General features: G+C 46.5%; 72 protein-coding genes and 2 non-coding genes across 74 annotated transcripts; 38 read left to right on the forward strand and 36 right to left on the reverse strand.

Annotated features, from left to right (window-relative positions):
- Nucleotides 1-52,649: 52,649 nt before the first annotated feature.
- On the forward strand, nt 52,650-53,773 carry BT62DRAFT_1001706 (S-adenosyl-L-methionine-dependent methyltransferase; the record flags this gene model as incomplete). Its single annotated transcript, XM_043176767.1, has 6 exons — nt 52,650-52,855; nt 52,911-53,093; nt 53,246-53,350; nt 53,399-53,415; nt 53,490-53,521; nt 53,570-53,773. The coding sequence occupies 6 exons, from the start codon at nt 52,650-52,652 to the stop codon at nt 53,771-53,773; spliced, it is 747 nt and encodes a 248-aa protein (XP_043044358.1).
- BT62DRAFT_928143 (uncharacterized protein) lies at nt 53,667-55,813 on the reverse strand. The gene is made up of 2 exons (XM_043185447.1): nt 55,606-55,813; nt 53,667-55,556 (listed from the first exon to the last, which is right to left on the reverse strand). The coding sequence occupies exon 2, from the start codon at nt 55,543-55,545 to the stop codon at nt 53,860-53,862; it is 1,686 nt and encodes a 561-aa protein (XP_043044359.1). The 5' UTR covers nt 55,546-55,556; nt 55,606-55,813; the 3' UTR covers nt 53,667-53,859.
- A 737-nt stretch (nt 55,814-56,550) lies between these two features.
- BT62DRAFT_943776 (alpha/beta-hydrolase) lies at nt 56,551-58,352 on the forward strand. Its single transcript, XM_043187897.1, has 3 exons — nt 56,551-56,903; nt 56,954-57,325; nt 57,380-58,352. Exons 1-3 carry the CDS (start codon nt 56,694-56,696, stop codon nt 58,211-58,213), a joined length of 1,416 nt encoding a protein of 471 aa, XP_043044360.1. The 5' UTR covers nt 56,551-56,693; the 3' UTR covers nt 58,214-58,352.
- A 1,773-nt stretch (nt 58,353-60,125) lies between these two features.
- Nucleotides 60,126-62,318, forward strand: BT62DRAFT_978749 (MFS general substrate transporter; the record flags this gene model as incomplete). Its single annotated transcript, XM_043189372.1, has 11 exons — nt 60,126-60,421; nt 60,482-60,599; nt 60,650-60,827; nt 60,889-60,994; nt 61,045-61,153; nt 61,219-61,408; nt 61,467-61,801; nt 61,861-61,883; nt 61,939-62,032; nt 62,084-62,206; nt 62,259-62,318. 11 exons carry the CDS (start codon nt 60,126-60,128, stop codon nt 62,316-62,318), a joined length of 1,632 nt encoding a protein of 543 aa, XP_043044361.1.
- Nucleotides 62,319-62,488: 170 nt separating this feature from the next.
- On the forward strand, nt 62,489-64,970 carry BT62DRAFT_540897 (uncharacterized protein). Its single transcript, XM_043181311.1, has 5 exons — nt 62,489-62,720; nt 62,770-63,148; nt 63,198-64,022; nt 64,072-64,561; nt 64,615-64,970. The coding sequence occupies exons 1-5, from the start codon at nt 62,555-62,557 to the stop codon at nt 64,792-64,794; spliced, it is 2,040 nt and encodes a 679-aa protein (XP_043044362.1). The 5' UTR covers nt 62,489-62,554; the 3' UTR covers nt 64,795-64,970.
- Nucleotides 64,971-65,666: 696 nt separating this feature from the next.
- On the reverse strand, nt 65,667-66,767 carry BT62DRAFT_962721 (uncharacterized protein). The gene is made up of 2 exons (XM_043188653.1): nt 66,506-66,767; nt 65,667-66,446 (listed from the first exon to the last, which is right to left on the reverse strand). The coding sequence occupies exons 1-2, from the start codon at nt 66,719-66,721 to the stop codon at nt 65,811-65,813; spliced, it is 852 nt and encodes a 283-aa protein (XP_043044363.1). The 5' UTR covers nt 66,722-66,767; the 3' UTR covers nt 65,667-65,810.
- A 60-nt stretch (nt 66,768-66,827) lies between these two features.
- Nucleotides 66,828-69,699, reverse strand: BT62DRAFT_985079 (amino acid permease). Its single transcript, XM_043189908.1, has 19 exons — nt 69,399-69,699; nt 69,339-69,346; nt 69,217-69,279; nt 69,110-69,159; nt 68,810-69,059; nt 68,657-68,749; nt 68,452-68,609; nt 68,330-68,397; nt 68,177-68,282; nt 68,096-68,126; nt 68,033-68,043; nt 67,905-67,980; nt 67,676-67,849; nt 67,499-67,619; nt 67,416-67,449; nt 67,314-67,356; nt 67,122-67,260; nt 67,030-67,068; nt 66,828-66,967 (listed from the first exon to the last, which is right to left on the reverse strand). Coding segments are annotated over exons 1-19 (1,614 nt in total). The 5' UTR covers nt 69,548-69,699; the 3' UTR covers nt 66,828-66,966.
- A 1,081-nt stretch (nt 69,700-70,780) lies between these two features.
- On the reverse strand, nt 70,781-71,803 carry BT62DRAFT_541122 (uncharacterized protein). The gene has a single exon (XM_043181313.1). The coding sequence runs from the start codon at nt 71,520-71,522 to the stop codon at nt 70,989-70,991; it is 534 nt and encodes a 177-aa protein (XP_043044365.1). The 5' UTR covers nt 71,523-71,803; the 3' UTR covers nt 70,781-70,988.
- On the reverse strand, nt 71,181-72,553 carry BT62DRAFT_541203 (uncharacterized protein). The gene is made up of 4 exons (XM_043181315.1): nt 72,350-72,553; nt 72,157-72,298; nt 72,017-72,111; nt 71,181-71,970 (listed from the first exon to the last, which is right to left on the reverse strand). Exons 1-4 carry the CDS (start codon nt 72,396-72,398, stop codon nt 71,630-71,632), a joined length of 627 nt encoding a protein of 208 aa, XP_043044366.1. The 5' UTR covers nt 72,399-72,553; the 3' UTR covers nt 71,181-71,629.
- BT62DRAFT_541202 (uncharacterized protein) lies at nt 72,554-73,182 on the reverse strand. The gene is made up of 3 exons (XM_043181314.1): nt 72,951-73,182; nt 72,773-72,885; nt 72,554-72,724 (listed from the first exon to the last, which is right to left on the reverse strand). The coding sequence occupies exons 1-3, from the start codon at nt 73,080-73,082 to the stop codon at nt 72,709-72,711; spliced, it is 261 nt and encodes an 86-aa protein (XP_043044367.1). The 5' UTR covers nt 73,083-73,182; the 3' UTR covers nt 72,554-72,708.
- A 1,893-nt stretch (nt 73,183-75,075) lies between these two features.
- Nucleotides 75,076-77,701, forward strand: BT62DRAFT_1001714 (uncharacterized protein; the record flags this gene model as incomplete). The annotated part of the gene is made up of 5 exons (XM_043176768.1): nt 75,076-75,776; nt 75,826-76,475; nt 76,533-77,081; nt 77,139-77,432; nt 77,493-77,701. 5 exons carry the CDS (start codon nt 75,076-75,078, stop codon nt 77,699-77,701), a joined length of 2,403 nt encoding a protein of 800 aa, XP_043044368.1.
- A 29-nt stretch (nt 77,702-77,730) lies between these two features.
- On the reverse strand, nt 77,731-79,345 carry BT62DRAFT_928150 (uncharacterized protein). Its single transcript, XM_043185448.1, has 7 exons — nt 79,275-79,345; nt 78,923-79,215; nt 78,721-78,867; nt 78,550-78,669; nt 78,396-78,496; nt 78,087-78,341; nt 77,731-78,028 (listed from the first exon to the last, which is right to left on the reverse strand). Exons 1-7 carry the CDS (start codon nt 79,312-79,314, stop codon nt 77,932-77,934), a joined length of 1,053 nt encoding a protein of 350 aa, XP_043044369.1. The 5' UTR covers nt 79,315-79,345; the 3' UTR covers nt 77,731-77,931.
- Nucleotides 79,346-79,780: 435 nt separating this feature from the next.
- BT62DRAFT_541367 (uncharacterized protein) lies at nt 79,781-80,546 on the forward strand. Its single transcript, XM_043181316.1, has 6 exons — nt 79,781-79,888; nt 79,938-79,960; nt 80,015-80,064; nt 80,118-80,124; nt 80,176-80,274; nt 80,343-80,546. The coding sequence occupies exons 1-6, from the start codon at nt 79,845-79,847 to the stop codon at nt 80,498-80,500; spliced, it is 381 nt and encodes a 126-aa protein (XP_043044370.1). The 5' UTR covers nt 79,781-79,844; the 3' UTR covers nt 80,501-80,546.
- A 1,196-nt stretch (nt 80,547-81,742) lies between these two features.
- On the reverse strand, nt 81,743-83,712 carry BT62DRAFT_1001716 (uncharacterized protein; the record flags this gene model as incomplete). Its single annotated transcript, XM_043176769.1, has 7 exons — nt 81,743-82,347; nt 82,519-82,711; nt 82,752-82,976; nt 83,028-83,162; nt 83,210-83,330; nt 83,403-83,444; nt 83,501-83,712. 7 exons carry the CDS (start codon nt 83,710-83,712, stop codon nt 81,743-81,745), a joined length of 1,533 nt encoding a protein of 510 aa, XP_043044371.1.
- Nucleotides 83,713-83,854: 142 nt separating this feature from the next.
- Nucleotides 83,855-88,397, forward strand: BT62DRAFT_885319 (uncharacterized protein; the record flags this gene model as incomplete). Its single annotated transcript, XM_043182825.1, is given in 12 exon segments — nt 83,855-83,973; nt 84,023-84,080; nt 84,134-84,184; nt 84,237-84,322; nt 84,370-84,730; nt 84,780-85,023; nt 85,074-85,243; nt 85,288-85,445; nt 85,496-86,267; nt 86,322-87,233; nt 87,280-87,490; nt 87,505-88,397. 12 exon segments carry the CDS (start codon nt 83,855-83,857, stop codon nt 88,395-88,397), a joined length of 4,035 nt encoding a protein of 1,344 aa, XP_043044372.1.
- Nucleotides 88,398-90,462: 2,065 nt separating this feature from the next.
- Nucleotides 90,463-92,220, reverse strand: BT62DRAFT_885302 (WD-repeat protein; the record flags this gene model as incomplete). The annotated part of the gene is made up of 5 exons (XM_043182822.1): nt 90,463-90,588; nt 90,640-91,016; nt 91,066-91,192; nt 91,241-91,963; nt 92,014-92,220. 5 exons carry the CDS (start codon nt 92,218-92,220, stop codon nt 90,463-90,465), a joined length of 1,560 nt encoding a protein of 519 aa, XP_043044373.1.
- Nucleotides 92,221-92,893: 673 nt separating this feature from the next.
- On the reverse strand, nt 92,894-95,262 carry BT62DRAFT_928154 (laccase). The gene is made up of 13 exons (XM_043185449.1): nt 95,127-95,262; nt 95,027-95,078; nt 94,903-94,971; nt 94,609-94,855; nt 94,531-94,558; nt 94,389-94,476; nt 93,689-94,333; nt 93,612-93,632; nt 93,498-93,554; nt 93,354-93,442; nt 93,278-93,301; nt 93,160-93,224; nt 92,894-93,103 (listed from the first exon to the last, which is right to left on the reverse strand). Exons 1-13 carry the CDS (start codon nt 95,249-95,251, stop codon nt 93,015-93,017), a joined length of 1,599 nt encoding a protein of 532 aa, XP_043044374.1. The 5' UTR covers nt 95,252-95,262; the 3' UTR covers nt 92,894-93,014.
- A 1,754-nt stretch (nt 95,263-97,016) lies between these two features.
- BT62DRAFT_1001721 (uncharacterized protein) lies at nt 97,017-98,419 on the forward strand (the record flags this gene model as incomplete). Its single annotated transcript, XM_043176770.1, has 3 exons — nt 97,017-97,094; nt 97,159-97,227; nt 97,271-98,419. 3 exons carry the CDS (start codon nt 97,017-97,019, stop codon nt 98,417-98,419), a joined length of 1,296 nt encoding a protein of 431 aa, XP_043044375.1.
- Nucleotides 98,420-99,110: 691 nt separating this feature from the next.
- BT62DRAFT_1001722 (uncharacterized protein) lies at nt 99,111-99,863 on the forward strand (the record flags this gene model as incomplete). The annotated part of the gene is made up of 1 exon (XM_043176771.1): nt 99,111-99,863. The coding sequence occupies one exon, from the start codon at nt 99,111-99,113 to the stop codon at nt 99,861-99,863; it is 753 nt and encodes a 250-aa protein (XP_043044376.1).
- Nucleotides 99,864-101,283: 1,420 nt separating this feature from the next.
- On the reverse strand, nt 101,284-103,702 carry BT62DRAFT_541956 (laccase). Its single transcript, XM_043181317.1, has 13 exons — nt 103,507-103,702; nt 103,407-103,458; nt 103,288-103,356; nt 102,994-103,240; nt 102,916-102,943; nt 102,768-102,861; nt 102,061-102,705; nt 101,993-102,013; nt 101,885-101,941; nt 101,739-101,827; nt 101,657-101,680; nt 101,540-101,604; nt 101,284-101,483 (listed from the first exon to the last, which is right to left on the reverse strand). The coding sequence occupies exons 1-13, from the start codon at nt 103,632-103,634 to the stop codon at nt 101,395-101,397; spliced, it is 1,608 nt and encodes a 535-aa protein (XP_043044377.1). The 5' UTR covers nt 103,635-103,702; the 3' UTR covers nt 101,284-101,394.
- A 1,686-nt stretch (nt 103,703-105,388) lies between these two features.
- On the forward strand, nt 105,389-107,315 carry BT62DRAFT_928159 (tryptophanyl-tRNA synthetase). The gene is made up of 6 exons (XM_043185450.1): nt 105,389-105,562; nt 105,594-105,856; nt 105,911-106,030; nt 106,081-106,127; nt 106,184-106,845; nt 106,905-107,315. Exons 1-6 carry the CDS (start codon nt 105,479-105,481, stop codon nt 107,085-107,087), a joined length of 1,359 nt encoding a protein of 452 aa, XP_043044378.1. The 5' UTR covers nt 105,389-105,478; the 3' UTR covers nt 107,088-107,315.
- Nucleotides 107,316-108,235: 920 nt separating this feature from the next.
- BT62DRAFT_1001726 (uncharacterized protein) lies at nt 108,236-109,683 on the forward strand (the record flags this gene model as incomplete). The annotated part of the gene is made up of 9 exons (XM_043176772.1): nt 108,236-108,266; nt 108,327-108,394; nt 108,442-108,522; nt 108,637-108,830; nt 108,978-109,140; nt 109,196-109,299; nt 109,331-109,393; nt 109,449-109,542; nt 109,618-109,683. 9 exons carry the CDS (start codon nt 108,236-108,238, stop codon nt 109,681-109,683), a joined length of 864 nt encoding a protein of 287 aa, XP_043044379.1.
- Nucleotides 109,684-110,775: 1,092 nt separating this feature from the next.
- BT62DRAFT_928161 (uncharacterized protein) lies at nt 110,776-111,770 on the reverse strand. Its single transcript, XM_043185451.1, has 5 exons — nt 111,590-111,770; nt 111,485-111,540; nt 111,110-111,428; nt 110,951-111,055; nt 110,776-110,889 (listed from the first exon to the last, which is right to left on the reverse strand). Exons 1-4 carry the CDS (start codon nt 111,740-111,742, stop codon nt 110,987-110,989), a joined length of 597 nt encoding a protein of 198 aa, XP_043044380.1. The 5' UTR covers nt 111,743-111,770; the 3' UTR covers nt 110,776-110,889; nt 110,951-110,986.
- Nucleotides 111,771-112,154: 384 nt separating this feature from the next.
- BT62DRAFT_542108 (1,4-benzoquinone reductase) lies at nt 112,155-113,400 on the forward strand. Its single transcript, XM_043181318.1, has 4 exons — nt 112,155-112,551; nt 112,613-112,766; nt 112,822-113,035; nt 113,088-113,400. Exons 1-4 carry the CDS (start codon nt 112,385-112,387, stop codon nt 113,210-113,212), a joined length of 660 nt encoding a protein of 219 aa, XP_043044381.1. The 5' UTR covers nt 112,155-112,384; the 3' UTR covers nt 113,213-113,400.
- A 770-nt stretch (nt 113,401-114,170) lies between these two features.
- Nucleotides 114,171-115,926, forward strand: BT62DRAFT_1046042 (uncharacterized protein; the record flags this gene model as incomplete). The annotated part of the gene is made up of 5 exons (XM_043178474.1): nt 114,171-114,407; nt 114,472-114,957; nt 115,040-115,185; nt 115,360-115,476; nt 115,549-115,926. Exons 1-5 carry the CDS (start codon nt 114,314-114,316, stop codon nt 115,924-115,926), a joined length of 1,221 nt encoding a protein of 406 aa, XP_043044382.1. The 5' UTR covers nt 114,171-114,313.
- A 3,741-nt stretch (nt 115,927-119,667) lies between these two features.
- BT62DRAFT_1072894 (DNA-directed RNA polymerase II subunit RPB1) lies at nt 119,668-126,697 on the reverse strand. Its single transcript, XM_043178902.1, has 19 exons — nt 126,293-126,697; nt 126,039-126,237; nt 125,720-125,913; nt 125,652-125,675; nt 125,530-125,595; nt 125,204-125,449; nt 124,830-125,153; nt 124,533-124,779; nt 124,304-124,481; nt 124,172-124,251; nt 124,099-124,120; nt 123,999-124,046; nt 123,885-123,945; nt 120,410-123,830; nt 120,276-120,355; nt 120,148-120,225; nt 120,066-120,095; nt 119,984-119,995; nt 119,668-119,929 (listed from the first exon to the last, which is right to left on the reverse strand). The coding sequence occupies exons 1-19, from the start codon at nt 126,377-126,379 to the stop codon at nt 119,708-119,710; spliced, it is 5,619 nt and encodes a 1,872-aa protein (XP_043044383.1). The 5' UTR covers nt 126,380-126,697; the 3' UTR covers nt 119,668-119,707.
- Nucleotides 126,698-126,774: 77 nt separating this feature from the next.
- Nucleotides 126,775-129,401, forward strand: BT62DRAFT_928171 (ubiquitin binding protein). The gene is made up of 6 exons (XM_043185452.1): nt 126,775-126,886; nt 126,936-127,102; nt 127,150-127,369; nt 127,422-127,692; nt 127,743-128,344; nt 128,394-129,401. Exons 1-6 carry the CDS (start codon nt 126,832-126,834, stop codon nt 129,203-129,205), a joined length of 2,127 nt encoding a protein of 708 aa, XP_043044384.1. The 5' UTR covers nt 126,775-126,831; the 3' UTR covers nt 129,206-129,401.
- Nucleotides 129,402-130,019: 618 nt separating this feature from the next.
- Nucleotides 130,020-130,897, forward strand: BT62DRAFT_542497 (cytochrome c). The gene is made up of 4 exons (XM_043181319.1): nt 130,020-130,149; nt 130,207-130,306; nt 130,365-130,482; nt 130,534-130,897. Exons 1-4 carry the CDS (start codon nt 130,134-130,136, stop codon nt 130,789-130,791), a joined length of 492 nt encoding a protein of 163 aa, XP_043044385.1. The 5' UTR covers nt 130,020-130,133; the 3' UTR covers nt 130,792-130,897.
- A 106-nt stretch (nt 130,898-131,003) lies between these two features.
- BT62DRAFT_1046066 (uncharacterized protein) lies at nt 131,004-134,901 on the forward strand (the record flags this gene model as incomplete). Its single annotated transcript, XM_043178475.1, has 25 exons — nt 131,004-131,252; nt 131,307-131,529; nt 131,581-131,653; nt 131,703-131,897; nt 131,946-132,002; nt 132,106-132,244; nt 132,297-132,452; nt 132,515-132,592; nt 132,647-132,688; nt 132,741-132,977; nt 133,027-133,085; nt 133,138-133,204; nt 133,255-133,300; nt 133,416-133,557; nt 133,608-133,615; nt 133,666-133,753; nt 133,812-133,912; nt 133,963-134,075; nt 134,128-134,147; nt 134,206-134,256; nt 134,306-134,324; nt 134,376-134,422; nt 134,476-134,528; nt 134,570-134,718; nt 134,785-134,901. The coding sequence occupies 25 exons, from the start codon at nt 131,004-131,006 to the stop codon at nt 134,899-134,901; spliced, it is 2,529 nt and encodes an 842-aa protein (XP_043044386.1).
- A 651-nt stretch (nt 134,902-135,552) lies between these two features.
- On the forward strand, nt 135,553-136,309 carry BT62DRAFT_917156 (uncharacterized protein; the record flags this gene model as incomplete). Its single annotated transcript, XM_043184028.1, has 2 exons — nt 135,553-135,834; nt 135,887-136,309. 2 exons carry the CDS (start codon nt 135,553-135,555, stop codon nt 136,307-136,309), a joined length of 705 nt encoding a protein of 234 aa, XP_043044387.1.
- Nucleotides 136,310-139,163: 2,854 nt separating this feature from the next.
- On the forward strand, nt 139,164-140,310 carry BT62DRAFT_542723 (uncharacterized protein). The gene is made up of 3 exons (XM_043181320.1): nt 139,164-139,703; nt 139,753-139,886; nt 139,996-140,310. Exons 1-3 carry the CDS (start codon nt 139,390-139,392, stop codon nt 140,217-140,219), a joined length of 672 nt encoding a protein of 223 aa, XP_043044388.1. The 5' UTR covers nt 139,164-139,389; the 3' UTR covers nt 140,220-140,310.
- Nucleotides 140,311-141,192: 882 nt separating this feature from the next.
- Nucleotides 141,193-141,940, reverse strand: BT62DRAFT_928177 (uncharacterized protein). Its single transcript, XM_043185453.1, has 4 exons — nt 141,769-141,940; nt 141,631-141,710; nt 141,485-141,577; nt 141,193-141,427 (listed from the first exon to the last, which is right to left on the reverse strand). The coding sequence occupies exons 1-4, from the start codon at nt 141,915-141,917 to the stop codon at nt 141,378-141,380; spliced, it is 372 nt and encodes a 123-aa protein (XP_043044389.1). The 5' UTR covers nt 141,918-141,940; the 3' UTR covers nt 141,193-141,377.
- A 1,387-nt stretch (nt 141,941-143,327) lies between these two features.
- On the reverse strand, nt 143,328-144,866 carry BT62DRAFT_542790 (uncharacterized protein). The gene is made up of 4 exons (XM_043181321.1): nt 144,706-144,866; nt 144,418-144,658; nt 143,494-144,360; nt 143,328-143,439 (listed from the first exon to the last, which is right to left on the reverse strand). Coding segments are annotated over exons 1-4 (1,191 nt in total). The 5' UTR covers nt 144,708-144,866; the 3' UTR covers nt 143,328-143,358.
- A 930-nt stretch (nt 144,867-145,796) lies between these two features.
- On the forward strand, nt 145,797-146,307 carry BT62DRAFT_928180 (uncharacterized protein). Its single transcript, XM_043185454.1, has 3 exons — nt 145,797-145,983; nt 146,035-146,121; nt 146,195-146,307. Exons 1-2 carry the CDS (start codon nt 145,809-145,811, stop codon nt 146,073-146,075), a joined length of 216 nt encoding a protein of 71 aa, XP_043044391.1. The 5' UTR covers nt 145,797-145,808; the 3' UTR covers nt 146,076-146,121; nt 146,195-146,307.
- A 154-nt stretch (nt 146,308-146,461) lies between these two features.
- On the reverse strand, nt 146,462-147,067 carry BT62DRAFT_928181 (uncharacterized protein; the record flags this gene model as incomplete). The annotated part of the gene is made up of 5 exons (XM_043185455.1): nt 146,997-147,067; nt 146,791-146,943; nt 146,665-146,730; nt 146,566-146,610; nt 146,462-146,512 (listed from the first exon to the last, which is right to left on the reverse strand). Coding segments are annotated over exons 2-3 (185 nt in total), but the record flags the coding sequence as incomplete, so codon positions are not given.
- A 618-nt stretch (nt 147,068-147,685) lies between these two features.
- BT62DRAFT_542831 (uncharacterized protein) lies at nt 147,686-149,095 on the reverse strand. The gene is made up of 3 exons (XM_043181322.1): nt 148,811-149,095; nt 148,717-148,751; nt 147,686-148,671 (listed from the first exon to the last, which is right to left on the reverse strand). Exons 1-3 carry the CDS (start codon nt 148,831-148,833, stop codon nt 147,770-147,772), a joined length of 960 nt encoding a protein of 319 aa, XP_043044393.1. The 5' UTR covers nt 148,834-149,095; the 3' UTR covers nt 147,686-147,769.
- On the reverse strand, nt 148,898-149,816 carry BT62DRAFT_884973 (kinase-like protein; the record flags this gene model as incomplete). Its single annotated transcript, XM_043182811.1, has 3 exons — nt 148,898-149,335; nt 149,391-149,480; nt 149,529-149,816. 3 exons carry the CDS (start codon nt 149,814-149,816, stop codon nt 148,898-148,900), a joined length of 816 nt encoding a protein of 271 aa, XP_043044394.1.
- Nucleotides 149,817-150,536: 720 nt separating this feature from the next.
- BT62DRAFT_943827 (phosphoribosylglycinamide formyltransferase) lies at nt 150,537-151,521 on the reverse strand. The gene is made up of 3 exons (XM_043187898.1): nt 151,438-151,521; nt 150,772-151,389; nt 150,537-150,719 (listed from the first exon to the last, which is right to left on the reverse strand). Exons 1-3 carry the CDS (start codon nt 151,490-151,492, stop codon nt 150,700-150,702), a joined length of 693 nt encoding a protein of 230 aa, XP_043044395.1. The 5' UTR covers nt 151,493-151,521; the 3' UTR covers nt 150,537-150,699.
- Nucleotides 151,522-152,059: 538 nt separating this feature from the next.
- BT62DRAFT_542876 (uncharacterized protein) lies at nt 152,060-153,169 on the forward strand. The gene is made up of 2 exons (XM_043181323.1): nt 152,060-152,127; nt 152,182-153,169. Exon 2 carries the CDS (start codon nt 152,371-152,373, stop codon nt 152,932-152,934), a length of 564 nt encoding a protein of 187 aa, XP_043044396.1. The 5' UTR covers nt 152,060-152,127; nt 152,182-152,370; the 3' UTR covers nt 152,935-153,169.
- Nucleotides 153,170-153,593: 424 nt separating this feature from the next.
- Nucleotides 153,594-154,495, reverse strand: BT62DRAFT_542895 (uncharacterized protein). The gene is made up of 4 exons (XM_043181324.1): nt 154,253-154,495; nt 154,143-154,204; nt 153,784-154,088; nt 153,594-153,728 (listed from the first exon to the last, which is right to left on the reverse strand). The coding sequence occupies exons 1-3, from the start codon at nt 154,357-154,359 to the stop codon at nt 153,883-153,885; spliced, it is 375 nt and encodes a 124-aa protein (XP_043044397.1). The 5' UTR covers nt 154,360-154,495; the 3' UTR covers nt 153,594-153,728; nt 153,784-153,882.
- Nucleotides 154,496-154,541: 46 nt separating this feature from the next.
- On the forward strand, nt 154,542-156,900 carry BT62DRAFT_928186 (acyl-CoA N-acyltransferase). Its single transcript, XM_043185456.1, has 10 exons — nt 154,542-154,782; nt 154,831-155,146; nt 155,195-155,441; nt 155,491-155,580; nt 155,630-155,705; nt 155,757-155,821; nt 155,869-155,962; nt 156,010-156,124; nt 156,173-156,351; nt 156,399-156,900. The coding sequence occupies exons 1-10, from the start codon at nt 154,716-154,718 to the stop codon at nt 156,689-156,691; spliced, it is 1,542 nt and encodes a 513-aa protein (XP_043044398.1). The 5' UTR covers nt 154,542-154,715; the 3' UTR covers nt 156,692-156,900.
- A 761-nt stretch (nt 156,901-157,661) lies between these two features.
- Nucleotides 157,662-158,236, forward strand: BT62DRAFT_1001745 (uncharacterized protein; the record flags this gene model as incomplete). Its single annotated transcript, XM_043176773.1, has 3 exons — nt 157,662-157,756; nt 157,807-157,886; nt 157,941-158,236. The coding sequence occupies 3 exons, from the start codon at nt 157,662-157,664 to the stop codon at nt 158,234-158,236; spliced, it is 471 nt and encodes a 156-aa protein (XP_043044399.1).
- A 1,018-nt stretch (nt 158,237-159,254) lies between these two features.
- On the reverse strand, nt 159,255-160,324 carry BT62DRAFT_917164 (uncharacterized protein; the record flags this gene model as incomplete). The annotated part of the gene is made up of 4 exons (XM_043184029.1): nt 159,255-159,414; nt 159,448-159,925; nt 160,041-160,082; nt 160,297-160,324. 4 exons carry the CDS (start codon nt 160,322-160,324, stop codon nt 159,255-159,257), a joined length of 708 nt encoding a protein of 235 aa, XP_043044400.1.
- Nucleotides 160,325-161,669: 1,345 nt separating this feature from the next.
- Nucleotides 161,670-164,894, reverse strand: BT62DRAFT_543091 (uncharacterized protein). The gene is made up of 15 exons (XM_043181326.1): nt 164,574-164,894; nt 164,288-164,518; nt 164,013-164,225; nt 163,924-163,962; nt 163,773-163,865; nt 163,612-163,719; nt 163,455-163,556; nt 163,370-163,402; nt 163,274-163,312; nt 163,198-163,224; nt 163,062-163,136; nt 162,947-163,006; nt 162,858-162,899; nt 162,765-162,809; nt 161,670-162,710 (listed from the first exon to the last, which is right to left on the reverse strand). The coding sequence occupies exons 1-15, from the start codon at nt 164,615-164,617 to the stop codon at nt 161,711-161,713; spliced, it is 2,151 nt and encodes a 716-aa protein (XP_043044401.1). The 5' UTR covers nt 164,618-164,894; the 3' UTR covers nt 161,670-161,710.
- A 658-nt stretch (nt 164,895-165,552) lies between these two features.
- On the forward strand, nt 165,553-166,644 carry BT62DRAFT_943834 (uncharacterized protein). The gene is made up of 6 exons (XM_043187899.1): nt 165,553-165,759; nt 165,815-165,852; nt 165,904-166,152; nt 166,208-166,382; nt 166,440-166,520; nt 166,570-166,644. Exons 1-6 carry the CDS (start codon nt 165,698-165,700, stop codon nt 166,580-166,582), a joined length of 618 nt encoding a protein of 205 aa, XP_043044402.1. The 5' UTR covers nt 165,553-165,697; the 3' UTR covers nt 166,583-166,644.
- An 886-nt stretch (nt 166,645-167,530) lies between these two features.
- Nucleotides 167,531-168,932, reverse strand: BT62DRAFT_543086 (uncharacterized protein). Its single transcript, XM_043181325.1, has 6 exons — nt 168,870-168,932; nt 168,790-168,810; nt 168,385-168,736; nt 168,175-168,319; nt 168,009-168,113; nt 167,531-167,955 (listed from the first exon to the last, which is right to left on the reverse strand). The coding sequence occupies exons 2-5, from the start codon at nt 168,791-168,793 to the stop codon at nt 168,027-168,029; spliced, it is 588 nt and encodes a 195-aa protein (XP_043044403.1). The 5' UTR covers nt 168,794-168,810; nt 168,870-168,932; the 3' UTR covers nt 167,531-167,955; nt 168,009-168,026.
- Nucleotides 168,933-169,239: 307 nt separating this feature from the next.
- On the reverse strand, nt 169,240-170,872 carry BT62DRAFT_978765 (mannose-1-phosphate guanylyltransferase; the record flags this gene model as incomplete). The annotated part of the gene is made up of 4 exons (XM_043189373.1): nt 169,240-169,430; nt 169,486-170,596; nt 170,649-170,738; nt 170,804-170,872. The coding sequence occupies 4 exons, from the start codon at nt 170,870-170,872 to the stop codon at nt 169,240-169,242; spliced, it is 1,461 nt and encodes a 486-aa protein (XP_043044404.1).
- A 1,978-nt stretch (nt 170,873-172,850) lies between these two features.
- Nucleotides 172,851-174,255, reverse strand: BT62DRAFT_885286 (Pkinase-domain-containing protein; the record flags this gene model as incomplete). The annotated part of the gene is made up of 4 exons (XM_043182819.1): nt 172,851-173,209; nt 173,296-173,413; nt 173,475-173,807; nt 173,860-174,255. The coding sequence occupies 4 exons, from the start codon at nt 174,253-174,255 to the stop codon at nt 172,851-172,853; spliced, it is 1,206 nt and encodes a 401-aa protein (XP_043044405.1).
- Nucleotides 174,256-177,734: 3,479 nt separating this feature from the next.
- BT62DRAFT_t33 lies at nt 177,735-177,813 on the forward strand. The gene has a single exon. It is a non-coding gene; the product is annotated as a tRNA-Gly (tRNA).
- A 1,634-nt stretch (nt 177,814-179,447) lies between these two features.
- On the forward strand, nt 179,448-183,314 carry BT62DRAFT_962784 (HECT-domain-containing protein). The gene is made up of 14 exons (XM_043188654.1): nt 179,448-179,516; nt 179,567-179,893; nt 179,947-180,040; nt 180,152-181,321; nt 181,375-181,455; nt 181,506-181,817; nt 181,874-182,013; nt 182,070-182,173; nt 182,224-182,356; nt 182,406-182,586; nt 182,638-182,773; nt 182,831-182,907; nt 182,965-183,061; nt 183,114-183,314. The coding sequence occupies exons 2-14, from the start codon at nt 179,572-179,574 to the stop codon at nt 183,195-183,197; spliced, it is 2,931 nt and encodes a 976-aa protein (XP_043044406.1). The 5' UTR covers nt 179,448-179,516; nt 179,567-179,571; the 3' UTR covers nt 183,198-183,314.
- A 778-nt stretch (nt 183,315-184,092) lies between these two features.
- BT62DRAFT_543733 (uncharacterized protein) lies at nt 184,093-184,766 on the reverse strand. Its single transcript, XM_043181327.1, has 2 exons — nt 184,493-184,766; nt 184,093-184,439 (listed from the first exon to the last, which is right to left on the reverse strand). The coding sequence occupies exons 1-2, from the start codon at nt 184,733-184,735 to the stop codon at nt 184,194-184,196; spliced, it is 489 nt and encodes a 162-aa protein (XP_043044407.1). The 5' UTR covers nt 184,736-184,766; the 3' UTR covers nt 184,093-184,193.
- A 137-nt stretch (nt 184,767-184,903) lies between these two features.
- On the forward strand, nt 184,904-185,431 carry BT62DRAFT_1001755 (uncharacterized protein; the record flags this gene model as incomplete). The annotated part of the gene is made up of 2 exons (XM_043176774.1): nt 184,904-185,184; nt 185,245-185,431. 2 exons carry the CDS (start codon nt 184,904-184,906, stop codon nt 185,429-185,431), a joined length of 468 nt encoding a protein of 155 aa, XP_043044408.1.
- Nucleotides 185,432-186,529: 1,098 nt separating this feature from the next.
- BT62DRAFT_928197 (ARM repeat-containing protein) lies at nt 186,530-191,149 on the reverse strand. Its single transcript, XM_043185457.1, has 14 exons — nt 191,094-191,149; nt 191,019-191,044; nt 190,814-190,963; nt 190,558-190,768; nt 190,101-190,511; nt 189,876-190,048; nt 188,792-189,829; nt 188,313-188,739; nt 188,189-188,259; nt 188,043-188,137; nt 187,720-187,991; nt 187,516-187,662; nt 187,251-187,466; nt 186,530-187,196 (listed from the first exon to the last, which is right to left on the reverse strand). Exons 1-14 carry the CDS (start codon nt 191,130-191,132, stop codon nt 186,813-186,815), a joined length of 3,660 nt encoding a protein of 1,219 aa, XP_043044409.1. The 5' UTR covers nt 191,133-191,149; the 3' UTR covers nt 186,530-186,812.
- Nucleotides 191,150-191,271: 122 nt separating this feature from the next.
- BT62DRAFT_543796 (uncharacterized protein) lies at nt 191,272-192,310 on the reverse strand. Its single transcript, XM_043181328.1, has 3 exons — nt 192,222-192,310; nt 192,078-192,171; nt 191,272-192,024 (listed from the first exon to the last, which is right to left on the reverse strand). Exons 2-3 carry the CDS (start codon nt 192,141-192,143, stop codon nt 191,344-191,346), a joined length of 747 nt encoding a protein of 248 aa, XP_043044410.1. The 5' UTR covers nt 192,144-192,171; nt 192,222-192,310; the 3' UTR covers nt 191,272-191,343.
- A 2,916-nt stretch (nt 192,311-195,226) lies between these two features.
- On the forward strand, nt 195,227-196,850 carry BT62DRAFT_991684 (thioredoxin-like protein). The gene is made up of 7 exons (XM_043190294.1): nt 195,227-195,255; nt 195,309-195,481; nt 195,532-195,678; nt 195,727-195,756; nt 195,806-195,880; nt 195,930-195,982; nt 196,033-196,850. The coding sequence occupies exons 2-7, from the start codon at nt 195,434-195,436 to the stop codon at nt 196,760-196,762; spliced, it is 1,083 nt and encodes a 360-aa protein (XP_043044411.1). The 5' UTR covers nt 195,227-195,255; nt 195,309-195,433; the 3' UTR covers nt 196,763-196,850.
- A 477-nt stretch (nt 196,851-197,327) lies between these two features.
- On the reverse strand, nt 197,328-198,318 carry BT62DRAFT_544193 (uncharacterized protein). Its single transcript, XM_043181331.1, has 4 exons — nt 198,146-198,318; nt 197,994-198,083; nt 197,545-197,940; nt 197,328-197,488 (listed from the first exon to the last, which is right to left on the reverse strand). Exons 2-3 carry the CDS (start codon nt 198,080-198,082, stop codon nt 197,607-197,609), a joined length of 423 nt encoding a protein of 140 aa, XP_043044412.1. The 5' UTR covers nt 198,083; nt 198,146-198,318; the 3' UTR covers nt 197,328-197,488; nt 197,545-197,606.
- A 174-nt stretch (nt 198,319-198,492) lies between these two features.
- Nucleotides 198,493-200,077, reverse strand: BT62DRAFT_1001760 (AAA-domain-containing protein; the record flags this gene model as incomplete). The annotated part of the gene is made up of 6 exons (XM_043176775.1): nt 198,493-198,509; nt 198,563-199,233; nt 199,285-199,620; nt 199,676-199,841; nt 199,895-200,006; nt 200,054-200,077. The coding sequence occupies 6 exons, from the start codon at nt 200,075-200,077 to the stop codon at nt 198,493-198,495; spliced, it is 1,326 nt and encodes a 441-aa protein (XP_043044413.1).
- Nucleotides 200,078-200,604: 527 nt separating this feature from the next.
- On the forward strand, nt 200,605-201,335 carry BT62DRAFT_544174 (uncharacterized protein). The gene is made up of 3 exons (XM_043181330.1): nt 200,605-200,925; nt 200,982-201,074; nt 201,133-201,335. Exons 1-3 carry the CDS (start codon nt 200,737-200,739, stop codon nt 201,259-201,261), a joined length of 411 nt encoding a protein of 136 aa, XP_043044414.1. The 5' UTR covers nt 200,605-200,736; the 3' UTR covers nt 201,262-201,335.
- Nucleotides 201,336-201,408: 73 nt separating this feature from the next.
- Nucleotides 201,409-202,567, reverse strand: BT62DRAFT_1072920 (uncharacterized protein; the record flags this gene model as incomplete). Its single annotated transcript, XM_043178903.1, has 2 exons — nt 202,155-202,567; nt 201,409-202,096 (listed from the first exon to the last, which is right to left on the reverse strand). Exons 1-2 carry the CDS (start codon nt 202,406-202,408, stop codon nt 201,409-201,411), a joined length of 942 nt encoding a protein of 313 aa, XP_043044415.1. The 5' UTR covers nt 202,409-202,567.
- A 363-nt stretch (nt 202,568-202,930) lies between these two features.
- BT62DRAFT_543820 (uncharacterized protein) lies at nt 202,931-208,874 on the forward strand. Its single transcript, XM_043181329.1, has 6 exons — nt 202,931-203,330; nt 203,381-203,470; nt 203,523-203,552; nt 203,600-203,722; nt 203,779-203,800; nt 208,798-208,874. Exons 1-6 carry the CDS (start codon nt 203,076-203,078, stop codon nt 208,827-208,829), a joined length of 552 nt encoding a protein of 183 aa, XP_043044416.1. The 5' UTR covers nt 202,931-203,075; the 3' UTR covers nt 208,830-208,874.
- Nucleotides 208,875-210,500: 1,626 nt separating this feature from the next.
- Nucleotides 210,501-211,040, forward strand: BT62DRAFT_928203 (uncharacterized protein). Its single transcript, XM_043185458.1, has 2 exons — nt 210,501-210,920; nt 210,971-211,040. The coding sequence occupies exon 1, from the start codon at nt 210,562-210,564 to the stop codon at nt 210,727-210,729; it is 168 nt and encodes a 55-aa protein (XP_043044417.1). The 5' UTR covers nt 210,501-210,561; the 3' UTR covers nt 210,730-210,920; nt 210,971-211,040.
- Nucleotides 211,041-211,806: 766 nt separating this feature from the next.
- BT62DRAFT_885121 (cytochrome P450) lies at nt 211,807-214,064 on the forward strand (the record flags this gene model as incomplete). Its single annotated transcript, XM_043182813.1, has 15 exons — nt 211,807-211,924; nt 211,975-212,075; nt 212,130-212,262; nt 212,317-212,414; nt 212,472-212,568; nt 212,619-212,691; nt 212,739-212,974; nt 213,018-213,072; nt 213,127-213,283; nt 213,336-213,475; nt 213,526-213,621; nt 213,684-213,694; nt 213,744-213,768; nt 213,823-213,834; nt 213,890-214,064. The coding sequence occupies 15 exons, from the start codon at nt 211,807-211,809 to the stop codon at nt 214,062-214,064; spliced, it is 1,527 nt and encodes a 508-aa protein (XP_043044418.1).
- Nucleotides 214,065-214,227: 163 nt separating this feature from the next.
- On the reverse strand, nt 214,228-215,869 carry BT62DRAFT_1072925 (uncharacterized protein; the record flags this gene model as incomplete). Its single annotated transcript, XM_043178904.1, has 7 exons — nt 214,228-214,604; nt 214,658-214,718; nt 214,772-214,984; nt 215,041-215,204; nt 215,269-215,395; nt 215,453-215,631; nt 215,698-215,869. The coding sequence occupies 7 exons, from the start codon at nt 215,864-215,866 to the stop codon at nt 214,228-214,230; spliced, it is 1,290 nt and encodes a 429-aa protein (XP_043044419.1).
- Nucleotides 215,870-217,141: 1,272 nt separating this feature from the next.
- BT62DRAFT_884143 (CoA-dependent acyltransferase) lies at nt 217,142-218,721 on the forward strand (the record flags this gene model as incomplete). The annotated part of the gene is made up of 3 exons (XM_043182788.1): nt 217,142-217,269; nt 217,336-217,888; nt 217,942-218,721. 3 exons carry the CDS (start codon nt 217,142-217,144, stop codon nt 218,719-218,721), a joined length of 1,461 nt encoding a protein of 486 aa, XP_043044420.1.
- Nucleotides 218,722-219,259: 538 nt separating this feature from the next.
- Nucleotides 219,260-220,637, forward strand: BT62DRAFT_1001770 (uncharacterized protein; the record flags this gene model as incomplete). Its single annotated transcript, XM_043176776.1, has 5 exons — nt 219,260-219,321; nt 219,385-219,693; nt 219,939-219,979; nt 220,095-220,278; nt 220,346-220,637. 5 exons carry the CDS (start codon nt 219,260-219,262, stop codon nt 220,635-220,637), a joined length of 888 nt encoding a protein of 295 aa, XP_043044421.1.
- A 767-nt stretch (nt 220,638-221,404) lies between these two features.
- On the reverse strand, nt 221,405-223,527 carry BT62DRAFT_991693 (uncharacterized protein). The gene is made up of 4 exons (XM_043190295.1): nt 223,437-223,527; nt 222,175-223,386; nt 221,966-222,122; nt 221,405-221,908 (listed from the first exon to the last, which is right to left on the reverse strand). The coding sequence occupies exons 1-4, from the start codon at nt 223,461-223,463 to the stop codon at nt 221,544-221,546; spliced, it is 1,761 nt and encodes a 586-aa protein (XP_043044422.1). The 5' UTR covers nt 223,464-223,527; the 3' UTR covers nt 221,405-221,543.
- Nucleotides 223,528-223,814: 287 nt separating this feature from the next.
- On the forward strand, nt 223,815-226,424 carry BT62DRAFT_978771 (uncharacterized protein; the record flags this gene model as incomplete). The annotated part of the gene is made up of 12 exons (XM_043189374.1): nt 223,815-223,958; nt 224,003-224,167; nt 224,221-224,646; nt 224,701-224,750; nt 224,796-224,865; nt 224,917-224,943; nt 224,991-225,119; nt 225,168-225,451; nt 225,507-225,561; nt 225,612-225,663; nt 225,715-226,182; nt 226,243-226,424. 12 exons carry the CDS (start codon nt 223,815-223,817, stop codon nt 226,422-226,424), a joined length of 2,052 nt encoding a protein of 683 aa, XP_043044423.1.
- An 807-nt stretch (nt 226,425-227,231) lies between these two features.
- BT62DRAFT_1001773 (uncharacterized protein) lies at nt 227,232-228,912 on the forward strand (the record flags this gene model as incomplete). Its single annotated transcript, XM_043176777.1, has 7 exons — nt 227,232-227,352; nt 227,409-227,490; nt 227,546-227,614; nt 227,665-227,712; nt 227,763-227,833; nt 227,887-227,946; nt 227,996-228,912. 7 exons carry the CDS (start codon nt 227,232-227,234, stop codon nt 228,910-228,912), a joined length of 1,368 nt encoding a protein of 455 aa, XP_043044424.1.
- Nucleotides 228,913-229,230: 318 nt separating this feature from the next.
- Nucleotides 229,231-230,230, forward strand: BT62DRAFT_1001774 (uncharacterized protein; the record flags this gene model as incomplete). Its single annotated transcript, XM_043176778.1, has 4 exons — nt 229,231-229,294; nt 229,344-229,724; nt 229,787-229,892; nt 229,969-230,230. 4 exons carry the CDS (start codon nt 229,231-229,233, stop codon nt 230,228-230,230), a joined length of 813 nt encoding a protein of 270 aa, XP_043044425.1.
- Nucleotides 230,151-230,706, forward strand: BT62DRAFT_545032 (uncharacterized protein). Its single transcript, XM_043181332.1, has 2 exons — nt 230,151-230,233; nt 230,283-230,706. The coding sequence occupies exon 2, from the start codon at nt 230,310-230,312 to the stop codon at nt 230,586-230,588; it is 279 nt and encodes a 92-aa protein (XP_043044426.1). The 5' UTR covers nt 230,151-230,233; nt 230,283-230,309; the 3' UTR covers nt 230,589-230,706.
- A 1,293-nt stretch (nt 230,707-231,999) lies between these two features.
- BT62DRAFT_t34 lies at nt 232,000-232,073 on the reverse strand. The gene has a single exon. It is a non-coding gene; the product is annotated as a tRNA-Val (tRNA).
- Nucleotides 232,074-232,160: 87 nt separating this feature from the next.
- Nucleotides 232,161-234,942, reverse strand: BT62DRAFT_1001776 (uncharacterized protein; the record flags this gene model as incomplete). Its single annotated transcript, XM_043176779.1, has 12 exons — nt 232,161-232,516; nt 232,573-232,861; nt 232,914-233,351; nt 233,397-233,513; nt 233,561-233,594; nt 233,650-233,688; nt 233,744-233,991; nt 234,040-234,096; nt 234,146-234,554; nt 234,606-234,687; nt 234,741-234,761; nt 234,810-234,942. 12 exons carry the CDS (start codon nt 234,940-234,942, stop codon nt 232,161-232,163), a joined length of 2,223 nt encoding a protein of 740 aa, XP_043044427.1.
- Nucleotides 234,943-235,759: 817 nt separating this feature from the next.
- BT62DRAFT_928211 (uncharacterized protein) lies at nt 235,760-236,959 on the reverse strand. Its single transcript, XM_043185459.1, has one exon. The coding sequence runs from the start codon at nt 236,816-236,818 to the stop codon at nt 235,934-235,936; it is 885 nt and encodes a 294-aa protein (XP_043044428.1). The 5' UTR covers nt 236,819-236,959; the 3' UTR covers nt 235,760-235,933.
- A 1,074-nt stretch (nt 236,960-238,033) lies between these two features.
- Nucleotides 238,034-239,722, forward strand: BT62DRAFT_928212 (uncharacterized protein). Its single transcript, XM_043185460.1, has 7 exons — nt 238,034-238,508; nt 238,568-238,947; nt 239,003-239,032; nt 239,086-239,147; nt 239,199-239,260; nt 239,316-239,447; nt 239,499-239,722. The coding sequence occupies exons 1-7, from the start codon at nt 238,151-238,153 to the stop codon at nt 239,687-239,689; spliced, it is 1,215 nt and encodes a 404-aa protein (XP_043044429.1). The 5' UTR covers nt 238,034-238,150; the 3' UTR covers nt 239,690-239,722.
- Nucleotides 239,723-245,118: the final 5,396 nt, after the last annotated feature.

Consider the following 245,118-nt stretch of genomic DNA (forward strand, 5'->3'; position numbering starts at 1 on the left):
GTTTCAGCATCAGAATACAAGTTCTTCAGTTTTGAGGACTGCTAGCCAGCCAAGAGTGCAGCTAGTCAAGCCTAAGTGCTTGATAGACTTAGTATTTGGGTTTTGGAGTTCATTGGGTTTTAGAATATTCTAAGTTGGTTTGGAGTGCAATTTGGTGTTGATTCTAAGTCCTAATTATACTTAAACATTGCTATAAACTACTCTCATGAGTATTGCATCTTTGAAAGCAAGATAGAGTTGAATAACTGTCTTTATTGACTGTTTCTTTGATTTTACTTAAGATTGCAAGAGTGCTTTTATTGTACTCAAAACAACCGACCTCAACTGTATTTGGTGATTGTGTATTGAATGGTTAGGTGTTGGTGTTTGAGAGTTCATTCCTCATTCACTTCTCTTAGTCACTTAGAAGTTATCAAGCACATCAACAGCAGTGTGATAGAACAATGACTGACTGGATTGCTGAGCTAAGCTTTCTCATGGTCCTAAGTGCTGGTCTAAGTGTCTTGACTAAGCAAAGATAGGGGTTATTTCTGAGAAAAAGAAAAAGGAAATAGGAAAAATTGTAACAGTCAGAGAATATATCATTCACAAATCATTGAAATGCTGCTGGAGCATTTGTGAGGCCAAAAAGCATGATGTGCCATTCAAAGGAACTGTAATGGGTCTGAAAGGCTATTTTCTATTTGTCTCCTTTAGCTATACAAATGAGATGGTAGGCATGTTGAAGATCAAGCTTAGTGTAGATGCACATGGAGTGAGCAGAGTCAAAGAGATCAGAAATAAGAGGAAGAGGATAATGATCCTTCTTGGAGATTTTGTTTAGGCTGTGATAGTCAACACAAAGTTGGAGTTCACCAGTCTTCTTCTTGACAAATAAGACTGGAGCCCCATGCAGAGAGCAGAATGGAGTAATGAACCCATTATGCAGATTATCATCAATAAACTCTCATAGAGTCTTGAGTTTGGATTCTAAGAGAGAATAAATAGATCTAAGCAGTGGAGATGTTTCTTCATCAAAGCTGATTTTGAGGTTGTACAGCCTGTGTTTGAGTAACTTTTTAGAGAGAGTATCACTAAAGACATCTGCAAAATCATAATACTCTACTGGCACTGATAAAAGATATGCTGGTTCTGTGGATGCAGCTTTGGCTCCAATATTAGACAAGAAAGGCTGTAGTGTGAACTGCTGAATGCTTTCTTCTGCATTGGCTCAGACAAATGCAGCAGCAGATATGATGGAGATCTTTCAGTGTGCTTTCATAGTAAAAGATTCTGAGAGAGGATAGAAATAAATAGATTCATATAGGAATTGTTATGAATGTGACTATTTCACACCTTCACATTCTTCACCCACGTCATTCTCTACATCATCTACATGCCACTCCCATACCTTTGTTATGCTGCAACCTCATTCTGCAGCATAATATGCCAACATACTCACATATTTATGTCATTACAGAACTATTACTGCATGGCTACAAGCCACTATACATATTCTTTACTGTGACACTTGTATACCAGATGCCTCTGGTATGACTACTGGCCTTATGCCACACCATCTTTACTTATTATTAGCATACACTCTTTTGTATATAAAGTAGCTCAGCTGTGGCCTTAAGCCCCAGCTTTGGACTAAAGTTTATTCTCCCAATACTCTTCTGACTGAACTCCAAGCATCGCCCGACTTGATTGAGATGCTTCCCACTCTCTTCAGACCCACTCTTGTGCTGATTGCTTGAATGTGAAGCACAGCCTTGAGTTTTAGTTTGTTTATAGTAGTTGGTTGCTAACAGGAATAGAGTCTGCCAGCTATCTGGAGCAGATTTGGAATGGAGTGAAGTCCCAGAGGTTAGATAGATAGAGTCTGATAGGCATAGAAGTTCTAGAATTGAGCTGGAAGGCTCAGAGAGAGGTAGACTGTTATCTTATGGATATAGAAGTCCTGAAGATGTGGTGGAGGCTGTGAAATTAGTTGGAGTGAGATTCTGATTGCTTGAGTAGAAAGTGATACTGTTGTCAGTCTAGTCAATTAGTGGATTATAGCAAGAGAGCCAGTTGTATCCTAGAATAAGATTGCAAGATGAATCCAGATGAGTGATATAGAAGTTGATAGGAAAGGTGTCTTCAGAAGAGAAACAGATAGAAATGGTTACAGTTTGAAATATGTGGCTTCTAATAGAGCCATCAAATAGTTAGAGTTGCACACTAGAGATAGTTTTAATAGAAATATCATTGGCAGCTGCATACTTAGTGTCAACAAAGCAGTGGCTAGAATCAGAATTGATAAAAGCAAGAAAATGCAGAATGGTAGAAGCTGAAGGCCTATCAGGCTCCATACTAGTCAGTAATTCTGCTAAAAGTGGAAGATGAAAGGATTGGTTAGAAACAGATGTTGCATTGAGGGTGATAATCTCCAGTGTGTGAATAGAGTCAACACAACTCTGAACTCACATAAAGAAAACAGAGTTGCTTTCTAGTTTTCTAACTTAGTTGGAGCCAGTTTCTTAGGAGCAGTGTCTACTTCAGCTGCATGACTCTTGGTGGAGGCTGCTGCCTTTTGCTTATTGCAATCTTTGGTCTTGTATTTGGCTCCACAGAATATATAAAGGTTGTTCTAGTGTCAGCAGTCTTTTTCTTTCTAAGTAAGATGGTCATCTTTGCTTAGTTTATTGGCATAAGGCTTAGAGGTGGTAGATTTTGGTGTGGAGCTGGAGTCTGAGAAAGAAGAGTTGTATCCCTTGAATTTGGAGTTGGAGAATTGGTTGAAGGCCTTATTGTCTCAGTTTTCACAGGCAATTTCAGTTTTTTGGGTCCAGTAGTGAGCATCGAGTTCTTGAGCAAGAAAGCATATATCATGAAGATTGTTTGGCTTCCCATAGTGAGCTATATTATTCTTAATGCAAGTGAAGAGGCCATGGTAAAAGGTGTGGTAGAGAGAGTTATCTCTATACTCAATTTGTGAGATGTACTGATTAAATTGGACTATATACTTCATGATCCAGTCTCTATTATGCATCCAAAGATGTTCTAATGCATCTTCAGCATCTCCAATAGCATCAAAAAGGCCAAAATTGCTATGAAGCTCATTCAAGAAAGCCACATAGGAGAATTGCCAGGCTGGTGGATCCTGTGGATTGGAGTTAAGAATGTCTGATTCAAACCAGTTAAACATGATGCTGATCAGAAAGGAAATAGCATAGTTGATCTTGCTAGCATCTATTATAAATGCAGTAGGTCTGTCATTGAAGTTTAACTGAAGGGAAACAATGAAGGCCTTCAGTTTGTGAGAGTTAGAGCTATCAAAGGGTTCTGGTTTCTTAACTTATTCAAGTTGATATTCAAACTGAGTATTTACAATACTCATATATAGTTTATATATTATTGGTAGCTAATTCTGAGTCAGAGTCCATTAGAATCTAGTGTCAAATATTCACTACTGTATTTGAGGTCTAGATACTAGAGTGTGAAATACACATGTGAAATAGTAATAGTAAAATGAAATTGGTGGGTAATGAGAAATGGACAGAGTCTAATGAGACTTGTGTTTGAAATTGTGGTTGGTTGAAATGAAGTGGAGGCTGACAGCATATGCATAACACAAACCCAGAATGTTATATCCATACTCTCTCTCTATGATCTCTCTCCTGAGGCCATCCAAATCACCAATGAGTCTATACATAGAATTATACCAGAAACCACCTCTGAGAACTCAGATCTGGAGGTTCTTCTAACAGAACAAGAAGACTCTGAGTACCAAAGAAGATACTACTGACACATCATCTGTCACAACCTGCCAAACCTCCCTCTGGTCCTAGACCATGAGGACAAGGATATCTCTGATAACTTTTTTAATGCAGAACCATCTCCTGCCTCTATCACTGCTCTCTTAGAGCACAGAATTGAAAATCATACTCAAGATTTCCTTGATGCTACTAGGGTGGCTACAGACTCTGGCCATGACTCCCTCTATGCAACTTCTGATACACTCTTATCTGGCTGCAGGAACACTACAAGTTCTGGTTGAGGGAACACTGTAAGTTCTCACTACACCAACCAGAGCAATGGGCATAGTAGCTGCAATCTCTATCAGCAGAACTGATATCTTGCACAAGTCTGTAAAGTGTTATGATTTTCTACTCTTTTTCTTTCTTTAACCCCTATTTATGCTTAGTCAGAGTGCCAGAACAAGCATTTAGAACCATGAGACCAGGCTTAGTCATCACAACCAGCCAAGTCTATCATTGTCTTTCACCATAACAGCATTGCTTGATGATACACAATCAGCCTTTTATATATGGTAACAATGCTCCAGAATAATGAGCACAAGGACAGAGCGATATACAATAAGTAGGTAGTATTATTAGCAAACTCTGTTTAGTATTTAAGGAGCTCACTCTTGCTGGTAAACCCCAGCTTCAAGCTAAAGTTTATTCCATCTCATTCTACTCTTGAGCTAGTCACACAAAGTCTTGAAGCACAGAGAGTCAACATCAGTACATAAAGTAAACTCTAACAGAAGGCTCAAACACAAAGCCACATTAGTTTATCATATGCTAGTTGATCACATGTGGCTTGAGCCTAACAATTAGCTTGAAGCTTTCATCTTCCCTTTCTCAAGCCCAATTGTGCTGAGAAACTGAATGCCCTCTATCAACCCATCAGACCCAAACTTTGATCAAGAGTTCCTGAAACTCCTTTCTTCCATCATCAGAACATTGTTAGGATTATTGGTGATCATTCAGCTGTGCTGAGGATGCCATTCAATCACTGTCTGGGCAATCAGGCACTATAATGAGTTCCATCATATTCAACATATCCTATGAAACATAACTCCAGACCTTTTGCTCTATGACATCTCTGACTCCTGATGAATGTTCCACCAGTTCCCAAACCCTTCACCAGAAGCAGGGCCTAGCTGCCTGACTCAAGGAGACATTCAAAAAGAGGAAAGATACAGATACCCCCTCTGACTCACAGAATTTCGAAATCTCTAGCAACTAGTCTCTGACCATGAGGATGAGGACCTTCTGAGCAACTTCTTTCAGCAGTCGCCATCCTCCAACCCTCTCCAAATTCCCTGAACCTCTGGGATTGGTAACTATGCTAGAGACTCTCTCAGTCCCACTCAGATAGCTGCAAGACCCCAACAAACAACACCTTGAAGCCAGCCTGCTAGCTCCACCCCTTCAGACTACCACTCAGTCGGAACAAGTGGTGGGTTGGGGAGGTCACCCTCAGACAGGCTCAATGATGAGTGACAAGCCTGAGAAAGAAGGGATGAAACCATACATTGGTACTTCTCCATCTGAGACACCAATATCTCCTTCAACTATGATGAGGCCCTCTGATAGGAGGAGCAGAGACAATGAACCACACCATGACCAGTTCTCAGCAAGCTTGAGGAGCACATCCTTGAAAGTGAAAGACAGTGAAGAAAGGCTGCCAAGTATGACAGGGAGCATAGAGAAGAGCAAAGAGCCATCAAAAGGGCTTGACTGGAGAGGGCTAACATCTCCAACTGGTATAGAATCTGGCCTGAGGTCACATCCATACTTGCACTAGTACAGGCCAACCCATCCCTCTCAACCCCTATCTTCCAAAAGCCTAGCACTGACTCTGACCTCTGGAGCAAGAACCACTGGCAAGCAGAGACTCTCACAGCTGGCAGCCAGATTCCCGAAAATCCCCTATGCCCCTCAACCTCCCAATATCCCTCTGCCTAATGATCTTCCAGTATTAATACTATATTCTGGAATGATGAGTCTGTTCTCAAGCACTATGGATTATGAGTCTCTGGAAATGCCTACATCCCTGCTCATGCCCTCCAAGGCTTTCTCAGAAGTAGAGTTGTCAGACAGCTTCTCGACAACAACTACAGAAGAAATATTCAGCTCTATCATGAGTGAGTGGAGGCAGTGAGAGCAACTGGAGAAAACTGGTATAACTCCAATATTAGAAGTCAGCCCATTATCTTCTACTTTCATGGCTCAGACCATTTGAGTCCTGCCACTGGTCTCAGCACTCAGCCAGGGCAGCAGGATGACAATACAACTGCAAGGGGACAAAAGAAGTTCCTATGACCTGTCCAGCACCTTTCCTTCTGAAGAGATAGATGACAAGAATGAGGGCAAGAAAGAAACTGAAAGCAGTGACTCACTATGGGGACCACCATATGACTTGCAGGAGGAAACAGATGATGAAGAACTGGAAAGATTGATTCAGGAAGCCAGAACCCAGGAGTACCAGGAGTACTACCTATGAGGGGTAAACTTTTTATAGCACAATGCCACTTGGGTGGCATTGCAAATAGGACAATTATATTTATGCTCTGAAACTGATAAACAAATAGAAATCTTGAAGTGGGCAGCAACAGATTATGCCATCCAACAATATAATCAGAAGCATCTAGAAGACCCAGTCAGCTGATCACTGGCATACCAACCAATGCCTTCTATATGACCAATGCCACAGTCACCCCCTATAGTGCCAAAACAAGCTGAGTACTAGGCTCTATTGGTCTGCAGCACTTTTTCATACTCCAATCTTTTGTTTCAATCAATAGCAACTCAGCTGATACAGACATGACCTCAGCCAAAAGAAGTGCCAAACAGATTCTGAAATTCCTGGACCAGCAAGGGAAGCAGACTGTTAAGGGGTCAGCCACTCTTGGATCAAGCCAGTGAAAGCAGAGCAGGAAAGGAGCCTATTTGAGATGATCCCAAAGCAGTACAACTAGGATTTACAATTCAGGATGGGGTTATCATCCGAAGGGAAGAACTACCACAGAGAAGTCCTGTCGCTGATGACAACTTGCTCCATTCCTTCCCTAGACCACCACAAGAATGGCAATGACCCCCATTCTCTGATTGGCCCAATCTGATAAGAGCATTACTCTAGGACACTGCTATCCTTCAATGCCGCTCTGATCTTTTATGAAAGCCTCACCTCTTTAAAGAGGCATCTGACCATATTGATCAGTTTCTTGTAGACTGCGAGCAATACTTTGAGGTCTATGTTGGATATCTAGGGACTGATATGAACAAAGTCATATTTACCACCTCTTACCTTGAAGAGAAGGTGAAAACATGATGAATCCTTATTTCTCTGAATTTCCAATTGTCAACTTGAGAACACTACTAATACCTCTTATGGTCTGTGTTCAAACAGATGCTCTATAACAAATTTATTGACCCTGCCATACAAAAAGTGCATAAACAAAAGATCAAGGAGTACAAGATGACTGACAAGATGGCCATAGACTATTTTGACAAGTTAGAATGCTTGGCTAAACTTGCCAGAATCCAGAATGACATGACCAATGACAGCCAAATGGTCGAGGCCCTCAAATGAGAAGTTCCCTCTTCATACATCATAATGATTTTGGCAATTGGCATCAAATCATTAATGCCAGTTGGATACAATGAATGGAAAGAATGAATCATCAAGATGTACAGAGAGCAATAAAGACAGAAAGCAGAATCGTCGACACTATAAGACTATACTAAGAAGTTGGCTCTGCCAATCCCAAACAAGTTAGGGCAAACTGCTGAGAAATCATCAGGATCCCCAATAGCCTCTGCCTATAGAAGCCAGAAGACCAGAACTGGAACTATATACACAGGAGCAGAAAAGCTGATAGACATCGATCAGATAAAGAAGGAGAGCAAGTGCTTCAACTGTGGACAAAAGAGCCACATGATGAAGGATTGCCTAAAGAAAAAATGAACATGCAAAGATATCTGAGTGCAGATTGCTGAGTTACAGAAAGAAGATGAAGAACTTGACAAGGAGACTAAAGTAGAGGAGGTAAAAGAGGGGGCCGACCAGTGAATGATTCCACTGTGCTGGCCAAGAACTTTTACAGTGTGCAAACCCTAGCTGCTAGTCAGACTAAAAGTACTTCTGTAGTTATCCCTATGCCTATTTATACCATGCATTCGAATATACCACCAACTTACATCCTGCACACTGAAGAATCACAAAAAGAAACTCAAATGCCTCTGGGCCAAATAGAGACAGAGAGCCCCAACACTTAGCTCAAACCATTCAACACTGAATGAACTTGGAGGGCCATCAAAGATGCCAAGGATGAAGCTACAGCTAAAGCCATGCTCAAGAATTGAGTCCATCAAATCTGAGCCAAAGAAATAATTGATGAAATGGTAGAAGGAATAAAGAAAGCCAAGCAGTGCCAAGCCTTGGAATGGCTTGATGAACTTTGAGGACCACAAAAGTTCATCTGACAATCAAAAACAACAGAGCAGGACTTACTTGCTAAAGCCTAAATTGAGACTCTCACCTCCTGCTCTGCTTATGCAGTAACCATGCTAATCAACAGTAGATGCACAGGAAGTTCTATCAACCATGTCTTCATCAACAGGCACAAACTCCCAACCCAAGCCATGGCAGCCTCCATTCTGGTCTATAATGCTGACAGAACAAAAAATCAGGCCAGTTCGATTACTGAGTTCATAGAACTTAGGCTCACAATCAGAGATCACTCTGAATGAATTGATCTGGCAGTCATAGATCTTGAGACTAAAGAGGTTTTCCTTGGTCATGACTGGCTTATGTCACAATCTGCTGATCAATTGAAAAACTGGGCAGATCACATTCGCAAGGTGCCAATGCTGGAAGATCTCATTCAAACTCCCTGATGAGGATCCAGAGGATCAATGGAATGAGAAAATGGAAGATGGAGAAACAATCCTCACTGTAGACATCCAGCAAGAAATACACATTCATGCCATATATCATGCTAACAATCTGACAGCCAAAGCCAATGAGCAAAGGGCAGAGAAGGCCTTTGAAGAAATGGTGCCTGAATGGGCACATGACTTCAGAGACCTTTTCAAGAAAGAAAGCTTTGACAAGTTACTAAAGCCAAAACTATAGGACCATGTGATCAAACTAATCCTGAATGCAAGCACTAATCTAGATTGCAAGACATATCCACTTGATAATAATGAGCAACAGGAGCTCGACAAGTTTCTAGATGAGAACTTGTCCAGTGGATGTATCAGACTCTCAAAGTCCCCTATGGCATCACCATTCTTCTTTGTTAAGAAGAAGGATGGCAAGCTCTGACCAGTCCAAAACTACTAGAAGCTTAATGAAATGACAATCAAGAACTAATACCCTCTTCTGTTGATCTCAGAGTTGATGGACAAACTCTGAGATGCCAAATATTACACCAAGCTCGATGTCCAGTGGAGATACAATAATGTCTGTATTAAAGAGGGGGATGAATGGAAAGTGGCATTCAGAATGAACTGAGGACTATTCAAGCTGATGGTCATGTTCTTCAGGCTCACTAATTCCCCAGCAACATTCCAGTGGATGATGAATGACATATTCAAAGACCTCATTGCCACTGGAAAGATCACCATCTACCTTGATAATATTTTAATCATGTCAAGGACCAAGGAGGAGCATAGAAAGCTGGTACAACAGGTACTAGCTCTCATGAGAAAGCATAAATTGTTTCTCAAAGCTGAGAAATGTGAATTCAAGATACTTGAAACCAAGTACCTTGGGATCATCATTAGCAAAGGGAGTATTCAGATGGATCCCATCAAGATAGCAGAGATAACCAAATGACCAGAGCCAGTCAAGAAGAAGGAATTACAATCCTTTCTTGGGTTCACCAACTTCTACCAATGGTTTATCTGAGACTACAGCAAGATTGTCCAACCCATGACACAACTAACTGGCAATGCCCCCTGGACATGGGGCCTCTCTCAGCAAGCCACCTTTGACAACCTGAAAAGATGGTTAGCCAAAAATGTTATACTTGCTATCCCCACACAGGAAGGAAAATTCTGAGCTGAGGCTGACTCAAGCAAGGGAGCAATCAGGGCTGTCCTATCTCAGAAACAAGACAAAAGATGGCACCCTGTTGCATTTCTATCTAAGACACTCACTGTCACTGAGTGAAACTATGAAATCTATGACAAAGAACTCCTTGCCATTATGCTCGCCTTAGAGGAGTGGTGACATTATCTCATTGGGGCCACAGAGGTTTTTGAGATCTGGACTGATCACCAAAACCTCTGATACTTCCAACAACCCCAAAAGCTCAATCATCAACAAGCCAGATGGGTCATGGAACTCAGTCAATACTAATACACCCTCTATCACAAAGCTGGCATAGCAAACAAAAAAGCCAACCTCTTAAGCCAACATGTCAATCATGATCAGGGGAGTACCGACAATGAAGGAGTAATGTTACTATGACCTGAATATTTCAGAGCTATGATAATACCCATGAAGAAGGAGATCTACAAGTGCATTAAGAGTGCAACTCAGGACAACCACAAGTGAGACCAATGAGTGGCCCCATCCCTCAATCATGAACGAGGAATGGTGAAGGAAGGAGGGTTAATCTATTACAATAGGTAGATCTATATCCTATGAGATCAGGAATTATGTGGTGAGATCATCGCTATCTGCTATGATCATGCTACAGCTGGTCATCCTGGTATAGCCAAAACTAAGGAACTAGTATTGCAAGAATACTAGTGGCCCAAGATGGGAAATAATATTACCATATACATCAAAGCATGCAAAGTCTGCTAATGTGGCAAATCATCAACTCAGGCTCAAGCCACTCTGCTTCACTCAAATGAAATCCTGTCATCACTCTGGACCTATATCTTAGTTGACATGATTACTGGCCTCTCTGACTGCAATAGCTATGATGCAATCCTCATCATAGTCAACTACTTCTCAAAGTCCATTATTTCCATTGCCTGTTCCACTGAATTAATCTCTAAAAGATGGGCAAAGATCTTGTGAGACAAAGTTTATGCTAAATATAGCATGCCACAAGTGGTCATCTCTGATCGAAGACCTCAATTCATCTCAAAGTTCCTTGATGATCTCTATCACTTTCTTTCTATCAAATGCAATGCATCTACTGCCTATCACCTCTAAACTAATGAACAGATGGAGCACATGAACTAAGAGATAGAGAAGTATCTTCACCTCTTCATAAACTATCAGCAAGATGACTGGGTGGAATAGCTCGCTCTCACTGCCTTCCAGCATAATAACCAGATACATTTAGCAATAGAAAAAATTCTGTTTTTTGTTAATTATAGTCAACACCTCAACATTACACAAACCAAATAATATCAAATGACTACTCTCATATCTGGTGACTTTGCAGCTACTATGACAAAAATCCACAAAGAAATAAAGGCCACTCTCAAAAAGGCAGCCAAGACCATGAAAACCTAGTATGACAAATATCATCAAATGGCCCATAATTATGCCATCAATGACAAGGTCTGGTTGGACACTACCAACCTCCACCTGTCACAACCCAAGTGCAAGCTGGCAAATAAGCACACTGAACCCTTCTCTATAACCTCAAAAGTAGGAGCTAGTGCCTACAAACTCTGACTGCCCAAAACATGAAAGATTCATGATATCTTCAATAAGACATTATTGACACCCTACATCGCACCTGCATTCCCTAATCAGGAATGACTGCCACCACCACCTCTGGACCTCATCGATAATGAAGAACATTACAAAGTTGACTAAGTTTTAAACCATAAACTATGAAAAATCAAGGCGAAAGAGAGAGAGATGGCAACTACCATCAATTATCTGATCAGTTGGAAGGGTTACAGGCCAGAATCCAACCAGTGGGTAAACAAGAAGCTAATAAATGCTGACAAAGCTATACATGACTATGAATTATCTCTAAATTAAGCCATCGGAATGATGATCTTAAGGAGAGGGTAATGTTATGATTTTCTACTCTTTTTCTTTCTTTAACTCCTATTTATACTTAGTCAGAGTGCTAAAACAAGTGCTTAGGACTATGGGATCAGGCTTAGTCATCACAACCAGCCAAGTCCATCATTGTCTTTCACTGTAATAGTGTTGCTCAACAATGCACAACCAGCCTTTTATGTATGGTAATGATGCTCCAGGACAATAAGCACAAGGACAGAGTGATATACAATAAGTAGATAGTATTATTAGCAAACCCTGTTTAGTATTTAAGGAGCCCACTCTTGCTGGTAAACCTCAGCTTCAAGCTAAAGTTTATTCCATCTCATTCTACTCTTGAGCTAGTCACACAAAGTCTTGAAGCACAGGGAGTCAACATCAGTACATAAAGTGAACTCTAACAGAAGGCTCAAACATGAAGCCATGTTAGTTTATCATGTGCTAGTTGATCATGTGTGGCTTGAGCCTAACATAAAGTATGACCAGCCAGAACTTGATCTGAGTCCAAGACCTGACATAGTGCTAAAGAAGCATATAAAAGAGAAAGATATAAAGGAGAATACAGACAAAGACAAGAATGAGACCATTATGAGTGAGACAGATATTATAGCTATTCTCTGAGCCTCTTTCAGAAACTGAGCTGATATGAATCAATTGCCAGCTGGCTCAGATCTGTCACTCCTGATCCTCTCATAGAAGTTTTCCTTCTCTAAACTCCTGGCACTCTCTTATCCATCTACAGGATCTATCCTCTATCTTGGGCCCACATATCTGACTCAACCATCTGATGACTTATCTGAGGCTGAATTGCTGGAGCACTCCTCAATGAGCAGAATACTGACTGATTCTGAGAGTATTATGCAGTAGTGGAGGCAACAGACAGAAGAACCAAATCCAGTGAGAGACTCTTTCTCTGATATACTCCTTCTGTTGACTCTGAACTCAGTGCCTTAAGACAACTCACCCATGATAGTGAAACTCTAGGTGCCATCTATCTTTGATCAGCCTAATGACTCCTCCAGAGAGGACAGTGAGAACAGTGAGGAGTATGACAATTCAGCTGCAGCACCTCTTGAAATACTCAAGGAGTATTATAAGGTCAAAGATGAAGAACTATTAGAAGCAGAAATACAACATGAGAAAGAGTGAGAGTTTATAAGATTGTATTAAGAAAGAGTTGTGGAATCTTCTCAGAATATAGAATGGAGAATAACACCATTGGGAGAGGAATATTTAACAGCAGATGATACTGAACAAATAAACATTTTATAGTATGCTGCAACTGAGCAAGCTATTTTTCTGTACAATAAAGTCCACTCTGAAGACCTCCTGGCCAAACTCCTGGAATACCAATCTCAGTTCAAAATCTGACCAATGCTGAATACACTGCCTACTCTCCTAAAATGAGCCATCTACTCAGCACCAACTATTTGAACTGCCACTATGGTCTCTATCTACTATTAGTGATCTCAAACCCTACAAGCTAAGAATCTGACCAAATATCTCTCTGAAAGCTGAAGAGAAGCTGATTGATAGAAGGATAGCTGCCTGCCAATAAAGCCAGAACCAGTGGTCAGACTGAGAGAGATGACTCTGAGACCACAAAAAAGAGGTTCACAGTTGAGAATGAGAGGATCATCAGAAAACTAGAAGGACAAGTCTCTAGAAGTCCAGTCACTTATGATGACTTCCTTCATTCCTTTTCCATGTCACATCAAAAAGCACCACTCTTTGGTGATTACCCAAATCTAATGGGGCTGCTTGCCTCTGACTCAGTCCTGATACAATGCAAACCAGACCTCATACAGAAGTTTCATCTCTTTAAAGGGCAATCTGATGATATTGATTGCTTCTTGATTGATTGTAAACAATACTTCAAAGTATACTCCACCTACCTGTCTACCAACATTTATCAGGTCACCTTTACTGCATCCTACTTCAAAAACAAAGCCAAAATCTGATGGACCTTAAAGAGTTGAGACCTTTATTTCACAATCAGGAGGCACCACTGTCTGCCATCCTAGCCAGTCTTCAAACAGATAGTACATGACAAATTCATTGATCTGGCTGTCCAGGAAGTCCATAAGCAGAAAATGAAGGATCTTTGAATGGGGAACAAGATGGCCACCAAATACTTTGATGAGTTCAAATGACTTGCCAAACTAGTCAGACTCATTGACCACATTGAAGACAACAGATGCTTAATAGAATATCTGAAGAATAGAATGCCCTGCTCCTATATTACAATGATCACTGACATTGGCTTCAATATCCTGAAGGGATATGAGGAATGGAAGGCATGAATCATTACAATGAACAAGGAGCAGCACTGACAGAAGGCAGAAAATGCCTACCAGCAGGATGATCAAAGATCTGGCAATCAAGGAAAGGTTAACATGCTGACCTCTGCTAAGTCCAACATGATCCCTTCAACTTCTACATCCTTCTATTCCACCCAGAAAACTGGTACCAGGACAACCTATACCAGAACTGAGAAACCAATAGATATAGATTAGATAAAGAAAGAAGGAAAATGCTTTAATTGTGAGAGGAAAGATCATCTGTTGTGGAACTGCCTGAAGAAGAAGTGCATCTGAGAAAACATATGGGCTCAGATTGCCAAGCTACAGAAGGAAGCTGACAGGCTTGAGGAATTTGAAAAGGACACAAAGATTAAGGAGGTAAAAGACAGAGCCAACAAGTGAGCAATTCCACTTGGTCAGCCAAAGAACTTAATGGTGTGTCTCAGAATACTACTGGTCAGACTTATGCTAGCTCTGTAGATACTTATTTACATGCAACTTCAAATATACCTGACTCTGCTTTCTCAAACACACCAAGGAAATCACAAACACCCAAAACTCAACTGTCCATAGGTCAAACAGAGAGAGAGACTTCCAATGACTGACTAAAACTATTTAAGACTAAATAAACTTAGCAAGCCATTCAAAATGCCAAGGATGAGGCTGAAGTAAAAGCTGTACTCAAGAACTGGATATATAAGACTTAGACTAAGAAAATCATTGATAAAATAATTAAAGAAATTGTTAAGCCCAAATGACATATAACCTAAACACATGATAAACTGACACTGCCTCACACTTTGGGCAATGATGTCAGAGTTCACTTGATGTGTTATGTGGCTCTGTATTGCAAGGCCTTTAGATTGGCTCAAGATAAGATGGTAAAGAATGAAACTTTAGCTTGAAGCTGGAGATACTACAGTAAGAGCTATGCTACTTATATACTAGTTGTTATCCATTCTATAGATATAACTATCTAATTGTGCATTCTGGCATTATAGAGTATTTTGTCCAGTATTGTTAAGCTACCTACAAAAGAGTATTGTCTGTTGTCAAGTGGTTACCATCACATCAAAGGACAATGACCAACTGGGTGTTGTTGTGATGACTAAGCTCTGGTCCCACAGTCCTAAGTGCTGGTTAGATGCTCTGACTAAGCAAAGATAGAGGTTAATCCCTTGAATAAAAGATAAAAATGAGGAAAATCATAATATTACCTTCTCCTTAAGATCATCATTCTGATGGCTAAATTTAGGGATAAGTTCTAGCATTGTGAGAGCAGATAATCTGTCCTTCTTCTTGTAAGATTCATGAAGACATTGACTATTAAATTGGTCAATTCCTCTGATTGTATTTATGTATTGCATCCTCTGCATCTATGTGTCATTCATTAACCCATTGATTTGACTCTAGTCTATAGCCTTTTCAGCTGACCACATAGTCAACTGTTGTCATCATACCACCATCTTTGGCCTTGATTTTTTATAATTTATAGTCTAATATCTGATTGATTTTATAATGTTCTTTATTATTGATGAGATCAGATGGAGGCAGTGGTGGTTGTTTTTGGTTGGAGAATGCTAGTGTGATATAAGGTGTTAATAATGTCTTGTTGGAGTTAATGAGATAAGAGCATGGACCTGGTGAACAAGGAAAAAGTTTTCAGAAGAGAATGGATGCTAAAATAAAATATCATAACATTAATCTTAGCATTATGGTTGAAAGCTTTGTTATTTACCTAGAATAAAATATCATAATGTTACTACATAGGTAATAAGTAAATATGGTCAAGGATAGATATGTATAGGAGGTACTCATATCTCAGCATTATGGTTGAAAGCTGAGATGTGTAGAATAGTGTGACATGCTGAAAAAGAAAGGAATATCAAATAGATAAGCAAATATGTGCATATCATACTATTTCTATGTCTAACACTTCCCCTTGAAATGTAAATAGTTTGCTTACATGACTCTCAGTGTCTCCATAAACTTCTTGAATTTTGGACAGGCTAACAGTTTTGTGAGGATGTTGGTAACCATATTATCAGTTGGGTAGTACATCAGTTTGATATGGCCTTGGTCGATGGTTTGGCAAATGAAATAGTACTGAACTCCAATATGCTTTGTTTGTTTATGGAATACTGAATCCTTGGCAATAAAAAGTGCATTTTGACTATCAGAGAAGAGGATAGTAGGGTTTGTTGAGTAAATGGAAGAGTTTGTAATGAATATGGAGAGCTCTGAGAGTAGTTTATGAAGCCATATCATGTTCTTTGATGCTGGTGTGAGTCCAACATATTCTGATTTACTGGTGGAGACAGTAACAATTGGTTGCTTTCTTAATGTCCACATAACAGTGTCTTGACTCATGAATAGGATAAATCTAGACATAGACTTTCATCCAGGCTGGTTGGCATATGCTGCATCATGATAGCCCTTAGGACTGATGCCAGGACCACTGATTACAAGCTGTTGCTTACATGTACCCTTGAGATAATGGAGGACTTGGAATCCTGCTTTTAGGTGAGTTAAACATGGGTCTTCCATGAATTGTGATAATGCTGATACTGAATAGCTGATTTCAGGGTGGAATCTAACTGTGACATATATGAGGAACCCTAGCAGCTCACAATAAAGTGCTTTTTCATATGGCATAACAGATTCTGTGGATATGGAGGGTGAATCTGGATTTAGATCAAGATTTGCTTCTATTAGCATTGCAAATAGTGCCATGTCTTGAACTCTGAATTGTTTTGCAATCTGATCAATGTAGGCTGGCTGTCCAATGCTGATGGTGTGCCTTTTCCAGTTCTGAGTGATATGTATCTCCAAGAGCCAATGTATGGGTCTGAGATCAACTAGCTCAAAATGTGAGCCTATTTCTTGTTTGAATTGATCTGATTCATTTTGGGAGTCTGTGATGATGGTGAAATCATCTGTGGCAACTGTGACAATAGTATATTTGGTCTCTGATTTGATCTGATAGAAAACAGCCTCATCTGCATTGCTGATGGTGAATTCTAGAGAGATTATTGTTGCCTTCAGAGTCTGATACCAGCTGCATCCTGCTTGTTTTGTGCCATACAGACATTTGTGCAGCTTGGCATAAATGTTTTGACCTTTGAGGTGTTCCAGAATTATGAAGAATTCTTCATATCTGTTTGGGAACTTGATATAGATTTTCTCAGTGATGTCAGCATGCAGGTATGCATTTTTGATATCAGCTTGGTCTATAATTGCATTTCAAGAGGTGGCCATGGAGAGTAGGATGCAGAGAGTAGGAAGATGGACAACTGGAGCATAGGTGTTGAAGTAGTCAACACTTTGGATCTGAGAGAATCCTTGGGCTATAAAATAGGACTTAGCCTTTTCAGGCTCACCAGTTTCATTTTGTTTGATCTGGTAGACAAACCTTGTACCCATGATATTTGCATCTGTGGAAACATCTTCTCTTTTCATCATCTCCCATACTTTTTTCTTCTCACACTGTCTTATCTCTGCAAGCATTGATTTGTGCCATTCCCCTTTATCAGGACCACTCAGTGCCTCCTTCATAGTTACTGGTTCAACATCCACCATTATGATGTAGTTGACTAGTGAATAGTTGACTGGTTTATCATCATCATCTGATTCTGACTCATCTTCAAGTGCTGTTGCTGCAATTCTAGCTGTAGTGGGATGTTTGTGCAAGTCTGAGGATGCAAGTTGACTAGGTTTTGGGGCTGCAGATTACTTAGAATGGCTGAGTTGAGAGATAGGATCAGATTCTATATCTGTGAGTGGAGATTTGGGATGCTCTGAATGAGTTTCTGTGAGTGGTTCATCTGACAGGTTTTTGAAGAGTTTAGAAGCAGTTGATGACTTTGAAACAGTAGAGTCAGTATCTTCATCCTCCCCCTTGACTATGAATGGTTCTGGAGTCAGGTCATTCTTATTGAAGTATACATCATGTTCAATGCTGACTTTTTGCTTTTTAGACCAGTAAACTTTTCAGCCTTTGGCTTCAGTATCAATACCTATAAAGCAAGTTTCAATAGCATGCTCTCCAAGCTTTTCTGGTGCCATTACTTGGATCCAGCATTGGCATCTCCATGGGTGAAGATCTGAGATATTAGGCTTCCTGCTGATTGCTATCTCGAATGGGGTTTTCCCTGATGGTATCACTTTTGTTGAGGTGCAGTTGTAAATCTATTTGGCATGCCAGTGAGCTTCAGCCCAGAGGTATTTTGATAACTCTGAACTGATTAAGAAGGCTCTAGTTATGTCCATCAGATAGCTATTTGAATGTTCAGCAATCCCATTCAACTGTGGGGAATCATGTACATTAAGGTGTCGAACAGTTTTCTTCAATTTGAGATGCTGACCAAACTCTTCACTAGTGAATTCTCCCCCTCAATCTGTACTAAGGATCTTGATGACCTCTATGCCTCACTGAACCTTGATCCATATCTCATAACATTTATATGACTCAAATGTATCTAATTTCTTTGATAAGTATTTGGATTTTGATTTATAGGTGTGTAGATCACAGAATGTGCAGGTATAGTGGGCTCCCCCTAGTGATGCTACAGACATCAGGCCCATCAGGTCTTCAACAACCTTGTCACTGCTATTGTCAACATATTTATATTAGCCTTGTTTTGGAAATAGCTTGTGCTTTGCTTTGGCCTTTACACAGATCTCACAAAATTCCAGTTTGGAGTTGAGATCAAGCTCGATTCCTTTGATATGGCCATTGACATACATGCAGCAAAGAGCAATGTGACTTCAGTGAGCACAAATATTATGTAGCTCAGTGATATTCACTTTGAGCTTACCTGCTGCTATAGTGACATCTGATTTGGCTGCTGTAGTTTGCTGTGCATTTGGGGTTGAGATTATGTATAAGCCACCAGCTTCAGAGATTTTTGCAATAATCTTAGTATCTGGCTATAGTGTGCAGATGTATATAGTGTGGTTGGAGGGTTCAATATAGATGGAAAATCCAGTGCAACTGACTTGTGAGAGTGATATAAGGGTGTAGGCTATTTTTGATGCATGATATGCATTTTGAAAACTTGTGATAGTGGGTTTCTATTTCTTTCCTATGGAAAGTGGTAGTCAAAGATCCTCTTTTCCTATCACATAGAAAACTTGGCCATTTGCAGCTTTGATAGGCTTTAGTTCAATTTTGGAATAATTTTTGAACTTCTGACATTCAGATGAGTATGTTTTTGATGCTCCACAATCTGCTAATACCATAACATTCTCCTCTTTTGCCATATAGGCATCACCTTCAGCTCTATAATCAGATATGCATATTAATATCATATTCTTGTGATCATTGTTATCAGCTATGATGGTGATAACATGTTTATCATCACTTTCATTAATAGCTGCAGATGCTAACTCTTTTGCCTTTTTCTTCTCCTTAGCCTTATTCTTTTTCAAAGCTGAGCCTTGTTCTGCTTTTCCACCACCTTCGCATCAACAATCTGTAATGAAGTGGCCAGTTTTACCATATGCTAAATTTGTGCATTTGAGATGAGATTGATCAGATCTTTTCTTCAACTTCTCTCTAGAGTTCTGGCCCTTCTCTTTGCTCTGTCATTGAGCAGACATTGCTACATTTTCAGCAGTGGCCTTTGATGCAATCTTCTCATTCTATTCTTCATGCAGGGCTGCAACTAAGATGTCTGATGTCAGAGTCTTTTCAGTAAACTTGCTGGCAGCAGAGAGGGTGCAACAGATATGATCATAAGAAGGTGAAAGTGATTTTTGGATCATCAAAATGTACTGATTATCTTCAATTTTTAGACCCATTCCTTCAATTCATTCATAGAGGATTTTCATTTTGGCAAGATGTTCATGTATATTGCCTTCATCAGAGCATGCCATGTTTTCAAGCCAAGTAAGGAGGTACTCTCACATGAGATCACTCTTGCCAGTCATAATAGCAATAAGCTTTCTCCAGATGAGGGCAGCTGTTGCCTTGTCTTTGATCTCATTGAAGGTAGAGTCAGAAATGGCTTTGTAAATGATATTACACATCTTTGCCTCTTTCTGCTCATATTCCTCCAGCTTATTCTCTAGCTTATTCAGGTCATCATCTGAGAGTGGATGTGAAAATGTAGTATCAGAGAACTGATAGAAGTTTTCCTTATGCTTGACAGGATGCAGCAGTATATAAGCTGTTCCTCAGAGGTGCTGGCCAAGGCCCTTGTCCAGGAACTTGATAGTGAGCTTCTCTGAAAACACTACTCAGTTTGATCTATCATTCACAAGCTTTGTTGTGCTAACTAGCTTTATTTCAGTTGTTGTGGACATACTGATAGTGGGGCCCATAACCTGTTAGAGTTAATGAGGTAGGAGCATAGACATGGTGAACAAGGAAAAAGTTTTCAGAAGAGGACAGATGCTAGGATAAAATGTCATAATATTAATCTCAGCATGATGATTGAAAGCTTTGTTATTTACTTAGGATAAAATATTGTAATGTTACTACATAGGTAATAAGTAAATATGGTCAAGGATAGATATGTATAGAAGGTACTCACATCTCAGCATTATGGTTGAAAGCTGAGATGTGCCGAATGGTATGACATACTGAAAAAGGAAGGAATATCAAATAGGTAAGCAAACATATGTATATCATACTATTTCTACATCTAACATGCCTTATTGAAGCTATTATGAATTTTTCATGTGTTTGAGAGATGCAATCTGTAAGCAGAGTTGCCAACTTTTGCAACAACCAGGAATGGTCCAGTATATTTGTCAGTGAGTTTTCATTTCAGATGAGAGAGGTGTAGGTTTGTGGTATCCAGCCAAACTTTATCATTGACTGAATATTCATAGAAAGCACAGTGGTGTTTGTCATATTGCTTCTTTATTGCTGTTGCAGCCTTTTGAAGAGCTGCTTTAGTCTTGATATGGATTTTTGCCATAGTTGTGGCAAAATCAATGGAGGCAGGCATGAAGGTGCAGGTGCATTCAGTTTGGACAATGTGTGAGTGTCATCTATAGTTCACGAAGAACAGGGTTTTGCCCATAGCTGAGTGAATGTGGTTGTTGTGTTGGAAGGCTGCAAGTGCCAGCCATTCTATCCAGTTATCTTGTTGATAGTTGATGAAGAGGTGGAGATATTTCTCTACCTCTTGATTTGCCCATTCTGTTTGTCTATCTGTTTGCAGGTGATAGGTGGTTGCTGCATTTTGCTTAATGTTGAGGAGTCAATAAAGATCATTCAAGAACTTAGAGATGAATTATAGTCCTTAGTCCAAGATAACTGCTTGCAGCATTCCATATTTAGTGTAAACCTCATCTCTTAGGATTTTTGCCCATTCTTCTGATGTTAACTTGATAGAGCATATGACTGAAATGATCACTTTAGAAAAGCAATCAACTATGACAAGAATTGCATTATAGCTATTATAGTCCAGCAATCTGGTGATCATATCCACTGAAATGTGGATCCATAGTAATGATGGAATCTCATTCAGATGGAGCAGTATGGCCTGTAGTTGTATCAAAGACTTGCCCTATTAGCAAGTCTCACATACCTTGATGTATTGTTCTATATCTTGGCCCATCTTGGATCATCAGTATTCCTATAGGACTAGTTCCTTCATTTTGATGATCTCTGGATGCTCAGTGGTTGCATAGTTATGGCAGATAGTGATGATCTCACTACAAAGTGTCTGATCTCTTGAAATATAGATCTGTCTATTATAATAGATCATCTTTTTTTCCTTCTTTATGCCCTGCTCATAGTTGAGTGATAGGGCCACTCATTGGTCTCACTTATGAGTGTCTCTTATGGTGCTCTTGATGTGCTCATGAATTTCTTCCTCCATCAGCATAATCATTGCATAGAAATGTTCCAGCTTCAGGATCATAACTCCTTTGTTATTGTCTTCTCCTTAGTCATGATCTGCCCTCCTACTTAGCAGATCTGCCTTCTTGTTAGCAGCACCAGCTTTGTGGTGCAGTGTGTAGTCATACTCTGATAATTCCATGACCCACCAAGCTTGTTGGCAATTTAGCTTCTGTGGTACTCAGAAATAATGAAGGTTTTAGTGATCAGTCCAGATTTTGAAGATCTAGACTGATCCAATAAGATAATACCACTATTCAGCCAGAGCAAGCATTATGGCAAGTAGTTCTTTATCATAGATGTCATAATTGCATTCTGTAATAGTAAGTGCCTTGGATAGGAACATGACAGGACACTATTTGCTCTCTTGCTCCTGAGAAAGCACAGCCCTGATGGCATCTTTGCTAGAATCAGCTTCCATGCAGAATTTTCCATCCTGTGTCAGGATGGCAAGAATGACATCTTCTGCCAGTCAGCATTTAAGATTGTTAAAGGCCAATTGTTGGGTCAGACCCCAGATCTATAGTGTGTTGCTAGTTAAATGCATCATTGGACAGACTATCTTGCTGTAGTCACAGATAAAGCATTGGTAGAAATTCATGAAGCCAAGGAATGATTGAAGTTCCTTCTGCTTTATCAGTTTTGGCCACTCTGTGACTCCTGCTACTTTGATGGGATCCATCTTGATGCTTCCTTCACTGATTATTATTTTAAGATACTTGGTTTTAAGTATCTCAAATTTGTATTTCTCAGCTTTGAAAAATAATCAATGTTTTCTCATGAGGGCTAATACTTGTTGTACTAGCTGTTAGTTGTTACGATTTTTCCATCTCTTCTTTACTCAACCCCTCTTTATGCTTAGAGTGCTAAGATGAGTGCTTAAAGCCATGGGACAAAGCTTGGTTATCACAACTAGGCCAAGTTTGCTATTATCTTTCAATGCAACAGCATTGTCTGATAATGCACAATCATTCTTTTATATATAATAGTGATGCCCTAGGACAATAGAGATAAAGGACTCAGAAATGCATAATAAGTAGTTGTATTATTAGCTGACCATGTACAGTATTTAAGACTGCTCACTCTTGCTGGGAAACTCCAGCTTCAAGCTAAAGTTTATTCATCTCATTCTACTCTTGAGCCAACCCCTCTAGGCCTTGTGACACACTGAACAGAATATGCCTCAGTGAATTCAGTCAATTACCTGAAATGTGAGATGACATCTGTCTATCACATGTATCTGTTCACATGATGCTTAAGTCTAACAATTAGCTTAAAGCTTTCTTCTCCTTTTTCTCATGCACTAAAAGTATAGAGTAAACTGAATGCCTGCCATCAATCCATCAGACCCAAACTTTGATCGAGAGCTCTTTGAACTCCTATCTTCTATCATTAGAACCCTCTTAGGCTTACTTGTGATTATTCAGCTGTGTTGGGGATGTCACTTGATTACTACCTGAGTCATTTGATATTACAATGAGTTTCAACACATTCAACACATACTTCATAATATAACCCCTGACCTCTCTCTATATGACATCCTCAAATTCTGATGAATGTCTCACCAGCTTCAGATCAGCCCCTTACCCAAAGTCAGGTCTAGCAGTGTGAATCAGGGGGACGTTCAAGAAGAAGAGAGATATTGATACTCTCTCTGACTAATTAGCAGAAACAGCAACTATCACCTCATAGGATTCAGAAATCCTTGACAATGAACTCTTATCTCTGACCACAAGGATGAAGACCTCCCAGAGAACTTTTTTCAGCAGTCTCCCTCCTCTGACCCTTCCAGAGCCTCTTGAATCTCTGGGATTGGTAACTGTGCCAGAGATTCCCTTAGTCCCACTCAGATGGCTGCAGGACTCTGCCACATGATATCTCAAAACCAGCCTGACAGCTTTGCCTCCTCAGTCCACCACTCAGTCAAGACCAGCAGTGGGCTGGAGCAGTCTCCCTTGGACTGGCTCAATAATGAGCATCAAATCTGAGAAAATAGAAACAAAATCATCTACTAGCTTTTCTCCATATGGGACCTCAACATCTCTTTCAACTACAACAAAGCTCTCCAGCAAGAAGAGCAAAGACAGTGAAGCCTCTCCCAGCTGTTCTGCAGCGAGCTTGAAAAGCATCTCATCCTCTAAGGCCAGACCAGAAGGGCCACTGAGCATGATTATCAGCATAAGGAGCAGCAGCAAAACATTGAAAGAGAAAGACTAATGAGAGCTGATATATCCAATTAGTATGGGCTCCAACCAGAGGTCACATTAGTACTTGTATCTATTCATGCCAACTGCTCCCTCTCAACCCTGGTCTTCAGGGAGTCAAGCACAACTAATTCCAACCTCTGGATTCCTGAGCAGTGGGCAAATACAGAAGTCCTCACTGCCAATGAAGCCAAAACCAGAAACAGCAAAGCCCTCCCTCCTGATCGAGACTATGCCCTATGCCCTCCAACCTCATAATATCTCTCTTTCTAAAGAACCCCCAGCACAGATACCACATTCAGAGATGATGAGTCCATTCTCAAACACTACAGGTTATGAGTCCCTGGCACTGCCCACATCCCTGCTCATGCTCTCTGAGGGTTCCTCAGGAGTCAGGTGGTCAGGCAGCTCCTCAATGACAGGTACAGAAGAAACATCCAGCTCTATCATGAACAAGTGGCAGTGATATGAGCAACAGAGAGAAACTGATATGACTCCAATATCAGAAGTCAGCCAGCCACCACCTACCTCAACACCTCAGACTTTTCAGGCCCCATGGCTGGACCTAGTATCCAGCCAAAACAGTGGATCAACAGCATGACTGCAAGAGGATGCAGAGAGTTTCTACAACCTGCCTGCTGTTTCTCTCCTTGAGGAAGAGGAGGACAATGAGAACAGAGAAGATGAAAAAACTGAGAGTAGTGATCCCTCTTGAGCTGGTGGGAAACTCACTTATAGACTACAGGAGGATACCAATGAAAAAGAACTGGAAAGGATGATATAGGAGGCAAGGATGTGGAGGTATCAGGAATTTTACCTGCAGGGGGTAAACTTTTTATGGTATGATGCTATCTGAGTAGCATTGCAGATTGGGCAATTATACCTTTACTCTACACCTAACAAAAGAACAGAAATACTGAGGCATACAGCAACTGACTATACTGTGATATAATACAATAAGAAACACTCTGAAGATCCAATTCAAAGACCACTGATCTATCCAATGCTGGAAACTATATGACCCCTGCTGTGGTTACCCTCTGTCACCCCAAAGTGAGCCACATACATGGCCTCTTCCATCCAAAGTACCTTTTTATACTCCACCTTCTTATCCTGAACAATGGCAACTCACTTGACAAGATCCTGGCCTCAGCTGAGTCAACCGCTGACTTTGTACTGAAACTCTTGGACTGGCAAAGGGAGCTGAATTCTAGGAGGACAACTCCTGCCTGATAAAGCCAGTGATAGTGACACTGGAAAAGAACCTCTCAAGGATGATTCTGAGGCCATATGGTTGGGATTCACTGTTTGAGACAGAATCATAGTCTGAAAGGAGAAGCTTCCACAAAAGAGTCCAGTTGTGGACAATAATTCATTTCACTCATTCTCAGAGCCACCAGCTGAATGGCAATGACCTCCCTTCTCTGACTGGCTCAATCCAATGGGCACACTACCAAATAACACTGCAGTACTGCAATGCAGACCTGATCTACTCTGGAAGCCCTGCCTCTTCAAGGGGGTGTCTGATAACATCAATCAATTTCTGGTGGATTGTGAACAGTACTTCAAAGTCTACATTGGATACCTCAGAACCAATATGAACAAGGTCATTTTTGCTGCCTCCTATCTTGAGGAAAAAGCAAAAACATGGTGGATCTTAATCTCACCTAATTTTTGATCAACCATATGAGGACACTACTGATACCTCTTATGGCCAGTCTTCAAGCAAATACTTCATGACAAATTCATTGACTCAGCAGTTCAGAAAGTCCATAAACAGAAGATCAAGGACTATAAGATGGGAGATAAGGCAGCTATGGATTACTTCAATGAGCTGGAATGGCTCATAAAGCTTGCCAGCATCAGAGACAACATAGGAAATAAAGAAAGGACAGTTGAGGCCCTCAAAAGAGGAATCCCCTCTTTGTATGTCATGATGATCTCTGCTATCAGCATCAAAGTCTTGATGCTGGTTGGCTATGATGAGTGGAAGGAGTGAATCATCAAGATGTACAAGAAGCAACAAAGGCAGAAAGTGGAATCATCAATGCTGCAAGACTATTTGAAGAAGTTGACCTCACCAACCCTGAACAAATTGATGGGGACAACTGCTGGAAAATCATCAGAATCCTCAATGGCCCCTGTTTATGGCATGCAGAAGACTGGAACTAGAGCTACCTATATGAGACAAGAGAAGCTGATGGACATTGACTGCATGAAGAAGGAAGAGAAGTGTTTCAACTATGGGCAGAAGAGGCATATGGCCAAAGACTGCCCAAGGAAGAAATAAACCAGAAAAGACATTCATGTCCAGATCACTGAGCTACAAAAGGAAGAAGAGGACCTTAGAATGGAATTCAAGGTTGAGAAGGTAAAAGATGAGGTTGGACAGTGAGCAATTCCACTGAGCTGGCCAAAAGACTTTATAGTATGCAACCCATAGTCACTAGTCAGACTAACAGTATCTCTGTAGTTACTCTTATATCACCTACACATTTGAATATACTCCAAATTACTATCTCATACACTAAGAAATTACATAAAATAAAAACTCAAGTGCCTAAGAGCCAAACAGAAGCAGCAGACCTCACCACATGGCTCAAACCATTCAACACCAAATGGATATAGAGGGCCATTAAAGATGTCAAAAATGAAGCTGCAGCAAAAGCTGTACTCTGAAATTGAATTCACAAAACCAGGGTAGAAGAAGTAGTTGATAAAACAATCAAAGGACTAAAGGATGCAGAGAGATGCTAAGCCTTAGAATGGCTTGATGAACTATGAGGACTATGAAAGTTCATTCATCAGTCCAAAACACCCAGATGAGACCTCCTTGTGAACATCCGAGTTGAGACTCTAACAAACTGTCAGACCATGCAGTAATCACCCTGATTGACAGCAGTTGCACAGAGAGTTCAATCAATCGAACATTCATAGAAAGAAATCAACTCTCTACAAGGATTACAGCAGCCTCAATCTCTGTCTACAATGCCAATGGGACCAAAAATCAGGCTGGTTTGATTACTGAATTCATCAAACTCAGACTTACCATCAGCAATCACTCTAAAAGGATCGACCTTGTGATAACTGACTTAGAGGCCAAGGAAGTCTTCCTGAGATATGACTGGCTGATCAGACACAACCCACTGATCAACTGAAAGACCAGGAAAATAACCTTTGCCCACTGCAAATACTAAAAACTCCTGTTTGAGCTATCAGATAAAAACTCAGAAGACTGATAGGATGAGAAAATGGAGGATGGAGAGACCATCCTCACTATTGATCTCTAGTGTGAGATCCACATTCACACTATCCACCATACCAATAATTTGGTGGCTAAGATCAATGAACAAAAGGAGGAGAGGACATTTGAGGAGATGGTCTCAGAGTGGGCTCAGGACTTTAAAGACTTATTCAAGAAGGAAAGCTTTGATGAACTTCTGGCACCCAAACCCTGGAATCACATGATTGAACTAATTCCAAATGCTAATGCCAATCTCAACTGCAAAACCTACTCACTCAGCAATAACAAACAGCAAGAGCTCAACAAATTTCTTGATAAGAATTTGTCCAGTGGATGGATTTGACCATCAAAGTCCCTCATAGCCTCACCATTCTTTTTCATTAAAAAGAAGAATGGGAAGCTTTGCCCCATACAGAACTATCACAAGCTGAACAAGATGATAATTAAAAATCATTACTCACTACTGCTAATCTCTGAACTAATAGACAAGCTATGAGATGCATGATACTACATGAAGCTCAATGTATGATGGGGATATAACAATGTGCAAATCAAAGAAGGAGATGAATGAAAGACAGTCTTCTAAATCAACCAGGGGCTTTTCAAACCAATGGTGATGTTCTTTGGACTCACCAACTCTCTGGCAATGTTCCAGTGGATGATGAACAACATTTTCAAGGATCTCATCACCACTGGAAAGGTCACTATATATCTCAACAACATTCTAATCATGTCAAAAACAAAGGAGGAGCATAGGAGGTTGGTATAACAAGTACTAACCTTGATGAGGAAATACAAGCTTTTTCTCAAAGTGGAGAAATGCGAGTTTGAGGTACCAGAAACTGAGTACCTTAGAGTCATCATTAGTGAGGGGAGCATATGCATGAATCCCATTGAAGTCACAGATGTCACCAAGTGGCCCATCCTCACTAAGAAGAAGGAGCTTCAATCCTTCTTAGAGTTCATCAATTTCTACTGATGATTTATCCAGAACTACAGCAAGATGGTCCATTCAATGATGCAGCTTACTGAAAACACTCCATAGATCTGGAGACTCTCCCAGGAAACTGCTTTCAATGACTTCAAAAGGCAGTTGGCTAAAGATATTGTCCTCACCATTCCAACTCAAGAAGGAAAGTTCTGGATGAAGGTGGACTCCAGTGAGAGAGCAATTGGAGCAGTTCTGTCTCAGAAACAGAATAGCAAATGGTGACTGATGGCCTTTCTCTCAAAGACACTCTCCATCACAGAATGAAATTATAAAATATATGATAAGAAGCTACTTGCAATCATGCTTGCTCTGGAAAAATAGTGACACTATCTAATTGGCACTATCAAAGTGTTTGAAATCTAGACAGACCATCAAAATCTCTAATATTTCCAGCAACCACAAAAGCTAAATTGATGACAAGCCCAGTGGGTAACTAAACTCAGTCAATATCAATATACTCTCCACTATAAAGCCAGAACAGCAAACAAGAAGGCTGACCTTCTTAGTCAGCAAGCAGATCATAACCAGAGTGAGCAGAACAATAAAGGAGTGACACTCCTTCAACCTCACCACTTTCAGGCCATGATCATGCCTATAGAGGAAGAGATTCATGAATGCATCAAAAGTGCCATCTGAGACAGTCACAAGTGAGATCAACAAGTGGCACCATCACTAAATCATGAACAAGAGATGATGAAGGAAGAAGGAATGATCTGGTATGACAGATAGATCTATATTTCCCAGGATTGTGCCCTGCAAGGAGAGATCATTGTGACTTATCATGATCATGCAACCACTGGCCATCTGGGAATTGCAAAAACTAAGGAACTCATTCTATGGAAATACTGGTGGCCAAAGATGGGGTATGATATCATGCAGTATATCAAAGCCTGCAAAGTCTGTTAAAGAGGAAAATCATCAACACAACCCCATCCTGCACCTCTACACCTGAATGAGGTGCCATTGACCCCATGAATGCATATCTCAGTGGATATGATCATCAGGCTCTCAGACTGCAATAGTTATAATGCTATTCTCATCATTGTTGATCAATTCTCAAAAGCAATCATTCTGATCACCTGTTCTATGGAACTGACTTTAGAGAGCTGAGCCAAAATCCTATATAATGAAGTCTATGCCAAGTACAGAATGCCCCAAGTGGTGATCTCAGATTATAGACTGCAATTTATTTCAAAGTTCCTCAATGACTTATACCACTTTCTGAATATTAAATGAAATGCTTCAACAGCATATCACCCCCAGATGGATGGACAGACTGAACATGCCAATCAAGAGATCAAGAAATACCTCCATCTGTTCATCAACTACTGACAAGATGATTGGGTGGAATGGCTAGCTCTTGCTGCATTCCAACATAACAACCGAGTTCACTCAGCAACAGGCAAAACTCCATTTTTCATCAATCACAGATGACACTTCAACATCAGCCACACAGAAAGACACCATACCTTGACCCTCACATCCTTGGATTTCACTGCTGAAATGTCTAAAATCCACACCGAAACTCAACTGACCTTAGAAAAAACTATAAAATTAATGAAAATGCAATATAACAAACACCATTAATCCACACAAACATATACAGCTAATGACAAAGTCTGGCTGGATATGATACATCTCCACCTTCCACATCCCAAAAAGAAACTCAGTGACAAGTGCACTGGGCCCTTCACAATCCTTAAAAAGATCAGAGAATCTACATACAAGCTGAAATTGCCCACAATCTGGAAAATACATGATGTATTTAATGAAATGCTCCTGACATCATACATCACACCTGCATTTCCCAACCAAGAATGACCACCACCTCCACCACCAGACCTCATTGATGATGAGGAACACTATGAAGTTGACCAAATCCTGAACTATTGACTATGCAAAATCTGGGCAAAAGGAGGCAGCACAACAACAACAGTTGACTATCTCATCAGCTGGAAGGGATACAGATCAGAATCCAGCCAGTGGGTAAATGAAAAGCTAATGAATGTAGAAGAGGCCATACACAATTATGCACTATTCCTAAATTAAGCCATCAGGATGATGGTCTTAAGAAGAGGGTAATGTTATGATTTTTCCATCTCTTCTTTGCTCAACCCCTATTTATGCTTAGTCAGGGTGCTAAGACGAGCACTTAAGGCCATGAGACAAAGCTTGGTCATTACAACTAGGCCAAGTTTGCTATTATCTTTTGATGCAACAGCATTGCTTAATGACACACAATCATTCTTTTATGTATAATAGCAACACTCTAGAACAATGGGGATGAAGGACTCAGAAATGCACAATAAGTAGTCATATTATTAGCTGACTATGTACAGTATTTAAGACTGCTTGCTCTTGCTGAGAAACCCCAGCTTCAAGCTAAAGTTTATTCATCTCATTCTACTCTTGAGCCAACTCCTCTAGGCCTTGTGACACACTGAATAGAATATGCCTCAGTGAATTCAGTCGATCACCTGAAGTGTGAGGTGACATCTGTCTATCATGTGTATCTGTTCATATAATGCTTGAGTCTAACATTGGTGTTCCTCTTTAGTTTTAGACATGATGAGAATATCATCTAAATAGATGGTTATCTTTTCAGTGGTGATGAGATCCTTGAATATATTGTTTATCATCCATTAGAAGGTCATGAGCAAATTAGTGAGACCAAAGAACATAACTGTAGACTCAAACAGCCCTCAATTAGTGTGGAAGACAGCCTTGAGATTGTCATCTTCTTTGATGTGCACATTGTTATAGCCTCAGTGAACATTCAATTTGGTGTAGTATTGGGTGCCATAGAGCTTGTCCATTAGTTCAAAGATCAGTGAAAGTGGATAATGATTTTTGATCATCATCTTATTAAGCTTCTGATAATCTTAGACTGGTTGGAGTTTGCTGTCCTTCTTCTTGATGAAAAAGAAGAGTGAGGCCATCAGAGACTTTGATGGCTGAATTCATCCACTGGAGAGGTTTTCCTCCAGGAACTGATCAAGCTCTTGCTGTTTGTTGTTGCTAAGTGAATATATCTTGCAATCCAGATTAGCATTGGCATTTGGGATCAGCTTGATCCTATGATCTCAAGGCTTTAGGTCTGGTAGTTTATCAAAACTTTCCTTATTGAACAGATCCTGATAGTTCTGTGCCCACTCAGACATCATTTCCTCAAATGTCTTGCTTTCTTTTTTCACATTAGCCTTCACTGCTAGATCATTGGCATAATGTATAGCACAAATATAGATGGCTTTCTGCAAGTCAATGGTGAGGATTGTTTCACTGTCCTCTATTTTCTCATTCTATTAATCCTCCAAATCCTTGTTGGAGAGTTTGAATGGGATTTTTTGGCATCAGTATCTTGCAAATATGATCCAACTGGTTTTCCAGTTGATGAGCAGATTATAATGAATCAACCAGTCATGGCCAAGAAAAATTTCCTTGATCCTTAGATTAGTCACTACCAAGTCAATTCTCTTGAAATGATCATCAATCATGAGCCTAAGCTTGACAAATTTAGTAATTGAACCAGCTTGATTCTTAGTTCTATTCACATTGTAGACCAGAATTGAAGCTATGGTGGCTCAGATAGGGAGGTTGTGCTTGATGATGAAAGCACAATTAATTGAACTGTCTGTGCACCCACTGTCAATCAGTGTGGTGACCACATAGGTGCTTCAAGATGTGAGTGTCTCGATTTGGGCTTTAGCCAAGAGATCTCAGCCTGGGGTTTTGAATCATCAGATAAACTTTCACAGTCCTCAAAGTTCATTGAGCCATTCCAGAGCTCAACATTGTTCAGCTTTCTTCATCCCTTCTATCATCTTATTGATCACTTCTTCAGCTCATGTCTTATGGACTCAGTTCTTAAATATGGCCTTTGCCATGGCTTCATCCTTCATGTCCCTGATAGCTCACTAAGTCTATTCAGTATTGAATGGCTTTAACCAGCCAGTGGGGCTTGCTGCCTCTGTTCAGCCTGTAGGTGGTTGAGTCTGTTCCTTAGGTGATTCTTATGTTGGAGTGATAATATTGGATATATTTGAATCCATGCATAATTTAGACATAAGTGGTACTACAGAGATAGAATCAGTCCATCCAGCATCTGTTTGTGACACACCACTCTTTGTTCTGGCTGAGTCAGTGGAATTGCTCACTGCTTGGCCTGGCTTTTTACCTCCTCAATCTTTGTCTCTGGTTTAAGGTCTTCTTCTTCTTTCTGCAACTTGGCAATCAGTGCCCATAAGTCTTTTCAGATGCACTTGTTCTTCTTCTGCAGGCAGTCCCATGCCATGTGGCCCTTTTGGCTATAGTTGAAGCATTTACCCTCTTTTTTGAGCTGATTCACATCTATTAGCTTATCCATTCTGATAAATGTCATGCTCATACTAGTTTTCTTCTTGCTGTAGGAGGAAGTTGAGATTAAGCCATCAGGCTTGGCAGACATGGTCATGCTGGAGGTGGACTTCATGCCCTGTCCTTATTGCTTCTGTCCTGAGGAGGACAGAGTTGTCGATTCTGCCTTCTGCTGCTGCCTCTCTCTGTATATAGTGATGATGCAGGTCTTCCACTCATTGTATTCCTTTGGGATACTATGCCTGATGTCTGAGATTATCTTCAGATAAGAGAGTGGCACTCTCATCTTCATCTACTCAACTATGCATCTCATATCAGTGATGTTGTCTTGGACTCCAGCAAGCTTGCTGAGCCATTCTAACTCATTAAAATACTTGGTAGCTAGCTTGTTGGCCATCTTATACTCTTTCATCTTCTGTTTGTGGACTTCTTGGACTATGAGATCAGTGAATTTGTCAATCACTATCTGTTTGAATACTAGTCATGAGGAGTACTGATGGTGTTGCCTTGTGGTTGACCAGAATGTGAGGGTGAGAAGCACCTATCATGTCTTCACCTTGTCTTCAAGGTAGATGGTGGCAAACCCAATCTTGTATATGTCAAGCATGAAGAAAGGTGCATATACTTGGAAGTACTGATTGCAGTCAATGAGAAAGCAATCAATGTCATCAAAGGCCTTCTTGAATGGGTGAGGCTTCTATAGGAGATCCAGTTAGCAGTTAATAACTGCTGCATTGGCCACCAAGGCAGTCATTGGGTTCAGGATCCTGCTGAAGGGCAGAATGTTTCAGATTGTCAGAGATCCTGAGAATGAATAGAGAGAGCTGTCATCAGCAATAAGACTCCTCAGTGGCTGTGTCTTCTTGCATATGATATGCCCATTCTCAATAATGAATCTGAGTTCTACTGCCTCAGAGTCATCTTCTTCCACTCCTTCAGAAGCCTTTTCACTTCCTTCAGCTTCATCAGATAGAGGTTGTCTGGCAAAGGGTCAGTGTTGTAGCTGAGCCCAGAGGTTCTGGTATAGATTCTTCAGCCTAGGTCAGCTTTGGATGAACCAAGATGCCATGCTGCAGACAGCTAAGGTGGCAAACACATATCACAATGAGATGCTTCAGATTGAAGGTGCTGTATAAATAGCATGACTAGATGTGACACTTAGCATCCATGGCATTGATCCAACATCATAGCTGGACTTGTATGCCAGTAGCAGCACTAGTTGGTGTTCTAAATATTTTTTATTATAAATAAAAATAGCTTATTCAGTGGCCATATATTAAAGAATTTCTGCATGCTTGACTCTGTCAGTGGTGGAGTATCTTTATCTCATGGGTGACACCAACCAGATGTTATCCATTCATAATGTGGCTGTTACATCCTGATACAGCTGTAAAAAGTCCTCCTGGCACTCCTCCTGTGTCCTCCTTGCTAGTTTTTCCTCCATTGAATGCTGTAAAAACATACTTTTCTACTCAGTGAAGGGATCCTCTTCCCTCAGCTTGCTGTTCTCTCCCTCATCATCTGTCTTGCTCTCATTCTCCTTAAAGAGAGAACTGTTGCACAGACTATAGATGTCTGGATTGGCTTGACTGCTGCTGCTGCTGCTGAGTACTGGATCCAGCATTATTAGATCTGGGATGAGGAGGAGACTGCCTTCCTTGCTGCTACTCCTTGGCATCATTTCTCATTGCTTCTGCTACCACTGCTCTGCAATATCAGCAAAAGTTTCAGTAGAAGCAGAATCAGAGGAAGAGAGATATGATACATCCATCCAGGACTCACTTGAGATCTTCAGTAGGGTCAATATGCTCAGTATCACCCCTGAGATCTCCTCCCTGATTTTATAGGTCTCCATCTCAACTCAGAATATCATCAGTGTCAGCAATTGAGTTAGTCCTATAAGATAATAGGTGGTTGTCATCAAGATTGAGCAATGCTCATTGGTGGATGTCATCTGCATGGATGATGCCCTCAGAGGTTTCTGCCCATGGATCATACTTAGAATCAGTAGGAGTGCTAGGTTTCTGGAACAGAGTGTCAGGAATGCTGTTTGTGGTAGTAGTGACAAGAGTGTCAGTTTCAGGGCTCCTAGAGCCCCTTCTCCAATCTGTTCTATCTCATGCTCAGAGGTAGCATCTGAAGAGGGCATCCTCCTGAGCAGCCTTATACTTGATATGTGCCTGCTCCTGAAGGTACTCAGTGAGAGAATCAGTATATTAAACTTCATCCTCTGGAGAGAGGACTAGGTCAACTGGATCAGTTGGTTATGATATGTCTGGTGGTGTTCATATGCAGCCAGCTCTGTGAGCTGTATAGTGCTCCATCCAGTCTGCCTCTCTGGCAGCCTCTTTCCAGTATCTTTCTTCTGCTTCATTGTCATAAGCAAAGTATAGGTTATCAGTTCTGATGACCTCTGTTTTTTCTTTCTCACTGTCAGTACTCTGGTTTCTGACATATAACTCTACAGAAAAGCTTTCTCCACTTCCTGTTGGAGTGGCATATAAGGACTCATGTCCATTGTCAGAGAAGGTGCTTCTGTCCCTTGGAGCCACCCAAATGGCATCAAGAGAGTCTCTAGTATGGCATCTAATGCCAGGCTCAAAGATGGTGGTCAGAGTTGTCCTTATCATAGAGATGTGGCTGGGGACAGTTGTATGCTTAACATATGGGATTAGCATGTTGGGTCTTAGTCTTCAAAACCTTGTAGCCTATGGGTTGCTATCATCTTGGACAATTGCCATCAGAGATTAGAGCAAGTATTAGTGCTGCTCTTCTTCTTTTCCAGAATGCTGCAAAGGTATGTCTCCAGGGTTGGTTTCAGATACAGTTCCTTCTGTAGACTAAAAGGACTGTCAGGCAGAAGAAGAGATGTTGTGGAGGGGGAAGTTGAAGGTGACATTGCATAAGATTTGGCAGATGTGTTGGAATTCTTGATAATGATGGATTGCCTAGGCTGTTATTGATTAGTGTCCATGGCACAGCTGTATGATCACCAATAAGCCTAATAATATTCTGATGATAGAAGCAAGGAGTTCAAAAAACTCATGGGTAAAGTTCAGATCTGATGGGTTGAGTGCAAGGGGCATTTGGTTTCTCAGTATAATTAGGCTTGAGAAAGGGAAGCTAGAAGCTTCAAGCTAATTGTTAAGCCCAAATGACACATGACCTAAACACATGATAAACTGACACTGCCTCACACTTTGGGCAATGATGTCAGAGTTCACTTGATGTGTTATATGGCTCTGTATTGCAAGGCCTTTAAATTGGCTTGAGATAAGATAATGAAGAATAAAACTTTAGCTTGAAGCTGGAGATACTACAGTAAGAGCTATGCTGCTTATATACTGGTTGTCATCCATTCTATAGATATAACTACCTAATTGTGTGTCCTGACATTATAGAGCATTTTGTCTAGTATTGTTAAGCTACCTACAAAAGGGTATTGTCTGTTTCAAGCAGTTACTATCATGTTGAAGGACAATGACCAACTGGGCATTGTTGTGATGACTAAGCTCTGATCTCATGGTCCTAAGCACTGGTTAGACACTCTGACTAAGCAAAGATAGAAGTTAATCTCTTGAATAAAAGATGAAAATGAGGAAAAATCATAATAGAAATGAGAAGAGTGAAAAAGAATCAAGTCTTAGAATGGCTAGACAAACTAAAGAGATCTAAAAAATATATTTAGTGACAAAAGGCCATGGAGAGGGATCTAACCACCAAGATACAGATCAAGACCCTTACTAACCAATCTATATATGTGGTCACTGCTTTGATTAACAGTGGCTGCACTGGAAGTTTCATCAATCATGCTTTCATCACCAAGCACAATCTTTCAACCCAAGCCACTGCTGATCCAATTCTAGTCTACAATGCTGATGAAACCAAGAACCAAGCTGATTTGATCATAGAGTTTGTTGAACTCCAATTAATGATAAGAAATCACTCAGAATAGATTGACTTAGCTGTGATCAAGTTGGAATCCAAAGAGATCTTCCTCAGTCACAACTGGCTCACACAGCATAACCTATTAATCAATTGAAAGACAGAGAGGATCACTTTTGCATGATGTCATTGCTAAAAAATCTCCTTTGAACTACCTGACAAAGACCCAGAGGATCAATAGAATGAGGAGATAGAGGAAGAAGAAACAATATTGGCTATAGACATGGACTGTGTGATCTATATCTGAGCAGTGCATCATGCCAATGACCTGGCAGTGAGAGCCAATAAAAGGAAGGAGGCTAAGACATTTGAAAAACTGATACCTGAATAGATATATGATTTTCATAATCTGTTCACCAAAGAGAGCTTTGATAAACTACTGGAGCTGAAGCCTTGGAATCATGTGATTGAACTCATTTCTAATATCAGCACCAATCTTAATTGCAAGGTATACAATCTCAACACATTAGAACAGATCAAGTTAGACAAGTTTTTAAAGGAGAATTTGTCTGGTGGGCAAATAAAGCCATCAAAGTTCTCTATGGTATCACCCTTCTTTTTTGTTAAAAAGAAGGATGGCAAACTCTGACTGATCCAGGATTACCAGAAACTCAATGAGATAATGATCAAGAATTATTATCCTCTCCTATTGATAAACAAATTGATGAACAAATTGCATGGTGCCTGATACTACATCAAACTTGATGTTCAGTGAGGATACAACAATATGCAGATTAAAAAGAGAGATAAATGGAAGGCAGCCTTCTGAACCAATTGCAGACTCTTTGAGCCAACAGTCATATTCTTTGGACTGACAAATTCCTCTGCAACATTCCAATGGATGATAAATGATATTTTCAAAGATCTCATCATCATGGGAAAGGTCACAATCTATCTGGATGACATCCTAATCATATTGAAAGATCAAGAGAAACACTGATGCCTAGTTCACCAGATACTGGAACTAATGAGAAAACACAAACTATTCCTCAAAGCTGAGAAGTGTGAATTTGAGATTCTTGAAACTGAGTATCTCAGAGTAATTACCAGCAAAGAAAGTATTTGAATGGACTCCATCAAGGTGGCAGGAGTAACAGAATGGCCAAAGCCAATCAGAAAGAAGAAACTACAATCCTTCCTCAGATTTACAAACTTTTACCACTAATTTATCTAAGATTACAGCAAGATTGTCTGCTCCACAACCTAGCTCACATGGAATACCCTCTGAACCTGGAGAATAGGCCAGCAATCCATATTTGATGATTTAAAAAGGTAATTAGCCAAAGATGTGGTACTTGCAGTACCAATAAAAAAAGGAAAATTCCAGATAAAAGCTGACTTGAGTGAGAGAGTGATAGGTGCAGTCCTCTCACAGGAGCAGAATGAAAAATGGCAGCCCATTGTGTTTCTCTCAAAGACATTGACCACTACTGAATGCAACTATGAAATCTATGACAAGAAACTCTTGGCTTCATGCTAGCACTTGCCAAATAGAGGCATTATCTGATTAGTGCTATTCACATCTTTGAAGTCCAGACTGATCATCAAAACCTACACTACTTCCAATTGCTGCAGAAACTCAACCAATGACAAGCCCACTGGATCATTAAGCTTGTGCAATATCAATATATCTTACATCATAAGATGGGAACAGTGAACAAGAAAGCAGATCTGTTGAGTTATAGGCCTGATCACAATCAGGGAGAGGAGGACAATAAAGGAGTAACACTTCTGAAACCAGAGCACTTCTGCACCATGATCATTCCAATAGAAGAGAAAGTCTATGAGCAAATCAAGAGTGCAATGCAATAGATAGAATTATGAAACTAATGAATTGCCTCTTTAATCAATTACAAGTGGAATATGACTAAATCAGAGGATTTGATATACAGTTGACTATCTCACAATGCATATGGTCGGGAGACACCAAAACTGTATGCATTTATAGATTTATGCAGAACCAAAATAGCACGTGATGTGACATGTGACTTTATGTGACAATGTCGTCATTTCCCCAAAATGCTGTCAGTGGCTTTTGGGTCAGCTTTCCATGCATCTCCTTAAATAATGCCCCTCTCAACTTCCTCAGCTGTGGTACTAATCCACCCTGGTCACCTTGTGAAACACAAAATGCCTCCAGCTTTTGAATAAGCTCAAATCCTTCCCTTGTAGTTATCAAGGTCTGTTCTTCCTCACCCTCCTCTTCCTCTTCTTCCTCCTCCTCATCGTCAATGACAGTTATTTCCCCATTTTCTACTGCAATATCATGCTTGACAGCAGCAACAATCTCCTCACCTGTTGGCATCACCTCAAGATCTTCAGTATACTCTTCTGCAATAGAGTTAACCATCTCTTCAATAGTTGGAATGGGACCAAACATGCGATTTCATTGTTTCAATTCGACAAGATGGTCCTTCAACATTATCTCTGCTGTCTGGAGCTGTTGAATGGGGGCAATTTGAGTGGGAGGTGTGTTCATTTTTGACTGTGATGAAGAAGCCAACTGATTGACTGCCTCCAGTGCTTTACCAATGTCATTCTCTGCATTCATAATGGCTATAAGAGCAGGACGCCAGTCAGCATCAGCATATTGGTTTCCAAGCAGATTCTACAATGCCTGTTCGATCCCTGGAAGCGTGTATTTGTCTGTTGAGGCAAAGTCACAAACAAGGTTTCATGCAGACTTGAGGAGTGAGGCATCTTGGAAATCATTGGATGGTGTGGTAGACTGTGACTCGGATGCATTGTCAGGCATTATACCAGTGTGTTTCCAGCAGTTTGCTATCGTTTCACTGCTGACATTTGCCCAAGCATCACGAGCGATAGTCATAGCTTCAAGGAGATCAAGCTTGAAGATCTCAGACTCTCCAAGATCATCGAGATCAAGTGCACAGATACACATGGCATTCCGATAATGTGCCTTGAAGCAGCGGATAATACCAGCATCTAGCAGCTGAACATATAGAGTCATATTGGGCTCAAAGAACTCCAGCTTTGTGTTATGAGGTGTATAAGCGATGAAATGCCCTCGAAAGTTGTCCAAGGTCAGCAGAACCTGCCACATCTCCCTCTTCATCTTTAAATCAAACATCTTCACCCACTCCATAAATATTTTGCTCATTATCCAGGCCTTCTTGTTATTCCGATAATAGAATCCCATTGCCATTGGACTCTTTTTCTTAAAACACCGTAGTTGCTTTGACTTGCCAATGAAAACAACTGGCATTCACTCACTCCTATCTGCATTCACAGCAAAACACATGGTGATGCGGAACTTGTCCTGTTTTCATCCACTCATAGGACCAGATGCCAAGGTACGATCTGGGATGGCAAAGATGACAAGACCGGATTCATCAATATTCCATCTGTCCCACATCGCATATTTCACCATAATGCTGTGAAGATGCACACATTCTTTTTCCACTGCCATCATATCCACTGAGCCTGCTTCTCCATGCCACCGAACCTCCTGAATCTTCCATGCCTTATAGAATGACCTCAACCATCCCTCTCCTTTCAAACACTGATCCTCTGGAATATTCATCAGATTTTCAATCCGATTTCACTTCTCTATCAGCATTGCACCAGTTACAGTCTCATCTCAGAGCTGCTGTTACACGCATGCCGCTGGCCTCCGTGTCACCTCAACCAACCATGAATCCAATCACTACCCACTGGACTCCGACCGCTTCCCATTACCTACTAATTTCATTTCACCAGTATCATTTCACATCCATATTTCACATTGTAATGTCTAGACCCTGAACTCAGTAACGAATACCGACACCAGAACCCAATGGAACCCGACTCGGAATTAGCTACCATTAGTATATAAAGCCATGTACATCATCATAGCTACTCAGTTCGAATATCAACTTGGATAAGCCATCTACACTTTATACTCACCCCTCCCTATCTCATCCGTCGGATTCCGCTCCGAAGGATACTCCTATTCACTTCTCTGACAGAACTCCATTCTGTCCATCCAGATCCTTGGGCTCCGACTCAAGGGTGATGTTGCCAATAGCTTCGTCAATGCCCATGCACTCTGCTGGACTCCACGTATGCACTCAAGCCCACTCAATTGGCACGTTCCTAACAGTATATTCGAACTCAAACCCTTGAGTCGAAAATTTTATCATGTCCACCACATTTACCGAACCCACAGAGACCGATCCCGAACAAAGGCAGCCCACCCATCCAAACATGTTTTTCATGGAAGACATTCCGGCCTCTGCCTCAAAGGAACAACCAGGTCTGTTCGGATCAGCCTCCAGTGGGGGACAACCCTCCCGTAGGGAAACCTACAATCACTCTAGCTTCACTGCCCACCAACCTAATTATGACAATTCCTCTAATCCCTTCGATGCCACCAGCATCCCAACCAACAGAGCCCAATGGGCCAGCCTGATGTATGGCGCCCGAACCGACCCCCCAATAGACCCCTTATCCCTGGGCAACAACTATGGGAATCCAGACAGCCCAGACTCAGAGGGCAGAGATGAAGACACCCCTACTCATACTCCCATCTGACGGGAACCAGCTGGCAATCCACCAAACCCTTTTCCAGGTGGACCAGGAGGTCCAGGAGATCCAGGTGGTCCTAATGGCTCAGGCAGCACCAACGGCCCCACAGGAAGTAACAATCCAAACCAGCAGGACATGTTCTTAGAATTCATGAACCTGTTACAAGGAGTCTCCACCTCCCTCAACAACCCTAAACCAGCCACTGTCCATACCAAGGTCAAGGAACCAGAACCATTTGATGGCTCTGACCCTCGCAAACTGAAGGCTTTCATTGTCTCCCTTCAGTTGAACTTCAACGACAGACCTACCACATTTGCAATGGACACTAACAAAGTTAACTACGCCATTTCATTCCTGGCCGGCACCACGCTCAACTGGTTCGAACCAGACATTCTTAACCCCAATCCGTGGAATCCACCAGCCTGGCAATTCTCCTATGCAGCCTTCTTAGATGAGCTTCGTAGCAACTTCGGCCCCTTTGATGCTATCGGAGATGCTGAAGATGCATTAGAACACCTTTGGATGTGTGATGGTGATCGGATCATGAAGTATATGGTCCAATTCAACCAGTATGCTTCATAAATTGGGTACGGAGATAACTCCCTCTGCCATGCCTTTTACCGTGGCCTCTGCACCCATATCAAGGATGACATGGCACACCATGGGAAGCCAAACAACCTTCGTGATATGGGCTTCCTTGCCCAAGAACTTGATGCTTGCTACTGGACCTGGAAGACCAAAATTGCCTGTGAAAACCGGGACAATAAATTCCCCAACCCCAAATCCAAGGGATCTAACACTTCTTTCTCGGACTCTAGCTCCACACCGAAATCTACTGCCCCTAAGCCCTATGCCGACAAGCTAGGCAAAGATGGCTGTCTCACCCAGGAAGAAAAAGACCGCTGGCACCAGAACAACCTTTGCATGTTCTGTGGAGCCAAACACAAGACCGAGGACTGCAACAAGTGGAAGGCAGCAGCCTCCGCCAAGAGGCATGCGGCAGAGGTTGACACCGCTCCTGTGAAACTGGCCCCGATGGAGTCGGAAAACTAGGAAGCAACCCTGTTCTCTCCATGCAAGTTCAGGGTTGTGTCGACTGTATTCGCACACCGGAGGTCATCACTCTCAATGCAACATCTCTTTCCAATCACTCCTTCCACATTCCCCTCTCAGCAGAATTACCGACTGCTATGGAACCCGATGGCTCCCCAACCTGTATCATTCTGCGTTTTCTTGCCCTTATTGATTCTGGCTCTAGCCACTGCTTTGTTGACACTAAGTATGTAGCTGCCAATGAAATTCCCATTAAAACCATTCCTAGTGTGCAACTTCGATTATTTGATGGCTCCATCGGAAGCCGTATATCTCAAATCGCAACCATCCCCATTTGTTTCCCATCTGGAGACACCTTCCCCATCGACTTTTATGTCACTCCTCTGGATTCGTCTTGCAATCTTGTCCTAGGATACAACTGGCTCTCCCGCTACAATCCACTGATTGACTGGGCTGAGAACAGTATCATTTTCCATTCAAGCTACCAGGACCCCACTCCAACCAATTCCGCGGCCTCCACCGCATCCCAGGGACTTCCATGCCCACAGGACAACAGTCCACCCCTTTCTGAGCCTTCCAGCTCAATTTCAGGACTTCCGTGCCCATCGGACTCTATCAGTCCAACTTCTGGGGCTTCACCCCATTCCAAGTCCACATCGAGTAGCCGGCGGACTTCATTCCCATATGAACCCATCTATTTCTATCCTCCCTCAGAATCTTTTACTACGAAAGCACACCCAAAGATCTCCATCATATCCGCTGCCACATTCATCCGAGCCAGTGCAGAAGAAGGCACCCAGCAGTTCACACTGCAGCCTTCTTTGCCTAATATTGGAGCCAAAGCCACATCCATGGAACTGGCAGATCTTTCATCAGTGCCAGTAGAGTACCACGATTTTGCAGATGTCTTCAGCGATACCCTCTCCAAAAAACTACCTGAACACAGACCGTATGACCTCAAAATCAATCTTGAGGAAGAGACATCTCCACCCCTTAGACCCATTTATTCTCTCTCAGAATCTGAACTCAAAGCCCTACGAGAGTTTATTGATAATAATCTGCACAATGGGTTCATTATTCCGTCTCACTCTCCACACGGGGCTCCAGTTCTATTCATCAAGAAAAAGACTGGTGAACTCCGACTTTGTGTCGACTACCATGGCCTAAACAAAATCTCCAAGAAAGATCGCTACCCTCTTCCCCTCATTTCTGACCTCCTCGACTCTGCCCGCTCCGTGCGCATCTACACCAAGCTCGACCTTCGGCATGCCTACCATCTCATTCGCATAGCTAAGGGGGATGAATGGAAAACAGCCTTCCGGACCCGTTATAGTTCCTTCGAATGGCACGTCATGCCCTTTGGCCTCACAAATGCTCCAGTGGCATTCCAACGATTTGTGAACAATATATTCTCAGACATGCTCGACATATCAGTAGTAGTCTACCTCGACGACATCCTCATATATTCCGACAACCCGGAAGATCACCAAAAACATGTTCATGAGGTCCTATGCAGGCTTAGAGCTAATGGACTCTACTGCAAAGGTTCCAAATGCAAATTCAACTGGAACTCTGTGGAGTACCTAGGCTACATCCTATCACCTGAAGGACTTCGCATGTCTGAAGAAAAGGTCAAGGCGATTGTTGACTGGCTGGTGCCGTGAAAAGTCAAGGACATCCAATCCTTCCTCGGCTTTGCCAACTTCTACCATCGCTTCATACATAGATATAGCGACATCATCATCCCCCTTACATGACTCACCCGCAAGGGAACTCCATGAAAATTTGATGACAAATGCTTGGCTGCCTTCAATGAATTGAAACAAGCCTTTACACATGCTCCCATCCTTATCCACTGGGTCCCCGATCGAAAGATAGTGGTGGAAACTGACGCCTCTGACTATGCAATTGCAGCTATCCTCTCCATCTATCTTGAAGATGGTGAAATTCACCCCATCGCTTTCCGCTCCTGGAGCCTCCACAATGCTGAACTCAACTATGACACCCATGACAAAGAGCTTCTAGCTATTTTTGAAGCTTTTAAACATTGGCGGCACTACCTTGAAGGCTCCACAGACTCCATCGATGTCGTAACAGACCACAAGAACCTTGAATACTTTGCCACCACTAAGATTCTAACCCGCCGACAGGTCCGCTAGTCCGAATACCTATCCCAGTTCAACCTAGTAATCCGGTTCCGCCCTGGAAAACTTGGTGGGAAACTGGATGCGCTCACTAGACGATGGGACGTCTACCCTAAAGAGGGGGATAGCCAATATGCCCAAATCAACCCCCACAATTTCCGACCCGTGTTCACCCAAGAACAACTCTCCGCATCACTCTGAGCAACCTATCTCGAAGGCCCCACCCTACAGGCTAGTGCCATCATGGATATCGACAAACTCCACACTGATATCAGACAAGCACAATCCTCTGATGCTATGTCCTCCGACGGCCTCTGCCAGGCCAAGGCCACTTCTGAATCCTCTCCCTCTCAATGGTCCGTTGACGAATCCAACATCCTTCACTTTGAAGGCCACATCTACGTCCCGGACTCTGACGATCTCCATCTCTGTATACTACAGAACAATCATGACCACATCCTGGCAGGTCACTTTGGTCAAAACCGGACATTAGAACTAGTCCAGCGGAACTACACCTGGCCAAAGATGTGTGAATATGTCCGACACTATGTTAAGTCCTGCACAGTTTGTGGACACAACAAGGCACCCAGACACCGCCCCTATGGGTTACTAAAACCTCTGCCAGTTCCTGAATGGCCATGGGATTCCATTTCCATGGACTTCATTGAACAACTACTGGACTCCAACGGATTCACCGCCATCTTAGTAGTCATAGACCGAGCTAGCAAGCAAGCCATTTTCATTCCCACTCATGACACTATCAACTCCGTGGAGCTTGCCCAACTTTTCCTTATCCATGTATTCTCCAAACATGGGGTACCCAGTCACATCACATCCGACTGCAGCTCCGAATTCATCTCCCAATTTACTCATGCCTTAGCCATGGCCCTTGACATAGAACTCCACCTTACCTCTGGTTATCATCCAGAGGCCGACGGCCAAACTGAACGAGCAAACCAAACTCTGGAACAATACATCCGCATCTACTGCTCCTACCAGCAGGACAACTGGGACACCCTCTTACCCATTGCTGAATTTGCCTACAATAATGCCTCTAATGCGTCCACTGGAATTTCCCCATTCTTCGCTAACAAGGGTTATCACTCCAACATCACCATTCACCCTGAAAGGGACATCGCCTCCGCCTGGGCCCGAGATTTCACAGTCAACCTTGACGAACTCCATCAATTACTGAAGGATGAAATTTCTGAAGCCCAGTCTCGCTACAAAACCCAAGCAGACAAGCACCAGATTCCGGCACCTCTGTTCACAGTGGGGGACAAGGTCTACCTCAGCTCCAAACATATCAAAACCACCCACCCGACCAGAAAATTCTCAGAGAAATACCTTGGTCTTTTCGAAATCATAGCCCAACCTGGTACCCACTCCTTTACCCTGAGGCTTCCACCGGACCTCCGGTCCATTCACCCTGTCTTCCATGTGTCACAATTGGAACCCATAGAAGAAAACACCATTCCTAACCGAATTCAACCACCACCACCTCCAGTCAAAGTTGATGGAGAAGAACATTTTGAAATAGCCCAAATCCTTGACTCTAAACTGGACTGCCGGTTCCGCTGCCCACTGCTGTACAAAATCCAGTGGCTAGGATACGAAGGTACCAACAAAGAATTTGCTTGGTTACCGGCCTCCGAGTTCTCCACCGATGAATTTATTGAAGAATTCCACCACTGATATCCAGATAAACCAGGACCCTTGTCCAAAGTCATTCAAATATCCTATTCCTAATACAGTGCTACTCTGGACACCACCAATGCCCCACCTTACCATTTCAATTCTAACCACTAATTACCACTGTTCAATCACCCTTCTTACACTTTCAAAGTCAAAAAAAAAAAAAAAAAAAATTTTTTGCATTTACATTTTTGTCCACCACCAACATCCGATGCCCTTTTCTATATACATTTTGTACAAAATATTTTACAAAGAAGCAGAACCCGACGGGCCCGCACCGGAACCTGAACTCTCCCCCTGCTCCTTCAACTCCTCTATATCCTCGTCCAGCCCCTTCAACATTGCCTCCCGAAGATCCTCCACCTCCTGATCCCTCTCATCCTTGAAAATCAGTCAGGCCTTCTTCCAGGCCTCCACCTCAGACTCTGAAAACAGCTCTGAAGGAGACGACATATCATCAGAACTGTAGTCATCTTAAAGATCTGCCACAGTATCATGAACATCCGCCACCTCATCCACCAACTCATTCACACGACGCATCAACTTGCATATCAATTGTGAAAGTTGGTGGAGACCGGTGGAGACCTCCACACTACTGATCATCTCACTCATGGTAACGCCCTTGTTGAACGAACAGGCGGTTTTCTTGACCTTGCAGCGAGAACAAGTCTGCCCTCGACCGGCACCTTCGGTTATCAGGCATGCATAACACCAGGCACCATCTTGACGACAGCGCACACAACTCCCTAAAAACAAAAAAAAAAAGCTAAGTTGAGCCATGAAAGAAAACCAAGACACTTACTTTCACCATCCAACAATTTCTCACCCCCCGCCAGTCCTGCCACTTCCAACTTTGCCCGCTTTTTAGGGCTAACAACCACCTCTGTCCCACTGCCATCCACTATGCTCCTCGACCTGAACTTGCGTTTACGGCCTTTCTCTGCTGGACCCGCTGCCTTTCTCTTCCCCTCCTGCACCCTCTCCCTCCTCTCCAGAGTCCCATCGGATTCCTCGGACTCATCATCCCCCTCAGTCCCCTTGTCCTGTTCATCATCGGATTCCGGAGGCATAGGGCAAGTCACCTTCTTGAAGCGAAGACCAAGGCCAGGGCCAAACTGTTCCGCCAACACTCGATGCAGCCGAAAATCAACGGCCTCCGTGGGGGTTATTTGCAACCCATCCTCTGTAACCGTCCTCTCTGGCTCTACCTCCTCAGCCTCAGCCCTTGCCGCTGCCTCCACAGCCTCCCTCTCCTCAGCTTCCCTCTGAGCTGTCTCTTTCAACACCTCCTCTGCCTCCTTAGCCCGCCTCTCCATGGCCTGCTGAACCTTCTCCCTCTTCCTCTTCAACTCCTCCCTCTGCTTCTTTTTCCATGCCTCCCAGGCCACACGGTCCACCTAGACTCTTTCCTCCCACTCCCGCTCCCCTTGCCATTCCAAATGGCTCTCCATGGCCTCCACATATTCTTCCTCTGCGGTTCGCCATTCCAGACGAAACAATTCCTTGGTCTCTTCAGGGCCATCAGGGGTGGATCCCCTCATCAAAGGCTCGGGAGTGCATGAGCGATGACATAGGCAAAGATGGTGGTTTCAGATCAAGCTGAAAAAACTCCTACAGCCACCAACAATCTTCCATGTGGTCTCACTGGCCATCGGGATCTGCACTCTTGAGGGCAAGAACGCTAAGAGGGGGATACTGTTACACGCATGCCACTGGCCTCTGTGTCACCTCAACCAACCGTGAATCCAATCACTACCCACCAGACTCCGACCACTTCCCATTACCTACTCATTTCATTTCACCAGTATCATTTCACATCCGTATTTCACATTGTAATATCTAGACCCCGAACTCAGTAACAAATACCAACACCGGAACCCAATGGAACCTGACTTGGAATTAGCTACCATTAGTATATAAAGCCATGTACATCATCGTAGCTACTCAGTTCGAATATCAACTTGGATAAGCCATCTACACTTCGTACTCACCCCTCCCTATCTCATCTGTCGGATTCTGCTCCGAAGGATACTCCTGTTCACTTCTCTGACAGAACTCCGTTCTGTCCATCCAGATCCTTGGGCTCCGACTCAAGAGTGATGTTGCCAATAGCTTTGTCAATGCCCACGCACTCCGCCGGACTCCACGTGTGCACTCAAGCCCACTCGATTGGCACGTTCCTAACAGCTGCATGTTCTGATACCAGGATGCAACAGCATGCTCCACATCAGGTCGGGTGACAATACAAGACTTTTTGGATGATAGTGCATTAGGGTTCTCATTTGCATGCTGTTCGATTTTTGTACGAGATGCCAGTTTCCATGAAAGAGTTGATTGGGTAAAGAGCAGTGCACCTTCCTTTCAGTTTGCGAAATGTGCCACAATGTCAGCATGTCGATGGGAAGAATGGTTATCAACATGTTTGAATACTACGAGCCAGTCTCCTGTTGTGAGGTGTGGGCGGGAGATCTGCTTTGGAGGCTGAGCTGATGATGTGTACATTGGGACTTTCTCCTTCTGTTTTGTATGCTCATATGGATTTCCAGGTTTAGCACGTGGTTTTCATGTTGGTTCAGGAGGCATGTTTATAGAGATATAGGCTGTGTCGCTTTACAATAATTTTTTTTGTGTTTGTTATAGTCCATACAAACAAATTATGTTCTTTATTGTTCTAATATATGCATAATGTCATATCAGCTTACTATAATTTTCAATCTGACAATGCATATTCCTAACTAGAACCATATACATTATGCGATATGTATTTCTAGCCCATTTCTCTGCTCCCCAACTGTGTTCCAGCCCAATCCATATGCATTGTCAGAATTATGCATTTTGACATCATGCATTGTGAGATAGTCAACTGTACTACAACAATCGAATCTATATTTTCCAAGACCATTCACTCTGAGAGGAGATCATTGCCATGTCTCATGATCATGCCACTGCAGGACATCTAGGAATTGCAAAGACAAAGGAGTTGGTATTAAGAGAATACATGGTCAAAGATAGGACAGGACATCAGGAAGTATGTTAAAGGGTGTGAGACTTATTAGTGGACCAAGTCAAGCACATAGGCATAAGCTGTCCTGCTTCATCCAAATGAGATCCTTATTGAACTGTGGATCTATATCTCAGTCAATATGATTATCAGACTCTCAGACTGCAATGGCTATGATACCATTATCATTGTCAACCAGTTTTTAAAGGCAATTATTCTGGTCATATGCTCAATAGAACTATCTTCCAAAGAATGGGCAAAGGTTTTACATGATAAAGTCTATGTGAAGCATGGAATGCCTCAGGTCATTATTTTAGACTATAATTTGCAATTTATCTCCAAATTCCTTGACAACCTCTATTGCCTTCTTAACATCTGAAGCAATGCCTCAACCACCTATCATCTTTAGACTGATGGGCAAACCAAGCACATCAATCAGAAAATCAAAAAGTACCTTCAGATATCTATTAATCACTGACAGGATGATTAGACTAAATGGCTTGCCCTCACAGCATTCTAACACAATAACCATATTCACTCTGCAACCAACAAAACTCCCTTCTTCATAAACCATAAATATCACTTCTACATCATGATCATGAACAGATACAACATCACATCCTCTACATCCTCCAATTTTGCTCAACTCATGTTCACCATTCACACTGAAACCCATACTGTCTTCAAAAAGGCCACCACCACTATGAAGATGCAATATGACAAACATCAATGCCTCACTCACAAATACACTATTAATGACAAGGTCTGACTCAATATAAGCCACTTTCACCTCCCTTGACCTAAACATAAACTCACTGACAAATATACTGGTTTCTTTCTCATGCTTGCAAAGATTGACACTTCTGTATACTATCTGAAATTATCTGACACCTGGCACATACACTCTGTTTTTAATGAAACACTCCTCATACTATATATTGTGCCTGTCTTTCCCAACCAAGAAGTCCTGCCTCCTTCTGAGCCAATCTTGATCAATGATAAGAAACACTATAAAGTCAAACAAATTCTGGATCATAAACTCTAAAAAGTTTGCAGTTATAGAGGTGGCAGTCATACTGTTGTTTATTACCTTGTTAAATAAAAAGGTTATAGACTAGAATCCAACCAGTGAGTTTATAAACTGAATCTCAATGCCAATGACACAATATACAACTATGAAATTTTCCTCAATTGATTCATTGGAATGATGGTCTTAAAAGAGAGTGATGTTATGATTTCTCTATATTTTTTCTTTTTCTTATCTTATCTTGAATGCTTTCTCATAGGGCATGGGAACTTTAAGTAATCATAACAGATGAGATGTTATTGTCTTCCATCACCTCATCCACAAATAATTTCTCATTGTCATATCTTTAATGATCAGATAGGATCAGCATCATAGCCTAGGACAGTACAATAGGCAGTAGTTATATTTACTATAAGCAGAATAGTATATAAGTAGGATAGCTCTTACTGTAATAGTCCAGCTTCAAGCTATAAGTTTAACTTCACACTATCTTCTCTTGAGCTCAGCTTGTCTTTGGCCTTAAAGCATTTGCCTGGAATAACATATTAGATGAACTCTAGCATGACTGTACAAACACAATACAGCACTAGTTTATCATGTGTCCAGATCATGTGCAAGCTAGATCTAACATATTTTTAGAACTAGGATACACCAGATTGATCAGTGATCAATGTGTATACATCAGACAAATGAGTTCTGGTCCCATAATCATAGCTGTACATGTCAATGATATGACACTGCTTGCTCCAGATGATAAAATCATGCCTAAAATGAAAGAAGAGCTTAAGAAGAAGCTAAATGTCACAGACACAAGAGAGATTCAATATATATTAGGCACAAAGATAGACAGGAATTAGGATAAGAGCACTATCACTCTATCCCAGAGGACATATATTCTCAAAGTACTTGAGCAAATGAGCATGAATGACTGCAAACCAGTCAAAATGCCTATGGACCTGAATGTATGGCTAGAGAAAATTCTGACAGAAGACCCACAAAGCATTGACACAGCCACCAGGCAATATTACCATACCAGTATCAGATCTCTGATGTATGTGGCCAATGGATCCTGGCCTGATATTGCACATGCCATCACCAAATTGAGCAGGTACATGCAGAATCCAGCTGCTGAGCATGTCACAGCCTTGAAGCAAGTTTTCTGCTATCTGAAGGAGACTCTAGACTTTGGAATCACATATGGAGGGAGGGACTATGGATGAGCTGATACCTTATTCAGACTCAGACTGGGAAGAAGACAGAACAGATAGAAGATCAACATCTTGTTATGTCTGTATCTATGCAGGGGGAGCTGTTACTTGGAGCTCAAAGAAACAGCCCACTGTAGCCTTATCCACTATGAAAGCAGAATATATGGCCCTTGCATGTACAACCCAGGAAGTAATTTGGCTGTGAGCACTCTTAACTGAATTAGGATTGCCATATTATGAAGCAACTATTATTTTCATCAACAATCAATCAGCAATCAAATTCACTGAGAACCCTACATTCCATGCATGATCAAAACATATAGACATATGGCACCACTTTGTTCATGAGCACATGACTTCAAATAAAGTCAAAGTTCAGCACTGTGCATCAGAGGAGAACTTAGCAGATATATTCACTAAAGGCCTACCAAGACCATTACATGAGTATCTATCTGCAGGTATTCTAAGAACTCAGAATTGAGGGAGAGTGTTGGGTTAGCAATCCTGAGCAAGTACAAGAACATACTCAAAGATGCTATATCAATCAGCAGCAGCTGACTTGGACCATGATCTGGATTTATATAGTATTTCATAGAAAGATCTCAAAGTAGTACAAAATGTATTTAAGCAGGACATCTCTCTCTCAAGAGGCTAATCTAATCCTCTGTACTCTACTCTATACTTACAACAGTTGGGAATAAGGCTGGTCCTGGTACAGTTACATGGTTTTCCCAGTAGTTGATTAGTCCTTGTGGTCCTCCTTTGGCCATCGTAATCATTTCAAATGCAGTCCAATTTTCTCCATTAAATTTTTTGCTCTTGTCAAGCTTGAATGGTAAGACTTGGGTTGAAGATGCATTCCTCAATGACATGTCAGAAAATTTTATAGGGGTATGTCAAAAGATTATGCGAATTGGTATGAGGGCCGAGTTTAGGTCCAAGAGGTTGCCATTTGGGAATTTTGAGTCTTGGGTAAGATACAAGTGCTTGTTGTTTAGATCTGGATCTACATAGTAAGGCAATGGGGCTGCATAACCTGTTAGAATACAACAAATCTAACAGTAAGGTAAGTAATCAATATGTAGCAATGTAAGTAAGATACACACCACAGTCTTCACTCATTGTAGTGGTAAAAGACTGAGGTGTGAATGAAAAGAAACTGGGCAGGAGTATGAAATGATCGCGCAATTGTTGCGCAACTGAAATTAGAGGGAATGGACCGATATCCTGACGAAAGGGCATAGGACTGAATCCTCGACAGGAAGGTATAGTTTCTCCATGGTAAATGTTGTTACACATTATGCAACTATGGTACCAGATCAATCACCCACAAGCCAAAGCACACTTTGCCACCATGGACACGTTTCTCTCCAAGCTAGGAGAGGCTAATATAACCTGTCCAAATCTTATAGTGGCCTTGATTTCACCCCCTTGCCAGGGCTTTTCTGCCGCCAATCCCGATGGCAAAGATGGCAATATCAATCGTAAAGCGTTATCCATTTCAACACGCATCCTGACGGCCACCAATGCATACTACGGATTAATTGAGAATGTTACTGGGTACGTCTGATGCTCTACCCAATGATACATCAGCTACTGACAGGGCCTGCATCAGGCTAACTTCTCCGCCACATTTGCACCATCTGCATGAAGTCATGATCAATTGCATGAAAGCAGGATATCAAAGTCGTTGGGCCATCCTTAACGCAAAAGAATATGGTGTTCCCACCATTCGCAGATGGCTATTTCTGATTGTTGCCAAACTAGGACTGACCATGCCTGATTTCCCTAAACCTACGTTCTCTAAAATGGAGGTAGTAACTCTATATGATGCGATAGAGGACCTCGACATTTCTGACCCTCGAGAAGACGCCGATTCGGGAAACCCCTTTTTTTTCTGACTCGAGAGATGCTCATACCTTATGCATTATCGATAAACGCCTCCGACAGTGTAGAACATCATGCCATTTCCACTACGTCTATAGACAGTTGGCTTGTGGCCAAGTGGGATGAGCCAGCATGTACAATTCGCACCTCGTGTAGCAATCGTTGGGCGTGCGTGCACCCAAGTAAGTGAATAACCGTTCTGCGGGAATGTGCAAGGATAAAGTCCTTCCCTGGTACGTCTTTCGATATTCTCATTGATACAGTAAACTGAATGCAGCTCGAGACACATACTTTATATCTGGCTCAGTGACGGATCAATACAGACAGATTGGTAACGTTGTATGTGCTCGTCGTCATAATAATTTATTATTCTCACCGATCTCGCAGGTTGCACCCAAAATGGCGCAAGCTCTTGGCGAGACTTTCATGAAGGCCATTCTGGCGGATTTTCCTTCACTTCGTGCTGAAGGGTCTGGAGACGCTAGAGGGATCAGCAAAGGTTCCTCGTCAACTCTCGGCAAACACGTTCGTGAAAACGAGGACCTTGATAAGGATATGAGCAATAAAAGATGCCGTAAGGGATATCTGTGATGCTATATGATTGTTTGACAACTATCAACAGTACGAACGAGTAAAGTTCATGACCCTGACCAGTAATGAGAGTCATGAAGACATATTTAGCGTTCTTCTCTTTCTTCTGGAGTACCTTTAAGATAAAACAAATATAGTCCTTGACCTTCCAACGCATTACATCGTTCCTCCGTACCTGGTTCGTCAAATTCGAAGTCTTCCGGCATGGTGACATGCATCAAGGACGCATACGACTCGTCATCTGCATGCGCACTTTCCAACCGTGACTCAAGCATATCAAGAATGGCTATCTGAGACGCCGTAAAGGTGGAATCGTTAAAGTCGAGCGTTCGAAGTCTGGGGAAGAAGTTATGACTGTTGACATCATTGTCGGGCCCGTGACTGAGCTTCTTTATTACATCCGACCCAATGTTTTGCAGCGCCATAAAGATACCAACGACATCGGAGGCCTGGGACAAGAAATTGAGGAAACGGGTATTATTTTCTGGGATTCCGATATCATAATCTGGGTAGTCCACGTCGACCGAGAGGAGTCGGCGGTCCGGGTAGGACAGTGATGCCGGCAAGTCGAGAATCATGCCTTTCAATCCTGGCTCGATACCTGTAGACGCGAATGTGACCGACAGCAGGGAGGGAAGCTCAAACATGTCAAATAGCCCCGCCACTGTGTTCACCCGGTGCATTGCCCCGAATCTCGTCAAAGACAGGTACGCGACTTTGGGTAGAGTGATGCGCTGGGACACGTTCAACTTCTGCGGGCCTGAGGGAAAAACGAGTCGGAGCTCTTCGACTCGTTTAAATTCCTTGAAATGATGGAAAGTCGCATCAGAGTCGATTTTGATAGAGAGGTGCGTGAGTTGCGACCAGGCAACACGAATGTGATGGCTATGGAAAACCGCTTTTTCAAAAACATTCAGCCGGCGAAGGTTGGCGGCCATCTGGAACGTTTCGATGTTGTGTGCTATTGTAGCAACAGGAAATAGGCTCCCAATAATGTACACCTCTTCGAGAGATTCTAGAAACGCCTTGCATTGGGTGAGGTAGTGGAGAGTTGCGATTGGGGTGCGTATGTGTAAGCGTCTCCATTGCGACATGCTTGTGAGGATGATGGGAAAGGCATTATGCGTGTGTATGTCAACCATGCTCTCGATTCTGATTGAGAGAAGAGACCTGCGAGCCCGCTGGATATGCAATCCAAGTTTCAGGGCCACAGACGCAGGGCGATCCCTCTTCCTGTGATATACATTGAAATCGAGGGATATACAGTTCCACAGCGACGGCATGGACAAGGCTACACTTCTCCAGTTCCGGCAAACCTGCGTTAGCGACCATGGCGCATTCCTTGGGTCGAGAGAATCGTAGAAATCAATCCGTCTCGGGTCACCTAACCTGACGAAATCATCCCAAGTCACCTTGTTGAAGAGAAAGATCTCGCGAAGAACGTCGTCGGGTATGGTTCGCAGGGGGTGAAGCACGACTTTGGCATGTCGAAGCTCTTCCGCAGCCTGGGCCCGTTCTTCCATGAGAGTATGAAGCAACTCCTGAGTTTGCGTGATTTGTTCGTCCAAGTCCGATACAACGACGGGGAGATCTTTCTTCGCCTTACGGAAGAAGGCCTTCTCTGCTTCAAGTGGGGGGACGTTGGTTTTAAGAAGTTCTTTGAGACGCAGATGTGGCGGTTCACGTTTACTCTGAGGGTGAGATAATATGAAGCCGCATTTGAGGCACGATGGTTTCGGTGGTGCAGAAGGTGAACTGGATTTTTTCGGCATCGTATAACAAACTAATAAGTCTCGTCAGATATGTTGAAACCATTATGGTGAAGACCCAACCTAAAAATTCTTCTGCGCTTCAGTGGATGCAGATATGAGAACAGCAGTAGGGACAAAGCGACAATGGTCTACGAGTGGAAATGAGTGGCCCGGCCATTATTAACGCAGACCAATTTCGAACTCGTACCAAAGTGTAGAGAAGTAGCTGTAGAACGTGAAGCTTGAGCTGAGAGTTTCGAAAGTGGCGGGCGGAGGAAGGGGGAAGAACAAGAGTCCTCTTGATATACGATAGTCAAAATGGTGTTTCAGAAATAAGGAGCCAGAAGAGGCACTGTCGACCGAAGTTGAACTTGACAAAAGAGTAGAACAATAGCCATTTGACTGATCCGCGATCTCGTGGTCGATTTTCCTGCCAGCCGAGATCTGACTCAGCGCAGACAATAATCTCAACACATGGCTGTCGCTATTATTCTCAAAGCTAAATTTGAGTCCTGTGTCTAGCCAAGAACCTGCACATCGTATCAAGAATGAAGCGCTGAGACCTTGATCATCAACTACAGGTCCTACCTGGAACTCGGGTACAAATGGCCGGATTGTGATGCCTAAACGATTCCCGCGTGCGCGCGCGACTGAGTCGTAGCCATAGATGTACTCTAAACAGCTCTCACTCGATTAGGCATCTAGTGCATGAACATTAAGGCTTCTAACATTCTTTGCTTGCCCTGATACATCTTCACCTGTTTACTGGGGTGACCGCAAGTTGATGTTGCAAAAAGAGTATGTAGGACCGTTCTGCACCAGTCCGGGTCAAACAGAGGGCCGTCGATCTGAGCTAAAGTCAGGGTCAGATCGTATCGATATAAGGAGTCGGGTATCTGGAAAATTCATCACCGTGAAAAACTCAAGAGTAAACTGACGCTCACTGCTCAAGCGGCCCAAGTCCAAGAAAAGGGTCCGCCGAGTCTGTCCGAACTAATGAGAGAGGTTTATACAATTTGCACTCTCACCTTTGTCCTTCAACGCACAAATGCAGCCATTTGCTTCTTTGGGTCCTCGAAAGTCAACCCGATTATCAACGAGGCGGAATAACATTATTCCGTCCCGGGTAATAAAGGGCATCTTATGGTACTTCCCCACACTTATCTGCCATGCCCAGCTCTCGACTCGTCCCAGGTCGTTATCCTCCAGTGGGTACCTCTCCTATTGCCGATGCAATCCGCGAAAGACGGGGCTCAAGAGGACTGACCGCCCTCGACGGTACCCTTCTCCATGTACCGCCAGTAGCTCAGGGTTGGAATTCACTCCTTGGGGCCATACGAACCAAAGGAAAGCTCTCTGACGATGTCAGAGAACTCATGGCATGTTTCTCCCATACTAGTATGGGCTTAGTACTGAAGAAAATAATTAGATTCTCCGTGTTGCGGCACACAACCATGCGGCTTATGAATGGATTCACCATGAGCATGTAGGAAGATCTGCCGGACTGACAACAGATCAACTGCTAGTAATCCGCGACACGTCCCGATTACCGACAGATGGGGGAGTCTTGAGCGCTTTGCAGAAAAGCGCTCTGGCTTTCGCTCAAGAGAGCACCACCAAGGTCAAGGTGTCGCCTGAGGTGACCGATGCGCTCAAGAAGAACCTTCAAAATGACGATGATCTCTTCGTTGAGGCAGCCGCAGTAGTTGCTACGTACAACATGGTCTCCCGATTTCTCGTTTCACTTGATGTTGGTGGAGGTAGCGATGATCTCGTTCCTTGGCCTGTGGATGAACAAGAGGTACTACCCAGCTTCACCCCTTCACTTTCTATGCTTACACTTCTTGAACTGTAGCATAAGATACCCTTACCTTCGTCTCCTTCATATTATATCTATGCCAAAACCTATATTGTCTCCCCGTCTGCGCCTTGGCTCGTGTTTTGCAACTCTTTATTGACCAATACCACCCTCTGGAACCCCCTTCTCACGTACCTCCTTACGCCTCCGCGTGAGTTCAATATCCTCCTGCACGATCAGCGCGGACACGGTGCCTCCGTCTCTCCATTATCTGATCCTTGCACCATGCCGATCCTCGCGCAGGATGTTGCCCACATCCTTGCGTCTCTCGGAATCAAGCAAGTGCACAGCGTTGTTGGAGTATCCCAAGGTGGAGCCGTCGCGCTCAGTTTTGGCATCCAATTTCCACATCTCACGAAGAGTGTCGTCGCATGCGATACATCTCCGAAAACGCCTGCTGGAAACAAAGAGGCGTGGGAGGGACGGATTGCAACAGCGAAGGAGAAAGGCATGAAGGAGCTCGCGTATATCACCGTCCCGCGATGGTTCCCAACAGGATCGTCAATAACAGACCCCAGGCGACAAGCGATAGAGGAGATGATAGAGGCCACGGATTTGGATGGTTTCGCGTTGGGTGCGAGTGCTTTGATGGAGTACGATCTCTATGTGGATAGGCTAGATGACTGCAAGATCAAGACGTTGCTTGTTGCGGGAGATCTGGATGGCGGCGGAAATGTCGGCAAGGGTTTGAAAGCACTCAGGGAGCGCTGGGCAGGGAAAGGCGGCGACATTGCCTACCAAGAAATACCACAGGGAGGACATCTGCCTATGATCGATAATACGGAAAGGTATTGGGAAGTACTGAGCATTTTTTTGGGGAACATCGCGTAAAATTGTAGTTAAACCTTGATGTCGAAGATTGCACAGTACGGTAAATGAACCGCAGCCCCAGGCTTTAGCCAACCGCAGAATCAAATGAACTAATTAGCCCACTACGAGGGCGCAAAATACCATACATGTCCGTTGCTCTACTCCACATTACACGCCAAAACACCCGGGGAACTCAGAAGGAAGAGCAGAGGGACTGGAACAAGAGGGAAAGAGGATCCTGAGGCCCCATACCTCCACCGCGTCTTAGTAGTTAGCTTACTTGTTGCAGTTAATCAAATGCTGAGAAAAAAAAAATGAACCTCAGCTGATGGCTGTGTTCCACGGGCCGGTAATGCCCGCCCGTTCCACGTGTCAGGCTGTTGTACTTTTTCCTTTTCTACTACTAACATCTGGATTTACTATCACAGGAGTTTTATCCTCTGCTACATCTCTTGTGCTCTTGGAAGACAGGCTGCCATAGAAATCACTGTCCGAGAGCTTCAGACTGTCAATGGCCCCACCGAGCTCTTTGCTGCTAGCAATACTGTTTCTGTGCTTATGACTAATTCTCCCTCTGTACCATTTATTTCGCACTCACAGGTACTTAATATTGCTTGAATATCGGAAGATTCTATTGGAAACCAGGGGAATTGGATCCTTAAAGATCGAAGCTTGGTGTTATCGATGTAAGTGCTGACCGTGCTTCCTTATGCTCTTGGGAATATGTTTTCTTACATGGATTGAAAGGTTGGATTATATCATTATGGGGATTTTGGCGACAAATCATTATGTCGGCTTGATACGTAAGCGTTCTATTTCTTCGTGTTTGCTGTGTTTTGATCAGAGGAACAGCGTTATTAATACTTTACCCGTGTTCTAACTCCCGTACGTGTGGAACAGGAACTAACATTGATTTCGGAGATATCAGCTACATGTCGCGAAACCCTATTCAATGACGATTATCCTTCTCGGTGCAATACTCAGCCTGAGCGGCTTCATTCAGCCTCGGCCCTGTCACTCAATTCATTTGTTAGCCATGGATAGCGGTTGTCGACCCCGATGGCAAAATTGAACTGACAATCCATCATGAACCTCATATGTGCACCTTTCGCTGTCGCTGTCATGCTAGCGACTACGATTTGATGACCGATCCTGTTGTCTTATGGTATGTAAACGACTATGTATTATCATACCAAACACTTTAGATAAAATCGACAACGCTCCAGACTCTCACCAACACCTTGTCTTCCTGTCCGAGTTCCTCACTGTCAAATAGTGCCCTTGCACGTCTATATGTGAAGGATGTAAATGGATTACAACGTCAGTGATGCGCTGATACTATGTCAACAAAAATTTGCACATTTTCAGGCGTCCAGGCTGTGTCTAGGGCGCTACTGAAGCTTATCTTCTGACCACCGCGCCTTCGGAGTCGACCGCTGCATTGAATGAATGTTTCCTCCTAGCTCAACAGGACTCGAGTCCGATGCCGCACCACACCCCCATTCATACCAAACGCAAGGCGCCTTGCACCAAGGCCTCGAAGTCGATAGAACCGTGCTCAATATGACGTAACCCCAATGCCCATGCATCCTTGGATGCACGGTTAAGCAGGGCCCACGGAAGACGATTGTCATCTCATTTTACGAGCTTGCCTGACTCGTGTCCATACAAGGCAGGAGCAGAACCGTTTTCACATGCTTTGCAGTATTGCCCTCCGCCATATCGGACCAACCGGCTTCATTAGAACCGGAGACCGTCCTTCGAGAACGCGCTTCATCAAGATCCATTCTGAGCATCGTTTCATTTGTATTTGGCTTTTCATTTTGGCACTGCGAACAACGCTTATATAAAGAATTTTGCTTCGAGGATATGCCTTGTGGTACTCTCCTCGTTCACAAACCTCGAGATTCGTCATCCTCAGATGACTATAAAAATGGATTTGACTCCGCGATCCTCCATTACTACTCTTGACGCAACACGTTCCTCACCTGCGCATGCGTCGGCGACGGGAACTGGGTCTAAAGGAGGGAAGTTTCCTCATAACGACTCTGAATGTAAGGAGATTCATCCTCGTCATCCAAGAGTTGTTAATCATATTCTTCATACAGCTCATGCCGACCCCAACATGGTGACATGGGACGGTCCAGACGATCCCATGAATCCTCAAAACTGGCCAAATAGCAAGAAATGGGTTGTCACCGTTGTTAGCGTCAATTTAGCGTTATCTGTGTGCGTATAGTCTCTCGTTCGTTTTATCGTGGAGTCCGTTAAACCGTCCTTTCCCTTCAGTTCTTTCGCATCCTCCGCTCCCACATCCGCTTTTGCTGAGACAGTACGCGTATTCAACATCAACAGTGAAACCGCCTATACAATCGTAACTGTTTTCTTGCTGGGTTTTGCAATCGGTGTACGTGTCCTCTCACTTTCCAGTTGCCTGTGCTGATTTTTCAATCTCAGCCAACATTCTGGGGACCCGGAAGTGAGCTCTACGGTCGACGTCCTGTCATATTGGGAGCGATGTTCGCGTACATCTTATTCCATCTCGGACAGGCTCTAGCTCATAATATCCAGTCGCTATTAGTCTGCCGATTCTTCTCAGGCTTCTTTGGTGTAGCACCTCTTGCCGTTGACGGAGGTAGAGTAAAGTCCGTCTAGCCCATTTGCCTCGCCCTGACCGCATGTATGATGTCCTCAAGGTATATTTGCCGATATATGGCCTGCGATTGGTCGAGGTCCTGCCGCGAGCCTCTTTGCTACCAGCGTCTTCCTTGGACCTGTCCTCGGGCCCCTCGTTGGTGGTTTGTAAGTGTACGACCTCGACTTGCTGTCCAACGATCTAACCGTCATACCAGTATCGCCAGCAGCTCAGTGACATGGAGATGGATATACTGGGTGATGATGATGTTTGCTGGTGCATGCACTGCCATCGCTGTCATCTTCCTTCCTGAAACGAATGCGTCCGTGATTCTATTAAAGAAGGCGAGCAGCCTAGCCTCACATCTGTGACTGAAACTCATTGATCATAGGTCAAACGTCTAAGAAAGGAAGATCCCGAAAACAATGCCGACCTGTTCGCCGAGCATGAAATAGAAGACTGGTCAATTAAAGGAATAGCACAGCGGACCCTCTACCGACCGTTCAAGATGCTTATGCTGGAACCTATTCTTGTTCTTGTGACGATCTACATCTCAGTTGTATATTCTGTTCTGTATGCATGTAAGCCTCGTTTTTCTGTTGATAACGGTTTTATGTTTTCTAACGTGCCTTACAACAGTGTTTGAGGCTATTCCCATCATCTTTGTCGAGACCCGTGGCTTCACTCTTGGGGAAAACGGACTGATCTTCATCGGTATCGGGATTGGTACAACACTGGGGGCTATAATCAATATCCTCTGCTCCCTGCACTATCCAGAGTTGGTGCATAAGTGGAAGGGGTATCCGCCGCCCGAAGAACGCCTTTATGGTGCGATGATAGGTGCACCGTGTCTTATAATCGGCGCCTTTTGGCTCGGGTGGACAGGACAGTACGAGAGCATCAAGTGGTACGTTCCGGCCATCAGCACGATCTTCATCGGGGTTAGTATAAGCCTTATATTCATGTCATTCCTGGTACGTTTATCTCTCTGCACGATGAATTGAAACTGATGAAGAACGCGACACTCTGACAGAGCTACCTGCTGGATGTGTACTTGTACGTTAACATTGCCTGCTTTTTGAAAGCCCATCCTCGCTGACACTCACTATAGGATCTATGCTGCGTCTGCGTTTGCCGCCAACACTATCATGCGTTCTCTCATAGCCGCCTCATTTCCGCTTTTCACTGTCCAGATGTACCACAATGTAAGGCATCCGTATCTCTTCGTCGAACTTACTTATAGTGTACCCACTTAGTTGGGCATAAACTGGGCATCTACGTTGATCGGTCTGATTGGTGTGGTGCTAGCGCCCAGTCCTTTCCTCTTTTATAAATTCGGCAAACAGATCAGGAAGCATAGCAAGTTCGCGCCATGTATCGTGAGTACAGAGTTGCGTGCTCTCCTAGGTTACGAACTAACGAAAGCTGTAGGATCTTGAAATTGAGAAGCAGCTAGAATTAGAGGCCACTCAGGGGGAGAAGGCAGTATAATGATACCCTAGAAGAATATTTATGATCATGCTAGGACGACTTGTACTTATTATTTAACATGTAGATACTAGATATATACGACTTAATTATTCTTTGATACCTACGTTGGAAGTGGAACGCCATGTATTACAGGTCACGTGTAACGAGGTCACATTCACGTGTCATCTTATGTGTTCAACGTTGACTTGTCTTGACCACGACAGTCGCGACACGCTCATCATCACGTAGAGTCTTCAATGGAGCCATTCCGGAAATCAGAAGAATCCCATCAGATACAAGATGCTATTCGCAAGGAAATCACGCGACTTCAAGCTCAGCTCCAGTCCGACGTCCCAGCCTCACCAAAGAAGAACACGAAACGCCAACTAGGGAATACTTTGGCACCGTCAACACCATCTCCAAGTGAGTAGCTGTTTACCTTGTGTCTGCCGCCTCAAACTATCTACGTTAGAGAAGAACCGACAGATTCCTAAAGTTGGTACCGACTCAGCTATACCACCTCAACCACGTCCAGCGGCCAGAGTTCCCATTCCATCATCTTCCAATGTTCCGATATCATTGCCTCCAAAGCCCGCGCCCTCGGCCGTTTTGGCTAAATTGGCGCAAAGCAGCTCCCTCAGCCGCCGTGACGACGACGACGGAGAAGTCGAACCGTTGCGATCGATTGCATTTACCGACAAACCTGCTGAAGTGAAACTAACGGTTGGACAGCACCGGGATGAGAGACTGGCTCTTATTGAAGATCTTGAACCGGGCCCGTACGACCACAAGCCGCCGTTCGATGACCCTAATTTCGAGCAGCTGGAACCAAATTCGGGTATAAGGCTTTCGTGTGTACTCCGCTTAAGTCGATGTTTTTCTTCTCACTTGTTGTTCTAGCTCCCGCGTCCTGCCACATGAACACCTACAAGATTATTTGAGAGGACGTTTCTATATCTCCCCATCCCGACTCTACTCATGCGTACGCCCTCTTCCTGACAAAAGAGGATATGATGTCCCTGTGTTTAGCGATTGGGTTACTATCGCAGTCGTCGCCGAACGTGGTCCTATCAAGTACAGTAAAGCACCCGTGACCATCGAAGCAGATGACGAGGGCAAGAAAACAGACACGAAAGGGAAGGGAAAGCAGAAGGACCAGTCACCCAAACCATCGGGGAAGAAGTACGTTAATATGAAGCTTGTCGACTTTGGTTCGAGGTCACGCTCGGCGTCTTCCGCGACCGGTGGCAAGGCAGTCATACGTGGGGACGCTTTCCTGTCGTTGTTGTTGTTCGAGTCGGATGGTTTTGACGTAGAAACACGAGAGAACGGCTCGAAGGGGAAGATTTATAAGGGTGGGAGCCGCGGTGCCTTTGAATCAATGTCGAGACTGAAGGAGGGCGACGTCATCGCCTTGATGAATCCCAAAATCTTGAAACCATTTCAGGTATTCATGCTTTCTTTACACCGTGGACCGTCTGATCGTTCGCAGCATTCAACCAGCAACCCTCATCCCTCAAGCAATATCCTCGCACTGACACCGGAATCCGCTGGCACGATCACTACAATTGGTCGAGCAAAAGACCTAGGAATGTGTACAGTCCTTAAGCGTGATGGTTCGGTGTGCGGTTCATGGTGCGACAAACGTCTCAGCGATGTCTGTGAATGGCATATTCAGAATGCCGTTGAACGTCGTCGCGCCGCACGTCCTGAGTTCACCGCCTCGTAAGTAATATAGGCTCTGAGATGATTCGCGCTCATTCTTCTTTTCCAGGACTTCTGGCATGTCTAACACTGCAATAAAGAAACGAAAACCTGCTTATGATCCTGCACGGCAATGGGGTTTAAACCCTGCTGACGCAGAGGGATCAGCGACTTATGTACTCTCTGGACACGTCGTAAAGGGCTCAGGTCTGAGTTCGTTAGAGATTTCGGAAAATATTGGGAGAGAGGGGCAAGCAAAGGCACAGCGACTACGCGCCAAAGATGCAGATAAGGCTCTCAAAACCCTTTTGGACCGAGATAAGGAGGGCATGAAGGCGGTGGTTGCAGCTAGGGAGTATACCCAGAAGAAGGATAAGAAAGGAAAAGAGGAAGGGAGGAAGAGGAAACGAAAGGACAATGAAGAAGATCTCGAGACCGAACCATATGCAAAGGCAACTACCCCGAAGAGCCATTATAGTGCAGAGATGGTCAAGCAGCTGGGCTTCAATCCCGCGGCGAGAACGGGTCAACAACGAGAGGACTCCCTTCTGATGAAAAAGGTCTGTTGATACTCAAATGCCATTGCTTCGGTGTCATTGATGTTTCTCTATAGCTCGGTGTGCTAGCAGCTATGCAGTCATCGAAGCGAAAGTTCAATTTGGCGCCGCGACCCGGACTGAGAGTGCGGTCTAATGTTACGGTGCCGGTCGGAGAGAAAGATCTGCCTTTGACTACGCAGAGAGCTGGGAACGCTGGCACTGAGGATGTCGTGATGGTTGATCTCGACGACTGAATATTGGTTTTGTATGATATCCATTTTTACGTATCTAGTTGACATTGCTATTATAACCAGTGGCGATTATCGGATTTGGGTGACCTTGAACTTTCGTCTTGGATTTCCCGTACCCCAATTCTCTAATGCGACAAGATGAGATATCTTTCAGTTCTTTGGCTACAGAATCAAATCTCTAGCCTCGCCAATGGTCATATTCTGGTGCATCACACATAAGAGAATTCATTCGATTTTAGCTATGCTTCACTGTTAGTTACTTCATTCTATCCTCTCAATTCTTCCTACACGAACAAACTAGGTATGTCCTCTCATCATGATAATGAATACATACCGCTCATATTATCCTCCCCAAGACAAGCATCCATTTGGGGGCAATCTCGTTCTCTTCATGTCGCACTAAACTAGCTTCAATGACAGGATACTATAGCACACTTTGTAAGACTCCAGGTGACTAGCACCTGGCAAAACGAGTAACTCACGCTGCTAAGTACGAGCAAGACAACCCAACGGATGATTGCTTTGTGGTTCATGTTTTTTGGGAGGAAAGACTCAGATGATAGGGTGGGTTTTGTATCCAGCTGCGGCCTATCCAGCTTAGTTCATGTTGAGCTCCGGAAAGACTACATCAAAATCATTTGCCGGCCCTGATGAGAGACTTTTACGATATACCCCGGACAGTTCGTATTACTCTAGGCACACCATTCAATGATTTGCTTTCGTGTCGATCTGGGCTTTTCATCGGCAACCATTAGGTGATATACCTCTGCCAGCCGTAGCAACGGATTTTTTTATACCCATCATCTACAGATGTTGTCTTTTAACAGCAGCAGCCAGTTTATGGGATTCAGATTTCGAAGATACACGCAAATCGTGCAAAACCAAGTACCTTTATCCATATATTTCGTCTAGTACACAACAGTCAGTGACTACTACATTCAGAATTGAGATCGCGAGTATACAAGTGCGCCTGTTTGGGGGCCTTGAGGGTCAAGATGTTGACCTTTGCCCTTCTGTGTCTATTGTATCTTCGTCTTCCCCTTTCCCTTCTTCACCCCTGCTAAGGACGACAGTTTGGCCTTCCACACTCTCAACCCAAAGAGAATCGTATATATATAGCTGCTGACGGCCTTGGCCCCCAATGAGCTCAACGCGAAAGCTGGCCTCACTTCAAAAGGCACGACCTCATCAAACGCCGGATGAACCGTCATCGCGCTATACACGACGGCCACAAGAGAGCCAGCCCATACATCTAGTGATCCCCAGAATCCTACGCCGCTCCGTAAAAACACGGGAGTCCCAAAGCTCCATTCTGGAGTCCATGTCTTGAGAGTAGCGGCTGACGCGCCGCCTCCACAGGAAACGACCGCACCGATGATAATGTGGAATAGGGCCGATGAAGTCAACTTGCTATCTATGGCGGGGTTGGATGAGATCATAGCAAGGGTACTTGTTACAGCATTAGCCCGAAGGAGACCGTCGAGAGGAAATAGCACGAGATCGAGGTTTGGACTGGTGAGGATGTTGGGGAAAATAGCAAAGAGAATGGTAACAACAAGATGAGGAACGATGTAGTTGATGTACGGGTTGATGCAGAATAAAATTGGTGATGGAATGGATAAGAGGGTATGCGAAAGAACCATTCCTCCCCAGCACTAGGAAGGAAGCCAGTTAGTCAATACAGCATTTACGATAATACTTTTTAAATCCTTACCATTATAAGGTATCCTGTGATGTACGTTCCCCAAGAAAGTTTACTTCCTGTCCTCCTCATATTATTCTGATAAGCCATGGAGACCCTTGTTGCATGGAGAGTAGAAGCCCATGGATACGGAAACAAGGTAGGATGAACTCGAGTAGTTGTCAGAAAGGTAAGAGCATCAGCAAAGGGACGCAATGCGTACGCAAATGCTTGAGCCAGCGCCGCCATGGATGATGCTCGTTAAGAAGGATCCCGAATCCAGGTTCGATCGTCAACGTGTTCTCAGAAGAGGACGGACTAAAGATATTCCGCATTCCTTCCGGAAGATTCCGGCCCATAATCTTTCAATTTTGCATCTCGTACACATATGCATACTGTACACCGTTATAGCTAATACGTCCTCTAGAACAAGACAGTTTTTATCTTCAAAATAAATATACTGATCCCAAATGTAGACGTGATTCGCCGCTACATCTAGCAAGTCAGGAATCAGACACTGAAAAAACCAAGGATGCCACAGATGAATGGAATCTTACCAACATGCGACAAAGGCCTTTGGAGGCGCCTCATCTTCTCTAGTATATTACACTTTGGAAGGGGTGAAAATCGGAAAGACAGAGAAACTTACGTCGCAGAAATCACCTCTGCAACTTCGCCAACAAAGTCCATGTCTTTCGTTTTCATCATAAATTGCCGGTGATAAATCGCAGAACAGATCCACATCGTTGGAAACATCACCAAAGGAAGATATTTAGTTATGAAGCTATCTGTAGGGCCAGTCAGTATCATATTCGTTACTAAAGAAATGGTAAGGCTTAACCCGTTGCCCATTGTCCTTTCAGAAATACGGACCAACCACTGAACTGTGTACCAGCAGTCGTGAGAACGGTAATCGAAACTGGTTACGTATGGTGGAACCCACAAAAGCAATGATGATCGAGAAAATCATCGAGTACCTTTAAGGTAATGAAAACGATGTACTTTTACGAAGTGAGCTTGACTTACCATGCCAAGTATGGATTCAACCTGTTATAATAAGGTAATTCCTTTCGGTCAATTCCCTGTGCCTTGAGCCCAGCGTAAAATCGTATATATGTAATGCTGATACCAAACCACGACATGAGTCCTGACAAATACTTAGTTAAGGTAGTTAAGGTGATCAAATTCATGATTGTCATATACCTGCGACAGCTGCAATACTGGCGAACCAACCAAAAACTTTCCCAGCTGTTTCGTTCACAGACATGTACGCCAGCAGTCCAGAAGAAGCGCAAGTTAGTATGGAGACGATAGGCAGGCCATTCTTCAAAGTAATCAAGAACACTCTTGGTGCATTTCCAGTCGCAGCCAAACCATCTAGAAAAAGGGCATAAACGAATTGCAAACGAAAGGGACGAAACATTCATCTTACACAGCGCACGAGAACTGGTGTAAAGATCACTAGCAGCGGCGGACCATGCCGATGTCAATAGTGCCGCGTTGATGATCTTTGAAAATATCTGTTTGCGTGGAATCAGGCAATTCTAGTGCGTGGCTCACATGAGGAAGCACTGACAAAACGGCTCAGAGAGTGGACGATACTAGACACCAGTGAATACACACCAGAGAGTCCAGCATTTTCAATAGCAATTACCTAGTGAGCTATGGTTAACTGGTTGTGGCGATGCACACATGCACACTTACAAATGGTGACGACGCCGCAGTTCCATCGTTTAAATTTAGTCTTGCATCACTCGACGGAACTAATAGGCCAATGACCAAGGTACCAAGAATATAGAACAAAATGATCCTTTCTGATGTATGAATAATTTGCAGAGCTGAGGGACCAAATCGCACCGAACGTAAACCTTCCTGATAGCTTTGGGTAAGGTCTGTCGGGGATTCTTTGCTTCTCCGGCGGATATCTGCACGTAATGATTGGTCTTCTAGTGTCCTTTACGGGAAAGAGTAATACCTACGGCGACAACCTCTGTACCAATGAAAGAGAATGCGGCTTGCGTTAAGACTGTCCAGAAGCCCAGGAACTGTCCCTTTGCGCCGGTGATACCTTGATAATTAACGAATGGCCCTGGGTTCTTCCAGTATCGAAAGCCAAGACGATCGCGATTTGGTCCGCCTGGGTAAGTTTGAATACAATTGTATACACGGATACTGTGGACGTACCCCCGAGATCAAGGATAACACCAAGGATGATGAGGCCAACGATTGCAATCACCTTGATGGAAGCAAAGATAAATTCCGCTTCGCCGTATGTACCTGAGTAATGTGCGTCAACAATAATTCGTTGTAGTAATTGCACAATGTTAGAATGAGAACCTGCTCCGAACAGATTGATGATAACAGCGACCCCAAGACACATCGTTATCCAAGCCGCGTTGTTGATATCTTTATTCCAATAGTTGATGAGGATGGTTGCCGCGGACAGCTCCACTGGAATGCCAATGGTCCAATTGTACCACGCATTCCAGCCAATGGTAAATGATAATGCGGGTCCAACGAAACGCTCGGCCATTTTGATGTGTCCTCCAGGGAGTGGCAAGAAGGCAATCATTTCACCGAGAGATACCTATCCACACCATAATTAAGTAAACGAGGTAAAAGGTACCTCTAACAGACCATAACACTGAAACATAAACTCCCAATGGTCACGTATCCAAGTAACAGACCTAATGGTTGAGTAACGCGTTAGTAAGGAAGTAAAATTCACGAATTCATCCACATACCGACAGGTCCGCCAGTTTGTAAGGAAGAAGCGGTACCTAAGAATAGACCAGTTCCAATGACACCTACAAAATTGCATACTGGAAGCCACCGGTGTACAATGAGTACTAGAAAGGGTACTCACCACCAAGGCTACCATGACTAGATCAGCATTTCGATAGGCCAAAAAAATCTCTGACCTTACCTGATCATCGCAATATGTCGGTCCTTCAGCTGGCGCTGCAGGGGTGTGTACTGAAAGTCTTCGTTTCCGCCTAGAGACTCGACGTCAAGGGCATCCGGCACATTTGAAGTAGTTGGCACAGAGAAACGCTTTGTGGTGTCCGTGGGCATTGTTGTGGAAAAAGTAAGCTGAGTCAAAGGTGTTGGTTGGAATTTATAGTAATCGCAAAGTTCGAGGCCATGGTTTCAACAGATTGGGAAATGGCCACGCTCTAAGAAAATAGCATTCATCCAGAGACATATCCCTGAAATTTTCTTGCGAGATGTACACGGTGATTGAAATAAGATTATATTAAGATGTCCAGATCTGAGCCGATGGGAATTACGTCGGCGAAATCGGGCCCATTCCGCGTAAACACTTAAAAAAGCTTGAACTTGCACCGAACTTAGCTTGAACATTCGAACGACCATTCCTTCATGAACAGAACATATAATCGTTATCCTATGGCTGACAGATTGTCTCTCTCACATATCCAGTGCGCCTAATAACGGCATTCCGCTCAATTCCAAAACCATGTGGAATTCGAACTCTGCTCTGTGATCGGTTCCTGCTTTGAATGAAGACGTTGAATTCAAGTCTGTAAAAAAAATCATCACCGGTGGCTATAAGCGACGACGACGGAACAATCAGGCATGACGCTAGAACGATATAGCGAAGTCTCCCACTCGCACTCACAGCACCGTATCATCATCAGTCGGCGCTTATTGCCGTTCTTAATGTATATACCAATTTCTTTCGACGGTCTTATCCCAGCATTTTGGTTAGGCACCCTAATTCTATACTGACTGTGGTGCTGTTCACCACCTTACCAGGGTCAGTATCTTCATCTGCCATGACGCCACTCTAATGTTAACTTAATCGAGCGCTTGTAATTGGGGTACATTCCACGCAGAGCGATACCGCTTTACACCAGGATCTTGATGCTTCCTGGATTGATGCAAGATGTGATCCTTCTAATGGGACATTCTCTGCAATGGGCATAGTCGATATCAGGATCTACCGAAGCTATCAAAATATAGCTGTAGTGCGTATATGTGAACCGGGTAAGGCCAGGAACTAGACCTAACTTCAAGAGTACATTATGCCCTCTATTCTGGTAACGGAAAAACTCAACAATCTGGGGCTCGAGGTCCATAGCATTTCTTGGCTCCGCCCTCTCCGACCGAGACTTAGGTCGATCCTTTCAAACGAGCATATCAAGGGTTGACCCCAAGATAAAAAGTTGCTTATCTGCTGCTGACCATATCAACCACACATCGCGCCCCAGATACTGAAGACGAACAACACAAAATCTACACACGGGAAAGTTAAGCCTGATTGTGTTCACGGATTTTTAACTCGCCTATTGGCAGCGATAAGAAAGCGCGTAGCTCTGGAATTGAAATTATGTCCGCCGAGAAATTGCCTTGTGTGAGTGCAGAACATCATGTAATGTTCGTCACCAAGCGCTTCAATTCATCTTGCGCTTCGGCAGTCGATGCTAAATTTATATTTTTCTTGGTGCAAACAGTCGGTACACCGTCGATCACCGACCGAGGACCACCCTTGATGTCATGTAGACAAATGGTTGACTGCCCGTTGACTTCGATTCAGGTCCCCGTTCCTCGAATCGGTATGATCGTTCATGTATTGTGAGGTCTCCGCAGAGTATTCTGAACAGCATCGTACAAATTTGTCTACCTTCAACAAACCTGTGGCCTCCTTCCGTACATGCAGCATTTGAGGGACAGGTAGCAGGCAATCTGGTGGAAGGGGTGAAGGCTGCATATACTCTGAGAGGACGTCGTCTGTTATGCTGATCCCGTGATGACCATCTCCTTCCTCCACGTCCACAACCGGGGAACTTGTCGTTATTGAAGGAAGAAGGTATGCGTGACCGGAATTCCTTCGTGAAGGCGATCTAGTCAACTGCTGTGAATGCGAAGAATGAGAGGAATCGCATCGCCTGGATGATCGAGAAAATGTCGAGCGACATTCGCTATATTTCCGTCCGCTGTCACGGTAGTACATCGGAGGCGCAAAGTAAGGCATTTGTCTCGTTCCTTCTCGTGGCATCTCGACGGGCATGAAAAGCGGAACTGGCATGGCGGATCCATAGTGACAGATATCGTCCTGACTCTTGGACAGCACGTCGCTATGATACGACCTGAAACTTCCAAAACTCGAATTGCATGACAGCTAGCTTCTCTGCGTCACGTGTACGTTCTTGGTCCAATTGGCGATTGTGACGAATGCGGAGACATGCAGCCAGCGACGAGAAGAATGGCGCCTACACAAGGGAGGGGCACGACAAACGCAGTGACGGGGGGTGGGGGCCGTGTCGCAAGAATATTTATTGGAGATACTGGTAGAGACGTAGGGTCGACGGCGGGTGGAGCTACAGGTGTGCTGCCGGCTGGAGATGAAGCTGGAGACGAAGGGCCGCTTGGCAGAGGAGAAGTAACGAAGGGTGACTGAGCGGTATTACTATTAGGCGTTGATGCTAGTGCTGGCGCAGACATGGCATTCTGCACAGTTTCAGAGGAACATGTAGCTACATGTATGTCAATCGAGAACAATAACGTAGAGGATATACTGACGCGAAAGCAGAAACAGAGGCAAGCGATACTTTCTACCAAAGTCGTCCATCATGAGAAGGTAAGAAATCTCGTCAGAGGTGACATTTGGAATGGCCCTAATAATCTTGAGAATTGTGATTAACCAAGTGTTAAATACTCACATTGAAACGAAGTCAGACCCGTTACCGCGCCGAATAGTAGGCCAAACTGTTTCTCCACTGCCGCTTCCATCGCCATCATCGGATATCTGGTCATCACTATCCCAGGAGTTCACTTGTGGCGACGGCGGCGAGTTGGTACAAACTTTAAAAAAAAAGGTGAAACGGTGGATGAATCTGTCTGCCATCTCCCCACCACGATGTCCTTTGGACAGAACTTGTCTCCTGCTGCAGCGGTTTCCCATTGTACTTCACCGCGACCGCGTTCGGATAGGAAAATGAACACTAGAGTGATTCTAAGGGCGCGTCCAGCGCGCGAGTTTGGATACCGCGTGGTGGAGTTGAGGATAGAAAATGATGTGAATGAGGCCAGCCTCGATGAGTAGGATGTAACGGCTTGCGTTGTGGTGGCAGGGAGAAAAAGAGAATGGGAGGCGTGACTGTAGCCGGATATTTGGTCAGTGGCTCAACTGGGTGTCGACGCCATCGAGTCAACTTCCATGCTCATTTCTGCTGACGATGACGACAACTCCAGCGTTTGAGCAGAAAACTGGTCTAGTTGCTGCCTGTTCTATCTCAGTGAAGGTTTCTGGCGCGTATATCGTTGTCGTTGTCGTACCTCTTCCTGTCTCGCAGCTGGGTGAGCATCTCGATTACCTCGTCCTGCTCATCAATCCTCAGTTCACCCCCAGCAAGTTCAGCGGCCAAGTCCTTTGCCTGTGCTATCGAGCTCTTAAAGTCGTTCGTCTGTTATGGTACTGAGCGGGTACTGTAACTGGCCGAGCGGGGTCACATACTGCGTGCAGGAGTGCCTGTTTCGCCTGAGGCGTTGCCGTTCCCTCGGGCTTTTGGGTGAGTTCGAGTATCTTCACTAGCTTGGCGAGTAGACCTTCATACAGAGACATCGGTAGGACGCTGCTGCTAGACATGGTAAGAGGAGGACACGAGTAATAAGCAATCCAGCTGCCACCATCAAACTCCGGCGAAATTACGGAATGATCTCTCAGTTGACGAATCTTGTTGGATTCTGGTCTCGTATCGAATTATCCAGTTATTCGCAAGCGCATCATAGATTTTTTACAACGAGCCTAGGTACGCAGCTAAGTGACTATTTATCTCGACTTTGAGGATACTCATACAAGTGTGATTCAGCGCTCAGATACCTCAATAAGCACCATTTTTCTGCCAACGTGGCGACCCCAATCTTTACTAGAATGATCGACATGCATGCTCCCGGTGCACTGCGTCGTCTAATTCTATGCGCAGGGATTCAACCGAGGTTCCATCTAGGCTCAGTTCAAGAACGCTTTGTCGGCTCCGACAGTCATCCACACTAGTAAGATTTGTTCCTCAACATCATTTGACCGCACGCCTGATTTTTCCTTTCCAGAGCTGTGATCTCGAAGAAACATTTCGTCCAGGATAGCACAGGGATCATGGAGTCTCCATCTTTTGTGGCTCCTAGGTTGAAATGATTGAACAGAATCAACAACCAAAGTCACTCCTATGGCACGTGCTGAGGCTTTATGATACAACACGTGGTTTCTTCATACTCGATTAGGTTTGATCTTTCAATATACGTGTATCGCAAGACCTGATTGTCATCTGCGGCCGTTTACCCGAATACTTGAATACAGAATGAATCTGCCGAGGTGCGCAATGGATGCGATTGCGTACTATAAAACAGTAACGAACTAACCCCAGTCCAACCCCTTGATATCCCTCTACAGATAGGATGTTCAGTGGAACCTGCAATATCATTAGCTTTTGCTGGGACGAGGCCAGATCTCGTCGCAGTTCCTTTGAGGACGAGTTTTGGTTAGCTGCCTTTAGCTGCGGTCCCAGCGTGGCAAGGAACCGTTCGATGCCAAGCCAGTTCCAGTAAGCGAATGTCTTCATTATGGAATGACTGTTTGATTTTGCCTTTGTTTTGAGGAGAGAACCAGTTGCCGAAGCAACTCCCGGATTATAATCTGATAAACAACTGCTATGAGACAAGAAATCTTAGCCCGACAGTTGGTTCACGATTAACCATCGTAACTTATTATTGGGCGCCGAGTGTTACGAGACACTCGGACGCCGACCCGTTTCACCTGCCGCCGAACCCACAGTTCGTGCGAACTGTCATCCATTTTGAACACTTTATTGTAGAGGTTCCGACGGGGTCGATGGTATCGGCCTACGAGTGGGGGTCGGAGATGCTCCGCAGCTAAGAGCCAGCCTCCACTTCCTTGGTCCCTGGCATCAGTGCCGGGCCGACAGATGCAAAGAAGACGAAGTACCTGCGGTCTACATGTGTCGTTCAGACTTGTTCTCACGTTTCTGAGAACGTTCCTGCGTAGTCCTGCCTCCTCATTTTCCTAGCAGCCAAACCGGTTTGATACAGCCCAGGGCTCATTTTCCTATCCTGCTACAGACTTTGGGGGGAAGAAGCTTTCGCCAATTTAATCAACCGCTACTTTGCTTCAACCCGACGGATCTCGGCGCTTTATCAACTATTGTCCCGTTCCCGTGGAGCCGGCAAATTACGTATCTTGGGTTGATATTTCCATTTATCACCTATTATCGCCCAGGAAATTGCTTGGAAACTGAGTACTGAGCTTTTGAACGTGTTGAAAGCCTTCTTCCTGGCCTCTCGACGATCTCAATACTTCTGATATTCGGCGAAAATTTTTTTGACCATGGTTAACTGTACAGACTGGGTACATGTTCTTGGAAACCATCTAAAAATTTCGCTCCATTAGGCTTGGCAGGGTTATAGTTGATGTCGTCAGCTGTGCACCGGACTATGCACACGATCAATTTTGTGCACACGTCTTGTCCAACAATCTGTTACCAATGCTTAGACGATCTTAGTTCTTCGGTGATATTTCATTGGACACTTTCGTTCATAATCTTCTTTCTTCCTTCTCTCACTCCTTCATGGCGACTGGGTCCATCCAGCTCTCCCCTTACCCCGACTCTCCCGCTCACTATTCCGACTTCGATGACGATGCATCCTATACTTATTCTGCATCTACCAACAGCTGGCATGCAAGATTCATACAAGCCCTCCGCGGACACGATTACTCTCCACTCCCCTCTCTTCCCCAAACATCAATATCGCCGAAGAAATTGCTACCGCGGGTCTTGGCACTAATATGGGTGCCCATAGGCGTTGTAGCTGTCATGGGTATGCTATACCTTTTTTACCCCTCTTCAAGATACCACTATGACTATCTATCCATCCCTATATGCCATGCCAATATTTCACGGCGGACCTCAATTGATCTCCAACAATGGCAGACCAAATACTCCCCTTCCGCTCTTTGCACGCCCACAAACCGACACTCAATCCCAGAATTAACATACTCACATTCCAGTACTTACGACCAGTTTACAAGCCATCGCAATGCAAGTCCCCCACCGTTCAGCCTGCTCCCTGTAACGCCGATCCCCGGCGTGTGTCTAGAGGATTACTTCAGTGGGCAACCGTGTAGCTGCACGGGTCATGAGAACATAACAGCAGAGCCGATAGATATTGTTTGGGCTTGGGTGAATGGGAGTGATCCGTTGCACATTGTAGCACTAGAAGAGACTCAGCGTGTGAACGGTTACGGTACTTCGAAGCCCAAACTCTACCGGTGCGTGGCAACATTTTTCTCTTGTCTTTTTCAACTAATTGGACCACAGAAACCACAATGAACTAAAATATTCCATGCGCTCCGCCCTCAAGCATTTTCGTCATGGTCTTGGCTCTTTTCATTTGTTGACGTCTGACAACGCGGCTGACGTCTCGGGGGAAGGCTCGGAGGAAATACGGTACGGCCAACTTCCTCAGTGGCTATCTGGTTCGCAATGGCACGATGGAAATGTTTCATTAGACATTCAACATCATTCTCAATTCTTTGTGCCCGGTGCCTATTCTGGTCCTACGTTCAACAGCTTTGCCATCGAGTCCCAGTTAGGCGACCTATGCGGCGTTTCAGAGAATTTCATCTATATGAACGATGACTACTTCTTCCATGGTGACGTCGAGACGGAAGACTTCTATACACACTTCTATGGTCTAGTTCTTCGATTCGAATACTGGTTGGTCGTCCCTCCTCAGAACCCGTCTAAGAAGCCGCCGGAAGGGGAGTGGAGACCTCTCGAGTATAGCAGCCATCTGCTATCTAAGCGGTTTGGAAACCGTTCGCGACCGTACATTGTACACGCCCAAAAGGCGATCAGTATGCCCATAATGAACGAAATGGCTGCCGGAATGTGGGCTGAAGAGTTCAATGCGACGGCTCGCCGACCATTCAGAGGAATGAACGGGCATGGTGCACCCGGGGGTGATAGTATGTTGATATATAAACGCGTCAATCGCAGAGGAAACTAATGGTGTCGCGCTCCAGGTTCTCCCGTCCCTGATGGCGACGACGTTCACCCTGGGTTCATGTTCGGCAACTTCCTCATTGATCGCGCACGGGAAGCGCTCCTATGGTCATGGGTAGTGGCTCGTATCGGTGGGAACGGAACACCCCCATCCGAAGGTCGCGCTTGGGATGATGAAGATGCGTGGACGTACGTCCACGCTTATCGAGCGTGGAGTGAAATCGGGGGTGAAGCTGGTGCAGCGTCCGTGTCAGTCGCGCAGCCCGAGAGGGAAACGCTCAGTTACGTCCGTGTTGAAGATACTGTGCATTCGAGATTGGACCACATGGAAAGCCAGTACTCGTTCTCTTCACAGGACGGATGTCCGCTGGAGTATACCTATCCCAACTCACCCGGTCACCCACCCGGCCTTTCTTCAGATCCGCATTACACCAGTTACGGGTCTTCTCAGGCTGCGGATTGCGTCGTCAGATGGGACAAGTGCTTCGAGAAAAAAGGGGAGCCAATAGCGACTGCGAGTGAATTTTTCGTTCATGTTGCCTTCGAGGAAGTCAGTTGCGGTGACTGCAGTAAGCTTATCTTTCCCTATACTTCCAGACTCGACTTCTGAAATATTTTCAATACAGTGATCCGAGCGCTCATGAGCGCCTCTGGACCTCTGGGCCTGTCCGAGTTTCTCCCGTCCCCAAACCGAACTATTCCTTTACAATTCTCCTTCTTGGCGGATCGTAACGACACAGGGCTGAGCTCACCTCATCTCCCGTTGACGACCGAATATCATGCCAAGGATTTTGTGCTGGATACCGTGATGGCTCCATGGGCCCGGGAAGCCTTCAGGCGACGAGGCTGGGCATCAGTGGAAGGTATCAATGTCAGAGAGTGGACCATGATGGTGTTGCAGAGGTATCGCTATGTTGTTGGTACGTCATCTTGGATCCTCTTTCCCGTCTTTCCCGACTGATAGTGACGTGTTACATCAGGGGAGCTACCGTTTAGGTTCGTGTCAATAACGGATGCCAGCGAAGCTCGCAGTACTGTTAAGGAGCTCCGAGAAAATGATAAACTCAGATTGGTATGTATCAACGACGACGTGACTGAGGAATCGGATGTTCCGGCGGTGGACCATGCGTTGCAAGGGTGGTTTTATGAGAAATGGCCAACACCAGCAGAGTGGGAGTCAGTAAGTTAAGAATAACACTAATATCACCAACTGTATGCATTACTCTATCAAGAGGATATTTATGAACTAGGTGTGTGAGAAATGACTGTATTTGTGAGCAAGGTGACGACCACAGGGATATAATGCTCTATGAAGACACCGAATAAGCTAATTAGGTTATGTAGATCGATACAGATATAGATAGATGATGCCAATATATACAGAGTTCCCAAAAGAATGACACAGAAGAATGAGCTATTTTAGTTGTCCTTGTCCGCGTTAACCAGTTCCACGGCAAGTCGGGCGAGCAGCTCCTCTGATTTTGGATTTCGGGGGAACGTGCGTCCGTCTCCTTTGCTATCGACCCGGCAAACGTAAGCAGAACTAAGGAACGGACTAAAAATTCGTAACTCACATCGCGCCACCGCTCAGAATACGAGCCACCCAGCCGTAGTTGTGATTCCAGCCGATGACCTGGATCCAGTTTTGCTTCCAGCCGACATCGTATAGTCTGATGTGCCCGTGGGCGTCTTTCACGAGCCGGCGCTGGGGGTAAGAGAGTTCGGGCTCCAGGGGAGGGTCAGAGAGTGAGTGACCGGTTCTTGGGAGAGGCGGGAGGTGTCGCAAGAGAAGGAAAGGAGAAAGATTTTCTAGGGTCGTCTGGTTCGTTCTGTTAGGATTATGAGTAAGCTGTGTGATGTGTAGGATGAGAGAGAAGACTAACGTGACAAGGTATACATGGTAAAGAAAAAATGAGCCGATAACGAGGGAAAACACTAGGCCTGCAAAGGCGAGTAATATTTCATGAATGGGCGTAGTTTCGTCCTACAAAACGATGAAGGTTCAGCGTCGAAAGACAGTGGTAGGAGAGAACTTACTATCACATAAGGATTGTTGAAAGCATACACCAGAGCTAAGATACACATTATTGCGATATATGTAGCGAGTAGAGTAATGCAGAACAGAAAGTGAAGAAAAGCAGGGTATGTTCTATGTCCCTGCGCACGGACGTGAGCGGGAGCCGAATAACAAAAAGAAAAAGTACCTACAATACATTTTGCCCCAACCCATGGGCAGTGGTGATCTGAAATCAATTTGAGCCATAAAACGATGGGCAAGATGATCAACGACATGCCCATCTTCAGAACACATCTACCGCAATGGGTGCAGTGATGTGTTCGATCCGGTTTTGGTGCCTAAGAAAATGCGATAAGCCCTCGACTGAGAAGGATTGAGGTCAATGAAACATACCCAGCACTGCCTACACCATTTTCCGGGTGCAGAAAAATCAAAATCAGGTGGCATGAGGGCCTCCGCCAGGTCAACTTCGTCCGTGGCCCCTCCACGTTCGGATGGAGTGATCTGCACAGGCCCTGGATCGCGAACGACGCAGACGATCAGAGATGTGATTATTAGAAAAGTGAGTGTATATGTAACGGAAAGATGGATGCCGAAGACGATAGGCTGGCCTCGAGTTCGTAAATGATAGTTCACCAGGACGATCAGCAGAGATGGTTGAGGTGCCAGGATGAAAAAGACAGTTCCTATGCGCGTTTTCATCGTCAGAGATATTGAGAAGCGAATGGTGGACTCTATGGCGCACCAACAAGGGGTAGATAATGGAACCATCGTTTGTATGGCATGTCGTCATCGGGAGTGGGCGAGTAGATAGTCGGGGGAGATTGCATTTCAAAGGCAAACAGAGAGAGACTACGCGATGTCGATGAACGAGCAGGCATTATGATTAGAGAACGTGAGAGGGCGTTAGATATTCGTCCAGGATGTCGCGAAGCTGAAGGTCATGAGAGTGGATAAGATAGTGGCTACCAAAAAGAGGCACTCTCTTTTTTAAAAAAAGATTTATTTATTTTTATTTATTTTGGTGGAGGCTATCGCAGAGGTAGTCCAGCGACATAGTTACTTCCAACATGCAGCCGGTATTATTGCCCCGCATTCTCGACACTAATGAGTTAATACAAAACACCGCAAGTAAGACTGTTTGCCTTTCCAGGATGTCAAAGTCAGGGTTTGAAACCAAGCAGCTGTACCATTTAAGAGAATTGATGTAATATCACCATGGGGAAATGCTTTTATGCACTGAGTGTGGGACTTGGGACTTGTAGCTTGGCTGGGACTCTCATCATCTCTCTGCACTATCCCCTATACTTACCTCATGCTACCTGGCCTTCATTGCTACCTTATACCCACTAAAACTCTGTCAGCCTCTGTCCAATCATTCAGAAGTTGTTGCTCATTGAAGATAGAGCCTGCCTATGTCCTTAATACTAGGTCTTTTCCAAATGCTTTCCTGCAAAAATGTTTGCATGTCATCAAGCAGTCCAGGTCAAGCCTCTTGTTTATCCTCTTCAGTCATCTGTTACAGATTTCCTCTGGTGAGAAAGATGAGTTCTCTCACTGTATAACTCTCTCACACTGGGTGTTTCAGATGGTTTGTATGGAGGAGATGATGATTCAATAGAAGCATTCTTTACCAACATCCCTAGTTCCACCTGGTGATTTGAAAACTGGAGTTTGCACATGCAAGAATGTTGGACATTGTTGGGGGGTGCTGGGGAATACCATGGCACCCCAAGAGCATCTTGGTGAGTTCCCATATCTCTTTCTGTCCTGGAAAGGAGCATTCAGCCATCATATGTTCCATGTCTTCCAGGCTGCCATTGCAGTGATCACAGTACACTCAGTTTTCCACAAAGAAGTTGTATAGAGATGAGAAGAATTCTGCACTCTCTCTTGAGTCACTTGCAGAGACATTTGATGCATAGACTCTTAGAATTATTATGTCCTTTTTGCCATGCCATCTTGTTTTAGTAGCATGGCATGGCCAGAGATTATGATCTCAGTTTGAATATTGTGCCAGTTCATCAGTTATTTGTTAATGACTATTGCCACCCTACCCTTGCCTGTAGGGTTATCTGGGTTTGCCATAAAATGTATCTTCATTCTCCAGGAGAACAGACTTTCTAGTTCATCACATCTTCATTCTGTTAAGTGGGCCTCTGGGACAATCAGAATACCTGTCCTTGATGTATGTAGTAGCTGGTTTATGTGACTCCATTTGCTACTTTGAATTCCATCACCAGCACCTGCAGAACTGAATCCATTGATATTGAGACATGAGACCATGATAACTGCTTTGGATTCTTTCCTGGCAGTCTCTCATCATTGCCACCTACTAGCTGAGTGTACTCTGGGCTGATTTTCTTGGCTCATGGAGTTACTTTCCTGTTGGAAAGATCTAGCTGAATCCTCTCCTTGTCTATTTTGGTGGGAGCATGGCTCACTACTCCTCTCTGGTTTGTGGCATGACCACTCTCACAAGTTGGGGCCTTGTCTATGAGAGGGCTCAAGTCACATGAGTTTGTCGAGAAGCTTGACTGATATCTCCAGTGTGTTTGCTGTTGACACCTACCATTGTGGGCTTGCATGGTTTCTCTTGAGTCTACACATGATGTAGCTTGAGAGGCAGCTGGTACATTCCTATCATTGTCTGGAGGACCGAGTGATGTTCAGTCAACCACATCATTCTCCAGGAAATCTGGTGCTGGTTCCCCACTGTCATTACTTGTACTACCATCTTGTATGGAGGAATAACCAGTGGGTACGTCAGAGCCTCGATGGGGTAGTGCGAGGCCAGTACCATAATGACCGATTTCGTAGTATGAGGTATCCCTATTTTCCAGACAGTTAGTGGCATAGTAATTCACATACCAAGTTTACCAAACTGCAGCATACTAAGATAGATCCACTTGAAAGAGTATCCTTGGTAAGAGGGAAGTCTTCCAAACAGTAATGGCTCTATCAGCCTTGTCGGAGCCGGTTGTATCGCCCCTCCCCGCTCAGCAGTCCAACTTACCTCCACTAAGCTGTCAGTACATCAGAACGGGGAGATGCTTTGATGAGTGTTAGTTGGAACTAACGAACTTCTCATCGCTCCAATCTCACCCCTGTTTCCGCTATGTCAAGCTTGATGCTCATCGAGATTAGTTTAGCGGGAGTAAAAGATCTCTGTTGAAACGAAATACATTCCATGGCATTTAAGTGGTACGCGGACTACTGCTTTTTACCATGCCTGACTACATTCCAGCCATCGTCGTTGTGCTTTCCACGTTTGGAGCTACCGCCCGGTTTCGTACTGTCCTCCTTCTGTTTCCGGAATGCGTCTTTTAGAGTTTCCGTCTTCATCATTCGCAGACGGAGTTCGTCAGTGGAGGGACCATACCTGGTGGAGTCAACTCCTAGGAACGGGCATGCATGACTCGGGTGGTTCTGGTTCTTGCACCAGTCGCAGCCAATGATCTTGTCGACGTTGATCAGCTGTTGGTAGTTGACCCGGATTTTCAGTTTGCGGATGTGGGCAGCGATCACCTTGTGCAGGTCAAGGTTGTCTGTAATGGGCTCCTCTGTCAAGAGAAAGACAGGTCCCTTATCGTCGTCAAAGTTCTTCGTCCCGATGTATGAGAGCCGCCACGATTGGGTCATCTTGACCGTGAGCTCGACGGGGTTTCCTGGACGTCCTTGTGCCTGGGTGATGCGTTTGACTAGGGTTTGAATGGAGGTGTCGCGCCAGGTAGCGGCTTTGATGCAGGCGAGAGCTTCAGGTATCAGGTCAGGGTCGTTGCTGACGACGTTGCCCTGGAAAGCTGTGATGGCCCATGCTAGTGCCTTCGGGTTAAATGGGACGAGGTTCCAAACAGAGTGTGATGCCGTTGCGAAGCATTAGTTCCAGAGGAGGAACTTGCCAAAGTCCTCAGAGAAGCCTGTAATGACCAGGGGCCATGGCTTGTCGAATGCGCTCTTTCTGCTGCGACCTTTATCTCTGTTCCTACCTTTCTTGTCCTCCTTCGCTTCGATAGGGAAGAAAACCGTGAGCTTTCCCTTGTCTGGGAAGTCGAGACCTTCGAGGAAGGTTTTCAGTAAGAGATCTGCCTTGCGGTTTTCGGCATAGAACTTAGGACCTGCTCCAAAGGGAATGGCTGATGAACTTTTCAGGGGAGGTGGCAATGGCTTCGCGGATATCTTCTGGGAAGCCAGCAGTGATATGGTTCCATGGGATGAAGACGCGGGGGTATATAGGGTCCGTGAAGGGGGTTGCGGATCCTGCGGGAAGTGTCGCAGGCGTTTCTCCGGAGCGGGTGAACTTGTCATAGGGGAACTCGTCGCCTGCCGTAGGCAGGTTGGCGGTGGCACGAGGGTCAGGGAATTCGCATGGCATCGGGAGCAAGTGGGCAAGGTTTGTCTTTCGTCGCGATTCTCTGTTTTCCTCGTCTTCGGGCGGGGGAGGTGCCTGTTATTTAGTCAAAGGATGTTAAGTTTTTGAGAGGTTGTATGAACGCACGTTTGACCTTCCGGAGGTCCTCTGTCTTTTGTTAGGATTCCCTCCTGGCGTCTGGAGGAGGGGCTCTTCGATATTGGAGGCAGACAGTTTGGCGAGTGGGGAGGGTGAGAGGGAGGAATGGATCTCTGCGGCCGGCTGACGCTCTTTTAATGTGATTTGGGATGTCCTTGTTTTGTAAGGACAAAGGGCAAATATTCATCTTCTTTGTAACATAGTGGTGAAGTTGGTATCTCGGGAGCCGGCCTGGATGGCGTTGTCTTTCGAGAGCATTCTGAAGGTCCTATGTCCTCGCTAGTGAGAGGGCTGCAGATTGTTCAATGGCATCGTGCCGTCATATTTCGGGTGGCTACCCCGTCTTTCTGTGGTAGGAGTTACACGGTGTTCTTCCTATGAAGTTTCTCGGTGTCGGTAAATCCACTGCGGGCGTTGACATGGAAGTAGAGGGTGGTTGTGGACGTTGAAGATTTCCTTACGTGACGTGACGCTGCCGCTGGCGTCTAATTCGACTTTGGGGTAAGTGACTGGTCTTCATCATCACGCTGCGTGGAGCGGGAAGGGATTGGGGGTGACCGGAGTGCTGAGCGAGATTCCTATAGGCTAGAGGGCCTTGGGAAAGGGTTGGAGTCTCTACTAGCATGCGGTAGTTAGTGATGTGGCCCAGAAGAACTGAGACATCTCCAGACATACGAGACGTTCCTCCTGACCGGTGAAGGTGCCGGAACGACAATTTCTTTCGCCCGCCGTCAATCCCTTGAGCCAGGCTTAAAGTGATACGACGCCGAACGTGGTGGTTCTTGATCAAGCCACTCACTTCCCTTTACAACACAATGTCTTTTGTAAAGGTCAAGCTCAAGGCTGCGAGGGACTTCATTGCTAAAAAGGACTTTGCTGCCGCGAGAGATAATGCCGAAAAGGTTCTCGAGTTCGAGCCGGACAACTACAACGCGTAGGCAGCTCCTTCAATATACCATCGACTGAAACTGACATGTATTCAGGACCGTATTTCTCGGCCTGTCATTTCTGGAGCTCAAAGAGTTCGACAAGAGCGAGCAAGTAACTCGGAATTTAGGTATCTTTAGGACTGTCACACTGATGTTCTCGAGTAGGCGTATCGAAGGGCAATCGAACTGAACGCAGAGCAGTTGCTCGCCTGGCAGGTTGGGAATTCACACTTCATTATCTCCGTCAATCTTACATCCGATATTACAGGGCCTCTCTAGATTCTATGAAAGGACACAAGTATGGGATAAACACGCGGACACTCTACATTATTTGTTAGGATTTTTTGCCAAGTCGTACGCGCGAAACTGTTGCTCTGCGCGTTGATGCTGATTATCTACAGCGGGGATGCAGTCAAATGTGCAGAAACGATTCAAAAATTCGTTCAGAATCGTCGAGAGCATGGACACCGTTTACAGGTCGTCGACGCAATATCGCTTTATTTACCCACATCACCTCACTATGCATTGCTGTCGACTTTACCCCCACCAGACCCTACGAACCCAACATCTTCGACCACATTTGAAGCCCAAGAAGCTATACATAACGGACTACCTATCCTGGAAGAAATCGTCCGCATATTGGAGAAAGACGAAGACGAAAAGATCACAAGAGAGTTTGAGAAGCGCCGAACACGACTCGGTGCTGGATCCCCAGAGCAGATCAAGAGAGACGTCTGTGTTGAAATTTGGAGCGTATCTAGTGTAGGCTATCCTCATCCCACATCGTATTCTGTCGCTGACCGTCACCCAGCTGCCGTCATTGTACAACGACATCCTAAATCATCCCAATACCTCTGACGAGCTACGGCGTGAAACAGATACGAAGTTGTTAAAGCATAAGCAACAGTATCTGTATGCTTTGCCGAGCACAAGCGAGCACAAGGGGAAAGTTTCCCAAGAGGTCGAGGACTTGATCAACGGCGCGGTCTTACTGCAGCTACCTGATGAACTCGCTTGGTCATTGTTCCTAGAAAGGAAGGACGTCGAGGCCATAGGTACGAGATGTAGCAATTATCCGTGAATGCTGGTATTCATGCGTTTTTAGACGATTACGACTATCCTTTGCTGAGACAGTACATGGCACTGTTTCCTTCACTCCCATTGGTATCGATGCTCAAAGGTTACTTCATTTACAACGGAATACCTTTGTTTGATGACGAAGAAGACGAAAACGCCGAGATAGCTGACCCAGATACAGGGCTAGATATGATATTTGTAAGTTTCCAGTACCAGCTCAGACTGAAGCTAACTGTGCCTAGGATGCCCAACCACAACTTGCAGATTCCCTTCTCGGTGCTCGAGTTCTAGCGGATGTGTACCTTCACGAAGTAGACTATTCTGCTGCTATCAAAGCGGCACAAAGCGGCATGGAGCTCACAAGGCGAGCCGAGGTCAACCACGGGAAGATACTCCCACAGTACGACTCCCGTCTACTCTGCGAAGGTCTCGTGTATTAATGAATAAAAGTACCATTCTAGATTTCAAGGTGATCCTAGCCACCTCCTTGGTTCATTTATTCCCTCCAAAACACCATGCCAGAGCTCTACCGATAATTGATGACGTCCTCTCTACATCTCCGAATAACATCAGCTGTCTGATGGGCCGTGCCTACATCCTAGAGCAAGCAAATAAATGGGAAGATGCCGGAGATCTTTTCTCTAGGGTGCACGAATTGTTACCCGACGACGTGAATAACGGTCTACGAGCAAAGGAGGAACATGCTTGGTGTCGCAGCCGCCTGGGTGACTTTGACTTCGCTGTGGCAGCACTGAAAGAAGTTCTTGAAACAATGGACACTCTGAACGATCGCGTCGAAGACAGCGCAAGATGCTTGTGGCGACTTGGGTCTTGTCATTGGGACATGAACGGTGATAAACGGGAAGAGGCGTACAAATATTTCATCACAGCTCTCAAGCGCGATTCTATGTATGCACCGGCGTTCACTTCGCTAGGGATCTATTATGAAGAATACACGACGCCACCTGACCCAAATCGAGCTTCAAAATGCTTCCAGAAGGCCTTTGAGCTCGACTCCCGCGAGGTATACGCTGCCCGGCGGCTGGCAGTGGGATTTGCCGAAGAGCAAGAGTGGGACCTGGTTGAAACGGTTGCTCGGCGGACTATAGACGGGGAAGGCGGCTCGGACGCTGGGCTGGACAAAGAGGCTAAAGCAGGACCATCGACCGTGTATCTGCCTACGAATGCATGGGCATGGAAAGCTGTCGGGGCCGTGGAATTGGTCAGCACATCTCTATCAACATAGTTGACACATTTTTCTCAGTTCTACAAACAGGCTCGTCCGAAGTACGATTTGGCTATACATGCCTATCAAGTCGCGCTGCGGGCCGAACCGGAGGATCAAGTGTGCTGGCTGAGATTGGGTGAGGCGTACAGCAGGTCGGGGCGACACGCAGCGGCTCTGAAGGCGCTTGCGCGTGCACACGAGCTCAATCCGGACGATTGGATGACGCTTTACTTCATCGGAGACGTTCGTCGCCAGACAAGTCAATTCCAAGAAGCCATAGATATATTTACAGGAATTCTACGAGAACGACCAGGTGAGATAGGCGTTTCTGTGTTGTTAGGTCAGACGTATCTTGATCTCGGTCGGAGTGAACTGTCCGACGGGTATGTGGCGAGGGCGGAGACGTCATTCCTTGCTTCCCTTCATGTTGCTCTAGCAGCAATCGAGCAAATTTCGGGGTTCGGAGGTGTGGTATGGAAGATTGCGGCAGATGCTATGTTTTCGTTATCAACAAGATCAACATTTGTAGACGAGTCTGCTGCCCGTCATGCGCTCGAGGCCGTCTTTCCGTTTCTCTCGACGCATTCCAGTAGCCGGCTTACTGGATTCAACATTAACGTTCAATTGCCCGCCAACTCGACTCCTCTGGCTGGAACTATCATGTTACAAAACGCTATTGTAGCGTACGATCTCAGACTATCTGTCGTGTCGTCGGAATCCCAGGTCCTAGGTAGCGCATGGTTCGACCTTGGGACGGCCCTTGGATCCTATGCTTCTCAATTGACAGACGAGGAAAAATCCAAAGATGTCGAGAAAAAGAGAATCGAATTTTTGGGATTTGCCCTTCGACAATGTCCACTGAATGAAGAATATTGGACTGCCCTTGGGAACGCGTATTTCCTTACCCAAGCAAAATCCGCACAGCATGCCTATATTCGGGCCTTGGAGATTGATCCCAAAGTATGTCGTCTTTCCATCTTATGGCCTTGTCGCTAAGTCGTCGCAGAATACCGCCACATGGACGAATCTTGGATTACTCTACTTGTATCACAACGACGTGGAACTTGCGAATGAAGCTCTGTACAGGGCTCAAACTCTAGACCCTGATTATACGCTGGCGTGGGTCGGCCAGGCCTTGGTAGCCACTGCTAACGGCCACGAAAGTGATGCCAGAGCCCTTTTAGAGCATGCAGTGGGATTGGCATCGTCCGTGGTAAGTCTTGAGAGCGAGCCATCCTCTTTTCCTCTGACCTTTTGTTGAAACAGCCGGCTGCCGATCTCGAATTTTCCGCTCGATCTTTCGCCTTGAACAAGCTATCAATATCTGCATCGCCTGAAGCCCTACTTCCGTCATTATCCCTTCTGTCACGCTATCTGTCCTTCAATCCCTCATCAGCGCCTGGACTTCATCTGTCAAGTCTTGTGCACGAAACACTCGGGCACCTCGATACGGCCATATCCCTGCTGACAGAGGCTATAACCATACTCGAGGCTGCTTATGAAGAAACCGAGTCTCCCGAAATCGAACGCCAGTACGTTATCGCCCAGTCCAACATAGGACGCATGAGGAACAGCACCGGAGATTACACTGGTGCTGCCGAAGCCTTCGAGACTGTCGTAGGCTTGCTTCCTGAAACAGATGACCCGGAAACGAGGATCCTCCGCACTCAAGCTCATTTTGGGTTAGGCTTGGCCCAGTCGAAGAAGGGCCATGAGGTCGAGAGCGTTTTAGGCTCATTTGAAAGCGCGCTCACGAGTGCTGGGGATGATTTGCTGTTGACTGGCCATGTCAGTGTTCTCATGGCCAAGACGATGTGGGCTCTCGGAGATGAAACTTCCAGAGATGAGGCCAAGAATATGCTCCTCCAGTGGTATGTTCTTCGTTTAAATGTACAACGGATTAATGCTAATTGCTTTACTAGTATCACAATAGACCCTGAAAACCTCGCTGCAATCAATGCTCTCGCCGCAATGGGCATCCTGACTGACGATGAAAGCCTCGTTGATGCTGCCCTGTCAGAGATCCTTGCTTTGCCTCGAGAGCAGCGAACGAGCATGGATCCAGGGAAAGATGTAGAATATTTGCTCATGAAGCATCACGAAGGAATGGTACGTCTGCTCTAATATTTCGCGCTATTCTATTTATTCAACGTGACTTTCAGGGAGAGGATGCCAAGTTGATATCCCTGGCACAACAGGCCATTATTTCTGAGCCTTCGAGGTCAGAGGCCAGGATTGACCTTGCGAAATTGATGATGCAGCGAGGCTTGCATGAAAGTGTCCTTCCTATCATCGCTGGATCATCGACGACAACGCTCGACGTGCAGAGGAACGAGATAGGATTGAGAGCCATTGCACGTTCGATGTCTGGTGCAGGTGTGCTCGCATTGCGAGAAGCTCAAAAAGCTGTGCTGATGGCGCCATGGGATAAGGAGAAGTGGCAGACATTGGTTTATGTACTATCAGGTTCAGAATGAAAGCAGGACATTTATCTGAAAGATGTCTCTATTCCTAAGTGAGCATTAACGAATCTTTCGTCGGTTTGAGTCTCAAAATTCAAGCAGCTACTTAGCTTCGGAATCTCGAAAGTCACCGAACGGCTCCGCAATGACGACCCATGAACGTGAAAAGTAATGTAACACTCTGTGAAGTATTCTTACTTGGCCGTAACTATACATAGCTTCGAAGTCCGCAGGCTCTCAGTCTGAAATCAAAATTTTTCCTTCGCGTAATTGCAGGTCCTGCGCTTGGGTTAGCCTCCCTATAATGATCCTCCCTGACGAACACACCCTTAGACAGGCCCAACGTGAGTTCATCTATTCAAATACAGTCATTGCTGATACTTACTTATCATTCTCACTGAGTTAGTACTTGGCAACATCCACACCAAGTACGGTTCCACTCCTGAACTTGCTCATACTGAATGTGACGGCCTCTGCCTTGTCAACTATTCAATCACCTACAGTAAGCTGGGCGAGCCTGAGGACGGCACCACTGTATATACATATGGCGGACAAAACCCGTTTTCGCTCAGGATTTGTGATCATCGTCTCTTGCGTGCTCAACGACCACTTGTACCAGTACGAGGAAAACATTTCTATTCAAGAAGTATCCTATCTTCCGCCCGAGTTCGTCCGCCATCATTTATCCAGACATCATCCCCTTCTCTCCCATGTCAATCACTTCTCTTTCAAAACAGTGGACGATAGCAGGACCGAGTTATTATTACTCGACGACGCTAAAAAAACCACAGTGGGTTCCAATCCCGAGTCATCTAGCTATACCCCACGTCATGATATCCGATCTTATACGCACGAATGTGATCCAGCAGATCTTCGTCAGCCACGTACTCTATCAAGGTCAACCATACGTTTTCAAGCATTACGGTATAGATCCAGACCCAAATGTCGATTATAGCTGGCTGTTGAACTAGGCGTTGCTGCTGGCTCGACAAGATTCCCCGTTCATAATCAAACCTGTCTTCATCGTTACTTCCACTGAGCTGGATCCCGACGAGAATGTAATGACGCGCCCACTTACCTGGAAATCCTCTGTTTCATCGCCTCGACAACCTATACCGGCAATATCATCTTAAATCAATGTCGATGCACCGAAAACTCGACTTACCGACGAACTTACCTCGGATTCCTTCGTAAGATCAATATCCTCTATAAAAAGGCGAGTCAGTCGCGTCTCCCATCATGAGTAATACTCCCGCCATACCCCCATCGGCAGTCGTGATGGTACGCTTTCGCTCGTTCTTCTTGCTCGCAACATTGTTTATGTTCTCTTTGTCAACAACGGGGAAAGAGATGGTAGCCTGCATTTTCGGAGGAAATGGTTGGCAGATGGTGGCAATCGGAAGGTAAGGGGAAAATGAAGGAAAACGGTCCTGAGTTTTCCCACGCCATCAGCGCGCCAAGACAGATTAGCCGACAGGAGCCTCTGTATTAGTTAGCGCGCAATTCAAGAACAAGTTCGGTGTACACGGGTAAAAGTACCTCCTTCTATAAAAGCTAAGACTAGTATTCCGTCAACAGTTGTCTTCAAACATGCCAACTACAGCATTTTACAGATCCAAGTCTAGCGGCCCTTGAGGCCCTAAGGACACGGGAGATTAAGATTAATTCTTCCATCTTCAATGCAGAAAAGCAATTAGAATCATAGATGTAGACGCGCAATCAAGTGCTTACATTTTGACAAGTCGGTCTCTCCCTCCGCTAACAATTTTATCGGCTACAAAATCGACACAGTAAACCTCGTCAGTATGTCCCGGCAGGTCCATCTTGATTTTGAACGTCTTAAGGTCCCATATCTGTTTTAAAACTGTCAGCATAAGGCAATGAGATAAGACGGAGAAACCCACTTTAAGAGTGCTATCTTTACTCGCGCTGACGAGTAGCCTGCTATCCGCACTCCATGTCACCCTATACACCGGACCGATGTGACCTCGAAGAGTGGCAACGTATTTTCCTGTCCGGCCTTCCCAAACACGTACGCTGTTATCCCACGCTGCCGAAGCCGCCCACCGACCATCTGGGGAGAACGCAACATGGCTTATCTGTCGCTGGTGTCCTGTCAGTCGAGCCACTGGTTTCAATTTTCCCAAAGAAGGCTCAGATGTGGGGGATGACGAAGGGAAGAGCGACCACAGGAAAAGTGTATGATCGTCGGAGCCGGAAATGAGGACTTCTGGTGTGCTGGCAAGCAGGGCTGTATATCTCTTCAAGGCTAGCTGTTGTGCTGAAACATACCTTAGCACCACGGCAGGAAAGGATAGAGAAAGACCTACCCTCTTCATCTGATTGAGATCTTTTTCGTGTATGATCAAATGGCCCTGTGCGCAATACAAAGTCCGTATTCAACGCCAATGTCGTGACCCAGTGAGCATGATCTTTGAGGGTATGAAGTGGTCGGCCCTACAAAGGAAATGCGTAACAAGGATAAGAAAAATGCAGCAAACTCACACTCGTCGCATCCCAGACGCGGACCGTGCGATCGCTTGATGCAGTGTATAAAACACCCTTGCCAATACCGCCCCACTTGACGACGTTTACTGAAGCCGTATGGCCACCAAGGGTGTACTCCACTCTTCTTGTTAGAGTAGACCAAATACGGACTGTCCCATCCTTGGACGACGAAGCCAATCGAGGAGCTGCCGCATTGAGATGTATAGGTTCCCAAGAAAGCGAAGTAACCCATTTCGTGTGTCCTTTAAACGCATCTCCAATCGGCTTCCCAGTTTTCGGGTCCCACAGGCGAACGTGACCATCATGACCACCAGTCGCAAGTTTCCTCTCCAGCGCCTCCCATTCTACACAAAGAACCCACCCTTTGTGACCTGAAAGTACATGTGAAGGAGTCTCCGTATTCAAGTCCCACAGTCTTGCATTCGTGTCCCCAGAACCGGTAGCGAGAAAGTTTCCCGTAGGTGAAAATGAAGCACAAAGAATGGGCGAAGTGTGTCCTCCAAGAGACGACGAACACCTCGTCGCCGGTCGCACTCGGAACACGCTCTGAGGTGAGCACCGTACGACGATCACATCTTCTTCGGTGAAAGAATTTGAAGGGTGGTCGATGACATCTGCCTCTATTGATTTTGATATCACAATCCGAGTGGGTGCACTTGCTGAAACCTTGTCGTCGTTTGGCAGTGTAACGTGGAACAAAAAAGGAACAGGTTCTTCATCCTATGCATAAAGTCAGTTTCAATGTCTGTGAATGCTTTTACGCAACGCACCTGTGTATTCAGCTTATTTACCAGAGCCTCTAATCCTTCTCTCGATACATTCGCGGGCAAGTTCACGGCCGGTGCAAGAGGTCGACCATCATCATCTGATACGAACTGAACAAGGATATTGAAAGACGGTTTTGGTGGTTCTGGCACTGGCTCGGTGACGCCATGGTACAGCTTCACGCGCTTGGGAGGTGGTAGCAGAGTAGCCATGATTTTTTTTTGCCGGCCCCGGTACCGGCAAACGACCCCTCCCAAATGCGGACTTGAGAACGAGTCACGTTGTAACGAAAGCGAGACACGTCACAGTTTCGTCACGCGAGGACCCTTAGTCGAGCGAAGCAAAGATCTAATGCTGATTCCATGTGTCCAGAAGATCTCTGTGGCGTACATCGTCAGAAGTTCCTGGACTGGCCTCTGAAACTCATGTGGGCATATCAGATCGTCTGTGGAGTTGCTGCACTATATAGTAATGGCACATACTCAGGAGATTTGAAGTTACAGAATGTTGTCCTGGGTTGTGATGGATGCATTCGACTAATCAACATCGATACAGGGTGCGGTCATACAGAGGAGTATGGGTCTCCAGAGTTGCATTCAGGTTGGCCGGCGGAGCTGACAGCCGAGCGTGACATTTTTGCCCTAGGGCTCATGCTGTGGGCATTATCGGAGGAGGTTCCAGCCTTCTGTCGTAAGGACGCAACCACGTCGCCAAAACTTGGGTGCACCAGATTGGTATCGCAAGGTAGCGGAAAGCCGTGTTGCTTTCAACGTCACCGATCGCCCATTGGCCAGCGAGCTTGTGCTGTTAATGGAGAATAAGCTAACTGTATCGTAGATTACCTTACTGTTGTGATTGTCTGACAGATATACAGCTTTGGTTGATGTTTATGAAAACATTCAGGAGCATTTGGGATCCCATGGCATTAAATGTCCATTCGGCACATCTCGCTACAGTTCATATATGGATGATAGAAAGTTTCCGTCAGACCAGTGAGCAAGAGATATCAGTACGAAGGAACCGTATGTGTAGTATCGTTCTTTGTCACGTCTGGAGAGAGACCATAATAGGTTGGGCAAAGGTCGTACCATGTAGCTGGAAACGTACGCGTCAGCGCTTGCCGTATCCGAAATTACAACACGATAACCCACAAGGAACTCCTGGATTCGCCTGTGCCACGTCGCTAATAGCTTCAGCAAAAACCACAGCCATACCACTAGTATTCAGGTTTCAGATGAAAATTGGCACAAAGAAGGAAATGAAACACACTCGTCGAGATGAAATTCAATGTGACTGTGAATACTATTCCAGAACAGTATGCATACCATAGCATGGATAGACGCACCAGTGCAAGAACCAAGGTCCCGGATTGTCAGTCCTGAATCGAATAGTCGTTAAATTGTTTTCGGCAACCGCAGTGGTATCTCTGCGGGCCTGTCATTGGGTGATATGAGTATACACATAACGACATTGCGCTCTTTAAACGGACCGGATCGTTGAAGTTGTAAGTATCGCTGTCCGCGCTCTTCACGACGTCGAAACTATGCTGTAAGAATAGTATTTAGTCAAACAAACCCGTATTCAATCTGTGAAAGAGACTAACACCATGGAGATGGAATGGATGCTGGGAAAGTGCAACTTCAATACTGCATCTGACTAACGGGTGTAAGATGAACGTACAGGTCCGTCTATCGCATGTCCACCGAAGAGATTGATCTCAATAGTCTTGTTTAGCGGTAATCCGTATATAGAACCTGGAGGCAACAAATCTTGCGCTCGCTGAGCACCGCTCAAGATCTGAAGTAGTACAGGAACGGTGGGTGGTACGAATTCGACGCCATTCATCAGGAAGACGTTAGTATTGGCGTCAAAGCCAAGAGTGATATTGAGGACGAGATCTGCTCCCCCAGGAACCGGCTCTCCGGGGGCTCCAGGAGATTCCAGTGGATGTAAATCTACTTCGCGTGGAGAAATAATGTCCGTTTGCATCGAAGTCCTCGGTTCGGAATCGTCGGCACCTTCGTATCTCAGTACTGCAGAGTTAATCCCGTTTTCGAATCCGAGGTTGCCGACGTTGGGTTCAGACCGAATCCAGTAGTTACCGACTGGTTGATTGGCCTCAAGAATGAGTGAGAATCTCTGAGCAGCGAGTATAGATAAAGAGTTGGCTGTGATTGGTTGAATGTTGACGCCGTCTGTTTCGATGATAGTGAAGTTGTGGTTGTCAATGGAGAATTTAAAGGCGGCGTTGCACGATATAGCAATTACTCGCAGCCGGTAACGCTTGTTTGGAGCGACGATAATAATGGAGAGAGGTGCTGTAGGCTATACATGGCACATCTCTTGAGTCACGTCTTTTGGGAAAGGATAATTGACTTACATCTTCAAAGAATCTACCCATCCCATTGATCAAGGTGGAATTGGGTGTCGGCGTCAGTGCCACTAGCGCTGGCGTTGGATCATGGTACCTAGAAATACCTCCATTAACAGGGTACAAAACTCAGCCCTGGCCTTGTACTCACCAATCCGAGAGTACAATAATAGTAGTTTCTGTAGAATAAATCAATATAGTCTGATCGATCAGGGAAAGTTGTACCAACCGTCATCTACATCATACAACGCCCGGTGAGGGTCATTCTGTCCGTCCACTCCATCATATACGATGAAAGGCCCCGCCAGCCCATCGCAGTATTGGACCGCGAGGTGCGAATGGTACCAAAATGTTCCGGCCTGGTCCGGAACATCGAAATCATACATGAACGAGTTGTTTTGCGCTATTGGACACTGTGTAACAGAAGTGGAACCATCTTCGAAGTTGGTTCCATGTTGGTGGATACCGTGCCAGTGCTGAAGAATATGAGAGACAAGGAGATGGAGGAGAGAGACGTGCCTACAATGCTCGTATCGAGGGCCATGGTGTGGTCCATTAATCCATCGATGACATTGATCTGAAAGCGGTCGCCCTGAAAGTGTCTTTAGTGGCTATCACATAGATATCCTAAGTTGTTCTTGGCATACCTTGATACCACTTATCACAGGTCCTGGCAATGTTCCGCCAGCCAAGACCGTCCTACTGATAGTCAGCGTACATATTCCTACACAGGATTGGTGCACCTACGAACGAGGAACACCATCTGGAGCGAGTTCTTTGTTGACAATCTGTAGATCTCCCGAAGAGCCGAATACTTCGAGTGATCTTACCGACTCAAATAGAAAAATGAGAGCTAGCAGAAAAACTGCCATGATTAACAAGGAAAAGAGAGGAAGAAGGTAAGAAAAACCAGCTTACCCTCGAAGCTCTTTATAGTGAATGGAGCACATTGATAATACCTGTATCCGCAAACGCCAGAAACAAGAAAACATAGCTGTAAGCCGGTCAAAACAACGTGATGATCGTGATGGTGGGAGCAGCGCCAAGCTCTTTAGTAAGGTCTAAATGATAATACTAGTACTAGTCCATTTAGAACGTTGCAGGTCGTGAGAGCGACCAAGACATATTATGTGAGAAGGAATAAATATAACGCACATCCTCCTCAAGATCCCATACAATATTTAGTAAATGCTCATTTGATGTTTGAATAGAGCGTACCTGAGGATCACCATAATGATCCTGCTCAGTGGGTCCCATTCACATTCCCTAGACTGTAAGTGGGAAGTTCGTCATCATTGCGGGGAACAACGACCGTCCTGTGAGAGTAACACTACATTTTAGAGCAGTCTTGAGTACTTAGTAATGAAAGAGACACGCTCTCACCTCATCCTTTGCAACCGAAACAGATACATATGCAGAAAACAGTCTATCTACTGAGATCCGTCTCAAAAACGAGGTGAGGCGTGATTGTAATTTGTAACACTAGCCCGACTTTGGTTTCTGGGGATTGGTGATACTTTCCATGCTGTTAACGGTAGCCTGACCAGATGAACTAGATATGATACGGATCGAATGACATGTAGACGCCCTGACAGTCGTCGTCTCTTTCTACCATTCGTTTCTCAATGGTTTGTTCACAGTGCTCCCAAGAAGACCCTGAGAATAACTGGGACCCTTGGTAATAGAAAGAATGAGGCGAAAGTAACGATTCGTCTTCACGGCGAGATCGCACCTCCAAGGGACCAGGGAGAGTGGCTGTTGATGGCTGTTTTGCAGGATGATCAAACATCCGAGATACGGACTGAAAAGACGGCTTGGCGAAGACATTGAATAAGTTAGATGAATTCGGAGTTTGTGCCACCATCAACCGTGTCCGTAGCGCAGCTAGGCCACTTGAGCCAAATTTGCCATTCTGTCGTTCATTGATGTCTTACGACACTCGGATGCTGAATGTATTGTCAGGATGCAGAAAAAGGTCCCACAAAGTATACGCACTTGCTACGATACCACAGCCTTTCCAAGTCCATCCTTCGAGGCAGGTATACCGAGACTCAACTTGAGCGACAATCTGGGTATGTAACTCGACAAACCTTCTCGACGCGTACTCATCGCGTCCAATACCAGAGTCTGAAAAAAATAATTCTTCCTGGACAGCAACCGTAACTCGAGGCCTGAAGCTCTTGAAGCCGAGAACCGTGCAAACGGTAAGCGTGGGATGGTGGTGGTTGGACGAAGTTGTAGCGGAGGCTGCAACCGTGGCGTTGGGCATTAGTGAAGACCCGTGAATACACCTATACAACCCTATAGCCTGTCGTCGCGCATATACTCAACAAAGTAAGGTAGCGGTCATGCTGTGGCAAGACGGTGACGGCTACCCCGCGTCTTGACCAATTACCCCCATGACCACCGTGTTCCATACCCCAGTTCCTCCATCTGCCTTTCATTTCAACAACACATGGCCGCCACGAGGCCTACGGTTTACACCGAGTTTACCAGAACGCGCCGTATGGATTCCCTGAATCGAAGGACAGGCTAAATTCGAGTTGTATGCGTCTTCCAGCGAGGATGTCTTGTAATCGTTCAGAGTACAATTAGTGGGATCCGAGGATGAGGCAAAGGCATGTCCTGCGGCCGAACATGAGGCAGTGGCGAGTTCGACGTGCCTACACGAGGTTGAATATCAATTGGGGTGCATTACCGAAAGAGAGCATTTGGGTACATCTCAACGGAACTCCTCGATGACACCGTGACCATTATCAACATTGCCAACATCGGATAGGGTCCAGCACGCTTCCTCACTCCTACCACCACGACCAAGTCTCCCCTTGGACTAGTACCCTCCTCCAACGTGAGCTTATCTTGACCGTTTATATTTGACGGTATTAAACCAGAAAATCTGCAGGATGCCCACAGGATTCAACTCACCTGCCCTAATCGCGTCTAGGAGGGAATCCAAGATACCAACCAAGCTCGCCTTCAAGCTCAACCCACCTTTGCGAAGGAGATCCGCAACGTCTGAGGCGCCTGGGCTTAGGTCGCTGGTGTTGGTGGAGAAGTATCACGGATCACAGCCGTCGTCGTTACACTCAACGCCCAACGCCAAACCTCTACCAACACCGAAAGTAAAGTCCCGGCCAGCACTCGGTCGTGACAAACCACCTGCAAAAGAGCCTACCAAGAAGCCTATTTTTAAGGTGACGGCGATCCGGGATACAGAGCGCGTAGCCTTACCACGACCGGTGCCCAAGAGGCCCAAGACATTGGGAAAGGAGAATTCCGAGCGACGGACTCGTGTTCCTCATACTACCACTATACCAACATCAATATCAGTGCATCGTCCATTCAAGATATCTATCCCACGCTCATTCTCCTCCAACACAAAGATTCCCGTCCGCAAACACGCCAAGCGAGAGTCTCTCACGAGAATAAGGTCGAGGCCCGCGTCTCTTCGTCTCACTCCCTCCCGAACTCCTTGTACATCCATCTCCCTCTATTCTGCTTTATCATCCCCGTCCCCAAGAACACCCATCTCGCCTTTAACATACACCGACACCGTTATTATCCAAACCCATGACGATTCGGGGCTTCTTTCGTTGTCGGCATCTATGAATCAACTCAGCACCAAGTCGGAATCTGAGTGGGTTGATGAAGAGGAAGTAGTCGACAAGAAAACTGTAGAGGACCCTTCCCCAATGAAGGCACCACCGACTCCAGAGACAAAGCCTCACCGTACCGATGTCACGACTCTCACTGCACCAGAGGCGAAATCTCGAGAGTCGGCGAAATCGAAGGGCGTTATTTCACCAGCAGCGAAGCGCCAATCTCCCTCTGCCAAACCTGGGACCTTCCAACGCGTCTTCGTGGTCGGTAGACTCAGTTTGTCAAGTCCCGTTTCCCGAAGACGCAAGGTGATCATACCACCATTGCTCGATTCCCAAACCGGTTCTTCGAATGCTCAAATTCGTATGGAGCTCTCGGCCTTGCGAGCTCGCAAGAAGGTCCAGGAAGGTGTGACGGAGTTGAGCGATAAGAAGCTTTGACTTTTTGGTCGCTTAAGTTGATATGATAAACAATGGGTCGATTATCGGTAAACTTGTGGGCACAAATCATAGACTCTTCTATCTGGAGTTGGATATTGCAGAAAATGTATTACTACCTTTCTTTGCTGACGATTGCATGTTTTTCGAACTTGCACCGACGTTAATGAACTTGTTACCATGCAGTCTCCATTCTGAGGAGATGAAGTATCGGCTCCGGCAATGAAGCGATGGAAAAGTGGATAGTCGAACGTTGTCTGCCCTACAAGTTTTTGCTCGCTGTGGAAAATACATACGAGTAAATCTTCGAACTTCGGCAATCAAAATGGAATTTGCCGTGAGCACCTTGCAATGCAGCACGTTTACTTACCCTGATCGACTGCCTGGATGATGATTCACGACGTGGATTTTGATAATCAGGTGTTTCTATTACTTCCCCGCCTCTTTCAGATTCATTCCCTCCGATATTATTTCTTTAGCCAATGTCTCTTGCCGTTTGAGTCATTTATGCTTTTCCGTCGCTCTCAAGAAAGTGTCACGTAGATAGTACAATCCATCTAAATGTCTGCTATCATTCCCACTGCCATCCGTAGGACATTATATTTGGTGCACAACTCTCCCAAAGCTCTTGAAGCTCTGACAATGAGATTGTTATAGGGAGCTCGATTTCTCTATCACACTGAGGCGTACAACCATGCCTGGCCGCCATAATCTCACGTGGACATATGAGATTGAGGAAAATATAGAATTCATTTCGGAGGCGATGACCACGATGGCACCTTCGTTATACGCTCTCCACACCATACATATCAAAATCAGCGATGTCAATTATATCTGGAAGCAGCTGTTCATGGGTCCATGGCGTACATTAATTGAAGCAATCTTTTCACTCTCTGCCCTGGAATCGCTGGAGTTGGAAGAAGCTCCGTGGTTCGCCGGGGATGAAGCTTTCCCTTCATTCACCTTACGCCACACCAATCTGCAGCGGTTCCTCTATCGGGCTCCATTTATATGGTCTCTTGAAGCTATTCGAACACCAGAATATGGGAGAAGAAGCACGGGGCAGCTGACCATCGAGACCCATAATTTGCGGCTCTTGCTCGATGCCAATCGAGAGACGCTGGAGATACTGGAACTGCCTGGGGAGCTAGTTGATGGCCTCCTCGATCCATCCTTTCCGTTGTTGAGAGAACTGTCCCTTTTTAGGTACGAATCCGAGAGAGTCATACATGAGCTTGCGCCCTACCACCACAATCTCAGCTTCAAAAGCAGCAAATCGAGTTCGCTCTCAGTGGTCCCCTTCCTCGATTCCCATCACATCGCACCTGACGCGTCGTCAGATAGCCAAGATGCGATCCTTGACGCTGTCGAACCCTTGTCCCGACGATTCTTTGTTCAATATGATACCGCCAGACATAGAACATCTATCGCTGATTTCATATCCTGAGCCCTTCATGCTCTGGTGGAGACCAGAGTCAGAGATACCTGTCAGTATCTTTCCTTGTTCTGCGATCAGCACGATTCTAACCTTTGGCTCTTTCGGAAACCTCATAAGCCTGAACATACCATATCATACCGATGGGAGTCAGACCAAGCGGAGGTCTTCCTTCTTAGCCTCATTCCTCGACTGTCACACTACCTGGAATTTCTCGAGTTGAATCGATACGGCAGGAGGAGCAGTCCTTTCGATGTTGTAGCATGTTTTTTTTTCTTCCGTTCTTGAACCGAAACCTGGATTTATACACGAAACAGCCGACATTAGAAAGATCGCTCCGGAACCCCAAATATCTGTCACATTTGCGCTTGAATTTGGAGAAATCTGAGGGACACCGCCATAATTTGTTCGACGCCAGGATCTGAGATAACAGGCCCGCTACTATGAAGCAGCTTATACGACGATTAGGGCATTCAGTCTCTTCATCGCGATTTATTTCATACCAGGATTTGATATCTCCGGACGTAGCGCGTGCTCCGTTGTGGGTGTAGGCATCGATGGAAAATCTTGCGGATGGATGGGCATGTGGACTTACGGCTTGCAGGTGTAGAAGATGTGACGCTCTTGCTTCACGAACAATGATATCCTTAATCTTTCCAGGATTGCGATCATCCATCAGACTTCTCGACCAGACTTGGATATTTTCATCTCGATGCATGGTATAAGTATTGGATCCATGGACGAATGCTTGTAATGGGAAGTTCCACATTGAATAAGGATTTCTTATAAAAACCTCGAACTCTTTTCAATCTGCCGCAAGGAAGGTACGGTGCATGCCTATGTATCATGTTGCGCCGATACGATGTCAAAGTCATCGGACCGACGGTCCCATATCGATTTGTGCGAGAAACCTTTAAGCCCACCCGCTGCTGCTCTTTCTATTCCGCAGCTGGAAAGATAGGCATGGAAATCCCACTCTGATCAGGCAGAGGCCTGACTCCTCAAAAAGAACGATATTCGCGACAAGGTTATTGCCCAACGTGGCCGATTCCTTGTCAGACTGACGCAATCCCATCGATATGTAACAGAGTATAATCTTGGTATAACCTTGGTGAAGGTCTACGGCTTGGATAACTGAAATCCCTTCTTTCTCGAGATACCCGTCGAAATCCAAAAGACTGGCCTACTCCCTGAGGAAGTTGTAGAGGCTAAACAAAGCTGTTTCATTGAAAGTGCGATTAACCAAAGCACATTGAAACAGGGGCCCCATCGTCAAGGCAACCAAAAACGGCCGATACGACGTCATAGGGCAGTGTCGCAAATGGAAGTCATCCCACAGACGATGCCGATGATGGTTCGAGTCAAAGTTGAACTTTTTAAATAGCCGGCGCGCGCCAGCTGATACTTAGCATAACAACAACCGACAGAAAACCTGATATTACAGTAATTAAGACATTATGCTGTCCACTAAATACATTTGGCAAACCAGCTTGAACACGTACTGTTCATAAATGCAACGAGAGAAGTACTGTAGTCCGTGATCTTAATACGTAGGAACTGTATAGGTGGTATCATTCTTTGTCACGTCCGAGGGAAGGCTGTAGTACGTCGGACAAAGGTCATTCCAACTAGCTAGAAACGTACACATCAGCGCCCACCGTACCCTAAATCAAAACGTGATGCCCCACCTGGAATGCCTATGTTTACCTGTTCCACATCGCCGATATCTTCAGCAAAAACGACAGCCAGACCACTAGAATTCAGGTTTAGAAGATAATAAGGACAAAGAAGGAGATGAAACGTGCGCTTCGAGGTGGAATTCAATGTGGCTATCGTCGATACTGTTTCAGAAGAGGGTATGAATCATGAGGGGACGAATAGACGCACCAGTGCAAGAACCAAGGTCCCGGATTATCAGTTCTGAATCGAATGGTCGTTAAATTGTTTTGGGCAACGGATGTGGTATCTCTGCGGGCCTGGAATTTCGAGATAATCAGCATACACATAATGATGGGCGCGCTCTTGAGACGGACCGGATCGTTAAAATTGTAAGTATCGCTGTCCGCGCTTTTCACGACATCGAAACTATGCTGGAAACGTCTTCAGGAAAGACCCGTATTAAATTTCTGACGGGGACTTACACCATGGAGATGGAACGGATGCTGGAAAACTTCAGCTTCAATGACAGGTTAATGTAAGATGAACGTACAGGTCCATCTATCGCATTTCCACCGAAGAGATTGATCTCAATAGTCTTGTTTAGCGGTAATCCGTATATAGAACCTGGAGGCAACAAATCTTGCGCTCGCTGAGCACCGCTCAAGATCTGAAGTAGTATAGGAACGGTGGGTCCTACGAATTCGACGCCATTCATTAGGAAGACGTTAGTATTGGCATCAAAGCCAAGAGTGATATTGAGGACGAGATCTGCTCCCCCGGGAAGTGGATCTCCAGGGGCCCCAGGAGATTCCAGTGGATGTAAATCTACTTCACGTATAGAAATAATGTCCGTTTGCATCGAAGTCCTCGGTTCGGAATCGTCGGCACCTTCGTATCTCAGCACTGCAGAGTTAATCCCGTTTTGGAATCCGAGATTGCCGATGTTGGGTTCAGACCGAATCCAATAGTTATTGACGGGTTGATTGGTCTCCAGGATGACTGAGAATCTCTGAGCAGCAAGTACGAATAGAGAATTGACCGTGATCGGTTGAATGTTAATACCGTCCGTTTCGATGAGCGTGAAGTTGTGGCCGTCAATGGAGAATTTGAAGGCGGCGTTGCATGATGCAGAGATTAGTCGTAGTCGGTAACGCTTATTTGGAGCGACAGTAATAACGGAGAGAGGGGCCGTGGGCTATATATGAGACGTCCCTTGAGTCACATCTTGCGAGGAAAGGACCCGGATAATTGACTTACATCTTCAAAGAATCTACCCATCCCATTAATCAAGGTAGAATTGGGTGTTGGCCTCAATTTGGTAGCCATTAGTGCTGGCGTTGTATCATGGTACCTAGAAATACCCCCATTAAGAAGATACAAAACTCAGCCCTGGCCTTGTACTCACCAATCCGAGAGTACAATAATAGTAGTTTCTGTAGAATAAATCAATATAGTCTGATCGATCAGGGAAAGTTGTACCAACCGTCATCTACATCATACAACGCCCGGTGAGGGTCATTCTGTCCGTCCACTCCATCATATACGATGAAAGGTCCCACCAGCCCATCGCAGTATTGGACCGCGAGGTGTGAATGGTACCAAAATGTTCCGGCCTGGTCCGGAACATCGAAATCATACATGAACGAGTTGTTCTGCGCTATTGGACACTGTGTAACAGAAGCGGAACCATCTTCGAAGTTGGTTCCATGTTGATGGATACCGTGCCAGTGCTGAAGAATATAAGAGACAAGGAGATGGAGGAGAGAGACGTGCTTACAATGCTCGTATCGAGGGCCATGGTGTGGTCCACTAATTCATCGATGACGTTGATCTGAAAGCGGTCGCCCTGAAAGTGTCTTTAGAACACGATGCCATCATGTTAATTTTTTCACTTACCTTAACACCACTTATCAATGGTCCAGGTAACGTTCCACCTGCTAGGACTGCCCTACTGATAGTCAGCATAAATGCTTCGACACAGGATTCGTGCACCTACGAACGAGGAACTCCATCTGGAGTAAGGTCTTTGTTGACGATGTGCAGATCTCCCGAAGAGTGGAGTACTTCGAGCGACGTTACCGACCGAATTAGAAAGATAAAAGGTAGCAGAAAATTAAACACCATTAGTCTGTGGACCGCAAAGCAAAGGACAGTAGGGTAGAAGACGAGATAAAACTAGCTCACCTCCGAAGCTCTTTATAGTGATTGTACGATCAGGGGTACTCTGTTAGGCTCAGGCACTAACCCATCCGCGACTTGAACGGAAGAAGTCAAGCGAGGATTATCCCAGAACTACCGTGAGCTAACCCTGATTTGAATTTCAATTGTTTTTGGATAATACGACGGCGTTTAACTAGGGAGTCAACGGATCCCGATGATGCGCCAGTCCGATTGATCTTTTTTTTTACAGCACCAGTCATGAAACAGCACTGCCATAGCGAGAATCGCACCTGAGATATATATGCGAGCGCCAGGAACAATGACGCATAAATAATGATGGAATGTAGCTGCAAGCCAGGTAAAATGATGTAGTGACCGATGTTGAGGACAGCGCTACGCGCTTAACCTTTCAAGAAAGGCCCGAACGAGTCCACTAATCCATCTAGAAAGCACCCACACATACGTGAGATGGGCTAAATATAACTAAAATCCGCCCGAAGGCGGGACGCGCTGCTATGCTTCCCTGCAATATTTATCAAAGGACTTGTTTGACGTTAAAATAGAGCATACCTGGGGATCGCCACATCCCCGAGTCCAGAATGATGATCTCCATTCACATCCCCAAGACTATGGGTGGGCAGTTGGTCATCAATGAATGTCAACTCCAGGGATAGCCGTCGGATCGCAAGATCGCGGGGAACAAGGTCGGTCCACTAAGAGTAGGACTGTAATGTAGTGGGTCATGAAACAGACAGATGTCCACCTCAACTGAAACAGATACGTGCGTCGAACAACCTCCTACCGGGATCGTACTAGCTTCGAGTCTGTTTGGCTGTTTGGGCCATCACCACCATTGCATTATTATAAAGAAAACTAAATTTCTCACACCTAAGCATTATCTGATTTTGCTTTGGGGAGTAAAAAAAAGTCCACCTCAAGTCTCATATTTCCTCTCCTTTCTTCCCCAAGAACACGTCCGTCTCGTAGGCCCAATTTGTACGCCCCACTATCCAGTCACACTTTATATTTTCCGGATGTGTGGGACAAGACTTCGGAATCAGGACAACAGAAATCCGTGATCGAATGAGACTCACTGCACCCAATATTCTGTGATCAGCGAGAAGGTCGACCCTATTCTCTGTGCCATTGCCAGATCAACAAGATTGCAGGGGTGCCAGAGCCTCATGTTGAGTAGATCATAAGCGTACAAAGGCAGGCTACGTACGTTATTGGGAATTCATACCTCGAGAAACGATAATAGCAATCCTAGGAAGGTCAAGCATATCATTTCTCGTAAAGCAAGTGTTACATCTCCCACGCCTGCACACTGTAATTCTACATGCCCATCCATCCGCAAGGTTTTCCATCAATGCCACACCCGCAACGGAGACCATGTCATGTCCGGGAATATCAAATCCAGGTCTGAAATATATCATAATGAAGAGGTTGAATGTCCTAATTGTCCGGTGACCTGCTTCATCCCCCGGATCCTGGCATCGAACAAGTCATGACAGTGTCCCTCGGACTTGTCCACGTAGATGTAACAGATGCTTGAGGATCTGGAGCGACCTTTCCGATGCGGCTGTTTCATGTGTAAACATAGGTTTCGGTGCAAGAACAGAAGGAAAAAACATACTAGAACATCGAAAAAGGATTGCTAACAGGTGCGTGATTAGTCAGCATCCCCGGCTATATCGGGCTTCCTCAAAAAAGTTGACTCGATCTCCCGCGTGTGATCATTTCTTTGCTCTGCGACAAGGGATAATTTCCTGATTCATTTATACCCCCTATTTTGAACACTCTCTTCTATGTCTGCCTCACCAGTCCCAGAACCAGCGGTTGAGAAGCTGGGATCTTCACTAGCGGGTACATCTCTCCAAGAGTACGTGATCCACCAATATCGTGTCAGGAGTCTAATTTGAGCTCCCACCTAGCGCAATACTAGAAGGAACGACAGACACAAATGCCCCTAATGCCCAAATTTCCTCGCCCGAGCAAGTTGTTACACCATGGGACGTACAAGGAAGCGTATCTTCCGATGGGAAGCAGCAAGCAATCGATTACGATAAGCTCATTGTCCAGTTTGGTACCCGAAAAATAGACGACGCACTATTGGAGAGGTTCGAAAATTTGACTGGGAAGAAACCGCATATCTTTCTTCGGCGTGGATTGTTTTTCTCGCATAGGTGCGTCGCTTCTGTATAACGTTCTCGATCGAGTCTGCTAATCTCTAGCAACAGAGAATTTGACAAGCTTTTAGATCGATATGAGCAGGGAAAACCCTTCTTTTTGTACACAGGACGTGGGCCCAGTAGCGACAGCATGCATCTTGGCCACATGATACCTTTCGTGTTTACAAAGTGAGAACTTTCGGCCGGTATCCCGGTTTCGTTCGCTCAACTGCTTCCAGATGGTTACAAGATGTCTTTGACGTCCCGCTGGTGATACAGCTTACAGGCACGCATCTGGCATCGTTTTACATGCACATGCACGTTCATCTGATTGCCGCGTAGACGACGAAAAATTCCTATTCAAACAATCCCTAAAGCCGGAACAAACCAAAGCTTTCGGAAGGCAAAACGCTCGAGATATCATCGCCGTTGGCTTCGACCTTTCAAAAACATTCATATTTAGCAATTATGATTACATCTCCGGTCCCTTCTACGAGAACATCTCAAAAGTCTCCCGGCAGATCACTTACAGCCAAGCCAAAGCTACATTCGGGTTCACCGACTCGGATAACATCGGTCGAATTCACTTCGCCGCCATCCAATCCGCTCCTGCCTTCTCCAACTCGTTCCCACATATATATGGCACCGTCTCCAACATCCCCTGTCTTATTCCTTCAGCCATCGACCAGGATCCGTATTTCCGTCTTACAAGAGACGTCGCGCAGAAACTCAAGTACCCGAAACCGATGACGCTGTATTCCAAATTCTTCCCCGCGCTACAAGGATCTCAGACCAAGATGAGCGCCAGCGATCCCAACTCGGCGATCTACATGAGCGACAAGCCGGCACAGATCAAAAACAAGATAAACAGACACGGATTTTCTGGTGGCCAGGAGACGGAAGAGGAGCATCGCCGGTTGGGCGGCAACACAGATGTAGATGTCAGTTATCAATACTTGGCATGTCTGTTGGAGGATGACGATGAGCTTGCAAAGATCGGAGAGGTCAGTTCCATTTCCATTTTCTCCCAAGTTTTTAGATTGTTTATGAAATACTTGTACAGGACTATCGGGCGGGACGATTGATGACGGGACAGCTGAAAGCCAAGTGCATAGAGGCTTTGCAAAAGTTCGTTGCAGGTTACCAGGAGAGGCGGGAAAAGGTCACAGACGAGATCGTCTCGGCGTTCATGGATGCTAACAGAAAGATAGTTCCTATCATGGGGAAGGCGCAGACCGCGAATTAGAAATAGATCGGGAAGAATACTAAAGTCTTGTGTAAAGCAATTTTCTCATTAAACGTCCAAGCTGGATGTTTCGGATACCTACTTACAGGTGCTTGCATACTCCAGATGCTTCCTTCCTATATACAAGGCGATGTGTATTCGTAACAATGTCTTGACGTAAGTTGTATTAAAGTAGCAAGAAGCATAGTTTGCCACGGAAAGAACTGCCATGTTTCGAGTCCCCACTTGCCGCCCCTACTAACAAGGGCTCAATAGTATCGCTGATGACGAATGCGAATGCAGTTCGTTAGACCCGATGGCCTGAAACCCGTTGAGCGAAACTTGTGGGGAAAGTTACAGTTAGTACAGATTAGCATTTCTATGTTACGCTTATCGCTTTCGCCTTGACCTTAGCACTCTTTCTGATGCTTTGGACTCTGAATTAATTGATTGATTGAGCCTACGCTGCAGGGCAGTACCGTAGAGCCGCTTGAGGATTAGGACACACATTGGTATTACTCAATGTGCAAATTTACCGAGTTCTTCCTGAACCGCCCGACCACTAGTACGGTCGAGGGACCTTAAATCGCCTATCCCCTCACGTTACGACAAAAAGAGAATTAAAGTTCAAGGAAAGTGGGCGGAAAAGAGGACTGAGATTCGGTTATTGAAGGCCACGGTGTCGCATGGAGAAGCTCACCGCTAGGCAGTATATCAGATTTGGCACCCTCACATACGCAACGATGCATGAGAGGAGCAAGTAGCAAGGACAGGGTAAACGGAAACTGATGATGTTCCCAGAATCATCTAGGCATCTTTTCATGACCTGGACTGAGCTGGTTTAAAATATTGGGGAAGATAAACACTGATAAGTCAAAAGAAATCATGGGACAAGCATGCCAATGGTCAAGATAATAATCATTGATGGACGGAGTTCGTTTCTAGGTCCTAAGGATGCCTTCTTCTTGAGTGGTGCCGTGTGTGAAATTACCCACGGAAGCTCATGGTCAGACACTGATGAAATAGACAAGCTAGACCAAAGTGATAGCCAACAACCACTGATTAAGAATAACAGAGTATCATAAGCACTTGTCTTTCTCACATCATTATCTCTCATTCTATGAACTTGAACGAGCGGGTCTGAAATTGGACCAACAAGCGCCCATAAAATGGCGGAACACCTGGGCGTGTCCACATGTTGTACACTTATACATACGTACTAGTAGCAATAAAATTGACGATACCTGTCAAAACACGTAGATTTATATGGTCTCTTGAAGCGGCAGAGAGTCATCGAGACCCATAATCTGCTGGCCTTGAACCTGACTGTCATACATGGGCTCGTGCCCTTCCACCACAATCTCAACTTCGGAAGCCGCAAATCGAGTTTGTTTCCAGCAATTCTCCTTCCCCGATTACCATTGCATCGCACTTGATGCATCCTCAGATAGCCAAGGTGCGATCCTTGACGCTTTCAAATGCACGTCCTGACGATCCTTTGTTCGGGATGCTGCCGCCGAATCTAGAACACCTATCGCTGATTTCATATCCCGAGCCCTTCATGCTCTAGTGGCTCCCAGAATCAGAGATTCCTGTCAATATCGTTGCTCGTTCTGCGACCAGCTCAATTCTAACCTCTGGCTCTTTCGAAAAGCTCATGAGCCTGAATATATCATACCAATGGGAGTCAGACCCAGCAGGGGTCTTCCTCCTTGACCTTATTCCTCGAACGTCACCCTACCTGGAATTTCTCGAGTTGAATCGGTATGGCTGGAAAGGGAGTCCTTTTGATATCGTAGTATGATTTTCCTACCTTTGCACCAAAGCCTATACTTATGCATCGAGCAATCATCATTAGAAATGTTACTCCGGAAGCTCAAGTATCTGTCACATCTACGTTTGAATTTGGAGAAATCGGGGGGGAAGCCGTCATGATTTGTTCGATACCAAGATCGAAGAGGATAGACCCACCACCACGAAGCAGGGAATGCGACAATTAGGACATTCGCTTTCTTCATTACGACTTTGTTTCATGGCTCGATTTGATATTCCCGGACATGGCACGTTCTCCGTTGTGGGTGTGGCATCAATGGAAAATTGTGTGGATGGATGGACGTCTCGAATTACAGGCCATAAGAGTATATGATACACTTCTATGCCCCTATCTCCAGAATAGCATGTATGCGATCATCCCTTACGGCCTTCTTATGATGCGCGTGCATTTCTTGTCTCAGTGCGTGACATTACATATGCTGATGGGAAAGTCCACACCGTGACGTTGGGGAGCGATTGCGGTCTGGATGTGAGATCAGAAGAAATCACGATAAGTGAGTGTTCCACTTATGGATTGAAGCATATGAACTGATGATCTGGATGTGGCAGACGCATCGGTGAGCTAGGGTGGTGTGGGTGTGAGGAAGGGGCAGAAGGGGGATGCGGCAGGAATTTAGATTCGCCGTCTGTTGGAAGTGCATCAGTATGCTTCCCATGAGGTGAGAGAAATTGATGTCACAGCGGAGGTTATTGATTCTGATTCATAGTGATCGCCTAGGCAAATGAAACCCTTCCATTCTGCAAAACTGACGATACCGTACATGCGCTTCCGACTATACTTTAGCCCATAAACGCTTTTGGAAAATAGGTTCCTGTCACAGGAAAATGAAAAGTTTTTAAGGATCGCCCCTACGGACTCCTACCTCGGCCCACTTCTGACATCTCGTGCTGTGACTATGATATGGCTAGTAAATTAAAAGACGCACATGTCTCATCCACCACAAATCCATGTACAGACTCTTAAGTGCCTATTTTATGAGTAATACGGTTCCGATAATGAGGACGAAGATGATGACTTTCCGGCTCTATTTAGGGAACCAACTACTCAGCTTTTGCAAAGAACGGTCTTGTATGTGATACTGAATGTAAGACGTGTGTTTAAGCATGAGAACGGTGGCCAAGTTGAGCCAGCACGTTGGAGGATATAGATTTAGACTGGGACTGCGCTGGTTCAACGTGAAGGGCAGATGAAGGTTGGGTCGTAGACGGAGATCCAAAACGGAAAGTGTTAGCCCGTATATCTTGGAAATACCTTCTTTCATTGGACGCCTACACCGTATCAATATGATTATCGGATGATTCCCATTTCCAGCCGTATCGATTCATCCCAAGAGATTACAGGTAGGGTGACGTGGTGACGTCCGAGGAATAAGTCCAATGAGGAAGACCTCGGTCCAGTCTGACTCCTCCCATGGTTTATGGGGTTTCCGAAAGAGCCAAGGTTAGACTTGTGCTGGTCGCAGAACAAGTAACGATATTGACAGGAATCTCCATCTTTGGGAGTCACCAGAGCGTGAAGGGTTCGGGATATGAAACCAGCGACAAGTGCTCTAGGTTTGGCGGCAGCGTCCTGAACAAAGGACCGTCAGGACGTGGATTTGGGAGCGTCAAGGGTCGCATCTTCGCTATTTGAGGACGCGTCAGGCACGATGTGATGGGAATCGGAGAAGGGGAATTGCTGGAAGCGATCTCGATTTTCAGCCTCCGAAGGTGAGATTTAGGAGGATGGGTGGGAACTCGTGTATGACAGTCAAGTCTGTGCCCAAAAAGGCACAGCTCTCTCAACAACAGAAAGGGTGCGTCGAGGCTGTATTACATGCTTCTGCAAGCTGGAGTCGACTGGGTAAGCTCAGATGCTAGAGAATAGAGCTGAAATCGGGGGGAAACAATGAAGTTCTGGGGCCTTCAAATATTCACGTGCGCCACCGAAAAAGACAGGCTAAAGGCAGAGCGGTGTTAGGCCCGTTTTTTTTTCCCGGTCATGGTCGATCTGAATACCCAGCCTGACATGGATATGTGGTAACTTGAAATGACTATAATTGGCTGCATACCTTTTACATTGACAAGAAAAGTAGCGAAAACCTCCATCATCTCTGAGTCGAGACAATATCAGAGACCATGCCCTCAACTTGATCCTCATCATCATTTCTCTGACACTGCACACACCACACATGAGCAAAGTTGAAGTGAAAACAAAAGCCAAGACGTACCTGGTACATCGCCGTCCAGTATCCGGCCCAGTACATAGCATTAACCGCCCTTGTAAACGCTTCGTCCTGAGAAACCGTCTCCGCGGGGGGAGCAGGGAGGCTACTGGACGACGGCGCGATGACAGGGTCATCTCCGACATCGAGGGATGCGTCGTGGGACGGAACGAAAGTGTCAAAATTGATGGGTTTGGAGTCGCCATGGTCTGCCTCGTCGTCATAGTCTTGGTCCGCCGCCTCATCGTCATCCTCTTCCAGGGACGATGAATATTCGGTAACGTTTTCTTTGATCTTTGAATCATCGAAGGGGATGTTATACCATCTGTAATACTTTATTATCAAAGGGGCTCCATAGATGTAGATGACATGTATGCGCACAATGGTGATCTTTTCGTAGGATTTGTCTTCAAGGCGATATCGCCTCCGTGATAGGCCTGCAGGCGGTTCAAAAGGAGAAAGCACGAAAAAGAAGAAGGAACGTACGGCATACTCTTCATGGACAGCTTCCCAAGCATCAATGAGCACAGAATCGTCCCAAAGTTCGGCGTGAGTGAGCTCCCTGCTTTCCTCGAATGCGACTGTTGTATTTCCGTTTGTCTTAAGTTTCTTGGATGGTGGCAGCGAATCATTGAACATTGATGAATGAGGATGGACGGAGTAGGGGCCGAACAAGTGGGCCGTCTGCAATTTCCGTTTTGATGGCCGACGCTAACATTCCCAAACACCGTCGCTTTTTTTGCCAGAGATCCTGCTTGCATCAATGGATGGCCGTGAAGGATCTGCTTGCATTCATAAACGAAATGTTTGAAATCGTGGAAGGAGCTCTACGAGCAAGCGCCCAAGCGGCGCCCACGCGTAATGCGACAATAAAAAAAAGGGCTAACTTGCTATAGGTGTGCTATCGGTGCCGACTCCGTTCTATCTGCAATTTCAAAGTCCTCCAAGGTTCAAGTTCTCCCCATTCTGGATGAAATTTCCGTCTGTACTTACGAAATTACGTTTAGACAACGGGCCTAACTTTTAATACAGCATGAAAAGGGGGTCCTTGACGGTGTCTACTGTAGCTCTGACTCTTTGGTTACCAAAAGACCCTCATGGTAATCGCAAGAACTGCCTGGGAGAAATTGCGCTGCCTATTCTGAGCCTGTATCCTGACCTAAAATAGATATGACCTTCAGATGACGCCGTGGGTATAAAGGTCACTCAGGAGGGAACCACCTCTTCTACCACAACCACCATCATCAGCGCTTACCCTTGCACACTCACAAATCTTACAATATGGCTCCCAAGATTGCGATCGTCATCTACACCATGTACGGTCATATCGGGAAAAGTGCGTACGTGAACACATTGCATTGTCTATCACCCACCAATTGCACTTCTATAGTGGCTGAGGCCATCCTTACGGGTATCCAGAACGGCGGTGGCCAAGCTACCATTTACCAGTTTGTGTCCAGTTGCTTGTATACATCATCACTGGCAACTCACTCATGTCTCACCTTTCAGAATACCCGAAACCCTTTCCGCTGAGATCCTCGGCAAGCTCCATGCACCCCCCAAGCCAAACTATCCTGTTCTCACTCCAGATATGCTTCCCAACTTTGACGCGTTCGTTTTTGGTATCCCGACACGTTACGGAAACTTCCCGGGTCAATGGAAAGTGCGTCCGTCCTTAGTTTTGTCTTTGTACGTAATGGTGTCTCACGCGTTTCCAGGCCTTTTGGGACGCCACCGGCGGCCTCTGGATGAAGGGGTCGCTCTCCGGGAAGTATGCGGGCCTATTCATCTCTACAGCCAGCTTGGGAGGAGGCCAAGAGTCCACTGCTATTGCTGCCATGTCCACGCTCTCTCACCACGGCATGATCTACGTTCCTTTTGGATACGCCCACGCATTCGCTAAGCTCACCATCCTCTCCGAGGTGCACGGAGGTGAGGTCTATTGGAATTGTCCACACTGAACGAACTCTGAAGCGCTGTACAGGTTCTCCGTGGGGCGCCGGAACTTTCGCTAGTGCTGATGGTTCCCGACAGCCTACCGCCCTCGAGATTGAACTTGCTAACATCCAAGGCAAGGCGTTCTATGAAACCGTGAAGAAGGCTTTTTAGGTCACAATGGGTCGATGGAGAAGTCAAAAGAGAAGTTTTAGGTTGTAAACCTGTACGTGTATTACTAACTTGCCGTCGAAGTAAAAGAAGTATATATATGTAAAGTTAGCACGAGTTCACATATCGTTGAGCAAGGCGATGTGGTCCGTATACAGAGGCTGGATAAAGGTAACGTGGACATGGGTCGATCCATCTCAAAAATTTTTTTGAGTTCCACTGTTTCCACCGCTGTCCATGTCGTTTCATTCGATATGTAATATTCACCTTAATCATAGATGATAACTAGACTATGCAGGGAGCTGGATATTGTCATCATAATCCAAAGTCCTCCGGGGGTGCGGATGTACTACTATCGTACTCATACTAGCAATCTACATGATGCGAGGGGACCTTTTGGCAGTCATCTCAGATATGATGGCCACAGGAGCTCCCTCAATGCATGTTCTTCACGCAGTTCGATGTAAAGTAGAGGACGTAGGTGTAGACAAAGAGCTTCATGTAGGTCCATGGCATACGTTACTACTCGAGTCCATCTTTCTGCTCCCAGCCCTGGAATCACTCGATATCGATGCGTCGTGGACGTCAACGACAGAAGCCTTCTCCTCTCAGGCTTTCTCCTTGCGCTACGCCAACCTCCGTCATTTTTCCTACGGTGCTCCGTTCTTCCATTCGCGCACAGCCATTCGAACTGAAGGCTGTAGCAAAAGAGGCCCTGAACAGATCAACGTCGAGATCCAACAATTTGCGGCTCATCCTCAACTCTAATCAGGGCCCTTTTCGTAGAAAAAATACAGGTCGACCGTTATTGGACCGTTACGTCCTCGCGACTTTGACGATTGATGATAGAGGCCGCGGTGGATCGTGAACTTGTTAATAACTAATTCCAAGTCCTGCCCAGACTAATGATCATCGATGAGGGGGTGTCTATTTCGGGTAATCGGCGGCCGTGACCCCCAGAGCCCCTACTTGGCTCCCCCTGACCCCCAGCTAATCTATTCATTCCCAGCTGCCATTGTCCCCTCCTCTTCTGATTCAGAAGTTAGACACAAGGTATGGTGCGGAGAAACAAGATCTCAGAGCTCTACGTCCTAACACCACTAAATGGAGGCCTACCAAACGTTACTTTGCTCACTCATATCACTCTTCTCAACCCGTCTCCGTTTCTCACGTTTTTTGAACACAAGATCTATCACCAGTGCGTTTCCTTTTCGCTCTTTCACTGCCTTCCCATACTAACGTTTGTTTGCCCTTTTTTTCAGTGGACCCATCCAAGCTCGCCATTGCCTTCAAGCCCATGGACGAGGACGCGGAGCTGCAGTCCTCCCCTACGCCCTGGTTCGTAGTGACCAAGGCTCTATCTGAGGTCTATTACAAGGGCTTGCCCTCCGAACCGCTCCTCATCGCTACAACCAATCCCAGCCCCTTCGAAGATCCAACTGGCCTCGAGGCCTACTCTGTCCTCAAAGAGCTTAGGGAGCTGGGTAACCACCCCCTCGCTAGTGTTTGGGACCACGGTTTGGCCGACCGCCTTCGCAGGAGCCTGAACATGACGTGCGTGAACTGGACTAGTATCGAAGCGCTCCGCATTGTCAAAGACGGAGAGTCCTCCGGACCTGTTATCGTCTGGATTGGCGTCGAGTTCGGGGCACTCACCTTCGAGGAGGGCAGCAACGTCGCCTTCAATTGCCACGCGTTCATCAACCGTTACGGTTTCCGCGACTACCATGTAGAAATCAAGGAGTCACGTTATGAGACAAGAGGGCAACAGGTTCTTTGATCCCGTCCCCTTGCCCGACCCAACTTTCACCACTCGCGACCCATACACAGTGACATTCGGCATCCCGATCTCGACCAAGGATAGGCCTTGGGCTGAGGGAACTGGCAGCTTCTACCTCAGTGCTGGTGGTGATGACAAGGGCAACAACAGGGAATGCGAGCGCAGGAACAACAGCAGGGCACATGAAGACATGACCGTCCTTGGCACCGCGAGGAGGCAGGGAACGATTTGCAGAAGGCGGAGACGGGGCTGAAAGCACTCGGGGACTTGGGCCCGGGAGATTGCCACTCACTGGGGACCGAAGGAGAAGCGTGTCTTCAGGGAGCTCACCTGAGCCCCTCCCATCGCCTATTCCACTGAACCCGGGGAGTATACCCTGGACCTTGCCGTCATTAAGATCGATGCCGGCAAGCTTGACGCCAACAACTACTGCGGCAACACCATCAACATTGGCGACAAGTACACATGCCAGGAATTCATGGAGAAGGTCTATCTGCACCCCACCAGCTCTACATCCTTCAAATTCCCCACTGATCATCTCATGACACTCCAAGACTAGGTCTCCAAGACCGTCCTCATGAATCCGTGCGAGCCATGCTTGGTCATCTTCAAAAATGGCGCCAATACTCTGACCACCATCAGCAAGGCAAACAACGTTTCGTCGTACATGTGCACCCATTTTGCCGGCAAGTACTGGGAGTTGAGGGAGTGGCTGATCATTCCCACTGACAAGAACTCAGGCCCATTCTCCAGGAAAGGGGACTCTGGATCTTGCATCACCGACATCTTCTGCCGCATCGTTGGCATCCTCACTGGCAGCTCTGGTGCCACCGATTCCTCCGATGTGACTTATGTCACCCCTATATCCTTCATCATGAAGGTACTCCACACTACAAAGTTCTTCAAGTATGCCCACCTCAAACCAGTCCTCATCTAGGAGGGCATCCAAAATTCATTTATGATGAAATTTCTTTTTCAGAACATCACAAGGTGGAGAGAGGTGGATCTGCCTTGCTTTCTTTTCTTTTCTTGCTCTTCTACTATTGTAATGGATGGGCCCGTTCTACTTTCTTTTTCATAACATAAACCTGGACTTTATTTGAACTATGCTTATCTATGCACTCCACTCTTATCTATGTATAAATACTTGATCATGCTTAGAATTATGCCAGTCTTCCTTATCTTTTTCCTCTGAATTGAGGTGTCTTCAACCCAGTCCTTGATTCATCCTTGTGTGCTGCTACTGACTATCATCACTAACATCACATATTTTTGACCAGATTGAAGACACCTTGATTCAGGAGGAAAAGGTAAGAAAGACTGGCATAATTCTAGGCATGACCAAGTATTTATATGTAGATAAGAGTGGAGTGCATAGATAAGCATAGTTCAAATAAAGTCCAGGTTTATATTATAAAAAAGAAAGTAGAACAGGTCTGTCTGTTACATACACTCTCCAATGTCTTGTGATCAAGGCATTCCTTCTAATAACAGCTATGTCAACACCTTCAAGCAACATCCCTACAGTTCAACAAGCTGTTGTCCTCTGGATTATTAACATCCATATCCTGCACAACCTCCTTCTGATCCTTGCCCTAGCTGCTGGTCTTCTTCTGAAACTTCAAGCCTACAAGACCATCAGATGATGATGAGGCCAACAGTGTGCCAGTGGTAGAGGCCATCGATTAGAGCACAAAAGGTTTCATGGCAGCAGATAATGTGGGTTTATCAGTGGTAGACATGCTAGAGGCTGTGGATGTGGATGCAGCATTTGACATTGGTGCAGAAATGGACAAGGGTTGTGTGGAGATAGTTGACTGGTGAGATAGACCAGGGTGGCTATGTGAGCCAGTCTTCAAGGCTTGGACATCATGAAAAGGGTGATTGATAGCATGTATATCCTTAGCCCTCTGCTTGTCAAGCTTCTTTGTCAAAATCAAGTTCATCTTTCTTTTCTGAAACTTGGTCTCTCATTCTCTTCTTTATCTATTCTCTATTAGCTCTCATTTTCTCAACTTCTCCAGTTCAGCCCTTTTTATAGCTGACAATGGTTCGACCTTTTGCATAGGGGCAACAGGCAGCAAGTTATTGATCTTGATGGTTTTGTTTGGCATCTTCCAATGGCTAGTCATCTTGTTGATATAAGAAAAAGCCTTTTTCTCCTGTATGGTAAAGTACAGTTCATGATAAGTAGTCTTGACCAAGTACTCATAACCAAAAGGCATTGGCTGATTGGTGGGTATATTGCCACCCTTCTTCATCACTATATTGGCTAGGATGCAGCAGCATAAGACCTGAGAGCAGTCCAACACAATGTTATTGTTATTCACAAGATTCTTAATTGTCAATTGCTGGAGTGTCATCTTCATGGCATTGAAGTCATAAGGTCTAATGCTGATGATGATCTCTGGAGCTATCATGTGTTTATGTAGGCTGCAATGAGACAATGAGCACAAATGAGAGGCATCAGAGTGCTTGGAAGGGAAGTGTGGCAAGATTTCAGATAAGTCTTGCTATTTATCCTTATCACACCATCCCAATCTGACTAGATCTATGGTCAGTGAGCCAATGAACATCTCCACACTCTTATCTATGTTCTCTATCTGAGATATAGGTAATTGTGATATGGCCTTGACATCCAAGATGTCCAGATAATCTTGGAGCACAGCTGTGTAACTCTGAGCATCACTATAGGGCATCCAGGTCTTATCTCCAGATGCCCATTCAACCTCAAAGATGGCACCCTGTCCTCTTCCTCTGTGAGAGATTATTCTCTTTACCTTCCATTCATTATCAGTCTCAGCAGTGAGGCCAATCTGACTGTGAAGTCTCTCAGAGAACAAATGATCATCGTTTGGGATATGAACATGAAGCAAGGATGCATGAAAGATGGGGTGCAGTCTCTGTTATTTCAATTTGGATGATAGTTCCATCTGATATGAATTATTTCCAAAGTCCTTCACAATTTTGTAAGGTTCTACAAACTTTGGTGCAAGCTTTCAAGCCAGCCTCTTTAGTAAGGTGATATTCTGAGTTGATATATAAACCAGATCATCCTTAGTGAATGGTGCCTCACAATGATGTTTGTTTGCATCTCATGTCTGTTTCACCCACAAAGCAAGGACACTATTGTGAGCACTCATTATTGCTGTCTTCACATGTAGAGCAAAATTTTTGACTCTGGGATAGGTCTTGTCAGTTGGAGAATCCCATAGCATAGACCTTGGAGTGCACTCTGTATTCAGGAAAAATGGTGAGTATCTGGTGCTATCTGAGCAAGCCATATTAATGGCATACTCAATTCCAGGAAGACATGCAACCCAATCCTTCTGATTGAGTGAAACACAATTCCGAATCATCTACGTAATGGACAGGCCCATTCTACTTCCTTTTTCATAACATAAACCTGGACTTTATTTGAACTATGCTTATCTATGCACTCCACTCTTATCTATGTATAAATACTTGGTCATGCCTAGAATTATGCCAGTCTTTCTTATCTTTTCCCCCTGAATTGAGGTGTCTTCAACCCAGTCCTTGATTTGTCCTTGTGTGCCACTACCAACTGTCATCACTAATGTCACAACTATGCTCCTTTATCATCAGGCTGGTTGGTGGAGGTGGAGGGGCTCTGACTAGTTGACTGGGTGATTGTGTTCATCTTGTTTCTTTTCTTCCCTCTTCCCTTAGCACACTGATGGCCTTTAAATGCCTCTGATTTGTTCCAAGCTGAATGAGAAGCCAAAGCTGTAGACAGCAATGATGGACAGGGCAAGCTAATAGAGTTGCATAAGCATACATAGTACTACTGGCATGTAACCACCATTCTGTACTACCAGCTATTCCTCTTTGGATATGTGTCTGACCTGTTGCACCATATATCAACTCGTGCCCTGCTGCCAGTTACCCACCTTCAGAAGCGATAGATCGAAACCGTCACTGATAACAGCTTCCCCTCGCTGACAGAGATAATGACCCCGCGACAACTTAGCCAGTTGCGATCTCTCGTCCTATCAAGCCCTCTTCCAGGTGATCCTTTCTTCAGCATCCTGCCACCCAACTTGGTATTGGCTTCTGGTTCTTCTGCAAATCTTCGAAGCTTGAACATATCATATCATACAAGAGAAATCACACCAAGTTGAAAGCTGCGCTGCCTCTTTTCTTCGATACCTCAAACTTCAACCGTATCTGAAGCTTCTCGAAGGAACTGAACCGATACGTCTGGAAGGGGGGGATCCCTACGATGTTGTAGTGAGTTCTTTATTCTCTTGATGCTGTACTCGCTGAAATGTACGTTGAAGTCGTTGTTGGAGGAGACCTCTCTCCACAGCCTCAACTTGCCTCTCACATCTACGACTGAATTTAGAGAGGACGGGCGATGATCCCTATGATTCGATGGTTGCCATGGATGACGAAAACCGACGTGCTATTGTAAAGCAGTCTATGCAGAAGTTGGCGATTTCCATTCCTTCACTTCGGAGCATTTCACGTTTTGGTACTCATCCTTCAAGTCGTGCCCCCGACTCGGCGGCTAGGAGTTCGTTCCTAGGTGGACATGGCATAAGTGGGAAATATCACGGGCAAGCCGTTCAAGGATTATGAGTTATGGATTACCAAGTCGATTATGGAATCGTAGAAAGCATCCTATTTTGCTAAACACTCCGCTCCAGATTTTTTTGGAGTATCTTAGATAAATATATCTAACTCAATAATGATTGTCAATATTCTACATGATGTATAGAGTTCGAAACGCTAGATAAATGCGACTGGGGCCTTCTCCGGCCCGAGAAATAAGACACGACATAACACAAGCAGAGATCAATCCCAGGAAGGCGACGCCTGATACGAATGACTGCGACCAACACCATTCTGAATATTGTGCGCCGGTGACGAAGGTGACCATGAAGGTGACGTTGGACTGTAAGCAGGTGACGCGGGTGCTGATCGAGGTCTCTTAGCACATGCACAGAGCATTTTAAGAGGTGAAAACTCACAGTATGCAGGGGCTAAAGTGCGATTAGTATCATGGTTAGTAAGACGTCTCACAGCGAAGATAGCAATATTCATCAAACTTACAGGCGGGGGAATAAGTAGGTGATGTTGGTGCTATAACAAGGATCAGCGTGAGCTCCCATCGAAGTAAGACAGAAAGGCATACAGTATTTTGGTGAGGATGGCGAAGCCATAGGAGATGTCGGCGAATACTTCGGCGACGACGGGGACAGTTGCGCGGGAGCTAGATCAAACGAGTCAGAAACGAAATCACAACAGTTCACCCATACTCACAAGCTGTAAGTAAAAAGGAAGGCAAGACAGAATCAGTACCGCAGAGTCTGCGTTCAAAACAGATAACTTACTTGGCGAGTCTACAAGATATGGAGTTAGAACTGGTGAATTACTCAGAACTTGATTACACTTACAGCGTGGCGACGCCGGACTGAACGAAGGGCTGGTCGGCGAGTATCGCGGAGATGTCGGACTGAATGAAGGTGATGTCGGACTATACCGTGGGGAGGTTGGTGAAAACGAAGGGGAGGTCGGCGAGTAACGAGGACTCGTTGGCGAATATCCAGGTGATGTCGCAAATCCAGGCGAAGTAGGCGAATACGTCGGCGACGTAGGACCACGTGGATTGAAGGGCGAGGGTGCATATGGCGAGAAAGGTGACGTCGACGCTCCAAAAGGTGACTGGGGAACAAATCCAGGAGACGTAGGCGAATAGCCAGGTGAACTGGGACTATAACCACCGGCGGGCGACATGCCGCCTGCGCCAACAGGACTTTGACCAAACGCCAACCACTGGAAACTGGCGGCATCCTCCCCACCACCATTGACAGCCAAAGGTGAGAACGCAGCTTGGTCAGCCTTGAACACGCCATCTTGCCACATGGGTGAGTTCGAATCATACGGTGTCATAGCGACTTGTCCAGGCGTCATTCCACCATCCACATGCGCCGCCAGCATAGACTGTACAGGTAGACGATGATCAACGATAGCATCCTTCAGCATATCGATGTCCAGCGCGACATCGAACGAGCCAGTACCCATCGGTGCCATCTGGCCGAACATGACATTCTCTGCAATTCCGTGGCAATCATCCTTCTCACCAACAGCTGCAGCCTCCATCAAAATTTCAACGGTTTCTTCGAACGAACACCTCATCAAAGCACCAGTATCCGCGCGATTGATACCATGACGAGTAATGGCCATAAGCGAACCCCGATGAGTCATCAAGTCACAAAGAAGGGCGAGATGGCGGTAGTTGACGTAGGAACCGTCGAACTCGATGACACCACGCATTTCTTTCAGGATCGCTGCACGAGCCGCCTCTATGCCAAGAACATTGAAGATCTCGACGCAGCTGTTCGAATATGTCCGCGTGAAGTCGACACCGTCGATGCACATGACAGTCTTCAGGTTGACACCATCCGTCTCCAAAATCCACTCCTTGTCTTTCTGGACGACCAGACTACCATCATCCGTTTCTTCAACTGCATCATGCCGCGAAAGGAAGACTCGGTTGATGCCCTTGACACCCCGCAAGCTCACAGAGTTCAGCATTGTGTTCTCCAGTTGCCGAAGGAATATATCCTCTTCGATCCCAGACATCCCATCCTCATCCTTATCCGCATCACCAATCACACGACAACGAATGATGAGCTTCTCGGAGTTATCTTCACTCCATATCACGAAGAGGTCCGTTTTGAAGCTTTCCTTTATGCGTCCGGCGACGTAGGACATATTCAGGTTGCGATCGATCATTTTAGCACGATCGAGTTCCAACCGAAGCAGCCAGGGTGACTGAGTATGCAGCTTCGATTCAACTTCTTCATCGGGAATGGCAAAGAAAGATTCGACGAAAACTGAATCTTCCTCGATGATGGTGGAACTAGGATCTGGATCGTACCAAATCTCGACGGCCGCTGTAATCGTCCTCAGAGAGGTATAGCTAAGTTCTTGCTGGACTTTCTTCGTTTCCTTCTGATCAGCGGCGATGGAAGGCTCCAGGAATACGGTAAGTGATGGCGTTTTAATGTTGGTCGCAACGTTGATGATTTCCTTCAGACGGGGTACACCAAGCGTGACGTTCTTACTGGAGACACCAGCGTAGTGGAACGTGTTCAACGTCATCTGCGTAGCCGGCTCTCCAATGGACTGTGCAGCAAGGGTACCACACATTTCACCAGGGTTGGCCACAGACAGATTGAATTTGGCCTCCACCTCTCCCAAAGCCCACTCGAATGCTTCGCGGTTCAGATGGAACTTCTCGAGCACTCGCCGAGAGGCGAAAGTAGCCCGAAGGTGCATGCTGAAGCGCATCAAAGCATTATTTTGCGCTTCTACACTTAGCTCATCATCCCCGCGCACAACGACAAGCCGGCGTATGAGCTCCTTGACGGAGTCTATGATATAAGCGGGTTCCAGGTCGCTAGGTTTCCGACGATCGATATGGAAGATCTGACTGGCGTTTTGGACAATTCGTTGGAGGTTGACAGGAAGGTACTGGGGTACCGACGGATCCAGGCGTGGGAAAATGAACTGTCGAAGCATACGTCGGTCATCTACAAGTTGCCGGTATTCCTCATCCAATTTCGCTTGCAGTTCTAGAGAACTGTCGTCCAATCCGACCTGCAGGACCCCAGGCAAAAAGCCACCTGTTGGATCTGTGACATCCACACGATAGTTGTGCTCAAACTCCCGGGTATTGAGACCAAACGTATCGATGCTCTGCTTCTCAATGAATGCACCATCCATTCCATCCTCACCATAAACGAATTGAATCAAATCTCCGAGGGAGTTCCGAACAGTTCCATCGTAGCAGACCTGAACGTCTTCGAGCGCCTTGACTAACCGTCGCTGAATATAACCAGTCTCGGCGGTCTTCACGGCGGTATCAATTAAACCCTCTCGACCAGCCATGGCGTGAAAGAAGAACTCTTGAGGCGTCAGCCCGCGCAGATATGAGTTCTCCACAAAGCCTCGTGCCTCGGGGCTGAAGTCATCCTTGGTGAAATGAGGCAACGTGCGATGGCGGAATCCGAAGGGGATACGACGACCTTCCACACTCTGTTGTCCGACACAAACAGACATCTGCGAGATGTTGATGAACGAACCCTTCGATCCGGCAACCACCATCTGTTTGACATTGTTGTCTTCCTTCAAGTTCTTCTGGGCATATTGACCAGATGTGTCACGGGCGAGATTGAGCTCTCGCTCCACCATACTCTCGAATGACTCTCGGATAGTCATACCGGGAGACGGCTTCAGGCGATCGTGGGTGGCGTCCTCGATGATCTCTGTTACGCGAGCTTTGCGGTCAGCAATGGTCTGCGTGATGTACGACATTGTCTTCATATCGGCTATGGTATCACCAATACCAATACTGAACCCGTTATGGAAGAGCCAAAAGTTGACAACCATTTGGAGCCCAGTAAATAGCTGACGAGTCGCTTCAGGACCCTTTTCACGAAAGACGACGTGGACCAGACCACCCTGGGAGGCACCAACAGTCTTCTTCTCGACAACGCCAAAAATGATCTCCCCGTTTTCAATCAACATACCGTCATCGAACACGGGGTTGGAAGACTTCAGATCTGGTGATCTGTGAATATTGATACCGCGAGGGATCGTCATACTGAGAATCTGTTTTCCGGTCCAGAGGGGTTTAGGTTTGATGATGGCTGGTGTGGGAACAGTACCATCCCAGTCGGGAACCCAGAGGAGGATATTTTGAACCTGGTTCCAATCCAAGAAAGTATCACGAAGAGTAAACTTCCGGATACCACAAAGAGTGTCCTGGACGATACCCATGACGGGCTTATTGGCTTGGGGGGAGATGATCTAAGAAAAGATGTGAGCAAAGCAATGAAACGATGGTCCTTGAATATAACACACCTGTCGGATAACGGACGCAATCTGACTCAACTCCGCTCGCGTCTCCTCACTTTGAGGAATGCTAGGATACACGCATTAGTACGCGTAGCACAAAAGCATGACAGGGATACTTACTGCATATTCATTTCATCGCCATCGAAATCTGCGTTGTAGGGAGGGGTGCTGTTTCACTCGATGATTAGATCATTCATCTGTGGGCCAGGCCACAACTTACACAGATAGGTTCAGACGGAACGCTGGAAATGAACATCAGTAAGGCGTGTGCAATGAAGGAGGGAAGAACTTACTGGAATAAGGCATTAATCTTACCCTGTGACTCATCATACTCATTTTGTGAAGACTAGGCTGACGGTTGAACAGCACATAACTACCATGAAGCAATTAGAAAGAGCTGAAAATGTCACAGGACAAGGACTCACTCTCCATCCTTGAGATGCCTTTCGACGACCCAACCATATTGCAGGAAACCATCCGCTCGCTTGTTGTACCGCAGATCTATACGTTCACCGGTATCTCGGACCACGTATCTCGCCCCAGGGTAATTCCGCGGCCCATTACGAACCAGTTCCTGCAGGTAAGCAATGTTGTAGGGGGTTACTACATATTCATGAGCGATCGGCGCATGAAAATATTATTCTTAAGACGTACCCCGTTCAGGGAAAGTCAGGTTCATTGCGATGGTCTTGGGAACCCCAACTTCATCAAGCTCGAGATTCGGATCGCCGGTGATAACAGTACGTGCGGAAAAATCAACACGTTTACCCATCAGATTGCCACGAAGCCGCCCTTCTTTTCCCTTTAGTCGGGCACGTATGGCCTTCACTGGACGACCTGACTTCTGCAAACTTTGAGGGACACCAGCGATGTCATTGTCCATATAAGTTGCGACATGATACTGCGAAGTTGATGAGATCATGTACCCTGCATGGAAGACCGGATACTAACCTGGAGCAGTTGCTCAAACTCAGTCGTGACATGAGCCGGGGCACCCTCCTGTTCACATCGTCGTACATTCGCAGAAGCTTTGATGATTTCACCAAGTTTGTAGGTTAAGTCATCTTCGCTACGAATTGTACCACCATCGACACTGATACTTGGTCGCACGGGTGGTGGCGGAACTGGAAGAACGGTGAGGATCATCCATTCCGGTCTAGCATATTCATCCGATAAGCCAATAAGATGCAGATCTGAATCGGACATCTTCTTGAACGTCGTGTAGACGTCAGAAGGAGAGAATACCCGCTTATCGGGCTGGATGGACTTGATTTCCTGGGGTATGTCGTCAGCTCCGTGCAGTTAACTGTATACACTGTACATACGTCGTCATCGTCCTTAGGCTTCTTATATTGGACAAAGAGTTTAAGTCCTTCCTTTCTGACCAACGGTTGAACGTGACCGCATCCACCATGACCCTTTTTAGGCTCTTCATTCTCCATATCTGCTCCTTCATCCTTGGGGTCATCGGGTTCGCAAGTCATCTTCGTTTTACAGTGTGCCCAGACTACTGCCATGCGTTTCTTGGGGTCCCGAATGTGTCGAATCTTGTCGGCGAACGCTGGGTCAGACTTACATAGCGTGAAGTGCGACAATTGAGGAAAGATTTTACAGGAAGATATGCAAATCAAAACGTCAGCGTGTGGCCTACATCGGATAAAAGGGTTGTCTGGAAAGTATATAACAAGGGGGCAGTGTATCGAGTCACAAGTGCAGGCTAAACACACATCACTCATACTGCGTTACAGCTGAGGGAGGAGAAGCCAAACCAACCAACGCAACCACGCGTTCTTCGCACTGCTCGTTCAGCCCCCCATTTCACCACGCAGCATCATGTCCACCCAACACCGGTTGCATGCAATAAAGAACGCGGCAATCAAGCGATCGAAAACGCGCGCTCTCCGCAACACGGGTAGGTGAAGGTCTCGATTGTCAAGACGCTCACGAAGTGCGGGTTTGGGGTTCACCATGGTAAGGCGAGAGCCCCCAGAAAATTGGGTGGTGGGGTGCGAAACGAGTAGAGGAAAAGGGGCCACTCACGATATCGGCTTTCAGTTTCCCACAATTAATGCATATACACTCCAGGATCTTCTTCACTTTTATGATAAATCCTAAAGAAAAAAGCTTAATAATCTCAACAGAGATACTTATGCCACTCACCAGGATGAAAGACAGGCCTCGCCAATTCAATATGCCCAAAATGCCCCGGGCACTCCGACATCCCCTCACCACACGTCTGACACTTGAAATTGCGGTCCACTGTACCCATACGCGGGTCCACCAATCCACCAATTTTGGGTTTGTGGGTGACTTCGTCGATGATATCGGGGTGTTCTATTTTGACGACAGAGTAGGCTTTCTGGAGAGGCGAGTAGGTGAGCATCCGGAACTAGTAACTCAAGGAAAAGACATACAATCTCCTCTGGCGATAGGATACCAAACTGAACCTCCTTCACCTTGCGGATGGGCGCAGAAGAAAACGCGAACTGGTGACCAAGCATGATGGCGTCGGAGGCCGCAGAGTGATTAAAAAGGCGGAAAAAGACGATAAAATAGTCGGGGAAGGCGAATTAAGATGCGACACGGTGATTCCAAGAGATTTTGAGGAAGATGCGGGGAATTTGGGAGCCCTTTTGACCGATGATGAGCAGAGCTATGCCGCTAAAAAGGTAATAAAAGGAAAGAAAAATGAGACAAAAGTGGTATCCACGAGCAAAGCGTGCAGTATAGCCTTATTCTCCCCACAAATGGTAAGAGTTCGGCGTTCGTCAGGCAAGAGCTCGTCGTCGCAGACAGTGGCAGTGATGGTTGAAAGCCAACCAGACGATGACCAAGTTTGCGGCTCCGCTCCAATCCAACGGCGACTCAGTGTTTACGCATGTTTATCCTCGTCTGACTACACTGGCAGCCACATTCACTTTCCAGTTCTATACCCTTCCTTCGCATTCAGATCATGTCAGGGATTAGTAGCTGGCTCTGGGGAACGTCTCAGCTTGACGATGCCGTAGGTGAGCACCCCTCTTTGCTATGGCCGCCCTCCTTGACTCAGTGCATCAGACAAGGCGACGTCAGAGCTGCTGCCATCTGGGGCGGAAGATATTGCGCTCAATCTCGAGATATGCGACCAGATACGGTCCAAGTCTGTCCCAGCGAAGGACGCTATGCGCGCACTGAAACGGCGGCTGAACCACAAGAATCCTAATGTTCAACTGTTAGCGCTGGGGGTGCGTAATTACCATTGTACGTGTGTTGCTGACTGACACTCCTGTAGTTGACCGACATTTGTATTAAGAATGGTGGCGACCACTTCCTGACGGAAGTAGCTTCCAGAGAATTCATCGATAACCTCGTCTCAATACTCAAAATGCCAGCGCTCAATGCTGATGTCAAAGGTACCATCTTAAGGCTTATTCAGAATTGGAGTGTATCGTTTGAAGGAAAGCCGTCGTTGTTGTATGTTACTCAGGTGTATAAGACTTTGAACATGGAAGGTGGGTCAAGAGTTTCTGCAACCCGTATTGTATACCCATTGACGTTCTTCAGGATTTACTTTCCCCCCTAAGGATCTTACGGTCACCAATTCAGCCATGGTTGACACCCAGACAGCCCCAGAGTGGATTGATTCTGATGTCTGCCTGCGTTGTCGAGACCCATTCACGTTCACGAATCGCAAACACCACTGCCGGAATTGTGGCCAAGTCTTTGACCAGAAATGTTCCTCGAAGTCAATTCCTCTCCCTCATTTTGGTATAGCTCAGGATGTACGCGTATGCGATGGTTGTTATTCCAAGATACACAAGAAGGCCGAGAAGGCGTGAGTCTGACTTTGTCTCATCTGGTACATCTTTTGACGCCTAACTTTAGGAACAAGACCCATCGGCATTCTACAAGCCTTCATGGTAGCCGTCATCGTACAGCACGAGATCTTGCCGATGCGGAGTTGCAGCGGGCCATCCAGTTGTCCCTTCAAGAAACAGGGTTGAACGGCGCCTCTCGGCCAGGTTATGTTCCTTCTCCCCCCACCTGGCAGTACTCAGAGCCTCCCCTCGTCGACCGTACTACGCATCCCCGCCCGTCCATTGTCGATGAAGAAAATGATCCCGATTTGAAAGCTGCCATTGAAGCCAGCCTCCGTGAAGCGTCTGCTCCGAAAGCCAGCGCCCCTATTGCGGTGGAAACGCCGCGCTCAGAAGCCCCCTCTTCTGAATATTCAGGTCCTGGCTACTCTCAGTCGTATCCTCCTGGGGTTGTTCCCCCTCATCCTTCTCTTCCAAAACTGTCAAACTATGACCTCGAACCTCTTGAGTCGGATGCCATTTTAACCTTCAGCCAAACGATCGAACAGGTACAAAGCCAAGACGGGAGAGATATATCCAGATATCCTGCGGTAAATGAGTTGTATGATAAGGCGAATAGTTTGAGGCCTAAGTTAGCAATGAGTCTTGATGATGCAGGGCGGAAAGAAGGTGCGTCGATCAATCCATATATATGCTGGATCCCTGACATCATGTACAGAAATGCTCGCGGATATGCACGACAAGCTGTCACAGGCTGTTAAGCTTTACGATCAATTACTGTCGGAACAGGTTGCCCATCCTCGTTGGCGATCCTCACAGGCGTATGAACAACCCGTTTCCAACTATGGCCAGTCCCAGCCTTTGACAAATGGATATTCCCAATGGCAGAGTCCGTATCAAGTCGCATCAGTATCTTCACCTCAATCAGCCCTACCACCATCGTCTTATTTTGCTCCCGCTCCTGTTCCCACTCAGCCAACCCCTGCACCATCTCAGCAGTACAGCTACGTAGGATCGTCTCAACAATATTTACCGCCTCTACAAGCTGGCGAGAACACCTCTCCAATTTCACAAACGTACCAGTCTGAACCCGTTCCTATGTCTCCTCTACAGGAAGCCCCGCCAATCTCTTATAGCACATATCCCCTGCCTGAGAAACATTCATCACCGGAAATTCAAACGACATATCAGGTTCCGCCTGCCCCGGTTAACGCGGCTCCTGTGTCAGCCCCGGAGTCTTTGCCGCCGACTCAACACACACCTCCCGCCTTGACCCGACAAAACACGGTCTCTTCATATTCAGTTCCTACTCCTCAGCCGCTGCCGTCACGAAGTAATACCGTCCACACTACTTATCGGCAAGCACCACACCAGCAAGCTCAACGGTACGCGCCGACACCACCATCTCTTCCCCAGTTTCCAGTTGCTCCTACGTCAGCTCCTCAGGCGTTCTCGATGTACGAACCGTCAATACCTACAGGAGTGGCGCAGAGAGAAGAGCGGCAGGAGGCCTTGTTGATTGATCTATAATTTTTTCCGCAATCTATGTAGTTTTTATTAACCACGTACATATAGCATGCATTTGACCGTAAATTCTTGGGAATAGTTTCTAATTTCCCATTGAGATCAGCGATTCAAGAATGCGGTTATGTCGATATGTATTCCACCATGTAGAGTATCCCGAGCTGCATAAATGTGCAGGTTGAAGGATAGCGTTGCTTGCAGCTAACCAAGTTGACCAGTTGAGATAATTAAGTATTTCTATTGCATTTCAGTGTTGATCGCCATAGAGACCAGAAGGAGCATGTTCTACATTCAGTCATCCTGTAAACCCATTGTCAAACCGCCGATGGAACAGAGATCCTTAGGGACTGCAGGTTGTCGACAAGCCATCCCCTGTGACAGCAACTAACTTGTAGGCAAAGACGGAAGGATACACAGTGTGGGAGTAAGCATCTGCAATAGTATTATGATACGCGGTTTTGTTCCAGTCAGATGATAAGCCCATATATTAGTTACTCTGGTACCCCACCGTTCGTACTCGGGAAAGATGAACCGACACACCAAGTGCGTGGGGGAACATCTCATTGAGTTCGTGCCTCGGGGATGGCGAAAGAAAAAAAAGGAGGTAGAATCGAAGCGCTAAGATAGTCAAAGAGCAACACAGAAATACTATTACTAGGAGAAAACACGGATTGACGATGCGGCGGTGACTGGCGGTGATCATCGGGAAAAGGGTGCCGCGGAACGGGATGACTCGTCTCCGGTGATCTCCACCGGCACCAAATCACCCGGTAATGATTGGTCACGGCAGGAATCGGGTCATTATATAATCCCCGCTTCACTTCAAAAACTTTTCTCCAGCTGTCTTTATTCCAAACCACATTCGTGTCAGACTCGTCGTCCTCTTCACTGTTGCATATTCCTTTCTTTTTTGTCGTTATATTCGTTATCGACGATGCCTTTTGCTCCTGGTATGTTCTTCCCATGAATGACATAGACCGGGTAACTGACGTAGCGCGGGGTTGCAGGTGACGTTTCCAAGGGTGCTGGTCTCTTCAAGACACGGTGCGCTCAGTGCCATACTGTTGCAGCCGGCGAGGCTCACAAAGTTGGTCCCAACTTGCACGGGTGCGTCTTTAATGATCGCGAAAACGTCAACATTTACGAGCGTCGTTGTCGTTTGCAGAATTTTCGGTCGCAAGTCTGGACAGGCGGATGGATACTCGTACACTGCCGCCAACGTGAACAAAGGCGTTGAGTGGAATGAGCAGACACTCTTCGAATACCTCGAAAACCCCAAAAAGGTTCGTATCCTGCTAAGCGGGATGCTACGTTGACTGACTACGCGGTTACAGTACATTCCTGGAACCAAGATGGCCTTCGCTGGTTTGAAGAAGGATAAAGACAGGAACGACCTTGTCTCATACCTTAAGGAATCTGTACGTTTCTCGCGCATCGTCAGCGACATCGCCCAACTCACTTTACGGCATGCAGTGTGCATAGATGGCTACGACTATATTATGATGGGCTTGACTATTATATGCCCTAATGACATTCCGATATTCATTGGATATACTCTGCCCGTTGTCTGGTCTTATTTTATATGTAGATGACCATAACAATGTCTGGTATCTGGTCACCATCAACCCCCCTCATCCGCAATACATTTGTTATCGCTTATGCATATACAGTGTCAGACTGAAAGCGGGTATTGCTCACCCTTCGACGTCTGGTCTGACGTAGTGTTTATTCCATCAGTCGCCCAAAATGGATAGACGCTTTTCTTCTTCTTTCCACCGTGTTCGCGCATTCAACGACGCGTCCCATGACCGGAACCGCGTCGAGGTCGAGCACGGCGCGTCCAATGAGCCACCTGTATTGTCACCGTCCAACAACGGGACAGAGCCGACGGTGGACTGTCCAATCAAGGCTAGCAACTGTACCCCCTCAAACCGCTGCCTCGACCCGACATGATGCTAGCTACGTGATTGCTCTTCTCGAGGGCAGGGGAATATCGCGCGAAGTGGGAATGGCCGCACTTGATAAGGACACTGGCCGTGTCATGCTCGTACAGGTCAGTTGCACCAGCAATGTCCTTTGCCAGCACTCGAACTCTTCCGCCTTCCAGCTTGCAGACTGCCAGACATATGTCAAGACCCTCCATCAGATGCATTTGCATAATCCTTGTCTTATTCTTGTGCCCGACACGTTTCTGTCGGCGTCGGATGCGTCTTTGCTGCCCTCGGGAAAGCGCGCACCTGCTACGTCCCTTCTGGTCGAGTTTATACGTGAAGAGTTTCCAAGCGTGCCGCTGGAGCCCATGGGCAGAAAGTATTGGAACGAGTTGAGTGGTGGGTTTCTTGATTTCTCCGGCCGACATATCGTTTGATTTCGTTGTACAGGGATGCAATTCATCGACCAGTTGTGTGTAGAAGACGACGAGCGGGCAGGTACTCTCATGGCTGTACGCGACAAGTAAGTGCATATATGCGTTTCATTTTCAAGTTCTACACATTCGCGCTAGATATTTTGCGCTATCCGCCACCTCCGCCCTGTTCAGGCACGCTGAGGCCAAACTGAACACCAGATTCGCTGCTGGGTCCCTCCTCATTCGCTATGTCCCCGTCGATGGAACTATGATGATCGATCCTGAAACAATCAGGAATCTTGAATTGGTGGGAAATATTTCGAACAAGAAATCAACCCATTCTCTGTTTGGGTACGTCAGTGTTCTTTCGGAGTCTGTGACGAACTGAAGCTCGTGCAGAACTGTTAACTATACCTTCACTGCCATGGCGTCTCGTTTACTACGCGTCAATCTTCTGTCTCCAATCACCGGCATGCTTATTGGCTAATAGAACAAGCTTGGAATTGACCAACGTCTTTAGGGCAGAATGCCATTGAAGCACGACTAGATGTTGTCGAAGGTACGTAGACATCTCTCATCGCTCAAACTGTAACCGAACACCAGTCACAGAGTTTGTTAAAAGTGAAGATGCATTCACAAACGTGAAGGCATCTCTGAAGCCAATGAACAAAATGGATTTTGACAAGCTGATAACCTCTGTATTGATTCCATTTTTATCATTGGGAATCAATCTAATATGTCTGTTGGTAGCTCGCTTCATCTGAAACGAAGCCCACTAGCACGGCCCAGGGAGCATCCACCCGTGTGTCGCAAATGCTGAATCTGCGGAATATCGTCAAGTGTATTCCTCAGCTCCAGCAGGCTCTGGCAGGATGTAAATCGCATTTGCTTCGAATTGTCTGCGAAGTACGTGCCTGTTTTCCTTCTTATCTTGAATGTTGACAGTCGGACTAAGGAAACGGTCTCAGATGGCCTCCGACGAACGGATTGCTTACATTGACCATTTAATTACCAAGAGTTTAAACGAGGATACTTTACCTTCCAAAGTTCATTCTCTTCATATTTATAGAATCAAATCGCCCTAATAATGTCTTGTTCAGCATGGCATTGGTGCTGTCAACGCTCGCGTCTACGCCGTAAAGGTTGAGCGTCATTTACATCATACATACGTATATTCTGAGTTGCTCTGGTCAGGCAAACTATAATCCGCTGCTCGACGTAGCCCGCGAGACGTACAAGGAAAACGTTGGCGATATATATGCCCTAAACGCCACTTTGTCGGAGCAGTACGATCTACCACTGACTCTTGTCTATCAAGATATTGGTTTTGTATTTTCGTTGAAGAAGTCTGATGTGATTGAAGAATTGCCAAAGGGATTCATCAATGTGTCGCTGAAGAAGGGGAGGTGGCAGTTCTCCTCCATGGAGTTGGTAGAGATGAACCTTTTGATGTGTCATCCTTTTCTCACTTTTTTGATAGAAAAAGATGAACGCAAGGATGAAAGACGCATTGGACGAGACATTGATTTTGAGCGACAAGTAAATTCGTGGATTTCATGACTGCGAGAAGTACTAAAGCATCTGAATGCAGGATCATTCGGGACCTCGTTGCAGAAATTCTTGTCGACGTAGGAGCCTTGTACAAAGCTTCCGAAGCGGTTAGTTCATCTGTTCTCTTAGATAGCTCACCCTGAAGATGGCGAGCAAGATTGCCCTGGTGGATATGCTACTGTCATTCGCTCATGTGTCCATCAGTAAGTACAAGCGTTTTCATACTCATATTTTCTTACCTATTTGACCCTTACCAGTGCGCAACTATGGTAATTCTGGAATAATTCCAAAGGCACCCACCTTATTCCACCTCTCCAGTTCGACCAGAATTCACAGGAACACTGGCTATCAAGGCGGGCAAACATCCCATTCTCGAGACTTTGCGTATGATGGGCACGCTCGTACCTAACGATGTGTATTGCGATGATTCTTCCTCTTTTCAAATCATCCAGGGACCGAAGTACGCATAGTTCATTTTATAGGCAACAACTAACATTAAAGCCTCTTCAGCATGTCCGGTAAATATCAATGTTGATTGATGTATTCATCTGACGGCCACATCCTTCAGGAAAAAGTACTTATCTACGTCAAGTGGGACTATTGACTGTGATGGCTATGTGTGGTTGTTTTGTACCGGCCGAGTACGCAAGTTTTCGGTAAGAGGGAATCAGCGATTAGTTCTAATAAAGCTAACGTTCATCAATTTGCTATTAGGATACACAACGCCCTTTTGACTAGGCTGTCAAACGACGATGACATGGAGAAGAGTCTCAGTACATTTGCTAGTGAGATGGCGACTTCTGCGATGATTCTCGGTATGTCTCGCTAGCGAATTGTTAGTAGATGATATATATCACTCGCACAGGTCTGGCCACTCCTAAAACTCTCATCCTCATCGATGAGCTTGGGAGAGGGACCTCACCTAGAGAAGGCGTAGGAATATCGCATGCTATTGCTGAGGCTTTGATAGAACACAAGGTTGTCGTCTCCCTTATCTTAAAGACGAACCTCGTCTAACCTAAATTTGCAGTCATTTGTCTTCTTTGCGACGTAAAATCCACCGTATATTCGGTTGCTTGCTTACTGACATGCTGATATTCTTTTCCAGTCACTTCAACGAGCTGAGCACCACGCTTTCTCGTAAGCCTTCCATAGTAAAGTGAGTCTTCTCTTTCTCCTTTCCTTACCAATCTTGATCCGTCCTTCAGTCTCCATCTCTCTGTCCAGGTGCGACTTGCTTTGTTCTTTATTTCGCTTCAATTCGAGTACCTCTTTCAGAAACCGCGTCCATCTGAGTCCAACTTTGGGATGACTTTTCAATACAAGTACGTTGGACAAGCTTTACATACTTTTCGGTTCTTGAACTGCAGCCCGCAAGGATCGTCGATGGTGCACTTGAAGACATGTCGCATTATGGCACGTTCAAAAGAAGTCGGCTTGTCAACGAAGCCGTTAACCTCGTGATCATCTAGGACTGGAACTCGCTCGACTTGCCGACCTACCAAGCGATGTACTCACAGAGGCTAAAAGAGTCTCTGCTAACCTCTCTGATCTACATGCACGTAACGAAAAGGAGAGCGAAAGTACGCAGATTACTATAAGACGAAAGGCTTTATTACGGGTAAGCGGCTCCTTGTGACACTGGAAGCCGAAGGCCCTTCGTTTATTGACCCTCTGTCTATTGTAGCTAAGAACGCAGCTGAATCAAGCACTAGAACACTCCATGCTTCCTGACGAAGAGCTACTGACATACATCGGACGTTTCCAGGGAGATATCACTAAGGCTTTTTTGTATGGTAAGTAAGTTCACGCGAATGTAAGCAGTGATAATGTATTTTCATTTTGCACTGTTCATGTCCTTTATATAGAGGCCCTCTCCGACAGTGATTGGTGTCCTTCATATTTGTCCATGTTGTTCTTTCTCAAAAATTTCTCTGGAATGAATCTTCCAAGCTCGACTATTTATTCGAATCATGAATCATTTCGGTGAGACGCGTATCGCGCTATCAATGATTTTTACCTGCTCGAAAGGGCTAATAATGGAAGCCGATCGATCATAATGCGTAGTAATTTGGTGTTGTGTGCATGCAACCGTCGCGCTCTTCTTGCAAAGCAGTGGATGGTGTTATGTGTCGGTGAAGGAGTGCCCCAGTTTCACGCCTACCATGAGACGGAGCACGTTGACGGGCAACTCAGAGTTCTACTTAAGCCGACGCTGAAGCGGCAAGGGCCTTCTGGACAAACCTTTTCCGTGATGTGCTGAGTTTGAAACTGGGGAAAGAGATAGCGCATCCTTTCCAGTGGCACAACATGCGATGACATTGTCTATAAACAGAACAACGATTGTTGACAATGCATGCTAAACTTTGCCCCTGATGATGCTCCCGGTGAGCTCAGGATAAAAGACCCATGCCTTTTGCAGTTGCGGCTACTATCGCCTCTGGCATCTCGCACCATGTCGCGTACCACTACGTCGTTGACACAGGAGACATCTTCATCCACCGTTCCCACTATTCCAGACGAGAATGATGAACATACTCTGGAAGGGTTCGGTGACATTTCTCTTTCCGATAACTGTTTTATCCCAGGTGTTGCCTCAGATCTTTCACCAAGAAAAAAGGAAACCATCCCGCGAGGTACAAAAAAGCCCCCGACGCTCCATCTCCGCCCTGGAGTCTTGTCTAATAGACCTCTTCCTCCGTTGATGGCCAAGGCATTGAGAAGCCCAACTGAACATGTATGTCCTTACCTTCTCAATGCCACCCACTTCATCCTGATTCCGTTCTTAGCAACAACTCATCAAGGCCACTCTCGCAGAGCCCAAAGTCAACTTCAAAACCCTCATCGATAGCGTCCGTCTCACAGAGGAGAAGATGTCCCAAAACACCCCCAAAAGGAAGGGGATACCATCGCCCATTGCAATCTTTAAACGCGGCGGCTCGTCGTCTCCAGCACCGTCGCCTATAGCGGCCTTATCACCCAAAACGCCCAAAACGCCCAAGCCTATGACTCCCCGGACGCCAAAGTCGCCGACTTCCCCCCAGTCACCCAAGCCATGGCGCGGAAATTCGCCCTTGCCCAAAAGACTCCCACTCCCGACATGGGATCTTTTATATCCTGAATTGGAAGATGCCAAAGAGAAGGAGAACAAGGAGACGCAAGACAATGTGCCCGAGGAGAAGGTACCACAGCAAAAGGATGTGGCCACCTAGCTTGGGAGACGACGTCTTCTATCTACGCGTTGTGCGTAGACAAAATGGATTCCTAGAACACTATACCTTATAATTTTAGTTTTAAAAGTATCACCAATTCATTTCGCCTTGGCAAATTTCTTGTTTTCGCCACGCAGCATAGATACGTCCACAAATAGCCAGGAAAGTCTTTAGGTGATTCCTGATCGTTACTGCCAATCCAGACGCCATGCAGAGATGTGACTTCTCTGTCAGTTGCATAACTTACGAGTGCAGTATTGCCATAGCGTCCAGAGGTGTAATTTTTAGGCGTATTTCGTGTATCGTGCTGCATTGTGTCCTTTGGGAAGGTTGAAGATAACCATGATTTCGTCTCCTTTCTTTCCTAGGTACATCTATAACAGACAAGGAAATATAGCATGGCTATGACATCCTTCCACGAATCTAAATTTCGCAACCAAGTCGAACTATTGGGATATTGCAGCTCTGAACCTCCGACAGTAAAGCGATAAGATGGAAGAGACGCAGTAAGGAGCCGGGGCAACTTCACCACGCGACACCGCCTCTCTCGTTCGGCCCGGAAGCCGGGGGAGGAGATAGCCCCTGAGATAGCGCGGTTGCCACGATGCATCTGTTCTTCCAATATTATGATTCTATCAGGCGAGGTGAATTTTGAAATCACTCGCTAGAATGTACTGACAGTGCCTTTCAGATTTTTTCGCCCGTGGCAACTTTGTGTAGAGGCTGACACAGTGCAAGTTGACGGCCGTTTACTACTAGTAGCGCCTTCGCACGCTTTCTGAAGCATAAAGATGCCATCGCTAAACCTGTGGGCACGAATATCACAGCTTCTACCTTCGTGATGCTCAACAACAGCCTAAACTCCCGAAATATGCGTTAACAATATTATTTCTGCCACCTCGCCTTGGGTCCATGTCGCTGTCCCGCGGACTGACTTCGCTGGCTTGTTTTGAGGCTTCGGGTAAACTCTGGAACGGATTCGTTCTCTGTGACACAGGCCATGCCGCGATTCTTGATCTTCTGGGGCCCAGCCAGAACAAAGGGTATATTTTAAAAAGTCTTCAGGCGCCTTCTCTCTTCCTTGACGGAGTATCTGGCTCAGAGTCCTCCGCCCTGTCAGATGCAAAGTCTGTGGAACGGCTGCTTTCTAAGACAGGTATAAATCATGCTGCTTCTCTCACAACACTAACGATCTTCGCTTGTCTCTGGCGACGATGGTACTTCTCCGTAACTCGGTCTAATGGCCTCACGTAGTGTCATGGACTCTTCATGCTAGGGACGGGGGTCCAGAGCAAGAGAAGTACGAAGACGAAGAGGAGGGAGATGAAGGAGACCAGACCACAAAGATCACTTCTCTGTAGGGTCATACTTAGGGCAAACGAGCCCGCGATATCGTAAGCGCCACTTTTTGTTCATCCATCATCGCAGTGGCTCTCAGGCATCGATCTCGTACGAATGACGGAGAGTCCACTGAAACTAAGAGAGGGATTTTTAGATCACGATGGACTCGAAAAGACCAACCATTGACGGGGTGAGTCTTCTGTTCCAGGACGTTATGATGTCTTAAAGGATGATTTACAAAAGCTGTACAGCATGGCATGTTCAGGCGTCCCATCCTCTAGTCTGCAATTTTAAAGAAGGCGGCAAAGAGATCGCAAATCGTGAACATAGCAATTTCGTCGAGGTCTGGAGCCTGCTGTCCGTGGCCCTTTACTCATCACACTAATTACAGAGAGATCAGAGCGAAGTTCAAGGTTTCGTCAAAGCAAAAGAACGGTGCTCCTTATGTGCATCTCCGTCAATCGCACCGTAGATGGCGTCCAGTGCAGTCCATTTTTTCCAATTTACCAGCCTCAGAGGGTCGCTTCAACTATGCGAAGTTTGGTGCGCCACTGGACATAGACGTTCATGCTTCTACAGATCGCTCGAATCAAGTTGCACGATACTTTCAGCAAGGACACGGGTATCCGCATAGCTATGCGTTTGTCGGCAACTCGCGTAGCGAGCTGTTATCTGTTATCAGTTCGTCGCGCATCCATATCAGGGGAGCCCGGTTATCGTTAAGTCGTAAACACCTTCCTTCAGTCACGTACTGCTTGTACTCGTACAAGCCCGTTTGGTGTTTCATGAACTCCTCCTCCCTTTTTACCGTACATTTTGAGAAATTGGGACGCTCGTCGCCAACGAAATCACGAATCCAAACTACAAGACGTACCCTGGCCAAGGTGAGGTGATCCGACAAGCGACCTCATTGTAGTGTTGAAATGATTCAGGACGTGCGAGTACCACGACGAAATGTTCATCTCCATGGACGTACGTGCTGTAAGGGATCTAAACCCCAAAACTTGGCTGTTAGTAGTGTCACCGGGTACCGCATCTCGGTCGTCATGCGTGTTATATGTGCAGTGAAAAGTGTATTAGGAACTTGGAGCCCTTGTTAGAAGATCTGAAGATCTGGCGTACAAATCTGTCACGTTTGGAAAGGGAAGCATCAGACCCTAGAACGAGGTTCTTTCGACGAAAGGAAAGGGGGTTTGAAGACATTGTGGCTGGAAAAGCCGCAAGTGATAGGTTGGGGTATTCACAGATTCAGCACCTCATTCTCCGTGTCTGCGTATCCATCAATTTTTTTTAGAATGCAAACAGTATTCGTGATAGACAAAACAGCGAAGCTTGGGGGCAGTGGCGTAAGCCAAGCAGTGAGGGGAAAGCTTCTGGCTCGTTACCGAGTCCTAGGCTGTAAACGAAACGAATCAGCGCGCCGAGCTGGAAACGAATGTCACAGGCGGCAGGCATTATTCTCAAGATTGCTATTGCCAAGCAAAGGTGTCGGATAAATAGAGCCAAATAAGTTCTTGGATCTGCACGGAAATACCTGACAACTTTTTCCATCCTCCAAGGAACCCTAACCCATGTTCTGACTGAAAACTCCACCCGGCTTGAAGCTACCACCGGTACTTCTTGATGCAATTAGCAACCGTGTACGCACCTTTCTAAGGCTCAAAGAACAAAACATTGTGTTCTGATAACCATCTTCATCTCTACCTCGATTGCCTCCAAAATGTCTGAGCGTCTTGTAGATGACGAACGATGAGTTAGCCCGGATTATCTTTTCTTTTATTGTCATTGACGTCGTTGGCCGGGGATACCAGAAGACAATCGAAATGCTTCAAGCTATGTCCAATGCGCATGCTGCGCCCCCGCACGTCCGTCATCTCAAGATAATGTCATTGAGCGAACGGCGCAACGTATACGCAAAGGAATACGTCGTCTTTGATCTGAAGCCTCGTCACGGATGTTGGACTCATACTCTGCCTTCCGACGCGTTTCAACAGGCATTAAAAATTGCGCTGCCAAATGCCATCGCTTCCTTAAGCCATTTGAAACCTCTGATGTGGGTGGTGGTACCTTTCGCACTGGTCTCAAGGTTAACTGGCAGTCAGAATGTACGCTTGCCGTGAAGACCCACAATGGGCTCTCCCCATCGTTATTAACTCTGCTGCTGACCATGCAAGCTTGAACAATTTTCCTTTTCCACATCAAGCGAGCAGGCAGATCTCCGACCGTTTATCACTCAGTATGTCACGAACTTACGCAAGCTCTCGTTGTTGTCTTATTCGATAAACCGTGATAATACTTTGCTTCTAATCCTTATCGAACTCAATATATCCAACGAATCTTCTAAGACACACTGCTTTCCGGAATACCAGACAATATTTCACTTCGACTTCGCCGCCTTGTCTTGGATGCATTTGATGTTACCATCAATGATAGGTTGATAAAGCATTTTCATTTTCTGACGGAGTTGCGATTAGGGAGCACTACTTCGTTCATTACCAACGACAGAGGAGGTATCCCGATATCTGGACTGCTCTTCAGGCCAGCTCAATTTGTCTGGAGAGCATTTTAGTTGTTATTTCGCACATATCCATTCTGTTAATGGAGTTTATGAACTCATGCTGAGCATGACAATGAAAAGGAGAGCAATGAAGGAGATACCGACGAAGAAGAGGTCAACGACATCGAGTTCCCAAGGACACATGTAGCGGCGAATATCCAGCCGTGTTCGAGATGTGGTAAGCTCGTTATCATTCGCTAGGCTCAGGCGTCTAATTCTATTCCACACAGGAATCTCTCATTCGCATGGCAGAAAACCTACCCTCGTTGGAAGGACTCTGGATTGCCATGGAAAGCGTAGCATTTGAAACCATGCGTATCGATTACGATGTCGATTTCCTAGATTGTTCTACTGCTCTTCACTATCCAGGATTGGAAAACGCTGTGCCTGGACAAGGGGAGCACCCCTTAAGATATTTGTCGGAGATGATGTTTTCGGGTAGCGATGAACTGTGCATGGACACTCCACTCTACAAGCCAACGGACCCTCGAAAGAAAGGCATGTTAAGAAAGGCTTCTCTACAAGGGTCGGGCTTTTTGGGTCTTACATGGTGAATTCACATCAAGTACGCATTACGAACATACCACGCTGATATCAATTATTTTAGTGGTACAGGATCTACTATTAGGAAATACCAAGGGCGCGGGGAAACTTCACCGCTAACGTTTTTAATCAGACCGCACGCAGAGCAGCTTTTCAAATGAACACTGTTCCCGCTGGTGGCGATTTTACTTTTCTCTGTATGCCCCTCTATCAACGATCAGCTGCAAAGACGGTATAAAAACGTCATCGTAGAGCGGGACAGCGCGTACACACAGCCGCCGTCCCGTCACGTCAATTTGGGTCTGGCTCCATTTGTGCGGCTGCCGTGTGGCAAAGGCGCAGCGCAGCCACTTTCATAGACTCTCAAATTTCTGACGTTCACTCGACAGATATCACCCCACTCGTTTCTAGGGCAAGAATCCTCAGGTCCCTCCGTGTGAAAAAGTGGATAATGGCTGCATGTTAGTGGAGCGTTAGAGCGTGTGTATACACACGGCAAAATATGTAAGTAAAATGCTACAATATCCCAGTCCGTCCGGGGTTTATGAAACGAACGAATAGTAAAAAGGTCCGAAAGTCTCTTCCCAGAATATGCGAAATAATGTTTTTTCAATATCGACTTGCCGCTCATGCTTTGATCGAGAATTCTCCACTCCAATTGCCCGAATCACCAAACACTAAAAAAAAAACATTAATGGGGATACAAGACAGACATTCGGAAGAGAAATACTCACGGACAACATAATAGTCATCGCCAACCGTGGTTGTCTCTGGGACTATCACGTTAACGGCGCCATCAAGGATGGAGAAGCCAGAGGCAAGAGCAGCTGTATGTAAGGTCGGTTCCAAGTGGGCAGTGATCCAATACAACAAAACGTACGACTCTGAGTTTTTGATCCTTTCCTCAAGTATATTTCTCCTTGTTCATTTGTGATCTGAGCAGGCGCATCAGAAGTATCCCTGAAATCACAAGTCTTAGCGGCGGAACGAATCAGATACAACTCGGAAAGAATCTCACCATGTAACCGTGTAATTTGAGCCAACCACCCAAGTATCGCCAGCAGTGGGAGACGTTATTTGCGGCACAAAAACGTCCAGGACAGCAGCATTAACGAGAGCAAGGACAGAGGAAAGGACAGTGGCGGCAGCGAACGAAGAGAACTTCATATTGGTGAGGGGGAGAAGGGGGGATGAAATAATGCAGAGATTGCTAGGGTTCTACTTCTTATGCGTTGCATTTTATACCACGCTAATTGTTTCGGTTCTGGTCCGGGAAGAAGATGCAAAACAGGGTCTGTATAGCCGCCGATGCCGAAATTGGAATGATGGTTCAAAATTACAGAATTCTTTATTTTCGCTCTTCTCCCATGAAACTACTTATACCCGACAATTTAGAAGCACTGATGCTCCATGCCACGTAGCATTCACACGGCGACAAACTGCGCTTTTCGACCTTTTTCTTTCTCTTTCTCGGGCTCGGAAGTAGTGAGCTCGAATGCGATGATATCCAAAACATGGTGATTTCTGCATTTTCAATATCATGACTGGACTTTCATATTCAATGACGGTAGTAACAAGGGCAGGCGAACAACGATAATCCACATCAAGGAGGATCCGAGTCGAGGGTAGAGCGTACGTACGGTCGTCTCGTAAGATGTAAACGTCGTTCTTCAATGAATCATTATCTCTCCCGTCTTGCTGCGTCTTCAGTGATCTTGCCGCTCTGGATTGCTTGCGTAAAGTCGCACACGGCCTCTCGACGCCTAGTGATATGACTACATTTGACACCACCTGTTGCCCATTACCCCCAGATTTATTTAAAATGCTAACCTGTGTTCGATGGAAAGATGAAGGGCTCTGCGTTTGACAACAAGCACGGCTCAGCGTTGTGAGTTCCATTCCAATGATGGGACCGGATTCCATAGTAGCCGCCAACAAAGGGCAGGACCCAGCCGGGCAGCTTCTGATCCCCTTTTACCCGCGCGGTGATCTCCAATTTCTACGGCTTGCACCCCCTTCAGATTGGAGCAGGCATGATATGATTGTCGACCTGGGCCCTGCCAAGTTTTCAAATATCTACGTTCCTGCAGACGCCACTACGAAGCCCCGGATGATGACAATTGGGAGTCCGAGTACTGGTGCGGTTCCCGGATCGATAGCGCATCGCACTGACGTTCAAGTTGCTGCGCTAGCGCACCTCCATAAAGCACCCTCTAAGATCTTTTTGAATTCATCAATCTTTGACCGGTGGACTGAATGCTTAACGCTTCAGTCCGCGTGGTCAATCAGCTTCGCCAGAGATCCGAAGCATTCTTCTTTGTTTTAATATGTATGTTAGTCTTAGTAGTAGGTACGAAACATCTTGGGTAATGAAACCTTTTGCTTATGAATGCGATGACAGCTATGAGCGCCCTCCAGCAGCCCATGTTGTGGGGCCGTGTAGGTCCATATATACCGCTCCAGGATGTTCTCTTAGACTGTTCACCCTAGTCTTAGCAAGTAAATACGCCATGGTAGGGAAGGCAATAGATACGATTACAATCTGAGAGATAAGACATAAGTTGTCGCTATAAATATCATCGAGAAGCAGTCATCCAACCAGCATCCATCATAGGAATTCATAGACACATGCCACGTATTCCACTTGGGGGTCGTGAAAGGCAAGTTCTTCGGACGTATTAACCTTAGGCTTATGGTCACCAGTCAGTTGCCGTCGTGGGGCGAGTAGCAAGATACAACTTACCTTGATAACAACAAGATTATCCTGCTCCATCGTCACCGCCTCAACGTCGCCGCGAAGATTCACCGTGGTTTCAACGATACCCTGCACAGGCTTGGTTTCCACATGCCAGATGTAATTGACATCGTGACATTGACGAGATTCACGTTGCATCACCTTTGTACAATCCTCTGTGAAATCTTGGAGGGTAAATCCGTCCCGAGACGCGTGCACGGAAAGCAGCTTGGACCCATTCATGACGTGAGCAATCCCCTCCTTCGCTTGCCTGCATTTCTGATCTCTGAGCGGAAAGAAAGGCAAGCTAGAGCCTCCGACATGGTCGTTCCGAGTTATGACGAACACAACGTCTGGTTGGTTAGCCCATTTGTAGAACGAGAATTTTATACCAATGGGCTGTCGATGGGGATCGGCATAGAAGTCCCCATTCCATGCAGTACCTTTAGGGGATTTGACATGATAACGACCTCTGGTGACTGGATGAGAATAAAACGCAGGTGCCATATATTCCCTGAAATCGACGCCTTGGTCGACTGTACCGACCGGAAGAGCGACATTAGGGACGAATGTCGCTTTTTCGACAATCGACTTGTAATCGTTTTTGCTGTTCCTGTACTCTAGCAGAAATTCCCGGATGTTTAGCAGCTCCGCCTCGAGATGGTAGCAGTCATAGCGAGGTAACGCTTCTCCACTCCATTGTACCTCGTCATATGCTTTGAGAGTTACGACGAATAGATATGGATGCCACACGTAATCACTCCTGTTACCGACTTCCAACTTGTCCAAGATAGCCGCAACATCGACAGATAAAAACTGGAAGGACATGGGCTTAGAAGGAAGGGTGTCGACCTTACGTTCATGGTAATAGTGGGGCTGCGTTCAAATAAAAAATCAGGAACACTTCACGACAATCGAGGAAACATCGCTTACATAAACAGTCCGACTCATCTGCCAATCGTAGAACACAATTGGCGACTTGAAAGTATGCCCGGCTTTGAAGCAGCACACGCCAACAACAGCCCCGAAAACGCGCAGCGTAATGTCGCCGGATGACGACCAAGCACATCCTAGTGAATGATGCGGCCTTAGCTTCACAGCGCCGTTAAGGCTTCCCGAATACTCGGCATTGTTAAGCTCATAGAAATGCAGACGGGGAGATGCGTTATTGTGCCTAGAAATTCTTAGCGCATGGAAATTATCGGAACACAAAAAACCGACATTTCTAGGAGCACAATGACATTGACGCGTCTGTCAATAGAGAGCTCTCGAATCGGAAAGTCAAAGTAGAGCGTATATTCGTCCAAAGAACCAGGTTGCGGCGGCCGAAGGCGTACAGAGGGCAAGCGAGACAGAAAGAGCTTCCACCGTGAGCCACACTCCCATGCATGATACAGATATCCATCGCAGTGGCCTACGACCGACTTGGCATGTCTCGGCCAACGGAAAAACCTAATATTCAGTTTCTTCGACTGGTACAACGATCGCACCGAGGACGTGCACCAGGCCAATTGCGACCACCGAGCGCTGTATTCCAGAGCTCACCATAGCAATGTAAACAGATTGGTTGGGGTCTTGAGCCCGCCGTATACCATACCTATTATCTTGAGAAAAGCAGCGACGTCTTCAAACGTTAACGGGTAGCCATTACGGTAGGCAATAACTCTGCCGTTAAGGACACGCTCAACAGTATTCCAGCACTATTGAATTAGGTTAGTAAAACTCAAACGGCTTAGAGGATTGTTTATGTGTACTAACCCTCTCGAATTCGAGGATATCATAGGGTACGTTGGCTGCCCCGAAAGCCCTGTGGCGGTACAGAAAGAGATACGTCAAACTGAGGACTCCGGTCTGGCCCGAGATAGTCACTGGCATCGTCGAAGTCTTAGTTTGACACAGCATGAATTCTCGTGTGGAAGTTTTATAGGGCGCAGCTTTGCTTTCATCTCCAAGGTAAACAATGAGTGTGAACAAGACGGGCATCCTCGAAAGCGCCAAGGCTCAGAGTTGGCAACAATAACCACGTTTCTAGGCAACGACGCGCCCGTGTGGGAAGCAAGAACGAAGTCCCTATTCGTCTGCGGAGGAAATTATCTCTTGTCCGAAGAAGGGGATACTTCAAGCTCGAGAGGAACTCGCAAACACAGTCAAGATAATCTGAAATTCCGAAGGGCAACGAGTGTGTTGAAGACAAAGAACGAATGTGCCAGTGAAGTCGCCATGGAAAAAGGTACGTGATGGGAAGGAAGCACTGTGGGAAACTCCTAATTGGTTGTGCCTCATTTTCCATACTGAAGCGAGATTTTAGCCTCTGCGGACCGACCATGGAAGGCCGTCAAAGTTATCCACTTGCCGTGTCTCTTTTCTCGATCAGAGTTATGCTCCTGAACGTTCATTCGCACACCTTCCAAGTTGGCAAAAACCAGCATTACACGCCCTCAATACAACCATTTCGTGGTCTTCACCACAAAGTTCTGTCGTCTGTGATGGCATTGGATGGTTAGTCGCTTCCCACCGTTGTCCCATCGCAACGTGTAATGTTGCTACCAGCACCCAGGAACCCAAGGTTACCAGTAGGGCGTTGGATCTAGCGAGGCACTAAACCGCCTAAAAGCCAGGTCGCCAACTGTGAGACAGGTTAGAACGTTTCCCGCAGGTACAACGGTGGCGCTCACCAGATGAAATGAAAATCATATCGACTACATGTCAGCCACAGGATAAATTGCACATTGCACAAATAACCACAAGAAGCGAGGTGATAAGGCTGGTCTCTATGGTATAAGTCTCGCGACCACAGTAGACGTCGAGTGGAACTTCGAATGCGCCCTGATCTATTGAATTGCGGAGTTAGTAGAGGTCCTGGGGTTTTAAGAGAAGACATAATTACAATGCAGATGATGTACACTGTGATCGTGAGATTACAGGCAGCACTACTTGCGAGCCACGGTTATAGATGTATAAAGTCACACGCAGATGACTGGACTACAACATCATCGGGGGATTCACTGTGTAGATCCTCGATTGTTCCCTTTCGTCCATCTGTCAAAGATCGCTACAATACGACACCCAACAGTCCCTCACCGTAATTCCGACGTAGAACGCCACTACACATTACATGACAGCGATCTATCACACTCTTTGAGTAAAGATTATATAGATACAGCAGGGCAAGCGACGTACACATTCAATTACGATGCACACCCAATAATATCTGGTGCTTATGCGTCATCTGAGCCACAGCAGGGACTAATGTCAATAGATGTCAGAAAAACTGTTCGTACTTAATTCCGATGGACATGGGCTGACTCAGATCATTTAATGGTGTAAGAGGCTTCCAGGGCCAATTGATGTCATATATGGTGTCGGTATTGCCCCAGCCTTTACCAAAGCTATACCAAGCCGCAAACTCGTCTCGAGGGAGAACAGAAGCCATCCCGGGAGTCTTTAGACGAGAGAGGTCTACGAGAATAATACATTAGATTGACCAACTATAAAGGAATTCGCCAGGATACAGAAGTGTACAAGCATCATACAAGCAAGACCCGACTAGACTCAAGTATGATTTCTGGAACAGACTTCTCAGTCTTCGAAAGGAAGGGAAACACCAACTAAGTTTCGCCTCTCGTCGCAGATTCCCATCCTAAGGGCCCTGTGGTTGACATCGCAAGCATGAGTATGTCAAGATGATGGTCCGGATTTGATATGTTCGCCGTTCGAGGAAAGAGGTGCACGGCACACGGTCCGCCGAAAAGAGTTTATATCAAGTAAATAACTATTATTTAAATATTGTTTTCCTCTCTCTCTGCCAGCTCTCTCTGATATTTATTCTGGACTCACGACGCTTAAAAGCTGTTTTGCTGGCAGCGACTCTTTCAAATGGTATCCGCAGAAATTCTGAACCTTTACGACCTTGTTCTCCTGATCAGTTACGAGCGTGAATCCTCGGAACCTCGTTTTCGACATACCAAACTACGCGAAGTAGTTTGAGACAATGGCAACTTTCCAGACCCACCTTTTGAAATCCTGCTTGGTCTTCCAGATATAATCCCAAGTCTCTTTTGCATTCGACACCCTCCGGCAAATACTAATCTCAACGAACCAGACCTACCAAGCAACATGTTACCCGCTCCTATACCTCCTAGACTCGCCCATTTCTCTTCCAAATACGAAATATTTTATCATGGTTGTAATCTTCATCCAGAGCTGTGCGCGGATATAGTAGCCTCAGCACATCGCACATAACATTTCGCTTGAACATTTCATCATTGAACAACAAAACAAAACATCACACATCCACATCAGGACAAAACGGATACGAACCCAGAGAAACAAAACTAGTCGAAGGAGAAACCAACCGCAAAGTCTGGAAAGACGACATATTCTTTATCTCCATCCCAACCTCCTTAAACAGCTCCGGCGGAGTGAACAAACCAGCATCAGAATCAGACACCGGCGAAGAATCTTGCCACGACATCAGCGGGACATCCGAAGTTCCAGAGCCGCGTCCCATCTCATCTTGCACTCTCGTTCTCGTTCCCGTCCCACGCAGCAGCCCACCAATCCCCAGCCCGAGCCCTGCATGACAGCTCTTCGGCGCAGTGGAGCATATCGATGCCTCCGACAGACCAGCGGCCGGCAGCGTATACGTAAATCTGATCCCTTCACCGATTTGCTCCATACCGGAAGGAAGATCCAGCGGTTCTTGGTAAGTCTTTCGGATTGACATCCGGGAGAGTTTCTTGCGGAGCTTGTTCCGCACTGACATAAGTGGAGGAAGGAGAGAAAACCGCTGCGAGCTAATGATCGGGAAGGACCGTTGGCAGCAAAGCTTCCGCGACCCAGAGTTTGACTCTTCGTCTAGAGACTGCCAAAAGAGAGCCATGCGTTCTTGAGGACTTGAATCTGACAAAGGCGTGTTGGAAGGCGAAGCATAAGAACTTTGGTCTTGGTATGACATAGCGGCGGTGTCTAAAAGCTTGTCCATCGAAGGAGAGATACGAAATATAGGCGGAAGTAGATTCTGTACATTATTCCTAGCGTCAAGGCAGAATCCAGATATTGTTGAACTTGGCTGAGAAGAAGAACAAGGCGAAAGAGAATCCTGATGGTGAACAGAGGTGTTAGTGGACAAACGCGTCTCCGAGAGAGTAGGCTGGGCCGTTTTGGTAGTCGGAGGGACAGAAGGAACTGATGTGGTATCAGCATGAGCACGAAATTAAGCAAAACACTCGCCTCTAATCTGTTTATCTTGAACCCTACACCAGTCACTACACCAAAAGAAACACGACATCAACGTGAGCCGACACACTAACAGGATACAACATACACGTCGCCAAAATAGTCATGCATTTTGATCTCTTGGATAGAAAGACGTAGGGCGGGATTTCTTTCTAGACACTTATGGAGACAAAAGTTAGACGGCCAAATTGAAACGAAGGAAAAACCACCTTGGAGATAAGATCGCAAGCTGGAACTGCCAATAAAGCCAACGCGATGGGCGTATGAATGGCGTCTTTATCTCTCCTGAATGCGTGCTAATGCAAGATCGTAAATATGTTAGCGGAATGCAGCAAAATAGGAATAAAAGAACCTGTCCAAGCAAAATAAAGTATAACAACGCCCCGAATCCCCAGCAATCTACTGCGAAGTCGTGAGACCACCCTAATAGGAGTTCCGGAGCCCTGTACTCAAAACAAGAATAGTGTGACGTCAGATCAGAGTCCTCCCCAAGCATTACCGCGTCGTCAAATCCTGTCAGCATGATATGGCCCTCAGCATCGATCATCACATTTTCAGGCCTTAATGCTCGATGGATGATGCCAGCAGGAACCAGGCTACTCAATGCTTCAACCTACAGCCTATGGTCAGATTGAAAACCAAAACGCAGGCGAGAAAGAGGAGCTAACAAGTTCGCATGCATAAAACTGCATGTGCTTTGGGTCGAACAGCTTTCGCGAAGAGACGAAGGTCAGCAGATCGCCTGCATGTCCGTTATCCTGGAAACTGGTGAACACATAAGTTCCGGCTGAGAATGAGGGACATACAAGAATTATATACAACGAATCGTTATCGACAAAACTCCAATGCATCTTGACAAGAAAGGGCGCATATAACCTGTTCACAGCCTCCAAAATCACGGTATGCCGAGGCGGTGACGCCGCCTGTCGAGTAACGCGCTTGAAAGAGAAGATCTTTCCACTACTTCGGCGCCGGCAGACATTACCTGCATACCCGTTGAGGATCTCAAAGTCGTTGATAGTCAACGGCGCCTGATGGAACTGCTCAAAGACGGGACAAAAGAAAACGGCCAGTAAAACGCACCCCCATACCATTTCCCTGCTCATCGGCGTCCTCCAGTATAGTAGGAAGGGGGTGGTATTCTTTCGGTGACAGGATCATGATCTCCTGTAGCTCATGAGGGAAGAACAATAGAGCGAGGGATAACTTCAGGCCGTACGTCAACTTCTTCATCGTCCCATTCTGGCACGACTGATTTGATATCCATAATACGCTGTGTCCACCGTAAGTGAAGAAACCTGCTGAAGGAGGATTCCATACCTCAATGTTGTAACTTGTATCCGCCCGGCTCCAACTGTCGTCCATCCAGCCACTCGCAGAGAAAGATTCCTGCAAGTGGTCGGCAAAAACAAGCAGGCACAAAAGTGAAAACGTACAGAAAAAGGCGTGTCGTCAAAGTCTTCTATATCATGAAGCGACAGAGCAGGTGGTGAGTCAATACGAGGGTGGCAAGGGACTGAACTCTGTGAAACGCGTCGACAAGATGAGGAATCAGAAGTATAATGATAGGTACCTCGCCCAATGAGTATGTGTCGCATGAAGAATGTTCGGACATTTTGGAGGCGGAACGAAGCAGTAGACTGGATCTCTGTCGCATGCCATTAGGGTACACTGGCGGAGCAAAAGAAGGTACATACATTCTGTCCACGGCGAGGCAGGTGTCGCGGCAAGTGTGAAAGTAGAAGGACAAGGTTCAACGGACCTGCTCAGCTTCAAATTCGACGCGTTCTTTGCGCTTGTTTACAATCTGTACAGCCACCAGTCTCGAATTTTTTTTTGGGAAGGCATGGTCTGTCTACTTGCAGACGGTAGAACGAAAAAGTGGATTCTGGTATCCAAACCGCGACTACATTATTGTAGGCGACAGCATCAAATGGATGCATGTTAGTACATTTCTGCGGAGGTCTTAGAGCCCTCTCAATTTTCGCTGTTAGATTCTGCAAGGAATAGTACTAAGTACGTAGAAGAATTGGTGCAACAGAGGCTTACGATTTGCTTCATGCAATACATTCTTGGCCGCCTTGACAAGGATTTCCCACTCGACTTTATGTAAGCGCTCCTCGAATGCTTCCAAGGTCTCGTCCTTCTTAAAAACAACCTCTCTCACCACCAAAGGCTCCCCCCGGTCGACATCCTTCACGACCCTATGCACCATGACACCAGAACGGGTGATCTCTCCTCTCTCAAATGCCTCGTACGCCCGCTCAATTGCATGGGTACCATCGAACTCTCCAGGCAGCGCAGGATGGAGGTTGATCACCGGGATCGGCAACGATACAGGTTGCTCGCCCTCAACGGATTTAACACCATACACCAAGTCCAAGAATCCACCACCGAACACGTGCATCCAGCCAGCGAGCACGACGAGGTCAGGCTTCTCTTTGAGGACGATCTTCCCGACCTCAGCGTCGTAGTCGTCCCGTGTCTTGCCCGGGTTGGACTTGAGGTAAGGCTGCAGAGCCAGATATGCTGTCCGTATTGGTGGATTTGCCTCTGCGGCCCTCATCAGACCATAAGCCGCCTTACGATTCGACAGCACCAGAGATATCTCGACATCAGGTAACACCGGGGTATTCTGAGCATCAATCAGAGCCTGGAGATTCGTTCCTGCACAAAGATCAGCCTGTCGCCCTCCAGTGCAGGTCTATACAATACCTGAGCCGGATATGAGGACCACGATCCGTCGTTTTGGAGCTGTCGGGTCGGTCATGAAGAGGAAGGTGGTAGACAGACATCAAGTACATTTATGGTAGGAACAAATTTTCAAACCGGATTTGGTTGCTTGTCGCTACCATGCCTTCCGGCTCTCTGCCAGCACAATCTTAATCATCTCTTATCGCCTCTCTTTTCTGCCGCCATAATACAGCAACAATCCGAGTCACTAGAAAGTGAGGAAGACGACTTTCATGGTAGAAAGCTCTCGGCCGGTCGGATCGACACCCAGGATCGTTTGAATACTAAGTTGCACTCTTTCCTGCCCTGGAAACTTTAGACAGACATTGATTCTTGCTCTAGGTGAGATTTGACGTTGCATATGTTAGGCTAACGGAAGGCTACATATACGAAATTTGAGACTGGACTCTTAGCTAAATCTTCCTTCCTTCCTTCCTTCCTTCCCCAAGCAATCGTTGAGCATACCATTAATTATAGGGGAGACTCATCCCTGCTGGGTATGATTCACTACTGATTATCTTAATTATCGCCAAAGCTCCAGTACGGATGTCCATGCGTTTTTGCTCAAGAGTCATGACTACTAATAAAAATGAACGATGATGAATTAGGGGTTTGGCTCGAATTCGAACTATCGAGTTAGACGCTCTCCGTACTTATACGACGCCAATTTGGGTACGACAATTCGATCTGTTATCGAGAACAACAACTGATGGGGAGGACCAACAGTACAGGTGTCGATCATCTTCGGGCCGAACAAAATAACTTGAACCAGTGGTTGACCATATTCGTCAAACAAAAAAAGACAGACTACCTTCGCAGCAGAACAAAGAAAAGCCTTTATTGGGGTTGCCACTTGATTATTATCAGGTCAAAGCACGCGTCCATCGATATAAAAACTTGTCTGGAAGGGAAGTAATGCAGCAAATCCTGCTCCCCCGTCACCCAAGCACCAAGCACTACCGGCGTCTACCCAGCATGACCCGGACGTCCAGACGCACGCGCGGCGCCCCAAATCCAAGCGTCTCGGGCACACCTAGTTGTACCACGCCAGTCCAGCCCGAGGCCACCGTCAAATTTCGAAGAGTCGCCCGTCGACTCCCCAAGCGGCCCCCCTTACCATTCATCTTCCCACCTCCTGATACCCCTACCAGGCGTCGCCGCCGTCGTACCAGACACAAGAGAAAAGCAACAAAAAAGGAATCAGACGATGACGATGACGACAACGACGAAATGGAAGTTCCACCAGTGCCTCCGGTAGCAGAAGCCCCCTTGAGACACGGACGCGTTAGGGCGCGAAGCGAGTCCGTTATGAGAATGCTCATGGGGTCGATGAACGTCCCTACTCCTCCGTCTTCTCCGGCTCCTGTCCGCGAGGGTACGCCTGCACCGGGGCCGTCGAGTTTCTTTGGATCGTACGTTACTCAAGTCGGCGAAGAAGCGAAGGATCAAAAGATCCCTCGTTCTTCCTCAAGATCGTGATATGGAGCTCTGGGTGGCCATTCATTTACCTTTTACATGCATTCCTTAAATATCCGTTCATATTCCTTACAACTGCTTTTCCCTCAATGCTTTTGTCAGAAGACCGTTGTGTTCAGTAGTATGTCGCTCGGTTGTCTCCGAACTTAGTAGAACTTTCCAAGTTCACCGCAATGCACCGATAGTTATCACGAGCTCTATAATGTATTCAGATGCTACAGAATTTACGATCTTGCACCTTTATTCATGTACGAGTCCACATCCACCAAACCCTACTTCTGTCATACGAAACAGCAAGAAGTGATTGGAATATTAATGATGAGCAGTTCAGGCGAAAGCAGATCACTTGTGTTTGCGCGGGTACGCTACCCCAGAGTCGCTTTCATTTTCGATGCACGTTCAGAGACGACTGTATAGCCCTAGCCTAGCTACCCTTGACTTCTCTCTCATTCCTGGAGGCTTGAAAGGACGGGACACGTTCATTCTAGTTTGCCCAGCGTTACACAAACCGGGAGAATATCTTCAAACATACCTGGATTCTACCGAAGGGCGATGTTATTGGTAAATGATCCAGATGCCTCGCAGAAAAGGTGAAAGAGAGATAGGATAGGAAGAGAGTGAGCGAGCGCTGGTGGGGCCGAGATGACAGTGTACAACTCGTTCACATACAGTACATCAGGTCGCCGTCTGGCCTTTTCATAAGGAAGAAATGATTTGAGCGAGGTGAGTACTTTCCTGGTTTATGGGGCGAGCGAGAACTAGGAGCAAAAGCATTTGTGTACTAAATAGATGTATATCTGATAGTGAGTTAGTTACGCCTTAGGTTTTCTACGGATCATGAATAACTCATACATGGGGCAGAGTAAGGGATTAGTGGGCTATCAATCGATTAGGGATATATTTGACGCTGAGGTTGGGCCTGGTGGTGCTCGTGCATCGGCTCAGGCGGACTCAAAACAGGCTGCCAGCCATGAGTGGTCGCGTTGTTCGGGGATGGATAGTTGGAATGCTGAGCATCAAGTTCTGCTTGATAGTTCTCCTGCACTTGTTTACGGCAAATGCTTGGGCTTGAGCATTCCGAACGTACGTCCGTTGGAAGTCACGAATGCGATTTTGGCGCCAGCAGGCGAAGACTACGCCCGAGGCGAGAAGAGCAACTAGAGATGGCTGAAAGTCAGGATCCGTGCGTCGAGGATGAGAACAGTACATACAAAGCCCGAAAGCTAGACCCATTGCTAGACCGATGTCAGGCCCGGAAGAGTCACAGGTCATACTAGGTGGAGGTATAACTAGAAGCAAAGTAAGAAAACATTACACTCACCCTGTACATGCTTCATAGTAGCCGTTCACAGAAGAACATTGTATGAAGGCAAAGACTAGAAGTAATAAGTATCTTCTGCCAAGCATGGGAGCACGATTCATCAGCATGAGCTCTGCGTTTGGGTGGACGAAAGACAGCTAGAAATTATATGCTCCATCTTATATATAGATTCGAAACGAGTAGTCTGGAGCACAGCCACCTATACATGGCTGACCGTAGTACACGGATTGCTGTAGTAATGCGGCAACCGCTTTTTGTCCGGATCGGGTGTAATAATATATGCTTATCAAATTTTGGTCCAACTATCGCTATCGCGAGCAGACAAATTAACACTGCTGTTACTGAGCGCGACGGCGACGACGACTACTTAGCAGACAGTGCTATGAAAGTCGTGTGTATGCCCTAGACATCCAACCAATTATAAGGGTACTGCATTTTCGTTCGACTGGGCTCAACGCCGGACATGCCCCATGTGGTGGTACAAGAGCACTTGCCTCTGTTCGATGTCATTCAGGAGAATGGAGACAAACGTGAGTATTCCGTTTATGCTCGAAGGCAATTGGTTACGCCTGTTCCAGGAAGAGGCCATGTCCTTTCGGTAAATGACGAAAAAGTGTACGTTCACTACGTAGGCGCTGACAAACGGCTCGACGAATGGCTACCGGGAGATCGAGTTACGCGCGTCCCCGACCCCGCTACAAAGAATCAGACCAAGAAGAGAAAGAGAAGCGACGATGATGACGGTGGGTCCGACCGTGCTGGCGAGCAAACGCCTGCCTCTCCTGTTACGCTGACGGTGACCGAGGAAGAGCTGGACAGCCAGATTCGTGAAAGGATGACAGAGCAGAGGAATTTCGAAAAGGTCGTGTTTGGGGACTACGTCATAAGGACATGGTGAGGACTCTCTTGCACCTCTTGTTGATTCACCTATCATGCACCTAGGTACTTCTCGCCCTACGTGACAAACGAGAAACCTGATCCACCGGGCGAGCAAGAAACTCAACAAAACCCTCCGATAGACCATATGAGAACTCACATTGTCCGACGTTCGACGCTGCCGACCCAGGGAAGAGCGGTGGATTTCGCTCGTGGCACTGCCAGGGCCACTGGGCTCGAAAAGTCCGTGTTGTATGTCTGCGATATGTGCTTCAAGTACACGACGGATGGTATGACTTGGGAGCACCACAATGTGTGTACATTTTTTCTTTAGTGCGGGTTTTCGCCCAACTCGATTGTAGAAACATTGTGCGATGTCGTTTCCACCGGGCCGAAAAGTCTACCAGCGTGGAGCGCATACCATCTGGGAGGTGGATGGTGCCGTTGCGAAGGTACATGGAACTTGCTCATGCGTATGCAGTTGCTCACCATCACATGCAGCTGTACTGCCAGAATCTGTCATTGTTCGGAAAACTCTTCATTGACACCAAGACCATTTTCTTTGATAACGAAAGTTGTGAGTGGATTTCTCCCACGACCACAGTCATAGCTCATAACAGGCTCATAGTCATGTTCTATATCCTTACCGAGGGAACATCAGATGCTGATCATGTTATCGGATACTTTTCCAAGGTGAGCAGGGCTAATGCTCCGCGTCCTAAGCTCATATCCCAGACTAGGAAAAAATCTCATTTGATGACTACAACCTGGCGTGCATCATCACTTTTCCGCCCTGGCAGCGCAAAGGCTTCGGTATGCTGATGATTGAATTCAGTAGATGCAGCTCCCTCATCCGTAAAACTGTCATTGATCCTTTACAGGCTATGAACTGTCTCGTCGTGATGGGAAGGTTGGTTCGCCTGAACGGCCTCTGTCAGACTTGGGTCTGAGAAGTTACCTAGCGTACTGGGTTGCGACCCTTGTTAGATTTTTCAGGTATGCGGTTCCTTTTGCCCCGTAGCGTCTACTTATATCTGATTTTAGACGGCTGTTGACTGTAATACCTGTCGGGTCCAAGAAACTCGTAACTAAAGGCCATCCTCCGGACCTACGGTCTCCATCTACAGAGGCATCTGAAGATGGTATTGGGGTGAAGCGGAAAAAGAAGCATATAGGCTGGGATGGAGAGCTTCATGCGAATGGGATGCTCAACTCGGTCGATGGTATGACTCCTTCCTTCCTTCCGCCTTGTCTGATTCTCTGTCCCTAGATGAATTGTTCTCGTCTCTTCGGACGTTTGTGACGAGGCTGCTACCCAGTGGAGGAGCAACGACGGATGTTATGCTCGAGTGCACACTGCAGGATATCGCTCAAGCGACAAACTTGCGTGTCGACGATACGGCTTTCGCTATGAATGAGGTGGGATTGCTGGTGAAGCGACTTCAGGTAGAGGAAGGGAGTCCGAAAGATATAATTGTGCTCACGAGGGACATGGTGGAAAAGGTTGCAGAGGACAGGAATGTCAAGCAGCCTTGTTTGGACCCTCAGTATCTCTGCCAGTAATTTGGTATTTGTAAGATTTAATTTTTTCGCGTGCCGTAGGATTGTAATTTTCCATTGATAAAGAGTACATTAGAAGATGGATGCTATTGATTTCATTCTGACTCGTGAAGGAGACCAGAAGTCGGCACCTACATGGACTCGTAATTACATAGTGTATTCATGTTGTTCGAGACCTGCAAGGTACTAGGAAAGGTTGTAACGAAGATGGGCAGAAATTTAAAGAGAGGTGAAAGATAAGTGAATCGTTATCACGGAGAAATCCAATATGTAAAGAACAAGGGGATCCTTTTAAACTTTCGCTTCATTGCCGACTTGGGAACGGGTGTATACCCGCGCGTTTGCGAGGGTTCCCTGCTGATATTCGGGTGGGCAACGGGAGTATTACCGTTCATCTCAACACTGTAGCGCGTTTGTGTCGTACGGACTCTGGTTAGTAGTGATGTGCCGGCCGGTTTTTCAACTGGCTCGGCTTTTGCAGGCTCAGACCACCAAACAGGGCTCGGCTTGGGCCCAAGCCCGCACATCACTAGTGGATTAGTTTCCTTCTCAGGGACATCAATCAGAATAAATATCTTCCTCCTCCATTGAATTGTGGAATCAGGGTTTACGAGACGATGTCACGATGTCCACCTTGAAATTTATATAACGAGGACCAATTGATAAGTATCTGTATTTCCACCCAATCCCTCGTCCTACAGTAATAGAATCTATGTCCTATGGTCAGCCATGTATAAGGCCCTTCCGGTTGGTCTTCCGGTTGCTATGCTTCCAGAGAACTACTCGTTTCAAATTTATATATAAGATGGAGCATTCCAGCCATAATTTTTGACTGTGTCTGTCCCTCCCCCCCAGACGCAGAGCTACTTACACTCATGCTGATGAATCATGCACCAAGGCTTTGGTTTGGCAGACGAAGCTTATTACTTCTAGTCTTTGTCTTCATACAATATTCTTCTGTGAACGCCTACACATGTCCGTCAGTGTAATCAATGTTTTCTTACTTTGCTTCTACTTAGCTCTACCCAGTACGATATGCGACTCCGACTCGGACTACACATGCACAGAGTGAGTGTAATCTATGTTTTCTTACTTTGCTTCTACTTAGCTCTACCCAGTACGAGCTGCAGCTCCGAGTCGGACTCAGGCTCTTCCGTCCCCGTAGTGCAAGTAGTAGTCGGTGTAGTAGTCGGTTTTTGTATGTACTGTTCTCATCCTCGACGCACGGATCCTGACTTTCAGCCATCTCTAGTTGCTCTTTTCGCCTTGATCCTATTCTTCTCCTGCTGGCGCCAAAATCGCATTCGTGACTTCCAACAGACGTACGTTCGGAATGCTCAAGCCCAAACACTTGCCGTACAACAAGTGCAGGAGAACCATGAAGCAGAACTTAATGCTCAGTGTTCCAACTATCCACCCCCGTACAACGCAACCGCTCAAGGCTGGCAGCCTGTTTTGAGTCAGCCTGAGCCGGCGCACGAGCACCAACAGGCCCATCCTCAGCGTCAAATATCTCTCCAATTGACTGATAGCCCACTAGTCCCTTAGTCTACTCCATTGGTGAGTTATTCATGATCCGCAGAAAACCTAAGGCATAATTCATTCCCTACCAGATATATATCTATCTAGTAAATCCGTACTTTTGCTCCTCGCTCGTCAACGTCGACACGCCTGATAAACCAAGTACTGACCTCGCTCAAACCATTTCTCATGAAATGGCTAGACTGCGATCTGATGTACTGTATGTGCACGAATTGTACACTGTCGCCTCTTCATGTCCTACCTCTCTTTCATCTTTTCCGCGATGCATTCGGACCATTCCTTAATAACATCGTCTTTCGATAGAATCTAGGCCTGTGATGATATTCTTCTGGCTTGTGTAACGCTCGGGAAAATCTTTATAAACCAAAGCGAACATGCTCCGTTCTTTCAAGGCTTCTCTCACATTCCAGACCGAGATGGAAATCAAGATTAGCTAGACTAAAGCCATGATTGATCAGTCGTTTCCAAAATGAAAGCGACTTTGGAGCCGCATGCCCCCGTATAGGTGATCTGCTTTCATCCGAACCGTCCATCATTCCTAATCACTTCTCGTCGCTTTGTATGACAGAAGCGCCGTCGGCGGGTGCGAACTCGTAAATTCTGGAGCATTTGAATGCTTTATAAAGAGCTCATGGGGACCTTGGAAAATTCTACAAATTCAGAGATGGCCGAGCGACACTAGCCCACGATAACTGAGAGCATCGACATTCATACATCCAGCCCGTCGACGCTGCCACAGAAGTTGCAAACAGGTTACTGTCTTTGGCACGATTCAGACTGTTAGCGGTAATTATCTTCTATTGTGTGCCACTTGCACATGATGACAATGAACGCATAATTCATAGGGAGTACTACTGAATACAACGGTTTTCTTGATAAAGGTATAGAGGGGGAAAGCAGTAGGAAAGGTTGTAAGGAATATGAGCGGAAATTTGAAAGAAACTTGAGAGATAAATGAACGTCCATAGGGAGTTGCATATCACGAGCTTGAGAAATCCAGCATGCAAAAAAGCAAGGGATCCTTTTAAACCTTCGCTTCATCATCGACTTGCGGAAAGTATGATCCAGGGAAGCTCGATAGCCCTAGTGCAGACGTATCCTCGCGGACAGGAGCTGGCGAGGAAGGGGGAGTAAGTACGTCAAGCGAACCCATGAGCATCCTCACAACGGACTCGCTCCACACCCTAGTAACGTGCCCGCGTCTCAAGGGGGCTTACACTACCGGCGGCACTGGTGGAACTTCCATTTCGTCGTTGTCATCGTCATCATCGTCTGATTTCTCTTTTGTTGCTTTTCTCTCGCATCTGGTATGATGGCGGTGACGCCTGGTAGAGGTACCAGGAGGTGGAAAGATGAATGGGACGGGAGGCCGCTTGGGGAGTCGACGGGTGTACCATCGCCATTTGACGGTGGATTTGGGCTGGACTAATGTGAGACAAGGTGGGAGGATTGGCTTCGAAGTACGGCGTGTGTGTTTGCCGGTGGACGTCCGCATCATATGAGTAGACGATAGAGCTTGGGTAACTGGGGTGCAGGATTTGCCGTATTGCTTCCCTTCCAGATAGGGTTTTATATCGATAGACGCGTGCTTTGACCTGATAGCAATCAGGCGGTAACACTCAGAAAGGTTTTTCTTTGTTTTGCTGCGACGGGTTATTCCTTTTGTTCGATAGACTCGAGACAAGTGGCCGCGTCCTAAGAGGGGAACAATAAAGACAACTGTGACAAGGGAAAAGCCAACAAAAAGTCCGGTAAAGGATACTGAAGGCCAAGTCGAGAACTGGATCGGTGCAACAACTATCTGGCGTACCTGTCCAAGCAGCCCAAGTTCGGGCAGCGGGGATTGAAAAATCTATAATCCAGAGGATTATAGTCAACCACTGATTCAAGTTAAAACAGTTGTTTGGCCCGAATAAATGCTAATGGACACATCACAGGCTCACCACGACAGCGAAGGTCTTAGCTGGCCATGGCACAAAGTCTTAGACTGTGTACTGTTGGTCGACTGTTGGCCCTCTCCATCAGTTTCTTTGTTCCGATTAACGATCCAAAACGATGTGCCGTACCTAAAAAGTTGGGATCATATACGAACATCGTTCGAATTTGAGCGAGACCCCTGATTAATCTTTATTGTGAGAGGGTAGATGGAGGAATTATTCAAGCATTTCTACCCTCTTGTCAGAGTTGTCGCAACGTCGAATCATACAGTGGTCTACTTAACAGTGATCGGTAACTGGAAATTCCTTGTGTTGGAAATCCTCGGTGATGCGCAGGGTAGACTCCAGGCTGGTAAGGCCAGAAGGTATAAACTCCTTATTCTGCAGCTCCTACAGAGCTCGTATTTATACTCTCCAGGCTTGTATCTAGAATTTACTACAACTTTCTCTTTCTCTCGGGCTTACTCATCAACTCTCAGCATGATGCCGGATTGCCCTTTCTAGAACTTTCCAGCAAAATCCCAACACCTTGGAGTCCGAACAGATGTAGATGTGCCTCAGCCTGAAAACCATATTTTCAGCTGTGCTGACATTGGTACAGCACGACATGTAGCCGGGAGGTTCAAAACATGATAGTCCGTAGTAAAGGGATCTAGTGAACGCTGCCGCTCAATACCGGGCCGGTGAAAGCGCCGCAACTTCGACTTGTTTGGTTTGGTGTAATGCAGCATGTTACCTACCTGCCTACCATGCCCTGCAGCAGCATCTACCCGGGTGGAATATCAAAAAACTTCGCAAATCCATACGACTGCTCGAGCACGGATTTACACTACGACTTTTTGCATCAAGATCAGAGTCCATCGGCCTCGATACATCTTGTGAGTTGAGTTGGAGCAAATTCTTGAACCTCGATAGCGGTGAGTTGTATCGCTCATCCGAACATGATTGATTTATGAGTAACAAGTCAAATATTTCTCGACCACTGTATTGACAGAAGAATACATGTGAGTATCTCAGTCGGGCACAACGTGGGTGAAGCGACTGAGGCATACAGATAGGAACGGCTGGACTATATAGGTGATCGGGAAACGACAGGAGGTGTAAGTATATATAAGGCAAATAGAGCGAGTGATCAAAGAGTAAGATAAGATGAAACATACGGATATCCTCCAACACACTGTTGCATGATAATGTATCAAACGGTTAGATCTACCTACACGGAAACACCAGTTAACACTGTTATTTTCGATGCCGGTTTCGCAATATTACTAGGACTACTCTCATTCGCTGGAAGTAAGTCTGGACATGTACAATTGCACGCAGTGCATGTGGCTACTGTTAACTATCCTGTTTGCCTGTCCTGTTTGAGTGTAATGGCCTTAGGCAGATCGTGTATGTCTCCTCTTCTGGTCCCCATTATAAAATATGTATACAGCGACGCGGACTGTTCAACCTCTTAAGAATGTTGCATTAGGTTTAAGGATATGCATGAATCAAGATATCTCATTGCATTTACTGTCCATACCACTGCAGTGGTTATACGTCAACGCGAAGTCCTACTATAGTCCATATCTACATCGTCCATAGAAAAACGTAGAATATCAGAGGATCGGCGCTTCTTCCACTCTTCCTCGATTTCTCTATCCATCCGCATCACATCCTCCTCTCGCATGCGTATCGTCGCAAGGAGCTCCTCATTCTGCTCTCTATCCGATGGTAGAGAAGAGATCTTTCTCTTCAACTGGACAATATCCTCACGCAGGGCATCAGCGCGCTCCTGCAACACAATCTGATCGGGCACAAGATAGGAGCACTCAGACGACAGTACGAGACTGCGGTACCGATCAGAGCGCGAGTCCAATGGTTGCATGACCCCATCCACGAACATGAAGAAGTAGGATTCTGGTCTAGACGTCTTCCGGGAAGTTCCCGTGTCGGCAGTGCCGTTCGATTTTTGCGTTGCTGATCTTGTCGGTGGCCCGACTGGAGGACTCTCCTGCTCCGCTGTATTAAAGAGAGGCAATTCAAGTCGCGGCGAACCTTCGGGGGAATCTAAGAATGGGTTCGATAATGAATGGTAAGAGTATTCCGAGGTGATATCTGATGATTCTTGTCTCGTCAAAGCACTCGATTCGTGGCTTTCATGTGTTCTCGTACCTGTGTAGGATGATGGTGTAGTTTCATGGCCAGCTGGGTTTAGTGGTCGCATGACCTCGTCTATGGAGTTAATAGAAGAGCTACGTGAAGATAGATGTGCATTGTTGAATGATTGTGGAGATAGAGTTCTCGTCAAAGTCAGTCCGCCTTCGGAACGTCGACTGGGGTTACCGCGAGTCTCCATATCATGAGCACGGGCTTTCAGACGTTGATGGCGCCGATATAGGACGAAACCAATAATGAAGAGTGAAACAGACATCGCCGCAAATACACCGCCGAGAACTTTGGGTAGGCGTTGTTCGTCCATATATGTTGAGGATGAAGTAGACGAGGATTGAGGGTTATATATACTTGAAGAAGTATTGGTAAGGACTGTTGTGGTAGCTCTAAAGCTGCGTATCAAGACCTTGAAGAACATCGGTAAATAGATCGTTCCTTACCCACTTGAACTAGGTTCAAAACCAAAAGAATGACTTGGAAAGTTGCTTCTTTGGCAATTAGCATATGCTCCACGAAAGTAGACATGTTGTTACCTTGTCACCTCCTTACTTGGTCCCGACGTTACCGTCGTCGAGCTAATTTCTCGTTTAGCCCAAACGAAAAGATATATGGTTATCCTTACCTGGATGGACCAGTAACCTGGCTGCTCGTAGCACTCCTCGGCGTCCCTGACGTAAAATCGCTATACCGAAGCTAAGTGAAACGCGCACGAATAAATATTTTAACGAGCGTCTCACCTGGTGCCACTGGTGCCTATGCTCGTGCCAGGAGTAGCAATAGTAAGGGTAGAAGTTGGCGCCGCGGAAAGCAATCTATCATTACGCAAGGTTCAACGAACTTGCAGGACCAGAGGTTAGTAAATGAGCAGCTTACTTTGCTGAAGAGATGCTTGAGAAGATCCTAGTATGTATTTAGCCCATAGAACCCATCAAGATCATCCTGCGCTTACTTCGTACGTAAGCCATTATGGCCGATACCAATGCCGTTGCTGTTGTCCATATCCTCATGTTAGTTTCATCGATGAACAATCAAAGAAGGCTCTTACAGTGAACCGCTAATAGTTATCGAGGGCGATGGGCTACAGAATCAACTGGTTACAGATCATCAGATAGGATGTGAAAATATATTACCTAGACGTCGCAGTGGCTGTAATTGGAACAATAACAGATTCCAATGCGGGTGAGAGGCTAGACGATGTGCTCTGACCATCAACAAATATTGAAGCCGAGGAGCTGTTCACCGACCAATGAGCTGCACTTCGTCGAACAAGATACTAAAATCTCTTACCTAGATGTCGTGATGCGTACGCTCGGGCTGGGAACAGGATCAAACCCTGACGTGAACAAGACGCTCGACGCTAGGCTGTGACTATCAACAGATATTGGGGTCGAAGAGCTGCACCCCATATCAATGAGTTGTAGGACATCGAACAAGTATCAGTCACTTGCCTAGTCGTGATGTGGGAGCTTAGACTTGAAACAGAACCAGTTACCAATACGGACGACACGCTGTTACTATCAACGGGTATTGAGGCCGAAGAACTGCACGCCATATCAGTGAGCTCAGCAGGACATCGGGCAGAACGGCACCGTCTCTTACCTAGATTCCGCAGTGCTTGAACTCAATGTGGGCAAGGCGCTAAACAACATCGTTAATGATGCACAGCCGGCATTTGAACTGCCACGCACGTAGATGAAAGAGCGTGATACGGCGGCTTTAGAGTTGACGTGGTCGTGCCTTCCGCCAGGCCTGAACTTGCGGAAGGTTGGGAGGTAGGCGCCTCCGATCCGGATGGGATAATAGGATACCCGCCTATTTCCGCTGACGGCACTACCATAGTGTTGCTGGCTTCTACTACAAGACATTCAGGGCTGGGAGTCTGAATCTCCGCGACGTAGACTCTGAAAGGTCACGCAGCGAGTCATCAGGGCAGCTATGAGACGATACCCAACCAAGAGCTCACCCAGGGTAGGTAAAATTTAATTCTATCGTACCAGACGACAAGTTTCTCGGAATATCTGAAATTACTTTGCTTTTGCCGGGGATACTAATAGAGCGCAAAGCAAAGACGAAATCGCCTTGATCCCGCTCGCTACGAGTCCACGTAGCGTTAACGGGCGCATCAATGTAGACGGTTCCAGGTACAGATATCTGGAAGGCACTGATAGAGCCTGTCAAGAATAGGAAAGCCAGCCTGCAAAAAAAATCCTTTGATTTCGGAAGCAGGGAAGGAGGACAATGGGACTTACAGGATCGGGAGCATAGTCACATAGTCCTTGGAAGGGAACAGCATGGGAGGTAATATCTTATAGCCTGATAGATCTCGTTACATGCAAGACGTAGATCAGTTGGTCTTCCATGATCACCAAGGTGATGGTGAACGTATGCGGGAAGCGCACCGCCCTTCGAAGTCGTTGATTGGATGCTGATGGCGGCAACGTCGGTGACTCTTGAGAAATGTCCCGCCATCACTGAAAGAGCGGTGGGAGCACAGGGATCCATCCAGCTTCGGTGAGAACTTCGCAGGTAGACTCCCACAATGTCATGGGTCTCTTCATCATGGGGTTGATGGACTAGGACAATGTTCACCGAGGTGAAGCGGCCAAGAACAATGATGGCGGGCTTCTTCTGGCAGTCGACTGTTGATCAATGCTGGGGCTCGAACGTTTAGTGTGACAGATCTAAATCGTAACATCAGTTTCCTTCCCGCGGTAAATCAAGGAGAAAAAGCCATACTTTCGTGGTATTGATTCAGGGATGCAGTTTCATATTCATTCAATTATCGCGACAATTCTGGGACACTCAAATCAGTGCCCTGTGCCAAGAGCTGTACTAATCATAATCGGTGCACCATAAAATCTGTTTTAGAAAATCCAGATAACAGCGTTTGAGTACAATTTCAGCAATGAAACGATGAGGAAATCATCCAGCGGATGTGCTGAAGCGCACTTGCTACAATGCTAGAAGAGCACTTGCTGGGGAGCAAAGCATGGGAGGGCACAGCAGCGTTTATGTAATCCATATCCACCATTCGAACTCCGATCGTAACGACCTCCCACTTGGACCCACAAGTTCGGACGTTCCATTCTACACAGTTTTGTACCTCTTGATTTGTCCTTGATGTCCCCCCTTTGCATTCTCTACTAATATCTGTGCGTCTATTTGACCCGTGACTGCTCTCGTCAGGCCCACGTGGCAAATCATTGATCCTCCAACTTCGTCAAAGCTCCACATCGCAGACCATGCAAGTGTCCTTTCTCACGATGGAGCAGTAATATAAAAGCCCCTTGTACTCTTCCGTATCTTCTTTTTTTTTTTTTGCTTCCTCATCTATCTCGAACCCGTTTGTCCCATTGTCGACTTAGTTCTCACCATGGCTCCCACTGACGAATCTCCAACACCCCAGGAAATTAGCTTAGACGCTACGCATATCGCGTAAGTATCCCTCAGAATATCCACAAATATTCGTTCCAACTAACCACGCCTTTAGAGCCGAGTCCTCTCTTGATCTAAGCGCCGTCGGTAAACGTAAGTATCAAGGCCCTCCACCGACACTCTCACCGACGTTCTTTCAACAAGATGAGGCCCGAAAAATCATGTCGCTGCAGCATAAAGTTCTCGGATACCGACCACCGCCCGGTTCCCTGGCCTCAGAAGCCCAAGCCGCGGCTTCCAAGCATCCGGATGGCATATCCCCTTCACCGCCCGACACCGCTTCACTCCGCGAAGCAGCTCTCAAGGACGCAGCCCGTATCGGGTTAAGAAGCGAACGCAGCACACCCTCCAAAAAAATTTCATTCGACATTGATCTGGATCGAATCGGACTAGGTGAGGAGGCCCGTCTCATCTCCCTCCAGTTTGTTGATTCATTTATTCTGTGAAGCCGACGCGCGTAAATTGATGTCAGAGGAGCATAAAGCCCTCGGGTACCGTCCTCCGCCGGGTTCGCTGGCCGCCGAGGCTCAGGTTGCCGCCGCCAAACATCCCGAGATCAAGGACTCCAACATTGATCCTCGTATTTTGACCAAGGCGGCTCAGAAAGACGCGGCTAGGATCGCGTAAGTGATACATTATAATTTCCATGCTGAGCTGTTCCTGCTGACACCCCCCCACAGGTCGGAGCGAGGAGCCACCGGAGCTAAGTTTGATAGGCGGACTGAAGAGCCGCCCGTGTTGAAATCGGGAGACAATGCATCGTCAGTACTGTGGCTGCTCCTGAGTTCATGATTCTAATCTTTCATTCAGACCCGGGGCCTGATGACAATGAGCGGGCGTGCTGTCCAAGCCATCGCGGAACATGTACATGTACATCTTTGCAAGATATATACTAATGTTTTCATTTCGTCTCAAACAGGAAGCTATTAGCTAGTGAGCTTGAAAATACCCTCCTTCGGACGCTCAACATCCCACTTGCGAGCCCCCTTATGCCCCCTCTTATGCTTCATCTTCCAATCCTTCTTTTGGCAAGGCCGCGAACTGCAATACAACGCTCTAATCCCCCTCCCCTCCTTCTTACAAAGCGAAATCGTCACCCCCCCCCCCTCTCTGTATTCCGGGACGGGCCGAGGAGTGTTTACCGGCGCTGCATTGGCCATGACCAGGGCAAGAGTAAATTCCGGCGTACGATAACCACTGGAGACGACGCCAATGTGGGCAATCGGTACGTCTGGGGCTTCTGGCGAACAGCGCCAACACTGTGGACGGGCTGCACTTCGATGACCTGCTTCACTCAATCTGAATAAGAGGTAAAATCGCACGTTTCCAGCAAGTCCACCAAAACAAGTGATATCGATGACATGGACATCATAATTGTAATGGCCGAACACCGCATGACGGTCAATTCAATGTATCCCGATGACGCCCTCTTTTGTGCCGTTCATGCGCTATGTACTACTGGGGGGGGGGCAAGCAGAATGTCGTAACTGCCCAGACCCGCCGCGGTAGTCTGTTTCGATACACCAGAATATCTGCGGGGCGGGAAATGTCAGACTGGAGACGAAAACGATCCTGCCCGCACATCTCGCAAGGGCCACGACGCGTCTTGATCCTTTGATTGAGGACCTATCTTCTTGGTATCGGTATACGCTGTCCCTATCAGGGGGTACCGGTTCAATTTGCTCATACTTGACCTGTGAAGAACTCGACACAAAAAAGAGACTTTTTCATAAGGCAGTATGATCTCCAGATCGTTCTGAGGATTTCCTCCGGGCTGGAGCGTCACCCACTATATAGTGTCCTGGAGATCACATTGTGTTGTTGTCCCGAGAGAAATCGCGACCGAGTAGGTATTTTTGCACCATCGAGCTGGGGGTACGATGATGTATGATACGCCGTCGTTGCCATGAAAGAAAAATGTCTGTAACTGAGTATTCCAGTTTGGCCGAAACTGTTATATACTTCTAGAACTATATTTCAGAAAGCAGTAGACAGATCAGTCAAAGAAAGAGGGGGGGGAGAAAACATCTTTTCATAGCAAACCAGATCTTATTGGGCGACGAAGTAGAAGTTTGCGATTCTTGGTCGTCAGCCAAGAAAGAAATTCCGAAAGGGTCATGAAAACAGACATGGAAAGTCTATGTTCATCAGAGCGCTCGCATCGTCAAGGAATTTATCACCTCCTCAACTGGAGATCTATGGACAGGCATGGAGAGGTTTGTTCGCATTGTGGCATAGCAGAACCATACAAATCATATAGGAAACATTCACTCCTGCACAGGAGCCTCATGCTCAACAGCCAAAATCCCCTGCCTCTTCTCCAAAATCCTCGCAGCACGACGTTCCCGAGCAGCCTGGAGGAAGAAAAAAAAAAATGAGCCACATGTCCTTGGTGAACACGAAGGAAAAGCGGACCTTATTCTTGATACGACGAGCCTCCATCTGGTCAGAAAGGACCTTTGTACGGGTCTTCTCAGCCTTGGCCTTGTGGATGTATTCCATAAGGACACGCTTATTCTTAAAGACATTACCCTTGCTCTTCTGGTAGAGCGAATGGTACCTATCCATCCATCCATCCACCATCAGGACGACACACGACACGCCACTCAGAGACAAACCACTCACAAATGCTTATCAATCTTCCCCGCCTCCCTATACTTCCTCAACAACCTCCTCAACACCCTCTGCCTTCTCATCCACATCACCTTACTCGGCATCCTCGCTTCAGCCGTACCCTTCCTCTTTCCCGGCCCCGTATGTCTTCCCTTCCTCTTCGCAGCCAACAGCTCGCGGGTGCGCGCGCGCGAGTGCACAGTCGTGGGCTTGATGATGATCTGGCCTTCCTTGATCAGCTTTTTGACGTGCGTGCGCGAGTTGGCATTGCCGATTTCGCTTTGCTCGGCGGGGTCGAGCCAGATTTTGCGTTTGCCGACGCCGGCGACGGAGGCGGCGAGGCGTTTTTGGGAACGGAGGTTGACTGTGGGTGGGTTAGATGTGGAAGGAGGGATGGAGGACGAGGGGAGAACGTACCCATGTTTTTGGTTCCCTGGTCTGTTGGGGGGGATAAAGAGACAGGTTAGACGGGCAGCGTATGGGGATGGATTGCGCACCTTGAGATTTCTTGAGGAGGGTCGGTCGGTAGCGAGCGCTAGTACACTTTCTGTCGCTGTCTGGCAAGTGTGACGTAAGCAGCCACAATTGAGGAACTGTATAGTTTGTCGGGATATGCCGAGTTTAGCCGACGGCATGTCATGTGAAATGAGTGATTCCGAGTTGACAAAGCAATCTGTAGCTCACGATGACATCCACCTTGTCAATTATTTCATCGAAACAGCGAGAACAATGTTCATTTTAACGAGGGAATACGTAGACTACGAGACTAGGTTATACTTGAATAATTATGCCCACCGAAAAAAAAAAAGTCCACAGAGAGAAAAACAAAAAAAAAGACAGCGTCCAGTAAACAACAAACTCCTTAAATCATAGAAGGTGTTTCCATCCAGCGTCCTTGGCCTTCTTAACAAGTCGCTTGACCTCTTGAGATCGCGCACGAGTAGTGACAAGGAGAGTGTCCGGCATGTCGACAATGACCAGATCGTCGACGCCCAGACAAGAGATGAGTCGACCGGACCCTGGCACGACGATACCTCCTGCGACTTGCTCAGTTAGAACTACGGAGAAGGGTCAGTTACTATGAGATTTAGCACAGCAGCACGAGAACCATACCAAGACTATTATCACCCAATACACGAGGCTGATTTGCTTCCGCAGGAATAAGATCCGCCAACGACGAGAAATCACCAACGTCATCCCACCCAAAGGTGGCAGGAACAACAGCAACGCGCCCCTCAGCAGCAGCAGGCTCCGCCACGGCATTATCAATAGGGATCTTCTCGAGCTCAGGCCACACCTCTTCCAGCACCTTCTGGCGCTCCTTGTCATTATCCCACACCTGGCCAATCTTCTGCAAGCCATCATGGAGCTCAGGCTTGTACTCCTTGAGCAGCTCAAGGAGGAATGTAGCCTTTGTGACGAACATGCCCGCGTTCCAGCGGTACTTGCCCGTCGCGATGTATGCAGCGGCGGTCCGGGCATCGGGCTTTTCCTTGAAACTCGACACGAGACGCGCGTTGGGGGCCTCGTCGATGGGGAGCTTGTCGCCGAGGCGGATATAACCGAAGCCTGTGGACGGATGGGACGGGGCGATACCGATTGTCACCAGGTAATCCTTCTGGGCAACGACGACAGCCTCTGCAACAGCAGAAAGGAACGCGTCGTCGCCTGAAATCATATGGTCCGCAGCGAAGGAGCCAATTACAGCATTAGGATCTCGGTGTGCGAGAATGGCTGCGGCGAGACCGATGGCAGCCATAGAATCCTTTGGCCCAGGCTCACAAAACAGATTGTCAGCAACTAAATCCGGGAGCTGCTCGTGGATCGTCTTGACATGGCTCGGGCCGGCGACGATGGTGGTGCGAGACGGCGAGGCAAGTGGGAGAAGGCGGTCCCACGTCGCCTGGATAAGCGAGCGGCCTTTGAGAGTGAGATCAAGCAGGAACTTTGGGTGGCCCTCACGGGAGAGCGGCCAGAGGCGGGTGCCCGCGCCGCCAGCAGGGATAACGACGTAGAAGCCTGGGATATCGCGAGAGACCACAAACGGGAACGAGGATAGCACGTTGTCGCCGAGCGGGGAGGGGTGGTGCGCGTGCGACGACGGGAAGGCGGGGACCGACACGGGGGTGCTGGGTGACAAGAACGGGGAGCGCGAGCGGAGTTGCGGGCTCGAGGGCACGGGAGTGATGAACCCCGACGACCGGTGGTTATTGTTGTTATTGTGCTGCGAGAATTGTGTGAGTCCTGTGCGGGGAGGCACACCCCAGCGCGCTCACCTGCAATCCCTCCCGGACCTGGTGCTCCAGGCTCGTATTCGCGGCGCGGAGCTCAGCGCATTCCTGCCTCAGCTCTGCCACGTCTTGTTGCTACCACCCACCCAGTTCCAGTCAGTCGCCAGACGCAAGCTGAGGGCACGAGGAGACAACATTACCGATTTCTCCATTAAAGAGAGGATCGTCTGGAACATGACTTGTATGTTGGGGTCGGCAGTTCCATCCATGTTGGGCGAACGAACGTAAGGGAGGGAGGTAGGCGGGGTAGGGAAGGTGTAAAAAGGACTGTGATGAGGGATGGATGGAAAACGGAATATTTATTTGATCGAGATGGCCACGTTCGCGCAGTACATATCAGGCGCGGATGTCGGAGCCAAACGCGGACAAAGTGTAGCGGGAGGTGGGTGGAGGAAGGATGGCAACCGACGGCCGACCTTTGCCTACATGTATTCAGTTTCGCAGCTTGGGATTTGACGGAGCGAGACTCTCACGCCCCACAGCGGTGGATGACGAGACCCTAGAAATTCGAAATTTACATGATCGCCGCGTGGCAACACATCATTGGTCTCTCCATCACCGAAGCAGTGGCTGGTACAGCTACGAGGATCACGCACTACCCATATCACTCAGTGCTATTCACAAGCACAGAATGCCAAGGGGGGACCTTATCGCATGTCATTTACTCTTGTCTTGCTTCGTATCGGAACAGCTGCGATGATACGAACCGTGACGCGAACTCTCAGTCCCACGCATGGTGGAGGGCGAGGCAGGTGTGTGTTTGATAGCTGCAGGGAACCTTGGGAGAATCTTTCAAACGGTCCACACGTCCGGCGTCTTTGTATGATTCCCCCGCTGCGGAACACATCGTTCAAATCTCGACTGAGAGTCTCCGTAGTCCCTCTCCATGGCATCGAAACGCGGCGCAAGCATGGTGGAATGGCCCGGTACATTCCAAAAGCGGAGAATTGACGTTCTGAAGAAATATAACACCAGCCAGGTGTCGACTCTTTGACCTCTGTTTCCTTACACACGTGGCACTCGCTCCAACACCGATAATTTTGAAGCTTGGAAAAAAAAAAGTCTACATCTATTAGAACTTCATTCGAATTCCTCCCTGCTACCTAAAATCGACGAGAATTCATCAACTAGGTGTGCGTGGCCGCAGTGATAGGAAACGCAAACGGCCCTTAGTCCCATACTGCGCTCAACACAGGTGCGTGTTTGATGAACTTGGGGGGGGGGGAAGAAATTTTTCAAAAGGCCCCGTTCTCAAATCTCGACCAAGTGTCCTTGGCACGGTAGAAGGGTCACCAGTTACAATTGATCGTTCTGAGAATACTTATACCAGTCGAAGCGTAGACAAAGCGCTCTTCAGCTCCGACGGATTCAAGGATCTAACCCTAAGCCAAAGAACTCGCTTCCTGATCCATTCCTCTGACCTAATAGCACGAATTCTTAGCCCCTCAATGCAGGATCCAAAAAACCTACCTACATGCAAGAAAATCCTCCGTACTACCTACTTTCCAAAAACCTAGGTAAGAATCAGAAGGCATTCTTCAGATGTCCAAACAGCGCATAGTGATAGAAGCCCATACCCAACACGGAATCGAAAACGTTTACTTTTCATCTATCGGCAGGTAATAATAATCCAAAAGTCTACAACAACTGCTCTCTCCCAATCCAGTTAGTTCGGGGCCCTCCATTGCGTTCCCCCGGGTAGATAGGGCCTCCCCCCTCCGGGTCCGGAGTAATACCAAAAATAAACCCTCGAACTACCTATTCTCTTAAAACAACGAAAACGCCACAAGTTTCCCAAGTTACGAAATTGTCATAAGCACATAGCAAGCCATGAAGGTCACCTGTCCAACCAACACTCTCCAGCGGCGAGTCACAGTGAACAGCGGCACCCCGTTTCCTCAAACTCTAAAATAAAATTAAAAAAACCAAGAGGGAAGCAAAAAGGTCGTACCACAAACCCCCGCGCCAAGCACTTTCAACGAGCTTTTGAGGTCATGATCGTCGATCGAGGCGGAAAGTGGCGCATCAGAAAAAGAATTATAGATAGATCGTATTGAACTACAATGGTAAGAGAAGGATAAGTTTGGATTAAAAAAAACTCGCCACTTGGGGGCGAAAACAGGGTACGGGCGAAAAGCCACAAAAAAACAACGACCGTAAAACATACAACAAAAACGACAAGAAACTTCAAACCACTTCCCGCAGCTGAGCTTGCGCCAAGGCTCGAGCATGCACATGCACATGCTTCGGCTTCTCCACCGTATGGCACACCTCAATTCCCTGCACCCAGGTCTGCTTCATAATCTCCTCAATCGGAGCCCTCTGCTTGGGATTCGGCTCCAGCATCATCCGGATCACACTTCGACATGCTCGTGGAGAGAGGTTGTTGATCGTCGAAGGGAACGCGGTAGGAGCCGTACAAGCAGAAGCATACGCAGAGTACATCGCGTCACTATGCTGGGCAGCACGCCAAGGCAGCTCCTGAAAGTGAAGGCAGTAGTACACCACCCCACACGCCCAGATATCGACGAGCCGGGCATCGTAGGCTATTTAATGGTTTCCAGTATAGGAAAAGGCCAACAGCGCTAGTCAGAAATATCCAGAATATTAACAAATGGGTGGCAAGGCTTACGTTTGCCTAGGAACTGCTCCGGAGCAATGTATGGTTCGCTTCCACATAATCCCGTCGACATGTGGATCGTAGTTTCCCATGGTAGACGGTACACCGTCGAGGCGCCGTAGTCACCAATCTAAGAGGCGAATGAGACCATGTGTACGTCATTTGAGGCAGAAATGAAAAAAGAAAGTTACCTTGAGATGCCCCTTCGTATCGAAAAAGAGATTCTCAGGCTTGATGTCCCTGTGGGCCACGCCTTGACTGTGCAGATACGCCACACCGCTCAAAATCTGTTTGAAACAGCACTCGACCTCGCTAGGTGACATCCCGCCCTTTTTGATGGCAGCGTACAAATCGCCACCGGGACAAAACTCCATCACCTCACACCAGTGCTGGCTCTCGTCCTGGACGAGGTCGACAGTCTCCACAATATTGACGTGATGCAACGTTGACGATATACAAAACTCGGCTGTGAGTTTTTTGATGTACTCCTTCTCCGTCTCGTTCTTGCGGCGCTTTCGGAACTCCTAGGAGAGTACATGAGAAAGTAAAACACAACACGCAAGATAGTCGACTGACCTTGACGGCATACAGCTTCTCCTCGCTCCTGTCCCATTTATGTGCGAGGCGGACGACGGAGGTGGCACCTTTGCCAATCGCAATTTTCTGGCAGACGCCGTACTTTTGCGACAGGCTAGCAGTACTCTCCCCCGCTGTTGACCGCGGGCCTTGCCGTCCACCCGCATCGCTGTCTCCGTCAGACTTGCGGCTGCTGCCTCCTGTTGAGCGTTGGGAGGACTTCCGGGCGAGTTTGGGGCCATTAGCAAGCAGATCCTTGAGCGTAAATTTGGTCCCTCCGCCATCATGCGAGTGAACCGAGGGTGCCTTGGCACGCAGCGTTGCACCCGATCCGTTGATGGGAGCAGGGGTAGCTTTAGCTGCACCATTGGCGAGTTTGTTGGGTGTTGGTGTCATCTGGGGCTTCGCGTCAGCACCGGCGGACATGCTGGGCGCCCTGCTGGGCGCGCGGCTATGAGCGCGAGTAGAGGGGACACTATCCCAGTCTGACTCTGACCCGGTTGGTGACGAAGTGGTTGATCCGCTGGTGGTGGAAGAGGTTACGGATGCTTGTTTGATGTGGTTGACTTCGGAAGCGAGCCGCTGAAGGGTAATAACGGTGTTACCGGGCTGCTTCTCGTACGCTCCGGTCTCTGGCGGCGGCATTGGAATGTGGACGGCAGCGCCGTTGGCAAGCTTGGGCATGGGCATGGGGGGCTTATTATGAGGTTTGTCAGAACTGTCCGGGCCGTCACCGTCCGTCTGAGTGGTTTCTGTCGATGAAGAGTCCTGGTCTATCATGTGTTCGAGGCAGTCCAGGAGGTGGTTGGGTCTTGTAATGGCCGTGGTGGTAGGAGTAATGGTGGGCGAGTTAATGAGGAGTACTGTTAATGAAATGGGAAAAGGCTGCTGGTCGTGGAGCTCAACTAGAGCGATATCATGGCGTCTGGGCGGGTAGGTGGGTAAAGGCAGAGCGAAGCTGGCTGTTAATATGCGACGAGACGGCGTGAACGGGTGCAGGACCCCTCTCGCCGTCGAGAAAAAAAATAGCCTTGACGCTGTTCGAAGACGACGGAGCTCGTTGCAGTCGCTGGCGGTGATGGTGGTTTGCGGTAAAGAAAGTAAAGGGAGGACGGAAATTTACTATTTCAGTCGATGACGTAAGCAGCATCCTCTATCCCTGTCTCTTCTGCCTTGAGGCAGAGCGAAACAAGAAACAATTTTTGACACAGAAATCACAAATGGAAATGAGAATATCTGATAGCAAGTCAAGAGTTTGCCTCATGACCATACCATCAAATTCGATGATATTGATAACGACACTACAAGCCGCCTCCTACTGCCTCGAGACCCACTGTATCCTCCCGATTCAGCAAGGGATATGAAAACGGACACGACGGTGTTCGTTCGTGTTGCGTTTGCTGATCGCCGGAAGCTTGTGGAACGTACTTCTCTTCCTGGTACTCAATCATCTGAAGAACGTTGGTCAGCGCACCGACTTGCTCGACCAAATGGCGAAAATAACGCGACGACCGGAAGGGAACATCCGAGACTATTGCCTCCATGGAGCGTGTGCGCTCTCCGTTTGTCTCTTGTTTTCCCTGGCATCGGATCCATCAGCCTAACTTGTTCAACATAGATGCCAGCACCAGAGGCGAGCCCTTCCCTGACTGACTCATCACGAGAAGGTCCGTCGAGTCTCACCCGAGTCGGTGGGCATCAAGGCGTTTCCCAATTCAGGTCTGAGGCTCGACATGAGGTCCAGCAGGTCCACGCTGATTCCTGCGATGCGGTCCTGAACGGGAGACGCGGACACATTCATGCATTCTCGCATTGGGATGAATCTACGAAAATGATATTAATGGAGCTGTGATCCCGGAGGTATCAATCAAATATATTCATCACTCTGACCTCATATGTCCCCGTAACGCCACCGTACATACAGGTGCAGGTAACTGTCTATTCATAGACACGAATCAGAGACCACCAACAGCACAAGAAGAGGGTTCAACTTACACACAGTCAGTCGTATTGAACTCTGTGTTCGTAGCCCCAGAATCCTGGAATCCAGCGTTCACACGCGAAAGAGGTGCCAGAGAAGGACTCATGAAGCGTCGTTCGATATCGCAAGTCCAAATATGTAGGTTCACCCATCAATTTGATTGCCCCGAGCTTGGGGGCATTTGCGGGGATCATGGCGCTAAAGGTTTGGCCAAGATACATGCCTTACTCAAAGAGGTTCTCCAGCTCCAGATAGGCGAAAAGCCGACCAGCGGCCTCTGCAACACTTGACGTCATCAGTGATCTGGGGAGACGGTTGTTGGGGGTCAACATACATACCTTCTTGCCAAGTGCTTGCTCACCGGGACATTCAGACGTTGTACTCGAGTTAACTGAGGCTGGGAGGTAGTAGACCGGAATCGAGCCTAGTCCTGATTAATGACTCATAGTACCTGGTGTACCTGTTCTTTATCTGGTGACAGACGCAGGCCACAGCGGTGGGCACTGGTGAACGTAGGAAGCAAGAAGAAAGTTGCAGAAGAGTGCCAGCGACATGGTAGTGTGATGAATTCGGAATTATCGGTACCTCATCGGCCGAAGTTCGCGCCCCGCAATATTACAGTATACTCTCTCTACCTACATTCACGCCGACACTGACCCACCTCGCAATCCCGCTACCGACTGGTGCTGCGCCGCTTTCGTGCACTATTTTCGCCACATGTCGGCCCATAGATTGCAAATTTATCGTAATCAAGAATAACTGCGGCGATTTTTTACATTCCCTATCTTTGATTCCGGTCACTAGTCTATCGTGAGCAACGTTCGTGGATCCCTCAAGGCCTAATACATCCACCAAAATATCCGAGCTACGAGCTGACTTTAAAAACGCGGCCCTATATTTTTCCCATGACCGCAGCATTTTGTGCCCGCCACTAGGACTCTGGCCGTAGATCTGGCTCTAATATCTGTTTCGCGCTCCAAGTCATTTCTGCCTTTGTATTCAGTCTCGTTGGATTTTGTCACTGCACCCAACGGCAATCCGTCTACTGCTTTTACGATGGGGAACGTCCCGCAACATCCAATTCCGTTCCGTGTCTAGCGCAAAGGACGCGAAGAGAAACCGCACGACAACACGGCGGAACCTCGTCGTGTGGCAGACAAATGCATGCAAGGAAGTGTATCCATCGACGTGGACGATCTAGCTGCATTCGAATTTTTTTCCGCTGGGGACATTCGATTGATTGACCTTCCCGCACTGCAGTGTTTTATGGGGGGGGGGAGCCGCTCAAGCAACACGAGGTTTCTCATCTTCTCTTCGGCGAGCACGCAAACCCGACAACAAGACCGGAATAGACTTGCGGCAGATTCTTCAGGTCAATCCCCGAATATTGCCAATATGAAAGGATTTTGTTCAACAGGCTTCTCCCGTGGAGAGACATGCATGCCAGCCAAGAATCTGACAGTGTTTGGTCCTAGCTACGTGTCTTTCTTTGTCTAGCGTGCCGCCACCCACACAACCCTTTTCGTGGAAACGTTCGGGACGTGCTAGATCCCTGTATACGGCAGTCTCAGGGATCGACCACGTCGAGGCTTCCTACAAGTTCTCAGAAAGCCCGAGTCAATACAATTGGTGGGAACGATCGTGATTTTGCATCGAAGCCACCGCAACATGGAAATTCCCGTCATTAAATTTATTATGATATACGGATGTCAGCAGCGCGTTAGAAAATCATTTCGCACTTTGAGAAAATGTGCATAAATAGCATTCACGTTTAGCAAGGTACTTAACTTGTATTTGAGTTGTTGTGCTGGTGTGAGGATATATTGGAGCTTGCATGGTTTACGGAAGTTAAACTCTTCTCATATATTATTTATACTATTCAGCTTAATTGTATACGCCGATGGTGAAACGGTTATCATGCTTGCCTTCCATGAGATTAGCAAGCGGTAGGGGTTCGACTCCCCTTCGGCGTACTGCTTCGTGGCTGGTAGGGTTTTATTTTCAGTACGCACGAAATCTGCAGGGGTCAAATTTTTTTTATGCCGATCCCTGACGGAAGAGGAAGGAGAGGGTTAATTTACCGTTACTTGCCTTATCACGTGCCAAATCACATGACTGGTGTCTGGCCGATTTTTTTCTCGATTCGCCTTCGTGTTCTTATACATCTCGTTAATGTCTCAGGAAAGCAAAATATATGCATACTTTTGCTTTCCAAATACTGCCCATGTATAGTCACAAGACAGGTAAGTTAGCTCAACGAAAACCTTTCAAGCGAAGGGGCTAAGTTACTAGTAAGTTACTAATTATCCTTGGTGTATCGAAACCTAGGTTTCATGTGTTACCCTGGATTATACGTATAATTGAATATAAGCTGGATCTATCTCGTCAAAAACAGGCAAGTTATCTCTAGAAAAATCTCCGGAGATTACTAGGATAAGTTTAGTTTGGTATACATATGAGAGAGACGCTAATGGGCAAACTACCCAGAGACTAAGGTCTTACAAGAATTGTACTGCTTCCGCCAGTGGCAGGCACACTGATCATCTGGAAGCAGTTCGTGATTCGCCCTGGAATACCATGAAAGGAATTCTAGAGATGTCACGCAGTGCTTCTCATCCAAACGCTGGGATTTCTCTTGACGCCTTCGCGTCAACTCAACGATTGCTGAGAAAGACATCACCACAGAGGATGGCACCCATATGTTATAAGCACACAGATGTATGAAAGTAATGTCTACCTGACAGAATTGAAGGTGTCCACAATTGAGATAAGGATGAAAATATTCATAGAAGAATAGAGTTTGAAGACTCAGCATCAAGACGGTAACAATCAAGCGGGTGGTATCCATTCCACAGGGGCCACCAATTTAATCAAGGAGATTTCCTGTTTATCTAGGTATTGATGCGCTAGACAAGCTGCGGATCTGTCGCATGGCCATCTCCGCCAGTTTGCTATTCTAAATTCACAAACACGAGGGATTGTTTGAAGGAGCTCTGGGAGAAGCCGTGTATACCATGATATAGGAATGGTACGCTCGGGTACTATAGATCGGTAGCAGCAAATCGTCATCTGGACGCTCGCCAGTTGATTCGAAGAGACAGAGATTAACACATGGAGGCAGTTGAGCTGAAGCATGAGGATAAATGGGATGTAATGTATATATACTTCCTGTTCCAGTTAACGTTGACAACAGAGAGGTGTTTGGCCCTCTGAGATTCCACGATGAATAAAGAAGCGGCATTGGTACTAGGAGACTTGAAGTAATCTAGAGGCTCGTCAAATTTCTAGGAAGAGACCGCAGCAATGAGGGAACGCTCCAAGAGTGAGGAAATTCAATGGTAGAAGGCTAATGAGGAGGCGAACTAAGTGGAGTGGAGGGTGATATTCTGTCGCAAGAAGAGTAGGAACGAATGTCAAGCCTAAGAGGTTTTCAAGGATAATATCAACAACAAATTAAGTTGAGGCAGTTTTTGTTAGGGCTCAAGTGATGTGAACACAGCGCTCCGTTTTTGAAGTCGAGGTAGGCGCAAAGGTCAGTTCTCAGTCAGCGGCAGCGCTGCCGGGTTTCCCACATCGGCCCGTGCATCCGGAGGCCCAATACGCGTCACAGACTTCACCAGCATTCACCATCCAAAACTTTCCTTTTCTCTACCCCCATGACTTACTAATAGTCTTTGTATGCCTTCCTCACCTTGCACTGACGATATCCCATTAACTGTTCTGCAGATATCATGCTCCCTCTCTTCGGTGACGAACGACGACGAAACATCAACCTTGGTGGGGCATCGTCTGCATCAACACAAGCGGCTATCATAGATCAGGCCAAACAGCGGAGAAACCAACGCAATGAGCAGAAACGAAAACACGAAAACGCGGTGATTCTGCAAGCATGGTGGAGAGGCATCCGGGAGGCGAGATTGGTGCGAAATCAGATGAGAACGACCTTTGAGAGCGATGTGATGAGCATTACTGGCCTACGATGCCTTGTGCTTATTGGGCAGGACGAGGAAGCCCTAGGAATATGGTCGAACGCGATGCTGTCGCAGAACCAAGGTGGGTGACTCAGTAGCGCCGCTTCACTGTTTCGTCACCTAACGGCGTTGAAGATAGTTTCTGCATGTCATCCAAGAATCAAAGCTGGGTGGTGCTTGTGAGGCAGCTAAGCCTTCATTTGCTGCGCTCAATAGCCACTGTGCCACAGTAAGTCCATTATTTTCTCCCTCTACCCAACCCCCCAAAGTGTTGAAATGCTGGATAGCTCCGCCATTGACTTGGTTATCGGTCGCTCAATACTGATGCCATCTGATACAGGTCGTCAAATGCGTATTCGCACCTCAAGGTCCTCACGATGCTGACTCAGTCGTCAATATCCACGGAGGTGATGCGATATCTGTTATCGCATCGCGGGTACGAATTATTATCTAGATCTGTCCTGGCTTTTAGCGTGGGGTCGAAGGATTCACCACAGCTACCTCTCTTGGTTCCCTTGCTGACCGTATCCTTCACGATATTCTCCCCGCTCTCACCAGAATATCTCCAAGCACTAATAGGACTGTTTTCCGATATCTTGACCATTTCTCTCCTCCCTAACCGAATGCCCATTCCATCCCTAACACACTTCTCCTCGACTCTCCCTTTTGCCCAGCTGCCACTTCTTGAACCTCATGTCTCCGTCATTTGTACAAAAGGCACAGAGTTTAAAGTCAATCTTGTTGCCAACCTTCTTGCATTTACCCCTCCTCGCTATGCAATACTGCAGTCGGTACTCCCTTCTTACTTGTCGCTTCTAACAGCTGTTCTAAACTCATTGCCTGTCAATGCACTGGATCCACCGGCGGCGAGTACCAGTAGTTGGTCCCATGGGGACTCCGATGATGAGGATCATCATACAGTAGTGTCGGTAGTGACAGATTTCAATGCTGTCCCTCTTCCTACCTTAGACCCTCGCACCGCAAAGCGCTTGCAGACTCTTCCGTCTCCTCAGCACCTCAGCTCGATCATCGCCAACTGTCGCTCATCTATCATAACCTTCATCCTTTCTTTGACGAGCGTGTGGCCAGCAAAACGCGACACTGTCCTTACCGCTGTACTGACGTCGACCGGGACTGGCTTTTTGAGAGAGTTGTATCGGGGTCGCGTTCGATCGTTACCAATAGGTAAGGACGAGAACCCAGGCGCTGTCATGGATCCAGCACATGCAGGAGCTTGGCCTTCGTTGCTGTTGTTGGTGGATCTGTACACTCAAGCGTTACTGACGATGGGCGATGACGAGTTCTTCGATGCATCAGGCACAAGAAATCCCCTAACGCTGGATGATTTGACATCATTTAGTCGCCAGTTATTGAATATAGCGTTTACGCTGTATTGGCGGGATGATCAGACAGGGTTGCAAAAAGAGATGGTGTCCCCGGACGTTCGGTGTACGTGGGAAGGCGCGAGGCAGAAGGTTACAAATTGCTTGTTAGCAATTCACTCCCGGGAGTAAGTTGCTGACAGTCGATTCCCAATTTCTGTATGCTCAAGAAATTTCCCAGCTCTCGCAAACCTTTCGTTTCCCCTGAACATTGGCTTGTCAGTTCTCAGATTGATATGAACGGCTTTATTGATGCTGCGATGTATGTTCACTTATTAGGGACCTAAAATATTGGTGCTCATTTTGTTCTAGATATGAAGAACAAGCGCTCTCTGATGGCCCGGCCCCTACGAAGCGGCAAATGGCGCAAATGTCACCTCGACTGGGTGTCCTTAACAACATCCCTTTCGCTATTCCATTTGAAGTACGGGTGTCGATCTTCCGCCACTTTGTGCTTAACGATTTGCGCAAGCATGGTGATGACTTGCACTCTTTGAGATACAACCGGACGATCGTCAGTATTCGACGAGACCACATTTCAGAAGATGGATTCGACAAGCTTGGAGACGCGGACTTGAAAGGCCACGTGCAAATCACATTCATAGATAAGTTTGGGGAAGCTGAGTATGTTGATTTGTCAAGGTGATGTCGGAATCAGGCTAATGTCAACCCGAATGTAGGGCTGGTATTGATGGAGGAGGGGTGTTCAAGGAATTTTTTACGTCCCTTTGCAAGGAGGTCTTTGACACAGACCGAGGGCTGTGGTTAGCCAACGACAACCACGAATTGTACCCAAACCCACATGGATACGCCAAAGAAGGTGAGCTCAAACAGGTTATCATGTTTTGGGTTCACACAACCCATCTTCGTTCGCAGGTCACAGCCTCAGTTGGTATCGCTTTATTGGGAGGATATTGGGTAAAGCTATATATGAGGGTATCTTGGTAGACGTGGCATTTGCTGGGTTCTTCCTCGCAAAGGTAGGTGTTGATTCTGTCACGGAAGCCTTGAATGTTCATATATATTGCAGTGGCTTGGAAGACAGAATCTTCTTGACGATCTTACATCTCTTGACCCCGAATTATACAGTGGACTTATGTTTCTCAAGCACTATACCGGCAACCCGGAAGACCTATCGCTCAACTTCACAGTTGCCATCGAGGGTGAATTTCTGCAATGGCGGTGGCAACGTTTGACTAACCATGTATTCAGAGTTTGGTGTGACGAAGACTATTGATTTGGTCCCTAATGGTAGTACGATAGCTGTCACCAAAGAGAACCGACTGCAGTATATCTACCTAGTCTCGCATTATCGCCTCAGCAAACAGATCAAACTCCAGAGTGAAGCCTTCTTTGAGGGTCTTTCTGAGACCATTGACCCCAAGTGGCTAAGGTAAGGCTTCCTTGCGCCTTTTGTTACGCTGGTCCTGATTCCCAAGTTTAGGATGTTTAACCAGCAAGAAGTCCAAATCTTAATTGGCGGTGTGAACTCTCCCATAGATCTGGAGGATCTCAGGGAAAATACGAATTACGGCGGGCTTTATGATAACAACGAGCCCACGATCGTCGCTTTCTGGAAGGTGCGCTGTTATTTTTCTTCCGTGTTTCGAAATGTGCCGTTGACGTAGTGCGTGTAGGTCGTGGAAACGTTTGATCAAGATCAGCGGCGCGCCCTGTTGAGGTTCGTAACAAGCTGTAGCCGGCCTCCGTTACTGTGAGTCCTCCGCGTCTAGCCTTCCTAGGAATGTCCTTACAATCGGGCGGTTCGTAGGGGTTTCAAGGAGCTTGTGCCCAAGTTTGGTATCCGTGACTCTGGAAGTGATGAGCATCGTTTGCCTACGGCGAGTACGTGCTTCAATCTACTGAAGGTATGCCGTTTGCCTTTTGGTTATACACATGTCGGTGACCTTTGTGCAACAGCTACCGAGGTACCAGAGCGAGAAGGTGCTGAAAGACAAGCTCCTTCGGGCGATCACTTCCGGTGCCGGGTTCGATTTGTCATGAATAAGCGAGAGACTAGGTGTGGCGCGTCTGAGCTTGCTGTAACGTTGAAGATCCATACGTGTTTAAAGGGCAAATTCTTGTACTGAAAATAGATTCCTTGTACTCTGGTCCTATCTCATCACTCGGTGTGAGTTTTCAAGACCCGGTCTGCTGCTCATTCTAGGTGTCGATGTTGCGTTTGACATGGCTGGTCGGCGCAGTGATCAAAAAATCATCATTTGAGGTTGAACAGATACCGTAATGTTCTTGCTGAGTCCTCCGGTTCGTCCTTCAAAAACGTTTTGCCATCACATCTCAGTTCCTTACAGCGGAGGAAAACTTTGCGTGGACTTGAGAAATGAATTATTTTGCGGAATGAGCAAGTTTCGAACAGGTCTTTGTACAGTATGTCATTCTCACCGGTTTGAACACTCTGATGTGCACAATACACCGATGATAGCTCTTGCCCAGGAGGCCCTGAGAATGACTCGACACCAGGGCGCCGACTAATGACTGGCCGTTGCAGGTGTACGACCTCAGTGAGCACCTGCAGCTAGACACTATCGCTTCAGCGCTTGAAAGTCGAAAACCGCTGATAGTCTGGCAGCCATTATTTTGCCAAAGAACATATCCATCGTTGTCCGATCAACAACACTAGTCGTCTTCTTGACGTTAGCGGAAAGGTTCCCAACAAACCTTCCATCGGCCAAGACAATGAAATGGCATGCTCTCGTTCCAGCCTGGAGCCATGTCGCAGTGGCTTTTCTGTGGTCTCTTTCAATCAGCGACGCCCTGAGGCCTCCTTCCACAGCCATTCTACTCTTATCAATGAGGAGCAGCCGGCCAGCATCGACCAAAGGTAAGCTCAAAGTTCAATCCCAACCCCGCGTACCGAGGGAAATCTTCCATCCCAAACATCCGTTCTTTCTGAGTCGACGACACTTGTCGACCATATCCTGCGGTTTAGTTTCGAGCCGTTCGAGGGAGTCATTGATTGGCCCGCTCAGATCAATGAGGCTATGCGTATAGAGGACCATAATCCTCAGTCAGTATGATGTTTAGTTGTTCCCCCCGGGAGAACGCTCTTGAGAAAGATAAACGGGAAGGTGACGCGGTCATCGCCTGCGCCTGGGACATAGTATGGCAAACGACACAACACCACCTTCCCATCACGTTCCAGTTCAGAAAACGTAGGGGAATCTTCCACTCGACCCGTCTAGCCTTGCGTAGGGCGAGATAGGTAGTGACAGCGTAACGCCAAATCTTTCGTTCATGTCATTAGACTGTAGTAGTTACACTCGGAATGAGAATCCCACTTTACTGAGGTCGGCGTCATCACTTACAACCCAAGAAGGATGGATATTTGGAACCGTGATACGTGCATGAAGGGCTTTGAGGATTGTGCTCGTAGAGAGAGATGAGTCTTTTATGGCTTCTCGAGACGGCACATGCAGAAGAGAAATGAATAATATTGGGATGCCCTCGATATCCATCAAGGTTTCCCATACGCTTGTCGTTATTTCCGTGGTCGAGAATGGAGGAGGCTCTGTTATCCTCATGAGGATAAGTTTGGAAAGACGATGTGTAAACTCTTACTAAGACCATACCTTATCTGCATTGATAAGAAGTCACTGAGCCCCTGGCAATATTCCTTCGGAGTAATCGGGTCGAGGTTGATGACAGAAGGACAACCGCGGCAGTATCTCCAGGTATCGATAGCTGCCACGATGGCCGACCCAATGCCCAAGAAAGGTGCAAAAGACGACGTCAGAGCGCTATTGATTGAAGTCCTCAAAGCTGTCAAGGATCCCTTAGAAATAGGCCATACCCTTCTTCTTGTTTGGTCCTTGGAATATTCCTTCTATTTCATCAAGATGAAGAATAGGATTGTGGCGTCTGGTAGGGCTAATCGTGCCATCAAAAATTATTGTAGATCCGACAAGGAAAGGAGACTGGCAGGGGAAAACGGAGCAGACACAAAAGCCAGTAGAAACTCGCGCGATCTTGGGTATTGGCGTTGAAAGGGAGTAGAGCCCTTGAATATTTCGTATATGATTCGTAAATAAAGCGACCCCTCTGGACAAGCAGTCTCTTCGCTAATCAGGCTATCGCGGAACGACAATTGTATGTGTACTGAAAGCACATGCTATTTTGAATGGATCGTCGTCGCCGATTTCGGTATCGTTATCGAAGAATTTGCGGATCGCCATCCTGCAGAAATCCGTTTTCTCTGTGCCTGGACCGCTGCAAACTAGAGGAGCATAGTTCCTGCATCCGTTTTCTTTTCGTATGTTAAAGAAGGACTTCATGAAACGTCTAAGTCTTTCGGCATTAGCACCGCTATGATGTGTGGATCCTCTCGGATTGGGTAAATGGGATCAGGAACCTTCTTTCGTTCTGAGAGAGACAGAGGTCGGTGGTGAGGATGGTTTTCTAGTCCTACGATTGTTTGCTTAGACCATGGCGGGACATGGTGCGTCTTCAATTACGACCAGGTCACCAATTGCGCATAGAAAGCTGCAGAATATCTCAATCTATTCATGAGAATGGAGCCAGTATACCCTTCTTTTGATTTTCTAATGGAAATGTGGTGCTTTGCTGTTGATTCGCATCTGTTGAGGTCACCGACGTGTACGAGGATAGCGGATAGACGTTCACCGCAAGGGTTAGGGGTGGTAGCCATCGAGGCAGGGCCATGATGGTCGCCGAAGATGTCGTCCATGAATAGGTGAGAGTCATAGCTCTAAGCTTAATCGAGCGTGAGCCTCTCTACAGGTTTGTGTTGGTTTTCCTAGATAGCTGCTATATGGCTTGCTGATGTGTTTGTTTCTCACGTTTGTTGGTATTTGACTCGTAAAGCCGCTGCAGGTTGTCATGCTGAACTTGAAGCTCAGACCTCTGCGCTACCGTTCTCTCAGCTATCATTGTCAATACTACCCTCCCCTTGAGCTACCCCGACCAGGAGGGGTGCTCTATATAACCTGGTGCTCGCGTCATTGATCGATTTGCCAGCATTTGCTTTCTGACATGACTTGAAATGACAAGAAGCCGCTATAGGAGCGCAAGAAATCTGTAACACTAACTTACAACCATTATCTTCGTCTTTAGAACAGTAGCCTCATTATCACTGCGTAGTCCCAACAGGCTCTTAGTGTACCAGAAGATAAGCAGAACGCTCGATGTATCGAAGAAGGGTAAGCTTAATATACCACGAATGTCGTGTTAGTATCTCCATTGATACACCCCTAGAAGGGCCGAGGGCGCGATAGACGATCCGTGACCGATTCTACTTATGTTGCATATTGCTTGCGAGTACGCTGCGAGATTCATTGAGAACGTCTGGTTCTGCCGACGTCAGCAATACCAATACAACTTTTCGGGGTACAATTCCAACAGCTTGGGACCAATGGGTATGGGTCTGCTATATATTTATCGCCCGGTTCCATCATACACTTCTAGAGACTCCCGATCCTGCATCAGTTCACGTTTTTCTTGTAGTGATACACAATCTGGAGAGAAAAGCAATGCTAGTGATAACTAAAAGGATCTGTCCAGGAAGCAAGTAGTTACAAACGGAGTTGAGCACATTACTGAGGGAAAAAATACACATTGCAGCATCTCCATCAATTTCATCCATTACTGTCCTCCCAACTCCTTCAACTCAACACTGAATGACGAGTTCTTCTTCAATTCCTCGACAAGGTTATCAAACTTGGGAGAAACACCCGCTCCGATCTTGGTCAGAGCGCCGACAGCCCGTAACGCGCTTCTTTGCAGCTCCGCCGCGCGCTCGAGATCCTGCTTGACAGTGTCCTTGGTGACAGTTGCGCCCTTCATTGTCTTTTCGAGAGGTGGCGCAGCTTCGTCAAGCCTCTGCGACACAGCTGCAGGAGCTACCTGCGCGAGTCTGAAAAGCATCATGTGCGAAATGACCTTGATCTCATCTGATTCGTCCGAGAGACCTGGGATGACTCGGCCCAGAAATTCATGGAGGTCGATCTTGGTAAGGCATGTGTCCAGCTATGCGAGAAATATGATTAACTATACACGCATCATTGGCGGTAAGAAGCGTACCAAGGTATACATAGTCTCATACGCCGTTTTACGGGTCTCGAGACCATCATCGACTTTGTGCGTCCAAGGACCCATTTGCACTGTCCGAACGAGTTCTGGGTTAAGCATGGTCTCTTTGTAAAGACTAGACAGAAGGGCGGCCAAATGATCTCGGACAAGATGGGGTTTAGTACGAGCGGCCGAGTTGAGGGCAGACAAAGCTATACGTCTGACGGTCTAGGCAACGATTAACACTGATGAGAATTGGTAGGGGGGGCGTGCTTACTAGATCTTGGTCTAACATAAGGGATAAGAAGTCGACCAAGTAAGGCGATAACAGCTCATCATAGCTAGCTGGCGAGTCTGCAAAGGTATAACGGATAGCAGACACGACTGTTGCACGGGTAGCAGGATTTTGGTCTTGAATCCGGGCCTGTCAACAAAGCGTCGACAAAAATCTTCATGACGCATATTAAAAAAAAATTCGCACATGAAGCTGAGGCAAATATCTCGATGGATGGGTGATCGCCAATTTACCAAGACAGGCTGCTGCGACATTTCGCGTGGTCTCTTCGGAGTTCTCCGAGTTCTCGAATAGAGGCACCCATAGCAAGTCCGAGACGCCTTCTAGCTGACTTTGAGAACTATGTGTGACCACTTCTTTCAACGCATGAAGAGATAGCAGTCGCTTCTTCGGATCACTCTCGACCATCTTAATGACAGCCGGCAAGAACAGATGCAGGTTGCCAATGGCAATGTTGCCTGGAAGATCTTCTTTAGAGGACTCTCACATTCATTGCATAGATGACTCACCAGCAGCGAAGGCCGCAGCCGCCCGAAGGTCCTCTTGATCAGAAGAGAAGAGCTCAATTGCATGGCTGAAAATTTCGCTTTGCGGCGACATGTCACTAACCAGAAGATTCGTTCGAAAAATGTAAACATAAAATAGAAGAGCGCACATAAACCGGCCGAGTTCTCCTACGATGAGCAAGCTCAAAACCACCAGAGATGGTTTTGCCTTGGAGGTTTGCTTACGACAGAAGTTTCAGTACACAAATGTCGCGGAAAAAAACACCGACCAACTTTCAAATGTTTCGAATATTCGGCAATTACACCGGCAGCAATACCGTGTTGACTCTTGACAACTTGTGCCACACACTTGGCGACATTAGAAGGAGACGTCTCTGATTTCGGCGCCTTCTCCACATTCAAGACCAGATTGGGCACGACATGGGCGGCAATCTGATTGTCAGCCTGCACCAATGTGGAATAGAAGTTCAGAAGTGAATCAAGCGCCGCACCAGAAACCAATGGTGAATACGAGATAAGGTAGATCTCAGACAGAAGAGATTCTTCAATCTCTGGGAAAGACGTCGCAGGTGTGATCTGAAGCAGGATCGAAAGCGTGTTGAGCGCTTGCGACAGAAGGGAAATATCGGCAGTCGAGATATAGCTTTTAATTTGACTGATGAGAGAAGGTGCGAGACGTGGAGGTATGCCATCGGTGTAGCTGAAAAGTATGGCTTGTAATCCAGGAAACCCAAATTTGAATACGAGCACACCTTGTGATTAGAACATCCAAAGCTGTGAATAGTTCAGTCTTTCCTGACCGGCCACTCTTCCTTAGCAGGCCAATCAACCACTCTAGACAACCATTCACCCAGTTGTCACCAACGCGAACTTCTCTTGCTACCTTGATGATGACCTTGACGCCGCCCTCAGTCTTTCCCGTTGTCCGGCAAATGGCTTCCCATTCCTTCTGGTCCTTGCTCTGGACCACGGTCGTTGCGCAGATCCACAGATCAGCGATACAGTCTTCGGCACAAGCGCGAACCTCAGCGTCAGTGTCATGACTGCCCAGTCTTTTGACGGCTTCGTTGTGCAAAGGTTCTGTCCAATCGACATCTTTGACGGGTTTTAGAGAGTTGAGCAACGACGAAAACACGCGGAACGTTTCGGATGACACTCGGGGATGCCTTTCGCCTAAAAGCTTCAGAAGAATAGGCGTCAGTGACGACAGAGAACCAGAGAAGATGGCCGGGGAATGTGTCCCAAAAAACAAAGCAAGGAAAGACAAGCATGTGAGATGTAGGGTAGCTGTAGAGCTGGTGAGGGACTGTGAAAGGACCGATTTTGAAGTCGTTATGATAAGCGGCACTTGACTAGACAGAGAACCGGGTAGAACGTCAAGAAGGGAATGTAGAAGTCCGAATCCAGCTTGTAGAGTGGCGGCTGGTGTCTTGGGGGACTTGATCTGATTCAAGAGAGCTTTCGAAAGCGGCGGGACCTGGGCTTTCAGCAGAATGTACGGGCCCTCTTCTACATCCATGGTTTCCGCATCACGCTTGCGCTTCCCGCGAGCAGCGTTGTCTTCCTTGCTGAAGCCTCCATAGACAGCGGTCTGGTTGAGAAGAATGGCATAAGTGGCCCAGACCTCAAGCTTGACGGTGTCTTCTCGGTCTCCAAACCGTGAAATTAGGACTGGAGAGACATCTTTGTACATGGCGGTCAAAAGTTCGGGACGAGTGGTGATTAGAGCGGACAAGAGCTTGGTAGAGGACCGTCGAATCTTATACGACTGATCCTCATCATCCTCGTATCTATGGCAATCAGCTAGGTGTCAAGATGTATGTGTTTAAAACTCACTCGTCACCAACATCTTCATCCTCATCATCCTCGTCGGGGTCAGCCATGTCCTCGTCATCATTGTCCTCGGCATAATTCGGGTCGTATTTGATGTACTGAGTGCCGATCTGAATGAAAGAGCTCAGATAAGGCGTTGCTTCGTTGGGACACCGCAAAACGATTGCTTCCAAAGCCTGATACGAATTATATTGGTTGTAATAAGTTACCTTTTCATGGGAAACTCACCTGCAAACAACCTTCCCGCAATTCGTCGTCATCCCTTTGCACTGCTTTCAAAATCCCGCCCACAATGTCGCCTAGTACGGGCGTTATTTGTAATGGGGAGTGCCGTGCCACAGCAGCGACTAGCTGGACAGTCGTCTTTTGCTTCTCGATGTTAGCATTGGGAACGAGGTGAGGAAATACATTCGTCTGGAGCAGCTCTGTGAATAGTTGTGGTTGGGATAGCGGGATGAATTGAGACAGTGTGATTATAGCCCGCTTGCGAACGACGGGACGCGTATGCACCAAGAGTGGCGCGATGACCCTTAGTGGCTGAGTATCGGCGGTAGCACTCGTCAGATGCGACGGGAACCTGACAATGAGAATGGAGAGAATCGACAAGGTTTCGACAAGTGCTTCGGAAGGCGTACTCTTCTGATAAAAGTATCAGCTACGCTTCAAAAGCAATAAAAAAACACACATTTTGTAACTGCCCTAACAGCTTAGGCGTCAGTTTGGCACAAGCTGTGACGGCGACCTTTCCATCGGACGGAAGTTCTGCAGTGATGGTCTTAAGGGCCAGCGCCGAGATATCTCTGAGTTCATCATCCTTGCCACCCGAGAACTCGATAAGCTGGTCGACCACAATTTCTAGCTGGGGCTCCCGGATAATCTTGATCAGTTGGCCCAGACTGATACATTGTTAGGATATTCCCTCGTAAATTGTTGTTACACACCATTTCACGGCTTGATTCTTGACTTCGGAAATCTTGTCTTCAACAAGGGCAAGCACCTGATTGAGCACTTTGGTCTCCATCTGTTCATCTCCCGTGAAACTACTTGGATCTTGCCTGATTTCCGTCATGAGATCGTTGAGACCCATGAACCTGCATCCGAGATGAGAAAGGCGCAGCATATCTGAGCTATTGATTGACTGCTCACCGGAAATCCTGGTCAGGCGACTGCATCTGCAGAACAAATGAACAAAGACAAATCTTCGGAGCAGGTAATACCAACCTTTTCGATAAGACTGTTCATAATGTATGTTTTCGTCATTTTCGTAGCTTTTCAAAGGACAGGATAAGAAAGGATGGAGACAATTTGTAGGCAATCCGGAAGAGGGGGGAAGAGGAGGGAAGGCACGTGGTCACATTGTCAGTCATTTAGGACGCGTTGCTTGGCGCTGCTTGTTCGGGTGCCCACGAAAAATTATCCAAAATTAAACAGGAAAATAGAAAAACAAAGAGGAACTTGTACAAGTGTTCTATCACTTCATGAGTGCCTGCCAGCCTAGTAGATCAATGTTCCTCCTGTACGGCTCTTCCTTCGACCCCAACTCCAAAATCACTTCATTTCCCCATCCAAACCCATCTTTCTGCTTCAATATCGCCCTGCCCCAACATTTGATCCATATAATCTGCTGCGTAGTTGGAAGTGTAGCAAACAGCTCGTAATGTGGGTCCAGTCCTTGCTGTCCAGCCTCACCTACGTCTTCCACAAATGTCCACTGAGCACTAGAACTGTGTATACCCTGTCCTCGAACACGAGCTGCCTGTCCCTTATCGTCCTTCGGATGTATATCTTTTATCCTCAAAGGAAATGACCGTCCATCGACATCGCCGTCGTAACCAAACTCAATACGAATGACCGCAGATTCAAATCGGGCCTTCACCGTAGGATCTGAACCAAATTCTACACTGAATGTGACCTTGCCGGGGTCCGTGTCAGAACCCTGCATAAGCGTTATATTGAAGTGTGAGTCTCCCTCGTTAGTGTGTCCAATCTCTAAGCCATGGTCATCATTATCGGAAGAGATAAAGTAACAGTTGTACTCCGGATCATGGAAGGATCTTCGTTTATGAGGCCAATTCATCCATCGATGTCGATATGGTCTCTCTAGATGTCGGCCCTCACATCGCACGCTATTGATAGGAAGAGTTATCGTTGACTGGAAAGGGCATGAGTTCTGTGGGTATGTGAGGTATTTGTGAAACTACGTACAACACTTGACAAAGGTGTTGTCTGAACAGCAGGGACCGTCGTGTCAGAGAATGGCTGCTGGTCCATTTCTTCCGGCTCGGCGGTTAAAATTACACTAAATTCGAAAGTCAGCCTTCCTTCTCGTATCTAGCAAACATTGCGCACTTCAAGATAGATGGGGCATTACACTGTAGAGCTTCTCGGCTATCATCGATGTGTTTTCCTGATAAGAAAGGCCAGAGCCAATCCTAACTGCCGGTGAGGACCAGTAAAGATTGATCACAATGGTCTCACCTCAAACTCGGCGGAATCCACGGCACCATACCTTTCCGCTAACTGCCTGTCATCACGAAAGACCATAGTGTGAGGGCAAAGACTCTAATATTCCATAAATCAACCAGTTCCTGTATCTTTACAAACGGGTCATACCTTCTCGACGCATACTTCTTGAGCAACGTCTGGATGTTGCACACAATCAACCTTGGAAAATTTCACATGGTCGTACGAGGGCAAGCATGCAATATAAAGAAGCACGAGAGTCATGGCCTGCGTATAGTGGTCATGACCGTCGTAGAAGACGCAGACTGAGACAATGTCTGAAGATATCTAAGAAACGTTCATTCACAGAGCGAGAGGATGCAAAGCCACTACTTACCTGAGCATTGAATTCCTCAAGTGATGTGATTTCTGTAACATGTTCCTACGGTCCATGAGTATGAATATCCTTTCAGAGGAAAAAATCTCTTACGCTGTGACAGTTGTGCACATCAGAATTTCTGATGGTAGCGAGATGAGTGCATATTGATTCTTCTTCATAATCAGTATGCTCTGCTTCTTCGCCACCAGCATCCTCAGAGGGTTCGCTTTCAGTCGGGTGTGGTGCAGAGTCCGCGATACTGGAAGCAGTACGTCTAGTCAGATTACAAGGAAAGGGGAAAGTGACTTACGCGCTCGCTGAAAGACAATCACTCAGCCAGTTCTGTGGGCGGCTTGTTAGTTAACCTTTTTTATGCAAGAGAATGACCACCCACTGTAAATGTCGCGCCTTCGATCACCTCGGTAAGTTTCGAAAACAGCTTCCCATCTCGGAACATCCACATCACTGGTCTCTATGGAGAAGCCTCAGCATGAGTATTTACGGATGATGCTTCCAAAAATGTATATCTCACAAAACGAAGCCATAGCAGTTCGCGCAGGATCTCTGCAGAATCTGACTAAAAGAATTTTTAGTGATAATTGTATCAGAAACTGACTTGGAGGCACCCACCCACTCTGTACCACAATCAACATGAAGAAAGTGTATGTCTTTGAATATTAAAGACTTGGCGCAACGCTCGAGGCAAAATGTCATCCTGGCCTGTCATGTGTTGGTGGAGTGCAACCCAACAACGACGAGTTTGTGTTGGTTAATCTTCAAAGCCATCAATACACATACAACGGGAGCAAAGAAACAAGAACTAACGAATTGTTCAAACTGTATGCCTGTCCACAGGGAAATATCTAGCACAGGATCCTACATGTTGAGTGAGGTGAGTGAGAAGGTGTCTAATTGCATGAAATTCGTGTGTACCTTTCCCCGTGCCCTTGACACAGCCATGTCCATGAGAGGCAACGAAAGTGCCTTCAGAATACCTTGCTCAGAACCCAGGGATGATCTGGGTTACAGGGAAGAGTCAATCATAATAATGGATTGCAAAATACGTCGTGCTAACCGTGAAAGCGTGAGGTATGTCTTTAGCCAACCCTATCAAAGTCATTGATTAGATGCAACCATGTCCGCGCTGTGATGAAACCACGAACTTCCAACTCTTTATTATCATGGCTTCCTTTCATAAACCCAAATAGCTCCCCATTTCTGTAAATTTGTATCATAGGATACTGTGTGCACGTCAATGAAATTCTCAATGATAAGAACTGATTCACATACACAGTTTATCCCGAACTCTGTCTGGGCCTCAGACTAACAAAAGGCCTCAGGAAATGATCAAAAAATGAAATGGTGAACTTGAAAAACGTACGTCCCAGTCATTCACATTACATGGCACCCCTCCAAAAGTCAACGTATTGAACATTGCAAGTCCAGCGACGTATTCATAGTTGGGCCTCATGAGATGGCAGTGGTAGCACGAATTTGTGAAAAACAAAACAACGACGTCTGCATGTTTGGATATCTATGAAGTCTTGTCAGTTATAAAATCAACCAGAAGAACCAAAGAACAAACGAGATCATTGAAGTCGCTTTTTCTGTCAAGTTGTATAACGGCGGGCATGAGAGCAGAAGGAAAACGTGTCAGCTGTGAAGTTGGCCGGCACTGCCTCTGATCACGTTTCCCAGGCTATGCCACAGTTAGGGCAACGGATATATAAGTAAAGTAAAATTACCTGTATACTGTATACTGACGAATCTTCAAATGATTAGCGCTTCAAATAATTAGTGCCCAATAAAAGATATCCATCAACATAGGGGTGACTTCCCGCAGCATTTAGAAACCTAAACTAAATCAGAGATGCCGAGCGATATAATGAATTGGATGAGCACCCTCGTCTAGATTTTAGTCTAGACGACCCCTCCGACCCCCTCTTCTAAATCTAAATTGTGTTTCTAAACCTTTGATAAACGCATTTGGCAATGCCATCCATCTTAATCTCTATTTGGACCTATTAGTTTCCGAGGCATCTTCTTTCACTCACGCCGCCTCTCATGTACCTACCACTGTTCTGCCGCGCCCGTCTTCATTTTTGATGCGTTCATCATAAGAACTAGACAAATACTTGTCTTGTTGGTCCATAGAACTTATTTTTACCCCTTTTTTCTCAATGAAGTGCCGCCATTTCAGTTGTATCCTTGGATTGAATCTTCGATGGACCTAAAACATATAGTGTCTATACGGCTACTTCCCGGCTACTTTCTTGAGAACCGGCCATTTTTTTCCATCCCAACTGCTGTCTTTTTCATACCCGACTTGGGTAACTTTCTGAAATTCATAGAAGTAACAAACTTGTAAGGCAGGCTGCTTCGGATTCCTATCGAGGCCTATAAAGTCCAGGATTGAAGGAAAGTAATACCTGTCTCGCCTTTGTCCTCAGTTAACACTCACCGATCGCTGTTTGTGTTTCCAGACCTAAATTGGTTTATGGTTTAAAAAATGGTCTCTGTTGCAGTACGGACCATGATATTAAACATTGCGGCGGATAGCTCGTGAGTGCTGGGCGTTGATCTAGAGTCTGATACGAATTTTGAAACTGATTCAGTCTGAGAGGGGTTCGATGTGAATCAAGCTTGGCGTGCATAAGCATTCCAAGGATTACGACTTGTCCAGATACTGTGCGGATCACGGCATAAAACGATACCTCCACCATACTCGAATCAAATTCAGATGGCATTCGTGACGCACCTCCACGACGCTCAAGAGCTTCGGAAAACGGTATGCGAACCAACCACAGAGGGCTCCGATTCCACTGACCATGCCGGCAGATCTCAGCTCGACAGCACACAGTCGTATTCTTCCATCAGCAATGGTGCTCACATTGCAAGAAAATGGAACCAATATTCAAAAAGATCGCCCGTTTAGTTGAGTACAAAGAGGTCAAGTTTTGCGAGCTTGACCTCTTAGAACAAGAGGTGAGACTCATATACGTCGTTCAGAATTGGCTTACCCAGTAATATAAGGACCTTATGAAAGAATTGGATATCAAGACGGTTCGTATGCAGGTTCTTCCAGGATGTAAAGCCTGATCGTGTGTCACAGTTTCCGATGATCTTCGTCTTTCGCTGTGGTGAGAAGGTAGCTGCAACTGGACCATGCAAAGTAGAGGCCTTCAAGGTAGGCATATTGACGATATCGCAGTATATCCTCTGATGATCATCGACAGACTTGGCTTTCGGCAGCGATGACACCTCATAAGACAGTTGAAACGCTAATTGAGTGCGTTCGTTGGCTGAAAGCGCTAGCTTTTATTGATTTTAAGTCAACAGAGAGGGAACTACGTGTACCGGAATCTATGAAGATCGTAGGGGAAATCTCGCCACATTGCTTGGGAGATGCAAACCATTCCTCGATACGGAGAGTGGCTGCGTGTTCCAGCCAACACCAGAATCCAACGGCTTGCAGATTGGACGAGCAAATCAAGGGATCTCCGACTTCACAATCACTATGTGGAATTCCGAAACCGAGGATCCCAACAAAATCTTCTTCGGCCTTCATTTCATGCCTGATCCCACACAGAGAGCTCGCTTCGAATCGGCGATATTCCGAGTCATATTTGGCCGGGATAACGGGAAGGAAGGGCATTCACCACTGAACGTCCTCGAGCTCGCCCCGACAAGTGCTGCAGACACTATTCCCGCCTCTCCAGATGATGCAATCGAACCTGGTAGCTGGAGCAATTGGTCAGGCGAAGAGCCTGTTCGTCAAAGAACAGAAACGTATATTTACGGGAGCGGCCTGTATAGTTCTGCGGCTGGATGGGGTTTTATCGAGGGAACAAGTCAAGGTCTCGACGCGAGCTACACACTTTCTGTCCTCCTACCGAGAACGACAAGGATTTGCATTGAATTCTGGGCCAAAGCGGTACTGATTCGTGGGGATACAAAACCGCTTGACCCACGTCACAAGGTGACTTTAAAGATAGGCACGATGGAGAAGCCGTATCAAAGAATCTTGGATCTGAGCGTCGCCATGGAAAGAGCTAAACCAAAGAGTTAGAATTGAATTATAGAGTAGCCGCCTGCACTGCTTACTGGGTTCCTTATAGTAACTGCCAATATTTGTATGTAATATTTTTCAGTGTCGGAGCAGAATTCTTTGCTAGCGTTTGCATGCTGACTCTGGTGCAGAGCTCAATGTTTCTAGAACATCAGGCTTCCGTGGACCCAATGAGCGCTGTGGTTCGATTTTGCGGATCCATCTGAGAAGAGGACTCGATTCTTCAGAACGTTATACTAAAATGCTAGTGTACCAAACATGCATTATCTACCCGGCGTCCTTCATGTCGTGTAATCCTACCTCCCCGCAAGGTAAAAGGTTGACATTGCTGCTGTCCGGCTAGATGTACAAACATGACCTATATGCAGAGAGTACCATGAGCGTTCTGTCCAAATGATTAACATTATTCCTAGTATAGTATAATAAAGTCATGTAATTTGTTCCACGTGTTTCCCCGTCTCATACACGTATTCACAGTCCATGTGCTGACGTTTCCTCGGCAACATCGAAGTAGCATCAAAAGTCAAGGTGGCCCAGGTAGGGAGGTCATGGTCTCCCGCTGAATTCATTTTTGAATCCGCAGCTTGCGCATCAACGATACTGTTCCTCCGCGAGGCTACCCAAGGGATGCAGGGGTCCGGCGACTCATCTCTGGCTCGTTTGCGCATCTGATGAGTGTTTGATTGGCTTATCGTGTCCGACGGTATCTTCTTGGGCCTGCCGCGTCTGGCGAAGGGATGTATGTCAGGCACCGTTTTTAAAAGCAGAGCCGGGGCGCTTACTTCACAGTCCGAGTCACCAACGAAGAGCCACGCATGCCTTTCGGTAAATCTGCATCAAGCAGTTAATCCATCGAAAAGGCAAGAGGCCAATCGAACAAACCAATTGCAAGTTGACTGCCCAACTCGACAAAGCGTGCTAATCTTTCCTCCCGTTTCAAGGACTTGGACAGCAAGGTCTCCGCCCGGTCACTGAAAAGATGACATATCGCTGCGCGTATCTGTTCGGACCGAAAACCGAGATTTTGTGAATCACCGGTATCAAAAATGGCCTTCGCAACCAAGCGGAAGGTGTCGGTTGTCGAAGTGGGTAGTTCTTCCCATTGTCGTCTCAGGATGCTAGGCGGAGAGCTAGTCTCTGTGTCGAAAAGAAAAAGGTATATCGCATACGCTGCAGTACTGATAAAACGGTCAGTGGCTCAACAGTACTTTTCGAGTCTCTTGACACTCACTGAACGAAACCGGGTATCGTAGATACCTGCAGTCGTTCTTTACCGGGACTCTTGGGTGTACATGAACGCGTGCACAAGTGATGGAACATACTGTCAGCATAAAGCAATGCCCGTAAGTTGACGCCAGCCAAAGACTTTTTAAATTACCTCACCTAATACTGTCGAGTGGCAAAGATACCACAGGAATTTGCAGTCCAGCTGGAAAGGTAGAAGGTTGTGTTTGTTAATATACAAGGAACAAAAGCACACGCACGATAGGTCCGATCATGTGAGCTTGTGGGCGCTTATTGACATGTTAAGGCCACATGAAGACACCTGTCAACAATGCTTCGCTAATGCACCCCATTCCATGCACACGCATGCGCTCGTTGCTTCCGTCCATTGCCAAACATAGTCATGTCAACGGTTCATCCAAGTCGTAGCCACGGACCTTAAGATACACATCAAGACCATAATATTACACCCGGTCAGATTACACAAGTTCATTAATGATTTAGATCTATGCACCGTCATTACCTGGTATCGGAAAGTTAGTTCGCGACCCTGAAATACACGAGGACAAAACATACCTGATTCCTTCGTCCACTGCTCATGCCGCCGGATATCCGCCTCAGTGACGGTCGGCCGCACAGTAGCCAATGACCTCAAAAAGTCATTCAACCGCAGCGGAGGTTCTAATAGCTCGTCGGAATCAATGTCTGACCACGTCTTTTCAACAGCATCAGGATCTCCAGGTGAACAAGGTGTCCATTTGGAAAGCTCGCCACTCTCCGAAGCAGGGTCAGCAACCCGCTTAAAGTGTGTCGCCGATATAACCTTTCGGACAGGCTGCATGAGGGCGTCTCGTACGACGATCGCTATATCGGAGCCGGAGTAGCCCTCGGTCTGATCTGCTAATTGCCGGTAGTCCTTGGCCACCAACTGACAAGGTGTTGAACCCACATGAAGTTGGAACATATGCCGCCGTGCTTCAGGACCAGGGAGGGGTATATATATCCGCTTCTCGAATCGCCGTTTGATGGCATTGTCCAGTTGCCATGGAATGTTTGTTGCGCCCAGAACCAGTACACCCGTATCATCATGCCCGACACCGTTCATCTGCACCAGAAACTCGGTCTTTATCCTCCTGGAGCCCTCCGATTCACCCTCATTACGTGAGCCCGCTAAAGAGTCTATTTCATCAATAAAGATGATTGAGGGTTTGGATTCACGCGCTAATTCGAACAATTGTTTCACCAGCCTGCAGATGGAACATGAATGGGACGTCGGAGACATGAATACGTATACTCACCTCTCGGAGTCACCTTGCCATTTGCTGACTAGATCACTGGAGCTAACGCTATAGAATGTGCTCTTGGCTTCCGTAGCAACGGCCTTTGCGAGGTAAGACTTTCCCGTCCCTGGTGGTCCATATAGCAATATACCCTTCCATGGTGTACGCTTTCCGGTAAATAGATGTGGAAACTTGATAGGCAAGATGACGGCCTCCTTGAGTGAAGCCTTAGCACCTTCAAGACCTGCAACATCGTCCCACTTGACATTCGGCTTCTCAGACAAGATCGCGCTCGCCAGCCCTGCCCGCAGTTTCTTGGTCTCGGGATCCTGGTCATCGTCTTCGCCATCTTTCCTAAAATGCATGAAATGAGCTCGCAGTCGAAGAAGTTACTGTGGTGGAAGCTCACTTCTTTCCTGCTCCACCAATGCCACCTCCGGCCCCGTTCACACCCACTGCACTCCTCGAACGCGATTCATTCTGGGACACCAAATGCTGTTTGAGGGTCTCGGCACGAGCTAGATATTCATGAATCTTGGTCTTAATCAGTTGCTTTGACTTTTCGTTTTTTTCATCTTCATACGGGAGACGTCAGCAGTTCCCTGTACAAAATAGCACTGGAACGCACACTTCAAAGCTAACATGAAATAATCCAGAGAGTTCGAGTATTGTTTGTATGCTTCATTATAGTTTTGCTTTACATCTTCGTCAACGGCCTTTTGAACAATTTCGATAGCACGCTGGGAGAGGATGAGAAATATTCGCAGGGAGCCAAATGTCAGCGCACGTCAAGACTGCTCGCGTTAGCCATCGTAAAGGGTATAAATCCAAGGTCCTTGAATGGTCGTGAGGGCGGGAGGCAGGTCGTGTTTTGTTTTGTTATGAGCTGAAGCTTCCGGAAAAAGGTTAAGGTCACATTCAAGTTGCGTATCTTATCTTTTGTTCCTCTGGGCCGTTTATTATGTTTCTTTGTTCAACCGAACGGGCCTTTCTTTCGTCGGTGTCAAAAATAATGGATTCTCACACATCCCATGGCCCGTGGCAGTGTTTTGTCACAGCATTACCCCTGCGGTTCTACTGATTGGCGACTGGTTGCCTACTGTTCTCCACGTGTGCGACCTCAAGGACCCGTCGTGGCACCGACGACCTGTATCTGTATAATTGAAGAACTATCTGGATCGATTACCATTCTCGGCCTTCTTTGACATGAATAATGAGACAAGGCAAACGTCAGATGGACAAAGTTTCCGTTCTTCTTTTGGCAAAAAAGACCAAGACGTTGTTCTTTTTGTGGCCAAATGATGTTACGTTAGCGCCGTCTCTGAACAATGGAGCCTTTGCTGTATGCAATATATAAAGGGCCCTTCACTTAGCCCACCTCATCAATAACCCGTCCCCCACAAATCACTGAGTTTTTACCTCACTCCATCGTCCCCCCCCTCTGTATTCCTCCACGTAACATCGTACAATATGACGTCTAACGCACAAGCACGCCGCCAAACGCGGAAGCAGCGCAACCCAGTCCAAGTCATTTCCCAGAAACTCCGTGCTGTTACTCCGGAGGAACTCGATGCGTGGAACAGTGGCTCCGACAGCGAGAACGACCCAAATGAGCCCCAGCCCTCCGACCTGGACGAGCCTTGGCCATATATGTTCCAAGTAAGTGGCGTTGCGATCCTGCGATATATATCATTTTTATGGACGGATCTTTCCAGGCTGGCGATCGTGTATGGATCAGAACAGCTGGTGGCAACTGGCATGCGGGCAGAGTGTCCGGTCAAACAACGCGCAAAGGCGAAACCCGAGAGGTCGGTCAATTCACCACTGCCGTTTCATCTCTTCTGACCGTTGCTGTCCATCAATCAGAAAGAGGGACTGTTCTATCCGGTCGTGTTCAGTGACAAACTACGCAAGTATTTTGCACCACTAAATGGTGAAATCAAACCCGACAATCGACATATTCGCTGTTTGCTGGCAGATGCGGGTTGGTTGTAATGTTGAATGACAAGACTTCGATACCATATTAATATACTTTCCTTGTGTTAAATAATTGTGTATGCCAAAGAGGTTTCAATCCAACAATAAAAATACATATTCTAGAAACTGAAAAACTGTTTTCGAGGAGGCTGCACCGCCTCGCCTTCAATCGTCTTCTTCTCTTCGCCGTAAAACATCCCAGCTAGGGAGATCAAAGTACGAAGGCAGCTCATCCCACAGCAGCCACCTCGCCGTCAAGAAGTTGTTCATCCCATCAGCGATGCAATGCTCACAGAGCCTTGTCGACAGATCTGTCCAATTCACCATGAATCGGAATGGTGTCGGTATCACTGACTCTTCGAAGAACTTTTCCCATATCCTCAGCGACAACAATCTTCCCTCGTCGCACTTGGCCTTGGTGACGCACCTCCCCGCCCCCTTGCCTAGTATGAAATTCAGTAGTCTTCCTCGTACCGCCTGCATGAGCTTATCTCGAGCACGAATGCATTTCCGCTTTGTATCCCAATCCAATTCCACATGGCTGCCGTCATATGACGGAAGGCCGTCAAGAAGGCCGTCAAGACCGATCGCCCACGAGTACGCCATAGCCGAAGGCAGCAAAATTTGGTGATTCGTTTCTTGCGCGAGGTTAATAATCGCTATCGTTCGACCTTTGAATTTTTGTATGGTGTCACTATCTGCACGTCGGTCCCACTCGTCGATAGTTGTCGGAAAGATACGCTGGAGATGTTCCACCGCGGTTTTCTGCAATGTCTGCACTTGGTATTTGGTGCTCAGACGCAGGATGCCCGCGATGGTAGCAAAGGAGGTTTCCCTGCTTGGGTCGTAGTACCTGTACTTGACGACAACACTAAGTCACAGACCAATAGAAATTAAGAATAGTCACATACGAAGGATCATGTATGGCTTTCAAAAAATGGCGCCAATCCACGGCAGAATCGTCCACCTTAATGACTCTGCAGCCACTAATCACCGTTTCGGACGCGGCATCGGGGCTGCCCTGCAGAATCATCTGGAGTAGAACTGGAGAGTGGTAGACGAGAATGCCACGGGTGACGCGAAATAGAGTGGATTCTGCCTTGAGGACGACATCGCCCTCCTCTAACCAGAACTCCCGGGAACGTCGCAGAGTGCCAGAGTCCATCGTATGGTGCAGGAAGATGTCCGTACGACGGGGACGTTTCAAACCGTGATTGATCAAGGGCAATTGAGAGGCGGTTCAGTCAACTGGTAACAGATGGACTTGGTTCGACTTCATCTAACGGGATCCTGATGCGCGCTTAACGAGGCTCCATTGGAGTAGTGAATAAAAAAACCTTTGATTGCCGATAAACTTGAATCAATTCTCGGACCGGCGGCACATCAAATGTATCAGCATAACTGAGATCATGGAGGACGATGTCGACGACGTGCAGCCGTCACATATACCATCACCAACGAACTCAAACACAACTTCTTCTACTTCTGAAGTGGCCCCGCCGCCTCCTTATGCCAGCAGAGACATTGAGCTTGCAGAGACTAACGCGAATGAGAGTGGAGGCCCTTTGTATTCCGGTAGCTACTGCTCTTTCGTTTGATGGCGCTGGCTTATATTTCTCTTTTTTACAGCCAACCCCAATTCAGTAGCTCTTTCTAATCCACCCACCTTGTGAATTAATTATTCATTGTCGATACTTCAATAACTAATAGCTAGCTTAGGACCTATGTCTCGAAACTGTCTTCCAAGTACGTGTCCCCACCGCTCTATTTTATAAAATCTGATTAATATTTAAAGGAGAGCGCTTAGAGCCATAGTAATCTTCACAATCTGCATGTTCCTACTCGTTCTTCACCTCCGCGCCGAATCCGCGAAGAAGAGACATCAGCTCATACACGATGGTCTCGCATGGGCTGACATAACTCCGTCAAAACGATGTCTCCGCTATGGCACCCGCGAGTACTCTGCTCAGCTGATGGGCGTACCTAGAGGCGAACATGGCTTGCGTTGGTGCAAGGAGAAGGAGATTACCATTCACGGCATCGATTTTGAAAAGCCAGGGTATTGCACTGTCGACAGGGATCATTCGGTGGGTCCAGCATTGTATCCAGAAATCCGTGTTGTCTGATCTTCCTTTAGGTGCTTATGAAACGTCGATTTTACGGTCATTGGACGGTCGGGTCCAACGAGCCGAGCTGTAAGACGCTGTGGGAGAATTTCCAGGATAAGGTGCGATCTGCTTTCGATTCATCGATAATCGGCGATTTGACAGGTTCTGCAGGGATGTGTTGCGAAAGGTTCGATGCGCCGTGTATGTCCATCTGTGTTGATGCATCAACTAGGCTAATGTCGCTGTAGCGTATCGAAGCTCATATGGGGAATCACCAGCCACCACGGGATAATTGGCGAGAGATGTGTTCTACTACCCCCGCGGACTATGATGGGCGTCATTTCGATCAGCCAGATAGCTGTGACTACAGGGTAAGCGACATTGGTACTGTATGGTTCGTGAGGGATTGCCGAAGCTCGCCATCTAGGGTGTTTTCGGTGGCGTATGGGGTGCTGTTACGAGTCATTCCATGGCCCGATACTTTTACCTGACGTTTTTCCCTCTTTCCCCCATCTCCCCGGTTTAGCCCATGTTTGTTATTCCCACCATATATATATAAGCCAGTACACGTATTGTAGCTAGAGGTTTTCACAATCAACCAAGCCTATACACCTGTCAGTGACTGTGCGAGCCTTTCGTGAGAGAAGTGACTTTTGCCACCCTCTCATATTTTTGACAGCTCCATTGGCTTAATCTTTGATTTTACCTTTTTCTCTCTCTCATCTGTGCTTTTCTCTCTAAACTCTATATCTCTCTTTGTCAATATCTGGATCCCCTATGGCTTGATCACCTGAGGACATTCTGACTTTGACACCAATATCTAATTTTCTCTTTACTTCTTGGTTCCTTAGGATGTTGCATTACCCTTTGTGCAGCCATTGTAACACCACTGTTGTGCCAGCTACACCAGGGATGGACAGTCCTTTATCTCAGTTATCAGATGAGTTGTCACCAACAGACTTTGATACTAAAAATGTGGCAGATTCTAGCACTGCAAGTGCTCAGGATGCTATCCCTGCTCTGGCTGTGAGCTGTGTTCCAGCATCTGGTGCTACAGTGCTGAGAAACCTTTCTCTTGCCCATGCACAAGCAGAGGAAGAGGATTCAAATCACTCAGAGAAATCAGAGGATGTCAGTTTCAAGGGAAATTTGACCACAGAAGTTTCAGATAATGATTCATCCTGTAGTGATATAGATAATGGAAATGATTATGAATCATCTATATCTTCTACCTTTGAGAAAGCATCCCATAGTACAGATGCAGAAGAATCCAATAGAATGGCAAGACCTGTGAGGCTTTGCTGTACTCAGAGTCTTGATAATCTGGGGAAACATGAAGTTCATTTTAGGAGACTACACAAAAGAAGAAAGCTCATGAAAGAACAGCTTTCTACCATTGATGTGGCTGAATGAAATTTGACAACTGCACAGCAAGAAATGCTTGCCAAATGTCAGAACAAGCTGATGAAAGACAAGGGCTGAAAGCAACCTACTGTATCTCAGACTCTGACAGCTACATCTGGACCCAGCTCTTACATTGCTAAAGGAAAATTTGTTGACCACAATCAGGAGATTGATAGCACTGAATTAGATGTCAAGGCACAATGTGAGGCTCTTGAAATGTGGAATCAGGCTCTGGACATCAATCAAAAAGTCCCTAAAGGTGATGTGTCCCATTTGGAGGCTCATCCAGAGGTTGAAGATGATTTTATGACTGTTGAAAAGTCTTCTAAGCATAACAAACAGAAAGAAGGACCTCAGAGATTAAAACCAAAGACAAAAGTTTACAAAACAGGCTGCTATGATGCTCTTAAAGTAGAAGAAACATCAGATGAAGGTTCTGAGTCAGATTTGGAGGCAAAGCCTCAACCAAAAAAGACACTCTCTAAGACAAGTGCAAAATCTTCAAAATGAAAGACTGTCAGATCATTGACCAATCATAGAATGAAAAACATTATACAAGAACACTCAAAGGCACCTTCAAATAGCTGACATGAGTCTACTCATCCTGTGGATCAGCTACCACCTGATAGCTTCTTGGCTGATATGTTAGATGTTAGCAAATCAAAGAAGAAGTGAAAGGTCTCACCTGAGCACAAGAAGAAACTCAATAAGAAAAAACTTGAGAAACAGAAGCATAAGCACCATGCTAGTTTCTCTAGCTCTGAATTGTCAGAGTCTACTCCCAGTAATGAGTCTGACTCAGATTGAGACTTTAATTATTCAGGATCTTCTCCATCAGACAATGGTTCCTCAAGCACTGGTTCAAGCTCATTGAGCTCAAGTAGCAGTGATGCAAGTGATGAGTCAGATGCATCAGATAGCTCTAAGCTATCCAATTATAAACATTGACACTATCATCATCATACTAGAAGGCATGGTTCCCATCAGCATAAGCACAGAAGTCAAAACATCACTACAAAAGATTAATTCAACCAATACCTCTTACATCATATGATGGTACAGCTGATGGTGAAAAATTCCATTGCTTTATAATGGAATTGACTCAATTCTGCAAAAAAGGTTGGGTTCCAAAAGATGAACAAGTATTTCTGGCATCACATTATCTGAAGAGAAAGGCATTATCTTTCTTCATTTAGAAGGTTTTGAAGAACCATGCAGAATAGACATTGATAGACTTCTTGTGAGAAATTTTTAATTTGTGCTGCTCTTCAAATTATTGAAGTCAGCAACAGGATAAAATAAAGAAGTGCTACCAGAATGATTGCACTGTTTTAGAATATGTTTACAAGCTGGAAATCTTATATGGCTTTGTTAGCATGACTAGCAAGCATGAGCATATTATTAAGCTTTGAGATAGATTCTGTAGAAAGATGCAGCATGGACTCTATTGAGCAAAGCTCAATAAGGAGGTTTATAGCTGGTGCCATATTGTTAAAGAGGCTAAACTCATTGAAATGGCTGATCTTAAATCTACATCTCAAAGTACCAAGAAAAAGAAGCTATCACAGAGAAGTTCTGGAAACAGCAATAACCATAGAAATAGTGAGCATACATCTAAGAAATATAAGTCTGATAACAGTTATTTGAAAGGATATTCTCATGAAAAGAATAGACTCCACAAGAGAGGATCTAACTTGTATAATCAGTCATCAAGCTACAATCAACCCTCATCATCTTCCAGAGGTAATAAACCATTGAATAGAGGGCACAATAGTGAAAGCAAGTCTACCACAAATTCTAGCTCTGGAAATAAACTATCAGAAAGCAAGAAGGCAGAACTTGTCACTGCAAATAAGTGCTTTAGATGTGAAGAAGTGGGACATATAGCTAGAAATTGTCCTCACAATAACACAGTGAAGTCAAATAATATATGAGAGGGTGGCAAAAGTCACTTCTCTCATGAAAGGCTCACACAGTCACTGACAGACATATAAGCTTGGTCAATTGTAAAAACCTCTAGCTACAATATGTGTACTGGCTTATATATATAGTGGAAATAACAAATATGAGCTAAATCAGAGAGACAAGGGAAAGAGAGAAAAATATCAGATAAAAGTATCAGGCCATGGAATGACTTGTAACATATGCTCTTCTGGCCAATGAAGTTAGACAATACAGTAGCATGATATGTATCCCTTTTTTTTAATAAAATATAAGATAAGCAGAGAAAATTGTTGATAGAATAAAGTAAACATCACAAGACTAATTTTCTCCATTCTGTATAGCAGCATCTCTTTTCTTGCCATTCACTTTGACATCAACATCACCCTCCATGTCATCTTCTCCATCATCAATGTTAGATGCACTCTGGATAAACTCCAATAGATAGTCAGAGCCTAAGTCCAAGTCTAAGTCTGAGTCTGAGTCCAAGAGGAAATCCAGCAACTTGTCATAGTCCTCCTATAGGATTCCTGCTCATTTGTCTTTTTATCTCTGGATGGCCCTCTCCTTGGCCCTTTTCTGTCTGAGAAAGAGGGTATGACTGAAGTATCAATTATTGTTATACTCACATTTTGGAATAATGACATATCTAGAGATTTAGATGGTTCTGGAGTTGAAGAGGATAGGCATGTCAATCTTGAGATTGTGAGCAGTGGGAGTGGAATCATTAAGGTGAGTGAGATAGTATTCACCCAAGGAGTTGTCCCACTCAGCAAACTTGTCCTCAGCATCACCTGCATTGTATAAAGCCATAATGATAGAATACCCAATGGGCTCATAATGAATCTGGCAACAAGCTCAAATGCCTCCAGCTCTATGGATGTGTCAAAAGTGATTGTTATGCTCAATACACTGGAGCATCAGGATAGCAGGAACATCAGCAATGAGGCCTCCAAGCAAATTGAAGCCAGAAGCCTCCTGAACACTGAACCTCTCAACATCCTTGTGATAAATGAATTAGACCAGAGATTTGAAAGGGGCTTTGGACAGAAGGCTCCTGGCTCCAATTTGCTTGGAGGCCTCATTGCTGATGTCCCTGCTATTCTGATGCTCCAGTGTATTGAGCATAACAATCACCTTTGACACACCCACAGAGCTGGAGGCATTTGAGCTTGTTGCCAGGTTCATCATGAGCCCATTGGGTACTCCATCATCATGGCTTCATACAATGCAGGTGATGCTGAGGACAAGTTTGCTGAGTGGGACAACTCTTCAGGTGAATACCATCTCACTCACCTTGATGATCCCACCCCCACTGCTCACAATCTCAAGGTTGACATGCCTATCCTCTTCAACCCCAAAACTATCCAAATCCCTGGATATGTCATCATTCCAGAATGCAAGTATAATGATAATCAGTACCTTGGTCATACCCTCTTCCTCAGACAGGAAAGGGCCAAGGAGAGGGCCATCCAGAGACAAAAAGACAAATGGGCAGGAATCCTATGGGAGGACTGTGATGAGTTGCTGGATTTCCTCTCGGACTCGGACTCGGACCTGGACTCCAAGCATCAGCACAAGGAGACTGAAGATCAATGCCATGCTCAACAAGTTTGTATCTCGGACTCGGGCTCTGACTGTCCATTGGAGTTTATCCAGGGCACATCTAACATCAGCGATGGAGAAGACGACGCGGAGGGTGATGTTGACGTCGAGGTGAACGGCAAGGAAAGAGATGCTGCTATGCAGAATGGAGAAAATTAGTCTTGTGATGTTTACTTTATTCCATCAACAATTTTCTTTGCTTACCTTACGTTTCATTGAAAAAAAAGGGATACATACCACGCTACCGTATTGTCCAACTTCGTTGGCCAGGAGGGCGTATGTTACGAGTCGTTCCACGGCCCGATACTTTTACCTGACGTTTTTCCCTCTTTCCCCCATCTCCCCGGTTTAGCCCGTATTTGTTATTCCCACCATATATATATATAAGCCAGTACATGTATTATAGCTAGAGGTTTTCGCAATCGACCAAGCCTATACGCCTGTCAGCGACTGCGCGAGCCTTTCGTGAGAGAAGTGACTTTCGCCACCCTCTCAGGTGCTTGGTTCATCAATGATGAGAGCTGCTGATCTGAACTATATCGTCAACTTCGTGTTTTTAGATCACCTACCATTTCTCTTTGTACATTCTACAGTTCAGTCTCTTCAAGTGATTCGCAAATTCTGACTGTCTTTCGTGATGATATCTGTGGTGGATCAGACTGACCGCCGCAATCAAATCTCAAAACGCGAGGTACTTGCAGGGGATGTTGATGAAAATTGGAACTTAAAGTCTCACTATACACCCTCACGCGATTACCGACATACAGGAGCTGGACATTCTTACACCGCAAACAGTGAACTTGCCTTCTCTAGTCTTCTTATGTATCCAGACAACCAACGTGCCTTAAAAATCATTCATCTCTCTAGGAATTTTCTTCTATCAAATGGGATTTAGTTACTGACAGTATGCGAAGACAATTCAAACCTGCCTCTGGTAAAGTTAGGTGAGCCTCCGGGGAAATAGAACCTCGTCCATGGGTAACAGAGAGATGCTCGATGTCATCAATGTAGACCCTCCACCGGAACTGTCGTCAGGGAGGCTCTGCCGGGCGAAGGTGTATAGGAATATGTCATCATCGACGTCCTGAGAGGTGCTTGAGTCGCTAGAAGCAGTGATATGTAACTCCAAAGCTTGGCCATGATTGTGATCATCATGACCCAAGCCATCAACGACCTTCGATCGCACCAGCGCAGGGTCTAGCTGAGAGGAGTGGGGTGCACGACCGTCAGGGTTATCCTCTGAGGTACTAGGGCCATGCCCAATGGTCACGAAGCACTCAGAGGAAGTGATGTCAGAGAAAGTATCGGCATTGGGAACCATCAAGTCTGTAGGTGGCAGATTAGATGGGAAAACGGGAAAGGACGGATGCGGTCATGTTTAGAGAGACGGCGCGGGGTGCTTCTTGAATGGAACCATCTCAATGCATGTCCCAGCTCGACAATTGTTCCGATTAGTTGGCTGGGTTCAGATTCGGCTGGTATGGAAGCGAATGCATCAACAGAGAATCATTTGTAGAGATAGATAGGTCAGAGAGGGATATCGCCGATCCATAGATACTAGGGTAGGCTTCTGACGTGGGTGAACTGCTTGTGACTGAAACCGGAAGCAGCTGCCCAGACGAACCGGACGAATTCTGGTGTGAATAGAGAGCGTGGACAGGCAGGATTGACGGGGTATCGCGAGCGGCAAAGAACACGGGTAATACCTGCTCCAATAAGCATGCTAAAGATCCATGCTGGGTTGGGGTTACGGTACTCAGCCAAGAACCTGACCTACTCGTCACCTGAGAGGTGCGAATCTGGACTGGTTTTTTATTTTGATCAGGACGGCTATCCTCGCCTTCTATCTCATTTTGCTGTCGTCCGTCTTGTAGCTGTAGACGGCCATGAAGAGCTACGTTCGATCTGAGCGCTAGCACGCGTCCGTTGTCGTGCTATTCCTGTTGACCTATCGCGTCGAGGTCACCGTTGGGATCTCCTGCCACGTTAGAATTTTTGGGTGCCCCTTTGACGCCAAAAACAAATGGGTTAGTCGCAGCTCGGTAACGATATCGATATCCACGCGGCTGCCATACCTTTCTGAACTTTCGTAACGAGTCCTTTGGGTATTCGATATCTGGTATAGCAATTCGAACATTGATTTAGAGATGAGAAAAGGATCGGAGATCAAAATGGCCGTGGCAGCGGTAAAGAGATGGTGGCCGGAGATCAACATTGGGCGAGCCTCAATATTGACAATGCTTTATCACTCTTTACCACCATGACCGAAGTGGTGCCTCCTGATTCTTATGCTTCAAGCATCGACACTGGCACCAGCGACCCACAAGCAAGCCAATATACGTTATCAATGGCGCTTCTGCCCAACGAGAGGAAAATCATCGGGGGTGAAGGCACCCTCATTGAAATACCTCCGCCTAGCTTGAAATAGGTATCTCTTCGCCATGCAGGCTTACTGTAAAGAACATGAAAATTTTGACCTATCCATGTCGTGCTTTAAGGGACCTGGGATATAAATACGGAGCTGGAAGATACTATCAGGTGAGTCTTGCCGTACTTTGCCATAGCTTAAATTTGAATAGGACATGCTGCGACGGTGGAACTTGGGTATCAGAAAGTCTTGTAGGCTGTAACAGCTTGGAGGAGCCGCAGGATACTAGCGTTTTCCCAAGCCACCCGTGTCGACTTGCGAGGAACCAAGAGATTTGTCACGACAGTCATCAGTGCGAACATGGTGTCCAGCCTTATCCTCATAAAAAATATCCTGCGAGTGGGTGTCGAAGTTCTGGGGGACACTCAAAACTCAAAAGAAATATTCGCAGTGCGAGGAGAAGGTGAATTGGACCCGTATGTCGGTTTAATGATTTGATGCTCATCCGTTTCCCCAGGTATACACACACTCTTCTGCGAAGAACCTTTGTCACGTCTTCCCGCGAAGCTCGGAGGAATCATCGGGTCCTAACCGCATGGCGTACGGCGGCGGTATGTTTGTTATCATATATCCAAAAGGCACTGCGCAGGAAAGTTCTTAGATTCGTTCCTATTTACCCTTTTATATTCTCGAGCAGATCCCACCTGAATCAGACTAGCCCACGGAGAAGTCAGTATTAGTTGAAGCCATATGTGGAACAGGTCTTGAAGCTCCACATCTAGCACAACTTTGAGAACATGAGAACGGACGCTTTGATCGGTTAAGTCAAGTAATCATTCTACCGAACTGGTTACTGACTACATGTTCAATACAGATCTCTTGAACTGTCTTAAAGTGGCTGACGCCACTTCTCTTCCAGTGGGACTGCATCAAAATCGTAGCCAGATACAGAATTTCACCAGGGCGGGACGGTTGCTATTCAGCCTGTCTTGCGGAATGCCATCATGGACAATATAAACTCGATTTAGCTCGAGGAGATCTCCTTGTTTGCAAACCTTTGTTCAATCGCCGGACTCTGGGAGCATCTTAAAATCCGAAAGATATCGTTAACCCTCAGAGTCAGAGTCCTTTCTTCTCATGCCCACATTATTCCTTATCATCGCATCGCTCCTCCTGGCGTCTCTGCTTCATTGGTGGTTCAAACGACCGTCAGTCAAGCACGTCAAGGGACCACCATCGGCCTCTTTCTGGCTAGGTAAGCGATCGTCATCAGGATAAACATGGGCTCATGCACGATACTACGAGGCCACGAGGGCGTCCTCCGCGGTCAAGATAATGCTGGTGATCTCGAAATGAAATGGTGCAGGGAATATGGTACCGTTTATCGTATTGCGGGTTGTTTGGGGGTGAGCAAGCTCTCTGCCTTTGTTATGGTCACAATTAAGCCAATAATTGGCTAGCAATCCGTCTTGGTAGTGTGTGACCCAAAGGCTCTCGAACACGTTTTCCACCCATCACGACCTTACCCAAAGTCGAAGGACACGCTTTTCCTCATAGATCTCATCATTGGCAAGGGACTTGTCACCGTTGACAGTGAGTGTTTATTTCGACTAGGCTTGTGTACAAAGTCACACCTAATGCACTCAGATGACAATCATCACCGCCAACGCAAGATATTGAATCCGGCGTTCCCTTCTGCGCAGCTCCGAAAATATCAGGTCATCTTTCAGCAATGCAGCGACAAGGTAGGTTAATCTGTTCATAGACGTGCAGCAATGTTCGGATGCTAGTGGAAACTATAGCTCGTGAATGATATCCAAAGATCTCTGACTGGCTCAGATGATACCGTCAATGCTGTTGATTGGACAGGCAAGGTTTCTCTGGATATAATTGGGTTAGGTAAGTGCCATCCATGGTTTTCTCCAACTAGTTGACCTAACATTCGAAAGCCTCTTTCCGATACGATTTCCGTGCGCTCGATGGTCAGGAATCCGAGTTGGAGCGTGCGATGAAGCATCTTTTGTAAGAAAAGTCGTTCCATGACTATCATATCTAACATCCCGGTCCAGCACTGCCTCGCAAGTCAATACGACGGCATCAGAGCTCATCTTCATAGCCCTGATACGAATGCTTCCGTATTGGGTGTTATGGTTTCTACGCTTGATCTCTACTCGAGAGATTCGTCTACTTGCCAGCTCAGGAAACGTGGCTAAGAAAGTTGCCCGAGAAGTCATGGTTCGGAATAACGAGGTGCAGGTGTCAGACGGCGACAGAGATATCGTCAACGTTCTAGGTCAGAACATTGGTCCCAACGACACATGCATCTATTAACATGATTGCGACTCTAGCAAGAGCACGTTCAGAAGGCAAAATGCAGGATGACGAAGTCGAGGCGCAGCTGATGTTTGTAATATCTCTTTCTTTGTTCTTTATTACCTGATTTTGCTCTCGTTCCAGGACCTTTGTGGTTGCAGGGCACGAGACGTCGAGCACCAGTATGGCTTGGATATTATACGAACTGGCGGTACATCCAGAGTATCAGTCTATAATTCGTGCAGAGCTCAAACAATCAAACGACTACGACTCTATGCCGTTTTTGAACGCAGCTATCAAAGTGAGTAGTAGGCTTAGCTATTTCGAATGCCCTCATTCACCTCTACTGATAGGAGACTCTCCGTATACACCCAATGGCTCCTTCCTTGACACGTACCGCTCCTCACGATGATGTCCTACCTCTTTCCGAAGGGAAGACACTTGCCATACCCAAGGGACAGACACTTTTTTGTTCAGTTTATTTATATAATCGGTATGCTCTTCCTACATCGATAGTACAAATTTGACGCAAACCATTCCTAGTCTTCCATGTCTCTGGGGAGACGACGCAGAAGAGTGGAACCCGGCTCGATTTTTCGACAAGACTCTTCCTGGGTCACTGGGTGTGTATGCTAATCTGTGAGTGAGACTTTGGCTATTTGTGCGCAATCTCGACGCTTACTTACTTGGCGGAATGCCAGGATGACATTTAGTGAGTTAACACCCCAGCGAACCTTCTCCACCACTAAAACGACCCTCAGGCTCTGGATCTCGTTCATGTATCGGGTAATTGGCTGCTGTGATTCACTTCATTTTCTTGCTGATCTTCTTCTCTCGTAGATGGCGTTTCGCGTATGTACCTCCTCTTTCCAGCTTTGCTTCAGTCTAACTGATCAGCGGAATGCAGAGTCATGCAATTGCAAACAGTCCTAGCCAATCTGCTTCTGCACTTCGAATTCAGTTTACCCGAGGGAGGTGTAGAGATCCAACATTTCCCCGGATCACCAGGCGTTGTACCCGTTGTGAAGGGCAAAGCACATTTAGGCTCTCAAATACCCTTAAGGGTGGGAGTTTTACATTAGTGAACGCGCACTTCAGAGGCTTCCATCACGTGTATTCTATAGTCCCTTCGACAATCCATTACCTTTAGTTACTGTCTGAGCCAATTCTGCAAAGCGTCAGTAAATGCGTCGCTCTTCTCTTTGATCCGTTTGTACTTCTGATGCTCGGCCCTCAGTTTTGACCTCAACACCTCCAGTTCCTGCTCCGGGGAGGCTTTATCCCACCCAATTCTTCTGCGTGCTTGACTTTACTTTCCAATTCACCTGCACGAAGTTTCTGCTGTGAAATCTCTCGTCGTAGCAGTATAATATTATTCCTTGATTCATCGTAGCATTGCTTGACCCTATTGTTTTCTTCCAAGAGACCAGCAACCTGTCGTTCCCTTACCTCCAGCTGAAGCTCGAGGCGCTTGACGAAGTTCGAGTCCCACTTGTCCGCTTCCGAATCCACTTTGCGTTTCTTCTGATTGTCTCCTTCCCGTTTTACCTTCGGGTCAGTAATAGGGTCGAAGTCCTCGTCTTCTTCGACGGAGTCAGCGCGGGTCCGCTTCTTGTTCGCCCCTTGGCTATTGCCCAGCAAGCAGGTTTTCCCTTGGAGATGGCATTCCCGGCACTCATTGGCGGCGGCGTTGGGAGTGTAATGACAAGGTGTTTAGACGCGCGACATGCATTGCACTGGAAGTCAGCATGAGCTTCTTCGCTCAGATTTTGGAGAAATCGTGAATTACCGGCGATGAGACTTCAACGGGGGCCAAATCCCACAAGTGCCAGTACCAGCGCGGTATGTCGAGCAGCACCATTGCCTCCCAATGATCATCCCCGAGGTGTCGCCTGGCATCGGCTTGTTGCTGGGATCCCATTTCGAGGACGATATTGCGCATGGCTCGGAGCCACTCATTGCGATTTCGGCGTCGCAATGAACTTGAGAACCCTTCGACGTACTAAAGCGCGATCAGTTATATCCAATATGTAGGAATACACACAGGTTATGGCGCACCTCTGCCCAGATTTCGCGCTCTGCAGGTGAATAAGTCTCGCATTTCGCGTAACCTTGCCCATTTGCTCCTGCTATCCATGCGGTTTGAGGTTGAGTCCAGCCATCGTCATTATATGAAGTGTAGGAATGAATCAGAATCCACGAGTGTGGATCGGATTTACCTGCTAGTGTCTTCCATATTCACCCTGCGCCAAGAGACGACAAAAAAGAGTGTAGTCGCGAGAGAACGAAACAGCATGGCGGGTTGCAGGTAATAATGAAGACTGGGGAAACCTGCTTTAACCTCCCGATAGACGGGCATATTGATGATTTCTCTCCCGACGAAATCACGAAAGGCATCATGGCCATCCCAGAACTGAAGATTGTTTGAGTACGCTGAAAGTTTATGAACAGTATGGATATAAGAACTCACATGCTTCTTGTATGCTTTAATGAAGGCTCCTGCATCGGGTGGCGGGATTCCTTCTATAAGGCGTTTGAAGAGCGCAGATAACTTTTGCCACGCAACAACGCCACAAAGGATGCGTGCTTCGAGTTGACCTACTGCATTTCGAATCTCGTCCGTATTATCAGGATCCACAGTTGCCGAGGCTACAGATGGATGAAGTTAGCATAGCGTCACAAGAAATTCGAAATCCATTATTTACCGGGCTGCACCGCCCACAGCCCCAGCGACAGCAAAAGCGCCACTTGTCACAGTGAAAGTTACACTGGCTTCAAGTGCTGTACCTGCCACTACGCCCACAAAACCGGTTACCGCCGACCCCAGCGAAGCGTATTTCCCCATTTCTGTAGCTGCCGGGACGAGACGAGACTTGATTTCCATGTCCTGTGTCGAGAGAATGGTCGTCAACTATGAGATTTCCGGAAAATTTCCAACGAAGGACGGACTGGATGAACATTATTGAGAACATTCACCAAAAAGTCCATTTCATGTTCTACATTAATGGCAAAGACACTGAAAAGAGTGACGAGTTCCTCCGCGGTAGCCAGTGTTGATACGTCGCATAGGTCTAACATCAGGACATGGTCGATAATCTCACCGGCAGCACTGAGGCGCTGGTCACTGTCTGAGAGTGTCAACGCCGTGTGTAGAATTGATCTAACCTGAGATCTTGTCTTGTTATAACTAGCTCAATCAAATCAGTGCTTTTGACAAAAGCATAGAGAAAATCACGTACACTGCCATCATACTACGACCGACAGTCATGTATTGCTTTAGGAGACTGGCATAGGCAACCTGCAATGACGAAAGGAAAGAGTAATCGGAAGTTTGGTTGCCGTGAAGAATTGGGTGAATGTATTTCATGGCTAGCATCAATTCCTTGTCATTTTCAAGTCACCAAAGTATTTCTGAAATCCCACAAGACGTTGTTCAAGGGCATTAAGTCCCTCCACAGTTTACTGATAACGGAGCTTCATGGTAGAAAAGAGGGCAGGAAGATCATCGATTAAAGTCGCACGAGATCCGAACCCGGGCACGTACTGCAACGCACGTAGGAACACATGATAGTTAAATGAGCCTCACAGCTCGGTATCAAGATCATTCTGAGTCTGATCGAATACTGCCACATTTACGGTGAACGAGTCCTTGAAACGACGACAGCGGCTCCGAAAGGAATTCATGATCTGGAGGGCCTTTGCAAGGTCCATTGGCTGGCTTATGCCGGAACCCAAGTTCAACGGCGTCTTTCATAGATAGACGTAAGCATATCTCGGCACGCTTTACGAAAAGCTAGTAGAATAGCGGACGTTGTCGACTGTCTGAATGGTGCACGTTTGGTAACCTCCGCTGTCACATAGTAGATGGTTTGGCAAAGAGAAAATGTGTACGATCATATCTGTAATGTGACCGTTTTCCTTTGAAAGGGAGCGTGAGTATACTCAATAGATCCAGTAGAAAATACGCCTAACTTTGAGAGACAAACGCAGAAAGCTTGTAGAGAGTAGAGTCGAAGAGTTCGGCACTCACGGCATGTCCCAGAAACGGAAGCATTACGAGATAAAACTAAATAGGAGATCTAGTTTCCAAATATGTTCTTCCCCGTGGGGTCCAGCTTGGCTCCGTACCGCCATGTTGTCCCGCTCTTTTCGCCTGGCAATGCGACGGCCCATTTTCTTCTCTTGTTTCCATAGTTCCCCTGCAACTTTGGCATCCAAGAAGTCCATAAAGCAATTCAAGCTAGCAGATATTGGTGAAGGAATCACGGAATGTGAGGTCATCAAATGGTTGGTGATGTTCCGTCCGAAATGCCAGGGCGATATTTGTTCTACCTTACCAGTTTGATTTTGTAGGAGCGTTGAACCAAAGTCTACGGTGCAAGCATTCGATGCACTCTGCGAGGTGCAAAGTGACAAAGCCAGCGTAGAGATCACCAGTCCTTACGACGGTGTCGTTACCCAGCTTTTAGTTCAGGAAGGAGAAGTCGCGAAAGTGGGAACTGGGCTGTGTTTGATAGAGGTGGAGGTGGAAGAAGAAACGGACTCCCCGGACGCCGTCAAAAAGGAAACGCCAGTACAACCTGCAGCCGAATCCTCTCCAGAGTCGTGTCCAGACGCGGAGACCGCTATGACGCCACGACCACACCCATTAGATCCAAGCCATCCTGCACCAAAGGCCGACAATTTTTTGGCCACTCCTTCCGTTCGACATTACGCCCGACAGAAAGGTATCAAACTAGCTCAGGTCTCTCCAGGCAGTGGACGAGATGGCAGAGTTGAGAAGAACGACATTGAGCGATATCTCTCGGAGCAGGCCTCTGCATCACCATCGCAAAGTCTTCCTGGCCAGGACGCCATTGTGGAACTCGGCCGTACTCGATATGGCATGTGGAAAGCTATGGTGAAGGTAAGAAAAATAAAAATCCTTGATTCCCGACAATACGTTTACGCTCTCGACAGAGTCTAGAAATACCACATTTTGGGTACTCAACAACTCTCGATCTTACGGCCTTATACAACCTTTTACCGATATTGAACGCGCATATACCTGAGCATTACAAACCTTCGCCCTCTTCACTCCCGTCACCGTTGACAGTTTCTCCGTCTGCTGTCTATCCAGCACCTTCTCTGCCCCAAGTTGCGCCTTCTCAACAATATACACACCTGACGTACCTTCCTGTCCTTCTTAAGACACTTTCAAAATCAATGCTCGAATGGCCACTTTTCCGTTCCTCCATAACACCCGGCACGTCTGATCCAGGCGCGAAACCCACCCTGACAGTACGCCCACATGCCGACGTTAGCATCGCCCTTTCTACCCCGACGGGTTTGTACACGCCTACACTGCATAGCGTCGATACGTATAACATGTATGGCCTCGCGTCAACTCTTAAGCGTCTTTCCCATCTAGGCAGACAAGTTCCGTGTGGACTCACACCTAAGGAGATGCCCAAAGGAGGTGGAACGTTGACCGTGTCTAATGTTGGGGCCGTTGGTACCGGGGAGTTTGCCGCGCCAGTGCTTGTACCTGGAAGCGGCGTTGCGATTGTCGCTATTGGGAGAGCGAAATGGATATGGGATGTGGATGTCGGAGACGGAAAAGGAGAAAGGAGGCTGAAGGTTGGGGTAAGCTGGAGCGCTGACCATCGCGTCGTTGAGGGCGCCGAGCTGGCCGCATTCGTGGAATGCTGGAGAGGATATGTTGAAGTTCCGGAAAGGCTAATCGCCGATTCAGTGTGAGGTACGTAGCATAGTTTCTCAATGCTCTTCGATGTAAACTGTACTTATGGCCTGTATCAACATCCAACGAACTCTTTGCAAAGCATCATTTTCACGGAAAAGTGGATTCCGCTGATTGTGCTACAGTACTCTGTGCTGGCTGCGGCATCTGGTTTCCTGCCCAACATAATATGCCTGATGTCTTCTCGGCTGTCGCTATCCACACCTGGTCTTCTCTTAGACAGGCAAACGACGGCATCTATTATTGGTCGTGCTGTAAGACTTTGAATATGGACGCCTGCTGGTGTGCCTCGCAATGATGACAAAACGTGGGATACCGCATGTTATCCTCCTGTACATGAGTTAAACGCCAGGCACCACACTTTGCCTTACTTCAACACTCTCGACCAGATCGCCCCACCCAGGCGTCTCAGCATCCAATCGTCGTTCAAAAGACAAAGATCGGGAAACTCTGAATTGAGACCTAGAGCGACCGCACAGCCGCAAAAATCAATCCCTTATAGCATATCAAGAAAATTTCTACCATTCCGTCTCTACGATGAACGCCTCCGACATCGATAAGCTGCATTTTGTCAATCCTTCCTTGGAGGCTCTACGACTGTAAATCTCCTTCGCGCCATAATGTTAATCTCTCTTATTAACTACCACCGACGTTCATTATAGGTCCCTGCAGTACCGTGCGTTCAAGTTGTATTATGGCACCGCAGATTTTGCCACGGTTTCTCCGGGCATCCAGACAGCATTTCGAGAAGTTGCAGAGGACATAGCAGAAAACGTTACCCAGGCGATGGCCCCCGATGAACGGGAAAGGTTATCTCCAGCGGCTTGGGATCAATCGATCAAAGAGCATACAGGAAGAAAATTCAGTTTTCACTACAAGAACGGCGTCTTGGATCGCATAACTTCAAAGAAAGGTGGGAAAGTGTACTTTGCTCAGGATCGTGGATCTGGGGATTTTATTGGCGTGGCGGAGTAAGTCTCATTTTCATCGCTAAGTTACTTTGGGACGCTAATTGGTATCAGGTTTGAAGGGTGATGTCGGCTAAGCTATCCTCAGGTGGAAAACAACACTAGATCTCAACTTATAATACGCGATTTTCATCACTTCTCGTAGAGCCTCGTAATGATATTAAACACTTAATAAATACTCCAGTATCAGAAGCGGTTGCTTACGACTGAGGCATGTATACATATTATTAAGGGTGAATTTCAAACAGACGAGCCATGAAGATTGGAGCCAAGCGCATTTCCCTGGACGGTAAATCTTCGCTGTTCAGATCGCACTTGTGGAATGAGATGTGTCATGCCTCAAGGCTTGAATGCTTGCTGTCTGGAACGTTGCGTCGCATATCAAGAGCCCTGATTGATGCAAGCGAGCGCCGTGGGAGCTGCTCGTGACCTTCAGCGCGAGGCTATCTCACCCAATACCCGAGGAGAAAGGCGAGGCAGTCGTATGACGACGGCGTCTGTGTACAAACGAAGAATCCAAGCAATCGTATTTCTTGCGTTGAAGATGAGTAGCTCTTCTAATGATACTGCCCGCGACGACCTGATAAGGTACAGAGGTATTTCCAGCCACACCTTGATATTCGTGTACTAAGTGTTTCCATTCGGTTACCATAAGGTCCTTCACATACAGGGCTCTCAGTCTATGCTTTCCGACGACAGAAGGAGACCTCGGTGCAGAACAGTTGGCAATAGTACATACTGCGTTACAGGAGCTTGCAGAGAAGATAGTGAATCAAAGAGATAGATGGATGCCGCCAGAGTCGTTTCAAGGAGAGTTTCCCATGGATCCGATAATTATCCGTTACGCAAAGCGGAGGTTTGGCTCGTTCATATTCAACCTCGAAGAACCGAGCAGGTTGCCCTACATAGTTCCTAGAAACAGCCGCGGTCGGGTTCGACGGCGATGAGGCTCGGGGTGGGTTTTTCTTTACTCTTGTGCTTCTTTTTTCTCAATTGTGACAGACACAGGAATGGTATGAGTTTTTGGAGGCTGTAGGATGATCAATAGAATCCTAGAACGCAGTTATATCCATCTTAAACGTCTGAGCGCTCTTGTAAGATACCTGAGTATGACCCAAGAAGTTGTTTGATGCGTATTGATCGCTGCTTCATGCACGTCGAATGAAAAGAATATATCAAGCATGTCAGGATCCCTTGAACATAGATAATTTAGACGAGCCTTGGTATTTTATGTTTGTTTGTGGAAGATGTCGCCATCGCATAGGAGCGTAGACAAACTTCAGAGCTCAGATCTTTTAGAGCGCACCTGGAGTCTTTAAAACGTCGAGCTAGAACAGAAGTCGAGATTTCGATTTTCATTTTTAAGAAAAAACCGAAGTCGCTCCTTTAGACATAGACACGGGAGTAATGACGTATCCATTGAACAAGGACTCGGAGTTGCCAGACGACTTTAAAACAAAGCACAGGGAACGCAGAGCAGCCCTGACCTCGAACGTCAATTCTACGGTCTGAGAAGTCGTTGTCCTTGCTGTCCTCCGTAATGAAGCGAGCCTAGATGTCATGGTCGTCCGAGTCATCGTTGTTAGTAGCGGGTAAAGCCGATGGTTCGTCGGATCTCGGCAAGGTGGTTCATTTTTCCCCGCTGTGTCGGCCTCCGGAAAGTCTATCTGGGGGCATACAGATCCGTCAACCTCGCTTATCCTCTGATCATCTTCAAAAATTCAATCATGTTCTGTAAAATAGCTACTACAAGATTGAATGCATGTCAGGTAGACGTATGAGTACAAATACAACGGCAGCTGCGTACTAGTGGATACAAAGAGGCGTCCGGCATCACACATACAACTAATAAATCAATGCTCCCGAGACAAAGCGAGGCAATTATATGGATGCAAATCCCGATCCGGTATTGTAATTCCCAACAAGAACCCGTTCCTTTCAATTGCCAAATCTCGATACCTCTCCCAGTGGTAGTAGCCCATATCTCGAGTGCTCACAAAGTCTTGCAAACTCATGACCTCGATCTTCGGCCCGGGAAGAACAGTGTAGTCGATGAATGTCAACACAGAGTGGTTTGGCACCGAAGGATGAGCGTCATGGTAGGCACTCCGCAGAGCATCGACAGTCTCTTTTCCGTCCAATGTACGATAAACCTCACTCTGGCCAACGACGATGAACCACTCATCCTCGTTGGGTGACATGAGGCGGGGGTGTCCTTCTATCATGCAAAGAATATTTCAGCGCTGACGGTAATTTGCAGGAGGGGTCAGCCCACCTCGAAATTGCCGACGTAGTTCAAGACACTGCGCTCGATGTCCATCTCTCCATCCCGACTTAGCGCATTGGTGAGAGCAGTAATAGGCATATTGGCATCCGGAACATCGCATGTCGTATATTCTGGAAGATGTGTCCCCCTGTCGTCTGGTGATGCACTATCAAGCCATTAGCTAGATCAAACTATGCGCTGGGATAGGCTGAACATACGTCGTCATTCATACAACTTGTCCGCCCACCGCGAGCCATAAAATAAATCGGTCGCAGATTCCACAAGTAGTCCACCTTATCTTTCAACCTCACCCAGGCGTCTCTCACTACTCCCCGGAAATTTTCCACATCCTCCATCGCTTCCGCCCTCCTCAGTGACGTACGAGCGCGGTGCAATACGCTCCTGTAAATCGCCAGCAGGCTGATCGTATCTAGGATTTCCACGATCATGGACTCCATTGTGAAGGCATCAGTACGACACTGATGCTCATAGGCGAGGTACGGCTGTGCCTTCACGATGGACTGCAGTATCCCTTTGTCTAGGGCATCCGAAACCCACGTAAACCCGCATCTCAAGTTCTTCTTCAGATACATGACGGACAGATACATGGCCCGCCGGGCCTGAGGCAAATTGATAGGTTCAAGGTTTCGCGTACGGGTCAATCGTCCCATGACAAACGTCACCCATGCCACCGATTTCTTCGAAAAAAACTGGAGACGTAGTTTGCCATCGTTTCCTGAGCAGATGAGCATGGTTTCTAAGCGGGCGATGAGATCGGGATAGAGAATTTGGGGTTTTTCCACGAGTTCTATGAGCCGCTGAACTATGCAGAGCGCGAGGTTGGCGGGTGCTTCTGATGTCAAGACATGGGAAACGTCGACCTGCCAGCCCTGGTCTAACTGGTCTGCAGCAGCAGTGACCAGGGTGATGGTTTTTGAAGTAGATATAAAGATGTCCGAGTCATAATCTACCGAAGCTGCGATGAGGGACATTTTGAATATGCAGCCAACCAAGCGAGGAACGGAAGTCAACAATGACAACACCTCTGGTATCCGGGAAAAGAGATACACCAGCTTAGCCGACTTCAGCAGGGCTTCGTGGTCGTCGACGGCCGATTCAGTAAGGTCCAGATGGTATTGTGTGACGAAGAAGGATAACCATGGATGAATAGAGTGCCAGAGAGGTAGGAGAAGGGCGGCTGAATTACCGATGAGATCATTCTCGAGACCGTAAATTAGAGAATCAAAGCAAATGAGTGCCATCTGAGTGGATGCTTCGTCCCGTGTAGGTACGTCTGAAAGACGTTGTTGGACAAGGGGGAAAACCTGAGCTAGCAAATGATTTTTTTGCATTGCCCTGGTGGCAAGTTCTTTCATCGCGGGTATTGAACCATTTCGCGCTGCTCGTTTTAGTGACGCAATGTTCATGTCCTGTGTATAGCCATTCGGTTGAGAATAAAACAAAATAAGCCTTCACGTACACATATGTTCCCGGATTCATTTTGCATGATGTCGAAAGACAAAAGATCGATTGGTATGTCTCATTTACCAACAATATGCCGTCACGGTGGGAGATCAAGAAGTGATCGAAAAGCCCCGAAACTTTTGTGATCGGGGTCTTTGTTTGGTTGCAGCATCAGAGACAAGCTTGGTCACGATTATCTAATCCAGCGATTCTTCCTTCGCGCCCACCATCAAGAATTTCTCCAATAAAGTCAAATTACGTCCGCCGTTCTCTTCTTCCTACGAGCAGCAGCAGCGCTACGAATATACAACTAACCCGGTGTACCCAGGCAATTATTTTAATTGCTACTAATCTCAAAATCCCGACTCGGTGACCGCGACGCGGTACCAGTAGGATGCCCTTGTCCGCTGCGCAAAAACAGGCCATTGAGGAGGTTGTAAATGCCATCACTACTGCCACCGTGCCCAAAGGAAGGCGACTTCTCTCAGCCATGTTCATGAGCCTCGTCGATCCAAAGGAATGGCCAGAATATTACGAGGTATGCTCTTTCTTCGTTCGTGGTCGTCCCCTTCATTGTTGCAGATTATTCCAGATCCTCGGTGTATCAATAGCATACGTACGACATTAGAAAAGAATCGGTATAGAGCAGCCCTAGACGCGTATGCGGATTTGTCCCTCGTCTTCTGGAACGCGCTCTATTACAACGAAGCGGGTAGTCAGATTGCCATGGATGCTGAAACATTAAAAGTGCGTTAATTTTGTGCGATTATTGTCCCTGCCCATGTTCATCGAAGTCCTAGCGTCTTTTGGAGACTGAGTGGAAGAAACGAACGGTCTTGCCCCCTCCTCGAACGTCCCCGCCGCCGAGATCTGCCCAGAAAGTCCACAAGGTGGAAGAAGAAGAACCATCGCCTCCCCCCGAAAAACCTCCCGCTTCTTCTCCCCTAACAGCGCAGGCAGCAGTGGTCTCTACCAAAAATACTCCGATCATTCCTACAGCTATACCAGCAAATGATGCCTCCGCCAATCAGAATACTTCCAATGGCCAACCATCCCCTGAGCCGTCATCTTCCGAGGAAGAGATAGATGTCGGTAGTGTGGCAGACCTTCAAGCGCATGTACCCACAGAGAGAGATGCTGCAAGTGAGGAAGTTATCCGTCATTTGGATAAGAGCTTGCCCAGATGGCCCGGATTCTCAGAGGAAGGCTGGATGGGGAATATCAAGGTGACGGTTTCGCTTGTCTTCTGGTCGGCTATTTTTTAATCACCAGCGGTACAGATTTCTTACCTGGATTTAGTCCACGCTATCAAGAGCCACAAAGATGTGATGTACGTCAAGTGTTTGGTCGCTTATTTTTGGCTCATCATATCCAGAGGTAATCGATATGCTTTCGTCTTGGAATCCGTGCCAGAACGCGCTGAGATAACATATCTGTCGCTAAATGTTTGGGTTTCTTCTCTTCTCTTATGTTAAGATATCGTTGATTTCTTGCAGATGCCACTCTCTCTGAAGTCTATTGAGGTTGGTGTCTGTCCAGTTCTTTTTTTCATCAGTTGAATGGCGCTTAGAGTCGCGCTCGCGCAAAAGATTATTCCACTCCAAAAGACTTCGACGTCGAATTCATGCAACTTTTCGCTAAAGCAAGAAGGTGGCATGATCCCGGTTCCGATGCTTATGGCCACGTTCTTCTTCTCCAAGTCAGCGAAGTTTTATCTCGGCTGCGAGAAGGACTCATCGTTTTCCAGAGATTGTATCAAGCGTTGACCTCAAAAGCGCCACCACACGGTCCGCCTTATTCCTCACCAACAAACTTTGCCTCGCTACGTGCCGGACCCGGTGCATCCGGACCTGCTTCTGGTACAGGTGTAACCAGTGACCATATTCCCACCAAAGGCAGGAACTTTGTGGATCGGCATCATTACAAGGGCTGGACCATTAAGGCCGGTGACTGGGTACACCTTAGCAATCCTGATTATCCAAGTCTCCCTACCATTGGACAGGTGCATAAATGCTGGGTTGCTGAAGAAAGGCATGCTTGATAATCGATATTCAGTTGATGACCTTATCCTGACTTTGATGCTTAGATCACGGAAAGGTCAGCATGGCATAACCGTTTGCTGGTTCTTCAGACCCGAACAGGTATTTTTCTATCTTTTGTTATGTTCTTCCTTGCTGTAAAAGATCACCAGACCCATCACACTTCTGATCGGACGTTCTTAGAAGGGGAAGTATTCAAGACAAGTATGAACACGTTTTTTTCATTCTCGGTTACATCTGATGGTTTCCTTGGAGGTCACTTCGCTGAGCATCCGCTCGAAGATATACTAGAAAAGATAGCATGCCAATATGCCGTCGACAATTTTCGCGGGCGACCCAGAGCTCCCTACTGGTATCCCGGTATCCCGTTATACGTATGCGAATCTCGATACAACAACGGTAGTCGTGCGTTTGTTAAGGTAAAAGACTGGAGCTCATGCATGCCGGAGGAATCCCGTGAATTGGTGCCTATCTATCCTTTTGAGAGAATTGTTTCTCCGCGTCGACTTCCTAGTCCCTTCCTTAGTAAGGGAAAGAACGGGGCCAAGGCATCAGGAGGCCTTATTAGTGGTTCTATCATTCCCAGCAGCAGAGTGACACATATCATTCCCATATCTACTACGGCATCGAATGCGACAACAGCCGTGGATCGTTCGATTCTATTTAATTCTGGACTGACATTGGGAAACAACGCCCGGCAGGAAAAACTTCCTCCAGAAACCAGTACGTGATGATGTACTGACAGCTTGAATGGATTACTCATTAAATGTTGTGTTCGCACAGCTAAACACTTTGACCGCGATCTAGAAACCGACGAAGTTCTTTGGTTCGCTGCTCCGCCAACAAATGTAGCGCCTGCACCAGTGCCCAAATATAGCCTAGCCTACCTTCACTTCCTTGCAACGAAGCGTAAAAACAGGGCCGAACCAGGCTCCTTAGCGAAGAGGCCTCGGACGACAGCCTGACAGCACTTGTAGAAGTGTAAGCTAGATTTCTTCGATAATTTATCTGCTGTATTCTCGAATGCTGTATAATCTAGCTTCATTTCGGGGCGATTTACACCGCACTCTCTCAGCGAGGTTACCTGAACGCGCTTATTCCTGCCAAACATAATCAGGGCCAAAATTGGCCCGCGAAGAATCGTCCTTCCTCGGAATGCGTTCGCGGCCGAGATGATCTTTTGACTGTTCTACCATTACTCAGTTTAGTGACTGTGAAGGCTCGGAACCATGGTGGTTTGCAGCTTTAATTGTGGAGTCAGGGTCCCAGGCTCTCAGAGGGTTGAAATATCGCTCGAAATACTAGGGTTTATCTGGAGCGGCTCCGAAGAACGTTCTTGTTCCTTAAATACATACACACGACAACGTCATCCTAAATTCAAAATGTACGATCCGCCACTGGTGCGATACTCGGTGTGTCTTTCATTTACCGTTTCAACATGCACCACGAAGTCGAATACTAGTGACTCAACATCACGGGTACACATTCTACAGCAAGGCTGCGCATGACACAGCTATTCTCGCTGATAGCTGTTTTTCGATGTAATCAGACGCCGCTTGATTAGGCCCGAGTTACCATCCATCAGCTGAGATCTTCATACATCGCCGTCCTGCTTCCTTTCTTGCTTGTCTTCCCCCACTTTGTACGTCCCGTCGCTCCTCTCCTCATCGGAAGTGCGTCCACTAGCTATTGTCATGCTCTTCCGACGACTACTCAGTGCTTCATTGTACGGCCTTGGGGTGCTTACTAGCTCTTTCTCATCAGCGGCGCTCATGCCGCGGGGTCCCCAGACGAATGCAACATGCACGAGCGACTTTACTTGGGCTGACAATGCAGAAGAGCTAAATCCTTGTTCACTGGTTGCATACGTTATGGCTTCTTGTCTTACGGATAGTGAGCATCTGCTTCGTGATTGACTTTCTTGTCCGCTCACAGCTTTGGCTGAACAGCATATTATGTATGGGCTTTGAGTAATGATACACATTATGATCGGCCAGGAGATGGGGCTATCTCAGTGACGCCTTGTTCATGGTTCGCTCGCCATTATACAGGGAATTTATGAACTCTAAAAATTTCTGCATAATAGTTCCTGGGCTGCATACAACCTTTTCGGTGCTTGTACAGCGTGCCAAGCCGGTAGTCATGCTAGCTGGGGGTGTGTTCACCGCATGTTCTTTTACGCACTATCTTAAGGCTACGTTTTAGCTGGGCCGCTTACAAGGCGAATTGTGGAGATGACTTGTCCAATACAACGTGAGTCTATTATTATAGTAATCTAAATGTGTGCTCAGTATGTATTGCAGTTTCTTCCCTTATGATAAGGATTATACTCTTCCGACAGCTGCTTCGATTCCTTACTGGGCTGCACAAAATCGTGAGTATACCCTACATTGTTTCGAGCTAGAAAGCTTACCGTGGTGAACGTAGCCTCGATTTGGAACAATGGCGAATTTGACACGACCGAGGCGAAGAATCTATCTTTGGAAGGTGAGTTGGCGATATGTCATCAAGGGGATAGTGTTCATCTCCCTCCTAGGACATGCCGACTTGAGTGGTCCCTCAAATGACACCAGTAACGGCTCCGGTTCTTCGAGACTGGTGGGCGCTATTGTGGGGGGAGTTGTTGGGGGCGTTACCGTGGTAGCCGGTGCAGCTGTAGTTGCCTTCTTCCTTTTCCGACGTCATCGTCGACATCGTGCACCTAAAATCCTGGAGATTCGACCAGGACATTTCCGCTCCCAATCTGATCTAACGCAAAAGAATGGTCCTGCAATACTCTATAGCGATTCCGCAGGTCAACGTCCTTCGAGCTCGCTTACCCAGGCGACTCACACTATACTTTCACACTCTGGAGAAGGGACCACACCTTCATATTTCGGCTCCATCCACGGCTCTTCTGCTTTCATGTCTCCACCCACTTCTCCGACACGCCAGTTAATGTCCCCTCCACCAATGATTATGAATCCAGAGGATATCATTCACCCATTCACTGCTACCCCTTTGATGACAGCATCACCCTCGTACACGGTCGACAGGAAAGGCGAGGGAGGTACGGATTTACACACCCACTATCAACGACCTTCGATATCTTCCGTTGACCCAATCGCTGATCATTCTGCGACCAACCCTGAAAGTGCATCGAGACAGCGCATAAACCCTCCTGCTTACAGTATGTACGAAGAAGAATCCCCTCATGTGATACATCAAACACCGGACGGTACTGGTAACCCGTCACGAGCTCCGACGCCCAATCGAGGACACCGATCTGAAAAGCGTACTAGTCAGGACGCAGCAGTCTTGCCTCGGAGTCCGGTTGCATCCACTATGCAAGTGCGGAACACTGAGAGCCGATCGTCTTCTCCTGGACATGGGGCGTTTGGCGGTATGAACGCCGTGCGATCTAGTCGTGCGCTGAGCGAAAGCACGGATATTGACGTATCGAGGATAGCCTGATTTATGTATCGTGTACATTTTTATTTGGATATACAAACCGATTTATCCCTTTAAGTGGTCATTCTCAGGCCTGCCATCACCGTCTTAGGTTTCGATCCAATTTTTTTTGTCATGTGACTGCTAGTTGAGCATAATAATTCATACAGCTGCATATATATTCTGTTTACAAAGTATACTCATAAGGATCTCCGCGATAAGGAGGGCGCGGTCTGTTCATTATCTCGCGCGAGAAGCCTTGTGCTCCCTTTGACTCCTTTTATTTTCCTCTCGAGCTGGCTTTCGATCCGCCGAAGACCAGCAAGATGACACGCCGTCTTTATGAGCTGCACGCACTCGAATACCAAGCTCGAGGTGGTACCTATGCAGACGTTCTCCGCCGGCTGTCTGTACCTTGCTCAGAGAGGCTGGCCAATCTGATATCAACGCTGAAGCTGCTATCCAGCTACTCTTGCGACCCCCGTTGGATCCTGCAAGTCATACTTGTCTGTCAAACCTCAAGGATCATGGGCTTGATGTATTTGGATATTTCATCCTTGACGCTGAGACATTCGAAGAGTACATCCGACCCTCCCTGGAGAACCTCTCGCTCACCATCATTAACCCGCTACCCGCCAACCCATCAGGTTTGTTTGGCCCCTGCGTAACACAGATTCAGCAGGTGGCAGCTCTGTCTCGCGCAGTCCCTCCAGAGCAAGTGTTGGTCGTGTCTTCATCTTCTATGAGTGCTTCGGAGCCTGCAACGGCCATGAGGATGGCCACGGCGCTTTTAGTCCGACCTGATGTGACCCAGAGGTCGACGCTTTGTCCGAGGCGTATACAGTCAAGTCCACGATGATGGCGTGTTTGGCTGATCTGATCTCCCGAGCACGGTCAGCACCCCAAGACAAGTGGACACGGAGCGCTGCTGCCGACAAGAATGAGATGGTACAGAACCCTCGGGTTTGCGACATGTACCAGCTTGACCGAGTGATTGCCGGGGAGTGATAACGGTGAGCTTGCACTTTTGACTTGGTCCTTCTGTACAGCGTGCTTAGTACACGTCACAGTTACTGTTAGTCGGGCTGTCAACTGGCTCACCAACGATCGTGCGGTGGTCAAGGCCGTCATATCTAGTACGTCAAAAGGCATAGTGCCATACGAGGCCAAGGTTTACAGGCAACTGGCCGGTAGCCCGGTCATCCCGTTTATCCACTGGAGCGGGACGTATGGCGAGACGGACGTAATAGTCATGGAATGCCTTGGTCCGACGCTTGCGAACCTCCGCCTGGCCTGTCGAGGGACACTTACGCTCAAATCGCTGCTAATGATCGGTATCTAGATGGTGTGTGCCCTGCCTGTCCTATCTTTCTTTTTTACTGTCTACATTCAAGGAGTTTTATAGCTAGATTTCATCGAATATGCCCACTCGCGTGGCATCATACTTCGCGATATCAAACCGCAGAATTTCGTGGTTGGGACGCGCCACTGAGAATGCGTCCATTATTTACGCTTTTGACTTTGGCCTGGCAAAGATGTATGTCGATTCTGTCAAGGGGGAACATATCCCGCTTCGCACAGGTCGAGGGTTCTGTGGGACCTGGCGGTATTCGAGTCATTGGTCACATCTTGGTGTTGGTGGAGGACTTTGTTATATCGCATCTGTTTTTTTGGCCGGTCGTTTGACTCGAGCTTGTTAGAGGCCAGTCGACGGGACGACATCGTATCGCTCGGTCATGTAATCTTTGAACTTCCCCATGGACGACTGCCTTGGAAAGGTATCTTCGCGCCAAATGTGGAAGCCAAGCTGAAGCGGATAGGCGAGATGAAGACGCCGTCGAACGGTGCGATGACGGAGTTGCTTTCTCGGTCTCCGAAGGCACTGTGCGATTTCATGGCGTACGCTCATGCCCTCGAGTATGCACAGAAGCCTGACTACCTGTGCTTCTTGGGTTCCTCAAGGAGGGGCTGAGGACGGGTGGGTGGGAGTGCGATGGTATGTTTGATTGGATGAAGGCGGAGCTCACGCCAAGGGGTACTCTTCTTCCAGCCGAGTATCAGCACATTGTTGATCCTGATGTTGTTCCGGACTCTAAAAGACCTATAGGGCGCTGATATCTTGAGGAGCATAGCAGTTTGTGAGAAGGCGATGGTTCTCACTGTCTCGTGAGGACTTGAAGATGACTGGGGACCGGTTGGGCCTCCCGTTAGTCCACCTATAGATGCTTTTTCTTGTAGAATGCATTCGATTCTTCACCTCATTTAGATTTGAGAGAACGAACTTATTTGGTGGCATGAAGATCTCTCGCAGGCATAATAAAAGCTATAACACACGGCGTATGGCCGCCCAACACCACACTCCCAGAATATGGCAGATCTCAGCGTTGCTACTACAATGTCGCTTGTTGGCCTCGTCACTGGAGGCGGAACCGGAATGTGAGTACGCGTTGCTTCTTCTCACGTCAAGCTCATCATTTAAGCATCATTGAAGAGGACTGAGTATCGCGAAGGCTTTTGCTGCAAACTGGTCGAAGGCTAGACGTCCTAGAGAAAGCCGCTGTATCCATTACAGGCGTTCCGGGATCACTGGTTCCGTGCGCATGTCTATAAGTCTTCAAGATAATAGCATTGAATACGTTGGCAGACTCCAGCTAGATATCACGAATGAAGAGCAGGTCGAGGAAGCCGCTAAACACATCGAAACGACATCGAGAGGTACAAGAGAATGAACTGCCGGAAGAAGGTCTAGGACGTTTAAGTTGATGCCGGACCATTCAACACTGTCTGTCTTAACACGCTGTCCCGGGCAGGCGTATTCGACCCTGACGCTGTATCATGCTTGGTTAGAAGCTGGCGTACTGCCTGCCTTCCAACATGGAACCAGCCGCCTTCATCGCCAAGAATCTATCCCCACCCACCAATCCTTCCTAGTTCTTCAAAATGACCGATAGGTAAGCTAGCGTATCCAAACACCCCTCTGGGGGGGGTCCGGTAAAAATTAGTAACTTACCTTCGGGTTTCGCGGCGCAAAACTACCCCGTAGCACTCGTGACTCAGCAGTGGGGGTACTTGGTAACTATCTAGGGAAAAGAATTATCGGACCGCCATCAATGAGTCGACCCAGGTTCGAACTGAGGACCTTCTGTGTGTTAGACAGATGCGATAACCAGCTACGCCATCGACCCATAGAATGGTACCTATAACTAGATATTTGTTTCGACACATGAGCCCAAATATTATATACTACTCAAAAAAATAAATAAATACATGCCCTACTGATAATGTACACCAAATCCGTCCATCGACCATCCATAATCTGATGAATACAGTAAGCCCGCAAGCTCTGCCATCGTCGTCTCCCCAAATCCCAAACCTGGTCCATCTAGCATGACGTCGGGATACAGTTTGTAACTTGGACGAGGAATATGGAACGGCGCCATGATCGCTGTGGGGGATGTACTCGACTTAGAACTGGAACCGGACACAGACCCCGGACTGCTTGAGTTTTTCGATGCATCGATGATCATCCGCTTGACAATGCGCTCGAACGGTTCTCCCTCGCTCTCGTCATCTATCTTATCCCGCCCCCGTTTCCTTGAAGGCTTTGATGGGAGGTCCGGTTCGGCAGCTAGAAAGGGAATCGATCAACAGCAGGAAGAAGCAGAGCAAAGAAGGAAACTTCACTCAATAATCCCTCCAATAACGCAATAGCATTCCTCGAGACCACGGATATATGTTCTGCAGTCTTGAAAAGATCTAGCACCTGCCGAAGCTCTGCCCTCCGCTGATCCAGACTCTGTCCATCGTCAGCCGCTTTCTGATGGCACAGGTCAATGAACAAAACCACCGCGGCAGCGAAACCATAGAACAGCACAATCCACCACTTGAGGAGGATAGCGGATTGCTCGTCGTCGGATTTAAGATGGTCCAATATTGCTTGGGCGGATGCTATGCATTGTTCACGAGATTTCACCTTCATAGACAGTAAGACAGAGATATACGCATATAAGGATGCGTTTACGCACATATTTGCGGTCTTTATACCCTCTGAATAGATACGGTCTATGCAGCCTCAACCGCCTCGTCTCACCCATGATCAAACACAACGTCAGCTCGAGCCCTTTCACCCCATCGTCAATCGCCAGGCTGTTGTCGTCGGTTATGAAATGCCTGGGCACGCCTTCCACCATTTCTTCCAGCCGCTTATCCATCTCTCCAACAAAACTATAACCCGTTGGCGCCTGCATCTCATCCACGATCTCCCGATACAGACCTACAAACCGTAGACGTGTAAGTGAGAACGTCATTTCTGTGTATTCTTCCATAGGTCGGCAAAGTAGCAGTCGACCATCGTCAACGAGATCCCCGTCATTCACATTGGCCGGCCACCCTGTATGGTTTTGCGAAGGGTGTATGGAATATGTACCATTATGCGCGGCGGCATGCGACCAGTCGTTGAATATCTGATCGCTGTGAGAAAATCAAAGAAGGAAGTAAATGAGACGCACAAGATTCCACCATACTCTACGTGCTGTCTCCCGCTTGATTAGAGATCTCCATGTCGCGCTGTATGTCCGCTCGTCAGATTCAGAGCCTAACCGAGACATACCAAGGTTCTGGGCTATCTAATGAAATGATTAGCCCTCGTATTCTACATGTGAATTTCACGAACCTTGATGGCAGACCCTAGTAACGCCCAATGCGTACTATCGATTCCACCCGTCAGGCTAGAGTACTTTACGTGAAGCTGAGACCACTTACTCAGCTTCGTCTAGATTTTGTTGATACACGCCCATAAGCCTGGTGCATTGAATCCATGAGCTGGATTTGGAAGATATGATAAAGTGATACGTACAAGATACACTGCAGGTGCTCCAAGGAGTGTGCTCCTAAGAAGTCGTCGTAATGCAAACATGCTTGCGCAGCAGAGTACATCCGTTTCGATAATTCCGACGCGGTAGAAAGGTCAAAGCCAATGCGCTCGCAAACATACGGTTCTATCAGGTGCAGTGATAGACATAATATCATGAAATACACCCCAAGAAATGAGACGCGAACCATTCCCACGCTTTCGTTGGATTTTTGCATTAGGAGGATATTCAGCTGCAAGATACATCAGCGGATAATTCAGCTAGAGGAGACAATACGTACCTCACTAATAAACGTGGGTGCGTGTAAAACTTTTGAATACCATTCCAATCTCTCGAACTAGCAGAGTAGGTGAACCGCAGAGACTTAGAGCATGGAATACACGCACATAAAACTGCACCAACGTGCGGCTCCTCAATTCGTCTGGAAGCATCGATAATAACCTCGCTATTGCATTGACACCAGGATCCAGTAGAAGGAGCAAAGGGTGTCCACTGGAGGGGCTAGCAGACGTATACGGATCTTCGTTGTTGTTCGTCACGTCAAAATCTTGCGTGGCTCTGCTACGATTCACGCGGTGTCCCATAGCAAAGTCTTCCAGCATCATCGCAACGTCTTCGTCCGTCGAAGTAACACCAAACGAAGACCGAATAGCTGAGCGCACTTTCTCCTTGTCCTTTACTTTTTCTTTTTCCTTCCCATGGTCACCAGAGGAGACAAGCTTCGACACTGTCTGTTCGAGAACAGCTAACCGTCCCAGGACGTCGTCGAGCGTTTCTACAGTAGTCTTGCCTGACCTGTGCAGTGGGTAGTTAGAGGGAGCATAAGAGAGTATTTGAGATGCATACGCAACGATGCTCCGGTCTACCTCCCTGCATTGACCGCCCTCTCCTCGTAACATACATGGAGCACAGGGGTACGCCCTATTGCCTGTTTAGCGTCAGTAAAACCCCTGATGATCTGACTGGAAAATTGCCACGGACATTTTATCTTACGCTTGCGGCCTAGAGTGCGTTAGCAACATTATGAACAAGACAACAAGACGAACTTACATTGAAAACAACTCTGTATCGGCCTCGACGACATACGCGGTTCCGCCATAGGACATTGAGAATGGATGTCGATAAGGAACACGTCCAAGATGATCAGATTTTGTAGCCGATCTCCGTTCCCTCGATCCGTCATCCGTTCCTTATCATATATACAGGGGCCGCTAGTCACAGAAAAACAGCCTATTCCATGAATCATGTAAGTATCGTACCAAACATTCTTAAGCTGGAGGCGGTACTTGCGAGTACTGTAGTCGGGCCTCGGCCAACCTGCTGAAGGTGCTGCTAGACATTTTCATGAGTGTAACGGTCCGGTGGTAGCCCAAGAAAACCCACAAACTTAAAGTTCACAGGTAACCCTCCAGGAGGATTTGATGGAAGTCCAAATATGACTTTAGCTGCACCACGCCGAGGGGAACACCATAGGCCCTATTTTCAGAAAATACAGCTGCTGCGGCGGTATACTCCCCCGGATTCGACGTACTACCGGCCTCAAAATCGGGCTCAGATGACAACATCATCCCCCCTGATTGGCCACATGCAGACGTTGAAATGTATCCGTATAAACTCCCACGAACAGGGAGCTAATAGCAATGCGGCTGTAACGATATAACTGATGACTAGTGACGGTGCATGAGGCCACCAGTCACAGTATCCACTGATCTTGAGAAGACTGAAAAGAAAACATTCTGCGTGAATTGTTTTGAAGAATTTTTGCACGGAAAGGAGGGTCAGATGAAGCACAATCCGAGATTCTGAAAGGAAAAAAAAAGGACGTTATATCGATATTGAAGTTGTGTAACCTGTAAGCAATTAACGGACGAATCTGAGATGGCATGTTAAAAAGAACTCGATGGACCGACGTCCCGGAGAGGGTAATCAGGCGCTTGAGGGCCGGTCGATCAATTCAAAATCTGTCGGTCCCCGGCCCGACAAGCATCCCCGCTGCACAAGTCAAGACTGGCCTGGTGACCTACGATTTCCACACATTCTCTGAGCTGGAAAAAGCACCGCAGTTTCTATTCTCTAGGAAAATCGAGCTCACTGGGAGAACATTGTTTTCAAAAGAAACTAAAAGCTGTCCGGCACTGATTTCTACTCGCGACCCTACAAACTATTTCTTTGCTCTATGTCTCATGGCTTGCTGCGCATTTGATATGGGGGCACGCTATATGTGGTGTTATGCGGTATTGGCGTGCTACAACATCAATAAGACGATCTCGTCGCGTGTCGAGCAAACGTTTGATCAGACTATCATCTATGTCGAGATCGTGTCGCCAGAAGATATTGAGCCTCTCCAAATCGGGAACTATTTTCGTGTCTGCCAACGCTCCCAAAAGCGCGTTGGAAACTGGCCTGTACGGTCCGAAGAGCGGGAATGGCGAGTCGTAGATACTCAGACACGTCAAGCGCGGAACCATCCTGAGTATGTCCAGCATGTCCGGCAAACGGATAGCAAACCCCTGAAACACAAGCTGCTTCATTGTCGAAGTCCCCTTTAGCGGCCTGTATATGGATTTCAAGCGTAAAGGGGGTCCCGTGCAATCAAAGTGGACGAGTTTTAATATTTCAAGGTTCGGAAACTCAACTTCACAGAGTATCTCTTCAATTTTTACCATCGTATCTCTGGTGCCTGCGACCGTCAAACTGGAGACTAAGTCACTGCAGAACATCCGGCCGGTCGCCGCAATTACTCCTGTGTGCGACCAATTTCTCGAACTTGACGGTGGGAGCAGCGTAACGGCCTTGGCTTTGGGAAAGGACATGAGATTTTCCCCAGGCGTCCAGGTTGCAAGTTCCACATTCTCGACCGCTGATTCTTTGAGGTCCTTTTCGACGAATTCGGTTCGTATCGTACGGAGTTTCGTCGCGGATCGGACAAAGGGGAGATCCAGGAGTTTCGGGAGTGTAAGGCTCTCAAGCAATGGCAATTTCAAGTCTGCCTCGGAGAGGAAATCGTATACCCGCGGGCATTTGTCGACGAAAGCATGAAGCTCGTAGCATCTGTGCATGTGCTTGCGGAGCAACCCTGCCATTTTGTCAAAGGACAGTTGCCAAAACGTATACTCCCATCCCCAGTTTCTGGGTGAGAAAGATTCGACGAAGTTGATCGAAATGGTGCACGTCTTTGACCTCGTCAGGTAGAGCTCCACTGTATTCTGCAATTTCGAGGACCATTGTTCATCAATTGCGATCCCTTGATAGCGTGGTCGCTTGATCCAACATCCGTTGACAGGGATGTAGACTTTCGACCAGAGGGTAGGAAAGTCTAGCGTTACGGCGTGCCACCACCAGCACACCCTACCGAGGATGATAATATGATATGGATGCTCATATCGTAGGGTTGTAGTGCCGTACGCAAAGATCTCGGCGAGTAGTTCACTCGGGAGAGTGTTAATATGGTTCGTGCCACTGGAGGTAAGTCCTTGTTCGATGTCTGCCATACTGGTGTATTTTCGAAGGTAAATGACGTGGTGTGATAGGGGAGAGTGCTAGCGTTGTAGATCGACGAAAGGAGAGCGCTCTTTATATATCCAATGAACAAGGGGCGAACACTTCCGAGTCAACTTTGTCTAAGACAAGGGTGGCATTGTCTTCTTTCAAGCTTTGACTTCGCCACCACAAAGTCCGTGGTTGCTATGCGAACTCATTCAGCTCAAATATTGTGAAAGGACCAAGGTCCTCACATACCTCCATTTACTCCGGGAGACGAATGGACCTGTTCAATATTAAGATCTTTTAACATTTTTTGACAAAACGTGTAGATTTCTTGGATATCCGTGATGGCGCCGCCGTTGATCCAAAATGATTAGGATGTCTTACGACGCCTACTTTTAAGCTCAAAACATGACATGACCTTGTTTTATTACGCCAACTGTCTTGTACTTTGTCTTGGAACAAAAACCGCCCTATTTCGCATGACACTTTCTAAGTATTATAGCAGCAAGAAGGCCAGAACGCTCAGAGGACCTATTGCTGCTTTGACATAAATTGAAAGCCGGCGGACAGTCGAAGCGACGCGTCGGTTTTGCTATAAGGAGATCCTTATGTTGCGACTCCCGGACGTATTTCGACATAGGTGATCTAATAGTGTCCAAAATTTCGTACACCAACGCACGTCCATTTTATTCAGGCGAAGGGCCATCGACGAGCACGTAGCGAAGGATCGGATTTTCGGACGGATCACACGGATCCGAACGGCCGTTCCGTTTCCTATCTTACTTCCGTCCCTATCAACCTATTTTATGAAAGTTCAGGCATCCAGGATACTTATCTTGCAAAGGTTACAGGCCTTTTGGATAGGAAAAATATTCTGATAACGTCTACTTCGCCAGTCCAACGCCATGGCAAAACCTGCATTTTACGATCCCGACTCACCCAATGAAAAGTTTACTCCCCTGCCTTGGGCCCCGCTCGTTACCTTGAGCGAGAATGCGGTTCTTCAACCGCCTTTGACTCGTCGCGGAACAGGCCCCGGGATGATTATTTTCTTACCTCCGGTGTCAGCATTCGAAATCAGTACCGAAGTTGATAAGACACTGGATCCGGAACCGGTGCAAAAATGGGCAGAAGAAGGTTTCGCTGTTGTTGGGGTCACTCCATCTGCTTTGGGCTGGTCTATCGAAGAAAGTCTAGCAAAGGGTGTAGATGCCCTGCTGAATCTGAAAGAACTTGACATTAGGGACAAGTTTGCTGTTACTAGTGCGTAGGAACATGTTTCGTTTTCGAATTATTTTCTTACTGATGTTGTTACCTTTCAGTCTACTATCCTGATATACTTCCCAGAGTTCTTGACGCAATATCTACGGATACGCGCATTTCATGTATTGTCTCATTTGGTGCTGCAGTGGAAGTGACGTCTACCATTCCCATAACATTCCACGTACCATCATCACATGAAGCACCTGAAGCCACGGCGTCCACTTCAGTCTACAAATACACGACTCCATCTCCATACTTTGTTCTGCCCCAAGCTGAGGGTTACAAACCAACATTCGCTTCTATTGTGCATACACGAAACGTCGTCTTTCTCAGGAAGCGTATTGGCGGGCCCTATTTCGATATCGAGGCAATTTGGGATGAGCATGTGTATTTCGAGTTCGAAATCCGAAGTGTGTCCCAAACTATGGGAACAATGGTGGTATGTTGTTTATTTAGCCGCTTCCAGGGGACGATTTGAATGTTATTGATTATAGCAAGAGCCCTACGTCAACCATGTACCCACTGTAAGGTGTTTTCATGTATTGTATCATATGCTGATTCCCTACGCATATTACAGATGACTGGCGGTATTGGCCGGCAGAATTTGACCGCGTTTTATCGAGATCATTTCATCTTTGCGTAGGTAATCTCCCCCAAGCCTATCATCTTCAGCTTATCCGGCCGCGTAAGTAACCCGGCCGATACTGACCTTGAAACCGTTTCGCGAACCGTCGGTCCTGATCGCATTGTTGGTGCGTGTACTTCTATCGTTGGCACCGACTTATATCGCTTATCTTCTGTTCATAGAGGAATTCATCTTCAAATGCACCCATGACAAGACCATTGATTGGCTTCTACCTGCTGTTCCTCCGACAGGGAAAAAGCTAGAGATTCCCATGCTGGGCGTCGTGAACGTACGCGGCGACCGACTATACCACGGTTAGCGTCTATGTAGGACTGTAGATTAATCTTCCACTGATTCGTTGATAGAACACATTTGGTGGGATCAGGGAACAGCTTTATTACAGGCAGGGCTTATCCCTGCGCAAGTTCCATTTCCCCTCGAAGGCGGAAATCAGATGCTTCGTCTTCCTGTCGCAGGACAGGAATGTTCGAGACTACTGGTCAATGAAAGAGACGGGAAAAGTAACGAAATGTTCGAGTGGGGTATCCAGAAGTAAATATGAATAAGAATTGTATCAATACTATTGCGCTTTCACATATGGGTTGTCATGAGCTTGTTCCAGAGCTATTGTCTTGACTTTAGTCACGGAGGAAAATCGGGACAACAAATATGATACAAAATCTCCGAATTCAAGAGACGATCAAAGAGCATTAACAGTGCTGTTGCATGGTGGCAGGTCATCCAATGACTGAGTCGCCGAATGCCAATCTAATGATCGACGAGTCGGTTGCTGTTCAGGCACGTGATCTTTCAAACAGATCAGTCAATAATGAGTCTGACTCTCAATTATCACAACACTTATATCCACCCATGGTTTTTCATCTGATTTCTCTCAAGAATTTTCATTCTAAGTGTGAGCTCAGTCAGTCTGAGTATCACCTTACCAGGCTAATGATGTGGTAAATGCATTCTGAGAATGTACTTTGTGCTGAGTCAATCTATGAGGCATTACATGACCTTGAAGCAAAGCTATTGGAATATGGCTCAGAAATACCAAAGATTGGAAAATATTTTTTTGCTCCTCAGAATCACCTATAATGACTTCAAGCACTCACTGTCAGTTCATTAGTCTTTAGTCAGCTCTATAAGCTCACTTCTTATTGAGCTTCTGCTGATCATCATTAGAGAGGCATACCACATTGATATCTTCTTTTATGCACCTATGTATAGTGAGATGACTGTTATGCTTCTACCAAACACTCACAAATAATTGGCACTGCTACTGCCAGAGTCTGATCCTGGGTTCTGATTCTGAGTTCATTGTTGGTATAAGAGTATGATAAGGATGATGAGATAGGCAATGATGATGTGTGTTAGAGGTATAAGTGGATGAGGCTGATAGTGTTGGAAATCCTTAGTGTTGTGCAGAGTGGACTCCAGGCTGGTAAGGCCAGATGGTATGACCTTGTTATTCTACAGCTCCTATAGAGTTTGTATTTATACTCTCCAGACTTTTATCTAGAATTTACTACACCTTTCTCTTTCTCTCAAGCTTACTCATCAACTCTTGGCATGATGCTGAATTGCCCTTTCTAGAACTTTCCAGCAAAATCCCAACAGATAGAGATAGTCTACCATTGTGGTAAGAGTATTTGCACTAGATAGTCAGAGAGTGTAGTAGGTGTTTGGAACCTTAGCTTGAGACTGAGATATAATGATGTATGCTACTGTCTTAAATACAAGCCCTTTGCCCTACAGACAACTATTGTCTGATTTCCATGTTCTCTACTTATTGTTTGGGTGACAATGACTGTGCTCTTGCTTTTGTTTGTCATTGTTGTTCTGCTATGCTATTGCTATAGTGAGTTTTCTGTATGCCACAGTTCTTATTATAACTAAGGTATAGGACAGCAACTATTGTTGCATTGTTTCCAGCTGTCTATTGTATACCAATAAGTAAAATATAGTTATGATGTCATCATAATATTATCATCCTTATAAAGTCAGATTTTTGGTCAGGATTGATAAGCATCAGCAGATCATGATTTAGAAGTAAATTGTGACATTACCCTCTTGTTATAATTTTTTCTTATTTTTTCTTATTTTTATCTTTTATTTGAGGGATTGACCTCTATTTTGCTTAGTCAGAGTGCTTAGATCAGCACTTAGGACCATGGGACAGACTTAGTCATCACAACAATGCCTAGTTAGTCATTGTCCTTTGATACAATGGTAACTGCTCAATAACAGATAATACCCTTTTGTAGGTAGCTTAATAACACTGGATAAAATGCTTTATAATGCCAGGATGCACAATTAGGTAGTTATATCTATAGAACAGATGATGACTGGTATATAAGTAGTGTAGCTCTCACTATAGTATTTTCAGCTTTGAGCTAAAGTTTTATTCTCCACTATCTTATTTTGAGCTAATCTAAAGGCCTTGCAATATAAAGCCACATAACACATCAAGTGAACTCTGACATCATTGTCTGAAGTGTGAGACAGTGTCAGTTTATTATGTGTTTAGGTCATATGTCATTTAGGCTTAACAATTAGCTCAAAGCTTCTAGCTTCTCTTTCTCAAGTCTAATTGTGCTAAGAAACTGAATACTCCCCTTGATCAACTCATCAGATCTGAATTTTGACTATGAGTTCTTTGAATTCCTTGCTTCAATTATCAGAACATTGTTAGAATTATTAGTGATCATACAGCTGTATCATGGATGTCAATTAATCACTGTTTTGGCCATCTATTATTATCAACAATTTCAGCACATCCAATATATTCTATGAAATGTTATCCTCAATCTCCTCCTCCATGACATCTCTCTCTCTGCCTGACAGTCCTTCCAGCCTATGGAAGAAACTATACCCAAAACCATCTCTGGAGATATGTCTGAAAAATATCCTGGAGAAGAGGTGCAGCACTGATACCTGCTCTGATCTTCAATGGCAATCATTTGAGACACTGGAAACCTTTGAGCTACAGTTTTGAAGACCCAGACCTGACACACCAATCCCATGCATCAAATGCATGAATGTCTCCAGCCACATTCATTTGACAAAGGGCATCCCCTTAACTGCACCTTCTGAACTTGTTATGATTTTTCCTATTTTCTTTTCTTTTTCCTTGGAAATAACCCCTATCTTCGCTTAGTCAGAGTGCCTAGACCAGCACTTAGGACTGTGGGAAGGCTTAGTCAGCAGCCTAGTCGGTCATGGTCTTATCATGCTGCTGTGTGCTGTGAAGAGAGAGACAATGCTTTTTTTGTCCTCAAACTGCAGCACAGCAGTAACAGCACAACAGCAAGACAATAGCTTTTGTGGAGAGCTTGGTAACCACAGCAGTAACAGCTCTACAATAGATCACATCTTTTGTGAACATTTATTTAGAATTAGATAACAGAACAGTATTTAAGTAGCCTAGCTCTCACTGTAATACCTCAGCTTTGAGCTAAAGTTTATTCTCTACTATCTTATCTTGAGCCACTTGCAATGCCTTGACTACACAACTCTATTAACACATCAGTGAACTCAGTCAGTCTAATCTGAAGTGCGAGGTTCTAAACTGTTTATCATGTGTTGATAGTCATGTGGAATTTGGGCTTAATAATTAGCTTGAAGCTTTTAGCTTTCCTTCTTCAAGCCTAACAAAGGCTAAAAGAACTGAATGCTTTCTATCAACCTTCTCTTGATCTACAAGATAGGGAACTCTATGCTATCTATCAACAGCTTTATCAACTCCAAAGCACCCCCTTCCTCAATTGAATTGCTGACCGTTCTTCTAGAAATCTTAACAACTAAGATAGTCAAGGATTATCAAACTCAGGATGATATCATCCATCAACTCATTGACAGCCTCTTTGCTGAAACCTGAACTAACAAACTCAGACTCAGAGAGGGGTCTAAAAGCATAGACCAATCAAGTCCTCTCCAAAAGAAGGAAGAGTCCCACCTCTGTTCTCTATACCTCCTGACCTTCAACTCTGACTCTACCAACGAGCTGGAGGAAGAAGAGGAGGGTGAGCTCAGTCGACAGTGGAGAGATGAGCTTGATAAAGAGCACTGACAGTTAGCCAGAATTGGCCAACCAGCAGAATGGGGCCCTGCCCCAAGAGTCAGGGAGCACTGAAAATGGCTTCCAGGCACAGAGTGGGATGAAAATCCTGAAGATGACCCCTATGCCCCAGATTGCTGGGACAACTCAGAGGACAATCAGGATTGAAATACCAATGAATGATCATCAGTTATAAATGCAAAAAGTTGGGGACCCCTGCCAGCTCAGAGATAGAAGTGGTCTCTAGGTACTGAATGGAATGAAGATCCTAAGGATGACCCTTATGCAGCTGACTGATGGGATGACATCACAGAGGATGGAGAAAGCAGTCCAGATGGACCATTATCCCCCAACAAGTCAGAGAGTAGCAGCTCCCTGTCCAGTGATGACTCTGCTGTTGACTGGATTCACAATATCTGGATACCACCAGTACCCCAGATCAGCAATTGAACCCTTCATGGGTTCTTGCATAAGAAGCTCACCACTCTTTTCCTCAACCTGGACTTCTATAATGAATTCTGAAACTATGCTGAACATATCAAAAGAAAAAGGGAGTGGCAGTATAATGCCAAGACTGAGAGGGTCTGAGATTTGCCCATCTGGGGGATCCCATATTGGAAGGACTCCAACAACCCCCAAGGTCTATATTGGCCTGAGAGAGGATGGAGAAATAGAAGAGAAGGGAAGCATCCTCTCTGCAAGTAATCATTGGACCAGGCTTGTGGATGAGGAGTGGGAGGACTGGCAAAACAGAGAGGGCCAGTACCTGAGAAAATAGTGAATCCCTTGGCTGATTCTCAGCAAGGAAGGATCACCACTGGCATCAGGAATGCCCCTGGTGCTACCAGAAGAAGAAGAAGACCAGTATCTATCACCATTGACAGAGATCACATCATCCTGAGGAAACAATTTTTCATCCAGCAGCAGCATAATATCATGGCTTTCTCAGGAAAAGCCAAAATACCCAAATCCATAGAGGTACCCAGTTTGAAAACTATATGCTGGACAGCTGCCACCAGATGAAGCTGAAGGCAGTAATATGCCTGAAAAGCCTATTCTAATAGAAGATAATCCTGTTGTGCTCACTCAAGGCTGGACCATCAGGAATGATTGAATCATGCAGAAGACAGTTCCTCCACTGGGAAGTCCTATTGCCAATGATGGTTCTCTTCATTCCTTCCTAGGACCCCTGAATAGATGGTTGGGACTGCCTGCCAGAGAATGGCCAAACCTGATGTCCACCCTTGATGCAGGGGCCTAAATTCTTAACATCAAACTGATCCTTGTATCTGAACTCTGCCTCTTTAAGGGGGCATCAGATAATATTGATTGTTTCTTGGTTGACTGTGACCAATACTTCTAGGTGTTCACCTCTTATTTTCTGGCTGATATGTACAAGATGACATTCACTGCAACCCATATGGCAGACAAAGCCAAAATGTGGTGGATTCTGATTTCTCTGATCTTCTGGTCTATAACAAGGACTCATCACTGATATCCCTCATGGCTGGTCTTTAAACAAATGATCATCAACAAATTCATGAATCTGGCTGTCCAGAAAGTCCACAAACAGAAGATGAAGGACTTTAAGATAGTCGGCAAATCAGCCACTGACTACTTTGACAAATTGGAGTGACTCAGCAAACTTGCTGGAGTCTAGGACAATGTTGCTGACTCCAGATGAATGGTTGAGTACATAAAGATGGGAGTATCAGCCTCTTATCTTATTACTATTTCTGATGCACCTGTCCACTAAAACGCGACTTTTGTTTTAACTTCAAATTTGAGCGTTTTTCTTGGTCCATTGTAAGGAAAGCTAAGGATTTGCTTACTGTGAGCAAGGAAATGTAAGGGTGGCTAACCAAAGCTAAGGGTGGCTAACCAATAGGCTTACTGGGAGAGGGTTTTTGTAAGGAAAGCTAAGG

This window comes from Guyanagaster necrorhizus (assembly GCF_019112545.1).
Source record: "Guyanagaster necrorhizus MCA 3950 unplaced genomic scaffold BT62scaffold_4, whole genome shotgun sequence".
NCBI classification, from domain to species: domain Eukaryota; kingdom Fungi; phylum Basidiomycota; class Agaricomycetes; order Agaricales; family Physalacriaceae; genus Guyanagaster; species Guyanagaster necrorhizus.

Coding starts and splice junctions, on each gene's coding strand:
- BT62DRAFT_962784 (XM_043188654.1), top strand. CDS start 179,572: ATGCTCCCTCTCTTCGGTGACGAACGACGACGAAACATCAACCTTGGT. Junction 180,041..180,151: donor TCAATAGCCACTGTGCCACA/GTAAGTCCATTA, acceptor CATCTGATACAG/GTCGTCAAATGCGTATTCGC. Junction 182,357..182,405: donor CTTCACAGTTGCCATCGAGG/GTGAATTTCTGC, acceptor CCATGTATTCAG/AGTTTGGTGTGACGAAGACT.
- BT62DRAFT_543796 (XM_043181328.1), bottom strand. CDS start 192,143: ATGGACCAGCAGCCATTCTCTGACACGACGGTCCCTGCTGTTCAGACA. Junction 192,025..192,077: donor CAACACCTTTGTCAAGTGTT/GTACGTAGTTTC, acceptor TGCCCTTTCCAG/TCAACGATAACTCTTCCTAT.
- BT62DRAFT_943834 (XM_043187899.1), top strand. CDS start 165,698: ATGGCTCCCACTGACGAATCTCCAACACCCCAGGAAATTAGCTTAGAC. Junction 165,760..165,814: donor TTAGACGCTACGCATATCGC/GTAAGTATCCCT, acceptor CCACGCCTTTAG/AGCCGAGTCCTCTCTTGATC. Junction 166,383..166,439: donor AAAGACGCGGCTAGGATCGC/GTAAGTGATACA, acceptor ACCCCCCCACAG/GTCGGAGCGAGGAGCCACCG.
- BT62DRAFT_928197 (XM_043185457.1), bottom strand. CDS start 191,132: ATGACGAAAACATACATTATGAACAGTCTTATCGAAAAG. Junction 190,964..191,018: donor TCGCCTGACCAGGATTTCCG/GTGAGCAGTCAA, acceptor TCTCGGATGCAG/GTTCATGGGTCTCAACGATC. Junction 190,769..190,813: donor AAGAATCAAGCCGTGAAATG/GTGTGTAACAAC, acceptor ACAATGTATCAG/TCTGGGCCAACTGATCAAGA.
- BT62DRAFT_541202 (XM_043181314.1), bottom strand. CDS start 73,082: ATGTCTAGCAGCAGCGTCCTACCGATGTCTCTGTATGAAGGTCTACTC. Junction 72,886..72,950: donor AACAGGCACTCCTGCACGCA/GTATGTGACCCC, acceptor AACGACTTTAAG/AGCTCGATAGCACAGGCAAA.
- BT62DRAFT_541367 (XM_043181316.1), top strand. CDS start 79,845: ATGCTACCTGGCCTTCATTGCTACCTTATACCCACTAAAACTCT. Junction 79,889..79,937: donor CTTATACCCACTAAAACTCT/GTCAGCCTCTGT, acceptor TTGAAGATAGAG/CCTGCCTATGTCCTTAATAC. Junction 79,961..80,014: donor GCCTATGTCCTTAATACTAG/GTCTTTTCCAAA, acceptor CAAGCAGTCCAG/GTCAAGCCTCTTGTTTATCC.
- BT62DRAFT_544174 (XM_043181330.1), top strand. CDS start 200,737: ATGACGTCTAACGCACAAGCACGCCGCCAAACGCGGAAGCAGCGCAAC. Junction 200,926..200,981: donor CTTGGCCATATATGTTCCAA/GTAAGTGGCGTT, acceptor GGATCTTTCCAG/GCTGGCGATCGTGTATGGAT. Junction 201,075..201,132: donor GCAAAGGCGAAACCCGAGAG/GTCGGTCAATTC, acceptor TCCATCAATCAG/AAAGAGGGACTGTTCTATCC.
- BT62DRAFT_544193 (XM_043181331.1), bottom strand. CDS start 198,082: ATGTTCCATCACTTGTGCACGCGTTCATGTACACCCAAGAGTCCCGGT. Junction 197,941..197,993: donor ACGATACCCGGTTTCGTTCA/GTGAGTGTCAAG, acceptor CCGTTTTATCAG/TACTGCAGCGTATGCGATAT.
- BT62DRAFT_542831 (XM_043181322.1), bottom strand. CDS start 148,833: ATGCATGACTATTTTGGCGACGT. Junction 148,752..148,810: donor CATGACTATTTTGGCGACGT/GTATGTTGTATC, acceptor CTTTTGGTGTAG/TGACTGGTGTAGGGTTCAAG. Junction 148,672..148,716: donor TCAAGATAAACAGATTAGAG/GCGAGTGTTTTG, acceptor ATACCACATCAG/TTCCTTCTGTCCCTCCGACT.
- BT62DRAFT_928180 (XM_043185454.1), top strand. CDS start 145,809: ATGGAAGGCCGTCAAAGTTATCCACTTGCCGTGTCTCTTTTCTCGATC. Junction 145,984..146,034: donor GTCTGTGATGGCATTGGATG/GTTAGTCGCTTC, acceptor TGTTGCTACCAG/CACCCAGGAACCCAAGGTTA.
- BT62DRAFT_543733 (XM_043181327.1), bottom strand. CDS start 184,735: ATGAGGATAACAGAGCCTCCTCCATTCTCGACCACGGAAATAACGACA. Junction 184,440..184,492: donor ATGACGCCGACCTCAGTAAA/GTGGGATTCTCA, acceptor CATGAACGAAAG/ATTTGGCGTTACGCTGTCAC.
- BT62DRAFT_928143 (XM_043185447.1), bottom strand. CDS start 55,545: ATGCCGAAAAAATCCAGTTCACCTTCTGCACCACCGAAACCATCGTGC.
- BT62DRAFT_985079 (XM_043189908.1), bottom strand. CDS start 69,547: ATGCCCACGGACACCACAAAGCGTTTCTCTGTGCCAACTACTTCAAAT. Junction 67,620..67,675: donor CAGTATTGCAGCTGTCGCAG/GTATATGACAAT, acceptor AGTATTTGTCAG/GACTCATGTCGTGGTTTGGT. Junction 67,261..67,313: donor GAAAGGACAATGGGCAACGG/GTTAAGCCTTAC, acceptor CTGGCCCTACAG/ATAGCTTCATAACTAAATAT.
- BT62DRAFT_542790 (XM_043181321.1), bottom strand. Junction 144,361..144,417: donor AGATGAGTCGGACTGTTTAT/GTAAGCGATGTT, acceptor ATTTGAACGCAG/CCCCACTATTACCATGAACG. Junction 143,440..143,493: donor ATAATCTTGTTGTTATCAAG/GTAAGTTGTATC, acceptor GGTGACCATAAG/CCTAAGGTTAATACGTCCGA.
- BT62DRAFT_928161 (XM_043185451.1), bottom strand. CDS start 111,742: ATGTTCAATGATTCGCTGCCACCATCCAAGAAACTTAAGACAAACGGA. Junction 111,429..111,484: donor CCTACGAAAAGATCACCATT/GTGCGCATACAT, acceptor AAAGTATTACAG/ATGGTATAACATCCCCTTCG. Junction 111,056..111,109: donor ACTGGACGGCGATGTACCAG/GTACGTCTTGGC, acceptor TGGTGTGTGCAG/TGTCAGAGAAATGATGATGA.
- BT62DRAFT_928154 (XM_043185449.1), bottom strand. CDS start 95,251: ATGGCAGTTTTTCTGCTAGCTCTCATTTTTCTATTTGAGTCGGTAAGA. Junction 93,225..93,277: donor ATTGAATTTCATCTCGACGA/GTGTGTTTCATT, acceptor CCTGAATACTAG/TGGTATGGCTGTGGTTTTTG. Junction 93,104..93,159: donor GGCGAATCCAGGAGTTCCTT/GTGGGTTATCGT, acceptor GTACGTTTCCAG/CTACATGGTACGACCTTTGC.
- BT62DRAFT_928211 (XM_043185459.1), bottom strand. CDS start 236,818: ATGCACAGATGCTACGAGCTTCATGCTTTCGTCGACAAATGCCCGCGG.
- BT62DRAFT_541203 (XM_043181315.1), bottom strand. CDS start 72,398: ATGGGAAACCGCTGCAGCAGGAGACAAGTTCTGTCCAAAGGACATCGT. Junction 72,299..72,349: donor TCTGTCCAAAGGACATCGTG/GTGGGGAGATGG, acceptor TTTTTTTTAAAG/TTTGTACCAACTCGCCGCCG. Junction 72,112..72,156: donor GGGTCTGACTTCGTTTCAAT/GTGAGTATTTAA, acceptor CAAGATTATTAG/GGCCATTCCAAATGTCACCT.
- BT62DRAFT_542895 (XM_043181324.1), bottom strand. CDS start 154,359: ATGCTGATGAATCGTGCTCCCATGCTTGGCAGAAGATACTTATTACTT. Junction 154,205..154,252: donor TACTATGAAGCATGTACAGG/GTGAGTGTAATG, acceptor ACCTCCACCTAG/TATGACCTGTGACTCTTCCG. Junction 154,089..154,142: donor GGGTCTAGCTTTCGGGCTTT/GTATGTACTGTT, acceptor AGCCATCTCTAG/TTGCTCTTCTCGCCTCGGGC.
- BT62DRAFT_991684 (XM_043190294.1), top strand. CDS start 195,434: ATGGCATTCGTGACGCACCTCCACGACGCTCAAGAGCTTCGGAAAACG. Junction 195,679..195,726: donor TTGACCTCTTAGAACAAGAG/GTGAGACTCATA, acceptor CAGTAATATAAG/GACCTTATGAAAGAATTGGA. Junction 195,881..195,929: donor GCAAAGTAGAGGCCTTCAAG/GTAGGCATATTG, acceptor GATCATCGACAG/ACTTGGCTTTCGGCAGCGAT.
- BT62DRAFT_543086 (XM_043181325.1), bottom strand. Junction 168,320..168,384: donor GGGAAGATTGATAAGCATTT/GTGAGTGGTTTG, acceptor ATGGATGGATAG/GTACCATTCGCTCTACCAGA. Junction 168,114..168,174: donor CTCGTCGTATCAAGAATAAG/GTCCGCTTTTCC, acceptor TTCTTCCTCCAG/GCTGCTCGGGAACGTCGTGC.
- BT62DRAFT_928212 (XM_043185460.1), top strand. CDS start 238,151: ATGGCAAAACCTGCATTTTACGATCCCGACTCACCCAATGAAAAGTTT. Junction 239,148..239,198: donor CGAGATCATTTCATCTTTGC/GTAGGTAATCTC, acceptor CGGCCGCGTAAG/TAACCCGGCCGATACTGACC. Junction 239,261..239,315: donor CGGTCCTGATCGCATTGTTG/GTGCGTGTACTT, acceptor TTCTGTTCATAG/AGGAATTCATCTTCAAATGC.
- BT62DRAFT_928159 (XM_043185450.1), top strand. CDS start 105,479: ATGTCTGCCTCACCAGTCCCAGAACCAGCGGTTGAGAAGCTGGGATCT. Junction 106,128..106,183: donor GCTGGTGATACAGCTTACAG/GCACGCATCTGG, acceptor ATTGCCGCGTAG/ACGACGAAAAATTCCTATTC. Junction 106,846..106,904: donor AGCTTGCAAAGATCGGAGAG/GTCAGTTCCATT, acceptor ATACTTGTACAG/GACTATCGGGCGGGACGATT.
- BT62DRAFT_928177 (XM_043185453.1), bottom strand. CDS start 141,917: ATGAAGTTCTCTTCGTTCGCTGCCGCCACTGTCCTTTCCTCTGTCCTT. Junction 141,711..141,768: donor TCAAATTACACGGTTACATG/GTGAGATTCTTT, acceptor TTGTGATTTCAG/GGATACTTCTGATGCGCCTG. Junction 141,578..141,630: donor AGGATCAAAAACTCAGAGTC/GTACGTTTTGTT, acceptor CCTTACATACAG/CTGCTCTTGCCTCTGGCTTC.
- BT62DRAFT_991693 (XM_043190295.1), bottom strand. CDS start 223,463: ATGCAAAATGAATCCGGGAACATATGT. Junction 223,387..223,436: donor ATGAATCCGGGAACATATGT/GTACGTGAAGGC, acceptor GGCTATACACAG/GACATGAACATTGCGTCACT. Junction 221,909..221,965: donor ACTACGTCGGCAATTTCGAG/GTGGGCTGACCC, acceptor TTTGCATGATAG/AAGGACACCCCCGCCTCATG.
- BT62DRAFT_540897 (XM_043181311.1), top strand. CDS start 62,555: ATGGAGCCATTCCGGAAATCAGAAGAATCCCATCAGATACAAGATGCT. Junction 64,023..64,071: donor CGTCCTGAGTTCACCGCCTC/GTAAGTAATATA, acceptor CTTCTTTTCCAG/GACTTCTGGCATGTCTAACA. Junction 64,562..64,614: donor ACTCCCTTCTGATGAAAAAG/GTCTGTTGATAC, acceptor GTTTCTCTATAG/CTCGGTGTGCTAGCAGCTAT.
- BT62DRAFT_928186 (XM_043185456.1), top strand. CDS start 154,716: ATGCCCCATGTGGTGGTACAAGAGCACTTGCCTCTGTTCGATGTCATT. Junction 155,822..155,868: donor TTATCGGATACTTTTCCAAG/GTGAGCAGGGCT, acceptor ATCCCAGACTAG/GAAAAAATCTCATTTGATGA. Junction 155,963..156,009: donor TATGCTGATGATTGAATTCA/GTAGATGCAGCT, acceptor GATCCTTTACAG/GCTATGAACTGTCTCGTCGT.
- BT62DRAFT_943827 (XM_043187898.1), bottom strand. CDS start 151,492: ATGACCGACCCGACAGCTCCAAAACGACGGATCGTGGTCCTCATATCC. Junction 151,390..151,437: donor GGTCCTCATATCCGGCTCAG/GTATTGTATAGA, acceptor ATCTTTGTGCAG/GAACGAATCTCCAGGCTCTG. Junction 150,720..150,771: donor TGTATTGCATGAAGCAAATC/GTAAGCCTCTGT, acceptor TATTCCTTGCAG/AATCTAACAGCGAAAATTGA.
- BT62DRAFT_542723 (XM_043181320.1), top strand. CDS start 139,390: ATGACGAACGATGAGTTAGCCCGGATTATCTTTTCTTTTATTGTCATT. Junction 139,704..139,752: donor AGCCATTTGAAACCTCTGAT/GTGGGTGGTGGT, acceptor ACTGGCAGTCAG/AATGTACGCTTGCCGTGAAG. Junction 139,887..139,995: donor CTCCGACCGTTTATCACTCA/GTATGTCACGAA, acceptor GAATCTTCTAAG/ACACACTGCTTTCCGGAATA.
- BT62DRAFT_541122 (XM_043181313.1), bottom strand. CDS start 71,522: ATGCCAGTTCCGCTTTTCATGCCCGTCGAGATGCCACGAGAAGGAACG.
- BT62DRAFT_1072894 (XM_043178902.1), bottom strand. CDS start 126,379: ATGCTTGGTCACCAGTTCGCGTTTTCTTCTGCGCCCATCCGCAAGGTG. Junction 125,676..125,719: donor TTGCATGCAACCGGTGTTGG/GTGGACATGATG, acceptor CTGAACGAGCAG/TGCGAAGAACGCGTGGTTGC. Junction 123,946..123,998: donor GGCGATGAAATGAATATGCA/GTAAGTATCCCT, acceptor CGTGTATCCTAG/CATTCCTCAAAGTGAGGAGA.
- BT62DRAFT_543820 (XM_043181329.1), top strand. CDS start 203,076: ATGTTCCTACTCGTTCTTCACCTCCGCGCCGAATCCGCGAAGAAGAGA. Junction 203,553..203,599: donor CGAAAGGTTCGATGCGCCGT/GTATGTCCATCT, acceptor ATGTCGCTGTAG/CGTATCGAAGCTCATATGGG. Junction 203,723..203,778: donor CAGATAGCTGTGACTACAGG/GTAAGCGACATT, acceptor CTCGCCATCTAG/GGTGTTTTCGGTGGCGTATG.
- BT62DRAFT_542497 (XM_043181319.1), top strand. Junction 130,307..130,364: donor GTTGGTCCCAACTTGCACGG/GTGCGTCTTTAA, acceptor TGTCGTTTGCAG/AATTTTCGGTCGCAAGTCTG. Junction 130,483..130,533: donor ACCTCGAAAACCCCAAAAAG/GTTCGTATCCTG, acceptor ACGCGGTTACAG/TACATTCCTGGAACCAAGAT.
- BT62DRAFT_928150 (XM_043185448.1), bottom strand. CDS start 79,314: ATGCCATACAAACGATGGTTCCATTATCTACCCCTTGTTG. Junction 78,868..78,922: donor AATGGTGTAGGCAGTGCTGG/GTATGTTTCATT, acceptor GCATTTTCTTAG/GCACCAAAACCGGATCGAAC. Junction 78,670..78,720: donor GGGTTGGGGCAAAATGTATT/GTAGGTACTTTT, acceptor GTCCGTGCGCAG/GGACATAGAACATACCCTGC.
- BT62DRAFT_962721 (XM_043188653.1), bottom strand. CDS start 66,721: ATGGCGGCGCTGGCTCAAGCATTTGCGTACGCATTGCGTCCCTTTGCT. Junction 66,447..66,505: donor TCACAGGATACCTTATAATG/GTAAGGATTTAA, acceptor CTTCCTTCCTAG/TGCTGGGGAGGAATGGTTCT.
- BT62DRAFT_928171 (XM_043185452.1), top strand. CDS start 126,832: ATGTCAGGGATTAGTAGCTGGCTCTGGGGAACGTCTCAGCTTGACGAT. Junction 126,887..126,935: donor TCAGCTTGACGATGCCGTAG/GTGAGCACCCCT, acceptor TCAGTGCATCAG/ACAAGGCGACGTCAGAGCTG. Junction 127,370..127,421: donor TAAGACTTTGAACATGGAAG/GTGGGTCAAGAG, acceptor GACGTTCTTCAG/GATTTACTTTCCCCCCTAAG.
- BT62DRAFT_542108 (XM_043181318.1), top strand. CDS start 112,385: ATGGCTCCCAAGATTGCGATCGTCATCTACACCATGTACGGTCATATC. Junction 112,552..112,612: donor GGCCAAGCTACCATTTACCA/GTTTGTGTCCAG, acceptor CTCACCTTTCAG/AATACCCGAAACCCTTTCCG. Junction 112,767..112,821: donor ACTTCCCGGGTCAATGGAAA/GTGCGTCCGTCC, acceptor ACGCGTTTCCAG/GCCTTTTGGGACGCCACCGG.
- BT62DRAFT_541956 (XM_043181317.1), bottom strand. CDS start 103,634: ATGGTGTTTAATTTTCTGCTACCTTTTATCTTTCTAATTCGGTCGGTA. Junction 103,241..103,287: donor TGGCCCTCGATACGAGCATT/GTAAGCACGTCT, acceptor TATATTCTTCAG/CACTGGCACGGTATCCATCA. Junction 102,862..102,915: donor ATTATTGTACTCTCGGATTG/GTGAGTACAAGG, acceptor GGGTATTTCTAG/GTACCATGATACAACGCCAG.
- BT62DRAFT_943776 (XM_043187897.1), top strand. CDS start 56,694: ATGCCCAGCTCTCGACTCGTCCCAGGTCGTTATCCTCCAGTGGGTACC. Junction 56,904..56,953: donor ACGATGTCAGAGAACTCATG/GCATGTTTCTCC, acceptor GAAAATAATTAG/ATTCTCCGTGTTGCGGCACA. Junction 57,326..57,379: donor GGCCTGTGGATGAACAAGAG/GTACTACCCAGC, acceptor CTTGAACTGTAG/CATAAGATACCCTTACCTTC.
- BT62DRAFT_545032 (XM_043181332.1), top strand. CDS start 230,310: ATGCCCACTCGCGTGGCATCATACTTCGCGATATCAAACCGCAGAATT.
- BT62DRAFT_542876 (XM_043181323.1), top strand. CDS start 152,371: ATGCAGCAAATCCTGCTCCCCCGTCACCCAAGCACCAAGCACTACCGG.
- BT62DRAFT_543091 (XM_043181326.1), bottom strand. CDS start 164,617: ATGCTGTTCCCTTCCAAGGACTATGTGACTATGCTCCCGATCCT. Junction 163,963..164,012: donor TATCACGCTCTTTCATCTAC/GTGCGTGGCAGT, acceptor GATGTTGTTTAG/CGCCTTGCCCACATTGAGTT. Junction 163,137..163,197: donor TCAAGCATCTCTTCAGCAAA/GTAAGCTGCTCA, acceptor GCGTAATGATAG/ATTGCTTTCCGCGGCGCCAA.
- BT62DRAFT_928203 (XM_043185458.1), top strand. CDS start 210,562: ATGACCGAAGTGGTGCCTCCTGATTCTTATGCTTCAAGCATCGACACT.